The sequence below is a fragment of the Perissodus microlepis genome, chromosome 13, assembly GCF_051167445.1.
Source record: "Perissodus microlepis isolate ML-2025 ecotype Zambia chromosome 13, ASM5116744v1, whole genome shotgun sequence".
NCBI lineage: Eukaryota > Metazoa > Chordata > Actinopteri > Cichliformes > Cichlidae > Perissodus > Perissodus microlepis.
This window is the reverse complement of record NC_140473.1, coordinates 33951728-34183156: the sequence shown is the minus strand read 5'-3', so window position 1 is coordinate 34183156 and position 231429 is coordinate 33951728. Positions and strand designations below refer to the sequence as shown.

Sequence of the window (231429 nt, the reverse complement as noted above, 5' to 3'; positions counted from 1 at the left end):
GTTAAGCCAAAGAAAGTAGAGTAAGAAAACTAAAAAGAAAACCAAAAAGGGAAAAACACAAAGCACCGTAGGGAGGAGTCAAGAAAGCCTATAAAAGGAGGGGCAGAGAGAAGTCTCCTTCATTTGAATTTGGCCACTGATGCATGAGCACAGCCTGAAGAAGGCACAACACCGCCGAAAGCTAGCGCAAGCCATGCATCATCAATAAAAATGTTTTGTTTGTTGTTTTAGTTTGTTATTTTAGTTTGTTATTTTTGGGGGAGGTTTATTTAAATTTTATTCATTTCATGTTTATTTATGGCCTAGAAACTAATTTAAAACCTAAGATTGGGATTTCATAAAAACAACACGGAGACAAAAATCATTGGAAAGTACAAAATTTATTAAAAACACAGTCTGAATACACAATTATTAAAAACATTTAAAAACAATTGAAAACCTGAAAGAAAAATGAAAATTAGAACAATTTGATTAAAAAACAATTAAAATATGGTACTTACCTGAGAAGCCTAATTAAGGAAGGTACTTACCTGAATTTGGACCTGGAGAGTGACAGACATGGAAGACGGAGTGGCAATAACGTAGTGGGCCTTGGGAAGGGTCACAGTATGGCCCGTGCACCGCTCCTGCCCTCCTCGTGCAGGGAGGAGCTTCATATCCCTTACCTAACCGGCCAGTGCCTGCCGTGTACCCGCTGGTTCACCAGATTGACTGAGACCTACTGCCAAAGCCACTTACGGGCCCTGCTTGGTTGCCCCCCACCCTCAATTACCTCTGACCCCAAATCTGGACCCAAAATTTATCCCCTATGCCAATTCGGCCCTAATTACACTATCCCCACCCCAGGATCCTGATCCTAACCCCAACCAGCCACAATCCTGGCCCTAACCCTAGCCCCATCCATGGTGAAGCCCTAACCTTAACCCCAGTGAAAGGAACAAAAATAAAGGCCAAAGACAAAGAAATAAACAAAAATGAAGGCCATGTGTATAATTAGGAAAGCAGGGTATGTAAGCCAAAGGAAAGGAAGCAGGAACTAGGAGCAAAAGGAAACAGAAGGCAAAGCAAGGGTAGGAAAGGAGAAAGGAAAGGAAAAGGATAGGGTTAAGCCAAAGAAAGTAGAGTAAGAAAACTAAAAAGAAAACCAAAAAGGGAAAAACACAAAGCACCGTAGGGAGGAGTCAAGAAAGCCTATAAAAGGAGGGGCAGAGAGAAGTCTCCTTCATTTGAATTTGGCCACTGATGCATGAGCACAGCCTGAAGAAGGCACAACACCGCCGAAAGCTAGCGCAAGCCATGCATCATCAATAAAAATGTTTTGTTTGTTGTTTTAGTTTGTTATTTTAGTTTGTTATTTTTGGGGGAGGTTTATTTAAATTTTATTCATTTCATGTTTATTTATGGCCTAGAAACTAATTTAAAACCTAAGATTGGGATTTCATAAAAACAACACGGAGACAAAAATCATTGGAAAGTACAAAATTTATTAAAAACACAGTCTGAATACACAATTATTAAAAACATTTAAAAACAATTGAAAACCTGAAAGAAAAATGAAAATTAGAACAATTTGATTAAAAAACAATTAAAATATGGTACTTACCTGAGAAGCCTAATTAAGGAAGGTACTTACCTGAATTTGGACCTGGAGAGTGACAGACATGGAAGACGGAGTGGCAATAACGTAGTGGGCCTTGGGAAGGGTCACAGTATGGCCCGTGCACCGCTCCTGCCCTCCTCGTGCAGGGAGGAGCTTCATATCCCTTACCTAACCGGCCAGTGCCTGCCGTGTACCCGCTGGTTCACCAGATTGACTGAGACCTACTGCCAAAGCCACTTACGGGCCCTGCTTGGTTGCCCCCCACCCTCAATTACCTCTGACCCCAAATCTGGACCCAAAATTTATCCCCTATGCCAATTCGGCCCTAATTACACTATCCCCACCCCAGGATCCTGATCCTAACCCCAACCAGCCACAATCCTGGCCCTAACCCTAGCCCCATCCATGGTGAAGCCCTAACCTTAACCCCAGTGAAAGGAACAAAAATAAAGGCCAAAGACAAAGAAATAAACAAAAATGAAGGCCATGTGTATAATTAGGAAAGCAGGGTATGTAAGCCAAAGGAAAGGAAGCAGGAACTAGGAGCAAAAGGAAACAGAAGGCAAAGCAAGGGTAGGAAAGGAGAAAGGAAAGGAAAAGGATAGGGTTAAGCCAAAGAAAGTAGAGTAAGAAAACTAAAAAGAAAACCAAAAAGGGAAAAACACAAAGCACCGTAGGGAGGAGTCAAGAAAGCCTATAAAAGGAGGGGCAGAGAGAAGTCTCCTTCATTTGAATTTGGCCACTGATGCATGAGCACAGCCTGAAGAAGGCACAACACCGCCGAAAGCTAGCGCAAGCCATGCATCATCAATAAAAATGTTTTGTTTGTTGTTTTAGTTTGTTATTTTAGTTTGTTATTTTTGGGGGAGGTTTATTTAAATTTTATTCATTTCATGTTTATTTATGGCCTAGAAACTAATTTAAAACCTAAGATTGGGATTTCATAAAAACAACACGGAGACAAAAATCATTGGAAAGTACAAAATTTATTAAAAACACAGTCTGAATACACAATTATTAAAAACATTTAAAAACAATTGAAAACCTGAAAGAAAAATGAAAATTAGAACAATTTGATTAAAAAACAATTAAAATATGGTACTTACCTGAGAAGCCTAATTAAGGAAGGTACTTACCTGAATTTGGACCTGGAGAGTGACAGACATGGAAGACGGAGTGGCAATAACGTAGTGGGCCTTGGGAAGGGTCACAGTATGGCCCGTGCACCGCTCCTGCCCTCCTCGTGCAGGGAGGAGCTTCATATCCCTTACCTAACCGGCCAGTGCCTGCCGTGTACCCGCTGGTTCACCAGATTGACTGAGACCTACTGCCAAAGCCACTTACGGGCCCTGCTTGGTTGCCCCCCACCCTCAATTACCTCTGACCCCAAATCTGGACCCAAAATTTATCCCCTATGCCAATTCGGCCCTAATTACACTATCCCCACCCCAGGATCCTGATCCTAACCCCAACCAGCCACAATCCTGGCCCTAACCCTAGCCCCATCCATGGTGAAGCCCTAACCTTAACCCCAGTGAAAGGAACAAAAATAAAGGCCAAAGACAAAGAAATAAACAAAAATGAAGGCCATGTGTATAATTAGGAAAGCAGGGTATGTAAGCCAAAGGAAAGGAAGCAGGAACTAGGAGCAAAAGGAAACAGAAGGCAAAGCAAGGGTAGGAAAGGAGAAAGGAAAGGAAAAGGATAGGGTTAAGCCAAAGAAAGTAGAGTAAGAAAACTAAAAAGAAAACCAAAAAGGGAAAAACACAAAGCACCGTAGGGAGGAGTCAAGAAAGCCTATAAAAGGAGGGGCAGAGAGAAGTCTCCTTCATTTGAATTTGGCCACTGATGCATGAGCACAGCCTGAAGAAGGCACAACACCGCCGAAAGCTAGCGCAAGCCATGCATCATCAATAAAAATGTTTTGTTTGTTGTTTTAGTTTGTTATTTTAGTTTGTTATTTTTGGGGGAGGTTTATTTAAATTTTATTCATTTCATGTTTATTTATGGCCTAGAAACTAATTTAAAACCTAAGATTGGGATTTCATAAAAACAACACGGAGACAAAAATCATTGGAAAGTACAAAATTTATTAAAAACACAGTCTGAATACACAATTATTAAAAACATTTAAAAACAATTGAAAACCTGAAAGAAAAATGAAAATTAGAACAATTTGATTAAAAAACAATTAAAATATGGTACTTACCTGAGAAGCCTAATTAAGGAAGGTACTTACCTGAATTTGGACCTGGAGAGTGACAGACATGGAAGACGGAGTGGCAATAACGTAGTGGGCCTTGGGAAGGGTCACAGTATGGCCCGTGCACCGCTCCTGCCCTCCTCGTGCAGGGAGGAGCTTCATATCCCTTACCTAACCGGCCAGTGCCTGCCGTGTACCCGCTGGTTCACCAGATTGACTGAGACCTACTGCCAAAGCCACTTACGGGCCCTGCTTGGTTGCCCCCCACCCTCAATTACCTCTGACCCCAAATCTGGACCCAAAATTTATCCCCTATGCCAATTCGGCCCTAATTACACTATCCCCACCCCAGGATCCTGATCCTAACCCCAACCAGCCACAATCCTGGCCCTAACCCTAGCCCCATCCATGGTGAAGCCCTAACCTTAACCCCAGTGAAAGGAACAAAAATAAAGGCCAAAGACAAAGAAATAAACAAAAATGAAGGCCATGTGTATAATTAGGAAAGCAGGGTATGTAAGCCAAAGGAAAGGAAGCAGGAACTAGGAGCAAAAGGAAACAGAAGGCAAAGCAAGGGTAGGAAAGGAGAAAGGAAAGGAAAAGGATAGGGTTAAGCCAAAGAAAGTAGAGTAAGAAAACTAAAAAGAAAACCAAAAAGGGAAAAACACAAAGCACCGTAGGGAGGAGTCAAGAAAGCCTATAAAAGGAGGGGCAGAGAGAAGTCTCCTTCATTTGAATTTGGCCACTGATGCATGAGCACAGCCTGAAGAAGGCACAACACCGCCGAAAGCTAGCGCAAGCCATGCATCATCAATAAAAATGTTTTGTTTGTTGTTTTAGTTTGTTATTTTAGTTTGTTATTTTTGGGGGAGGTTTATTTAAATTTTATTCATTTCATGTTTATTTATGGCCTAGAAACTAATTTAAAACCTAAGATTGGGATTTCATAAAAACAACACGGAGACAAAAATCATTGGAAAGTACAAAATTTATTAAAAACACAGTCTGAATACACAATTATTAAAAACATTTAAAAACAATTGAAAACCTGAAAGAAAAATGAAAATTAGAACAATTTGATTAAAAAACAATTAAAATATGGTACTTACCTGAGAAGCCTAATTAAGGAAGGTACTTACCTGAATTTGGACCTGGAGAGTGACAGACATGGAAGACGGAGTGGCAATAACGTAGTGGGCCTTGGGAAGGGTCACAGTATGGCCCGTGCACCGCTCCTGCCCTCCTCGTGCAGGGAGGAGCTTCATATCCCTTACCTAACCGGCCAGTGCCTGCCGTGTACCCGCTGGTTCACCAGATTGACTGAGACCTACTGCCAAAGCCACTTACGGGCCCTGCTTGGTTGCCCCCCACCCTCAATTACCTCTGACCCCAAATCTGGACCCAAAATTTATCCCCTATGCCAATTCGGCCCTAATTACACTATCCCCACCCCAGGATCCTGATCCTAACCCCAACCAGCCACAATCCTGGCCCTAACCCTAGCCCCATCCATGGTGAAGCCCTAACCTTAACCCCAGTGAAAGGAACAAAAATAAAGGCCAAAGACAAAGAAATAAACAAAAATGAAGGCCATGTGTATAATTAGGAAAGCAGGGTATGTAAGCCAAAGGAAAGGAAGCAGGAACTAGGAGCAAAAGGAAACAGAAGGCAAAGCAAGGGTAGGAAAGGAGAAAGGAAAGGAAAAGGATAGGGTTAAGCCAAAGAAAGTAGAGTAAGAAAACTAAAAAGAAAACCAAAAAGGGAAAAACACAAAGCACCGTAGGGAGGAGTCAAGAAAGCCTATAAAAGGAGGGGCAGAGAGAAGTCTCCTTCATTTGAATTTGGCCACTGATGCATGAGCACAGCCTGAAGAAGGCACAACACCGCCGAAAGCTAGCGCAAGCCATGCATCATCAATAAAAATGTTTTGTTTGTTGTTTTAGTTTGTTATTTTAGTTTGTTATTTTTGGGGGAGGTTTATTTAAATTTTATTCATTTCATGTTTATTTATGGCCTAGAAACTAATTTAAAACCTAAGATTGGGATTTCATAAAAACAACACGGAGACAAAAATCATTGGAAAGTACAAAATTTATTAAAAACACAGTCTGAATACACAATTATTAAAAACATTTAAAAACAATTGAAAACCTGAAAGAAAAATGAAAATTAGAACAATTTGATTAAAAAACAATTAAAATATGGTACTTACCTGAGAAGCCTAATTAAGGAAGGTACTTACCTGAATTTGGACCTGGAGAGTGACAGACATGGAAGACGGAGTGGCAATAACGTAGTGGGCCTTGGGAAGGGTCACAGTATGGCCCGTGCACCGCTCCTGCCCTCCTCGTGCAGGGAGGAGCTTCATATCCCTTACCTAACCGGCCAGTGCCTGCCGTGTACCCGCTGGTTCACCAGATTGACTGAGACCTACTGCCAAAGCCACTTACGGGCCCTGCTTGGTTGCCCCCCACCCTCAATTACCTCTGACCCCAAATCTGGACCCAAAATTTATCCCCTATGCCAATTCGGCCCTAATTACACTATCCCCACCCCAGGATCCTGATCCTAACCCCAACCAGCCACAATCCTGGCCCTAACCCTAGCCCCATCCATGGTGAAGCCCTAACCTTAACCCCAGTGAAAGGAACAAAAATAAAGGCCAAAGACAAAGAAATAAACAAAAATGAAGGCCATGTGTATAATTAGGAAAGCAGGGTATGTAAGCCAAAGGAAAGGAAGCAGGAACTAGGAGCAAAAGGAAACAGAAGGCAAAGCAAGGGTAGGAAAGGAGAAAGGAAAGGAAAAGGATAGGGTTAAGCCAAAGAAAGTAGAGTAAGAAAACTAAAAAGAAAACCAAAAAGGGAAAAACACAAAGCACCGTAGGGAGGAGTCAAGAAAGCCTATAAAAGGAGGGGCAGAGAGAAGTCTCCTTCATTTGAATTTGGCCACTGATGCATGAGCACAGCCTGAAGAAGGCACAACACCGCCGAAAGCTAGCGCAAGCCATGCATCATCAATAAAAATGTTTTGTTTGTTGTTTTAGTTTGTTATTTTAGTTTGTTATTTTTGGGGGAGGTTTATTTAAATTTTATTCATTTCATGTTTATTTATGGCCTAGAAACTAATTTAAAACCTAAGATTGGGATTTCATAAAAACAACACGGAGACAAAAATCATTGGAAAGTACAAAATTTATTAAAAACACAGTCTGAATACACAATTATTAAAAACATTTAAAAACAATTGAAAACCTGAAAGAAAAATGAAAATTAGAACAATTTGATTAAAAAACAATTAAAATATGGTACTTACCTGAGAAGCCTAATTAAGGAAGGTACTTACCTGAATTTGGACCTGGAGAGTGACAGACATGGAAGACGGAGTGGCAATAACGTAGTGGGCCTTGGGAAGGGTCACAGTATGGCCCGTGCACCGCTCCTGCCCTCCTCGTGCAGGGAGGAGCTTCATATCCCTTACCTAACCGGCCAGTGCCTGCCGTGTACCCGCTGGTTCACCAGATTGACTGAGACCTACTGCCAAAGCCACTTACGGGCCCTGCTTGGTTGCCCCCCACCCTCAATTACCTCTGACCCCAAATCTGGACCCAAAATTTATCCCCTATGCCAATTCGGCCCTAATTACACTATCCCCACCCCAGGATCCTGATCCTAACCCCAACCAGCCACAATCCTGGCCCTAACCCTAGCCCCATCCATGGTGAAGCCCTAACCTTAACCCCAGTGAAAGGAACAAAAATAAAGGCCAAAGACAAAGAAATAAACAAAAATGAAGGCCATGTGTATAATTAGGAAAGCAGGGTATGTAAGCCAAAGGAAAGGAAGCAGGAACTAGGAGCAAAAGGAAACAGAAGGCAAAGCAAGGGTAGGAAAGGAGAAAGGAAAGGAAAAGGATAGGGTTAAGCCAAAGAAAGTAGAGTAAGAAAACTAAAAAGAAAACCAAAAAGGGAAAAACACAAAGCACCGTAGGGAGGAGTCAAGAAAGCCTATAAAAGGAGGGGCAGAGAGAAGTCTCCTTCATTTGAATTTGGCCACTGATGCATGAGCACAGCCTGAAGAAGGCACAACACCGCCGAAAGCTAGCGCAAGCCATGCATCATCAATAAAAATGTTTTGTTTGTTGTTTTAGTTTGTTATTTTAGTTTGTTATTTTTGGGGGAGGTTTATTTAAATTTTATTCATTTCATGTTTATTTATGGCCTAGAAACTAATTTAAAACCTAAGATTGGGATTTCATAAAAACAACACGGAGACAAAAATCATTGGAAAGTACAAAATTTATTAAAAACACAGTCTGAATACACAATTATTAAAAACATTTAAAAACAATTGAAAACCTGAAAGAAAAATGAAAATTAGAACAATTTGATTAAAAAACAATTAAAATATGGTACTTACCTGAGAAGCCTAATTAAGGAAGGTACTTACCTGAATTTGGACCTGGAGAGTGACAGACATGGAAGACGGAGTGGCAATAACGTAGTGGGCCTTGGGAAGGGTCACAGTATGGCCCGTGCACCGCTCCTGCCCTCCTCGTGCAGGGAGGAGCTTCATATCCCTTACCTAACCGGCCAGTGCCTGCCGTGTACCCGCTGGTTCACCAGATTGACTGAGACCTACTGCCAAAGCCACTTACGGGCCCTGCTTGGTTGCCCCCCACCCTCAATTACCTCTGACCCCAAATCTGGACCCAAAATTTATCCCCTATGCCAATTCGGCCCTAATTACACTATCCCCACCCCAGGATCCTGATCCTAACCCCAACCAGCCACAATCCTGGCCCTAACCCTAGCCCCATCCATGGTGAAGCCCTAACCTTAACCCCAGTGAAAGGAACAAAAATAAAGGCCAAAGACAAAGAAATAAACAAAAATGAAGGCCATGTGTATAATTAGGAAAGCAGGGTATGTAAGCCAAAGGAAAGGAAGCAGGAACTAGGAGCAAAAGGAAACAGAAGGCAAAGCAAGGGTAGGAAAGGAGAAAGGAAAGGAAAAGGATAGGGTTAAGCCAAAGAAAGTAGAGTAAGAAAACTAAAAAGAAAACCAAAAAGGGAAAAACACAAAGCACCGTAGGGAGGAGTCAAGAAAGCCTATAAAAGGAGGGGCAGAGAGAAGTCTCCTTCATTTGAATTTGGCCACTGATGCATGAGCACAGCCTGAAGAAGGCACAACACCGCCGAAAGCTAGCGCAAGCCATGCATCATCAATAAAAATGTTTTGTTTGTTGTTTTAGTTTGTTATTTTAGTTTGTTATTTTTGGGGGAGGTTTATTTAAATTTTATTCATTTCATGTTTATTTATGGCCTAGAAACTAATTTAAAACCTAAGATTGGGATTTCATAAAAACAACACGGAGACAAAAATCATTGGAAAGTACAAAATTTATTAAAAACACAGTCTGAATACACAATTATTAAAAACATTTAAAAACAATTGAAAACCTGAAAGAAAAATGAAAATTAGAACAATTTGATTAAAAAACAATTAAAATATGGTACTTACCTGAGAAGCCTAATTAAGGAAGGTACTTACCTGAATTTGGACCTGGAGAGTGACAGACATGGAAGACGGAGTGGCAATAACGTAGTGGGCCTTGGGAAGGGTCACAGTATGGCCCGTGCACCGCTCCTGCCCTCCTCGTGCAGGGAGGAGCTTCATATCCCTTACCTAACCGGCCAGTGCCTGCCGTGTACCCGCTGGTTCACCAGATTGACTGAGACCTACTGCCAAAGCCACTTACGGGCCCTGCTTGGTTGCCCCCCACCCTCAATTACCTCTGACCCCAAATCTGGACCCAAAATTTATCCCCTATGCCAATTCGGCCCTAATTACACTATCCCCACCCCAGGATCCTGATCCTAACCCCAACCAGCCACAATCCTGGCCCTAACCCTAGCCCCATCCATGGTGAAGCCCTAACCTTAACCCCAGTGAAAGGAACAAAAATAAAGGCCAAAGACAAAGAAATAAACAAAAATGAAGGCCATGTGTATAATTAGGAAAGCAGGGTATGTAAGCCAAAGGAAAGGAAGCAGGAACTAGGAGCAAAAGGAAACAGAAGGCAAAGCAAGGGTAGGAAAGGAGAAAGGAAAGGAAAAGGATAGGGTTAAGCCAAAGAAAGTAGAGTAAGAAAACTAAAAAGAAAACCAAAAAGGGAAAAACACAAAGCACCGTAGGGAGGAGTCAAGAAAGCCTATAAAAGGAGGGGCAGAGAGAAGTCTCCTTCATTTGAATTTGGCCACTGATGCATGAGCACAGCCTGAAGAAGGCACAACACCGCCGAAAGCTAGCGCAAGCCATGCATCATCAATAAAAATGTTTTGTTTGTTGTTTTAGTTTGTTATTTTAGTTTGTTATTTTTGGGGGAGGTTTATTTAAATTTTATTCATTTCATGTTTATTTATGGCCTAGAAACTAATTTAAAACCTAAGATTGGGATTTCATAAAAACAACACGGAGACAAAAATCATTGGAAAGTACAAAATTTATTAAAAACACAGTCTGAATACACAATTATTAAAAACATTTAAAAACAATTGAAAACCTGAAAGAAAAATGAAAATTAGAACAATTTGATTAAAAAACAATTAAAATATGGTACTTACCTGAGAAGCCTAATTAAGGAAGGTACTTACCTGAATTTGGACCTGGAGAGTGACAGACATGGAAGACGGAGTGGCAATAACGTAGTGGGCCTTGGGAAGGGTCACAGTATGGCCCGTGCACCGCTCCTGCCCTCCTCGTGCAGGGAGGAGCTTCATATCCCTTACCTAACCGGCCAGTGCCTGCCGTGTACCCGCTGGTTCACCAGATTGACTGAGACCTACTGCCAAAGCCACTTACGGGCCCTGCTTGGTTGCCCCCCACCCTCAATTACCTCTGACCCCAAATCTGGACCCAAAATTTATCCCCTATGCCAATTCGGCCCTAATTACACTATCCCCACCCCAGGATCCTGATCCTAACCCCAACCAGCCACAATCCTGGCCCTAACCCTAGCCCCATCCATGGTGAAGCCCTAACCTTAACCCCAGTGAAAGGAACAAAAATAAAGGCCAAAGACAAAGAAATAAACAAAAATGAAGGCCATGTGTATAATTAGGAAAGCAGGGTATGTAAGCCAAAGGAAAGGAAGCAGGAACTAGGAGCAAAAGGAAACAGAAGGCAAAGCAAGGGTAGGAAAGGAGAAAGGAAAGGAAAAGGATAGGGTTAAGCCAAAGAAAGTAGAGTAAGAAAACTAAAAAGAAAACCAAAAAGGGAAAAACACAAAGCACCGTAGGGAGGAGTCAAGAAAGCCTATAAAAGGAGGGGCAGAGAGAAGTCTCCTTCATTTGAATTTGGCCACTGATGCATGAGCACAGCCTGAAGAAGGCACAACACCGCCGAAAGCTAGCGCAAGCCATGCATCATCAATAAAAATGTTTTGTTTGTTGTTTTAGTTTGTTATTTTAGTTTGTTATTTTTGGGGGAGGTTTATTTAAATTTTATTCATTTCATGTTTATTTATGGCCTAGAAACTAATTTAAAACCTAAGATTGGGATTTCATAAAAACAACACGGAGACAAAAATCATTGGAAAGTACAAAATTTATTAAAAACACAGTCTGAATACACAATTATTAAAAACATTTAAAAACAATTGAAAACCTGAAAGAAAAATGAAAATTAGAACAATTTGATTAAAAAACAATTAAAATATGGTACTTACCTGAGAAGCCTAATTAAGGAAGGTACTTACCTGAATTTGGACCTGGAGAGTGACAGACATGGAAGACGGAGTGGCAATAACGTAGTGGGCCTTGGGAAGGGTCACAGTATGGCCCGTGCACCGCTCCTGCCCTCCTCGTGCAGGGAGGAGCTTCATATCCCTTACCTAACCGGCCAGTGCCTGCCGTGTACCCGCTGGTTCACCAGATTGACTGAGACCTACTGCCAAAGCCACTTACGGGCCCTGCTTGGTTGCCCCCCACCCTCAATTACCTCTGACCCCAAATCTGGACCCAAAATTTATCCCCTATGCCAATTCGGCCCTAATTACACTATCCCCACCCCAGGATCCTGATCCTAACCCCAACCAGCCACAATCCTGGCCCTAACCCTAGCCCCATCCATGGTGAAGCCCTAACCTTAACCCCAGTGAAAGGAACAAAAATAAAGGCCAAAGACAAAGAAATAAACAAAAATGAAGGCCATGTGTATAATTAGGAAAGCAGGGTATGTAAGCCAAAGGAAAGGAAGCAGGAACTAGGAGCAAAAGGAAACAGAAGGCAAAGCAAGGGTAGGAAAGGAGAAAGGAAAGGAAAAGGATAGGGTTAAGCCAAAGAAAGTAGAGTAAGAAAACTAAAAAGAAAACCAAAAAGGGAAAAACACAAAGCACCGTAGGGAGGAGTCAAGAAAGCCTATAAAAGGAGGGGCAGAGAGAAGTCTCCTTCATTTGAATTTGGCCACTGATGCATGAGCACAGCCTGAAGAAGGCACAACACCGCCGAAAGCTAGCGCAAGCCATGCATCATCAATAAAAATGTTTTGTTTGTTGTTTTAGTTTGTTATTTTAGTTTGTTATTTTTGGGGGAGGTTTATTTAAATTTTATTCATTTCATGTTTATTTATGGCCTAGAAACTAATTTAAAACCTAAGATTGGGATTTCATAAAAACAACACGGAGACAAAAATCATTGGAAAGTACAAAATTTATTAAAAACACAGTCTGAATACACAATTATTAAAAACATTTAAAAACAATTGAAAACCTGAAAGAAAAATGAAAATTAGAACAATTTGATTAAAAAACAATTAAAATATGGTACTTACCTGAGAAGCCTAATTAAGGAAGGTACTTACCTGAATTTGGACCTGGAGAGTGACAGACATGGAAGACGGAGTGGCAATAACGTAGTGGGCCTTGGGAAGGGTCACAGTATGGCCCGTGCACCGCTCCTGCCCTCCTCGTGCAGGGAGGAGCTTCATATCCCTTACCTAACCGGCCAGTGCCTGCCGTGTACCCGCTGGTTCACCAGATTGACTGAGACCTACTGCCAAAGCCACTTACGGGCCCTGCTTGGTTGCCCCCCACCCTCAATTACCTCTGACCCCAAATCTGGACCCAAAATTTATCCCCTATGCCAATTCGGCCCTAATTACACTATCCCCACCCCAGGATCCTGATCCTAACCCCAACCAGCCACAATCCTGGCCCTAACCCTAGCCCCATCCATGGTGAAGCCCTAACCTTAACCCCAGTGAAAGGAACAAAAATAAAGGCCAAAGACAAAGAAATAAACAAAAATGAAGGCCATGTGTATAATTAGGAAAGCAGGGTATGTAAGCCAAAGGAAAGGAAGCAGGAACTAGGAGCAAAAGGAAACAGAAGGCAAAGCAAGGGTAGGAAAGGAGAAAGGAAAGGAAAAGGATAGGGTTAAGCCAAAGAAAGTAGAGTAAGAAAACTAAAAAGAAAACCAAAAAGGGAAAAACACAAAGCACCGTAGGGAGGAGTCAAGAAAGCCTATAAAAGGAGGGGCAGAGAGAAGTCTCCTTCATTTGAATTTGGCCACTGATGCATGAGCACAGCCTGAAGAAGGCACAACACCGCCGAAAGCTAGCGCAAGCCATGCATCATCAATAAAAATGTTTTGTTTGTTGTTTTAGTTTGTTATTTTAGTTTGTTATTTTTGGGGGAGGTTTATTTAAATTTTATTCATTTCATGTTTATTTATGGCCTAGAAACTAATTTAAAACCTAAGATTGGGATTTCATAAAAACAACACGGAGACAAAAATCATTGGAAAGTACAAAATTTATTAAAAACACAGTCTGAATACACAATTATTAAAAACATTTAAAAACAATTGAAAACCTGAAAGAAAAATGAAAATTAGAACAATTTGATTAAAAAACAATTAAAATATGGTACTTACCTGAGAAGCCTAATTAAGGAAGGTACTTACCTGAATTTGGACCTGGAGAGTGACAGACATGGAAGACGGAGTGGCAATAACGTAGTGGGCCTTGGGAAGGGTCACAGTATGGCCCGTGCACCGCTCCTGCCCTCCTCGTGCAGGGAGGAGCTTCATATCCCTTACCTAACCGGCCAGTGCCTGCCGTGTACCCGCTGGTTCACCAGATTGACTGAGACCTACTGCCAAAGCCACTTACGGGCCCTGCTTGGTTGCCCCCCACCCTCAATTACCTCTGACCCCAAATCTGGACCCAAAATTTATCCCCTATGCCAATTCGGCCCTAATTACACTATCCCCACCCCAGGATCCTGATCCTAACCCCAACCAGCCACAATCCTGGCCCTAACCCTAGCCCCATCCATGGTGAAGCCCTAACCTTAACCCCAGTGAAAGGAACAAAAATAAAGGCCAAAGACAAAGAAATAAACAAAAATGAAGGCCATGTGTATAATTAGGAAAGCAGGGTATGTAAGCCAAAGGAAAGGAAGCAGGAACTAGGAGCAAAAGGAAACAGAAGGCAAAGCAAGGGTAGGAAAGGAGAAAGGAAAGGAAAAGGATAGGGTTAAGCCAAAGAAAGTAGAGTAAGAAAACTAAAAAGAAAACCAAAAAGGGAAAAACACAAAGCACCGTAGGGAGGAGTCAAGAAAGCCTATAAAAGGAGGGGCAGAGAGAAGTCTCCTTCATTTGAATTTGGCCACTGATGCATGAGCACAGCCTGAAGAAGGCACAACACCGCCGAAAGCTAGCGCAAGCCATGCATCATCAATAAAAATGTTTTGTTTGTTGTTTTAGTTTGTTATTTTAGTTTGTTATTTTTGGGGGAGGTTTATTTAAATTTTATTCATTTCATGTTTATTTATGGCCTAGAAACTAATTTAAAACCTAAGATTGGGATTTCATAAAAACAACACGGAGACAAAAATCATTGGAAAGTACAAAATTTATTAAAAACACAGTCTGAATACACAATTATTAAAAACATTTAAAAACAATTGAAAACCTGAAAGAAAAATGAAAATTAGAACAATTTGATTAAAAAACAATTAAAATATGGTACTTACCTGAGAAGCCTAATTAAGGAAGGTACTTACCTGAATTTGGACCTGGAGAGTGACAGACATGGAAGACGGAGTGGCAATAACGTAGTGGGCCTTGGGAAGGGTCACAGTATGGCCCGTGCACCGCTCCTGCCCTCCTCGTGCAGGGAGGAGCTTCATATCCCTTACCTAACCGGCCAGTGCCTGCCGTGTACCCGCTGGTTCACCAGATTGACTGAGACCTACTGCCAAAGCCACTTACGGGCCCTGCTTGGTTGCCCCCCACCCTCAATTACCTCTGACCCCAAATCTGGACCCAAAATTTATCCCCTATGCCAATTCGGCCCTAATTACACTATCCCCACCCCAGGATCCTGATCCTAACCCCAACCAGCCACAATCCTGGCCCTAACCCTAGCCCCATCCATGGTGAAGCCCTAACCTTAACCCCAGTGAAAGGAACAAAAATAAAGGCCAAAGACAAAGAAATAAACAAAAATGAAGGCCATGTGTATAATTAGGAAAGCAGGGTATGTAAGCCAAAGGAAAGGAAGCAGGAACTAGGAGCAAAAGGAAACAGAAGGCAAAGCAAGGGTAGGAAAGGAGAAAGGAAAGGAAAAGGATAGGGTTAAGCCAAAGAAAGTAGAGTAAGAAAACTAAAAAGAAAACCAAAAAGGGAAAAACACAAAGCACCGTAGGGAGGAGTCAAGAAAGCCTATAAAAGGAGGGGCAGAGAGAAGTCTCCTTCATTTGAATTTGGCCACTGATGCATGAGCACAGCCTGAAGAAGGCACAACACCGCCGAAAGCTAGCGCAAGCCATGCATCATCAATAAAAATGTTTTGTTTGTTGTTTTAGTTTGTTATTTTAGTTTGTTATTTTTGGGGGAGGTTTATTTAAATTTTATTCATTTCATGTTTATTTATGGCCTAGAAACTAATTTAAAACCTAAGATTGGGATTTCATAAAAACAACACGGAGACAAAAATCATTGGAAAGTACAAAATTTATTAAAAACACAGTCTGAATACACAATTATTAAAAACATTTAAAAACAATTGAAAACCTGAAAGAAAAATGAAAATTAGAACAATTTGATTAAAAAACAATTAAAATATGGTACTTACCTGAGAAGCCTAATTAAGGAAGGTACTTACCTGAATTTGGACCTGGAGAGTGACAGACATGGAAGACGGAGTGGCAATAACGTAGTGGGCCTTGGGAAGGGTCACAGTATGGCCCGTGCACCGCTCCTGCCCTCCTCGTGCAGGGAGGAGCTTCATATCCCTTACCTAACCGGCCAGTGCCTGCCGTGTACCCGCTGGTTCACCAGATTGACTGAGACCTACTGCCAAAGCCACTTACGGGCCCTGCTTGGTTGCCCCCCACCCTCAATTACCTCTGACCCCAAATCTGGACCCAAAATTTATCCCCTATGCCAATTCGGCCCTAATTACACTATCCCCACCCCAGGATCCTGATCCTAACCCCAACCAGCCACAATCCTGGCCCTAACCCTAGCCCCATCCATGGTGAAGCCCTAACCTTAACCCCAGTGAAAGGAACAAAAATAAAGGCCAAAGACAAAGAAATAAACAAAAATGAAGGCCATGTGTATAATTAGGAAAGCAGGGTATGTAAGCCAAAGGAAAGGAAGCAGGAACTAGGAGCAAAAGGAAACAGAAGGCAAAGCAAGGGTAGGAAAGGAGAAAGGAAAGGAAAAGGATAGGGTTAAGCCAAAGAAAGTAGAGTAAGAAAACTAAAAAGAAAACCAAAAAGGGAAAAACACAAAGCACCGTAGGGAGGAGTCAAGAAAGCCTATAAAAGGAGGGGCAGAGAGAAGTCTCCTTCATTTGAATTTGGCCACTGATGCATGAGCACAGCCTGAAGAAGGCACAACACCGCCGAAAGCTAGCGCAAGCCATGCATCATCAATAAAAATGTTTTGTTTGTTGTTTTAGTTTGTTATTTTAGTTTGTTATTTTTGGGGGAGGTTTATTTAAATTTTATTCATTTCATGTTTATTTATGGCCTAGAAACTAATTTAAAACCTAAGATTGGGATTTCATAAAAACAACACGGAGACAAAAATCATTGGAAAGTACAAAATTTATTAAAAACACAGTCTGAATACACAATTATTAAAAACATTTAAAAACAATTGAAAACCTGAAAGAAAAATGAAAATTAGAACAATTTGATTAAAAAACAATTAAAATATGGTACTTACCTGAGAAGCCTAATTAAGGAAGGTACTTACCTGAATTTGGACCTGGAGAGTGACAGACATGGAAGACGGAGTGGCAATAACGTAGTGGGCCTTGGGAAGGGTCACAGTATGGCCCGTGCACCGCTCCTGCCCTCCTCGTGCAGGGAGGAGCTTCATATCCCTTACCTAACCGGCCAGTGCCTGCCGTGTACCCGCTGGTTCACCAGATTGACTGAGACCTACTGCCAAAGCCACTTACGGGCCCTGCTTGGTTGCCCCCCACCCTCAATTACCTCTGACCCCAAATCTGGACCCAAAATTTATCCCCTATGCCAATTCGGCCCTAATTACACTATCCCCACCCCAGGATCCTGATCCTAACCCCAACCAGCCACAATCCTGGCCCTAACCCTAGCCCCATCCATGGTGAAGCCCTAACCTTAACCCCAGTGAAAGGAACAAAAATAAAGGCCAAAGACAAAGAAATAAACAAAAATGAAGGCCATGTGTATAATTAGGAAAGCAGGGTATGTAAGCCAAAGGAAAGGAAGCAGGAACTAGGAGCAAAAGGAAACAGAAGGCAAAGCAAGGGTAGGAAAGGAGAAAGGAAAGGAAAAGGATAGGGTTAAGCCAAAGAAAGTAGAGTAAGAAAACTAAAAAGAAAACCAAAAAGGGAAAAACACAAAGCACCGTAGGGAGGAGTCAAGAAAGCCTATAAAAGGAGGGGCAGAGAGAAGTCTCCTTCATTTGAATTTGGCCACTGATGCATGAGCACAGCCTGAAGAAGGCACAACACCGCCGAAAGCTAGCGCAAGCCATGCATCATCAATAAAAATGTTTTGTTTGTTGTTTTAGTTTGTTATTTTAGTTTGTTATTTTTGGGGGAGGTTTATTTAAATTTTATTCATTTCATGTTTATTTATGGCCTAGAAACTAATTTAAAACCTAAGATTGGGATTTCATAAAAACAACACGGAGACAAAAATCATTGGAAAGTACAAAATTTATTAAAAACACAGTCTGAATACACAATTATTAAAAACATTTAAAAACAATTGAAAACCTGAAAGAAAAATGAAAATTAGAACAATTTGATTAAAAAACAATTAAAATATGGTACTTACCTGAGAAGCCTAATTAAGGAAGGTACTTACCTGAATTTGGACCTGGAGAGTGACAGACATGGAAGACGGAGTGGCAATAACGTAGTGGGCCTTGGGAAGGGTCACAGTATGGCCCGTGCACCGCTCCTGCCCTCCTCGTGCAGGGAGGAGCTTCATATCCCTTACCTAACCGGCCAGTGCCTGCCGTGTACCCGCTGGTTCACCAGATTGACTGAGACCTACTGCCAAAGCCACTTACGGGCCCTGCTTGGTTGCCCCCCACCCTCAATTACCTCTGACCCCAAATCTGGACCCAAAATTTATCCCCTATGCCAATTCGGCCCTAATTACACTATCCCCACCCCAGGATCCTGATCCTAACCCCAACCAGCCACAATCCTGGCCCTAACCCTAGCCCCATCCATGGTGAAGCCCTAACCTTAACCCCAGTGAAAGGAACAAAAATAAAGGCCAAAGACAAAGAAATAAACAAAAATGAAGGCCATGTGTATAATTAGGAAAGCAGGGTATGTAAGCCAAAGGAAAGGAAGCAGGAACTAGGAGCAAAAGGAAACAGAAGGCAAAGCAAGGGTAGGAAAGGAGAAAGGAAAGGAAAAGGATAGGGTTAAGCCAAAGAAAGTAGAGTAAGAAAACTAAAAAGAAAACCAAAAAGGGAAAAACACAAAGCACCGTAGGGAGGAGTCAAGAAAGCCTATAAAAGGAGGGGCAGAGAGAAGTCTCCTTCATTTGAATTTGGCCACTGATGCATGAGCACAGCCTGAAGAAGGCACAACACCGCCGAAAGCTAGCGCAAGCCATGCATCATCAATAAAAATGTTTTGTTTGTTGTTTTAGTTTGTTATTTTAGTTTGTTATTTTTGGGGGAGGTTTATTTAAATTTTATTCATTTCATGTTTATTTATGGCCTAGAAACTAATTTAAAACCTAAGATTGGGATTTCATAAAAACAACACGGAGACAAAAATCATTGGAAAGTACAAAATTTATTAAAAACACAGTCTGAATACACAATTATTAAAAACATTTAAAAACAATTGAAAACCTGAAAGAAAAATGAAAATTAGAACAATTTGATTAAAAAACAATTAAAATATGGTACTTACCTGAGAAGCCTAATTAAGGAAGGTACTTACCTGAATTTGGACCTGGAGAGTGACAGACATGGAAGACGGAGTGGCAATAACGTAGTGGGCCTTGGGAAGGGTCACAGTATGGCCCGTGCACCGCTCCTGCCCTCCTCGTGCAGGGAGGAGCTTCATATCCCTTACCTAACCCCTTATTTTTTCCCCTAACCCCCCAGCCACAGGTACTCATTCCAATGTTACACAATGGCCCAGCATCACAGGCCATCTCCTCACATTGAAATCTCTCCTGATTTCTGTTGCTTTTCCCTCATCTCTGAGCCGCTGAGTGTGTGTGTGTGTGTGTGTGTGTGTGTGTGTGTGTGTGCGTGTCTCTCTTTTACACAAAAAGCACATGTGAGTGCAATTGAAACGGCATTAATATGCAATGCACAGGACTTGCCAACTGGGCGCCCTCCTGTGGACCACAGATGCAATTAATTGTCCAAAGCTGTTAATTTCTGCGGCACTAACACCTTCTGACACTTTGTACCGCATTGAGCCAGCAGAGGGAGCCCCTCTTGTCAAATCCCAGTTGCACAGCAGCTGCCCTGCTTCTGTCTGTGTGCTTTGGTGTGTGTGTGTGTGTGTGTGTGTGTGTGTGTGTGTGAGTGTGTCTGTCTGTGTGTCTGTGTGTGTGTGTGTGGGTGACAGACAGACAGAGAGAGAGAGAGATACAAATCAAAAAGCACTGAAATTCCAATTTTGCACTGCACACCTCACAGTGTCTGTCTGACTGTGTGTCGGTCTGTGTGTCTGTGTGTGTGTGTGTATGTGTGTGTGTGTGTGTGTGTGTGTCTGTGTGTGTGACAGACAGAGAGAGAGAGAGAGAGAGAGAGAGAGTGAGTGACACTTGCTGTGTATTTAAAAAACAAGCGCTCAAACAAACGAAAGAGAATGACAGACGCAGAAGGCGATTGTACTGTTTGCGGCAACCGACGATGCCTTGCTCTCCCCTTGTACAGTGCGTCGTGAAGGCATGTGTGGACCAGGAGATGACGCAGTGCTCCAAAGGCCTGGTTCTGCTGTCCCTTCTGCGGTCTCCTGCTGCAGACGCTTCTGTGCAGGGAAAGTGCTTCCGAAAAAGGTTTGCAGCTCTATCTCCAGATAGGAGGGTCTGACAAAGACACGGCGGGCACCCTTGGAGTCGGGGAACGATTCTGCATCCGTGGACGCATCACACGACCGTTCTCCAACTATTGCCCCATCCTGCAAAGGTACTCTGAACCATGCCATGTTGGGCACCTGCGGATGCGCCCGGACACGGGCAATGCAATGACAGTGGAACCAGGCCCTCTGCACCTTCCTTTCTCCCATTGGGACCGTTTTGTCCCATCCTTTTTGGTCCCATTCGCCATATCTCCAGAACCGAAGAAGCCATCGGCGTGGGCTCTTCGCCACAGCGTCCGGCACCAACCAAAACCCCCACCTAGACACCAACATCAGCCCTCTACACCTCTTACTTTTTCAGTTATTCCACTTTTGTCCCATCCTCTCCTGGCTTTTTCCCCATAACCCTAACCCTAACCCTATCCTATCATTTAAGCCTCATCATACCTGCAGTGGGCCACTGGAGGGAGACAAATCACCAAGCACTGAAATTCAAATTTTGCACTGCATACCTCACAGTGTCTGTCTGTGTGTGTGTGTGTGTGTGTGTGTGTGTGTGTCTGTGTGTGTGTGTGTGTGTGTGCGTGACAGACAGTTAGACAGAGAGAGAGAGAGAGAGATACAAATCAAAAAGCACTGAAATTCCAATTTTGCACTGCACACCTCACAGTGTCTGTCTGACTGTGTGTCGGTCTGTGTGTCTGTGTGTGTGTGTATGTGTGTATGTGTGTGACAGACAGAGAGAGAGAGAGAGAGAGTGAGTGACACTTGCTGTGTATTTAAAAAACAAGCACTCAAACAAACGAAAGAGAATGACAGACGCAGAAGGCGATTGTACTGTTTGCGGCCACCGACGATGCCTTGCTCTCCCCTTGTACAGTGCGTCGTGATGGCATGTGTGGACCAGGAGATGAGAGGAACAGGAGCCACAGAGCGTCAGCGGCAGACATCCAAGCTGCACAGGGCACACGCGGCGCCACGCAGAATAAATGACGTTCCTGAGGCGCAGCCCAAGGCCAGCCACCCGTAGCCTCCTCGCCTCCTCCTCCCGGGACCTTTGAGGAGCACCCCCCAGCCACAGGTACTCATTCCAATGTTACACAATGGCCCAGCATCACAGGCCATCTCCTCACATTGAAATCTCTCCTGATTTCTGTTGCTTTTCCCTCATCTCTGAGCCGCTGAGTGTGTGTGTGTGTGTGTGTGTGTGTGTACGTGTGTGACAGACAGACAGACAGACAGAGAGAGAGAGAGAGAGAGAGAGAGAGAGAGATACAAATCAAAAAGCACTGAAATTCAAATTTTGCACTGCACACCTCACAGTGTCTGTCTGACTGTGTGTCTATGTGTGTGTCTGTGTGTGTGACAGACAGAGAGAGACAGAGAGAGAGAGAATGAGTGACACTTGCTGTGTATTTAAAAAACAAGCGCTCAAACAAACGAAAGAGAATGACAGACGCAGAAGGCGATTGTACTGTTTGCGGCCACCGACGATGCCTTGCTCTCCCCTTGTACAGTGCGTCGTGATGGCATGTGTGGACCAGGAGATGAGAGGAACAGGAGCCACAGAGCGTCAGCGGCAGACATCCAAGCTGCACAGGGCACACGCGGCGCCACGCAGAATAAATGACGTTCCTGAGGCGCAGCCCAAGGCCAGCCACCCGTAGCCTCCTCGCCTCCTCCTCCCGGGACCTTTGAGGAGCACCCCCCAGCCACAGGTACTCATTCCAATGTTACACAATGGCCCAGCATCACAGGCCATCTCCTCACATTGAAATCTCTCCTGATTTCTGTTGCTTTTCCCTCATCTCTGAGCCGCTGTGTGTGTGTGTGTCTGTGTGTGTGTGTGTGTGTGCGTGTCTCTCTTTTACACAAAAAGCACATGTGAGTGCAATTGAAACGGCATTAATATGCAATGCACAGGACTTGCCAACTGGGCGCCCTCCTGTGGACCACAGATGCAATTGATTGTCCAAAGCTGTTAATTTCTGCGGCACTAACACCTTCTGACACTTTGTACCGCATTGAGCCAGCAGAGGGAGCCCCTCTTGTCAAATCCCAGTTGCACAGCAGCTGCCCTGCTTCTGTCTGTGTGCTTTAGTGTGTGAGTGTGTGTGTGTGTGTGTGTGTGTACGTGTGTGACAGACAGACAGACAGAGAGAGAGAGAGAGAGAGAGAGCGAGAGAGAGAGATACAAATCAAAAAGCACTGAAATTCAAATTTTGCACTGCACACCTCACAGTGTCTGTCTGACTGTGTGTCTGTCTGTGTGTCTATGTGTGTGTCTGTGTGTGTGACAGACAGAGAGAGAGAGAGAGAGAGAATGATTGACACTTGCTGTGTATTTAAAAAACAAGCGCTCAAACAAACGAAAGAGAATGACAGACGCAGAAGGCGATTGTACTGTTTGCGGCCACCGACGATGCCTTGCTCTCCCCTTGTACAGTGCGTCGTGATGGCATGTGTGGACCAGGAGATGACGCAGTGCTCCAAAGGCCTGGTTCTGCTGTCCCTTCTGCGGTCTCCTGCTGCAGACGCTTCTGTGCAGGGAAAGTGCTTCCGAAAAAGGTTTGCAGCTCTATCTCCAGATAGGAGGGTCTGACAAAGACACGGCGGGCATCCTTGGAGTCGGGGAACGATTCTGCATCCGTGGACGCATCACACGACCGTTCTCCAACTACTGCCCCATCCTGCAAAGGTACTCTGAACCATGCCATGTTGGGCACCTGCGGATGCGCCCGGACACGGGCAATGCAATGACAGTGGAACCAGGCCCTCTGCACCTTCCTTTCTCCCATTGGGACCGTTTTGTCCCATCCTTTTTGGTCCCATTCGCCATATCTCCAGAACCGAAGAAGCCATCGGCGTGGGCTCTTCGCCACAGCGTCCGGCACCAACCAAAACCCCCACCTAGACACCAACATCAGCCCTCTACACCTCTTACTTTTTCAGTTATTCCACTTTTGTCCCATCCTCTCCTGGCTTTTTCCCCATAACCCCTAACCCTAACCCCTAACCCTAACCCTAACCCCTAACCCTAATGGGGAATTAAATTAGTAAAAAATTGGAAAATTGGCTTAAAAATTCTAAAAACCAGGGTTCATAAATTTATCAGCACAATTAATAGGGTTTGCAAGACTATTTACAGTTAAAAATGGATTAAAAACAAATTGGGAATAAAAACAGTGATTAAATTAATTTGGCTTTAAAATTCATTAAAAGTAATTTGTGTTTTTGTGTTTATTTTTAAATAAACAGTTTTTTTGGCACACCTTCTTTTGTTGTTTATTGTTTTTTCCTGATTTTTTCCTTTTCACGTTTTGGAAAGCATTTTTTGTTCACCTTAAAATTAAATTGATATTTTTTGAGGCACATTTTATTTTTTGAAAAGAGGAAACACATAGGAGAAAAAGACTGGACGCCATGGAAGACGGCTGGACGGTGGTGCGTTATGGCCGCCGCCGCCAACGTGACCGCCAAGTCTTCTGGGACGGGTACGGAGGGCCGCAGGGAGGGATGGACCGCGCACGCTCCTTTTCCTTTCGGAGAAGGGATTATCTTCCCCATCCTAACCCCCTAACCCTAACCCAACATTTATGTTGTTGGGAATGTAGAAATGTCATTTCCTCTACTGCCAGACTGGCTCGATTTATGTCCACAATATAGTCCACACAGTCACTGTAAAATGAGACGTCAAGGAGGTTGTGGAAGCCACCGATGTATTCTCATCCTGCAGGAGTAGGTGCCAACAACCGAACAAAAAATGAAAACAAAACAAAAGAAAAAACACAAAAATATAAAACCTGTGTATATTTTGGACAAGAATGGGCAAGAATGAAAAAAATGCGTGCGTAACTGACACGTAATGACACGTACCTTTTTGCCCAAATTGTTATACCATATTTCGCAGGCTTTTTTGGAATGTACTGCCTGAAGCTGCGCCTGCCTCTGAATGGGACGAGTTTTTCATCCACACAGGTCTCTGTCTGGACGCACAGCATCTGCAGGTGGTGCGCCCACACTATGAAGGCAGCCATCTGGCAGCCGTTGGTATAGTTTGTCTTCATGTCATCGGCATCGCCTGTCATCATGCCGTCAAGCGCAGCGTCCTGATGTGATGAAACCTGTTGTGGGACATCGTAGCCCGGATTTCTCACTCGAGAGGCAAAGGATTGTTTCATTCTTTGACCTGTAAACACCGGCCAAACTGAGCAGCCCACGTGAGTAGCACGAACTTCCTCTGTCCATATTTCGCTATTCTGCGCCTCCCGTACGGTCATAAACTTGATCCCTTAGGAGCTGTGCACAGCTGAACATAGTTGCACATATATATATATACACAAACACAGTGTTGGGAAGGTTACTATTAAAATGTATTCCACTACAGATTACAGAATACATGCCCCAAAATGTATTTTGTAACATATTCTGTTACGTTACTCAATGAAAGTAACGTATTCTGAATACTTAATATATTATCATGTTTTTTTAAAACTACATGAATGTACTATTGCTGTGTGATTTATTACTATTACTGAAGGTTATTCGCCATACCAATACCAACTAGATTTTAAAAACTTAAGATAAAATGAGTAACAGTAGGTAGGTAGGGTGGACATTAGGTAAGGCTGCACTTTTTGCAGTGATCTTGTATATAAAGCAGGTCCGCAGCTCTGAACCATAGTAAAGGGACCTCTGGCTAATACGTCGGGTTTGTGTCGGGCTCATAGCCGAAAACTAGCTTTATTTTGTTGTCTGGGTCAACTTTGCTAGCGAGAGACAGAGAGAGGCGTTGAAAGGCTGCTCCAACGGAACTTATTGTTTCAGAGGAAAACACAAACACAGTGTACAGTCGAGTCTTAATAGCTTACTTACAACTGGGCTCGTCAGGCACTCTTTTTTGCTGCAGTGGTTATTAGTATATTTACATGCTTCCAGCTCCCGTTTCTGGTCGGTGACAACTCGTACTTTTCCACTCTCCTTTTACTCCCTCCCTCGCTCACAGACACATAACGGGTATGACAGTCCATTCTCCCTGCAGCATGAACTACACTGCCCATGAGGCTACATTCTTTAGGGCGATCCCTGTAACACTCTGCTTATTTCCTTCATATTAAATAATTTTTAAAAATATTTCTTCACGTCATTATGAGACACGAGATTGAGACACGGGCATTTGAGCCTCTTAATGCATGTTTTGTTTGGGTTTCCACCGGCGTGGAATTACCAGAGATAGAGAGGGCATAGCCTACCATATGAAACAAGGAAAGACCGCCATGTAATTCCTTTATTTCAACAGAGTAACTGTAATCTGAATACCACCTTTTTAAACGGTAACTGTAACGGAATACAGTTACTCATATTTTGTATTTTAAATACGTAACGGTGGTACATGTATTCTGTTACTCCCCAAAACTGTATATATATAGTTCGGCTGCTGTGTCGATCACCGGATCAAGGCGATATGGCTGCTGTGACAGTCGCCGCGTGTGCCGGATATCAAGTTATTTTTCCATTTTTCTAAGTACATTGAACAGCTTGTTTATGATCTCCTCTCCCCTGGGAACAGTGACGAATCGTTTCTGCCTCTGAAATATCCGTCATAAATCTCATAAATCATCTGAGAAGGACGATTGTCTAATCGATCTCCTGTATCCTCACATTTTCTCATACTCCTACTCTGTGCGTTTATGGGCACGTTTTCTGTGCAGACAGGAAATGTCGTCAAAATGACATACTTCAGCACTACGGCTTATTCTCATTATTCTCAAAAAAAGTCTGCATCAACAATCTGAGTTTGGAGCCAAATAAAGTCAGATTTGGTTTTGGTTCTAGCTTTTATAGTTATTTGTTTTTATTGCAATGTAGCATTCTAAGATTTTTGAAATTAGACACAAAAATGTCCAAAGAAAATATTTTTTTTGGCACAAAGATCTTTATTTTATTTTTTTTTTAGGCAAAAAGACCTTTACTATTTTTTAAAAACACACATGCTATTGTGCAGCATTGATAGTGACAGAAAAATCATTGTAGAAAACAAAAAAAGTGGGAAAAATAATGAATTTTGGACCATTGCTTTAAATGTGAAAACATGGCGCCACCTGCTGGCCAGATAAAAAAAATTACAAATGTAAGCCCCCGACTCCCCAGAAAAGTCCAGAACTGCATTCGTTTATGTTATGATAAATTTGGGATGAAAAATAGGGTTTATAATGGTTTTCAATGGGGCGTTTTTTGCCACGGGGACTAAAGGTGGATGCATTTCTGTAGCTTAGCCATTTTAGGCTAATCTAATGAACTTAGACCACAATTTTAAAATTTAAAAAAAATGTTTGGCAAGTTTGGCTATATTTTATTCAACACAGTGAAAATGGCTTGAAATTAAAAAACACAGTGGCTGAAAAATGGCTCGAGGACTTATTAAGGGTTATTAATACAACAAAGTAATACTTTAAAATAATAATAATAAAAAGCTTTCAAATGAATTAAAACTCCGTCTCCAGCTGTGTGTGGCACGAAAAGTTAAGGAGAACACAATTCAAAGCAGCTTTATTGCTGGAATTGCAGAAAAATACAGACCACTAACCACAGCTGGACTGGCCATCGGGCATACTGGGCATTTGCCTGGTGGGCCGATGGTAATTTTTTGTTTGCTGGACCAATTACAGACGAGGAGGTTGGATGCACCCTTTTTTGGGCAATGGCTCTGAAAACAATCTTATCACAGACAAATAGAATAAAATGGTATTGAGGTGAAAGGGAATGCAACTTGTCCCGTACTTCAGCTAGAGTGAAAAAAAAGACTCAAAGCTGGAGTTATTCTGTGTCCTTGCTGCACAGCTGTTTCTTCTTTTTTCATTCTCTCCCCCTCCCTCTCTTGTTGCTGCTTCAATCAGGAAACTGATCAGTGATCAGCTGATCAGCTTTTCTCTCGTTTGTTTATCGCCCACTTTGCACCAGAAAGAGGAAACCAGTGGATGTAACGCTAAACAACAGCAGCAGGTTTATGCTTGATCAGCTGTTGTTAGAATTGATTTAATATTACTTTCTAGTATCAGCTGATGTTTGCTGGAGCCACAGCCATAAAAGCTGCTGGTGTTGATAACGGTTTGGATATGTGGTGAGAGGGAAATGTGAACATGAAAACAGGAGATGTCCTTACTAGTGATGCGCGAATCATGAACGAATCGTTCAATACTCGAGAATCACTTTACTGACTCATGAATCATGATTCACAAGCCCAACTGACTCACTGACTCATCCCTGTTGCTGTTAGCAGCAATATATCTAGCTTATAATTAAAATTGTGGAGAAAAACACAACATCCAGTATCTTAACAAAAAAAAATTCTGCTCTGAACTGGAAGAAAACTGGAGTAGAATTATTAATCCTTTATTTATCCAGGTAAAAAAAAATCTCATTGAGATTAAAAATCTCATTTCCAAGAGAGACCTGGCATCATGGCAGGTCTCACATTAAGACAATAGCTCCTCGGTTCACACTAGCATCGCTCTGCTAACATGCTAACAGCACATTTGAGCTACTCACCCCCTCCCTCCTGTGCTGAATCATAGGGTAAGCGAATCACTCAGGACTCGCTCAACCCCTCCCTCCTGTGCTGAATCGTAAGCGTAAGCGAATCACTCAGGACTCACTAACCCCCTCCCTCCTGTGCTGAATCATAAGCGAATCACTCAGGACTCGCTCACCCCCTCCCTCCTGGCTCACAGCTTCTTCTTCTTCTTGGTTGGCAACCAATGTTAAGGAGCATTACCGCCCCCTGGCTCACAGCTCAGTGGACATTCAGATGAGAAAATATATATTTGACACATTTAAGGAAAATACTAATAAAATAAAAATAAACAAAATAGATGTTTATTAAGCAATTTTGATAGGAAATTGCTTAATTTTAGAAATGTTTTTGCTGTTTTTTGCTCTATAAAATAGTTGTTTTCATTTAGAATCACTCATCTTAGCAGTGGGATTTACATGAAAATGTACATTTTTTGCACTCTCTGGTCAACTGACTCAGTGAATCAAATGACTCAAAAAACCCAATTCACTTTGGTGAGTGACTCATTAAAACTCGATTCAGTAAAAATAATCAAATTTACCATCACGAGTCCTTACTGAATCATCAGTGAATCATCATGAACAGGTGATGGAGAAACAGGTTTACATTTTAGGCGACATGAATGAGTTGAAGGGAAGTTATGAACTGTTTCTGAGAGACAAATAACACCAGGATCCTTTTCTAAGTAGCTGACAGCTGGTAACTGTGCAGGGGCGAGTCTAGCAAAGTTTTTCCAGGGGGGCCAGGTAGGGTATTAACAGGGAGAGGGGGCACAAAGAAATTCTTTTCTTTCTTATTCTCATTTAAATGTCTAGCTTTTAATAAATAATTATCTGAATCTTACAACCAATGTTTTCATCTGATGTAAAATGTATAGAAATCATACGGCGCCGAGTATGACAGCCTCGTCGCAAGCTACCCCAAGCAACAGCTGGTTTTTGTGTTTAATTTTACTTTTCCTTTATTTTTTCACAAGTAGCACGTCTCCTTGACAAACCTTACTATTTCCATACTGTATATGAATGCTACTTGTTTTGCACATGTCCAACTGCCAACCTCTGTATATTTTATACATATACACACACACACACACACGTAGATATACACATTTAGTAATGCGCATATACTCTTATATTGTACATATATTTACTCATATAATTCTCACATTTACCCATTCTTATATTTTGCTTGTTCTTATGTTATTGTATTTTTGCACATCTCTGTTGCTTGTGAAGCGCGCACACACGAATTTCACTCGCATGTACTGTACCAGTGTACCTGCACATGTGATGTGACAATAAAAGTGATTCATCACTGTCACAACACCATTTGTGTTCATTCAAAGGCTTTATGGCTTTTCTTGTAGTACCTGGTGGGTCGGTCTCTAGTCAAAATGCCTGGCCCAACAATATATACACAAAAGGAAATCAGGGCGGAGAGGACACACCTGGGGAACACAGATGAACATAATCTAACTGATGAGACAGGGGAAGTAAATGAACATGACGCACATGAGACTAGGAACTGTCAAAATAAAACAGGAAACATAAACACACTGAGATATACAACTAGACTCAAGGAACAGATAAACAAACACAGAGACATGACTGAGGAAGAGGTAGCGAGGTACAGAGAGAGGGAGACCGAGAGAGAGAGAGAGAGATACAGACAGAGACAGACAGGCTAGCAATGAAAGGGAACCGACTAAACAAGAAACTGAGAACTAGCAAACTCAAAAGCATATGAAATAATACACTCAGGAAATAACAAATTAACTTGTACCTCTTTACAGAAATAACTAACAGGTCCAGGCAAACTCAAATCCTGGGTCAGATGACTAAACTGTAAAAAACAAAATTGTAATATAAAAGTATTTTACTGTGTATTTTACAATTTTGTACTGTTTTTCTAGAATATCATTACATTTACATAAATAGACTGTGATTTTACATTTCAAATGTAAAATAACGTAAAATCACTGTAAATGTAATAAAACATAATTTTCTTGTTTTTTAAATATATTTGTCTGTACATATGCATATCTAGATTGTTAAAATACATTCACAAATGTATCATAATTTCACAAATATTTGTCCGTTATTTGAAAAATTGAACTGTTAAATTCAAATGTAATGCTATGGAAAAATATATAAAATGATTCTTATAAACTTTTTTTTTTTTACATAAAATGATATTATTTAGGGCATTCGTGGCTCAAGAGTTGGGAGTTCGCCTTGTAATCAGAAGGTTGCCAGTTCGAGCCCCGGCTCGGACAGTCTCGGTCGTTGTGTCCTTGGGCAAGACACTTCACCTACCGCCTACTGGTGATGGCCAGAGGGGCCGATGGCACGATATGGCAGCCTCGCTTCTGTCAGTCTGCCCCAGGGCAGCTGTGGCTGCAACTGTAGCTGCCTCCACCAGTGTGTGAATGTGAGAGTGAATGAATAGTGGAATTGTAAAGCGCTTTGAGGGTCTCGAAAAGCGCTATATAAATGCAATCCATTATTATTATTATTTAAACCAACTGTTAACTGTATATTTCTGTACATTAATAACTTACCTACCATTGATGCCTCAGCTTCCATAGACGACCTGGTATCTCACTATAACAATGAACCTATCAACCTCTTAGATACCTTGGCTCCCCAAAAAACTCGAACTGTTTCTTTCTCTCGCTCTGCACCATGGTACTCATCTGAACTTCGCCAACTTAAAGCTACTGAACGCCGCCTAGAACGTCTCTCCAGGAAAACAGGACTTACTATTCACAAGGATATGTATCTCAGTCATATACAACACTATAAAGAAGCTATTCATCATGCTAAATCTGCTTACTACACCTCTGTTATTGAATCCGCTGAAGGAAACACTTGCACTTTGTTTTCTACATTTCATAATATTGTTAAACCCCCTGATACCTTTGCCATACATACACACTCTGCCGCAGTTTGCAACAAATTTATGGAGTTTTTTTACACCAAGACTGAGAATCTTTACCAACAATTGCCCTCATCCTGTGAAATGGTCAATTGTTCTATCTGCATTTTTTGTCCTTCTCAGCTGTCATCCTCTCTGTCCAGTTTTGAACTTCCCACAATAACTCAGCTATCTTCCATAATTACTAACTTAAAGTCATCATCATGTAAACTTGATCCACTGCCGACAAATCTTGTCAAACTCTCATTCCCGTCTCTTGGCTCACTGATTGCTAATATCATACACTCCTCTCTTATATCTGGTTCTGTTCCTTCTTCTCTTAAAACTGCTATAATAACTCCAATACTGAAAAAGAATGGTTCAGATCCCTCCAATCTAAATAATTTCAGGCCAATTTCAAATCTTCCTTTCTTAGCAAAAATTCTTGAAAAGATAGTGGCTGCACAGGTTCATCATCATCTCACTGGAAATAACTACAAACAGTTTCAGTCCGGCTTCCGTTCATGTCACAGTACAGAAACAGCCCTAGTAAAAATCACCAATGATCTTTTGCTTGCAGCTGATTCTGGACTCATCTCCATCTTCATTCTCCTTGACCTTACAGTAGCTTTCGATACTATCTCCCACCGCATCCTCCTTCACAGATTAGCATCTATTGGCATCAGTGGTACAGCACTCGCCTGGTTTACTTCTTATCTCCCTGGCTGCTCACAATTTGTTCAATTACTCCCTCACAGATCAGTATCTACACCAGTTAATTCTGGTGTACCCCAAGGCTCTGTCCTGGGTCCTTTACTTTTTATCATCTATCTCCTACCCCTAGGTAATATTTTTAGGAAGCATAACATCCAGTTTCACTGCTACGCAGATGACACCCAGCTCTACCTATCCTCCAAACCCACAGCTACTCTCCCACCCACATCCATTTCTGACTGTTTAAGAGAAATCAAGGTCTGGTTTACTCACAACTTTCTTAAACTTAATGGCAATAAAACAGAATTCATTTTAATAGGCACCAGATCAAAACTGACTACAGTTCCAACCAGTCTTTCGTTATCCATTGATAACTCTGTTGTCACACCCTCCCCTCGGGTTAAGAGTCTTGGTGTCATCCTCGATAGCACTCTGTCCTTCACAGCACATATAAATAATATCACTCGGCCTTCCTACTTTCATCTCCGTAATATTAACCGTCTTCATCCCTCACTCACTCCACACAGTACCGCCATACTTGTCAATGCTCTTGTCACATCTCGTTTAGATTACTGTAATTCTCTTCTCTATGGTCTACCTCATAAATCCCTCCATAAACTGCAGTTGGTTCAAAATACAGCTGCTCGTATTATTTCCAGAACTAGAGCCACTGAACATATAACACCTGTTCTTAAACAGCTTCATTGGCTCCCAGTTCACCTCCGTGTCAATTTCAAGATCCTGCTTCTCACTTTCAAAGCGCTTCATAACTTTGCTCCTCCATATCTATCCGATCTTCTCCACACATACTCACCCCATCGTACACTCCGCTCTTCTTCAGCTTCCCTTCTGTCTGTTCCACCTGCTCGCCTGACTACCATTGGACTCAGAGCCTTTAGTTGTTCTGCCCCGAGACTTTGGATGCACTTCCACTTGCTCTACGGACCACACACTGTCTCACCACTTTTAAATCACGTCTCAAAACTCATCTATTTAAAATTGCATACACCTGATCTGTCTTAGGCCATTTTTACGTTGCTCAGTTTTTATATTTGTTTTTATACTTTTATGACTGTTTATGTCTAAATTTTATCTGCCATGTTTGCTATATACACATTTTTCTTATGTTTTTTATGGTATTGTTTACGTGTTACTGTAAGGTGACCTTGAGGGTCTGTAAGGCGCCTATAAATAAAATGTATTATTATTATTATTATTAATATTATTATTAATGCAGTGAGGGAGCTCACAACACAGGAGCTACAGTATCCAGAGTTTTACGTAGTGAGGAGGTAAAATTATTAACAAGATAATCGACCTCTGTTGGAGCAGCGTTCATTATACAAACATCACATGGGGAAGACAGGTCAGAGAGGTATAACAATGGAAAATACACAACATGAGGAAAGATGAGGAGAAAAAAGAACTCCCCCCAGACTGAGCTCCAACAGGGAGATCAGTTTGAGAACAGAAAAAACACACACCTCAGCGCATACAAAAAGCACATGACTAACAATACACCATAGAAAGACAAGACAAGCAACAGGGGCGGGTAAAGGGTAATAGAGAGCCGGTGTAGGCAGCGCATCCGGTCCCCGGGAGGGGACAAGCATCGAAGGCGTATGGAAAGGGAGGGGGGATGAGTGTGTATCAGTGTATGTGTGTGTTCAGAGTTCAGCTGAGACAGTGTCCTTCGCCCTGCCAGGCTAAGTAAACAGTCTTCCAGCCAACACAGGTGGCCTTGCATGGAGTGGGAAGGAACAGACTAAACACAGTTGTTATCAGGGTGTTTTGTTCAGCTCCGGCCTTGCAGCTGGCGCCAAACGGGTATCCGCATGAAGTGATGGTGGTTTTTACTTTAGTGCGAACAGCTCATATGAATTTCAAAGTTGTTCTAACAGTCCAACACTGGTCTCTCAATCTCCCGTTGGAGAGCCGTGAGCTTCTCCATGATGTTATCAAACTTACGCTCTGTGATGTTGTCATTCTTGTGCTCAAAGAGACGATTCTGAGAACTCACGGCAGCCGTAAGCTTCTCCAAGATCTTATCCGTGCTGACTCAATGAGCCCATTTTGAGAACTCACTCCTCGTCCCATCGTTTCAATCCCAGCGGGCAGCCTTGTGGGGGTTTGAACAGCCGGTTCCGCTTTCTTAATTCTCCGATAAGCCAGGGCCAAGCCAGCTCCGATCAGCAAGAACCCTGTTATCATGGTTCCGAATAGGTAGATATCTTCAGCGTCTTCAATCGACAGTCCCGCCAGGCACACGATCCTCCAGTTATGCCACCCGTCCATCGTGTATCCGGCAGGGAAAGTCCCTCCAGGACACTCAGGCTCACCCGAGCCCAGACTTCTTGTTGAGAAAAGGGTGTCAGTTGCATTCAGGGACCAGTTGATCAAATCCATAATTCCTCTTTTAGGTTTTAGAGAACAGACTGTGAGAGAGTGTTCCAGGGAAAAGTAATACAAAAAACACGAGATTAGACAAGAACACAAGAGGCTAAGCAGGGAAGCTAAGGGAGAGGAGGAGGGGAGAAAAGTGAAAATTTAATGTGATAAAGTCTACTCTCCACTGCTGTGTAATCAATTGTTGTAAATGTAAATGTTATCAGGAAATGATCAGACAGGAGAGGGTTTTCAGGAAACAATGTTAAATGTTCAGTTTCTATGCCATATGTTAAAACAAGATCTAGAGTGTGATTAAAGTGGTGGGTGGGTTCTTTTACATTTTGAGAGAAGCCAATTGAGTCTAATAACAGATTAAATGCCATGTTGAGGCTGTCATTTTTAGCATCTACATGGATGTTAAAATCACCCACAATAATTATTTTATCTGAGCTGAGAACTAAATCAGATAAAAAGTCTGAGAAATCAGAGAGAAACTCTGTGTAAGGCCCAGGTGGACGATAGATGATAACAAGTAAGACTGGTTTTTAAGTTGTGAAATGTGAAACTTCACAAAAGAGACAAACTGTAGTGTCAAATAGTAAAATGTCTTTGTTTTCCAGGAATGGGGTTGAGTAGACACACTGATCTTCTTTACTTGTGCTTTTTCACTGAATGAAGCTTCCAGCTGCTCCTGGAAACCTTTTTGATCAGAGTGTAATTTGTGTCTGGAAAACAAAGACAACCATCCATCCATCCATCCATCTTCATCCGCTTTATCCGAGGCCGGGTCGCGGGGGCAGCAGCCTAAGCAGAGAGGCCCTCCCTCTCCCCAGCCACCTCCTCCAGCTTATCCGGGGGAACACCAAGGCGTTCCCAGGCCAGCCGAGAGATATAATCTCTCCAGCGTGTCCTGGGTCTGCCCCGGGGCCTCCTCCTGGTGGGACATGCCCGGAACACCTCACCCAGGAGGCATCCTTGTCAGATGCCCGAACCACCTCAGCTGACTCCTTTCGATGTGGAGCAGCAGCGGCTCTACTCTGAGCCCCTCCCGGATGGCCGAACTTCTCACCCTATCTCTAAGGGAGAGGCCAGCCACCCTTCGGAGGAAGCTCATTTCTGCCGCTTGTATCCGCGATCTCGTTCTTTCGGTCACTACCCACAGCTCGTGACCATAGGTGAGGGTAGGGATGTAGATGGACCGGTAAATTGAGAGCTTCAGCCAGTAATGGCATTAATGGGAGCTTGTGCAACGTTAGTGGTAACTGCCTTTAGTTTTGCAATACAAAACTCATATACATACCCATACACATTAACCCTTTAAAACCGGTCAGAGCGGGCACGCTCCATTTTGCGCAACTACTTTTAAATCCCGGTAGCACTGCAACCACGTGAGCTAGCGCAATAATTTTTTTGCATATGAAACTGGAGGAGTTGTACTTACATCTTATGCCATCAGCTTGTCCTAGGTCCTGGTTTCCTTCCACATATAGCTTTGCAAAAACTGCATAAAAAGCACTTGCAGCAACAAAAACATAATATTCCAGAAACACGCTTTGCCGATCCCACCAGCTGTTCATAACACTTCCTACGTTGGAATAGACGTCAGCACGAACTTTTGCATGTCCGCCATTACCTGCCCGAAACCGGAAGTGACGTCATTTTCGTGGAAATGTAGTTTTTTACCATCAGGCCCTCATGAGCCTATACTGGTGTTTTTAAAAGTTATGTTTGACTTTATGACTTTCTGTGTCATTTCTGGGATGCTTAGGACTCATATTGCACTGCTGGAAATAGTTTATTTTGATGCATATGCTGCTTTTTTGCAAATTTGCACTATAATATTTATTTTCGTTTTTCCTGCAGTGTATAAAAATTGGTGTATTTCAAAAATAAAACTATGAAGACACTTAAAATAAATTTCCTGTGGTGGGAAACTATTTTGTGCAACTTTTTTGTATTTACAGTTTTGAGGGATAAGCCTCTTAAATTTCTCTAACTAGAAATATATTTTAAAAAAACAAAAACGATTTTAAAAATTTTTGTAGTTTATTGCACTTTTTTGCAATTTATGTAATTACTATGCACTTAATGCATACATATTATTAAAATTTAGGCTGTAATGGTTGTATTGATGTATAGCAACTTGAAATGCTCCCAAAAATGGCACTACAACATGTAAAAATATAATATAAGCTCTGGCGGACTTGGTTCTATGGTAGGTCTTAAAGGGTTAAAAGAATGTATTAATGCAACTAGATGGGGAAACTTGAAAAAGAGGTCTTTTTAGTGCTTGTTTGCTGCCAAGTGTCTATTTGCATCTTTTAATCAATCTGTGGGTGAGCTCCATGTTTTCTATGCAAAGCTAGTCAGCCAACACCCAACAAATTCAAATGACTCTTGCAACATGTTTCATATGAAGACAAACCATTTTCTCACTCTTTTCCAAATCAAAAACATCCATTTGTCCATTTGATCCTGGACTTGACTTGGAAACAAACATTTTTGTGGTTTTGATAGTTATTACTAACAAACACTAAATAGTCAGTGGTCAAAGGTAAAAATAATACACCACACCATAATTCTTCCACTTTGTTGACTCTTGAAAGAGACAAATTTTAATTTAGCTGTTTTTAGCTTTATTACTGAACTCCATTATAGTAGTGGTGCATTCTTCATGTGTTCTTTCTCTTTTGGATACTGCCTGTTTTTACTCTTCCTCTGAAACAGCCATTTTTTACAGGTTGGTGTGTAAATGAATCAGTTGTGGGGATTGAATGGAACTGAATGCTGCTTTGTTAGCCAGCATGTTAGACGAATCTTACCAAATAGTCAGTAGACCAGATAATAACAGGAAAATTAGACCAAGAACCTTGGAAACAATGTCATTGCTTATAACGAAGCTGATGGGGAAACAAACAAACTTTTGAATGCTCTCTAGTATGAACAGAATTCATATTAGACAATTTCCAGCCCCAACTATAAACTTTGCCACTATAAGTCAAGTCCCTAACTGACTAACTGCTGCTAGACCATTTCCAATGCTCAGAGTGTCATTGGCCAGTGAAATGACCTTCATGCAGAAACAACTCAAGAGAGCATTTACAGCTGATCTAATATAACACTATCTGCTCTTTCAGGCCTTATCCAATTCCCTCACACATGTTTACACACTTCTTTGTCATTATTTGAAACGGTTTCATATGAGCATCTGTTGAAAATTGTCAAGTGTCTGATTGCCAGAACTTTAGCTGATAAGTCTCCAGGTCCTGTCACAGCATCTAGGATTAAGGTCACTGAGCAGAAGTCAGTGGATGAAATGACAAAGACAGATTCTGAAAGAAGTGGCCATCTTTTAGCAGAAATAGTCGGTAAATCTCTGCATATATATCCATCACTGACTGAAATGTTATGGTCCAGTCTTCCGGTTTTGAAACCTTTGTCAGAATTGAATTGAAGATGGTGTTCGTGATGTTGCAGAAGGCTCTCAAATTAAGTGGACATGTGGACTACACATCAGAGTATAATGTCTTCCCTTCATGGTTCTCCCAGGTAACACATGGTCTGGGCCTGTATGCAATCCTAGACACATCCAGTTCAGGTTTGCCGTAATACCACTTGTTTAGCAGCTGGTCCACTTGCTCCTGTTTTGTTATCCCATGAAGCTGTTCTTCTTCATCATCGCACTCCTCTCTGAATTTGTTGATGAAGACCGGGTGTGGAAGATGTAGAGAGTCCTCCCTGACGTCCTCAAAGAACTGCACCACACACTTTCGGGCAAAGTCTCGGGCATGTAGGACGCAGGTCTCGTCGAAGAGCTTCTGCTCCACGTCAAGATAGTTGCTCCAGTAGCGTGTCTGCAGGAAGGTGGCATGATCGTCAAAACAGGGCTTGATGAGGCGTCCCAGTGCTCCCAGTACAATCAGGAACAAGAGGATGGACCAACCAATCGCCTAGACAGGATAAGAAAGCAAATCATGCAAAGCGAAGAAAACTGTCAGTAAGCAGAGCAGTGACTGTGACAAGGCCACAGAGAGCCAGTGCAGGTTCTTTAATGTTTAATTTAGATCAGATTAGATAAAACTTTATTAATCCCTTGGTTGGGTTCCCCTAATTTGTCGCTTATTGGTTGATGAGTCTTTGCTTTGAGCAAAAATGTTGTGAAGGTGTTTTTTAGTTTCAAAATTCAGAGGACAAAATGTGTCTTTTAAAGACTGTTACTAAGCTATGGCTGGTAAGTCAAAGAAGAAGTTTCCTGAAAGGACTGTTATTTGTTTGCACAGAATAAGCTCTGCAGCTTTTCCAGCTTTTCCAGCTCTCATTCTTAATGCTGCTGTTGAAAAAGCATTAAAAACAAAGTTCCATTGTTTTCATTAGATTTTTTGAATTTTTGTTTTTCATTAATTTAGCAGATTGTTTCGGGATTGCCGGTTATTGTAGCTTTAGTTTAGTAATTCATTTCATTATAAGTGTAAGTTTTCATTATCTGTTTTTGTTGTTAGATTTAAGTTCAGAGTAGATATTACAAAACAAACATTAAAACTTTAGGTGCACATGGGATGTCTAAATAATGAGTTCATTGCATTCACTATGTTTTCACAAGCTTTTAACATTGTCTAAGCTATTTCCTGTCTTCCTTCTCTCACCCCAACCGGTCGCAGCAGATGGCCCCGCCCCTCCCTGAGCCTGGTTCTGCTGGAGGTTTCTTCCTGTTAAAAGGGAGTTTTTCCTTCCCACTGTCACCAAATATGACAAACTGCTCATAGGGGGTCATATGATTGTTGAGTTTTTCTCTGTATGTATTATTGTAGGGTCTACCTTACAATATAAAGCACCTTGAGGCACCTGTAGTTGTGATTTGGCGCTGTATAAATAAATTGAATTGACAATTTCCTGTATACATTTTTGTTAACTGTTCCTGCACACCCTGACAGGTTGCCGTTCCCTCACACAGCCAGCACAATGAAATAAGCAGTCTTTCACACCTATGGCCAATTTAGAATTGCCAGTTAACTCAACAAACATGTCTTTGGTGACCCGGGAAGAACCCACGCAGGTGCTCAACATAGAAGCGCTCCGGCTGGGTTATTCAGGTTCATATCCAAGCCCTTCTTGCTGTTGGGTAACGCCTCACTGCTGACAGGGCTCATGTCAGAGCTAATGTGATGTGAGTGTTGCAGATGTCTGTTATTTGTTACAGGTCTAATATTCTCGCCATTGATCCAATAAATCAAGCTTTTACAGTATCTTATTGTTAAAGGCCTCCTTTTTCAGTGATAATAGACACCCTGGGTTTGTAATTTTTTGAAGTAAATAATACATTTCTTATGTAAAAAGTCGAAATTCTAATTGCTTTATTGGTTGACACTCGGTCAGATCAATCCATCTTTCTGTAAAATCCTTCACAGACTAATAGGAGGTCGGTTTTAAATAATAGCAAATGTTCATTGAAAAATAATAATTCCCGTGTGCCCCAGGGAGAAGGGACTGTTTATGTGGCTGAGAACTTACCTGTGAATGGCAGCGAACATAACGAGAAACCGCTTTACGGAAAGAACTATTCCTGAAGATAACGTCCTCCTTACAGGGTACTTTGGCCATGATCTTGAGAACATCCAGACCTGTGTTATTAGGCATACCTGTCGAAACAAACTTTATATCATCCAAAACTGTTGTGAGACTAAAAAGATGGTATATAACAGAAAGGATAGTTTAGCATGTGTTTACCTGAGAAGAGTGCAGGGTCTACACTCACACTGAAAGCACAGATAAAGATCTTTCCATCTAGCAAAGTGACCAGGATCCACACCATTGGTGCCAGCAGGGCCCTCTGGATCATGGCTGAGAACAAGTACCTGCAAAACAAAATAGGAAAAGATTTGAACAGTGTCCATTTCTAAGGTGTGTAATACAAAAGGATCTGGATTTGGGACTTTCATCTACAAGGTCACATTAATGCTGAAATAAATAAATAATAAATTATGGAACTATGGAATAAATCCCATAGTAAAAAAAAAAGTCTAGTTGATAAACTGCTCTGCCTGCACTCTAGACCTATCAAAAGAAGAGGTGATGCAGCACACTACAGATTTCACTGAGCTTAATTAGTACTAATCAGTACTTTCATTTCATTTACTGTCCAGTTACATATAATAGCAACAGCAGCCTGTCTGTGTGCTTCTGTTAGATAGCAAATTCTTGACTTACTTGACAACAGCAGGATTTTTGGACCTGTTCCCAATGGGTCTCATCCACTCGTCCATCATGACACCTGTGTGCCGGTTGACAAGGATTCCCAGGAAGAACAGTATAATAGGCGGGACTATCATCACTCCCAGAGAGTAAAGTTTGTTGTACTGAGGGAGGCACGGACAGTTAAAGTCGAAGCTGGTGTAAAGCTTGACACTAACCAGGGCGAGGATGATACAAATTCCATTGGAGATGGACTCGGAGTTGGACTGGAAGTACTGCAAGACTAACTTCAGGCGCTCCATAACTTAAATAAATTGTAGGTTTGTTCAAGGTTGATGTAAAAACAGTGATATCAGCCAACTGCTGCTTTTTTAAAAGGCTACAGGCAGGAATAGAAACTGAACACCTCAGGCAGGAATGAACTAAACCGTGCTTAGTCTGCCAGGAAAGAAGAAGAAATTTCCAGTGATAATTTAAAGCCCTACAAAATATTTTATATTCTGTAAAAAACAAAACACTTAGCAGTTCACTTACCTCACAATATGTCAGTGCTTTTAAAGAAAAGGCATAAATCTATAGTTTAGCAGTCTGAGTATTAACCACTCAAGCTTTAGTGAAGCTGTAGTGAAAGGGAGCCTGGCAGTGAACCAGGGAGAGGCTGAGACCACGTGATACTGGGTTGCCTGAGCGGGTAACAAAGCTGTGTGGACACACCCTGCTATACTCTTAAAGCAGCACTCACAATTGTCAACGGTTAACAGAGAAATAAAAGAAGCCGCAGCAAGGTCTAAAACTGGATTTCAAAGCATGGCAGTGCACAATACATGAACCATAATATTGTGGTCTAATGTACACTGTAAAAACAGTCTGTCATTCTACAGAATTTTCCTGTTACTTTTGTAAATAGATGAAATATCGTTACAATTACAAAAAAGCCTGTAAAATTAACACGTCTAATGGAAAATAACTGTACCTGTGAATATACATGACTTTTGACCTTTTTTGGCCGTCAGCGGTTTAAATTAACAGTTTGATGTATATGTTAATAAGTATAAGAGACATGGTCCTAAATAGAACTTAAGGAATTAAAAAAAGGTGATACTTACCTGTCCTACAGCAGTAGCTAGAATGTGGATTTGATTCCAAATATGCTTTTATATGTTATAATATACAAGTCAAGAGGGAGGCAAATTGTGGCTAGTTTTTTTGTTTGTATGTTTGTTTATTTTATTTTTTTTAAATTTCAGTATTCAAGCAGGCAGCTTGATTGTACTTGGTGGAGGAGAGGCTAAATCTTTGGATGGCTAGAAGTCAATCAGTGATGAAGGTGGCACAGAGTGGTGGTGTTGTGTCCCCACATACCTGAATTAGTCAGTATAAAGCACCTTGAGGCAACTGTTGTGAATGTTGGTGCTATATAAATAAAACAGAATTGAGTTGAATCGGAAAGTTCAGAATAGCCCAAGGATGAGACAAATGTCTAAGTGGTTAGACAGACTGTAAATAGTGTTGGTGACACTAATAAATGCAGCCAGAAACTGAATTACTTTGCCTGTCAGTCTGAGGGTTGTGGAAGAATGTATACATAGCTGAAATTTCCTCCAGCTTAAATAGTCAACTGGTAAGTCTGAGGATGACCAACATGTGAGTTCATCAGAATGTCTGGTTGAGAGACAGATAGAAAGAAAGAAAGAAAGAAAGATAGATAGATAGATAGATAGATAGATAGATAGATAGATAGATAGATAGATAGATAGATAGATAGATAGATAGGGTGAATCAACACAGAGTGCCAGTGGTGGACCTGTCAATTCTGGTACTCTATGGCAAAGACCTGTTGGTCTCTATAGTGGTGGGTAGTGAGAATAGGGCCCACTGAAGGATGTTAGACCATTAGACCCCCTCATTAAGTCTGTTTCTGATTCTTTTGTCATTGTTTGGATGCCAGGTTCTGTCCTTTATTGCTCCTTTTAAGACATTTGAACTCGCAAATAGGCCTAATTCCTCAAGGTGTCCCTTCACTTCTCAAGTGTTCTCACTAGCATCATCTAAATGCAGTTATTCGAGACAGCAATCCAAGCAGACTTGTGGTTCTGACAACATCCAACATAGCATTATCATCTTCTTCGATGTTCGGTGGAATTCTGCTTGCCTCTCTGCCGGTTTTGGGGGTTATTTTTATGGCAAGCAGTTGTCTTCTAATCAGTCTTTCAGTTCTGCTTACTGTCACCGCTGTACATTTCAGAAACTGGCACAGTAGTTATCGCTACCTTACCCAAAGTAAATTAACCAGCCAGGCATTCCCTCTCCATCCTCTACTCCAAGACAAGCTCATATAAGCTTTTACGAGTCGTCAAGCCATCACCACAAGTCATAAAATCCATGCATGCGTCACTGTCAGAGCTTCAGTTCAGAGTCGAGCCAACCGATCAATGGGTTCAACTCATTCATCTATCAAGGTCTTTCATTGTCAGAAATTTCCTTTGATCTCTTCTCCCACCATCCCCTCCACTCTATGGATTCCTAGACCACGTTATTATGTTTGCTAGCCTGCCTACCAGTTATATTCCTTTCCTTTGGGTGTTCCTTTGAAAATTGAATTATTACTGCAGAGAAGTTGACTCCATACATACACACACATAATTCTATTTAAAGTAAAATTCTTTATTCTGAGTCAGTGACAAATTGCTTCGACGCTGAATTGAACAGTGAATCTGTGTCAATCAGTGACAACAGCTGCCATTTTTAGGATTATAAAAATGAAAAACATTCCTCTGGAAAACAAAAGCAAAATCAACATCTTCTGACTCCACCCTAAATTAACAAATTGCTGTGTGTCACGGAAATTTCTACCATGACACAATTCAGGTCAGTGTCATGGTAGCACAGACACATATCTTTTAACTTTGCTGGGGAAAAATATTAAATGGACAGTACATCTAATGATCTATTACCAAAATGAGAAAAAAATAAACAGGTTAAACAGTAGCATGCAAATTCTACATTTAATGCCCACCTCCTCTCTGTCTCAAACTTTCAAATCAAAGAAATTATATATCAAGAATTATACTTTGAAGTAAAGTAAATTAACTGTTTATGCACTAATTCATTTAAAATAGCTATTAATATATATTAATTTAAATAGACAGCAAAAAAAAAAAACACCGCTGTAAACACACGCAGAATGTGTGAGGGCTTGATGTAAAGAGCGCTGTGGGGAATTGTCATTATCAAAGAACTTTAAACTTTTAGTATGAATACCTCTACCTCAATGTCTTGGATCACCTTTGTGAAATACTTGGATTCTGTGAATTTCTCTAAGCTTCCTGGAGTTCCTGTAATGGCTTTTATATCGACTCCAGCAACCACATAGATGTTACATACACATGTTGCTGGGTTAAAGCTTTGCCAACAACTGCATTGTGCACTTATCATGTAAAGTACTACTTTTCAGCTTTTCTAGAAGAACTTACAGATTGTTAATCAAAACCTGTATTGTATGTGTTCACATTGTTCTTATGTTGCATAAAACAAATTCCTACAATAAGATTAGTCATTAGCCTTTTGTTGCAACAACGTATCGGTAATAAATTGGTACTTTGAATAAACCATGCAAACAAAAATCAGATAAAGTCAAAAAACAGAAATGTAGAGGCTTAAAACAGAAAGCGCTAAATATTTTTTAGATACAAAATCTGTTGCAGCACAAAAAGGGGAAACATATTGAAAGCAAGTTGAAAGAAAACACAGCTGAAAACTGTAACATAAATTAGAACAAGTACTTTTAAACAAATCATCAAACAATTATATCTTCTGCCTTATGGCTGAGAACTCAGGACACTGCAGCTTAAGTGATCAGGTTATTGAAGTGTATCATCTTAAGTAATGCACATATTGCCAAAGAGTTCCCGCTGGATACTGGATTTGATAAAGTCACAAATTACCAGAGAAAAATGTTTGTTTCCTGACTGGTTGGCAGTGGTTTCTGAAAACTGTTGTCTTACTGGGTGGAGGTACAACTTTCCTGTTTGTGTTGCCCTCTTCATAGTTTCACTACAGCTAGGAAAGTAGCTAACCAAAGTTTGTAGATAAGTCCACTGGTTTTGCAAACTAGTTGGGCATTACACATTTTCCCTAGCAACAGTTGGGGGTCAGTGACTGTTACAAAGGCCTGTATAACTGGGGCATCATGTGGATGGGGGCTGCATGTCTACAAAACCTTAATAAGTACAGCTAAGGGACAAATGTAATTAGATTTATAAGCAGATAAACCAATGATGCAACTAAACATATAAAACTGATTATATAATACACAATATACATTGCACAACCAGAAGGTTTTTTGGAGGTTGCATCCTCCACCAAGTCCATTTTTGCAGTTTTAGACAAAAGATCCAGATCTAATAGACAAACAGTTAAATAAATAAAACACCAATTCCAAAAAAAAAAACATCAAATAAACAAAACAGCATATGATTAGCTAATAAACAACATATTTGACAACCAAAGAAAACAAACACAATATTTAACCCATTTAAATGAAACAACAACATTATTTCATAGACAGCACTGTCAGAAAAGAAATAAATGTGGTAGAAGTCTTTTCTTTACTAGTATTGTTTGTTTTTTTTTTTGAAGCTGCATTACTTTGAGTGTTGTACGGAAGCATAGAGCTGCCAGCCAGGCAAAAGAAAAACAGAGCCATATCACATTATAACATGAGAAATTTATTGTTCTAACAATATACTTTTCATGTTTTTACAATATACTTTTCACATTTGAACAACATATTATCACATTATTACAATATAAAATTTCTATAGTTATCATTTTTGTTATAATGTGATAATTATGTTGTTCAAATGTGAGTATATACATAAAGTTTTCATGTTATAATGTCATATAGCTCTAACTTTCTTTTGCCTGGATGGCAGCTCTACGCTTCCGTAGTGTTGACACTTATGATTTATGTTTAAAATAATATTGATTGAAGCTACGTGATTCATAATTTCGTTTTAAATTTTAATAAATATAACTATATAATTTTCCAGGTGCACTTGTACCCAATGAAAAAATCAAACATCATTCTTTTACTACTGAACTCCAAAACTGAAAAATCCCCATAAAATAAAATACGACTTTGACCCGAGTCTGTTTACATGGCAGCTGTCAGGATGACATGGAATGCTTCTGTACATCTGAACTACAATAACAGGAAGGTGAAATGCTGACAAGTCATTTTATGCTAGCTCAATGTACAGTAACAAATGAGCAAAACGATTTACGCTGTGTTGTTTTAGATGGAAAAAGATTAATTACAATTCAATATAATGAGTAACAAATGTGATTTTTCTGAGCCAGAATAAGTGACGGGGCTGGACATATGGAAGATGCAAATGTTAAAATTATGTAATTCTGGTAAACAATAGGTCAAAGTATTTTACAAATTATACATTTCTCAAGAAATCATTAGTCAAGATATGAATACCACCCTTTCAGAACTGTGATGCGTATTCACTACTTAAAAGATGTTTAATTCATGCACTCCATTTACACGCTACGTACATTTATACATTAAATTCTCATCTTGTACAATACATACATATACAGCAGTGAACATGGCGTTCATACAAAAAAGTAAAAAATATCATATATGAGAACAAACATGATGTGCGATGCTGGTTTCACACATCATACATACAGCACAATCATTCAAAAATGGTCATAGCTGCAGTTAAAGGGATTTTCTTTTTAAAAAGGCAGTGTGTCAACTAGTATCAGTAAGGAATCATCAAGTGGGTCTCCCTTTGCATTTTGGTTTTTCATGGAAACACATGGCATATATCTGCTCTGTGAGCTGCTCTGAATTCTTTATCACAGTTACGGTAATGATTTCAAATCAAACACAACACATTGCAAGTGACCATGCTTTTTTAGGTGATAAATAGATCAGTCAGTGGAACAGATCAGCAGGTAAAGTCTCGACCTCTAGCTCTCTGTGGTTGTGATAGTCGCATTGCTGTTCTGTCCAGAAACACTTCAATGACCAACTACACCATGGAGCAAATGTTCTACTATCCAGTCTTTTTGAGGTTACTGTGTTCAGCAGAGCATAGCCACCAGAGTCTCTGACACTACTAGCCCTGTGCCCAGCCTGCAGGAAAAAGTTGAAAAGCCAACTGGGTAAAAACTGCAAACACTATATCCAAAGTTTTCCTTTTGGTGGATTGTGGGAGATCATCTGCAGTAGTGCTACTTCTTTGCCAGTTGGAAAGGATGTTGACCCTTTAAACATGAGCACAGTTTTAATAAAAATAACAGAGCAGCAGAAATATTAACATTTCAACTGAACTTATGTACTGGACATCTCTTCCCTACTTCCTGCTGCTAAAGTTCTTGATTTACTCCAGCCATAAAAGTGGCTGAATAGTCAATATATACATATATACATTTCTCCTAAAGTTTTAGTACTTACAGTATAATTTTTGTCTCATTTCCTGTAAAATATCTCAAAATTAGGCTAGATTTAGCTGCTAGATTATATTTATTTCATACTTAAGTAATTTTAAGTACTGCACAATTTCCTAAGCACTAAATAAATGTACTTATAGTATAATTATTTATTTGTTTCCCATAAAAGCCTGACTTGCTCCCTACTTATTGTAGAGGTCTAAGTCTATGTGTATATAAATATAATTACATTGTAATTTCAAATAAAATACACTGAAATTCCTTTTAATTACAGAGGAATCATGCTGTTAGTTGCCGGGCATATTACAGTGTTACCTAGTGTCCTGAACTTGTTTGCAAGACACTGTTGAAAACAAACATAGATTGTATTTCCTTTCTTTGTAGTTGGACCTGAAAACAGGGTTTGATCTTTGGTTTCATTCTATAATACTGGACTTACTTCTCTACGAAGGTTTGAACTTTGAGAGTGTTTAAAGAAGAGTGAAAGCGTGAAAATGTTCATGCCTGTCTGAGAAAAGTGTATAAAGTGTGTAGTGAGGGGTTTTACAGCCTTAAAACATCTATAATAATTGTAAAAAATAAAGTTCTTCACCTATGGCGGGTTATTTTAAGAATGTAACTCCCACGATAAACGAGGGACCACTGTATACCAAAAGAGTTGAAGCTGTTTAGCTGCAGAAACTAGCAAACATCATATTAAACCCTATGGATTAAAAATGTTGTGGCATGGGAACAACGAACTCGATCACATCTTAACACTTTTCACACACTCTTTTATTCCGGTTGCTTGTTCTCTGTACACTCGGCTGCAATTTTGCAGCTGCACGACAACAACGTCAGGACCCAGTTCATTTGTCTTTTATGCAGAGGAGGCATGATGACCTGATTGAGCTCGAGTGTATCAGTCTCCCCCGCAGCCACACCACGAATCCCACCCGCCACAAACGGGATGTCACGCAAGGTCATATATATGTGTGTGTAGGCAGTGGAGCAAATACTTTTGGCAATTTAGTTTATATCTGCACTGAGCCCAACGTGCATTAAATATGACTCATGTCAATGCAAACACTTGATGACATAAACATTTGTAGTTCTATACAAAATATACCTTGATGCAAATACTTTTTCACAGCACTGTGTATGTAAGAGTGTAGAAAAGCTAATTTTTTTGGATTTAATAATTGAATACTTTTAGAGTATACCGTTTGTTTTTTTGCTCACTCAGTTTTCCCTATTTTACTGGCAAAGGGCTACCTTTAACCTCTGTCAAACATTACAGGAAAAACAAGTGCAGCGGCTGGTTCTTTACTGTCTGTGATGATAACTATACTAATCTACATTTATAATATGTAGGACAGCATAGAATTTGAGTAAAAAATGCCATGTATTTTATTAACATACAGTTTGAAACCTCTTCAAACCTGGATTGCACTGAAGTTAATGACATAACAACAACCTCACAACATAAAACAATGCAATCCTCTAGAGCGCAGATTAAACAGGGTCTACCATTTGGATTGTGATACTCTGTAACTAATGGGTACACTTAAATTATTTTTAGTCCAAATCATTATAAATGTAAACTTAATTATGACTGTCACTGAACAAAATAAATATTTTAAATATCTGAGCATAAGTATGCATGATAAATATCAGAGCAAAAACAAGGCTAACTGGTGACTAAGTTAATTTAAATGACACAATGAATATTTGCTGGGAAGGATCCAACAATAATCTCTAATGGCAACATCAAATCCAGTCAGAGCACAACACACACAAAGCTTTGTCAAAGAGCAGCAGCATATAATGGATTCATTTCATCCGCTCACTTTTGTTAATGTGGTTAATGAGAACAGCTGTTACAAAAAGTGTTTGTGGATAAAAAAAAAAAAGGATGCACATTGTCCAATAAGGTTACAGCTTTCTTCATAACAGGATGAGACTACGAGGAGATTGCAGCAGCAGCAGCCTTAAATGAGAGTGGCAATGTTTGGGGTGAATACTAGAAAAATAAACGCCACTAGGATACCGAAACCAAGGTTCATAAAACAGGAGAATTTGACAAAACTATTTAGAATGAACTAAACGTAGAGGAATAACACGAAGCAGCAAGACAGAGCTGTTACTTTCCTGTTGTGCAATTGGACATTTAGTTTACAGGATCAATCTTCCTGGAATTAAAATTGTTACAAAATCTTGGTTGATGCCCTCTTTCTTGACATAAGTGTTAAAAGCACTTTGGAATACTTGATAACTTAAAAACAGTTTAACAGCACTCTACGTTTAGATCTCCTAACTGATGAACTCATCACTTTGCAAAGTTTGGTCTGGATGTAATGCAATGGGCGACCTCTTCAGCTGAATAGGAACGGCAACACAGACAGGCCAAAAAACTGTGACTTAAAGGTTTATCATTCCCCACAAAACGACTGTTAAAATGACCAATTTTACAGCTTAGAGCCAGTTACAAAAACTTCAATTTACATAAATAAGGCTTATCCAAATGGTTGTTGCTGCTTTGATTTGTGTGCTGATACAGACAACTGTGGCTGATCATGCCTACAGACAAATATGAAAATAAATACATAAATAAATATCACAAAGAGGTCAAATACTTTTTCATACTGTAGTAGTATGTATGCAAGAGACAGAACAGCTATTTTCTCGATTTAATAACATAATACTTTTAGAGTACACCCTTTTTTAAACTCCTAAAAATGTTAAACTTCTGATAACATGAGTCAACTTCTGCAGGTTAATTGTCCCATACACAGCTTCTCTCTCATTTAGCTCACTTCTAAACTATATGAAACTACATGTATAATATGCAGGACAGCAGAGAATTTGATTTGAAACATACAGTTAATAAAATATATGGCAGCTGCATTGCATTCTTGCTAATGGTACTAAGATCCTACACAGCAAAAAACAAGTGAAGAAGCTTGTTCTCTTGGTGTTGCTGCCACGCTAACAAACAGTATGGCTTGTTACATATTACAAGAGTTGTTGTTTCTGTTTTGGTGAGTGAAATTCTATTTTATTGATGTTCTTTACTTAGCACTAAAAGTCAGCACACTGCTGACACGAAATGCAGCTTCCCACCAAAACTTGCTAGGATTAGCTGATAATTTTACACTCCAAATACAGTATCCCCAGAGTCAAAACTCACGGGCTGACATCATGGTAGTTACACTCTCCTTTGTGTTTACCACATAATATGGAATTATATAGTAAACAAAATAGTATTAAATAAAACTTTTTTTTATATTGTAGATTCTTCCTAACAGCCACGCTTTGCTTTGACTACTGCTTTGCTCACTCTTGGCGTTCTCTCCATGAGCTTCATGAGGTCGTCACCTGAAATGGTTTCCCAACAGTCTTGAAGGAGTTCCCAGAGATGCTGAGCACTAGTTGGCCCTTTTGCCTTCACTCTGCGCTCCATCTCATCCCAAACCATCTCCATTGGGTTTAGGTCAGGTGACTGTGGAGGCCAGGCCATCTGGTGCAGACCTCCTTCACTCTCCTTATTGGTCAAATAGCTCTGACACAGCCTAGAGGTGTGTTTGGGGTCATTGTCCTGTTAGAGAATAAATGATGGAATGACATGTCACTGCAGGATGCTGTGGTAGCCATGCGGGTTCATTGTGCCTGAATTTGGACTCATCAGACAAAAGCACAGATTTCCACTGGTCTAATGTCCATTCCTTGTGTTTCTTTCCCGAGCAGTAGAGGGGACCCTTGGTCTGCCTTTCCTGGGGCGGTCCTCATGTGAGCCAGTTTCATCATAGTACTTGACGGTTTTTGCGACTGCAGAGTCTTAGCAATGTTCCGGACTGACTGACCTTCAGTTCTTAAAGTAATGATGGACTGTTGTTTCTCTTTACTTAACTGATTGGTTCTGTCAAATAGAGCTGTCAGCCATGCACCAACCTGACTTCTGCACAACACAACCGATGGTCCCAACCTCATAAGGAAGGCAAGAAATTCCACAAATGAACCCTGACAAGGCACACCTGTGAAGTGAAACCATTTCAGGTGACTACATCATGAAGTTCATTGAGCCAAGGGCCAAGGGTATGCAGGGCTTTCAGCGAGGCAAGGGGTGGGATCTAAAATATAAAACATATTTAGAGTTATTTATCATTTTTTCTTTGCTACATAATTCCATCTATCATGCTTATATATTTGATGTCTTCAGCTTGTATCTACTCACACTGTATCCCCTACAGTGTGTGTTGTGGTGGTCAGCATGCCTAGGAAAGCTGGAAGTGAATATATGACACTGCAGTATAGTAGTTACTGGACAAACATGAGTTTGATCTCTTATGTCTTCATGTTCTTCAGTTTAATATGAGCACAACAGCCTAAAATTCAAAGTGCACATTTAAAATAGCTTCCTGTCCCTGTGTGAACATATAGTAAAATTTAAACTAGTCTATATGCAGCGCTTGCTCTCATTATTATAGTTTTCAACACTTTGTCAGAGGAGAGTTCAACCAAGACTTTCCAAGGCTAAATTAGAAATGTTGCCAGCCCCACATCCCAGTGCAGCATGGTCTATCACAACAGAGCAAAACATAATGCAATAAGTTAAAGAGCATTATTCTCTTCACAAAATGCAAATTCAGCCACATTATCATTTTTCTTAGCCAATCATATAAAACAATGCATAGATATATAAAAAACATTACATACACACTGTCATATTTATTAAAATAAACAATATGTACAAAATTGCCATATATATTTATTTTTTCCATGTATAATAGAATAGTAAAAGTAAAAAAAATAAATATCCTATGTACATCACACAAGCCATTCCAAAGTTATCGTCACTGCAAGGAAAAACAAAAGGCAAAATGTTAGTTGTTAGGTCACACAATGTTCCCCATGAAGTTAGCATGTCAGGCAAAAACACAATGCTGTGACAAACGTACTTTATTCCAACATCCAGGTACAGGTAAACCATCATCTCCCTGGAACATGTAGAGTAAAAAAGAGACAATATTAGAAGCAACAATGGACAGTATATTGAATCATTTTACAATTATATGAAAATAAAAACACATTTTGACCACCCAGCATTCTACAAGTGCAACTCATGCAGATTTTGTAGATTCCTTCAGGCCTGAAAATGACTCTATAATTACATCTAAATAGTTTAAACCTGAACAACAGCCATTCTGTGAAGAATTATAAATGTCAGCACTGAGTTTGTATCAATGCTAATGAAACAAATACAGCTGGAAGAGCGGAAGCAACCTGAGATATGTTGACATGGTACAAACAGCAGCAGTATTTATTTCTGCAGTTTTCATTGATGAAATTACATTTGTGTGTCCTTTCAGGATGAAATCTGGGACTACAGCTGTTGCAAGTTGTACAGAAAAACACTATCACCATAGCAACAACCATGCATATTATGGCATTTACAGACTTTTGCTACAATAAGCAGGTAAAGTCAACAGCTATGTCCCAATTCATAGGCCGCATCCTTCAGAGGACCTGGCCTTTGCGGTCTTCGTGGGCCGAATTTGGACAGCTCTTGTCGTGTCGCTGTGACATAATAGGCCTACAAATGCGGCCTCAGAAGGATGCGGCCTATGAATTGGGACATACCTAATATTTCACCGATTCCCAATTTTTTTCCAAAAGTATGTGACAGATAAAACTTTGATGTCTCCTTCACAAAAAGGAAAACCAAGAATTTTAGGTGCCTCTATACTTAGAGATATAATTGCTTTAACACACAGGCTGCTGTGATTCAGACTGAGCCTTTTCAGTTGTCAGTCTGTGAAAGGAATAATACAGGGTGGGCCATTTATATGGATACACCGTAATAACATGGGAATGGTTAGTGATATTAAAGTTAAAGGCAAACTCCTCAAGATGGGTGGTGACCATGATGGCCATTTAGAAGTCGGCCATCTTGGATACAACTTTTGTTTTTCCAATAGGAAGAGGACCATGTGACACATCAAACTTATTGGTAATGTCACAATAAAAACAGTGGTGTGCTTGGTTTCAACGTAACTTTCTTCTTTCATGAGTTATTTACAAGTTTCTCTTTGTTCACAGCCATTGACATGTCGAAGAGGTTAACATGTTAGGAGCGGATCGAAACTGTGTTGATATCTGGTGAACGCAGTAACCGGGTCATTGCAGCAGATTTCAATGCAAGACCCCCTACGAGACCCCCCATCTCCCATGCTACAGTCAGCAAACTGCTTGCTAAGTGTCGTGAAACTGGTTCAGTGTTGGATTTGCCAAAATGTGGACGCAAGAAAACTGTCACTAATGAAGAAACATCAGTGGCTGTCCTAGCTTCATTCAGCAAGAGCCCACAGCGTAGCACTCGCCGCATGTCACTGGAGAGTGGCATTAGTCGAACATCCCTTCGGCAGATATTAGCTACTCACAAATGGCACCCTTACAAACTCCAGCTGCTGCAGCATCTCAACGAGGATGACCCAGATCGGCGCACAGAATTTGCAGAATGGGCAAAACAAAAATTGGAACAGGACCCTCAGTTCACGCAGAAGATTTTGTTCAGTGATGAGGCAAACTTTTATGTGAATGGTGAAGTTAACAAACAAAACCACCGCTATTGGTCTGACACTAACCCACATTGGATGGATCCCTCCAAGACTGTTGGAACAAGAAAAGTGATGGTTTGGTGTGGTATATGGGGTACAACGATAGTGGGTCCATTCTAGTGATGGTAAATTTGATTCTTTTTACTGAATCGAGTTTTAATGAGTCACTCACCAAAGTGAATCGGATTTTTGAGTCATTTGATTCACTGAGTCAGTTGACCAGAGAGTGCAAAAAATTTACATTTTCACTCAAACTTAATTTGTTTCTCTTTTCATGTAAATCCCACTGCTAAGATGAATGATTCTAAAAAAACCAACTATTTTATAGAGCAAAAAAGAGTATAAACATTTCTAAAATTAAGCAATTTCCTATCAAAATTGCTTAATAAACATTTATTTTGTTTATTTTTATTTTATTAGTATTTTCCTTAAATGTGTTAAATATATATTTTCTCATCTAAATGTCCACTGAGCTGTGAGCCAGGGGGCGGTAATGCGCCTTAACATTGGTTGCCAACCAAGAAGAAGAAGAAGCTGTGAGCCAGGAGGGAGGGGGTGAGTGAGTGAGTGAGTGAGTGATTAGTTCGCTCGCTCTATGATTCAGCACAGGAGGGAGGGGGTGAGCGAGTCCTGAGTGATTCGCTTACGCTTACGATTCAGCACAGGAGGGAGGGGGTTAGTGAGTCCTGAGTGATTTGTTCGCTCTATGATTCAGCACAGGAGGGAGGGGGTTAGTGAGTCCTGAGTGATTCGCTTACGCTTACGATTCAGCACAGGAGGGAGGGGGTTAGTGAGTGAGTGAGTGATTCGTTCGCTCTATGATTCAGCACAGGAGGGAGGGGGTGAGCGAGTCCTGAGTGATTTGCTTACGCTTACGATTCAACACAGGAAGGGAGGGGGTGAGTAGCTCAAATGTGCTGTTAGCATGTTAGCAGAGCGATGCTACTGTGAACCAAGGAGCTATTTTCTTGATGTGAGCTTCTACTCAGGGTTTTTTCTTCCAGTTCAGAGCAGAAATGCTTTTGTTAAGAAACTGGCTGTTGTCCCCCCTCACAATTTTAATTATAAGGTAGATATATTTCTACTAAGCGAATTAGTTTGCTAACAGAAACAGGGATGAGTCAGTGAGTCAGTTGGGCTTGTGAATCATGATTCACGAGTCAGTAAAGTGATTCTCGAGTATTGAACGATTCGTTCACGAATCGAACATCACTAGTCCATTCTTCATCAATGGAAACCTCAAGGCCACTGGATATTTGAAATTGCTACATGATGATGTGTTTCCCTCTTTATGCACTGAAGCTGGCACGTTCCCTGAGTTTTTCCAGCAAGATGGTGCACCACCACATTATGGGTGCCAGGTCCGAGCATTCCTAGATGAACAGTTTCCTGGAAAGAGGATTGGTCGTCGTGGGCCAGTTGAATGGCCCCCAAGGACTCCCGATCTGACCCCCTTAGACTTTTATCTTTGGGGTCATCTGAAGGCAATTGTCTATGGTGTGAAGATACGAGATGTGCAGCACCTGAAACTACGGATACTGGATGCCTGTGCTGGCATTTCTCCTGCGGTGTTGCTATCAGTGTGTGAAGAGTGGGAGAAGAGGGTTGCATTGACAATCCAACACAATGGGCAGCACATTGAACACATTTTATAAGTGGTCAGAAACTTGTAAATAACTCATGAAAGAATAAAGTTACGTTGAAACCAAGCACACCATTGTTGTTCTTGTGACATTACCAATAAGTTTGATCTGTCACATGACCCTCTTCCTATTGAAAAAACAAAAGTTGTATCCAAGATGGCCGACTTCTAAATGGCCACCATGGTCACCACCCATCTTGAGGAGTTTGCCCCCTCACATATACTAATGTGCCACAAACAGGACTTTAATATCACCAACCATTCCCATGTTATTACGGTGTATCCATATAAATGGCCCACCCTGTAGATTTTATAATAAAGTCTAAGCCTTACCTGTGGAAAGGCAATCAAGAAGACCTAATCAGTTTGCTTTACAGATTAACAGATTCATGACTACATTAAGTAAACAGATTAGCAAATCTCTTTTCTTTACTCTTTTCCACCCATCTCCCCTCATTCACATACATGGACTTCAACTTAGTACTAGAGAATTCATGTATTTTCCCTCCAGTGAATAAATCCTTCCTCTCACTGTAGATCATGTCTACAATCATCACAGTCAGAGACAGACTCCTGCCTGCTCACCTGTCAACCTTTCCATCACCACTGCAAATAACAAGCGGCTCAGAGCCAATCACTGATGATCTCACCCCTACCTTGAACCTATCCCTTGAATACTATCCTGTATTCAGTTCTGAACCTCATCACCAGCAGTCACCCCAAGAGACTTAGTGTTGTAAGATAGAGACCCTACAATAATAGATAGAAAACCCCAAATATCAAACAACCCCCTTTTAGAAAGAACTTGATGACAGTGGGAAGGAAAAACTCCCTTTTAACAGGAAGAAACCTTCAGTAGAACCAGGCTCAGGGAGGGGCGGCCATCTGCCGGGATCAGTTGGGGGTGACAGGAAAGAAATAAGACACTATGGGAAAGACAGCCAGAGATTAATAAGAACTAATAATTAGATGGAGAGTGGTGTGTGAGCACATAGAGAGTGAAAAAGGTGAGATAACAAGAAACACTGAAACACTCCATGCATCATGGGAAGCAGCCTAGACCTATTGCAGTGTAAGAAAACCCTTACTATATCCTCTCTGTCTCCCGAGTCCAATCTGGGAGCTGGTTCCACAGAAGAGGGGTCTGAAATTTGAAGGCTTTGCCTCCCATTCTACTTTTAAATATTTTAGAAAATGAAAATTAAGCCAGGATTATATTCCATCAACAAGTCTCCTGTGTAGAGGACACACTAAATCCACATGTTTGTGGATCATAAAGAATGGATGCCCTTCTGATGCAACCCTGCCCATGTATCCGGGCTTGGAAATAGCACATGGTGGCTACTGGCCCCTGTGGCTGGTTTTCACTCCCTGTGGTAGTCTATTGCCTTGTAGATAGGGAAGAATAGTGCCCCACGCAAGAAACAGTGTAGGAAACCATGACTAAAGGCATTACTATATTTGAAAAAAACACTGTGAAGGTTTTAGATCTGAGGTTGGTGTATTAGTCACAATTGTACGTGATGTTATATTTCGAAGGTTTTTAGTCGTTATAATCACGCTTGATTATGTTATGTTGTCTCATCATATTGTAGAGGAAGCAGTGAGTTGATTACAATAAATTTAAACTATCATGCAAAAGTGCATATTGTTGTTTACAGCGATGCACTGTAGGATCCATAAAGAGGAGTGTGGTTAAGGGTAGCTAAAGGCATGCTAGTAAAGGGAAAGAAAGAGCACCATACCACAGGGCAAGGGGCATCCAGCCCGTCCAGGCCTGGCAAGCCTGGTTCACCTTTTTCCCCTTTAATGCCTCGGAAACCCTGTTTGTGAAATCAGCCATTTAAAAAAAGAGTTTTGCAGCTCATGCAGCAGAAGAGTGTTTTCCCTCCACTGCTTAATGGCAGGAAGATCTCGATGTTTCTCCACGATGTGACTGACTTCAGTTTCCTAAACATGCAGGAAACCTGAGACTGACAGGAACCGGGCTCACTGATATGGACTTGCAAGGAAATGGTTTCTCTGATTCTAATGCAGAGGTTACTCTTCTCTAACATTTCACTAAGAGTATCTGACTGGTACAAGTAGAGCAGACCATCAGCATCTTCCCCAGTCTTTGATTGCTTTTCCCTGTTCAAAACAACCAGTGCACCATGGCTGGAAGAACAGAGCCAACAGTGCTGATGGACATAATGGATAAAATAACACCAGAGAGAAATCTGACAGTAGGTATGCTATTGATTTTGATTTAGTATTAGAAACTCTCGCCTATAGCTAGTCTATGCTGAACTGTCTAACTTTCTTTACTACAAAGCTGCAGAGGTGAAGGTGCAGGAAGAAAGCTAAGCGTGGAGTGGGAATACTTTGGTGTCTCTGTGGCTGCCTGTTTCCTGTCTGTCTGGGACCTGGAAGAAAAGTTCCTCAATCATAGCTGTGATCCAGTCTCAAGCATCTTTGTTCTCATGAATGTCTTTCTTTTTCAGTAGTACTTTATAATAATGTCACACTATTAAGCATTACTAAGGTATTAGTAATGCCTAATTTATCATTTATGTAGTATTACTGCTCCTTAGTATGCCACTTGAAAGATACAGATATATTATTATGACTATGATTATGAAAATGATTATTACCAGCAGTGATAGTTGCGCATGGTGTGATAGTGTGATATTATTATAATGTCCTACACTTCCTCCTTTGGTTTTTTGAGTGGATGAGGGATTTGAGGATGTATATTGATTCTAGTCGTGTTGTCAAAATAACCTACAGCTGGACCACTGGACCAAAACCACTCTGAGGTTGATTAGAAACATTAAATGAGGCAAAAGGAAGCTGACCAACTGACATGTCCTGAGAGTAACTTGCTGCTTCTTCCCTTTGCCTCATGGCTAAACACAGAACTACTGACATACCAATGGACAGGGGGCATCTAATCCAGGTGCTCCTTGGTCTCCCTTATCCCCTTTGGCCCCCCTGTTGCCTTTCTTGCCCCTCTCTCCCTGCAAACAGTGTATTAAAAAGAACAAATTTAATCCTCCTTACTACACCACAGTAGAAGCAAATGCTTTTGTTTGTAAGATTTCAATAGCTGTTTTTTGACATATGCAACAGATGATATGAGAAATTTTAGCGTCATTTTAATTCACTAGTTTTTTTTGTATGATTTAGCAATCTAAATTCACTGGAGAGTGGGAGGGAGTAGAGGGAAACAGGAAAAAGTAAGCCATTGCAGTTGGTGAGCAGGTTTCCTACCAGGGACAACATGCACACTACGAAACAGTGCACGTACAGCTTACACAGCTTGGCTCATTCACCTGTTCACACAAGCACTTTTTTCTACTGAAGTGCTTTCTAGCTAACATTCACACACATTCTTACCCTCAAGGATGCATTAGAGAGCAACTTGGCGTTAGTGTCTTGCCCAGATGTAGATGTAGTAGATGATCTGCTCTACCTACAGTGACATTTAAACTTGTCACAGTAACATGATGGGTCAAGAAAGTGTTGGATTTTGATGCATAGTTTATTTTCTTGCATCGTGGACAATTCCTGATAAATAATTTTGTCTTTTACGGGAAAAATCGACTAAATTTACAAACTGAAGTCTACATTTAGGTGTTAAAAAGTAATCTAACACCAGGAGGGGGAAAAGTAATTGGTTAAACTTAAAACCTGTACCATTTTTAACAAACAAACCTATCACCCTGTTAGACCAAGAATAACAGATTGATGCTTTCTCAATATTAACATATATATCAAAATAAAGAACACCAATCCATTGTCTTCATTATTTAATTGCATTATACGTGCTACTTTGGCATGCAGCTATTTCAAAATGATTACATGACTTCATCAAGTGGATTCAGTTCAGGTCAATTCAGTTTTATGTAGCTCCAATTTAAATCAAGCTGCTTCAAGGCATTTAAGGCCTTAAAAGTCTTTACTTTGATTCTAAGGTAAAGAAGGACCTTCAGGTCAATGTTTGTGTCACCTGTGTCTGCTCCTACAGGCAGGGATTAAGAGATAAGAGTTTCATGCTGTAACTTTAAGCAGAAAATGACTTTTGCTGCAGTCTTTTTTGTTGCTGTCGTCTCATCTGGATACCATTAAACCCAGTGCTTGGGCTTTTAGCAGTTTATTTCAGATGTAGTAAAGACACTGGTAATATTTGGTGTAAGGTTTAGACTGATCACAGTTAGATTTGTACAAGCTGTTTAAAAAACAAAGATGAACCCAGAAATGCGAAAATCTTGTTGTGCTAGCATCTAATGAGTAGACACATTTTACAGTGATGAGAGAACACTGACTGGCAAGTTGAGTTACAGGTTAAAGGTTCAGGGGCTGGAGGGACTTAAAGGATGCTTGCAAGGAAGAGCAACTGTTAAGTAGGACTAGTTAAGAGGTAAGTGTAAGAGAAGGAACCCAAGACTACATTAGGATGCAGGAGGAGGAGGAACAGAAGGCCAAAATTTGTGAGAGGGAGAGAGGGCAATCCCAGCAATAAAAAGAGCCGCAGGCCACAGAGCAAGGTGAAGGGAAGGAAAAGGGGATAGGAAGACCTGCGGAAACAAAGGAAGATAGGAAAAAGTAAAAACAGCAACACAATCTCACAGCTTCAACACTTTCAACTGGATATTCACATTTAGGTGGATTGTTTGGGTTTCTGTATGTGTACACTGGAAGTGTGGCCAGTTGAATGTGCTGAAAGAGCCCACAAAGATAAAACAAAATGGAAGTGGAAATATTAATTGTCACAGGTTAATGGGAAGGAAACAGGCATTCTCTGAGGGGGTGGGTATGTGGCCAGCACACAATGATGTTTTAATTCATAAAACAGTTTTTTATCTTTAGTTCCACTAAAAACAAAGGTGCTTTAGAGGATGTCACTGAGGATATTGTTAGAATAGTTTAACATTAGCACTGGAACTAAAATGGATTATGACTGTTTTAACAGTAAGCCTGACATCGAGATGCCTCCAAGTGACCATTGGGTTCCAAACAAATCCACTGCAAACCAAACAATTTGCATAAACTATGACTCACTGATCTTTACTTTTATGGATAATATCAAAGAGAACATTTATTTATCGAAATTCAGATATTATCTGTATATATTAGATAGTACATCGTCAGAGTTTCTCAGAAAGAAATTTCAACAACAATTTTGTGGATGTGAATGTCAACTGTGGTAATAATATTTACCAACATAAACTACTTAATAAATGAAATTACACATGTGTGTGTGCACAGATGATCAGCCACAATCACGTTAGTTACTTTATTTTTATAATAGGCCAAACACTGCAGACAGTATGTTACCTGATTTCCCTTGAGTCCCTGTGGTCCTACTAATCCCTGTAAAAAGAAACGAGATGTCACATTGGGGACTGTGCCTTATGACTGCATTTGGGGAATAAGGACACATGTTTTTATCACTGTTGTTATTTTGCCAAATACAGTACTCTCCATAAAAAGTGATGCCACTGTGTTAATAGGGAATAAACTCATTCCATACACTTTTAATACACACAAACATTTTTCCATATCTTTACTAAACAGCTTTGAAACAGCTTTACATTTAACCAAACAGTGAGTGAAAATGAAACTGAAGCATTGTCCCACACAAAACTGAAACCCCAGTAGATGTGTTTGTGACAGCAGTGTGTACCTGCCGCATGAGTTTGAAGCGTAACAAATGCAAACATTGGCATGAATTGTTTCTTGAACTCTTGCAGTGTCATTGATAGCAGGAACAAATGGCCTTCTTTAGGATTGTACTGTATGGATAGTACTTGATCTTATTTCTCTTTCACCAGCACAGTTCACCTCCCTACCCTTTGATGTGTAAATCATATTGCTGTGAAGGATGCAAATGCAAATTAAAATGTTACCAATGTTAACCCCCCCCCCCCGAACACACACTCACACACACACACACACTTACGGGGATGCCTTGCGGCCCTGTTGGTCCTGGAATTCCAGGATCACCCTTTTCACCCTGTAGTTGTGACAGAAACAATCACCTGTACATGCCGCCTGATCTTAAACTCGATGCATCTTTTAGAATAAAAAAAAAGTTACTCACTGTCTCTCCCTTTGGTCCTGCTGGCCCTGGCACACCTGCAGGTCCTACTAGACCCTTTAAAACATGTTAAGGAAAGTAAATAGTAGGATCTACAAACAGAATAGTCAGGATCATCAAATGCCTCAAATCAGTAAATCAACAAGCTTTCTGGTACAATGTATCTTGGAGCATTTAAACCAGTTCTTCACAAATCTGACATAACAGAACATTTCTACAAGGTAATTTTCTGCTGGTAGCATATACCAAGCTTGTTGAACTACTGTCCAAACTGTATTAAAAGAGGGAAAATGAATAAAATGTCAAGGTTGCAGCCTTCTGTCTAAGTATGAATCAAGATTGGAGAGGAAGATCTTGCATCTTAGGCATATCCAGCATGTGCACCCCTGTCTGTAATGCAGCTGTCCACGTGTACTACATGATATTTAAACATGCAGCACAGGTATCTCTGCATGCTTATTTGCATACTTTCTAGCAATGGCAGCTTTGCAGCCTGACGTTGGTACTAGGAGGGCCAGGAAGCAGGAAACTGTTAAGGTATGATCAGAGTTGGAGTACTGACACTATAATGGCATTCTATACGAGCTGGCAAGTTGTTTTGTTGGCAATCGCTTATAAGACACTGAATAGTTTGGTATAGTTAAGACGATCTGGAAAACAACTTGCCATAACACATAAACAGCTTCAAATTCCAAGATCTCACAGGTGCTTGTGGTGGCTGGGCCTGTATGAGATGTGGTTATTTTCAGGTTACTGATACTTAGAAAAGTAGTTGAGGGAGTTTAATTAAAATAGGGAAAAAAATAATTGAAATTTCTTCATACCTAATCAGCTTAGCAGGAGTCATTGATGAGTTTCCCTTTTTACAAGAAACAAACTGAATAACAAGTTTTTATTTCTTTTTATAATGGTAATACAGTTAAAGAGCTTACCTCCTATAGGTAATTTACTTTGAAAGCAATTTGAACATCTATTGCCTAAATTAGTTTCATTTGTATGTCCATCTTTATGCACAGGCTAAGTCTGACGTTAACTTTCTTTTGCCATTATTCAAATCTTTTTTTGAATAAAAAACCCAGAGTGAAAACAGAGGTTATGAGATTTGATGGACAGTAATTGATAAGGAAATATACATATTTCATGTCTCTAGGAAAGCAGGCAGACATGTTGAACATAAAAACTTGCAAACTAAAAGGAAGGAAACCAGGAATCTGTAATAGGCCTGTTTTGAATTGGGTGAAGTTGGGTTAAAATTTTAAGGGTTTATTGCTGATTGTGTAAAGAATTAAAACACAAACGAACACAAAGAATATTGATGTTTTTGGAAAATTGTGATGAACATACTAAGATGGTGAGTCATTGTAACCAAACAGTTCTAAGTAATTTGTGTTGGTAATACTCAAAACAGATGGATGATTTGTCAATGATCAGTTTTGTCATTGACAAGTAATAATCAGGCAGCAGACTGTCACCCGGGGTACCAGAAGCTCAACAGCAGACTAAGTTGTTTGGCAGAGAAGATTTGCAAGTTTTCATGGTCACAATGCACACACTCAATTCTGCTGCTGTACATGTACACCACCATTTAAGGGGAAATACAAATTTACTATCAACACAAAGTACGAAGAAAACTTTTTAGTTATAGTAACTCGCTATCTTACTATGTTGGTGGAAATAAATAATTGATCCCCTACTTTGTACATCTGTACACCTGCTAACTTACATAGAAATGGACAGCCTCTAATTATGATGGTAGTTTAATTTTAATGGAGAGAGACCGAATATTAACCAAAAATGCAGAAGAAAACACATTACATCAAAATTATAAAATGATTTGATTTGAATTCTGACTCCAATAAATCATTCATTCCCTTTTGATCTTAACTCTTTATGTGTAGAAACCACACCTGTCCACAGAATCAATTCCTACCATTCCAACCTCTCCACCATGATGGGCAAAACCAAAGCTCTCAAAGGACGTCAGGGAAAAGACAGAAGCTGGAATTAGCTACAAGAACATCAACAAGAAGCTTGGTATATAAAGTCTAAAGTATAAAACGACCTTAGGTCTGGAGCATGCAAGAGTTCGCTTCACGGGGTGAGGATGATACTAACAAGATGGTGGATCAGTCCAAAACTACTAGAGAGGTGGTCGTTAATGGTCTGAAGGTAAGCTCTTGATGCATTCTCAATCATGCAGGTAAGTAAATCTCCAAAGGTTGATTCTGTTCATCTGGTAGTAGCGTTTTGTGGGAGAAACGTTTCATAACTCATCCAAGTGACTTCTTCAGTCTCAGCTGACTGCAGGTTTCCCCAACCTTATAAACAGGACATTTCCATAATGACTGAAACCAGCCCAACCTCTTCCGTGGTCAGATGAAATTGAGCTCTTTGGCATCAATTCCACTCGGTGTGGAAGGGGCTATATATCAATTCAATTTCAATTAAAATTTATTTTATTTATACAGCACCAAATCACAACAACACTCGATTCAGCATGCTTAATAATGCAAGACCCTACACAGAGTCACCCCAACAATCAGATGACACCCCGTGAACAAGCATTTTGGCAAAAGTGGGAAGGAAAAACTCCCTTTTAAGAGGAAGAAACCGACAACCGACTTGCTCACCTGGAAAGTGCTGGGAAACCTGTGAGAATCATGTTCTTTGATTTCTCCAGTGCTTTGAACACCACTCCTGTCCTGACCACACTCGCAGAGACTAGCTGGAGTATACAGGTGTGGACCATCATCTCACCACATGGATCCTGAACTATCTCGCCAGCGTCCATCAGTACATAGGATTTCAGACATGTGTGTCTCTACAGGCACCCCACACACCCAATACAGCACAGACGTCTCTTAAAACTCGGTCAATTACTTCCAGCAAGAATTCTCTGATGACTGAGAGTAAAGAGAACTGATGGGGACTGTTTTGGCTGATGCAGCAGAACTGTCTATTCAACACTGGGAAAACCACCTCCAGTTTGTGCTGGAGATGGGCCTTCGCAGGCAGAAACATCTTACACCTATAGCACTGAACATCCAGGGAATGAACATTGAGACAGTGGACTCTTATGAGTACTTGGGTGTTGACCTGACCAATAAACTGACAAAGTAGGCTGTATCTGAAGACTCCAGTCTTTTGGATTGCAAGGGAACTCCCGAAGACCTTCTGCGACTCTGTGGTGGCATCTGCCATGTGGTCTGCAGGGAGATTAACATCCAATCACAGCACTACCTATCATTAGTCATATATATCTAGCTACATATATATATATATATATATATATATATATATATATATATATATATACATACATTGTATAAAAGAGACTGTTCATTTCTTTGTGTGAGCAAACTTAGAAATTCAGCAGGGGATCAAATAATTACTTCCCATATATCACCATATAGATAATACGTTCTCAGTGCCACTGTATCCTCCAAACCCAACTCTGTGCACTCCTGTCCTCACAGAGTTTCTTTAGAATGAAAAATATTAAGACAAGCATGGGTAGCAACAAAGCAAGCATACAGTATACAACAAGCAGGCATTAAGGACATCAAGCAGGCAATAGTTGGGAGTAGAAGGGAGGAAGAAGAGGAGAAAGGGAAAGGGATTGGAATGTGACTTGCACCACTCACCACTGCACCTGGTCTGCCGTCTAACCCATGAGCCCCCTGTATAGTGTTGTACACAGTTAGAGAGCAGAGATGATGAGGGGACGAGGTGGTAGGTAGATGGGGAGGGTAGTCAGAGTTGGATGGGGAGATGGGGGAAGGAGGCGTGAGTGAAGCAGCGACTCAAGTGACTTCAAAAACATATTCAGATGATCACAACAGATGAGCGATGAAAGTGGTGAAGCGGAAGAGTGAGTGATTTGGTCATAGTGGGTGATGGCATCATGTTTTTCCTCGCAGTGATGGCTGTTCTAAATTTCACTGTGATTATATCAAAGACATATTTTACCATTTTAAAAATACAATTTACTTCTATACTGACATGAGCACTGGCTATAAATACAACTTATTGAGTGTGACATAAACCATAAATTCTTTGTAAAGTCAAAGATTTACAGCAACATGGTCCATTTTAGAAAGATTATAATTAAAAATTAAATTAAATTTAATTATATTATATTCATTACAGCTGTGATGCCACTTGGCTCAAGGCATTTACACTGCAACATAAAGACACTGCAAAGTTAGAAAGGAGAACACTCAGCCAGTGTTGAAGCAGAGCTTTACACACAGTCATAAATTGTTGTTAGATTCACACATCTCTTCTGCTTATCTCTGTGTGTGTGTGTGTGTGTGTGTGTGTGTGTGTGTGTGTGTCTCCTAATATAGAACAATTTGAACCAAAAATGTACAATCTGGATTAATCAGACCATGAAACCTTTTACTATTGATACAGACTCCAGCTATTTCCCCTGTTTAAGGATGGTTTCTTGTCAACCACCTTTCCACCAAGAATATTTTTGATGACGCAATAGTAAAAAGTGGGTCAGCTGAGGGGCCTCATATTTTTCAGGTCCTGTTTGTGAATTTTCTCCTATTTGACTCCAATAAATCTTGGAGTCATTGTTAATCAGGATATGTCCTTCAACGTGCATATTAAACAAAAAGTGGAATAAAACATCTAGAATTATATATAGGAAAGCATGTAGAGGCTACAATGAAGCATGTACATGAATCCATAGAAATGTAGAATGAAGTACAGTATGTGGATGAGTAAATCATAGTAATGAATGATTTAACCTTTGTCCTAGTTTATCTGTGTAAAAGGTCACAGAGAAAGAAAAAGCATGATGGGATTCATGTAAGAGGTAAGAGGAGAAGGAGAGAAAAAAGATTGTAACTGTCAAACACGGAACCATCATTTATAAGTGGTTTTACTGATTGTTAATTAGTTGTAAATATGTTTCAGTTAACCAGTATAATGAATCAGAAAATAGAATAACAATGATTCAGACCTCACTGAGATGATGTTACAATGAATGTTCATGTGAAAATGTGCTAAACACAAATCTAACTGAAGTAGAAATACATAAGCTAAGTGAAACAAAGTGAATTGTATTGATATGTGACTGAGTGTGTAAATGCATTTTCTATGTTAAGAATGACAGATGAAAGATGAAAATGTAATGAAGTGGTTTTAAAGTTGAAAGTTTAAATCATGTAAGTCAGATAGAGCATGATAACTTGTGGCTGGACATTGGGCGATTAGACGTTAATAATGTCATTGGATGTCCCCGGGGGTGAGGTTAGATGTCACTTCAGATGTGATGTCCAGTGGGCGAATGGGGAGAAAGGGTGAGCAGTATAAAAGTGAGGGGCGATTTGGGGTTCTTCCCTTTTGTCTTCTATGAGATGAGCAGTTCAGAAGATTGGTTCACAGTGGAAAGCCACAGCCTGAACTGTGAACATGCAAACTGGTTTTGTACTTTTTGGCTTTTCATCTGCTCAATTTTGCTGTGATGGTTCATTCAGAAGGAGTTTGGTTCATCTTACTCCCACTGAATCCCCAGCTGCTTTCCTGTAGGGTGAGTACCATCAACTCAGAACATGGGGATAAGTGGCTCTTTAGGTTGTGCTCATCCTTTCTCCAAGCTCTCCCCACCAAAGATAAGAACAAAATCAGTATTAGCTCAGAGCAGGTTAATTAGATACGTATAGTTTACATATAGTTCAAGTGTTTTATGATTATTACTATTTGCCTTTGCTTTTGCTTTCTGGCAATTAAAGTCTAAATTGTGGACCTTCACTTTTTAACTCTTTGTTAGACAGTAAAGGTAAAAGTCTGAGTACTGATTTTGATCAGTGCAAATAGCTTTTACAGTTTACCCTAGCCTGTTAAAATAATCTTCCCTTGGGCCCTTTCCTCAGAAATTACAAGTGCCATGATCAATAGGGGAGCTACCATAAACCGATGGGACTGACAGTATTTGATCTGTAAGGCTACTCAGTTTTCTTCTTATCCGGGTTAGCAGTTGACCTCTGCATACCTATTGTGTAAGACTCATAGGACCAAGAGATGAAACAGACTTCCTGTATAGGGGTTGGGGGCCCATGCAGATCAAGAGTATAACAGAGAGCTATCAGGAAAAAAGGTTTTTCCTCTAGTTTGCGTCACCACGTAGTGACGCAGCTATCGCTTTGTATTTAGTCAGGTGGATTATGTAACGCAATACCCAGAAGCAGTGCCGCTGCGCAGGCGCTGTTGCAGATCATCTCCCGAGTTGGCATCCCGAAAGAGATATTGACTGACCAGGGCTCATCGTTCATGTCTCGCACCCTAAATGTCTACCACCCTCAGACTGAAGGAGTGGTGGAGCGGCTGAATAAGACTTTAAAGCCCATGACTCGGAAGCTCATTCACGAGGATGAACATAATTGAGATCGCTGGTTAGACCCTGCCCTGCCAATTGTTCAGACCCTGCCACCGTGCTGCCTAACCAGCACGGTGGCACGGTGGTTAGTACCGTTGCCGCACAGCAAGAAGGTCCTGAGTTCAATTCCAACATCAGGCCGGGGTCTTTCTGTGTGGAGTTTGCATGTTCTCCCCGTGTTTGCGTGGGTTCCCTCCGGGTACTCCGGCTTCCTCCCACCGTCCAAAGACATGCAGCTTGTGGGGATAGGTTAATTGGAAAATCCAAATTGTCACTAGGTGTGAATGTGTGAATGAATGTAAGTGCGAATGGTTGTCTGTCCCTGTGTGTTAGCCCTGTGACAGACTGGTGTACCCCGCCTCTCACCCTATGACAGCTGGGATAGGCTCCAGCGCCCCCCGCGACCCTGAAAAAGGATAAGCGGAAGCGAATGGATGGATGGATGGATGGTTAGACCCTCTGTTGTTTGTAGTGTGGGAGGTGCCCCAGGCCTCCACCAAGGGATTTTCAGGAAGCTGCAAGGGGTGCTCAACCTTATTAAAGAAAACTAGAGGAAGGTCTGAGTCCCATGTAAAATGAGATTCAGTACGTTCTGGATTTGCGAGCAAAACACACTTTTGGGAGGTTGTCATGGGAGAATTTGCGTGATGTTCACATCTGTACAACAGAGGGGCTAGAATCAGGCAATTTTAACAGGGAGATAAAGTGCTTGTATTGCTTCCCTTCTCCAGCTCAAAATTACTTGCCAAGTAGCAAGGGCCCTTGGTGGTCCCACGGCGAGTGGGGGACGTCGACTATGAAGTGATATGGTCGGACAATGGAGGGTCCATGCATATCACCTCAACCTCTTCAAAGCATGGAGAGAGACTGAAGCCGCTTCTCTGGTGAGCCTGGTGACAGAGACGAGTTGGGGCCAGAGGTACCAAATACCACCATTCCTGCCTCCCTGCATTGTGATAACAATGTCGCACAGACCTAGAGAGCGGATGTTGGCGGTTTGCAACACTGTTTTGCAGATGTGTTCTCCCCCCCGCTCGGCCATATGAGTCTCATCGAGCACCATTTTCATACACAACCTGGCATGATGGCACGTTCACGGCCATACAGGCTACCTGAACATAAAAGTCAAATTGTTCAGAGGTATTTGGCTGAGATGCTGTGGATGGGAGTAATAGAAGAGTCAAACAGCGTGGTGTAGCCCTGTCGTTCTGGTCATGAAGAAGGATGGGTCTATCCCGTTCTGTGTGTGACTACTGCAAAGTGAGTGAGGTGTCACGCTTTGATGTTTACCCCATGCCCGTTTCAATGAGCTCCTGGTCTGGTTGGGCACGGCCCGCTTTTTCACAAAACTGGATTCAGCCAAGGGCTATTGGCAGATTCCCTTATCTGCAGAGTCCAAGGAAAAAACGGCCTTCTCCACTCCGTACGGTTTGTACCAGTTCGTCACCCTTCTGTTCGGCTTGTTCGGAGCCCAGGCCACCTTCCAGAGCCTCATGGACTGGGTGCTGTGGCTTCACGCTGTAATGCTGCCGCCTACTTGGATGATGTTATCATCCATAGTGACACCTAGTCGGAGCATGTGCAGCGGGTGGCTGCAGTCCTGGAGTCCCTGAGGCAGGTGGGGCTCATGGCCAACCCAAAGAAGTGTGCAGTTGGACGGAGGGAGGTACAGTATCTAGGGTAGCACTTGGGGGCAGGCAGGTGTGTCCACAGATGGAAAAAAACAGCAGCAATTGCCAAGATCAAAAAGGAAGTGAGACAGTTCTTGGGGCTGACAGGGTACTACCACTGGTTCGTGCCTGGGTTTGCAGACCTGACCTTCCCCTTAATTGATCTCACCCGAATGGGTGCTTCAGACCTGGTCCAGTGGACGGAGTCGTGCCAGGTGGAGTTTGTGCAGGCAAAAAAGGCTCTCTGTGGGGAGCAGCTGCTCACAGTCCTGACTTTCCCCCCCTTTTATCCTCCAGACTGACGCCTCGATGGTCAACTCTCTTTGTTATTACCTGCTGGGGCGCTCATTCACCCTCTGCTCAGACCACGCCCCGCTGCAATGGCTTCACCGCATGAAAGATGCCAACGCCCGGATCACCTGGTGGTATCTGGTTTTACAGCCCTTTAAACTTCAACTTGTCCTACTTCCTGTCTCTGGACAAGAAATTTAGCTGGTTTAATTTATCTGTTTCATATATGCTGTTGAACTGTAGGTGACCTGTGTAAAGTGATGTGTTTCTGCCTTACAGAAGAGTAGGAGTAAAAATGGGGGAGGACCCCTTATACGGAGGGTCAGTTTGTATCCTCACTACAACCCCACAAGTGCCTCGTGCTGGCTGAATTCCTTCTTGCAAGAATAAAGCGCTCAAAAGGAAACTGAGCAGTGTGACCTCTTTTATTTAATGCACTAAACTTCCATAACACTCCTTTTTGATTAGTACACATAATTTATGAACATTTATGGTTTGAGTTGTTTTGGATTAAACCAGTGTTGGTTGGTCTGACTAATACGCAGGTACATGTTTGATCCATATGTTTTATCTTCTTTTTTTATCAACTGCATTTTGTCCTTGTTAAGTTAGAGCTGAAATAAAAATTTTCAGCTCTATCTCTTAAAATTCAAGCTTTAAGTAATACGCTTTTGTCTTCTACTGTTTTGTTAATATGGAAGTGCTGGACCGGGCCACACTGACTCAGTCCAGCCTCAGTTACTACACGATACTACGGAGACTCCTGGTACTGGTGCTCCTCTGAAAATGGCTTTCTTCTTGTACTCACACACATATTCAAGGTGAACATACTCACAGTTGATTTAAGTAAGTATGATTAACCTATTTTAGAACTGAAAAGTCAGAGTTGTTAGACTCTGTTTGCTGAACCTGCTTTCTAGAATCAGACTCAAACACAGGCAACAACAACAAAAACTAACAGATCACTAACAGGAAGAGGAAAAAAGGACTATAAAGAGAAGAGAAATCTAAAATGAGACAACAGAAAACTAGCCTTAAAAATAAAACAAGAAGTAAACAGAAGATAATTAGCATCAAGACAAAAAGAGACAAGGAAAAACTAAATTAAGGTATTAAGGCAAAGACAGCAAAAATATTTAAATATAAGAAAAAAACTGGTTCAAAAAATATAAAAAGTATTAAAATCATACCAGGACTTAAAGTTCAACATTATCTCACTGTCTAAAAATAATCACTAGGATAAGAAAGAAATAAGAGCTACAGCTTATTATTATCAGAGAAATAAAAGCAGGAATCCAAAATTCAACTTACAAAGCAAATCCTTGGGACCTTGATAGAGCCAATAATTTCACGATTAATGATAATGTAACAACATCTTGCTATCATGTGAAAAACTCAATTCCTCAATCTATAAGTGACTGAGAGCAACTGAAATGGTGTGGTCAGCCCTCTAAAGCCTTTGAACCTTTCTCTGGTGTTTTGCAACATTTTTTCAACATCTGTATTTCCTGTAAGTCCTGAACCAGCAGCTAAAGTGTAAGAATTTCAATGGTTCCTGAACGCAGTGACTCATTTCAGTGATATTAGGATGATTACACTAATTCAAGGCATAGAGTCACAGCAGCCAAAAGTTGGTTGAGAGAAGAGAAAGTGAGTGTGACGACGTTTTTTTTATCTGACAGCTTGAGGGTTTTTTTTAAACTGTTTTTTGTTGTTTTCTGTGTTGTTTGCAGAGATTGTCGTGGCCAACCTGGCATTACTGTAATGACTGTAATGATATCACTGAAAAAGCACAGAGTTGAAGCAACCATTGAATTTTTTTGATTATGCCAGTGGTTCAAGAGTTTTGGTAGTTTGATGTAAAAGTTTGACCTAAAACTGATGATTATTTTAATGTGAGTGCAAACCAGTGTGAAAGAATAACAACCCAAAAATGACTAAATTCATTTTCAGATTATCCCATTACAAATCAACTCAAACATCATTTGCATCAACATGAGACAGCTAAGATGTATTTTGAATGTTGGTTATTATGAACAGACAGAATGTCCAGTGAACTTACAGGAAGTCCAAGATGGCCTCTGTCTCCCTTGTCGCCTTTCTGACCCGTCGCTCCCTTTTCTCCTCGGATTCCAATTCCTGGCTCTCCCTGAGTTAAAAGGTAAGAGATACAATACAATCCTTACACTTTCCTACATAAAATCAATGATATGATATGATATTGACAACATATAACTAGAGGCAAATTTAATAACCGTAGAAAGTGGGTAATATCATAGTTTGTTCTCACCTTAGGCCCTGATGGTCCTTGTGGTCCCTAGATAGAACAAAACAGTGGAATTTATTTCAATTCACTTTTATTTATATACTGCCAATCACAACAACAGTCATGCTAAAGTGCTTTATATTGAAAGGTAATGACCCTCCAATAAAACAGAGAGAACAATGAAACGACCCCAATGGCGACAGTAGGAAGGAAAAGCTCCCTTTAAACAGGAAGAAACCTCTGGCAGAACCAGGCTCAGGGAGGAGCAGCCATCTTCTGCGATCGGTTAGGGAGTGAGTGGAGGACGGCAGGATAAAAGGACGAGATAAAAGTACATGGAGGACAAGAGTCAAAACTTTAAAATAAGTAACGATTAACTTCAGAGTTATGTATAAAGACATGGTGAGTGAAATAAAGGTGAGTGAAGAAGAAACACCAAGTGCATCATGGGAAGTCCCCAGCAGCATAGACCTATCCAGAGTTTTCAGTCACATGACTGACTCACTACCCTGGCATGCAAAATATGGTCAGAAGTGGACAGTAGGTGGTGCTGTAGGAAAAGTATTTTTCTCACCTATATCAAGCAACTACTCGAAAAACAAACATATGAAGAGAAACAAAGAATTTTAGGGACTTGCGATCCATATTTTGCTCTGGCAGCTTTATGTAAATACCTAAAATACCTAAAAGTGCCAATGTCTCTCCCAGAGCTCCAGTTCAGTGACATCTATGTGCATCTTGTAGAACAGGGGTCGGCAACCTTTCTGATGATGAGTGCATCTAAAATTTCCTCAGAGGTCAGTGTGCCGTATGACTGCATTAGCAATAAATGTAATAACGCTCTGTATGAACAGTTACTCACTATATAGATCAACTTTCTAGGATTATATTTGTTCACAGATGTTGGCAGCTATCAGCGAATAGTTATCAGCTATTTTGAAACAAAAAAAGACTTTTTATCCATAACAGCAAATGAACTGTACAACAGAAAATACAAATGCTATTTATGGTCTCCTCACAACAATGATAAGAAAAAAATAAACTGAGCCAATATGGCATGTTTGTTAATACAGGGACACACATGTTAATGTGATCTCTGGTCTCCCACTCAGAGACACAGGTCTCCGAGTGTCCAGCATTCAGAGGCTACCTGAGGACTCATGTGAGAGACAATCTGCTCACACAGATATTAGAGCCAAATACTGTCAATAAGGCCTCTGCAATGTTCTGAAGACAGTTAAACCTGTCAGGTAGTGATGTCCAGCAGGTGAACATGCAGCTTCATGAACACGCACAGCTGTGGATTCCAGCTGCTTCGTAGTTCTGCAAACTTTGACCCCACAGAGTCGAGCTTTTCAGTTCAATCAGCTGCATTTCGATGTCGCATTAACTGGCATTAAATCAGACAGTTAATGTGAGACAAATCCAGCTGCTCATTAAAGCTTTATGGTTTTATCAGTCTCGAGTCTTCGGATGTATCCGTGTATTTCCGTGGTGCTGATGCTGCGCTGAGCCGACAGCTGCTGAAGCTTTTGAAGTGTCAGAATGTGGAAATTTCAACATCGCTTGAAAAAACTGCCAGCTAACAACGTCCCTCTGACCAGTAGTTATTTTTAGCAAATTACAAGCTGAATCTGGTAGTTGGGGTTGTTAGCTAAGATACCGTCATTAAGAAGCGGCACAACTAATGTGTCTATGTGAGCTGATTTGCGATGTGCACCGCTGGCCCGGCCATTTATTTTTTGATGCACCTTCTCAGATTAACTCACTGCGTGTCGTGCCCAGGGCTGGACTGGGACAAAAAAAAAATCGGCATTTTGACTGGAGACCGGCCCCCCAGGTGTTAAAGCCATAAAGCCTTTGAATGAAAACGCTGTTGTGACAGTGATGTACAGTCTTGTTGGTATATGTATGATTTCTATACATGTTACATCAGATAAAAACTTTGGTTGTAAGATTCAGATAATTATTTATTAAAAGCGAAACATTTTAAATGAGAATAAGAAAGTATTTCTTTGTGCCCCCTCTCCCTGTTAATGCCCTACCTGCCCCCTGGCAAAACTTTGCTAGATCCGCCCCTGCACAGTTACCAGCTGTCAGCTACGTAGAAAAGGATCCTGGTGTTATTAGTCTCTCAGAAACAGTTCATAACTTCAACTCATCCATGTCACCTAAAAGGTAAACCTGTTTCTCCATCACCTGTTCAGCTCTGATGATTCAGTAAGGACATCTCCTGGTTTCATCTTCATGTTTCCCTCTCACCACATATCCAAACCGACATCATGACCAGCAGCTTTACAGCTGTGGCTCCAGCAAACATCAGCGGATACTAGAAATTAATATTAAATAAATTCTAACAACAGCTGATCAAGCTTAAACCTGCTGCTGTTGTTTAGCGCGACATCTGCTGGTTTCCTGTTTCTGGCGCAAAGTGGGCGATAAACAAACAAGAGAGAAAAACCGATCAGCTGATCATTGATCAGTTTCATGATTGAAGTAGCAACAGGAGAGAGAGGGGGGAGAATGAGAGAAGAAGAGGCAGCTGCAGCGTAAAGACGCAGAATAACTCCAGCGTTGTGTCTTTTTCCATTCTAGCTGAAGTACAAACTGTGTTCCTTTTCAGCTCAACACGAAACGCTTAATATTTTCTCTGAATGCGGGACGATTCCGTTTTTTACAGGTCAGTTGGCAACTCTACTAACTAACCTTATGAATAAGTTCACTCTCAGTAACATCATAGCACCCACCCAGCTGTATAGAAACTCCGTCATGCTAGCACAGTACGAGTTATTGTAACTGACGGTAAAAAGTCAGCACAACGAAAATAAACTCCACCTAAACTTGGTTTATATCTGACCCAGATAGACTGCAGGTCATAACTTCTTACCTGAAGTTGAGTTCACCTGACACTCGGACCGGCGGCCACTTCCGGTCTCTCCTCCTCCTGCCTCCCCTTTCCCTCATCCACCTGCTGGCCTCTGTGGAAGCTCCGCCACAGCCTCCACCAAACAACGGAGTTATTTTTACACATCAACCAGCATCTGGCCAATCCACCACCTTTCATTGTTTATGCCGTTACAAAAAAAAAGACATCGGCCCATAAAAACGAAAAATCACCATCGGCTCACCGGGCAAATGCCTGGTATGCCCGATGGCCAGTCCAGCTATGGTTGTGCCATCAGTTAACCCTTCCCATGCCAGATGTGGCACGCGTGCCCAGGGTTGCCGACCCCTGTTGTAGAAAACCACTGACCTTACGCTGATGCCAGGATGAAACCTTTCAAACTATGGACTTCTACGTCTATTTTCAATTTGGATGGGTAAATAATATTGCTATGTGGAAGCCAGAGATGGGCAGTGTTACTGCCATGTTAAGGGATTACTTTTTTGGAGAAGTAATCAGTAACTAATTACTTTTTTCAAGTAACTTGACCAACACTGGTGGAAGCTGAAGAACAAGAAAGTGTTCATCATTAAAGCAAAGGTAAGTGTCGCATAGCTATCTTAAATAAACTACCACACCTAAATCTTATGCTTTCACTGTGTATGACTAGAAAAGTTCCAGTAGTACTAATTTGTCACATTAACGTCATGTCACAACAGTAAAGTTGAAAGAGTGTTTTTCCAGTGTCAGGCTAACCATTCCTGGAGTTCAAATTAGCCACCATTGACAGCCTGGATTGTTGTGGGGATTAGTGCGATTTGGCCTGTAAGGCAGGTAAAGAGATGTGTCCTCACATGTTTGTGCCCTTCTGGCAGCTGTAAATAAATGCTGATTAGTGCATCCCATAGCACAGGAACTATCTGCCGTTTTGGCCTTCAAGCCACACGTTGAACTTGATGTTTAAAGGGAGTCATGCTAATTTCACATGTAGCATCCACGTACAGCTTGTTACGAGCAGGTGTGGGACCTGACTGACCACAGGGCAACATAAACGTAAGACCATGTACACATGGTCCGGCTTCCTGTCCCCCCTGCTAGGACACTTAACATGTTGGTGGAATTTGGGGAGTTTAGATTTCAAACCACAGGGCACTGTTTGAGGCCCTGCAGTAATGCTCCAGTCTGTGGCTCCAACTTCGTCCCAAACTTTACACCAATCATCCATATTAAGCAGGTGGTTTTGATGGTATTGCTTGTTTATGTATTTGAACGTATTAGAAGGCTCATTAGATCACACTGAGGTTGTAGAGGAAGTTTGCTACTCAATCCCGGCTCTTTGAGTCATCTTTCACAGTATTCTTGGGTAAAATACTGAACCCCAATTTGTCCACAGTGTATCCATGTGAATGTGCATGTAAATGCTAAATAAATTGCTTAGACATAGATAAGCACTGTGTGAATGTGTGTGTGATTGGGTGAACGAGAAACATGCTTTAAGTGCTCAAACTGGGTATAAAGACAATAAGGACAGGAGGTAAGCATCCTATTTATCATTTAAAAACATGGTTAGTGTGTCACACGAAACACCTTTACAGTTATGCATTGCTTTTGTTTTTAAAGATAAGAGTTACGCGGCATATCTGACTTACTGCTGGGCCAGCTGGTCCTGGGGGTCCTGGAGGACCATAGATCTAAAGGCAGGGTATACACAGTTTTAAAAGTAGTGCTTATAAGGCACTGACAAGCAGAAAATTATAAAACTCCGTTTATAAATAATCCTTACCGATTTTAACCTTCCTCCATCTCCAGGTTCACCTTTTGGACCCTGTAACAATATGTGGGAAAGACACAGGGACAAAGGGTTCGTGATATATTTCCATATTTTACAAAACTATTGCAGGGCATCTGTGATTTCATACTACACTTGTGCGATTTGATACAGCACTTGGAGTACAGCATTTCACTACCTCACAGCCATCTAACCAACCATCTCTTGCAGCTTGAGAGGCAACACTGCATAGCATCGTACACAGGAACCATTTTTTAGGGGAACATTTCAGTGTACTATAAGGTCACTTAGTTATGCTTGGGGCCTGGTGCCTACTTTGTTTTACATTTTGTATATCTTACTGTCAGACATCTGTTGCATAGCCCGAGTCTTATACAGCAAATCTCACCCAAGTAGTGAAGATCTACAAGGTTTCTAAGCATATTAAATTCATAAATATATAATACACCTAATTACTGCTGCAACAGTTCATCGGCATAATCATAATGTCGTCGACTATAAAAATTTGTTGATGCACAATTTCATCATTGACAGGTCATATACTAATATCACGTAAATGTGTTTTTGTAACTGCAATAAGCTTCAGGAAGCGATGGGGGCAGTATCGCCTCTACCGTCTGCCAAGACTTCACTCAATACTAACAAAGAAGAACATGTTGTGAACGCAAACATGAGGATGGAAGAAAAGGGAAACTGAGATTTTAAAATACGCAACAGCATTTCACAGAAAACTGCACAGAAGTGCATTCGGGCGAGGTTGAGATGGTTTGCTAAAGGTGGGCTGATCAATCCAAATATTTGTTCTGATATCAGATTGATACTAACACTATAGGATAGAGACATTATTTCTATCCTCCAAGTTCAGTAAATAGTTTTTAATGAATAAATATTTTTTGGAAATGAAAGATCTACTTCAAACATGCACAGATATTAAAAATATGTCCCAGCATTGACAGATTCCAAACAATCTGTATTTTTCCCCCAATAAATTTGTTAGAAGAAATCTTAAAATAAGATGTCCTGATCCACCAAATATAGCAAATGCATCAGTTAATTTCTTGCACAGAACTCCAACTTCCAGTCTTTGACACTCTCGGGGTCTCTTCCAAGTCTTTAATTAGATAAGAGTGTAGCGAGAAAGACCAAGACGTACCCTCTGGATGACAACGATGTGGAACAGTGATAATGTGGAACTTCACAGACAGTTGTGTGGTTAACGTAGTCACTTACAGGTGATCCAGATGGACCCATGTCACCCTTGGTGCCTTTGGGTCCTGGAAAGCCCATGACACCTCCCTCTCCTCTGGGACCTTCAGGACCTGCTGGGCCCAGGAGACCAGGTTCTCCAGGCTTCCCTCGAGGTCCCTGAAAATAGAAGATCATAAGTTGCTCCACTTTATTAAATGTAAACAACAGAAATCTGTATGAATTAAATGTGTGTTATATCAAATCAGTGATGGTTAAGTGTAATTATCACCCACACTCTTGGATTTTAGGAACCTCATAAAATCAGACCTGAGCAATAATATGGAGATAACATAATATTACCTTCTCTCCATCCAGTCCTGGTGGACCTGGTAGACCAACTTCACCCTAAGGACAAACCAAGGTCGCATTACCAACTAGGCAAACCAGACAATTGTCTTCGTTTACAATAACTGCACATCCACACCAATGTCATTATGACTGAAAAAGAAACCTCTTTTAACACAGCCTGTTTGTTTGTTTTAATGCAGACTCAGAATCAACATTTTTAAGCAATACCAGACTAGACATTCATGCTATTATGTAAAATGTCGCATTGGGTTGGCTGCAGGTAGAGCAGGTCATCTGCTGATTGGAAGTTTGGTGGTTCATTTCCAGTCTGCATGTCAAGTATCCTTGGGCAGGATACTAACCTCAACTGGAGTATGAATGTGTGCGAATGTTAGCAGTTATGTAGAAACAGAATAGGGAAAAACTGCTTGTATGAGTGGGTGAATGAGGCACTGTCAGTGCTCAGGTAGAATAGGGAAGGGCTATATAAGAATAAGTCCATTTACATGTCACATGTCCTGATAACAATAGTCTAATCTGGAGGAGATGAAAGCATGAACAAACATCTCCAATTCACCTTTAGAGACAAAAGTCCTGAGTTTAGTGATATTTCTTAAGTGAAGAAAGAAACAACGGCTCGCAGACTTGATTTGGGCATCAAAAGTCAAAGACTGATCAGAAACGAACCCAAGTGTCCGAGCAGCAGCTTTTACAGTGGATGAGAAAGACACCAAACGTTGTCTGATTTGGGCCTTAATGCTCTGTTGTCTGTATTAAGCTGCAGAAAATTGTTTGCCAATTGTTTGCCATCCAGCCATTAATTGTGTTAAGACAGTCCAATTTATCCAATTCTTGGAAAAATGTTAAAAAGTTGTTACAATCCGTATCTGAAAAGACAAACAATGCTATTCTGTGTATCAAAGAAAACCTTAGGATCTCTTTTTCCTACTCTCACATTTTTTATCATTTTCTTTTTTATTAAAAGGAATTTTTTCCTTTTAATAACCCTTATGTGCCTTAAGTTTTCTGGCTTTCCACAGCTGCTCAGCTCTACAGCAACGTCACCTAAAACTGCAGATAGATTCAGTGATCCGAGGAGGAGATTTGAGAGATGCCACTTTGTCCGGTACAATCTGAAATGAAGGAAGCTGCACCCAGTTTTATACCATCAGTCTCAGATTATTAGCAAACAATTCTACAGATTCTTCCACCACAGAGTCAGTAATAAGTTGTGAGTGCTATGCATGAACAGAGGGCAGAGTGTCAAGGCTAGAAGATAGATCAAATAAAAGACATTTATGGTCACTAATAAAAATGTCTTGCAACATTCTCACACAGTAACACAATAATGTAGCACATTAATAAATTGTCATTGCCAATGTCAAATTTACTACACAAGATTTTTAGTTATCCACCTGATGGACAAGCAGAGAAAAATAATTTATCACCAAACCCCAGCCTGTGTAGACCACAGAACAAAAAAACTGAAACCATAGGGGAGTGTAAAATATGCACATTACCATATATTCATTGTGAATGATGACAAAAGTATGCATGTTTAGTTATACAGCGTGCAAGCATCATCTGGCATTGTGTTATTCTCAAATACTCTCCTACCTTGGCTCCAGGGATTCCAGGTGTCCCTGCAGGTCCAGGTAATCCAGGAGGGCCCTATAAGGATGAGAGATTCAGTCATGAGATATGTTTGCATTTTGTGCAATACAATCTAGAAAATACTCACCATCAGGGGGATGTTGCGGATATCCTGTGAAGAAATATTAAATGTTACTAATGCTTTATTTAATGTTTTACTTTCTTTGTAGCTGAGAAAGTGAAACTCATATGAAGCAACATACATTTTCATACTGGATTTCAGCCCTTCCTGGCTCCCCAGTCGGGCCTGGCAGACCCTAGAAGGTGCAGACGTGCCATTTGTCAACTCAGTGGACACATGTTAATAAAAACTTTTATTTCATCCAGAACTTACCCTTGGGCCAGCTGGGCCTTGAAGACCTGCTTCCCCCTATTAGTTGATGTAAGACATAAGACTTTGGTTAGGCATAAATATTCTATAGGATTCATATTTTTCTGAATAAAGGCCCTTTCAAAATTAATTTCTAATGCTCTTATCCTACTTTTTCTCCCTGGGATCCTTTGTCGCCCTGTAATAAAAATATTCTAATATTATGCAGTAACATCACAGAGTTAGAGTTACTTAAGCATTTTTTAAGTAACAATTGCATTGCTGTTTCATGGCATTGTATTTCACTCACTCTGGGTCCTCTTAGTCCTGGCAGTCCTGGTGAACCAGGCTCTCCTTTAATTCCCAGGGCTCCAGTGTTCAGCTCTCCTTTCTCTCCCTGTCATGCATATAGAACAAGTCTTAACCAATGGCATACACTGTTATCTCCAATTTTATCTCCATGACAAACAAGAATAATCAGTCCACTGAATAATACTGTCAGCAGTTCCAGAGCAAATAAATACATAGTAAGCTGGTAAGTGGACCTGGGGGACATTGTTGTCTAACAGTTCTGTCCGTGGCTTCTAACAGTTAAACATTTACTGTTTCATGAATTGAACAAATAGTGGCAATATGAAGGTTGATAGAAATGATTGGTAGAATTAGCCAGTTTCATAAAAACAATCATTAAGACTACACATTCTGTCAAAGAGGGAGCAAAATCCAGCAGCACAGAAAGACAAAAACAAACCATCATACAGAATAATTTTAGTTTTACAGACATCCAGGTATTACAACAATAACAAGGTACAACCAGGCAAGAATATTATTCTTTTTAAGTTCTAGATCCCTGCTCGTCAGGTACATCAGGGGTACTAGAGATGCCAGTAAAAGAAAAGCACATGTCACTGATTGGATATGTAATAACGGCTATGCCCACTCCACAAAAATGACTTTAAGTTTACACAGGAACACTAGAAGGCCCTGGTTCAGCCTACCTGCTGGAGATATAAAGGCAACATAAAGGCAAAAGAAATAAAAAGCAGAAAAACTCCACTTTCTTGTCCAGAAGAAAAACATGCAGCCATCTTGGAATGGATATATTCACTGACACACTGAAATGGGTGAGTTACTAACAAGCTATGATGACAGAAACATGACAAAACCACCAGAAATAAACAAAACCACTATGAACCACAAAGAGTGAAAACAATAATAGTGGCCGCCTCGTGGTAGATTCTAGGTGATGTTCAGAAAAGGTGTCACTGGGATTCAAACTCATCTGAGAGTTTTAGTAGATGCACCTACGGTTTGAATGTAAGAATCCTACGCTGCCTAGTTCTCCAGTTATCATGTTAACAAAACTTTCAGAAAGTGTCTGTGAGTGTTCATCACGACGTATCCTTGGTAATGAGGATGAGACATGACAAGGGCGCACCCCAGGGGCCAGAAGGAGGTAGAGAAAGACGTAGGAGACCTGGGCCATCTACAGCTCCCCAAAGTACTCAAGACCCAAGGCCACATATCTATAAGAACTGTTTGCACCCCAGAAGAAGAATGAAGGCCCCCAACTGAGCCCTCACAGCCAAAAGACAAGAGCCCCAGAGAATCAGAGGCAAGGGGCAGCCCAACCTGCCGGAAGCTGACCATGTCAGCGTGACCTGAGATTGGCCAAAGTGCCCAAGAACCCCCTGATAACCAGCAGAGCTCCCTCCCCATGACAAAGAGGCCCAAGTCACCTTGGACCACAACCCCCAAGGAAGCAGGCTGATAACCACGGTCAGCTTTTTACCCAGCAGGGTCGGCCTGATGGAAATTGATGAAAATGTAAAAAAACATGAAAATGTAGATAAGGTTGAGCAGCTCCACAACTCTGAGTGGGGCTGGTAAGTGAAGTGAAGGGGGTTCAGGTGTGGTCTGACCAGAGGATGGAACTGATCGAGGTTCATGATGAGAAATGTCAGCACCACAGATCTGTAATCCTCAGGCCTGGGAGGTGGCATCATTGATGCAGACTTGCCTGAGTGGAGTCTCCTCATTTGTCTCTGAACCTGGTCATGAATGAAAGGGATGGTGGGGGAGGGGTGTGAGGGGAGTGAGCATTAACTGCAGCGTCGAATCTGTTGAGCAGATTAAATTCGTTGGCTCTGTCCTCACCGCCCTCTGCTGTTGGATGGTCTGAATCCAGTGATGGTCTAATGGAATTTAGGATTCACACACATCTTGATGGCAGTGATCCATTTTCCTAAAGAAAGACGTAGCGTGTTCCAGTGGTCCAGCTCTTGCTTTAGACTTAATAGCATATGTTCATAATAAGCCTTATAAAGTTATATTACCCATATAGATTTAGGGAGGGGTGGCCATCTGTCGCAACTGGTTACCTCTTAAGTAAGCTTCTTAAGTAAGCTGCAGATGATGCAAAGATGACATGATCTTCTTCTGAGAGAAATAGAAAATTAAATGTCTGCTTAGACTCTACTTTTATAGATTGTGTTCTAAGGATGATCATGTTCATACTCAGTGGCCCATGATCTGAGATAACTATACCTCCATAATCGCATTCACATGATCAAATGTATTAGACTTTGTCAACGCATGAATATGCTTAATGGAGAAGAAAGAGTATGCTCTTGAAGCTGGGTTACGAACATGCCACACATCAGCCACCTTACTTTCAATCAATCAATAAATAAATAACATAGTTTGGGCGGACTTTGACAGGGATGCCCCCCCAAGAGCACTGAAAGGTGAGAGGACACAGTTTACATCGCTGTGAATTATAAGAATATGGGTCGACATATTTTGTAAATGAGAAATTGTTCATTAATAGTGCAGGATTGTCCTAGTTAGGTGCAAAGAAGCATCGTTTTCCAGCCACAATCACATGTCACCCAGTTGAATCAGCCTTTACATTATAAACCGTAAATTGTTTACTGTTGCTAATCATGATCGCTGCCCCTCTTGATCTTGAGTCAAAGTTGGACTGAAACACTTCAGCTGTGCAGATATGAGTCTTCTGCAGAAAATGCAATGCCTGTGTTTAGCTGTTTTAAAGATCTAATAACTTTTTAAAATTTCATTGACTAATTGCTGCTGTAATGGAGGTTGTGCTCTCCGAGTGCTTCTTGTTCTTACAGTGATATGACATGGACCTTCAGCACCTCAAGACTGGTCAAAAAAGCCCAACAAAGATCGCTCTGCTGAGAAAGTACAGTGAGCAGAGTTCCCCTAGAAATGGCTGCTGGACTTTTACAGGACAACCATTCAGTTGGGATGTGGTGGTTCAAAACACAAGAGTTCACTTGAGATGATCCCAAAGTCTCCCATTAGTAAACTCAATGGTTTGTCCAATGTTCACAAAGTTAGCATTTTAACACTTCTTTTTACTGTGACCTACAGTGTGTGTAGATATATGTGCACTGACAAAGTTTCCATTACAAAAACAAAGTACACATATGGATACCTTTAAGACCTATCGGCAACTCTTACACTGAAAGAGACAGTAATCAGCCAGTGATGACACTGCAGTATTGCTTTCATTGTGTTTGTGTTGCAGCCCAGTGTCCTGTGACAGTCAAGAAGCACAAGGAGACACACCTACTGCCAGAGTTTCCATAACCGCTTACAAATTCCATGTGTGCACCAACGAGTGACAGTATCTGCTTCAACACCTATTCAATGTGTCACAAAGACACAGAAACAAGAACAACGCCACTGAAAAGTTTCATCTGAAAAATACAGCATATGTGCATCTCCAAAAGTTGATTCTGTTCATCTGGACGTAGCGTTTTGTGGGAAAAACGTTTCGTCACTCATCCAGGTGACTTCTTCAGTCTCCGCTGACTGCAGGTTTCCCCAAATCTTATAAACAGTACATTTGCATAATGAAAGTATATGTGCAGTCACCATGTCATACTGAATACCTCGTATTCTAGCAACTTTTAAATGTCTTTTCAATTAGATTTGCACAGTTTACTTTACTATTGTTCTAGCCACCTCTAGTCTGTTTCTATCCTTTGCAAGTCCTTCCTGCTGCGAATCATGAGCAGATGAACCGTCAACAATGTGTAAAGTTCAACTAAGCAACTAAAATGTCTTCATAAAGTCAGACACTGGATTGGATAACAGAATGACTTGTGTGAAATAATGTCTATCTCCCTCCTGCTTATTCTTATTCTTCATCATTTCCTCCGGCTATTTAATTGTTCCTCCTCCTTTGCAGTGAAGGAAATTGAAGTGCCACTGTGGGCACACACTTCTCCTGGTCATGAAATCCAGTATCTTACTGCTATTGTATTTAAAAAAACTGGGAGCAGAACAGACAATTTTAATAAGAATCAGAAACACCACCTATGTTAGTATTTTGCAACAATGACTGATGGAGGTGTTGGATGTGTCTGTTCCCTGTGTGTCATTAGACCTGAGCTTCCTGCTGGGAGTTTCAGGAGTTTTCTCTGAGATTCCCCTAAGTTCATAGATTATTCTTCCTTGTGCAACTATTTCTGGGCACTGAAGGTTCAGCCTGTGAAATCACTTTCTCTTTATTAAAGAGTAAAAGCCTTCACAGATTGCTGCTCCCTGTGGATACAAAATGCTATACAAGTTTAACCTTCCTCCTGCCACCATCTGTCTGAGGCCCCTAATGGAGAAAACATACCCTGCCATCCTAATGTGGCCAGTACAGAGATGTACTATGAGCCCAGGTCTGCTGGGACTGCTGCAGTGCTGACAGAGGAAGCAGAGTCCACCATGTAGAAAAACAAGACAATAAATGTCTTCATATTTAATTATTCTTTGGTAAAGCCTCTAAGACATAAGTCCATCCAGGTAAGTTCCAGTTTCCTGTGTTCAGAGACAGACAGCAGAAGGATTTGAAGCCTGTTTCTACTGATTCATACATTGAAAGCATGTTCCTATCACCCAGACTCCAGCAGCGACATCTGCCATCTTGGCATGAATAAATAATCCTTAAAATGCCACACACACAAGCTCCCTGCTTGGCTTTATTTTTCATTCTCTCTCCTCTCTCTGGAAACGCCCTCACTCTTTCACCTCCCCACACAGTGCATGGAAACATTAGCTCAAGCAAGCAGACAGTCCACTTCATCCAAGGGGAAACAGACCACAGGGAGATAGGGAGCTGACAGAAGTAGAGCTACAGCCTCCTCTTGTTAGCTGCTTAAACTATAGAACTGAATTAAATCCTCTCGTGGAATTAAGGCCAGAAACTATGAAGAGAAGTCTGTGTCGGGCTCTTCAGCTTCGAACTCAGCTTTACTTTACTAAAGTGAGTAGTTCAGAAAAAACAAAAGGTGCCTTATTTTACTTCCTCTTACCTTATTTCCTTGGTCTCCCCCAACTCCCTGTGAAGCAGATAACAATGCTGTAAGTTTAACAATAATTATACTCTCCACTAGATGGCGCACACGATATTTTGTAGTCCTTTCAGTGAGTAACGTTTCATGTCAGTGAGCTGATGGGCTCATGGCAGAAAACAGATAAGATGGAAGGTTAACATTTACAATAATCTGCACAGAAGGAGAGCAGCAGCTTATTTTCACAAGTGCCAGCTTCAAGAAAAGCTGAACGTTTGAGCTCTTGGGCAAAATCACATCTTATAGATTTATACTGTGAATTCGTTGCTATAACTGTTCATATCCAGATGGCAGAGACATTAAAATCTACAACTGTTTATTCGATTATACAGTTTGGACAAAGACACAAACTAATAATAATATTGTCTTTGTTGTTTTTTGTATGTCCTGTCCACATTAGAGCAATCAGAATCATTGTGTGAAGGACAAGGACAGTCTGAAGGATTTATTTTCCCATGTAAACCAGTACAGCTTTACTGGTCCACTTGATTGACATATTTTATTTGACCTTTATTATTATTATTTATTTATTTTTTTCATTTTGAGTTATTACACTGAGAACGGACAGGACCGGAGGACAGGACAGAGAAAGAAAGAGAAAATGGGAAGAGAGTTAACAGAAGGAGAGAGAGAGAGAAGACTAGCAAGGAAAACCACAGCATCCGCAACTGTAAATAATAAACAGTATAAATAAATAAATAGTAATATTGTCACCAGTGATAGGGTTCAAAGGCACTTGTCATCAGGAGAATAGATCTCTTGGAGCAAGCTACTGTATCCTGCAAACTGTCCTCAAACCTTAGAGGATGATCTTAAAAGCTTAGAGTGTGTTGGAGAGTTTCTCCTGATGCTTTGGGTCAAACATAAAGCAGAAGAAAGGTAAATACCTTTGGGCCTGCAGGGCCAACATCACCTCGATCCCCCTGTGGAGACAAACAGACACACATACAAACACCAAAATAATAACACTAATAAACACTGAAAGCACAGTAACAGCCAACAGATGATCAAAGTGAGAAGTGGTGTCTCGAAACCTATTAAAACTGAGCCCTATTTCTGTATTTCCCTTTTAAAGTAAAAATATATATGAACATAAAAATAAAATACTAAAATAAAAATAAATAAAATACTACTTCCTTAATCTTTCTGCTTTGATCGTACGCAGCTACACGATACATACGTCCATCATTAGTAAATAAGTGGTCATTTCTTTCTGTTCATAAGGAAAAATGTGTCTACTGGAATATGCATTTCACAGCAGCATAGTTGAAATAATACTTTTTAAATGTAAAACACAGAAGGGAGCTCACCTTTTGTCCTGGCACACCTGGCTCACCCTGGAGACATAAAACAATAAGTATATATGTATAAAGCATCTATACATTCAGCTTTGATTTACCGCAGTAAGCATTTCACGTCTCTGCGTCACATCTGAGCTCACAGTTCACATTCCTGCTTTCAAACAATCCATAAGAATTAATGCATCACGTGGAGCGTTTGCATCAGGCGCAGTGAAAACTTTCTGACTTGGTGTCATGTGGCCTGTTTGACTCCTACAACTCTAAATTCATCACGGCGGGCTACAGTGATGCTGTTTTTATTTTGCACTTTGTATTAGAATGAATGTTTTTTCACCTTTAGTCCGGGCAAGAGCTGCATAAAGAAGGAAGAAGAACGTTAGTGTTGCATGAATTAATAATGTGAAGGCTCTAGAAAAACATGACGAGTCACAACACTAATGCTTACCCTTGGGTCTTTTCCAGGTTTGCCTGGCTCCCCAGGTTTACCCTGTGTGACATAAAACTTTGTTTTACAAAGACTATACGAGCCATGTCATAATCTTGTGAACAATTACATTATGCCCCTCCCTCTAGTGAGAGCATAACAGTAAATAAATTCCTATAAAGTGAACCTTTATACTAGTGAGTCTCTTAAATCTTGTCTGAGATGGAAAAGTCTGTTAAATTTAAATTTGACACCATGGTGCGTGACACCAGAGGATATATAAAGAGGTAAACTCAGATTAAGACTCACCGGTGGGCCATTGGCCCCATCCGATCCCGGTGTTCCCGGTGGACCGGGTGGCCCCGGAGGTCCCGCAGGCCCCTGTATTCCAGGCTCGCCCTGCTAAGAGAGTTTGAGTTAAAACCTGTCATTCTACAGTGAGCCACACCAGCCATGTCCAAACAACCTCACACTACACTGCAATCAATTCAATAAAGGGTGGGGAGCAAGTGCTGTGGTGTTGGAGAGAGCAAGGTAAGCTAAGGAACAGGGCGAGCAGTTATTATGCTGGAGAACAATGACTTTTTTCAATTAATACCCAGTTTCTACATGCTTGACCTGTGACCCTCAGCTGACAGGATATGCAAGCATATGGTCAATAGATGCTCCAAAAGTGACCAAAGAGTCATTTAGCAATAACACAATCACACAGGTTTCATTTTCTGGACTGCTGTCCACAGTTAGCAGTGTGGATCAAGAAGACTGTGAATAGAAAGAGTGCCTTTCTTATTCAATGACGTGAATGTCCTCCCTGTCAATGAGGTCAAAAAACCCTAAGTATCCAAAAGCTCTGAAAACCAATCACATAATTGAGGCTGGTGTAAAATATGAAAACCTTCAAGAACACCATTTTACTTGTGACTCTAGAGACCATCATACAGAGACATTTAATTAACCATCATCTTATCTTAATTCAATGCTACACAAGCTATGCAACACAATATTTGTACCATTGTTGTCCAGCTTTATGCACACCTTCATATATATACATATATACACACACACACGGATGGCAGCAGAGAGAAGCTGTGGGAAGGAAGAGAAGTTGGATGGCAAGCAGGGGACATACACAATTGTACCTTGAGGCGTTTTAATATTAGAGGGCTTATTGAGGGCATGTTGCGCACGGTGATGGGCAACATCTGCTGGGGGGAAGTCACAAAGCACAGGTGGCCAGCGATGCAAAAAGGTCACAGGGCAAAGGTCACCAGGAGGCCAAAGAAAGGAAACAGGGTAGAAGAGGAGAAAGACGGATAGAGGGGGAGGGATAGAGAGGAAAAAAGAAATGAGGGTGAAAGGAAATGGGAAGTCAAATTAGAAAAAAGGAAACAAGGCTGAAGAAAGGAAATCTAAAAAAGAGGCCCCAGTAAAGCAAACTATAGGCCTGAAGCTGCAAAGGGGATGGTCCATGCACTGATATGCTCTAAATTATATGCTGAATTTTTTTTGCTTCTTAGATGCCAGCAGAGAGCCTTTCTGTTTACTGTGCAGGATTTGTTGTGGATCAGCATCCCCATTAACTGTTACTCAGGCCCGTAGATTGCAGTGGAGCAGAGGAAGGAGCCTGTCTTGCCACAAAGAGAGTACAGCAGTAGAGTTACAGTACATATTCAGACTTACTGTGGCCAACTGTCCAACACAGGGCTGTACAATACGTCGCTTCTGTTGAGATGACCAGTGCGATCAGATAAAAGGTCAGTACAAGTAAACCTGTGATGAGAGCTTTGTTTTCCCAAGTGCATGAAACGTGCCTACTTTTTACAAAGCGTACATATTTCCACAAACTTTATGATGCCACTAAAACGAAAGCACCTTTATCAATAAAGTAAACCCCAAATAATTCCTGACCAGTCTTCTCTGTCTTAACACGTATCCAATGTTACATTTGATTGACTTCAGTTAGACGATGCCTGTTTTGTTATGTAACCAATCACGCTCGTTATTCAGAAGATCACTTAGAAGTTCTATGGAAATACATACAGCAGATTATAAGCAAAGGTGAGGGAAGAGTAAAAGTAGGCAAGTCTGCTGCTTTGTCTCCAACCATTACAGTGATCCACCACAACTGAGAACAGCTTTACATGGATATAAGTCACCTGCTGCTAATATTAAGAATGAATCAGATAAAAATGGTCTTTCCTGTGGGCTTTATTTGTCTTTATGTTGAGATGCATAAAAATTAAAAAGTATCAGAAATGCAAAACTAAAGGACACTGAAAAACAATGAACATGCTGACAAGTGGAAATTTAAGGCTCCTTAAAGGATTTTTGATATCTTACGGGGACAAAATAAAACTTGACTGAATGTGTGACTGTGGCTTGTAGCAAAAAGTATTTGGAGTTTTTAAAAAAAGCATCGAGTAAATACTCAGTAAAGGTTTTGTGTCACCAAAAGGAAATGCACTAAGCTGATCCTGATTAATGAATCTTTATTCTTTTGTCTGGGTGGAAAGCAGAAGGTTGACGAGTGCCTTTGTTCGTGGGCACTGGCTCTCTTTGTGGCATGACCTCGCAGCACCCAGTGAGGGTTATCAAACAGGGTGTTCAGAGACACCCACAAACCTTCAACAGAGTATGACTTGATCGTAATGCAGCCAGGGTTTTCAGAGGAAGATCCTGCACAAAGAGGCCCTACACACCATGGAAATTGTCATTTTAGGCAACAAACCATTTCATTATCAAATCAAACAGAAAGTTACATACAGAACTGAGGTTAACATTCGCCTAGCTTACATAATCGAATCTTTAGTATCGGAGCAGCTGAGACGCATTTTCTCTAAACACCGGGTCTCTGTGGCTTTTAAAGCCCAAAACACGCTGCGCCAAAAACTGGTCCGCCCCAAGGATCGGGTCCCCGACACAAACAGAGTAACATAGTGTACGCTGGTAAGTGCAGGAGGATTGGCAGGATTTATACATCGGGGAAACCAAACAACCTCTGGCTACAACACAGAAGAGCCACCTCGTCAGGCCAGGACTCTGCAGTCTATTCACACCTACAGGCCAGTGGACACTCTTTCAATGATGAGGATGTAACATCCTGGACAGGGAGGAACGCTGGTTTGAGGGCGGAGTCAAGGAGGCCATTTACGTGAAAAGGGAAAGACCACCTCTGAGGTTACATCTGTCATCATCTTACAAAGCTGTGATTGCAGCCATTTCCAAACTCTGAATGGTAGTTGTTCAATAAACAACTAGAACCAGATAATTCTCAGAGAAAATCCACTTGCATCAGTCCCTTCATCCAACTTCAAATTACTCAAATGCCCAAGGCCCTTTGAGGTGACGGTAGTGGTGGATGTTGATTATGAGGTTGTGCAAATTGACAAAGGCAGAGCAATGCAGATTTACCACCTCAACCTGACCCTCCTAAAAGCATAGAGGTGGTAGGCGGAGCTTGACTCTCTGCCGAGCTAGGTGAATAACTGAAAAGGCAGTGGCGTATTAGAGCCATCTTCACCTGTAAATATTGGAAACGAAGTATTTGACAAGACATTGTTGCCTGTCTATTATTACTAAGACTAAATTAACATCTGAACTCCACAAACAGCAATTCCCTAAGACTGCGGCCTGGACTGTGTTTATACCGTAGGAATGCCCCTCCAGACTGCTGCAGGGGTTTCTTAAAAACTTAAAGACTAACTAAAAATAGGCTAATTTATCAGACAAATCTCCATTACATAGCAGACTCTTTTTCCTGGCAATCATACACATCTGTCTCTATAGCATGCTGCTGGTAGGGACCCTGTTTTCCCTCAGCTACCTGAACTGCAGAGGCAGAGGGCAAAAGAACTGCAGTTCCACATGTGCTACCTATCATTCATCTATTTTTGTCATCTTTAACGACTCTATTAGTTAATCTTAAAAAAGAACATAATAATAACAGAAAAAACTTGAACAAAAAATATATTTTTTTGTTTCAAACACACTCAATATGCTAAACTTTGACTTCTTCTGAAAGAGAACCAGCAAAGAATTAGTTTAGCACAAATGTTTCCTTACCCGATGTGTGTAATCGCCACAGATACCCTTGAATAAACGAAAAAAGTTGAATTAGAAAGAGATCGTTAGAGTATCAGAAAAATGATCTGAATGGCATAAAGATCACTTTCACACGGTGAGTGTGGTTTAGTCTATGAAAACTGTGTTGAGTTCTGTAGCTCAAGAAGAGTTTTCCCAAATTTGATAGCATACACCTTGATGGTGTCATAATGTTGCCCTCTGAGGCTGACACACTGCTTACATTACTGCTACCACACACTGTAGAGATATGCTAGTTAAAGCTGATAAGCACTGTGCTATCTTGCCCTGATTCTAAAAAACAACATGATGGAAGCCATAAGCAGACATTTACTCTTTCAAATGTGGAATCCAGAAATCAATGGCCCGTCTTTTATATACAATCTATGCTTCTGATGCTTTAATTAAATGGTGTGAGTATTTCTTTCATCAAATAAAGGGTAGTACACTCACCAGCCATAATAAAAGAAAAACATGAAAAATAAAAATCTCACCTTCTCCCCTTTAGGTCCAGGTTCCCCCTGGAAAGCAAAAGAACACAAGCAAAGAAGAGAGGAGTTGGTTACAAAGGTAGCAAAGAGCTGAGCAGTGCGTAATCAGAGGACTGACATCAGGTCTCAGATACTTACTGGGTGTCCTTTAGGACCACGCTGTCCCTGAAAGACACCAGGAAAACACTTTGTCTTAAATATGACCTAGGCATTGATTAGCTGCTGCAAGGTGTGAAAGACTTAACATGAGTGAAAATAATTTTCTCAGAATAATCAATCAAACTGAAAAATGGACTGTTCTAACTTCTTGTTAGGAACGAACCCACTCAGGTTTACTTCCCACTAAGGCCTGGATGTGACCTGCACAAGCAGCTGTCAGATCTCAGCAACTGGTTTATTAAAGAACTCAGGAAGAGCGGCACAAATCCAGTCTCCTGCTGTGCATCCATCCATCCAGTCTATCCCAACTTTATATTCATTGTGTTTTTAATTTGTTAAAGAACGACTTTGTTGCACAGGGCCGCTCCACTTGCCCTGTGGGTGGTCTCTATCTTTTAAACTTGGGTTCTCTACCAGAGACGTAGGATCTTGAGGGTGTTCCTAGGACTAGGTTCCTGCGACTGCCGTTCCTAGGATCTGCTTTAGCCACTCTTCTATTTTTGCCATCACTGCCCTGAGTGCTCTGATTACCACAGGGACCACTCCACATCTTTTCTCTCAGCTCTTGGTATTTTTTAATCTTCACATCTTCCTTCTTCCCGATGTTGCTATCACTTGGTATAGCTACATCTAACACTACAGCTGTCTTCCTCTGCTTGAACTTGGCCTGTCTGTATCTGGAAGTCCCACTGGATCTTAGCTGGGTCATTTTCAACCATCCTAAAGGCCATATCCCACTGGATAATTGGATACGACCTTGGGACTTCCAGGCCATAATCATCACAGATGTCCCTGTGTACTACGACAGCCACTTGCTCATGGCACGTATAACCTGCCAGCTAGCATCTTGCACTATTCTGCTGTGTGCTGGAATATCTCAGGGAACAGTGTGTGCAGCCTGAACCTGGTAGACCCCAGCCTCTATCAATCTTGTGCTTAAAGCTTGTTCCTGTGCTGCCATGATTAGTGTTTCTGTGCTGTTTTTCAGTCCAACTTTGTCCAGCCACTGGTAGGATTTCTCAGTTTCAGCCTGCTGGTGAAACATGCTGTGCAGGCACCTGTCCTTTCATGATGATTCTTGTTCTTGCTCCTCTTCTTTCTCAGGTTTCTGCTGCCTCGGGTATTCACTAAGCATGTGATGGCCATCTTCCTGAATATACCTCCGTTGTCAGTACTCTTGCTGCAGCATGTTGGATCAACTGAAGGCTCTCATTGATTTAGGACAGCTGATAATAATGAATTACAATAGTCCAGTCCATAGGAGTAAATGGAAAAACACAGTCCCACGTATTTGTTTAGCATGCACATTGAAGGACACATCCTGGGCAAAAACAACTCCGACTGCTCGCAGTGTTACAGGAGGTAATTAATCCCATCCAGAGTACATATCTGGTTACACGCAATGTTTCTAAGATTTTTAGGACCAAATACAATGACCTCAGTTTAACTGAATTTAGAAGCAGTAAATGAGGTCAACCAGGTCTTTGTGTCTATAAGACATCCTTGAAGCAATGAAAATGCTATGTCTTGGAATGATACTACCTAAAGGAAGCATCTATTATGTAAATAGAATTGGTCCTAGCACAGAACCATTCCTGCAATTAGCTGATACAACTGGGACAAATGATGGCTCTTTACTTAATGGTTTAATTACTGCCACCATGAAGGCCTGTTTTCAGATTTCCAGAAATGAGCAGTGCTCCATACAAAGTGGGAAGAATGTTGTTTCCCCTAACATTCCCAGATAGTTTCACAATTGTCTATGAAACCTACATCGTTTTTAAGGAGAAAACTGGCTGCTCCTGTCTGCATGCCAAATGTCCTCGGCCAAGACACGAACCCCAATTTGCTCTCTGATGTTGTTTATCTTATCTATTTTAATTCTGTTTTATTTGATTATATTATCCCTCTGTTCAGCACTTTGGCCCACACTTGATGTCTTTTAAATGTGCTATATAAATAAAGCTGACTTGACTTGATGCAACAATCAGAGAGTGTGTGAATGACAGATTGAAAACACTTACATATAAAAATTATAGAAAAACATGCTTGTGTAAATGGGTGAATGAGGCAGGTTGTGTAAAGCACTTCAAGTGCTCAGATATAGTAGAAAAGCGTCATACAAACATCAGGCCATTTACATGACACCCCCCCACCCCAACCCCCATCCAATTGGGGGAGGGAAACAAAGAAAACTACAGAGTTTGACATTTTTTGCAAAGTTACACACCAGTTAAGTATTAACCTTAAAACCTTTGACTGACATAACCCTGTGTCATATTTCTAAAAACAGAATTGCCAGTAGCCAGAGTTTTCCCTTGGCAGGTTGGTGATGGACCGGATACGGTTCCTGTTCCTACCCAACTGCTCGGGACGATTGGCTGGGAGAGAGCTAACGGTGGCTAAAGGACAGCACAGAGGACGACAGCACAAGAACAGATCCTAAACACCAGATCCGTAGAGGCAAGAGTCTACTACAGCTGACAGGCCCAGGGTTGCAGACCTTGTTGCAGGATAGTTGCAGGATGGGACTGCATATGGACTTCCAGTCCCTAAGCCCCATTGGGAGTGACCACCAAAGGTGGTTAAGAACAACAGGGCGTCGAGTTCCACACAGTCAAGCCAACATATAGTGGAGGTTGACAAGGAGCAGAAGAATGCAGTGACAGATGTGTCTGTCCCAGCAGACAGCAACAAGCAATAAGAAGCATGGGAAATAGAGAAGTACCAGGTAGTTACGGGACAAGAGTTTGTTTTTGTTCTGTTTGTGTACTTTTCATGTTATATTATAACGAGTGCTTGATTGGCACTATTTATGTTTCTGACTTACCATGTCTCCCTTTGGTCCACTCTGTCCCTTTGTGGAGGCAAAACAATTAAATCAATCCAAACATATAACATCACTAAACTAAAAAATAATAATAAAGATGATGATGGCTGGTAGAATTTTTTATTAATGACCAGTGAAGGAACACTAAATTATTCAGTTCTTCCAGTTTACAAAAGGAACTTAATGGAACTCACAGGCTTGCCATCTAACCCAATTGGACCCTAGGAGAGGAGAGGAGAAGACAGCACAACATTTAGATTGTGTTATAGCCCCTGATTCACAAAGATGCCATTTCTAACTTTTAGGAAATACACTGGCAATTAAATAAAGACTGTGTATCTTGCTCAGACATACAGATGGCAGTGCTGGTGGTAGTAGAAGGAAGGTGCTGTTACCAGTATGCTACTAGTTAAAACAGTGATTGGTCTGTGTTTACTGTGCTGAGCAGCACTCACAAAGTGGAAATCTAATCATGAGAAGATGGCTTTGTAATATTTTGGTTTGATGTTCCATTTTACCTAAAGGAGTGGAAAATGTTTTTACATATTTTATATGAGTAAAACCGTCAATCACCAGCTAATTCGTGAAGTATTATAGCCTAAAAACAACCCTGGCAAACAGGTGGTTATAGCTTACTGGAAATCCTGGAAATCCTCTTGTACCAGGTTGTCCCTAAAGAGAGGAAAAAAAGAGAAAACCATGAGAGTGTTTAATATGCATCTGACAGTCTGACATAAAGTCTGGAAAAGTGTAGTTGAGAGTAGAACGGTTCTGCTATTTTTACATATTTTGTAAATGGTGAATACACTGTGTGCGATTTCCTTCTGTGCACACGAGGAAATCAGATACTGAAAAAAGGTTCTGTCTCGCCTCAGGCCAGCAATGACTGTGAAGTTTCAAAATCACTCTCACAGTGAAAAGGTACCACATATTCATCCAACCCAGTGACATGACAAAATGCTAAAGATGTTGAAGGATTTGTTTTGCCTCGGGTTGCATAACCTCCTGTTTTCCTCAGCTCTCTGTTTTTGGTTCACAACTGTAATGTGTTTGTGACTGACTCTTCTTTAACGTTAAGACTTGGATTCTCCTGTGCAGAGTCTCTTCTGCAGCCTGTTATTTATTAGAAATGCCTATTACAATACAGGAAAAGTGGGCATACAAAAGGATAGACTATAATAATGAACACTAAGAAAAACAGATGTGAGCATTGCTTAGGCTGGCTAGTTGCCCTCCTGTAAACTATAAACGGGGAGAAATAGAAACATTCAACTCATGTTGTCACCTGAGAATTTTGGTCAAAACAAGAGAAACCATTATGACTGGATAACTAGCCGTGAGCCCAGTTGGACAAGGATGGAGTGTCCAGCTTTGTTCCCTGATAAAATAACGATGACTAGTGATCCCGTCTAACTTAACTTCCAATGCAATCGTTTACACATGCACTCTGCAATTATATAACAATATTCTGTCATGGAGCAGTGACTCAGTCTTGAATAAAGACAATTTGGCCGAACGTACATAAATCCGAGCTCAGTACTCCACAAACCTGAAAAGTAAGGAATTGTCTAGTTTGATTAATAGAGCTGAAAAGTCTGTTGGTGTCCACAAAACTGATGTGATGAGTTCTACAACAGTGGTAGCTAATAAAGACGTTTGCTGCATAGACAGGCAGACGTGATTAAAGGTATACGGGTTCATAGTTCTAGGGAGAGACACTTACAGGAGGTCCTCTTGGTCCAATGATAGACAGTCCAGGCTCACCTGGTGCTCCCTATGAACAGACAGAAAGACAGGAAAAGGGATTCCTTCCTCTAGCACTCACATCTATAAATATTATCAGAGGGATTCAACAAAAAGGTAACTGGCTACAGTAATTCATCACATACAATGTTTAAATGTTTAAAGAAATGTAAAGCTGATGTGACACCAACGTCTGGTTACTTGGGGTTTAAATTCTAAGCTGGTTTAAATTTGGTGATAGTGGGTAAACACCTGTGGCTACTGAACTAACTCCTGATCCTTGTTTAACCTCCTAAGACCCGAACTCTTCCACTGCATGCATTTTTAATTTCTCTCTGATATTTGGGCTGATTGGGACCTGATGAATGTAAAAACAAAGAATTAGCAGATTTTTTTTTTTTACCTAATTTTTGTTTCTAACAAAAATGAGAGCCACATATGAGGATTTTCGTTTTAAATTTCGATAGAACAGTAGCAGTATAATGTCCTTGTAAGTGGATATCAGGCCCTTGCAGAGCAAAATTGAGTATTTTGGTCTAAATAACCCAAAATGTGATGTCAACATATGTGGACGCCAGGTCCTAGGAGGTTAAGGATTCTATAAATGATTAGACTTAATGGAAGAATGTTATTAAAATGTGCAGTAATGCATGAAGCGCAACCTCTTGTTTCTTCATATTTTGCTAGGGAAATGGGAGATACTTGCAATTATTTATTGAACTACTGTCTCTTGGACAAACTTCTTCCTTCTAATTTCTTTGAATAGCATTCAGGAATAGTTCTCCACACTTCTTGAAGGACATTGCTTAACTCTGGTTCTGGTTCTTTTGCTGCTTTTTGTTCCGTTCTCTGTCACTCTGCCACTGATCATGTTCCATTGTGTTTTTTTCTATTTAGAAATACATTTGCAGTGTGGGATTACTGTCACTGTCATGGTCCTGGGTCTTTGATCCAATGTTTTTATTCTGCACTCTTTATTTGCTCCTTTGGTTTTAAGAAATGTTTACATTCATGTGTGGGTGAAGCGCTGCTGAGGATCTCCTTAATCCCACTAGCCCGTCTTCCATGGAGGACGGAGAGTCTGGGGACGACAGGGACAACTCGTCTATCTCCGAGGGTTAGGTCACTGAGGTAAACAAAGAACGAGACTGCAGACACAAGCGGTGGAAATGAGCTTCCTGCGAAGGGTGGCTGGCCTCTCCCTTGGAGATGGGGCAAGGAGATTGGCCATCTAGGAGGGGCTCTGAGTAGTTGGAAGCTGAATAAAGCTGTGATTTTGAGTTTAATTCTGTCTGCTGAGTCCTGCATCTGGGTTCACTCTCTATTTGCCACAAAACTGTTCAATGACATGGGACATATAAATATGAAATGGTTGCCAATCGTACGCATTCCGTACGCTAAATCAAAAACTGATTGAACTTTTTTGTGTTGAATAATTATATCAATATAATGCCCACTGATATCAGTTATATCAATGGGCAGCACGATGGCACGGTGGGAAGCACTGTTGCCTCACAGCAAGAAGGTCCTGAGTTCAATTCCACCATCAGGCCGGGGTCTTTCTGTGTGGAGTTTGCATGTTCTCCCCGTGTTTGCGTGGGTTCTCCCCGGGTACTCCAGCTTCCTCCCATAGTCCAGAGACATGCATGTGTTTTACAGATAGCTCTAGATAATTACTGTTGTAGCTCAACTTTTTAACATATTAGAAAACACTTTACATCCTGCGGCGGTCTATCCTTCAAGCGTAGTATCTTGGCTGTTCCTAGGACTGCGCTCTTCTAGACAGAGAACTTGGATGTTGTTCCTGGGATCTGCTGGAGCCACTCGCCTACCTTGGGAGTCACTGCGCCGAGCGCTGCGATTACCACTTGGACCACTGTTACCTTCACCCTCCACATCTTCTCCAGCTCTTCTCTGAGCCCTTGGTATTTCTCCAGCTTCTCGTGTTCATTCTTCTTGATTTTGCTGTCATTCGGAACCTCTATGTCTATCACTATCACATACGTCGTCCTCCGTCTACCACCACTATGTCCGGTTGGTTAGCCATCACCATTTTGTCCGTCTGTATCTGGAAGTCCCACAGGATCTTAACTCAGTTGTTCACCACCTTCCTTGGGGGCATCTCCCAGTTTGACCTCAGGACTTCCAGGCCACACTCGGCACAGATGTTCCTGTACACTATGCCGGCCACTTGGTTATGGCGTTCCATGTATGCCCTGCCTGCTAGCATCTTACACCCTGCTGTTATGTGCTGGATTGTCTCAGGAGCATCTTTACACAGCCTGCACCTGGGGTGTCCGGGCAGGGCGTAGGTGTTGATAGCCCGGATCTTGTTCTTGCCATTCAGCTGACTCTCTGCCTGACCCTCTGCAGGTACTTGGTGGTTACAGCTTTTCTAGTGACCTCTTCATGGTTCCCATTTGCCTGTGTCATTCCCAGGTAGTTGTAGCTGTCCTCTATGTCTGCAGTGTTGCCTTCTGGTAGTGCAATCCCCTTCCCTCTTTTCGTTACCATCTGTCTACACTTCTCCACTCCGAACGACATTCCGATGTCGCTGCTGTATATCCTGGTGGTGTGGATCAGTGAATCGATGTCTTGTTCACTCTTGGCATACAGCTTAATGTATGACAACTGCTCCATTCCATAGTTGGTATCCGTAGCCAGTCTTATCAATGATCTCACCAAAGGGGTCCATGTCTATGCAGAACAGCAGTGGAGACAGAGCATCTCCTTGGTAGATCCCTCAGTTGATGTTTACTTGTGGTTTTGGCCTCTAGTTAGGACTGGGCAACATATTGAGTTTTTAAATACATTGATATATTTTTATACAAGATATGAGATGTGACAATATCATTTATATCGATATAGTCTATGTTACGTTATAATGCCTCTCTTTCGTCCACTTTTGTCTCTACGCAACGTTACTCTGCCTCGCCTCTCTCCTTCACTGAACACAACTCCCCCCTCGCCCATCGCTTCACCTGCAGGCAACGACAAGATGGACACGCCAACTATCAAAGAGGAGCTGGTCGGTAAAAACGAAACATTTGGACATTGCTATTTTAGTGCTGGTAGCAGTGATCTCGTTAAAATGATGTTAACGCCATAACTGCATTAACACGGCAAATCTCCGTTAACGAGTTACCGCGGATCACCCCGTGCATGGGGGCTGGACGGCGTTAACAAGCTAACTGGGCTAACGTGTTGACGCCATCTAAAATCCTTTCATTGTCTCAAAACTCGACGGTGCACCTTATGTATGAATTCTGGTTGTGCTTACTGACCGCGAACCGATTTTCTGTGGTACACGACGCTCAGCAATCTGTCAAAAAATGTTTTAGGACGACTTTGGTAAGCTACAAAGCCGCACCGCTTGATGGATTGTTGGAGCATAGTCAGGAGCCTCGCGGAGTGATACGTACTGTGCTTCAATGTAATATTACCGTATTGTGTGCGTATAAGGACCACAAATGGCACTTATTAAGAGACATGGTTTCAAAGAGGATTTCAAACTCAGTCACGCAGTAGAACTTAAGAACAGAGCAGCTGCAAATCTGTCTTTGTTATTATGCTCAGTGTCTTTTTAGTTTACATTTTGACTGCACAATTGTGAGCATTTTGTTATGCACAAAAACAACATTGTTTTATTTTATTTATGGAGCATTATTATTTAATAAAAAATGATAATTTATTTCGGAGTAATTCTTTCTATTTACATCTACGCTGTATGTTAATAAAAGTGCCTGTGTGAGATCTGGGACACAGCTTTGACTAAAAACTCTCTTTTTGTTCTTACTTTATGGTTTTAAAAAAATATTGAGATATATATCGTATATCGCCATCCAGCTAAGGAATATCGAGATATGAATTTTGGGCCATATCACCCAGCCCTACCTCTAGTGTTGTTCACCGAATCCCCATTGCGTTACTGATGAAGGCTCTTATTGTCCTGTGGATCTTGTGCAGTTCATAGGCAGGTTATTGGTCGGGAGTTGGATAGAACTGGTCCCTTCTGCGTGTCTCTCATAAACTAGCAGCTGGTTCATTTGTGCTCCCAGTGGCTCATGGAGTACCGTCAGCTTCTTCAGCCAGTAGTCATGAATCATGTCAGGGCCTGATGCTGTCCAACTTTTCATACCCTTTCTTGGATGTCTGCCACTGTGGTCCCTACTGGACTATTCAGGGAGTTCACTGTGGTCTCTTAGATTCACTAGCCACTGTGGATTGTCGTTATAGATTGGGTCCTTCTCCCATATGCTCTTCCAGTATTGCTCCGTCTCCAGCCTTGGTGGTGCTTTTCTCATATTGTTCCCTGCCACTGAGAGTACACCTTAGATTGTTCTGTGGAGTAGACCTGGTTTCTCCCCCTGCCTTCTAGCTCTCCGGTGTACCTCTTCAAGTGGCTGGACAAGGCTGTGAGTCTTTCCTTGGCAGTTTCCAAGGACTCTGTACTTCTTAGGTACCTTTTCTTTATTACACCTTTCTGTAGCTTCAAAAGTTTGCTAACTTCTCTCCATGCTACCTTGATCTTGGCCTCTAGTCTCCTTCTCCATGGAGGAAACAGCTCCATGTGGCTTTTCATCTTGTAACCAAGCATCTTACAGACCACTGCTGCCGTGGTGTTGATTAGCTGATTGGATGGTTGCAGTTGGTATCGTCCTTAGTGCTGTGTTTACATCTTCTAGTAAATCTTCAGAGGGTACTTCACGTTTTACCAGAAGGTAAAAGTAATGATTGAAAAAGAGGGTTCATTTAATTTGAGGTTGTTGTCTGTTGCTTACTTGGTGTGCTCCCGCTTTGGTAAGTCAGAGAATTTCATTTGTACAGATGAGAAGTCACAGGTTAGGGTTTGAATTTCAACCAAAACCAGGACCCACTCGGAGAAAACAAAACCAATTGTTGTTCACAAGCAGACAAATGGAATATGGATCTTATTTCATTCTAAATAAACTTTTTTTTAATCCCACAAAGATCACTCTCCATCAGCTGTGGCTTTAAGAGATTACATGCAGTAATGTCTGCATGTATAATTTTGGTATTCCTTCATTCTGTTTGTCCTGACAGCTACGGGAAGAGACGAAACACAGATCATTACCTACTGAAGTATATTCTCAGCCTACAAAGATAAATATTTTGCACTGTGATCCATAAAGTAGCCACTCCATTGTCTGCTCCTCCGCACTTTATGGATCCTGATGATCAGGTTACAATTTTTGTATGGCAATCCAAGGCTAAAATTATATTTTAATGACTGACTATTTAAAAAATGTATTGGCTAACAACCACATTTGACTCTCTGGTATGTGTTGTTGCTTTTCCCCTTTGTTACACATTTCAGCCAAGAATTAAGAGTGATGAGAACAAATCTGTATTTGTATATGCATCTGATAGATTGGAAGATTTTGCTTGTTGACACTCTCCCTCTTTAGAGACAGTGTGTTTAATGTTAAAACCCTACAGACTTATAGCAGTTGGAATAATGGTCACCAGTCTGGCATTTGTTCTTCTCTTCTCCAATATAATATAAATAACATAATAATAGAAATATTTTGGGTAATAACTATTAAATCTTCTACTTCTGCTGAGTGAACAGCATTTTAAATAAATTGTGTAGTGTCCATCATAGTACAGAATACAGCATTCAGGAGCAGAGAACCTTTCAAACTCAGACTGCTGCATTGACCCTCGTGGACACGGATCACCTGTTCTACCAAGTGAGCTAATTTAGCACCCTAGAATTTTGTCATGTACTCTGCCGTTGCCTGTATAAAGGTCTCCCCAGTTGGGGGAGAGACTTAGGAGTCTTAAATTAGACTTTTCAGATGCCTGCGTAACAAATTGTTACTTTGGTGTTTCAGAGTGTAAAGACTTCAGGTGACCTAACCAGGGTGGGAAACCATTTACAGACCCACATGCTGTTGAAAAATAGAGATCCAAATCCCATCCCTGTTCATACAATGAAGTGCACAGTTATGCACCTCTAACCACTACTTCCACCACCCATTGAGTCACACCTTAGCCAAGTCTATTTATATTTCACTGCAATCAGGCCGTGTTAATCACAGATGAGCAAAGTCAAAGAAGTCAAAAGTAAAAATAGAATTTCAGGATTAAGCTCCAACATTTAGTTAAAGTTTAATCAAGTTATTTTTTTAACTGTGCTAAATAACTACATTTGTATATGGACCATCTAATGGCATGTGTTCCTAAACTTACCTTCTCCCCTGCGTGTCCTTTTAAGCCCTGGGATCAGACACAGCAGACACAGTCACATGCAAGTAGGTGTGTAGAGGGGGGAGAGACACAAGGAGAGAGAGAGAGAGCGAGAGAGAGAGGAACCAGTGTTAGATACATGGAGAGGGTTCGGGACATGCAGCATCTTTAGGACTAGTGACGGAGGTGGTGATGGTGAAAGAGCTAAAGGGAACTACTGTATATGTAAATCAAATGGAGGAAGGTGATATATATGGCTTTCCTGAGAACAGGGAGGGTAATTAACACTGCCCCAAAATCACTGTCTGCCCTCTTCCACCCCTGGAAGCCATCGCCAGCTCCTCCTCTCTCAGGAAAACAGGAGCATCACAGGTGAGCACTACACCACGCCCACCACCTGTTTCACCCGCTGCCCTCGAGTTTGTGAGTTTGGAGGTCCCACACCTCCAAACTCACAAACAGCCTCTTGACAGGCCTTTCTCTTATTTCTGTATGAATTTGTCTTGCTTTGCATTTATCCCCATTGGCTGTATATATTACTCCTATTTGCTAATTATTCCAACTGTTTATATCAACTATTTATATCTTATTCTGGCACAGTTGGTATGAAGCACCCACAATAATTTCATTGTTCATGTACTACGACAATAATGGGCTGTTGTATTTCGTGCGTGTGTGTGTGTATACACTTAGTTTTTTCCATTTTGTATTATTTTCCAGGGTGAAGTGATTGCACAGCTTGCATTCAAAGTAATGTAATTCCATCACTGTCTGCTTTCCCTGTCAAATCTACAAATTCAATTCAATTCAATTTTATTTATATAGCGCCAAATCACAACAAAAGTCGCCTGAAGGCGCTTCATAAAAATAAACAATCTCAGACAGCGCTGTCATAAAACTCCTGTCAATTAATATGTGCATCCATCCTTTACATTACTGCTACTATCATGTAGTATTTCTGCTAAATCATATCATTTCTGCTACATTATAGTATTGCTGCCACTATGCTACTTTTCTACTAAGTTATACTATTATATTATTGTGTATTAAGTTATAATTTGCACTGAAAGCTTATTTCATCTCATAGCAAAGTGTAGTTGTCTCTGTCGCTGATGGTTTGTCCATCTCCAGTTAACAGCGACTGGAGCTGGGTAAGCTGAGAGACCAGCAGTTGGTTTCTGGTGGTTAAACACAGTGGTCTGCTTTCAGTGTTCTGACATCAGTTAGTAGCCAGGAGTCGTATGGAAACACAGCTAGCATTAAGAAGTAAACCAGCTTCAGTGATTTAGCTTGGTAACAGATGAGTGTCCTCTTGTTAATTACCTTGGCCAACATGTGTGATAAAGAGAGGATGGAGCGTGAAAAAGTTATTTATAACTCCTTTATTATATAAGCAAGTAAACTTTTGACCATGATGGAGAGGGGACAGCAACTCTGACCATTCTAATAAAAGTCTAATAACTCATGCAAGTTGAGCAGGTGCAGGGTCAGATTAGCATCTATCTATTTTTTTTACTCATATTTGAATCCCCCTGTTAACTATGTCACACACTATTCAACCATTTTAATTCAGCTGATTGATTTATCTTATTTTTAATTGACTTTTTGAAAAATCAGGATGCAGACCTGTGTTTCTGATCTTACGAACAACTTTTCATAGATATGTGGTCGTCACAGAACACCCACCGCACCATTTATAGAATATGATGGTGACCATTAAACAGAATGAGTTCAACCTTAAATATATGCTGTAAAGTGAATCCAGCTAACAATGATGGGAAACAGTTTTCTGCATAATAATTATTTTTACTTTTGATATTTTCTGCACAGTTTTCCAATAATGCGGTGCAAGAACACAGGGCTGTTGGAAAGCTATCACGCAAGCAATCTAAGCAGAAGGGGTTACATGCAGAGGATATGGGACCTATGTACCTAGTGTTATGGAAAACTTGGGTCCACTTGCTACATTTGCAAAACCGTCTATCAGGAGCCTTGGTGTTAGTATTGACTCAGCTCTGACTTTGGATGCCCATGTAAAATCTCTGGTTCGCTCCTGTTTTTATCACTTGAGAAACATTGCTAAGCTGAGTCCCATTGTATCGCGCTCCGAATTAGAAATTGTCATTCATGCATTTGTTTCATCTCGTCTGGACTATTGTAATTCTTTGTTTACTTGTTTATGTAAAGCCTCTTTGGAGCGTCTGCAAGTTGTTCAGAACGCTGCTGCAAAGCTTCTGACCAAGTCCTCCAAGTCTTCCCATGTCACACCCCTGCTGATTCAGCTGCACTGGCTCCCCGTTAAATTCAGAATCCAGTTTAAGGTTTTGACTTTCAGGGCTCTGCATGGACAAGCACCAACATATATAAGTGAACTTTTACATCCATACATTCCCAGCAGGTCCCTGAGGTCATGTGACCAGGGCTTGCTGCTGTCCAACACACGAGGCTGAAAACAAAAGGCGACAAAGCTTTTGGAACTGTGGCCCCCAGATTGTGGAACTCTCTCCCTTTGAGCCTGAGATCTGTGGACTCAGTGGTCGCTTTTAAAAAACAGCTAAAAACCCATCTTTTTAAATTTGCTTTTGGTTGATTTTTAATTTTTAGGTTTTAGCTTCTGTGAAGCACTTTGTGGTTTTTATCTTGAAAGGTGCTATATAAATAAAGTTTTACTTTACTTTACTATGGAATTCTCCACACCCAATGTCTCGACTAATGGCAAAACTAGTTTCTCAGTGTTCCAACATCTTGAAGAAACAACTGCTATCACAACTTGAAATTGATGAGGTAAAACAGCAACAGGGAGGCAGAACCTGAGGTCAGGGGGAGATATCATCATCCCCACACTCTAAGATTGGGTACCAAACTCAGTGCGAGTGCATGAGCAGCTAATCTGAGAGATGGGATCATGGCTGAGCTTGAAACCTGGACCTTCCATGGTTGATTACCAAGACTACATGAAGTCCCCTCTGAACGTTTCCTCAAAGATGCATGCAGCATTACGGAAAATCCCTCCTTCGACTATCATGGAAACCAACCAGCTAATCAACACCACGACAGCAGTGATGACTGAGATGCTTAGCTATAAGACAAACAGCCGCAAGGAGCCGTACCCTCCATGGAGAAGGAGACTAAAGGCCAAGATCAAGGCAGCACGGAGTTAAGTTAGTGTGTTTTCATTACGCTATCAGTACTCCTATTTAGACAAAGGATTTGAATGTTTCTTCCACCCTGGGTGGCTTGTAATTCAAAATGCTAGCAAAGGAACTTCAAGAAAGCTTTGTTATCACAGTACTGATCATTTACTTCTGTATTAATGCATACTGTTCAAAATAACTAATCTAATCCTGTAACGTTAATCCTTTTGCATTTGTGTTGTAAGAGCTTTTGAATGTAACTATCACTAGTGCTGGTGATGCATGAACCCAATTCACTCACCATTCTCCCAGGAATTCCCATACTTCCTTTGCCACCCTAATGTCCAATGCAAATTAAGAAGGAACAGGAGTCAATCAGATGTTCTATAGGGATACCATGGCATTCAGACTTATTGTCTCTGCAACTCTCTCATTTGCAAGGAACTACGCTAATCTCATTTTTTCACTGATGCGTTATAGAAACAACGGTTGGTTCATGTTAGTGAGACAAATGTTAGCACATTTATATCCTAATGGAAGCCAAAACTAGAAAAGAGAATAACAAATTTAAAAGAGCTTAAATGCTTTGTTCTGACATCAGTTAGTAGCCAGGAGTCGTATGGAAACACAGCTAGCATTACTGCTGCAAAAGCTTTTAAAGTTTTTAATGTCATGGTATTCCTTTAAGGAAGATGATCATTTTTGTTATTCAGAATAACCAATTCAACATGCCATGCCCAAATTATGGGAGCAGAAAGAAGATCACTGTGAAAAACAATCACATAATTATCAAATAATCATGCCTCATTCAACACTGCAAAATTCAAGATGAAAGACGATGGAAGAAAGTTGCAGTAATTTCTTATGTCATTAGAAGAAAGTTATTAGTAGCCCCTGTTACTTTGTTACACTTTTCCATCTTATATTTCAGTGTTACGGTAAGGGCAGCGGGTTGAAAACCACCTGAGATAGGAAGTCATGATTGGGTGATTAGCCAGGTTTTAGCTTCAGATCAGGGCTTCTATTTTTACATGTGTATAGTATAAAGTCTGATTGTTCCAAGATGATAGTGTAGTAATTTTATATTTACTAAATGTTCATCCAATGACATAAAGACACACTGTTGCCTTTTGCAGTCTAACGTAGGTGTTTGGGTTTTTTTAATTTACCCAACTTTAACAAACAAAAAATAATAATGTTTCTCTGACTTAGTTGTGAGCTGACAGCATGATTCTGCAACTATTCAATGCAATAATGCTTGTTAATAATTCCTGTTCAAGGTCCCGATTTAAATCAGGGCTTTGGGGAGAATCTGGCACCGCCAAAACTGCATTTAGTTTAATCTGGACCTGGAGTCTTTAAAGTGCCCAACATGATTATTTGCTGGAACCACAGAGTACAACATTCATTATAGTAAAGTGAGGTGAATTGGGTGTTTGGTAAAATCTCATCCAATTCATTTTTTGCAAAGAGGGAAATGTGATTGCTGCAACGGTCATGTACACCCTGTTTCTGCCTTTCCTAGTCAGGTACATACAGTACATACACACTCACACTTGCATATATACTAACAGAAAACACATGCTTGCATGTACATACTTCCATATGTGTATGACACATTAAAACTAAGCTTTGCGCTGGAGAATGGACGTTTTAATCAAAAAGACCAAGAGTTGGACAGGTGCGCAATCACAGCACACAGTGTTACAAATGGATACTGTTAGGGTGTGTGTGTTATTCAACTGCTGTACTGACATCTCTGAAACTTTTCATCATATAAGTGATAAAAACTGCAAAGTTCACTGCAATAGTACATCTGTACTGGTGTATTTGTATTCCAGGTTCTGTAAGGATGTGCACAAGTTGGTAGTCTAACCTTTTCAAATCCTGATTTCTGGGAAACAGTCCTTTAAGGACTATTTAAAGACTATTAAGATAACGGTGTGTTATTATCTCGATTTTCATTAAAGTTTCATTAAACTGTGACAAAAATCAACAAGCAACAACAAGTAGTAATTTGCACATTTCATTCTAAACTAGCAGCTGAGATGTTAATACTCCATCACTCGCACATCAATATGCATGAGGACACACAAAGAGACAGGTTAAAACAAAAGTTACCGGAAAGCCTGCTCGTCCAGGAGGACCCTGAAAAAAGCATGAGACAAAATTAGTATGACAAGAAGAGTACATTTTACAGACAAAATTAACATAAAGAAAGACACCTGCACTTAATCAGGCCAGAATAAAATCAGTAGTAATGACTGGAGGGGCTGTTTACTACCTTACGGCAAGGGAATCATTTATTTTGGCCTGTTCACTGACAGCACAAAGTATCCTGCTGATGCACTAACATCACAACATTCAATGAATTAAAAAAGTTTAACTGTATGAACATAAGTTTTAATGTAAAACAACAGTTTTCACATCTCCTTAACTGCCCTTGCTCATCTTGTTATTCAGCTAATCCAAGCTACAGTGGAGGTTTCCAGCATAGTGACTTTCATTAAAAACAAATCACAAGGAACTAGAATACAATGGCTTTTATTTATGGGCTGGGACTAAGAACAAGAGGGAGCAAATTTTAAAAAGTCAAGTGTGTTTTGCTTTCACAAAGGGAGCGGAACTCAAATCAAGGCTTTTGAACAGCTCTAATAAAGAAAGAATACAAAACAAATTAGCTGGAAGTCAAAAGTGGAACATTTTTTGTGTGTGACAAACAAGAGGACAGGAGACGCTGTTCCCCTCACATTAGTAACTCTGGATGGAAGAACACTTGTTGGATTTGATAATTGATTTGAAAGATCAGTTTGCATTAGGAATTTTGAGTGGCTTAAATATTGAGAGTAAAAAGTATCATCTATCATCAGCTATCGCCGGTTCGATCCCCAGCTCTGTCTGTCTTGGTTGTTGTGTCCTTGGGCAAGACACTTCACCTACCACCTACTGGTGTTGGCCAGAGGGGCCGATGGCGCGATATGGCAGCCTCGCTTCTGTCAGTCTGCCTCAGGGCGGCTGTGGCTGCAACTGCAGCTGCTTCCACCAGTGTGTGAATGTGAGAGTGAATGAATAGTGGAATTGTAAAGCGCTTTGAGGGTCTCGAAAAGCGCTATATAAATGCAATCCATTATTATTATTGTTAAGCGAAGCAAAACTGTCAGAAAAGTCAAACTTTACTCAACTCATTCTCCTTCCTCTACGTCCATACCATTGATTCTTTAATGTTGAATTCTCTGGCAGCTGCTCTATTCTCATGTTCTGGACCTGAAAACAGGGTTTGATCTTTGGCTTCATCCTATAATACTGGACTTACTTTTCTACAAAGGTTTCAACTTTTAGAGTGTTTAAACAAGAGATAAAAGTGTGAAAATGTTTATGCCTGTAGTGAGGGGTTTTACAGCCTTAAAACATCTATAATAATTGTAAAAAATAAAGTTGGCTACTTCGCAGATTTCACCTGTCACGGGTTATTTTTAGAACGTAACTCCCACGATAAATGAGGGAACACTGTATACCACTACAAGTCTCTCCTGGGTTGCTTAAATATTGGGACATGAAACATGCTTTTTCTTAAAAAGCAATTAGTCCCATTAGGGCCTTCAGAGTATTATTATCCAACCACTGTGAGTTTAGAGAGTGTAATTAAAAGCGCTATTAATGTTGAAAAACACCATTAAAGAGTCAGAACCAAAACAATCTGTAGCTAGTCCAAAATCAACAGGGTTGGACAGAACAATACTAATCATGAAATGACCAAATTGAAATGATACACTACTAAAGTCCTTTCATTTTTCTTATGAGGAAGCTGATACAGATATTGTCGAGAGTGTATGAGGATTGGTTGGTTAAGGATGTCTGTGTACGTTCTCAGTCATCCAGGTCATAGTGATCTAAGGAGCTTGGAAAGAAAGCAACTGGACTTCTTTAAGTTTCTTGAAGACAATTCAACTCTTATCCGAGAAGCTTCTTCAGTTCTAAAACCAAATGATGGTTAGCCCCAGATTATTAGCCTTAGTGGGAGTTGGCCCTCATCAGGGTTGTTGACCCACTATTGATCATGTGCTTTATCACATGAGCCAAGATGTGAAAAGGGTGTGGAGTATTATTAGCTGAGGTTTCAGGTGAAACCATTGTGAGACCTTGCCTCACCCTATCATTTGAATTTTTGAGATCAGCAGACACAAGATGTGAGTGGACGCTAAGGCATCTGCGAAAGGATCGAAAAATTAGATTATAGATGGCAGGCAGCTGGTGTCGTAAGCCCCGCCCTCTGTTCAAAGATGGTCGTTCACAGTGGACATAGATGACTTCTTTCACTCCTCTTTCAAACCATCTGTCTTCTCTGTCCAAATTGTGAACACTGGCATTTTCAAAGAGTGACCTTTGACCTTTAGATGCAGATGGACAGCTGAGTCTTTTGACTGCGTGGTTTTTCAAATGTAGAGGTCTGAGCCCTCGTTGCTGCATTGTGTACCGTAGCGTTGTCCTGTTGATAAAACCAGTCGTTACCACACAGATGAGGGCCCTCAGTAATGAGTGATGCTCTTTGCAACATCTGGACATAGCCAGCGGCTACTTGACGCCCCTGCACCTCCTGAAGCTCCATTGTTCAACTGAAGGAAATTATGGCATCCCCTCCACTGTGGAGCATAGAGAACATCTCAGATGGGATCTGCCTGTCATGCCAGTAACGTTGGAAGCCATCAGAACCTTCAAGGTTACATTTGTTCTCATTAGACAATAAAACTTTCTTCTACCTTTCAATGTCCCATGTTTGGTGCTCTCTTGCAAAGTCCAAACGGTGAGTTCTGCAGCGTTCAAGGAGACGAGGCCTTTGAAGAAGTTTTTTGTTTTTGAGGCCCTTCAAGTCTCAGATGCCATCTGATAGTTATGGGCCGCAGTCGGCACCAGAAACGCCCTTAATTTGGGTTGAGGATTGTCTTGTCGGAGAGCCAGTTGGATCCTCCGGCTCTGTGCTGGTGAGATTTTTTTGGGTCTTCCTCTTGACTTTTTTGTTCCATAACCCTCAGGATCATTTAAGAAATTCCAAATGACTGTCTTACTTCCGATCTCAGCAGCGATGGTGCGCTGAGAGAGACCCTGTTTTTGCAGTTCAACAACCCGACATTCAAAAGGGGAACATTTGTTTGCCATCAGAACGTCATGATAGTGTGACTACCTGACAGAAAATGACAACAAATACACATTCTTGCACAGATTTGGCCTTTTAAAGCATGTGGTCCTAAACTTTTGATCTGCTGTAAAACAGCCTGTTTCACTCCCATTTCTTCTTGTTGCATGTTGAAGTTCTACTTGGAACCTTGTTAAGATCCAAACATTAAAAATATGAATCTGTGCCATTTTTCAACTGATCTTGAACTTTTGACCAGGACTGTATTAACAATTGAATCCATTGGCAACAACTCAAGGTTCAGTATCTTGCACATGAATGCTTGCAGACTGGAGCAGCCAACCTTCCTATTAGTATGTTTTGATGCATGCTCAATCATCCAGGTAAGGAAATCCCAATAACAATGATTCTGTTCATCTGGACGTAGCGTTTTGTCACCCATCTAAGTGACTTCTGCAGGTTGCCAACCTTATAAACAGCACATTTGCATAAGGACTGAAACCAGCCCACTAATTGAACAGTGGGCTGTGAGGTCAGTTCCTTGATCATTAATATTCAAATTGCCATGACCACTGATCAATGGTCATGAGTACCATAGACAGAGAGTTGGGGAATGGCTGCAATCACAGCATTGTAAGATGGTGACAGATGTATCCTTAGGCCCCCTCCTCCATTCAGAGATGGTCTTTCCCTTTTCACGTAAATGGCCTCCTTGACTCCGCGCTCAAACCAGCGCTCCTCCCTGTCCAGGATGTTACATCCTCATCATTTTATGAGTGTCCACTGGCCTGTAGGTGTGAATAGACTGCAGAGTCCTGGCCTGACGAGGTGGCTCTTCTGTGTTCACTGATCAATAATCAGTGGTGTTAATGCCTTAAAATTAAGCCATTAACTCCAATATTCCTCTGGTTCTCACTCTTCATCCCAAAATCTAACTACTCTCTGCCTCTGTTGAAGTGTCTCAAGTCAGTGATCCTGCACATCATGCCCACGTCCTAGTCTACACACCCCCGCCTTTTCATTGTTACTCTTGTGTTTACAATAAAACTCATGAAATCGATTACTGTCTTCTGTTTGGTGTCTCACCGTTTGACACTAAACTAACCTCGTGTGCAGTTTATGCTTCAGTTCTCTGCACTGAAAGCTACTGAATGTATGAACAGTGGGGAAAAGTAGCATCAACAGAAGTTGCTAAAGCTGGAAGCAGTAATTATTACATCCATCCATCTTCATCTGCTTATCCAGTTCAAAGTCATGTTGGTACTGGAACCTATGCCGGTGGCTAATTGTGTTATACATTTCCTTTGTCGTGGTTTTGCAATATTTCAGTCTTCTTTCCTTGTTTGGAGTCATGTTTTTTCATGACTTTGTAAAGCTCTAATTTCTCTGTGGGTGCTAAAATACTTCTTTATCTAAAACATACAAGTTTTCCTTTTAATCAAAGCTTCAGTTTCAACTATTTGCCTGCATTCAGCTTTTCCTGCACAGACCTGCCAAGGGCCACAGGTCTAAGCTCCTTTATGGTCAGTACTGTTAAAGTATGTGGACAGGCAGAAGTTACACAATGAAACTACAGATTACCACCGTATCCAGTCAAGCTTTACTGTCAGCAGATGTGTTCCAGGGGACTGTCCGTTTCATCTACTTGTCACCAAAACGTAAAAATAATCACTTTGAGTCACTTCATCATGTGGAGGTCACACAGCATCTGGTGTACTTACTGGAGGTCCTGCAAGACAGAGGGAGAAAGAGAGAGTGCTAAGTTTTTATGCAACCATGACAAAGATTCCAGTTAACCCAACAATGGTGTGCAACCAAAATAAGTTTCTTAGAGTTGAGTATGAGCAGTGGAGCAACAATGCACTTTTCATGGAAGACTCAAGGTAACTCAAGTAAAAATATCTTTCTGCAGTGGATTCACACTTCAGTGTTAAATCTGTGCCATAATCCTCAGCATGCATACAAGATGTGACTAAATGTCACTGCTCACACGCTAAGGTATACATGCTGACAATGGCATTAGCTCCTTGTGTAGGCTACATCACAGGCTCTACGTAGTTCACCACAACAGTAGGAACCAGGCTTTTAGTTACACTTTTTATTGTCTGTCATGTTTCTGACATAAAATGAAACAAATGCTTGTTAAAAACTCCAAAATAATGTAACTGATTTTCTTTCTATGAGGTAATCAAACATAACTTCTTGTCACTTTTCAACACCACAAGACGCCAATTATTGAGTTGTTTTCTGTCTAGTTACAGCAGTGGCACATGAACACTGTAATCTGTACACAAGTAACCAGATTAACCATAAATCAAATGCTTCATGTAAACATTCTGAAGGTTTTGGTCCGATCACACGTCACCGTTTTCTTCTAAACAAAGCGGATGAGTTGATCGGTAATCAATAGATAAATAAAAAATTGTTTGGCAATGCAAATAAGGTTGATTGGTCAAAAATAGCATCTCTTTAGGGTCTCTAACCCTGTTTAGGGAAACCTAGTGCATGTAATATAAAATACTCAAACATCAAGTGAATTTCTCATTGTCCACACATGGTAAAATTATTATGAAAATTCAACCCTTTCAGATTGTGCCAAGTTAATAAACTCGCATCACAGCCCGTCAGCTTTCAAACAGCCATAAAACAGGCCTTTCACAAAAACCGAATTATGTAGAAAGAGCCTGGGATCATTCAACAAAAACAGTTACGACCAAAACCAGACACGGGTCACTGAAGACGTCGTCATGACAGCCACAGCAAGATGAGGAAAACTCTCTGTGAAATGCAAATCCTCACTATTATTCAATCTATGTGCTCCTCAGACTACTCCATCCATACTTGGGTGCCTGCTGTCAGTGAAATTCAAATCCATACGAATTAAATACAATGGAAACAGACAGTTTAGGGTCTAAAATATACTGTTTATGTTGAGGAAATGATGACATTAAGTCACACCAGTTTACAGTTTGAAGCTCGCATAAGAAGATGTTGTTTAAAAGGTTCCCCACTATTTTCTGTTACCATTGTGGCAACACAGCATGCAGACTGGTAGCCACCCCAAAGCTAAGGCATTACAGCAATTTAAAAAGTCTTACTCTGTCCTTCGCATGGCATCAAAGTACACCACTCTCATTTTACACTGAATGTTTGGTCCACACAGGCAGCTTTATATTCTCACAGCTTTCACAAAGTCCTGTGTGTGTCTTCATCTAATTACAGGGACTACGTCAGAAAAATAATTGCATCTTTTCAGGGATGCAGAACAGACAGGGACAGCTCACTAAAATCACAGCAAACACCGTCAACAGGTCTACATTTAAAACTAAACATTGTACTAAATAGTGAATAACGTAAACGTTTATGACTTTCTCCTATTACAGGGGTCTGACAGAATAAATGTTGCTAATTTGTTATTTGCTAAGTGAATAACGTATTTTAAGAGACATAATTTTACATTTTTTAAAAATTAGAGATATTTCGTAAATCAACATCACATCATGTAATGTTGATTTACGAAATTTCATAACTTGAATTCCTACGATTTGATAAGATGATATTTGATGAACATTTTCTTTAGTTTTAAGTTAACTTCAGTTAAAACTGCATCATTTAGGGCCACAAAGAGCCAACTGTTGCATACTGCAAACACCCAGACCCTTTAAATTTAGAGGATTTTCTATTATGATATGAGATCTGGGTAATAAAGTCAAATTACGGCTGCTCCAGTCATTCCTATGATTGTGTTCCACATTTTTAAGGTTACCCTTTACCTCCCTCTCTCTATTTAAGGGTGTGGAAAGCAAACACGAAGGCAAGATTCTTGTTGCATTCTGGCCTGCCATCACATCCTGTTGGCTGGACCCACTCACCCAGGGGACATAGTGTAGAGCACCTTGATCCAAAGGCACTTTGAAAGGCCTGGGGAAGTGGGCTCAAATATAGCACATGAAGTGGCGCCCGTCAAACGAGCTCTGGGCACAACATGAAACAAAGTTTACAGTCATAAACAAACACACACACACACACACACACACACACACACAAAAAGTGGAATTTATTTGACTGCATTGATATCATATTCCAAGCCTTGTCCTCTGCTGGGTTTAATCCCAACTATTGCTAACACCTGTTGTTTATGCTTATGTAAAAGCAGTGGCAGTTAGCTATGGTCAGAAATAACGATCTAATATTGCCCACCAGCGTTCAGATTCACGGGTGTTTCCCTTTCCCTTGTCTGATTAGACTCAGTCATTTACTGAAAATGAAGTCTTTCAAGTTCTTAAAGTAACTATGCAAAAATACTGAGACTCGCTGCTATAATAAGATTTCAAACCATTACAAATATTGCCCCGTGCGCCCTGGTGTTTAGTTTGAGAAAATGTGCATAATTCAACACTTTACCTTAATAAAATCCCTTTATTCTCAGTTTATTGTTGTTTGATAAAACGTAATATGATGACTCTCTGTCCCAGAATACTGATCCAAGAATAGCCTGTGCAGTTTCAGTTGTCTAAATATCCAGATCCAAAAACCCACTTCCACTCCTGATATACCCCGTGTCTCTTAGATCCACTGTTTCTCTCGTCAAACCACACAGTAGCAGCCATTTTTTGTTGGGCACTTCCTTTGCTCTTTCCCACCATCTGGTTGCCTTTATTTTCACCAGCTTCACTGGTCGGTAACCTGGTGTGTCATGCACTCGTTGCTATAATAAGATTTAAAACCATTACAAACTGGGGTCCTAATGAACTGTACTGTTGGAGATGTTGGTCTATGTTACTAAATCCCACTGACATCAAAGGTGAAACAAAGTGAAAAGCCTGTTTGTGTAATCACCCTCACAGCCAACCAATGATCACTCAACTACAATCACATTTACAGATCTGTACATTTCTGCTTTGTTAATTCACTTTCATGCTTAAAGGATTTTCTGCAGCCGTTGTCTAAACAGTGAACGTCTGTCAGCCTAACTCAGCTCCTCGTCAGAGCAGTAAAACGACTCCATTTCTTTTGCACCTTTTTCTGAAATCCCTACAGCCCATACACCCCTGAACACTTGAGTCAAATCACAACTACACTTCCCTCAAAGTGTTTATTATGTGAGGGATATGCCCTACAATAATACATAGAAATCAACAACAACAAACCTATGACCTCCTTTGGTGATGAGAAGAAAAAAACTAGAAAATATGATAAAGAAGCAGAGCAAATGTTACTGTGTAACTTGTCTGTAACCAAAACATTAAAACAGAAGTAACCATCAGATTGTATTATGTGAAGCAAATGACACCCTCGCTTTTAACAGGACGAGACTCAACCTGGTATTTAATCCAGGAATTTACAGGCTCAGTGCAGCAGTGAGTCAAAGCAACAGACACTCTACAGACATTATTAAACAACAGTGTTTACGTCACCCCACTCTCAGGGATTACACCTTCTTTCACCAGTACACCACTCACATTCTCGCTGGGACTAAACTTGTACTTAGTTCAGCCATCGTGCACCAGTGTCTATCTCTGTGAGTCACATCAAAGATTTAATACCTCTTTACTTAAAATCAAGAACTCTGTTAACTGGGGATTGTATTCAGAAAACAATGACCTGCCAGTAATATCTCCAAGTGTTCTTTGGGAAGGTGGAAAGGTAGTGTCGTGGGACGAAATAATATCTCACTGTTCTCATAAGAAAAATAAAGCAAAAATTAGAATTAGAAAAAAAATTTGAATGGCCTTCCTCACCACACAAACATATAATTAGCATCCCGAGAAACTAAAACTAGAGTTAAATGACATAATTCAGGAGAAAAAACACTTTCTAGTTCAAAAGACTCAAACGTCTCTAAATTATCATGGAAAAATAAACCATCACCAATAGGTGTAAAAACTCCACGAAAGTCAAAACACGACGGAGGTCTAGAACATTTTTACTACTATTTCTCTTCTTATAGATGTTTCAGATTGGATCTAATTAAGTTTGCTCGACAGCCCATGGCCGGACCTAGAATAAGCTTTCTGTGATAAAGTAAAAATCTCTAATCTGCCATAATCCAAAGTATTAATGATCATAACTGCTTTAAAGCCTTAATATAAACACCTCTCTGACAGGCTGGTGGGAATTTCTTCCACCAGAAAATCTTCCCTTATTCACTGTAAACTTAGAGCCATTTGGACAATCCAGATATGTGCCAGAGAAAGAAAAAGCAAAAATGGTACGAAAAAAGAATAAAAATGTTATTCAAGATGGAAACTTGATTTCATTTCAGTAGGTTTCTTAAACACAAACAAATGAAATACATAATTCAGGAGAGATTTAATCTCAGCCAACTTTTTAAAATGTCAGTGCCCCCAACTCATCATTCAATCTCCCTCCCAACCACAAAGTGGGAGCAAGATCTTTTCATCGATCCAGATTTAAACTTCTGGACACAAATAAGTTTTTGTGTAGACAGGTTTGACACAATACTCTGACCATTATTCTGCTGCTACATCTGCTGGACACGAGAAGTTTAAAAAGACAAAACCAAACTGACAAGGCTCACAATGAACTGTTATTGACTCGTTTATGTGAACAAATATGTACAAAAGCTAAAGAACTTCCACACACAGTGAAAGAAAGAAAGATGTAAGAGATTTTACCCAAAACGTCCAAGGAAAATGTATTTTTCTCAGCACCTTTGGCCAGGAAGCACCCAACTCCCACAGTGTAACCCAAGAGGGCCTCATTTGCTATAAAATAACCTTCAGGAGTCCACAGCCCTGCGTCATGAAAACCAATGTGTTATACAGCTTGCACTTCCTTTGTACAATGTTACCAACCAAAGGATGTGGTAGAGAGGAAAATGGAAAGTCAAGCAAAGACAGATGTTTGGATACAGAGAAATAGGAACGTAATTCTTCCACTTTCATGTTTTCGTATCATTAAGGTGGATTCAAATCTATCCTGTGTGGATTGGAGCCGTTCCCCAAAGCTATGGGGTGAGGAGGCATGGAGTCACTGCAAAGTAAAGGCAGAAATATGTAAACAGACTTAGTTAACAAGTGTCTTTCTTAATGCTTGAATACACTCTGTAATAATAGGATGAGCACATGGCAGGTGTCATATAAGCAGACACCAGAGGATCGGGATTAGTCATTAGACATTCTGGAATTTCCTAACCCTAGAGATAGCAATGACGATGAGAGCGACACCTTCAAAACTGGAGCAGTGGACTACGTAAAAAGGGCAGGGGTGTGTGTTCGTGGTCACGCCCAGCAGGTGTGCGGGCGCCAGTATAACGCTGCCACGCCACTTCAAGTCACTACTGCGCAGACTCCGGCTCCAAAAGTGCAACATGGCAGCTCCCTCAAGCAGGAACTTTGGTTTCATTTAAATTTTCAATGGGAGGAAGTGCAGCCAGGTCGGCCATCATTTCTACAGTCATTGGTTTCGCCACAGTTTGGTCACGTGACCGACTCTCTAGCCTGGCGGGCAAAACATTACTCCATCGTGACGACCAATAGCGGACAGATCAAAAGTTTTTTTTCTCACCTGTCTCAGTCCAAGACTACTGTGTCATCTATGATGAGAGCATATCCAAAGATATGAACTTACACATTTGGGGGTCTTGTGATCCACATCTGACCTGTAAGGCAGGGTTAGGAGGTGTGTTCACACATTGGTGACATAATCTACGCCATTCTTGTCACGGTTCTGGGTCAGGTTGACCCAGTATTTTGAGTTGTCATGTTTTTGCAGGTTTAGTTCAGGTTCCATGTGTCATTCTGTCTGTCTCAGTGTCAGGTCTGCGTCTTGGTGTAGTGTTCTCGTTTCCTGTTTTATTGTGAAGGTCTGCGTCTCATGTGGGTGTGTTCAGTTTTACCTCTGTCTCGTCTTGTTGATTATTCCCAGCTGTGTCCACCACCTGTGTGTAATTCCCCTGTGTTTCTCTGTGTATTTAAGTCGTGTCCTCTGTCATTGTAGTTGCTGGTCCGTCTGTGTATCCACCATGTCTCACCCGTGTGTTCTCCCTGCTGTCCATCGTCAATCTCCTCTGCTCGTTCTCATTCTGGTCCAGGTTTGTGCTCTGTAGTTTAGTTGTTTCCAGTCTAGTTTAGTTCGTGCTCCATTTGCTGTTTGTCCATATTTATTTTCTGTTCAATAAATCACCCTTACACCTTCACGACTGCCTGCGTTTGGATCCTCCTTTTCCTTTTCCACACGGCTCTTTTCACTCGCCGTGACAATTCTAGCATCTCTGATAGCACAGTAACCATATGTCATTTCGGCTACGTTAAACTGTAAGATGCTCAAAGGATGGCTGGAGGGCAAAGGAACAAAGGACTGGTGGGCGTGTCCCAGTAGCTCTGACGTCACAGCTGCACGTTGTCTGAAAGCCAGGTTACCATGAACATTAGAGCACAGCACTCTCTTATTTCCCGCTGGGCTGTAATCCTGGCTCTTAGTTCATCCTGAGACTGTACCAGCAAGAGGCTGGATGGCAGTGGTCGGCTAGCACGAGTGCTCACTCCTTTATATTTTTAACAGTTTCAGTCTATGAGCGTCATCTTGATAGAAATCAAAATTACACATTAAACAACATTTTTTTAACTCAATAACCTCAAAAAAGTCTTACTGTAGCTGTGAAATGTTCTGAATAAGAGATAATAAATTGGAATTATACGTAAGTCACTTATCATCAGTCAATAATGTTGGAGTCACGTAACACTAACAGGAAAAGCGAGCATGTATAATGTATAATGGACACATATTTAGACTAACAATGAGTGACTCAGTGAGAATCATTAGCTAACATTAACATTACAGTAAGGTTCAGAAGTAAGAAAATTCATTTTTATTGCACCTTTAAAGCTACAGATCACAAAGTGCTCCACATGATATGAAAACAATGAAAAATAAGTAAATAAGCAATACAATACAATAAAAAGTGTCTTCAGCTGCTTTTTGAAACAGTCCACTAAGCTCACAGACTGAAGACGGGAAAGCAGAGAAATAGTGGGGACGCCAAAATAAAGGCTCAGCCTCCTTTAGTTTTTAGTGTAGCTTTGGGGATGGACAACAAGATCAAAACACCGAAGAGTCTGACTGGAAAACTCTGCTAACACAGAACAACCAAAAACGCTGGCTCCATCTGCTCATATCTGTCTTTATATCTTTCAGTGCTGTGGCACATATCGCAGCCTGAGGACCAACGTGTCTGGAACCTCAGTCTCCCATGCAACATAAGACATTGTTGTGCCAAGTTTAACAATGATGTGGTGTGAGGATTTAAAGGAGCAATTCATTTTTAAATTGAGTTACCAGGCAGGAAAAATAGTAGCTGACAGACTGCACTATTCAAGCCATTAAAACAGAAGCTTAGGCAGAAAGATAGAGACAGAGACAGGGAGGGAGAGAGTGCAGAGAAAGTCCTAACAACGGTTTTACCATATGTGGGATGTTGGTTTTTCTCCAGCCTGACACTCTGCACTGCTCTGAACGTGAAAACTGAAAAACAATCTTTGCCTGTGAGATTCTGCCTCCAGTCAGTCAGATTCAAACTAAGCCAAACTGTGCAACAGAAAGAACATATACGAGAGTTTCACTGCAAACTCCACATACTGGAACAGATCATTCTACATGGTGTCATGAAAAGAAAATGGATAATAATTAAACTGGAGTCCATACAATGAGGAGAAAACGCCCCCCTGGCACAACTCTGTGCACTTTATAAATACACTGAACAAAAATATAAACGCAACACTTTTGTTTTTGCTCCCATTTTCCATGAGCTGAACCTAAAGATCTGAAACATTTTCTACAAACACAAAGGAGCCATGACTCTCAAATATTGTTCACAAATCTGTCTAAATCTGCGTTAGTGAGAACTTCTCGTTCGCCGAGATCATCCATCCCACCTCACAGGTGTGGCATGTCAAGGTGCTGATTGGACAGCATGAGTATTGCACAGGTGTGCCTGAGACTGCCCACAATAAAAGGCCACTCTGAAATATGCAGTTTGATCACACAGCACAGTGCTACAGATGTCGCAAAACCAGTCAGTATCTGGTGTGGCCACCATTTGCCTCACGCAGGCAACACATCCAATGGAGATTTGTTGCACCTTGTGAGGCAAATGGTGTGCATTGGGCATAGAGTTGATCAGGTTGTTGATTGTTGGTCCACTCCTCTTCAATACTTGTGCAAAGTTGCTGAATATTGGCAGGAACTGGAACACGCTGTCGTATACGCCGAGCCGAGCGTCCCAAACATGTCTGGTGAGCATGCTGGCCATGCAAGAACTGGGATGTTTTCAGCTTCCAAGGAGTTGTGTACAGATCCTTGCAATATGGGGCTGTGCATTATCATGCTGTAACATGAGGTTGTGGTCATGGATAAATGGCACAACAATGGTCCTCAGGATCTCAACACGGTATCGCTGTGCATTCAAAATGTCAACAATAAAATGCACTCGTGTTCATTGTCCAGAACCCCACCGCCACCACGGGCCACTCAATCCACAACGTTGACATCAGCAAACTGCTCATCCACACAACGCAACACAAGCTGTCTGCCATCTGCCCTGAACAGTAAAAACATCTGTGAACAGAACACCTCTCCAACGTGGCAGACGCCATCAAATGAGAGCATTCGCCCACTCAAGGTGGTTAAAGTGACAAACTGCAGTCAGGTCCAGACCGCGATGAGGACCACGAGCATGGCGATGAGCTTCCCTGAGACGGTTTCTGACAGTTTTTGCAGAAATTCTTTGCTTATGCAAACCGATTGTTGTTGCAGCTGTCCAGGTGGCTGGTCTCCACCTGGTCGACCATCCTGGAGATGAACATGCTGGATGTGGAGGTCATGGGCTGGTCTACGATTGTGAGGCCGGTTGATGTACTGCCAAATTCTCTGAAACACCTTTGAAGATGGCTTATGGCAGAGAAATGAACATTCATTTCACAGGCAACAGTTCCGGTAAACATTCCTGCAGTCAGCATGCCAACTGCACTGTGTAGCACTGTGCTGTGTGATCAAACTGCATATTTCAGAGTGGCCTTTTATTGTGGGCAGTCTCAGGCACACCTGTGCAATACTCATGCTGTCCAATCAGCACCTTGACATGCCACACCTGTGAGGTGGGATGGATGATCTCGGCGAACGAGAAGTTCTCACTAACACAGATTTAGACAGATTTGTGAACAATATTTGAGAGTCATGGCTCCTTTGTGTTTGTAGAAAATGTCTCAGATCTTTAAGTTCAGCTCATGGAAAATGGGAGCAAAAACAAAAGTGTTGCGTTTATATTTTTGTTCAGTGTAGTTTGGCTACCTCTGCCTTCCCACGTCGTTGTCGTGTTTCAGTGAGATCAAAGCAAAGGTTGCATTTCATCTTCTGTAGATACACAAGAAAACCTTTTCTTAAAACATCAAACTTCTTAAAAAAAGAAAAGAAAAACAAAGTGGGGGCCACTGTAAACCTGGACACCTGTCAGGTTTCAGAAGGGTTGTGAAAAGCTGGGACTACCAAATCACTCACTGCAATCTTGCGTAGGGCTTGGAAATCAAAATGATATAACACTAATGCTACAAGAAAAACAAGAGCCTGGTTATTGGGCTTATTTTATAACTGTAGCGGGTGTGGTTTGTGGCTCCGCTGCAGGGGGGAGGTGGTGTCTGGCTTCAGGGGCAGTGCTCGGGGAGGCAAGCCGGCACAGCTGGTAATAATTGTTTAATCTTGCCTTCCTGATTTAGTAGCACGCTGGGACCTCGAGAGCACAAACGATGTGCAGAGTGGCCTGTAACGAGCACTGTAAATAAAAAGAATTCACAACTGTGTGTGTGCTGTTGTGGGTGTGGTGGTAACTGATAGGTGTTACAGTGGTGCCCGGCTGCCCACAACAACATGTCTGACCTACAACAACGGTGGCTTTGACAGTAAACAGAAACTTTATTAAACTGTAGAAAGAGTAGCTGAGAGCCGGTCTGTGGCTCCACTGCAGAGGAGGTTGGTGCAGTGAGTTCAGAGGGCAGTGCCAGGGAGGCTGCCAGGACAGCTGGGGCTGGTTGGCTAATCGAGCTCTTCCTATATTTTAGGAGTTCGCTGGTACTGGAGGAGAGAGTTGTGCTGGGAGCTAGACAGCTGAAAACTGCACCAGTAGTCTGATCAAGTGAGCACTATAAATAAAACCGCACCAACGCTGCAACATTGTGTACACGTCGGGTCCTTTAGTCACACAGTCCATTTGCAATTTAGCATTTCTGTGTTTGCTGTAATCAAACCAACAAACAACCAGAAGAGCCTGTTCAGTGACAGGTTGCTTCTCCCAAAGACAAGAACCAACAGACTTAAAAACTCCTTTGTCCCACACACCATCAGACTGTTTAACTCCTCTCTGGAGGGGAGAGGGAGGGGAGACAGGAGGACAAAGGAGGGGGGAATTAATAAAGTTTTATCTTATCTTATCAAACCCTAACAGCAGGAAAACGTGTTCTGATTCGTCAGTTAGCTTTTTTTGTTATTTGAATTATTTCATATCCATCAATTCAAGCCACAGTCCCCAGAAAGAACCCACCCAAACATGGACGAACATGCAAACTCCACACAGGGAGGCCCCAAAAAGATGGTGGAGTCGAGCACCTTCATGCTAACCACTGTGCTGCCTGAAACGATGGCATAAATACTGAATAATAACGATGATGTTACATCCTCTGAACTCACATGACCATGTAAAATACCGGGCACAAACAGTTAAACTGATGTTTGCCTGAAAATTCAGTTGAATTCAGTTTATATAGTGCCAAATCACAACAATGGCCATCTCAGGGCCGTGCACACTGTAAGGTGGAGACCCTGTAACAGAGAAAACCCCGAATTTATTGTGTAAAAACTATAAATACAGCAATCTGTTTCCAACCTTCCACCTAACTACTGTATCTAATGTGGCTTAAGAACTAATTCAACATTCAATAAATATCTATGTATCACTTTGTGCAGTTGTCCACAGCAGGAACAGCTAACATATCAAACATGACAGGCTGAGCTTGTTGGACATGATGGAGATATTTCATCACCATCTTGTTACCCAAAGCTTGTCTGCACAAAGTCTGGAATGATAATAATAAAAAAAATCAGGCTCTTATTGAAAGGCTGAGAATCTGCCCAATGAACATTTGCTAATTTTAACTAGAAAAACACTCAAGAACACTTTACAATAACAAAAGCACAGTATGGATGAAACACCAGTTGAACCCATCACAGAATTAAAAGACAATACATCATAAATTTAAAATCAAAAGAATAGGCAAGCTTAAAAAGATGTATGTCAAAGACAGGGATCAATGCTGAGACATCCAACGACGAGAGGCCCTCGGCTGAACTCGCTAAAGTTCACGTAGTATAATAAAGGTAACAGAGGAGGAGGGTCTCGGAGTACAGGAAGGAGAGGTGTATGTGAGAAGATCAGTGATTTGGAGGTGTGAGATTATAGACAGATGTGAAAGTAAGAGGCTGTGGAAAGGTTCTGGTAATCACATGAGGGGCTGCATTTTGGACCAGTCTTTGGAGACGTTTATGTGGTAGGACAGAGGATAGAATTACAATAATCAATGCGAGATGTAACCAGAGCATGTTCAAGAACACTGTAAGCTGTGAAGGGTGCAGCCGACTAATATCACATAGATGGAAATGTGCAGACTGTGTCATATTATTGATACCTCATCTCTTAGCTGGGTGGAAGGACAGATTTGAAAACTGGGAATGCAGAGTGAGAATTGATCCCATTTATCCCGAACAGTTTGGGTTCCTATCAGAAGAACCTCTGTTTAACTTGAGAAAATTAGCAGACAACCACAATTTAGTCTCACGTAAGCAGTCGGACACAAAAGAAGGTGGAAAGGTCAAGTTAGGCAGAGTGGCATGAGAACGAAAATGAATGCCAGAGTTAAATAAATCCAAGGGGGGGCTAAGACAGAGCCGTCAGGAACACCACTGAGAACTGGACCAACTGTGATCTGAAGTTATTTAACTTTACTGACTGATTACGATCTGAGATCATATGTTGGCTTCCTGTTGAATCCAGAAGCAAAATCCTTCCTCCTTTGTATTATCAGGCTTCATCTTATCTTACAGACCAGATAGCCCGACTCCAACAGAGCACGCTCAGAATGCTGGCTTACTTTGAGTTTTCAGGCCCCTCTTCTGTGGGACCAGCTCCCAGCTTGGATTCAGGAGGCAGAAACTATCTATTAGGATTCAAGCTTTCCTTTTTAATAAAGCATATAGTTAGGGCTGGATCAGGTGACCCTGAATCCTGCCTCAGGTCTGCTGCAGTAGGTGTAGGCTGCTGGGGAATCTGCTGGCTGACTGTTTCTTCTTCTGTTAGCCCCTTTCAGTCACATTGTGTTTGATTAATGTCTGGCTCTCTTCCACACCATGTCTTCTGTTTCGTCTCCCTCCCCTCACTGAGCCTGGTTTTACTAGAGTTTTCTTCCTGTTAAAATGACGTTTTTTTCTTCCCACTGTCTCCAAAGTACTTGCTGATAGGAGGTCGTCTGATTCTTGGTCTCTATTATTGTGGGGTCGTGACCTATACCAGTATTAAGCGACTTGAGGTGACTAGTGTTGGGTTTCAGTGGTACAAAAATAACACTTAAGTGAAATTAACTGAATTAAATAATGTGACGTGCCAATGATACGGTGAGAGACTGTCAGAGGCGTAGCTCAGCTATGGTTAACAGCCCACAGTGTCAGGTCAGTTGTGATGTTGACTAGAGCTGTCTCACTCCTGCCAAGTGTTCAAATAGATGACTCGAAGTAAGGTGAGAATGGAGCTGCACAGCAACAGCTTTTCTAGACTGGGATGGTAAATTAGCATTTGGACTATAATTATTTAGACTGAAAGGGTTTCCGCCAAGTTTGTTAAGAGGTGGAATTATCACAGCTGTTTTAAGAGGTAGAGGAAAAAAGCCGGAGATTAGGGAAGAGTGAATAATGTCAGTTATCAAGAGAGCGAGGATAAATAGGATTTAGCCAACCTAGTGGGAAATGGGTCAAGGTGGCACGTAGATGGATTATATTTCTTAATAAACCCAAATATTTCCTCAACCGTCAGACATGTGACATTAGAAAGGAAGGAAGAGGGGATCATACTGTGTAATTATGTGTGGAATTACCTGGCGGAGCCAGCTGCTGATGGATATGACTAATTTTAGGGTTGAAAAAGGCCAAATAATAATATTACACTAATAATAATAATAATGGATTGCATTTATATAGCGCTTTATGAGACCCTCAAAGCGCTGTACAATTCCACTATTCATTCACTCTCACATTCACACACTGGTGGAGGCAGCTGCAGTTGTAGCCACAGCTGCCCTGGGGCAGACTGACAGAAGCGAGGCTGCCATATCGCACCATCGGCCCCTCTGGCCAACACCAGTAGGCAGTGAAGTGTCTTGCCCAAGGACACAACGACCGAGACTGTCCGAGCCGGGGCTCGAACCGGCAACCTTCCGATTACAAGACAAACTGCCAACTCTTGAGCCACGATCGCCCTACTCAGTACAATAAAACATGTACATCTTAGAACTATGGAAAAATACCAGGAGGTAACAGTTCAATATTCTTCATGTAGCGCCAACTTCATGTGTTCGTGTCACTCATGGTTTTTGCTCTCTTTATGGGTTTTGTGCTTGTGTATAGTTTTGGGATTCAGTCTCGGTGTCTTCCCTGTGTCTCTCCAGTCAGTAATGTCCCCATGTTAGTGTCTCCCTGTTCTCATTGTTAAGCTTGTGCGTCTTCATGTGTGTCTCTGTATTTGTTTTTTGCTTCCTGTTTTATTTTGATAGTCGTCCTGCATTCAGTGTATTCAGTTTCGCTTCCTTTGTCTCGTTATGTCAGATTGGTCCCCGGCTTTTCCCACCTGTTGCCCATCCTCTCCTGTGTCTTTAAGTCTTCAGTCTTCGGTTTGTTGTCACGTTCTCCACGTTAGCTGTGTGTAGAGTAAAGGCTTCCTGTTCTCCAGTCTCGTCCACTCGCTATTGGCCAGGAAATTCTTAGTTTTAGTTTATGTTTGGTTTACTAAAGACAAAATACAGGTATACTAAAGGTTTATTTCTTTAGTATTCCTGTATTTTGTCTTTAGTTCTTTTTTTCCGGTAATAAAGCTGCAGCTTTAAGTTTGTGTCTTTGAGTCCTGCGTTTGGGTCCAAGCCCTGCCTGCTACACAGCTCACCATGGCATGAAGTCTGATTTTGAAGTCTGATTTTATTCCTTTATAAGCCACTTCAATAAAGTCTTATAGGAGGAAGCTGACCCAGATGATTTAGCTCCCATATAAAAACCTCTCCTCATTCAATGTCATTCAAATGGACAAATACAAAATCTAACCCTAACCCAAAAGAGGGAGAGATGCTCATAACAATAACAATAAAATTAGACAAAAATAGATGTAATACAAAGCATTCACTGTCATATCAGTTCAGCAATGACAGAGGAACACAAAATTATTCTTTCATGGTAACTGCAGTAGATGCGGAGTGTGTGCTGAACTCTGCAAGAGTTCATGTTTCCCTGTTGCCTCCTATGAAATGCGTTCCAAGGCTTTTCTGGTAGAATAATCAACTTTTGCAGCTTTTCCTAGAGCTTGCTTTAGTACTTAGTGATCAGAAAAACAGGAAGCTCGATGGATGAACTGGTGCATGGAGGACCACACCAGAGGTGGCTTTTCTGAAGTCTTGAAAGATAGATTGACATGAATATTTGCTTTGTAAAGACTTGGCTGAACTTTGTTTCCAGTCATATTGTGAACATGTTAAATCTGTGCCAGTACCACAGTGTTACACAACAATGCAACATGAGCACGTCAATAGAGCCGCATTCAGTTCACAAAAAACGCTTCAGTCTTCCCTCATTCCAGCGCCCCAACCTGCAGTAGTCAGCTTCAGGGCTGAGTCTCTGGAAAAGCCATAGAAATCCTGCCACATTCTTCAACTCACAGCAGAGACCTGACATGCTAACGTCTTTACAAGACAACAAGAAGCAAAGAAGTAGCTTATATGTGGGAATGTGCCACATTTTTGCAATACTGAGAGAAATCTTAGGCAGTCTGGATCCATGTTCATGTTCAAATAACAAAGATTCCTTTCAAGGAAGAAAATGAGTTTGTTTTTATAGACTGGATAAAATCTGTTTTACAGTTCATTAAGAAACAGAAGTTAGCCTTATAGCACACTACCCTCTGTTTTTACAGGTATCACAAACTGGCAGAATATGAGCTGCAAGAAGGGTAATTCAAATGCTGAAGCAAGATTTACCGATATAACAGGGGACATGGACAGTTAGTCTCTTTCATTATGTTTAAAATGCTTCTTACAGGTTTCTCTGTCTGAATTAAATAACTTTCATTCCAAGCTGATCAATGACAAGTAAAGCTGTGATGGTCATGGCCTCAAAGGATTCATATTGCTGCTGTTGAAGTGCTGGTATGAGTTTAACAGGAAGCTGCAAATCTGTCAAGGTTACTCTGTGTCTTTTCTCCACGGAGTCATTTAAATCTAACAACAGGTTTAATTCGTTACAAACCAATATAATTTTAAATATAAGGGTTTTAACAGTGCTGTCATCTAACAGGCATACTTTAACAGGTTGTGAGTCTGTGTTTTTATCTTTGATATCCAATGTTCAGAACAACAGGACAACAAAGTATCCAACAACAGCGTGTGGATACTTCTCTAAGACACTCTGGCTAGCACGGCCACGCCCACAGCTTGCGTATAAAACAGCTGCGCCGATGTGAAAAAGGTGATCGTTTGATCTCCACTAGTGTATGTGCATGTACCTATGTGTGGTACTGTGTGAGGGTGTGTGTGGCAGTTGTGTTTGCCTGTGGGAGCATGTCTCAGTAGCTGAATGCTGCCTATCCCCTAACCACTCAAAAAAAAATGCCAAACACAAAAATCTCAGCTGCTGTGGCTCCTGCTGCTGGCGCCGGCTCTCTTGCACACCCGGGCACTGAGCTGGTTGACTTTGAGGTGCAGTAGCAGGGACTTTCATTGGGACCCATCTCTGCTGAATATGGCATCATCCCCCAACCATGGCTGGCTCTAGAGTGGACCAACTTTAGAGTTGGCTCCTGCACAGGGTCCTTATCATGGATAGAGGTGACCATAGCTGGTTCTGGATGAGTGTTTCTTAAGGGTCCAAGCCAGGAAAGAATGGTTTTGTCCAGATTGCACAAGGCCTCGGCAGCCAGGGAGTCTAGCAGAAGTTAATTCTCTTGGATCTGGTAGAAATGTGACCTGGGCTATTTTCTGGTCTGTGTTTACTGGCCACTAGCGGTCAAAGGTCGATTCCACACAGCAGAAGACCCCAAGAAGGATATCAAATGTTGTCAAAACAAAAGCAAAGCCAGTAAGCACCAAACAAACAGCATCAAGCAAACAGTGTGGTGATGTCGAGTTATTTACAACATATTCACCAATTCAGTTACTTGGAACGATAATTACTAAATGCCTATAAAAATACATGTTTGTCTCATTATTAATATAATTTCACATTATTTCTAATAAAATAATACAACACTTAATATAAATGCATCATTTATGTGATTTTCTGTCTGAACAAACAGTTTGTAGTAAACTTTGCTCGGTTGAGATCTACAAGTTGCGTGTGTGTAATAAACTGCGTAAAAGATTATTGTAATTATTAAACCCAATTACCAGTTACTAGTTTAAGATGTTATATAATGTTACATATAAACAATTAATAACAGTACTGAATATTTGTATTAGAACAGGGTTTGACTGTATTATTACAGTTTTTACATCTGCAAATATAAATGAAATCTCATCTAAAAGCTACAAAACTGCATCATAAAAGGGGAAAATGTCTCTTTTTTTACTTTTCGGTACCCTGCAAGCTTATTGTTTTAACTGATTTTTAAACAATGCTGTCAGTCACATGTGGCTTGATCCAACAGCCTGCATGCACATAATTACACCTGTAGGCTGCTGGACGTGCATGGACAATTATTCTGTTATCAGACTGACAAATACAACTGTTCCTCTAATTGTGTCTTAAACCTTCCTCCAACATCCCCAAAGACTCTCAGAGGATTATATTCATGGCCTGGCACAAAAAGAAAAGGTTTGATCTCCATATCTAATTTTCCTTTTCATCCACTTGTGTAATGCTGGGCATACACTGTGCGATTTTTGGCCCATTTTGAGCCTATTTTTCAGTCATGCAACCGTTTTGGGGATGGGCCTAAGTTTCGCCTTAAACGTGTGTCGTGCATCGTGTAGTACACGTGGGGTAACGAGAAGCGATTAACACCTCACGACCAGCTCCGGATCAACAATCATTTGGTCGCAAGAAAATCAAACCTGTTTGAAATCCGGTCGCCCCTCATGAGGGTGTCACCGCAGCCTCCCACACTGCACACGCCCAAACACAGAAATGGAAGTGAAAAGACGGAGCAGCACGGCAGCAGCGTGTGACACAAGCAATGGAGGCACAACTTGTAGAACTTTGGCAATCTCATCTGAGCCTTTTCGATGTGGCCTCACCAAATTATCACGACCACAACAACCGTGAAAACAATTGGATGGACATTGCTGCTCAATCGCAGCTGCCTGAACAATGTTTTTAATTAGCAATTTAGCAAAGTTGATGGAGGTGGTGTGCCTGTCTGTGTGAGTGAAAGACAGAGAGGGACAGATTTTGTGTTATAACCTTCATGTTATGGACGCACAGTGTGAGCACTCAGGTCGCATCAGAGCATCGGGCCGTCTAGTGTGAGACCTGCATCGTGACCTACGACCTTCTAACCCCTGCGAGTCAATCGTGCAGTTTGAGCAGGAGCTGAATAACGCGACTGAAGTGTTTGCCCAGCTTAAGATCTTTAGCATCTTCGGCAAATGTATCCATTTGCTTTGAGGCAAATCACTGCACTATGGACCACTCTCCATTAGCACACAGTTTATGGCCAATCCATATAGACATCCACATTAAAATACCTAAGTATGCCTAAAGCCATGAAATAACAGCTTGGTCAATAAATAAATATTTATAATTGTTTACATTTGAAATAAATAAAAAATAACGTCACATATTCCTGTTGCTTGCTTTATCCAAACCAAAGAAAAACATCCAATTAAAAAAGGAAATGTGTGATGTGATCAGCTGTCTACTCATTTCTGCTTCATTTAGTAACTTTAAATGTCACGTGGGGTTATGTACTTAATATATCAAAATTTCACTTACTTCAGCTTAGTTTATTATATTGTTGCCATAACAAAGTCCAATAAAGAGAAAGACCTCCCCCACTCTAACCTTAGAATAGTCAGATCTAATCAACATATTTTCTCAGTGACATATATTGCCACTTTGCCTCATACATTAAGTACACTGACATCACAGTTATCGGTTAACAGCTGCCATGGTTTCATCAAAGCACATAATTGGCTATAAATGGCAAATCTGATCTTTTCTGGATAAATATGACACATAACCTATGAAGCTAAGTTCAATTCTTTCAAGTGATCTCTGCTTATTGAACTTTAATACAACGGCCAAATGTTGGGGCCAGAGTCCTTCATCTACAAAGAACAGGAAGAGCAAAGAAAGTAATCATGTTCACGTCGTGCTCACAAAGAGAGAGCGATCCAATAGGACCACGCTGAGGACACCGCTGTAGTGCTTGTCCACATCTTTAAGAAAAACTCTCAAATGTTCCAAAATCCGTGCAGCTTTGGAGAAAGACAAACGCAATACTGTGGCCAGACCCACTCTGCATGGGTCACATGTAGGGTTCAGGTCTGTCTGGATTTTTGCTAACAGCGAAGAGCATGCACAACATCGATGCTACAGTCCCAGGGTCTGTGCCCCCGTGTGTTCTCCTACAGTCCTAGTTTAAGTTTGTTTCTCTCCCACACTGCTCTGTGTTTGGTTTAACATTTGAGTCGCCAGTAATAAAAACGTGAGCTTTAAGTTTTTGTCTTGTTGCCCGAGTCCTGCACTCTGGGTCCTAACGCTGCGAGCCACAGCGGCCATGACAGTGAAACTGTGTGCAGAGGCTAACCTATTTTCTATATACAAAGTGTACACTGATAATATCCCTGAGTTTGGCAAGACATCAAATTGTTTACCCCAAAATTGTAACTGTATGATGTACAATTTGAGATTCACTGTTTGAAATGTAGCGTGGGCTGTGTAAAGCTGTGGGAGAGGTGCATTCAACTGAAACTCTTTCCCACTCTAACTGGGACAAACAGCATTCCTCTTCATCCAGCACAGCAATGTTCTGATATGTGCTGTCCCAGTAACAATATATACAGTGTGGAAGTTACATGCCACCTATTATTCTCTGTAACTGCAACACATGTTTATGAATCTGTGGCAGGTGTGGTTAGTGGCTCAGCTGCAGGGAAGGGGTGAAGCAGTGGGTTCATGGGACGGTGCCAGAGAAGGCTGGAAGATACAGCCAATATCCATCACTCTGACCACATCTTCACTCTTTCAGTAGCCTGGAGGAAGTGGGGAGTGGGGGGGGCAGTGCAGAGCCCACTGGGAGAACCACAGCTGAAAAACTGCAGAAGCACACTGGAAAGTGAACATGTTAAAACACACGATGTCGATACAACCCCTGGAGCTGTCGGGTCCTTTGCTACAGTATGCTTGGCTGCCGTTTGTTCCATATGAAGTTTGTTATCTGGCTTCAAGGTAAGAAAGATTTTGTCAAACAATGGCGAGACTTGATGAGAAATGTCAATCAGTGGCCTTTTCTCCAACTGCAGCAACTGTGAGATAGCTGGAGGCAGGTTTCTTGGGTACTCAAAGGTTCCTTAAGTTACACCTCCTCATTAGCCCCTCCATGTTTTCATCTTTCGTCTGATGACTCTCTGGACGACTGCTTATTATTTCGGTTTTTTATCAATGTTGTTCACTTTTGACTTCTGCAAGAGCATTTCTCAATTCTGCTTTTGCCACAGATGAAATGTCTGCTTTCAAAAAAGGAGATTCTCAGATGTGAAATTATTCGTATCCATTTCATTTTATCGGAGAACGTGGAGACGGTCCCACCCAGGTTTTTACAGGAACTCTGGGACGAGGAGGCCTTAGGCCGAGCACACTACGTACTTATATTCATGCAGATTTGTTGACATTTGTGTTCTTTACCAAGTTGACTTCTGGTTCAGCATAACGACTGAACCAGAAGTCAACTTGGTTCACACACGCACACACACGGTGTGTGTCTTACAGCTCATGCTTTCAAGCTAAATCCTGACATTGCCATGACTCTTAGCAATAAGCTATTGCAGCTTTAGCTTCTCTTTGTCCTCCTGCAGCCAGTTAAAAGGGGGAAAACGCTAATTCTCAACTCCATCCCTAAAAGTGCTTTGGAAATGTGATGGCAGAAAGCCTGCATCTGTTATTATAAGAGCATACTCCCTGTGGGTTTGCTAAATCACTCTGATACCCACAGGATGTCTGGACTAAAGCCACAGGGGCCTCACAGCCTGTATTAAACCAAATGGGAGCATGTGTGTTTGTGTCATAGCTTACTGTCTTGATAACTTACAGTATGTAAATGCTGGCTTTGTGTTTCCTGTAAATAGCCACTAAACAAACATATCTTAATCACTAGCATGATTTTGCAGAGCTGATGGGGTGGTTTGATGATAAAGAAGTCGGTGTTGGTCACTGCACAGTCTGAGGTTTCATCTGTTTTTACCAAGGAAACAGCCCTCGACCCCCTCAGCGTCTCACCACAAACATCTGAAAAAATGCTTATTTAATTAATTAATAATGATCATTTAATTTTTATTGACTGGGCTTAATAAAAAAATGGAATACATGTTATTTGATATTATGATATGAAACAGCTGATTAGGCCTTATGTTGTGATAATGAGTATCTGCTTAAAAATATCCATTAGCTTTGAGAAAATCAGGTGTCTTTAGCAGCTGTGAACATCAGTGTAGAATCACAAACCTATGACAAATATATGTATAGAACTATTACATTTAACTAAAATAAGTACAATTATATATTTGCCTATTTAAACAGTATGCATTTTTTAATTTTAAGACAAACTATGAAAAATCAATTAGAGCCTTCTAGTCCTGGGGTGTTTTCACATCTGCTGTATTTAGTCCATTTATACTGAACCCTGCTTTGTTTTCCCAGTTGGTGCAGTTTGTTTGTGCAGGTGTGAACACAGTAATCACAATCAGACCGTTTGGAGGAGGTGGTTCCAAAACTTCATTTATGGTGTACGTTACAAACGTCCCACAGCTACGTATGCTTTGTATTCTCAATGCGGGATGGCATTATAGAGGTCTGCACAGGATAGCAAGTTGCTGTGAAATGAATCATCTGTGTTATCCAGTAGTCCAAAACCCATCGCCTTCTTCCTGAGTTTAGACACAACTGACCAGTGAACCCACTGAACATTCTCAAGTGTTTTATATGATGCATTTGGTTCACTTGGATTTTTCTCTATGTGAAAATGAACCAAATCGTGGGAAAAGCTACAAGTTTACTCATCAACCACAGTTAACAAAGCATAGGTGTGAAAACACCATGGGCTACTGAAACATGTAGAAATAAGTCAAAATGTGTCAAAACTGAAGCTTGAACATTCTGGGTGGAAAATGTGTATAACAAGATTTAGAGGCTTATATATCTTGGTCCCAGATACCGAGTGTATATTCACAGGTGCTTTAGGGTCCATGCCTCGGCAATGATGGCATGGTAATGTTGTAGCATAAATGGCATTTTCGGAAATGTTTTCCAAAAGATTTCCTCAACAATTCAAATGAAACAGATCACAATGCAGAGAGCTTCTCAGACTGGATGTGAAAGTCCTGCCCAAGAACAGGATGACGTAAAACATTAATGATCTACTGTTAATACTTAATATTATTATTATTATATGCTGCAAAAGAGCTCGTCATATTCACACAGGGAATATTTAACATTATCAAAAACCTAAAATGTGTGAACATGAATGAACTGTAAAGTCTAAGGTTGCAAACAGCCAGCAGAAACAGATCTAATGGGATAATGTGAACGAGCATGCTGGCTAAACACCAGATCAACCTACAATAACGTTAGTACTCAAATCTGTGGCCGGCAAGCTGGTTTGATTTTAGAACCATCTGGAAAACACCTTTGCAGTCCATGGGAATAACATGTGACTCTGAAAATTAGGCGGAACTGCTTGTGTGTTTGGCGGTCTTTATTCAGCACAAACATACTTCAATGTTCTGGACTGAAGTACTTGAAACACTGTCTGGACCAACTTGGCAGCCTGGTAGTCAGGTTATAAACAAATCTCCAAGTTAGTAAAACTGATTGTCCAAAGTGCTCCATCACGGTTTTCAGGTGCACTTCCTGTTTCATATCTTTTCTGCTGTGGACAGATTTTAGGTGACTGGCCATCCCAGCGGCTTTAATTTCTTTCTCTGAAACCAGCTGAGAGTTTCCTTGGCTGTGTTTGGCATCATTGTCTTGGTGAAATTTCGTTTCATCTTTATCATCCTGGTAGATGGCAGCAGATCTGTCCTTTTTAAATTCACCCTTCCTTTAAATATTCAATTCATTTCAGTTTTGGTGATACAGCGCCAAATCACAACAAGAGTGACCTCAAGGCAATATATGAAGCGTCCCAGTGCTGTACGCTGAAACCAGACTCACACCATTATGTTCCCAACGCCTGCCTGAGGCAACTGAACACAGCATGTGATGAGGAATAGAAAACGTAATAATCACGGATAGGCCCCTACATGAGGTGTACCACTGACAGACAGAGGAAGTAGCTGACATCAAGAAATCCTACAGATACAAAAACAAAACTAAAAACTAAAACTGAACATGAAATAAGAAAACCTTAAACTTAAATTTACATTGTAGTCTATAAGCCAATTTATTGTTAGTCTTCAAATGTTCCATTTTCTGGAAGGCACCATGAAAAAAAACATATAAAAAAACAACTACATTGAATTGAAGTGGATCCAGTAACCATCACAATGGCAGACAAAGGATCGGACAGCACCAGTAATTCATACCTACTGGCTAAAGAAGCTAACTGCACTCCATGAGCGAGTGGCAGCACAAATCAGCTGCTAATGGACAAGATGCACCGGGAAATGCCAACTGAAGGCCAGACTGTCCTGGTCCCAGAGCATAAGGGCCGGTCCAATCCAACTACCGGCCAATAGCCAACGTAGAAGCTCCAATCAGGCATCTAATGTGAACAGGCACATGATTCAATACATGAGCACAAGTTACCTCCAAGTGCGGGATTTACCAAGGAGATGCCAGAAAAGCCTGAGCCAGACTGACTATGGTTACCAACTACAGAATGGCACAATAGTTAACCACCTCCCCTAAATGCATTACATCAAGCAGTATGTCAGGAGTGAATGAGACATCGATTCACTGGTCCATACCACCAGGATCTACAGCAATGACAGAATGTCACTTGTAGAAGTGTAGTCAACACCTGCTGGCCATCAGATCCAGTGCTGAGATAATAAGATGGCGAAAGGAGAAGATAAAAGCCACTGACATCAAGAAAAGGAAGCTCCTTACCACGTATGGAGAGTTTCACCCCAAATCCAGCACCCTGAGACTGCACGCTAAGTGAAAGATCCATGAGTACATTAGGAAGTACTGATCATGTGACAGTAACATCAGGAAGAAGCATGAGAAATACCAAGTGCTGAGAGCGGAGCTGGAGAACACACAGTGGGCATGTGCAAAGCAAGGGTCTAGTTGTTATTGACAGTTGTCTCCAAAACTGTAACATGTATCAGGTGATCAGCCGTGGACAATAACTGTTTATATAACCAGGAAGGGAAACAATTAAGATGTCCATCGTAGGCAGACCTTCATTCAGAAGACGAGAGTTTACATTTTGTGACACGCCAAATATTCCAAAGCCTTGTGTTATAGTTTCCTTGTAATAAATATACATTTTAGTATCCCTTCATGGTTTTTCTTACTTTGCCGTGATGTGTAATGGGTCCTTTTTTTAAATGTAGCCATCTGTTGATTTTTGTTTTTTGTCTCTCTTGAAAACGAGATTTCCATCTCCATGAGCTTGTTTAAATAAAGGAGTTAATAATAATAATAATAATAATAATGATAGTCTTTGGGGTACACTGCTATCGTCACTTTTGTGTCAGCTTGTTTTACTGATGCCAAAGTTCATTCAGTTCTTGATTAACTTTTTACCCAATTGGCTGTTCTTGCTGAAAACCTTGTGTAACATATACAAAGTGTATTATTTGTCCTGAAACATAACAATGACTTGATTTCATTCACAAATATAGAAACACAAGCAGTCATCAAGTTGTGTTTATGTGATAATGATGTAAACTTCCTCTGATCGTTGCTAAACAGACCTTTACAAGCTTATTTCAAGCGGCAAAATGTATATTTACTTTGCCTGTAGCTCAATATCATTACATAACAACGTAGCATATTTTCCTGAAAGAACAACAAATAAAAGCAGCAAGGTGTAATGACTCGGTGGTCCCTGCTTTTTGGACTTTTGAACTCTATTCAGTTTGTTCAGTTGAACGACTGTTGAATTTGAATTACTTTGTCAGGCATAACATTATGACCACCTACTACCAGAACAGCTGTACAGTCCTGTAAGGTGCAAGGTGGGGCCTCAGTGGATCAGGCTTGTGTCTAACACATCCTACTGATGCTCAATGTGATCGAGATCCGGAAAGTTTCAGGGGCAACACCTCAAACTCATCGCTGTGCTTGTCAAAACAATCCTTGACCAGTTTTGCTTTGTGGTGGAGCACATTATCAACGGCCATCAGGTAAAACCATTGTTATTAAAGGGTGTACATGGTCTGCAACAAATATCAGGTAGATGATACGTATCAAACTAACATCAATAGTAATGGCAGGACCCAAGGGTTCCCAGCAGAACGTAGCCCAAAACATCACATTGCCTCGGTCCCACTGTGCATCCTTTTGCACTTTTGACTCTTTCCTCATTCACCCATTCATCACAATCTGGCCCTTTCAAACTCACTCAGATCCTTAGGCCTGCCCATTTCTCTGCTTCTCTATTTTATTACCTTTAACAGGTGCCACAATGAAGAGTTAATGAGTGTTATTATTTCACCTGTAAGTGATCACAATGTTCCCAAAAGTCAGGAGAAAGCTTTATGTTCATAATAAAAGCCTTTTATTAATAATTAAAAGTTGCCAATACTACTAATAAGGACAACAAAAATCCCCAATCAACTTTTACATAAATAAATGATAATATCAAATACACTTGAGGAAAAACACTAATGGATAAATAATAAGTTCCTAATACCACAGATGAACTCCAACTAAACTGGACTGCAGCGAGCCACTGGGACACCAGCTCTGGACCGGCTTCAGTTTCTGGTTGGTGCTCTGACTGTCTCACAGTTTCAAAATAAGAAAGAGGGGCCTGTTCTACGATAAATGAATCATGTTGTTGTCTTGGACAGATGAAAAAACTGCACAGTATACTGGGTAGCCAAGTAAATGGTAAATGGACTGGTACTTATAACAGCTCTCAATCACACAGACATCCATACAGCTATTACATGTATGTATGCCTAAAGGTTTTCTAAGTCCCACAACCTCACACGCCGATGGAACACTGGGGGTAACTTAGGTTTCACCATCTCGCCCAAGGATACTCGGGTATCTGGACAGGAGGAATCAACCTTCCGCTTAGTAGACAACCCGCTCTACCACCTGAGCCACAGCTCTCCCAGGTATGATCCATGTGTAGGAAACACTAAATTTACTGCAAAACGAATTACAGAGTACAACAAAAAAGACAGAATCCAACACTTGTGACATACCAATGCTTTATCCTTATCGCGTTAGATTCTGTAACTTCTACTCTTCATTGTCTAAAAGGAGCCTCTCAAGGAGGTGGCACGTATCGTATATAGTTTTATTCATCAAGCGAATCAGACTGCCGATCACACTGATGATGCAGAAGTCTCAAAAACGGACAAAAGCTCAGGTATCAAATATGACACATTAGGTGTTAAAGACAAAAATGAACCTGAAATAGAAAGATAAGTGAGGATGGTCTGTTTGTGAGCGTGTCATTAGCTAAACTGTGCTCTGAAACGCTGATGAGGTCATTATTTGTCTCCGCTGTAAACAGTACGGTAAACAGAATTCCTTCCCCGTTTTGTTGTTTTTATCCTTGATCGTTATTAATAGACACTCTGATGTTCAAATATGCAAATTTCCCTTGATCCTTTTCCCCTGGAGAGTAAACCAGACTCTCACTGAACATCCAGACTCTGGATAAAAGGCTTATTTAGCCATTAGCAATGTGTCTGACGATATCTGCTGGCCTTCATTGGCTCCTTGTGATATACAGAATCTAATTTTAAATCCTTCTTTTCACATATGAGGTCTTGAATAATCATGCCTAGCTATCCTAAACACCTTTATAGTGCACCCCAATAAAGCTCTCAGTCTGCCGGCTTACTTCTGATTCCACCCTTGGTTATGTTAAAATCAGCTCATTTTGCTGAGGCCTTCCCATGATGGAGTAATTCTCCTCTCACCGCTTTTCACTCACCATGTGTTTGGTTTCTGTAGGTATGACATACATTTCAGTAAGTGTGTTTAATACTTCTCCTGTGTGTCATATTTCCTAATTTATGGACATCTATGGTTTAATGTTTTGCACGTGTGGACTGGATGGGTTGTTACCAACACCTGCTGAGAACTTCAGGTTAACTTTAGAAATATATTTACGTGTGCAATACTAATTTTAAACACTGTACTCGGATTATCATTATCATCATATTTATTTATAAGGCACTTTAAAACAACCACAGCTGACACAAAATAAATAAAAAAATGACATAAGATATAAATAAAAGCCAAATTAAAGAAAAAAGTAAAATAATTAATTAGTTCTTTTTCTTGTAATTAAATTACTTATTAACTAAGTCTCACTGAGGCCAAAAGCCAAAGAATAAAAATGTGTTTCAAGACATTAAAAGTGGACAGTGAAGGGGCCTCTCCAACGTGCAAGGGCGAGTTATTCCATGATTTAGGAGCCACGATAGAAAAGGCCCCGCCCCCTCTGAACTGGATCTTCGTACTTCCAGGAGCATGACGAAGAGATGTAGGGATGAGGAAGCTCAGATAGGTAAGGTGGGGCAAGATTGTGAAAGTGTTTAAAAACAATCATAAGATTTTTAAAATGAACTCTAAAAGACACAGGCAGCCGGTGAGGCCAGCACAGGTTATATGCTCTCTGCAGACGTGAGAGCAGCAACTGACTGAGCCCCACATAAAGTGAGTTACAGTCGTCCAGACAAGAAGAAATAAAAGCATGGATCACTGTTTCAAAGTGCTGCCTCAAAAGAAAAGATTTCACTGCTGCCAGTCAGCTTAAATGATAAAAACTGGACTTCACTGCTGCTCTAATTTGGCTGTCCAATTTAAAATCACTGTCCAACTTAAAACCAAGGACAGTAATAACAGGTTTAAAATAAACTTCCAGGAGTCCCAAGGTTCTGCAGAGGAGGACTCAGAGGGACCACTGGGTCCAAACACCAGCACCTCTGTTGGCTTTGAGCTTTTTAAATGTTAATGAAAAGAAAACCAAGCTTTAATGTCATCTAGACATGTCAAGAGAGGTTTTATGGAGATCCATCCTAAATAAATTTGGCAGCCATCAGTGTAACAATGAAAAGAGATCTGATGCCATCTAAGGATGGAACCCAGAGACAATACATACAGTAAAAAGAGCAGTGGGCCTAAAATTGAGCCCTTTGGGATTAAAGAATATGTTTTTGTTTGTTTTCATCTAGGTCTCCGAGTTCTGCCTCTCAGTCGGCCCTGAAAATAATCAAATCATGGCAGCCATTTGGATGTAGTGGATATGTGGTTGGTGCTGAGTGGCAGGCACCGGGTGGACACTGGGGGGGGCTTTGTAAGGCAAGGCAATTCAAGGTGCTTTACATGATTAAAATAAAACACATCAAATAGAACATAAATCACTTTAAAAGGTAAAAATACAAGAAAAACATTTAGAAGAAAGCATTTACGATAAAACAATAATCAAGACAATAATTTATATGAAAAATCAAAAACAAACAGGTAGAGAGCCATAATAGGATCAGTTACTCATAAGCAAGTCTAAATAAGTAGGTTTTAATTTTAGACTTAAAAGAGTTCAGTGTCTCTGCAGCTTTGCATTCTCCTGACAGTGCGTTCCAGATGTGAGGAGCATAGAAACTAAAAGCTGCTTCTCCATGTTTAGTTCTGGTTCTGGGGACGGTCAGTAAACGAGAGCTGGAGGACCCGACTGATCTGGATGGTTTGTACCATGACAGCAGATCTCTACTCTGGTGCTAACCCATTCAAGGATTTATACACTAATAAATCCTTGAATGGGTTAGCACCAGTGAGCTGGTGGCAGCTATACATGGATTCAAAGCTCACTAACTACAGTTTAGTCCATATATTTTTGTAGTGATGCTTCTCCAGACCACCACACTGGACTTTAAGTCAAACAATCAAGATGTGTTTAGCTTTCAAGGGATTGAACAATACTAATGCAAGAACTGTAAGGAAGTGCAGCCATTTCACAGATAATCGTGCTAAAAAACCCACATGATTAAACAAAGATGCTGGAATAAATGCATAAATGGGGCAATTCCAGAATAACCTGAACCTGAAGGTGCTTTTTTTCTAAACACTTTTCTGCCACAGTTGTGGCTGAATTAGTCGGTTTTCCTGATAAACAGTCACAGCAGCTGGTGTGTCTGCTCTGACTAACAAATAAACTGACAACATGAAGGCTCTCAGAACCAGAATCAATTCAACAGGAGTTATTTGCTGCATATTCACTTGTGTTTAACCGTCACCAAACCTGGAAACCGCCTTGAACTGCTCGCTTATGTGAAAGCACACAATGACAGGAAAGACCCCCTGTCCAACTTATAACTAAACTGTTTCAGGTATGGGATTTTTACCACAACCATTTCCATGTGAAAGTGCTTCAATGATGCCACATAGGTTTGCATGATGTAACATAGAAAGTTCCTGGCTGCCCGCTGAGCTCCAAATACACTTCACCGTTCACCTTCAACCCTGTTTTTAGATGCTTTAGGCTGAAGAACACGAGATCAAAGTTCCAGATGGACAACAAGTTGTACCACAGAAAAACACACCAGACCTTACTGTTTACTTAAAACAAGGCAATAGTTCAGATCCACACTCTCAGGAAATAAAGTAGCTAATGTACTTTCAGGCAAGATAATCACTCTCTAAAGTACTACCCTTGTACCCTCGACAGTGGGTAGTTATTTAAGCCTTTGTACAAATAACTGTCTCCTCTTATAGAGCTATACTAGTAATTTAAGGTGATGCTTGCAGGTGCCCTTCGATACACTGGTGACCTGTCCAGGTTGTATCCCAGCTGGGAAACTCTGCAGCTGCTCATTTTACTTACAGCTAGTTATCAGCATTACGTCCATGAAGCTGAATAACAAAAGCTTCTCTTAATAACTAATCAAAGCACATGTTATAGCGTCATATTCTGGATGTCCACTGCCAAAGCAGAATAAAAGTATCAATAACAGCAATATCAAAACAACAACTATGAAGCTACAGTAAGCTGCAGTTTCTTATGTTGAATAACGGTGACAAATCAAATCAAATCCATCAGAAAGTAAGCAACCGGTGGATAAGTGAATAGCTGAGGAACGTACCTGGCGGACACAGGCAGCTGTGGGAAACTTCTCTCACATCCCGCGTCTTTGGTAGTCGCGCTGCAAGCTTCTGTGTGAGACAAAGAACAGAGGAATGTTAAACTGAAACTGTTGTTCTAAACTCAACTGAATATCTCACTGAAACTACTGCAGTTCTCAGAGACAGACATTCTTATGAAGTCTGAAGATGAGATACAAAAAGCCTCTACAAAAACAAAAGTCATCAGCTGTCTACAACAACTTGGGGGGGGGGGAGCTATTGACTGCCCCACAGACCACACCCTTATGCTATAGCCTGTGTATACAGCCTTTTGAAGATCTAAACATAAGTTGACCTACTGTTAGCAGGATTAACTCAGCCACCTGCAACATTTCCAAGCACATCACCAACATCCTAAATCCCCTCGTGGGGAACACACCCCATCACATCAAACACTCGACTGACTTCACCAACACGCTCCGCAAACTTGAGCCGAATCCAGATGGTGTCCTTCCATAGTGATGTGGTCTCATCACTTAAAGACCTGAAGCAGTGGAGACCATCAGATGACTGACAGTTCCCTAGAAAACAGGCCCAGCTGTACCCCCAGTCAGATTTGTTACACCACTGCCTCACCACCACACTTTTGTAACCCATCGTAGCCCACCTTTACATGGAGGAAGTGGAAAGTGACACCCTTGGCTCCTTCAAGCAGACAGCACCTAACCACTGGAAAGATGTTCTGTTTTCAAAAATCAAAACCCAATAAGTAAAATCCTTCACTGCTCCCATCAACTCTTGACATATAAAGTTCACCAGGGAAGATGTACAGTTTGTGTGCACTGAGGACGACTGAAGTTTACCAGAAGCCCACGCACACAGAACACTACCTAATATTTGAGTCCCACCACCCTGTGGAACACAAACTTGGGGTAATCAGGACCCTGCAACGTCAGGCAGAAAACATTTCTGCTAAACCATACGGAAAAGAAAAGACAAACATGTAAAGACAACTCGTAAAACTCACAACTTCAACAAATCAGCAAAGATGCACAGGGAAGAAAGTCAGACAACATGTTCCTTATGTAGCAGGTTTATCAGGAGACATCCCAGTGCACCCAGCTACAGCCTCAGACAAAATCCCACACACAATCTGAAGCACCCTGCAAGTGTACCTAAGAAAGTGGCACAGTGTGCTTTTACATTACTGTGGTGTCATTCCACAGAGCATACAGTTCTACCATGCTTGATCGTTAAAAGCATCCATGCTGTACTTGAATTCACAACCTTACCTGGAATATTTTAGGAACTGTCCAAAATTTTTAAAATCTGAATAGAAGCATTCATCGCACAAAAGAGCCGCTCGAACAGTATCTCTACGACAAACGGTGTGAGACTAGTTAGTAAGTTAAAATTAAAAATCGTACAGGAAATATTTTAGCAGTATATTTTCCAAGCTCCTTAGCAGTGACAACCGACAAGTTGTGTGGCATTTCCCCATCACTCTACAACAGACGTAACTAAGGTTAACCAGCTGGTTAGCTGCACAGAGATAACCCCAAGTCATTAAAATTTAGCAACCAAGCAAACAGCTCCAAGAACGGTCTGTCAAAACTGACTCAAGCCAGATTCAGCTGAGCTACGAGAACATGCAGCAGCTGCAGCAGTCGCAAAGCAGGCGCTGGTGTGCGCGATGGCTTCTTTGTGCATGCGTGTGCTGAGCTGGACTTCATGCCATAGACTGTCCTTACAAGGGAAGAATTATAAGAAACTTTGATCAGAGGCTTGATCACTTGATTATGACGACATGATGCATAAAAGAGAAATGTCATTATTCCCCTGTCTTTCAAGGTCACTGTCCCAGCTAACAGAAGGCGAGAGGCACCCTGGAAGGTGGCCAGTCTCACACTCACAGACAGACACTGGCACATTCATACCTACGGACAATTTAGAGTCACCAGCTAACCTAACCCCGGTAACTACATGACCGGCTAGCAACAGTGCCGATCACCACACCCACATTAAATCCAATTAAACCTAAATGGTTTATGAAAAGATGACAGAGGGGAAAACATCATATTTATAGCTCGATATTCACAGAACAGAGATGAAGCGCATTTATAGAACAGGGACGTTGTGGTCACAGTATTTCAGCATCTAGCTAACACTATAGGAACCAGTGAGGAGAAAGAGCTTAATGCTTTTAAAGTAGCACGTAGTTTCAAATGCAACATTTCTAACAGCTTAACACACATTGTGCAGTTTGTCACACAACATGCGCACTAATTTAAAGACAGCAGTTGTGTTTCCCAGGAAGTCAAAAGACTTTGACATAATGTCGCTTCAGAGATGAAGCAAAATGTAAGAATGACAGGACCAGAAAGAAGAAGAGATTATTTTTAAAGGTAGGAGTGGTAGTGTCCTTATTTCGTTTTTTAAACAGACACAGTGTACATTATATACAATTTTGGGGTTATTGTTGTGAAACATCTTGCAAGCTGAGATATACTAACTTCAGCTTATTCAAAGGTTGCATGAAAATACCAGGCGCACAGTTAATAGTGGTCCTATGAGTTTACATGAATGCATTATGCTGAACTGTTGCAGAACAGCTGTGGTGTTCTTATCAAGTGCACCAGACATTCATCTGAATTGAAGCTAATCGTGCTGAGTGGATTCACCTACTCGGTTTGGAAATTCACCACAATAGCTCCTGATAGCTCAGCTCAGTTCAACATCTGCTCACAAGAGACTTTGTGTGAGTTATTTCAAAGAATCTGTAGGGTCATTCATCTCAAATCATCAAATTTCAGAACATTTTTCTGATCAACTACCTCTGATTTCTCTGTATGTAACAATGCAGCATTTTCATATATAAGAGACTTTATTTGAAGCATTTCTTCCATTGGTCATCACCAAACCTCACCAAAGTCAGCTGTGGCAACTCCAGCTTTAGGGTTAGGGATGAGTTAAGGATAGGGGGTTGGCTCTGACTACCAATCACGCCGTGTGGACACAGCAACCGGCTTTGCATGAATACTGACGTGACATGAGCTACTGGCCCCTTTTTCATGTCATGTCTTGCTCGTTTTGCTATCGTGTGTACAAAAAGAATTCACATCGGTAGGTAGGTAGGTGGGTAGGTAGCATCACAAAACCTTTATCATAAAAATGAAAGTTTTGTGACTGTTGTGAAAATAAGACTTTATTGGATAGCTTTGATTTTTTTTAAATGCTTATATCATTTGACACTGAAAAAAATACACAACCATCCGAGTACATTCCCGACATCACAGCTTTGGGTCTCGCTGGTGTTGGTTACTGGCAGACGAATGCCAGGAAGGCATTTAGATGCCTGCAACAGGTGTTGAAGGGGATGTTATGAAGATACTGTGATTCTGACCACTGCTTCAGTAGTGCCTGTTAGTTTGGTGTCCACTTTAGTTATCGTGTAAACAGGCAAATGTGTCACATGAGCATAACTAAAGTTGTTATATAAGGGTGAAAACTTTCAGCGTGCTGCTCATAAATACAAGTTCAAAACTGCTTATAACTCCTCATTGTTAGACGGAGCCTGAGTCCAATTTAAGGCAGTTTCACTGTTCAATGATCTAATAAGTGCTTTGTTTCAAACTTTGAGAAGCATAATGGCTGGAGAGCAGCCCAATGTCAGTAAACTGCGTCCTGCAGGCATTCTGTGAGTGCTTTATTCCTTAAGTAGAGGGTTACATGTGAAACTGAGAGATCACACTGTCATGAAATAACCAAACTTTAGCGCTCATGTCCTTCAAAACTATCATGTGGAAGCAATTGTAGGACTGCACTCAAAATTCTCTTAGCCCACTTTATATTATTCATGAATCCTTACAGGAATTTATTCGGTTGATATTGGCAGACCCCACTCACAACTGGAGAAATCTTTAGCGGCTTTAAGGGAGCCAGGCAGCCTGCAACAATACTTAAAGACACAGCTTCTAGGCTACATAATGGGAATAATAGAGAGTGAAGAATCAGTTCGTCTGCAGCAATCAGCTCTGCCCATGTCAAAGGTCACAGAAACAGGAGTCTGTCAGAGGCACTGCCTTTAAAATGCCTGACATTAATATTCTCCTACACTCGAATGCATCTCCATTCATCTGGGTAACACGTATCTGCACAGTCTGCTTTTGTAGTCTTGCCTCTGCACACTACCAACAATCGCAGTGAGAGTGAAGTGCACGCTCTCAACTTTAATTCAACTAGTTTAACAAAACTGTTGCGTTTAGAGTTTAGTGATTACAGCCAGAGTGTTCTCATTTCCTTTGCAGGGTTTTAACCCCTGCATGACTTAACATGAAGCTTATTTTGACTCTGCCAGAGTAGCTTTGGATCGGCCGTTCACTCCAACAACAGGAGGTGGTGCTGCTCTACTCACTGCCACAGCTGTGTTTCTGACATCGTCTATAATTTTAGGATTGCTCATTATTATTAATAATAATAATAATAATAATAATAATAATAATAATAATAATGTATACTTTGTTGATCCCCGTGGGGAAATTCCTCTCTGCATTTAACCCATTCACTTAGTGAGGCAGTGGGCAGCCACTGGGCGCCCGGGGAGCAGTGTGTAGGGACGGTACCTTGCTCAGGGGTACCTCAGGGTAGCTATTCAGGGAAATCGAACCCCCGACCTTCCGATCATGGGGCCACCACTCATTATAGCATTATTGCTACTGCTTAATAATAATACTGCGTATTATATCACTTTTGTGATTCATTTTAATTCTCTGGTTCAAAAGTTTTGTGCTGTGAAAGCAACAGTCTAACAGTTATATGTTCCTCAAATATGTGTCCGACCCTGATTTTAACACATGTAATTACAGGAATCATTGACGGACTGTTATAAAAACAATCATTTTCTTTGTCATAAACTAAACTTTATGACAAAGTTCAAATGAGGGATTTTTGCTTGTCTCATTTCAAAGCTTGTTGTTCAGCTGCAGCGTTTCATTTGCACTGAAACTGTCAGCCAGCGGTGTTTACATGGGCACATAAACACATTAATAGCTACGGTTGTCAAAAATAGTGATTAGTACTAAAAAATATTAATACATTTTGTATGAATATTGTGCTGAATGATGGAGTATAAGATAGACTTGACCTACACATTAACCCCACAGCGGTCGTTTGGCCGTGGACATCCATCACAGATGCATTTATGAAAGTCTGCATCTACTGAGTCAGCAGAGCGTAGGCAGAATTTATGTATTAGGCACCTCATTACTCTGCAGCTCTCTGAGGTGTGCCACTCTGATTCCTAAACGCTTCCATTTTGTGATGATACCTCTTATCTTTGTTTGTGGGATATGTAGGAGAGCAGACTGATTTACGGCATCATATTACAGGACTGACCCATTCTTCCAGATGTTTGTAAAGGTACATTGGATGGCTGGGGGCTTCGTTTTATGCACTTCTGACAAAGGAAGTAAAAATACCTGATTTCAAAGATCAATAGGTGTGGTGCAAACTTTTGTCGTCTTCACTGGTAGATTATATAAACTGTAGGAGCTCTGCAGTTTTAAAACTAAAAGGTGGAGAGTAGCAGGCATAGTGTTTGGGAGCAACAACATAGTGCATCCTGTACAGTGCAGCTGGGAGTGCTCGGACCAAACAGCCACTCTATAAATGCATGGCACAACACACAAGAGTATATTTGCACCTAAAGGTTAAAGGTTACTCTTTGAAGATGCCACATTTTGGTTTGGAAGGGGAGTAAAAGAGGCCGTCTCTGTAAACAGGCAGGTTCTGGTTTTACACTCAAAGAGCTTTATACAATTCCTACAAGCACTTCTGTCTACATCAGTCCTCTCTGTCTGACATTCACACATCCATACTCTTATGGATGCATCTCATGAGCAACATGGGCTTCGCGTCTTGCCCAAGGATACATGGCGGCTGGAGCAGCCAAACCACGAACCTTCTGATTAGTACTTGACCTGTTCTGCCTCCTGAGCTCGACGTATTCAGTAGCGAGGACATTTTATGACTGGACCTGTTGCAAGGTAACATCCAATCACAGTAGCACGCTGGGATTCTTCGAGTCTGTACGCCGACAAGCCTGATTTTACACATCTGTGGCCAGGAGACTGACCGGAACACCTGAATTCAATTATTTAGATTGGCGAGTAAATAATTATGGCAATATAGAGTATTGCAATAGTATATGTAGTGTTAACGTCAAGGTAAAAAGATGCAACTTCCTCCCCAGGACTGCAAACAAACTATACCTGGAACATTATTCAGTAAACTAGTTGATTGTGCTGCACTCCAGATTTTACTGGAATGACAATAAGGACTCCTGGCCATATTTTCCACGACAGAGGAAATCGGTCATCACTGAAGGAAACAGGGTGGCTGATTCTGGACAGCGCTGGGAGAAAATCCCACAGATTTCTCTGTCATCCTCTTTCTGTATAGAAAGGCACATCTGTGCTCATGTCCCATTAATAATGACAATTTATACTCACAGTGCTAAACAAAGAGACAAGCTACATCACCCTGGGCCTGTCTGGAAACAGATCCTCCCCACTGGGCCCCCTGGAGGCACAGGCACTGAAACTGGACCTTTGAATGGCCCCAACTGGCCGTAAAACTTCACTTTGTCTTTTTATTATTGTTTGTTTTGTTTTCACTCATATGTTAGTAGGCCCTACAGCTCAAACTGCCACTGCAAAGAAATAAACTACTTTTAGATTTATAACATTTAATAACGTTATCATTTGCTCAGAGGAAATAAGCGTTTGCATTTATACAAAGTTTCTATCAAAGTAGCCATAAACCCAAGTAAAATCACTGGCTTTCTATGTCATTTTGTAATCCCAAGATTTCTTTTCAAAAGTACTGTGGCTCCAGAATTTGACACCCTCCCTGGGCTATATTTGGACTAAGACTGACATCCATCTTTAGCAAGAAAAGCACACAGCCTAAATTCCAGCTATTGTTGTGCTAACTGATGACCATCACTGACAGACATGATTAATGTAAAATACTGTCTGAGTAGCTGGTGGTCTACGGGAAACTTGTATATGTAGTCTGCTTCCTTTGACTGAGGTATAAGGGTTTAGGTGAGTGACTGACTTCAGGTCTGAGACTGCAAGCAAGCTCTGCACTAACCACCACGTGCTCATTTTTCCTCCTGTTAAATGCATCATACTGGCCCTAGTGAAAGGGGTCGAGGAGTGAGTGAGTGTGTGTGTGTGTGTGGGGGGGGGGATAAAAGCCGGGCTACAGCAAACAGAGGAAGGGAAAGTCGGCTCCCTGTGGATCTTTAAACACCGTGCAGGCTGTTAGGTGCTTGTTGGTGTAGCTGTGATCAATTGGAGGGCAGCGCTGAGGGCAACTTTAGAAGCAACAGATGTGAACAGCCACCGAGAGCCCTTCACACTGTTATCTCAGAGAAGATAAACGCATGTAACACCTGTGCAACTTCTTAATGTTGTACTTTGGAGATGTTTAAGAGCAATGGAGCATCTCTTTGAATAAGAGCGCTAGAAATACATATATCTATACTTAAATGAGAGATTCACTGATCCTTTATCATGACAGTCTCTACTATTACCTCTGTGATCTCTGCATCCAGAAAACACCAATACACTTATATCACCAGCTGTAGAGAGAATCGTCTAAAATTATTTTCCAAAACAAATTAATTGTGTGTGTGTGTGGGGGGGGGTATAGCGCAAAAACATTTCTGTTTATCATTTAAAAAAATCATCTTTTCATCATTTTATCATTTTAAGCGACTCTTACTTCTTCCAGGATCTGGTCGAGACGACCCAGGATGACGGGCTCCACCTGTTCCACGGACAGCATCCACGCAGAAAGCCGCTGCTGTTCCAGACTTACTATCCTGGACTGCAGCTCCGACGTCCGCACAAAAACTACGATCCAAACTCCAACAGACAGCACGGACACCGCGATGCAAAACGTCACGCAAGACAAATCTCTCCACAGCGGCTGCTTCAAGCCAACGCGCCTCTTTTCACCTGGCTTACCAGCGACTCCCCACTTCTTTTCCTGTTCCATTTCAGACGTGAGTGTGGCTCTATGCACCCAACAATCCCCAAGCTCATCAGGTGTAGAGTTGCGCAGAAAGAATCCTGCCGATCTGTAACTTTGCAGGAGGCTGTTTATACTGAGTAAACTCTGCCGTTCTTTACCAATCTGGCTGCACTCATATGAGTAATTACATAAACCTTCAAAACCGAAACATTCCGTGTCCGAGTCTTCCTCTGTCTTACTCCTTTGTGTTCGGCTCCGTTTGTCCCATTCGCTACTTCAGAGCGATCCCACTATGTGCTACAGGCCAGTCCCTGTAACCCGAACCAGTCTCCCGCTCCTCTGTACAACTCTGGAAGTCGCCGGCTCTTTGCTCACACTGCATGCTCCTCCTCTGAGAGGTTTTAGGTTAAATGGCGGGGCGGGATTCGCCAGTGTTGCTACCCCCTTTGATCTGTGTACTTGGACAGGGGTATTTTTAGGTGCGCAAAGCCAGGACGCAAAGTCACAGAGCGGGTATACTGAGTGCCCGCTGACTGCTGCTCAAAACAACGCACCACAATGATCTCGTTTAGAGGATCTGCTAGCTTCTGTGAACTTGTTCTGTGCAGATTCAAGTTCGCCACACCAGGATAGGTTATATAGCAACATACTAGAGTAGTTTGGAGTGATTTACAGTTCACAATAAGCTCCATGGTGCCCGCTCAGTCGCCTGTGAACTATGAGAAAAACAGAAACTCTGTTTTAAACCTGTGGTTCTCAAACTGTTTTCTGACACAGTCCACATAAGAGTAGTTCAAGCTGCACACCCCACAACTTTAAATAACAACAGAATCCAAGTTTACACCAAACATGAGCCAGTACAATATCATCTATGAACTTTTATTTCTTTCTTTTCCCTCAAAGAGCAACATCATTTCTGTTTGGGTTTTTTAAGTGGAGAGTTTCCGCTTTAATTCAAGAGGTTAAACAAACCATTAAGCGCTTAGGAGCAGAGATGGCCAGTAACGCGTTACTGTAATCTGATTACTTTTTCAGGTAACGAGTAAAGTAAGGGATTACTATTGCAAAAATCTGATTACTTTTTCAGGTAACGAGTAAAGTAAGGGATTACTATTGCAAAAACGGTAATTAGATTACCGTTACTTTCCCGTAGGAACGCTGCGTTACTGCGTTACTAAAACCGTGATTTTTTTGCAAGAACGTCTCATGACAGTGACGTAAGCGAGTGCGACGTTCGTGACAACAGCTGTGTGCAGATCAACAATGGATCATATATCAGTGCGGAGAGAGTATGAGCGTGCAGCGTTTAAAGCGTGGAAGTACTGACCTTACTTTGAGTTTGATTCCATAAAAAGTGACAAAAACATTAGCATCCGCTGTGCGTGGGAAGAAAACTTCTTTTTACAGCGAAAAAACCCCTAAACTTCTGAGCAAGCACCGAGTAGCTATGACGTAATGGGAAACTCACAGAGAAACTCGCGGATTCTTCCACTGACCGCTGCGGCACACCTGCACCAGGGTAAACCTCCGCCTACCCCACTCCTGCTTTACAGGTGAAAATAGAGCAACAGGACCGCTAGTCTTTGATGTTATTTATTTTCTGCTGTGTTTTACTTGCATCTATTTGAAAGAGTGAGTGTAAACACACAAAAAAATATATATTTTATGTGCTGGAATGTGCAGAAAATAAGTTTAAATGTTAAACAAATTTCTTCAAGTCAGAGAATGGTGCATATAATTTAATTTTTGCTTGATGCATAAAGTTAAAAGGTTAAAACTAATAAAAACAAGTTTTAAAAAGAGACTTTTCCATTTGATTACATTTTGTATGATGGGTTATGCAGAAAAAGTAGAATTGGGCTGAAAGATCTATGCTTTATCACCTATTCAGGTTGTAAATCGTTTTTTAAAAAGTAACTAAGTAATTAATTACTTTTGAAAATAAGTAATCAGTAAAGTAACGGGATTACTTTTTGGGGGGAGTAATCGGTAATTAGTTACTGATTACTTTTTTCAAGTAACTTGACCAACACTGTTTAGGAGTAACTACCATTTTTATAGAAAGTCCACAATTTTCAGAGGCTCAACAGTAATTGGACAATTGACTGACAAGCAGTGCCATGTGGGAACTCTCCCCTCAGTGTTTCATGATAAATGACACAGACTTGGGGGAAAAAAGGTGTTTGTGCTGGAATAATAAAAGGTCCAAAGAGTAAAGGAGGCCATCATTAGGTTATACTGTTTCTCTTTATATCCATATTCAAAGGCTTTGTCTGTTCCAGTATCTGTGTTTTGTCCTGTTTCACTTTATGTTGAGTAATGTGAATTTCTCAGTGTTTAGCAATTATTCTAGATAGTGATGATTTGTTGGTTTTCTCAATGTGTTTAGTGTTTGGGCCTTCTTAGTTTTACTTGTTGTGGTTCTGCTTTTTGGGCGGACCAAAATGCAGAGATGGAACATGAACTCAAACAGCTACAAACTGAAAGTACTGGCCAATAAACCCCTGGTGCGGAAACTAAGCCACAGAACATGAAGCACACAGCACAGGGGGAAACATGGCAGGAAGACTGACAACGTGACAACAGAGACAAACTGAAGACTTAAATACACGGGATAACGAGAGGATGGGCAGCAGGTGGAAACACCAGGAACAAATCTGACTAATGGGACAGGAGAAGCAAAACTGAATGTCACACATGAGACAAGGTAGCTTCAAAATAAAACAGGAAGTGACACACACTGTGAGACCCAGGCAAAGACACGCACAAGGGAAGGACACAGAGAACAAAGACAAGGGGAACCTAAATGGGCAAGAAACTAAAACACAGAATAAACCCAAGACTACTAAATGAAGCTTAAACATAAACCATAATACAAAATGACACCAAAATACAAGAAACCATGACATTGACTGTATTCTATCCCTTGTTTAAGTTATCGTGGTTCCTCTGTGTTTCCCGTGGTTTGTCAGGTTGTCAGCTTTGATTCTACATTTAGTTACTTTCTACTGTATTTTATTAGTCATTTGTCTCGTGGGAGCTGTGTTTAGTTTTGCTTCCTTTGTCCTGTTTCCACCACAAGTTTCAGTTGTGTTCCCACCTGTTTCTATTCCCATGTTATCTCATGAACCTCTAGTTTTTTGGTCCACTTCTGGGTCTTGAGTTCTGCATTTGGGTCTGCAACCCACATGATGACCATCATGGACCCATCAGACATCAGCCTGCTGGAGCAGTTTCTGCACTGTGAGAATGTGAGACTCCAAAAGACTCTTTCTGACATGTGCCCAGAGAATCCCAGACTATTGGAGGTGTTGCACACATGGCTAAGGGACCTAGTCATTGTCACCGTCCTCTCACGGCTTCTGTCCTGAACTCCACACCTCTGCAGTCTGCAGGCTTTCTGCTGCAGGTTTCTTCCTGTTAAAAGGGAGTTTTTCCTTCCCACTGTCACCAAAGTGCTTGCTTGTTGGGGTCATATGAGTGTTGGTTTTTTCTCTGTATGTATTATTGTAGGGTCTACCTTACAGTACAAAGCACTTTGAGGCGACTGTTGTTGTGATTTGATGCTGTATAAATAAAATTGAATTGAAATTTCATAATTCTCACTCTTTCTGCCCGACTACTCCTCATCAGCCAGCTCCTTGCTGCTCCACCTCAGACTCACCTGTCTCACTGCTAGCCAGTGTTTAACTGTCCTACTCATGAAGGTGGGATATCCAACACAAAAGAAGCAGCACCAGCCAGAGCTTCCATCCCTGCCTCCAGCTAAGCTGGTTTCCACATTCGTGTTTGTCGGGTCTCTATGACATCTTCCTCAGTGAGGAAGACTGAATTTGCTTTTCTCCCCAACTTGCTTGTTCAAACACTAATCCTTGTGTTTTTCAACATATGAAATGTGAAACAGAGTTTTTTGGTTACCAGCTTGTAAAGTTAGAGACCGAGTTTTTTGTTGCTTCTTTAATGCAACCTGAACTTTTTCTATGTGTACTTCATATTGAAACTAAGTACTTGCCTTCTTGCTAGTCTGTACTTTATAAGTTTACACGGGACTCTGAAATTCCCGAGAACGCAGCGCGATCATTCTACATTCAAGTGTACTCGATGACATCACAGCTTCAGAGTTTTTACTGCCATCACCCCTTAATTTAACCCTAATTAAATTAAAGTTACACATGATGTTGTAGATTTCTTTAAGAAGAAAAAAAAAATTGAAAATGTATTTTAAGCACTGTTAAAATTGGCTTTTACATATGATCTCTGTCATAATGTCTAATAAGCTTCACACAGTTAAGTACCACAACTACATGACAGAAACACAAACTTAATCTCTCTTATTAAAAATAGCATATATGTATGCACAGCTCACGCTGCTTATTGAATAAAAAGCAAACAGGTCTGATGTTAAAACGCTTTTATTTTTATGTCAGTAGACATTAATAAATTAAAATAGATGTCTGCTGGGGTTTGGGAGAGAACAGAGCAAATATCTAAAATATCATTTTATCATTTTTGGAGCAGCCTTCAGGATCTCCACGTATCAACATGCAGTTTCTGCTCCCGGAGAAAATGTTTCCTGCTGAGTTTAAATATTCCTAATGTTAAAATTAATTCATTTATACTGACAGCTCTCCAAGTAAGGCTTTAAAATTAAATAGAATGATCCAGTTGTGAAGCTAAAGTTTAATCTCAGCCAAACCGATTTGCTCAGAAACAAATAAAACAAACACCAAACATCTGAAACGATGTGCCGGGAGTTCGCTGTTCTCACCGGCTGCAGTGAGCCTTGAGCTCCCAGCTAGCTGTCGAGCTGGTGGGTGACAGACGTCTCCAAAAACGTCGGAGCTCTTTTGCAAATATGTGATGTCTTGATAAATCAAGCAGATATTTGAATTTTACACAGCTACATTCTCGCCTGAACATATTTTAAAAGAAAAAGTAATATTTCACACTTTTTAGTCACTCTTGTCTGCCAACTGCTGCATTTGAGTTTTGAATGAAATGCATTCTGGGATATTTGGCTGCACATCCATGTAAGTTACCCTGTACGTGCACTCAATAGCCAGTCATGTAAAGGATGTATGCACATATTAATTGACAGACGAGGAGCTTTATGACAGCGCTGGGTGGGATAAAAGGAGAGCGACTGCTTTCTTTGGTATGTTCCATTTTTAGATTTGGTAAAGGGAATGAGCAACTAGCCAAAGATGCAAACCACTAACCTTTGATTAGATGACCTGCTCTACCTCCTGAGCTACAGCCAAAATGCAAAGCAAGCACTGGTGCTGAGGAAAGCTAGGACCCACTCAGTCCCTGCACACATACTTTCATTATGGCAAAACCATTTTAGTCAGTTGAAAATTCATTAAACTATAATAAAGTGAAAGCTATGGCTCTTCTAAACACAGTGGTATTTGTTCCTCCATGCAAGTTTAAGAGACACTCAACATTTTGACCTGCCAGCATCTTTGAAATGGTGAGAACAACAACCCAAACTGTTCATCATCAAAGTGTCTAAAACAAGATTTCTGCCTTTCAAAAGACTTTTTAAAACATAGCAAACAAAGAACTTTGTTCAGCCTCCTTCCCCTTAAAGTTAAAAGATTATATTTTATTATAATGTCTGTATACAATTAGCAGCACTTTATTAAAATAATGAAATCATTCTGACACCTCTGAATAACAATTTGGCTTCAGTTTTAAAGTTTAGTAGTCTGTCTCAGCTACCGTCTGCAGTAGTGAAAAAAGTTGGTGAAGACTGTGTTAGCTCATGAACTGTTGGGTCGTCATGTCAGTACTATGGCTTTCACATTTCATGCAGCGTGAAAACGTGGAGTTTTTATTAGATGAAAACATTTTTTAAATTAAAGCACTAAAATAAAAGCAGTCTGTTGATCCTTTTAAGGCTTGCAAATAGTACAGCAAGTTTTTAATGCACCAGTAAATTCATTGCAATAAGTTCACTTTTAAGTCAAATTGTTTTTGAAATGCTTTAAATGTTTATCTAATGTTTCACAAAAGAGACAAAAACAACAACGAAAAAACTGTTAAACTTTGTGCATAATGGAAATGCAAGAACCTGTGAGCAACTGATTAAAGACAAAGTAATTTTGCTTCATTGTTGTTTGCTTCAGATGGCCACTATGGCAGCAGCGGCAGAGGAAAATGGAAATATTACTGCAAACCAGCAGAACAGATAAACGGCTTCTGCAAGCTCAGAGAAAAGGTCACATAACAGACCCCGATTCTACCAGCTGGGACCTATAGGAAGAAGCTGAGAAGCTCGGTTATTTAACCAAGACTGACAACTACTGGGTTAAATACCAATACACTGAGCGAGAGATCTGGCCTGGTGCATGGTCTAAACCTGAACGGTATATAGGACATGGTTTGTGAGGGGGGGATCGTACCAAACCACCTGCGTTATTGGGCTGTCAAGAGGACACTGTAAAGATATGCGAGGTTGGATTGATCATTGCCTGTCGCATTATGAGAATGAGTATATTAAAAGTTTGGAGAAACATGGCTAAGACACATACCAACAGGGGTTGATAACAGCGGCTGTGTGCAGGCAGGAATAGGACCCAAAAGCAGACTCCTAAAAACAGGATGTAAACCCAAAAGTCAGCTTTATTTGCTGAATGGTGATACAAAAAAAAACTAGACTGGGGAAAAGATAAACTACAAATACGAACAGGCACACAGGGAAACACAGGGAGAGCACAGCTATGAGGGAGATCTAAATACACAGAGGGATAACAAGCAAGTGACAACACGCGAGGAACACAGCTGACACGAATAACCAGAATGAGACAGGGAAACACGGGACCTTCACAATAAAACAGGAAACACGAGTGGAGGTCCAGGCAGACGAGAGGGAGCAAGGGACACGAGGGAGAGAGCAGACATGGCAAACTAGGGAAACAAGGAGGGGAAACAAGGCACGAGGACTCGCACAACTATATAAACACAGACAAACAGAGGGCAAAGGCAAAAGGGGAAATCTAACAGTGAACAGAAAAACCCAGGTATCATAGAATAAACACAATGGCGCTAAAACATAAACAATAACACCAAATGACAAAAAACACAAGAGAACTCAAAACACTGGGTCAAAAGGACCCTGGACCATGACACCAGGATGATCATAGATATTAACATTTCTGTCCCACCTCTGGCCTTATTTACTGATGAATGCTGGCTTTATTATTCTGACTGTATTTGTATGAGCAGAAGCCAAAGAAGGAACCAAAGCTATCACTGCCAAGCTGCCAAAGCACTTAAATTCTCTCACTTAAAGTGAGTAGTCTGGCTTTTTCATTGCTGCACTGACAGCTGGACTTTCAGATTTATACCACAGTAAGTGGTCTGGTTGCATTGTTCCCAGTCTGCAAACCTTTGCAAACTGGGACCTACCACCAAACAAGTGTGGAATCTTATACCATCATTGGCTGATGGTTATGTGATTGTCTGAAAGAACATATTAACCAGCATGTGTCAAGTATTTGCAATACCCAGATGGACAGCAACAACCTCCACCCGCCTGGCTAATGGATGCTTCATTGCCTTCACACTAAAAGGGCCAAGTTTGAGATCTCGAACCAAAGCATCACCACTAAGCAGGAGGAGATTCAGGCCCCTGGGTGATCTGCATGTGCTATGATGTTGCAGGTGAGATGGAGGAACTACAATCCCAAGGGCCACTGCTCCCAAACCATACTGCGTTGAAATCAGTGACACCTGCTGGCAGGTGTCACTGATTATGAATTACAGTCGTCCAGCCTAGAAGTAATAAATGCATGAACTAGTTTTTCAGCGTCACTCTGAGACAGGATATTTCTAACTTTAGAGATGTTGCACAAATGGAAGAAAGCAGTCTTACATATTTGTTTAATATGTGCATTGAAGGACATGTCCTGGCTTCATGGACAGAGCTGGGTGTCATCTGCATAGCAGTGTAAATGTATGTATGTCTTCTAATGATGCTGCCTAAGGGAAGTATGTATAATGTAAACAGCATTGGTCCTAGCACTGAACCCTGTGGAGCAATGATAGCCTCTGTGTAAGACTCCCCATTAATGGGACAAATGGGAGTTTATTAGATATGATTCAGATATTAATGGTCAACATGATCAAACACTGTGCTGAGAACAAGCACAGAGTCCACTGTCTCTATCAGAAGCCATAAGAAGATCGTCTGTGATCTCCACTTATGCAGTTTCTGTGCTGTGATGAAACACATCAAATAAACCATTGCTCTCCACATGATCAGTGAGCTGTTTAAAAACGACTCTTTCAAGAATTTTAACCTATAATTTGCTAAGACAGCTGGGTCAGCTGATGGCTTTAATCCCTGCCCAGTTTAAAGGCCTGTGGTACAAAGTGCAGTAACAGGGATAGATTGATCATATTTAAAACTGCAGCACTTCTTTGAGGAGTCTTATAGGAATGTGGTCTAATAGACATGTTGATGGTCTGGAGGAAGTATCTCAGTCACAGAGAAAGAGTCCAAATAATTATGAATAATATTGAATATTTATTTTCTCTAACGATTAAAATGTTATTTAAATGTAAGACGTCCTTACTGGTTAAGGGATGCTCTGACTCAGCCTGGCTGCAGTCCTTAGAAGAAACCTGAAGTTGTTCCTGTTTTCTTCAGTTGGTGATGAAGAGGAAGATGTTCCAGCTTTACAAAGTTTTTTTTTCCAGGCTAAATTAGTGAGATGCCATTTCCTGTCCAGCTTACAGGCTATCTGCTTTAAATAGTGCATTCGAGACCAGAGAGTCAAGTCCAGCCTGCCACACTTCAAACCTTGACACAGTGTGATTTCTTTGAGAGAGACAGAGACAGTAACTCTGAGTCAGGTGAACAATAAATAACAACAATAAAACTGGACAAGCCAAAGAGTCAGGCTTTCAAATTAGTAAAAACTCTGTGATTGATTAATAAGCTGAAATTGAAGAGTGCTGCTCCTTCAGTGATTCTGAGTTAGTATAACTCATTTAAACCAACATATTCATCCTGCTGTAGCCCAGTGTCTGTGAGACTTAGTACATCTATATGTTGATCCACCACTAAATGGTTTACTGACAGGGAATTAGAAGAGGGAAGCCTAATATTTCATCATCCACAATTAACAGTTGTACGCTTTGCTGCATTCTGGATATGATAATGTTCTTTCTTTGTGATTTGCTTGCTTAATTGCATTTTTAAAAGCAGATGTGTAGTGTTCTTTATGATCCCACACTGGCCTTATTAACTAGTTTTTCAGTGTCACTCTGAGACAGGATATTTCTAATTTTAGAGATGTTGCACAAATGGAAGAAAGTAGTCCAACATATTTATTTAATATGTGCATTGAAGGACATGTCCTGGTCAAAAATGACGTCTTCACTGTGGTTGAAAAGAACTTAGCAGCTCCTTGTTGCAATAACACCAAAAATGTAAATGCAGTTTTCACAGGAGTGTTAGATATGTGATGATTAACAGGCAAACCTTAAATTTGTTTGTTGGAACAACAAGCTAAAGACCAGAAAACACAGGAAATATTATCCTCACTTTCCCTCATAATCCTGTCTAAAGTAGGCTTTAGATTTTAGGTGTTTTTAAGGCACTGATGATATTGATTTTAGTAGACCTTTTTGTTGGGTGCCTCAGTGGACTGTGACTGTACATTCAGCACTGATCCCTTTCATTTCTCTGCAGTCTCATTGAGCTCGTTAGGACCTCTTGGTCTTCACATGGCTGCTGCAAGCAGTCACTGGACTACAAATGCTACTGTTGAGAGACACTGTTCTCCAGACCTAGAAATGATTGTAGTTAAATACAGACCCAAATACACTTACCCTTTCAAGGCAGTCCTCACATAACTCAAACTCTGCAGAATAAATCTACAAAAACAAAATTAAAAGGCACAATTGCATCGCTATTAATCTGCCTTTGTTTGTTTGTACCCCAGGTATCAAGTTTAATTGAGGTTTCTCACCTAAAGTTATGTTTGTTTTACTTGAGAACTGTCCACCACATCAAGGTTTCCCAACCACTGCGTGCCGCGAGAAATGATCAGGTGTGCCGTGGAAGATCATCTGGTTCCACCAGACTGGTAAGTAATTGGTGTGAATAACAGGCAGAACAATGACATTCTCTTCCACTAGAGGACAGGACAACTACCTGTTCTAATTAAATGGGTTGCCAACTGCCAGTAAAACAGAAGAAGAAATGACATAATCGTCATGCTGTGAGACGATGCAGCGCGTAATAGCAATAGATAAATATTTGAAAAGCAGTCAGTGTGACCTGGTCCTGGAGAAAACTCAGGTGAAGGCCCTAGCATGAGAAGAAAGCAACAAAGCTATACTGGGGACAAACCGAGCTAAGTCTGCTCAGGAAAAATGATCAATATGCTGTTTGTGACATTGTTGTTTGGTGGATTGCGGTGTGATTTTTCTAATGTGAAATATGTGCCATGGCTCCAAAAGGCTGGGAAACAGTGATATATATGTTATTAATGTCTGTTCCCAGACAGGCTGGCAGTGCTTCGTGGCTGCTGTCCTTCTGATTGCCCTGTAAAGGTTTGTGGTCTGCTGTATTGTACTTTCTGCTGTTTGCTATTACGTGTTAGTAAAGTGTCCGTACCCTTGATTGCTTCTTTAACAGCTGATTTGTACAACAAACTCCATGAACTTGGCTTAGCCTTTTAAGGGATGACTTAGCAAACATGTGGCCGTCTCACTAAGTGTTACCACATGCATAGCAAGCGAAGTGCTTATTATGCTTTTGATGTCTTCTGCCTCCCAGTACAACCCCTCCACCCTCTTCTTCATCCCACTCTGTGTAATCTTATGAGATCAGAAGCTGGTTGGGATAATAATGTGTAAGTGATGACAAATTAGAACCAGCTAGCTTGAGGTTTTGCTGTAGAACGCTGTTAAAAGAACATGTTGAGCAAAGACCTTTTAATGAAAAGAGGAAAAACAAGATCATGCAGACAGAAGGAGAGGCATATGGACACTGCAGAGAAAAGCTAAAACTGTGTGTATGATTCATCTGCTGTAAAAGCGTGCCGTTGAAATGAACAGTGTATTTGTCAGCAACATGTTAACAACTTACTGCTCACAGTTGGTCCGCGGCTCTTCATGTTACTGCATGTTGTGCTTTGTCAGTCACTATGAAGGCAAAAACAATGTGTGTGTAGAGATGACATGTGGATGCTGTTTCTCAGTCAGTTATTTGATAAATTGATTTTCAGACTTCTATTAATCTAAACATAACTCCAGATGAGTGGCAAAAAGTTTTAATTTGCAGTACATATAATGACGGTGCTTGCAGGAGTGCCACAGCCCATCCTTTTATAAATAGGAAAGAAAATCAGTATTTCAAAAAGCTGGCACAGGACCTAGGATATGTGTCCGACCCTTCAGTGAATCCATTTACTGTTCATGCAAGCTAGAAATGGTAGGGTGGCTGTCAAGAAGGTATGCTCAAGAAAAAGCAGAGCCAAAGAAGTGGACCAAAAACTCAGCTGCATCAGATTCATGGGGAAAGCATATTCCTAAAATATCTGCACTGTAGAAGGAACAAAGTCAGCCAAAATCAAAAGAAGACTGGATGTTGGAGTGTCCTTTAAGACTTTTGGAGACCTGCTTACAGAAATTAGAAGAAAGCTTCCCTGAGACACTTCCCACTTTCCTAAAAGTGGGAAGTTTATAGTAACAAAGTATGAATAAATGAGCGGTGGCTCAAGACGTTTGTACGGTATATCCAGCATATGTTTGTTTTGGTGGACACAGAACATGTGATTACAGATGGGAATGAGCTCTGTAGGTAGGTTAATAAGAAGGCATGGGCAGACCATCCTGCCTGTAACACATTTTTGTACAAATCAAATAAACAGAACACATATTCAGTGTTTGGGGACTAGTAGCTGATGATGTTTACAAGCCTTAATCTACCCTAGATTTCTGAAACAAATCCACAAAGAAAACTAGAGTGAAAACAGCCCCACCCATCTATCATTTGTCATTATCATTAATGAGAAGTTATTGCACATGGTATTTCTGGAAGGATGAATAAACCACAGTTTCATGGTTTCACTGACCAAATCACTATGAGTGAGCCCATTTGACTGAGATCTATTTTGAGACACATCATGAAAATTGCTGCTGGAATCGGGTCCTACTCATTAAGTTTGCAAACACTTTTTTCAGTCTTGACCACGGGGTACTGGCTGCAGCACCAGTGGTTGGGGTTTGGCCCGCTCTGAACCTGCTCTCAACCAGCTAAAATGATTCAGTTCCAACCACACGTGAACTACATAACTAACCTTCCAAATGACACTTTAAGAAGTAATCTTGGTCTATAAAATATGTAAGCCTAGTTATATTGTTAAGGGACTATGAAGAAGGTATAGGGGAGGTTTTTACATGAGAGTCAAAAAGGTTGTGAGCTTTTTTAAAATCAGCCGAGTAGAGAGAATTTGACTCATCAGGTCAGACCATAGTTTGACCATTAAAACTTTTAATTTCCTTTAATTTTCCTTTTTTAAGAAAAACCTAAACAAAATTAAAATGTTGCCTGGTTGTATTTGTTTTACTGTTATGAATTAGCAGTTCTAAAAACAAAAAAGGAAAATGTATACAAACTGTTTTTATCATTACGTCTACACTGTTAATGAGGCCTGACACTGGTGACCAAGAGAAACTGTTACACAAAGCTAGTCATAAAGTAGCGAAGTTAAGTCCCGCCCACTGACATGAAAGCAGTGGTCTTGGCAGGATGTGGTCTTCACATGTCAGTTGAGTCTTCTTCCTCAGAAACATGATCCCCGAGTGCAGCTACTCAACAGGAAGAGTTCAGCAAAGGTCTTTAAATAAATACCTGTGAAATGCACCTGCCTGTAACTCACTTAGATTCGGGGCACTTTTAATTTGGCTCTCAATGCTGTATTGTATTTTCTATTTAATTAACTGAATTAAAACCCTTGCTATAACAACATATTAACATAGTGTAATCTTCAAATGCATTATCCACATCACTCTCTGCTGAATTTCCCACTAATCAAAGTCAAACAGTATTTACCCATTCTGCTTTGAGTGATTCTCTAGCTTAAATCGCATCTTAAAACTCACTTTTTTTACTTTGGCTTTTAATTCGAGTTCAGTATGAGTACCATCAGGCCTGTTTTATGATGTTTTTTAAATTGTTAATACATTATCTTCTCATTTATCTGTATTTGTTTCTAATTTATCTATATTTGTTTCTCTATTGTTTTCTCTTGTTTTTAACCAATTGTGAAGCACTTTGATCAACTCTGCTGTTTTTAAATGTGCTATACAAATACATTTTGAATTGAATTGAATTAGCTTAGCTCCTAGTCGAGTCACTGATCAATACATCATTATTTTCCCGTCTGAGTGGGGTCAAAAAATGATGTGGGCTTTATAGATCATCGGGAAACTTTGTGCGGACAACCTTGATCTTATTAGGAGAGACTGCATCCCACTTTGGATGGAGCAGTTCTCATTTCTAGAAATCTATCTAAATTTATTACATGTCACTATTTACGGTTCAGTCATTACTGATTTGAAAAAACACAACCGCAGGTTCTCTGAGGATTATTTGAACATGAAAGCATACTGTGTTGTAGCCTCACAAAGAAGACATGAAAACTGCTTTTGTTTCTCTGAAGAACAAAATGAAATTACTTTGAGTGGTCTTTAAAGGTATTCTTAGTGTGTTCTAGGAGCTTCAATTCCAGTAAAAGAAACATCATCACCAGATTAACCAGATTAATACACACACATCTGAGTGTCACAGCTTGTGCTTCATTTAGTCTCTCCCCCAGCAGAGACTTTGTACTGCACTTTAAAACATGATGTTCCAGCTGACAGACGGGAATGTGGGGTTTAAGAATAAAGATTATACTTAAAACAGAATTAAAACATATTTGTCTACATACAAATTTGATATAAGGTCAGCAAATACAGGTTATCTATCCTGTTTTTAGGATCTTATTTTAATGCTTACAGAACAAAAATAGTTTTTTATAATTAATTATTATTAATTGTAAATAATTTCCTACCTGTTGATCTAATCTGAAGCCTAACCTGCTGTAGAGCAGTGTGGTCTGCAGCATAAATTACCATAGTGATTGTAAGAAGTGGACCTCCTTCTTGGTATAGAAAACCTAGTGGGAGTTACCTGGATAAGACAAAATCATGCTTTTATAGTACAGGCCTCTAACAACATCTCCAACATGAACTTTCCTCTACTCCTGAACAAAACCCCAAACTGAGACATTTTTAATTGATTATTATGATTGATTGTGATTATGATTGATATTTTTTTTAATTTTTTTAATCAACACAAAAAAACATTGTCCTGCTGCATACCACTTAGCAAAATTGGTATGGCCCAGATCTGGCCCACACAGGGTGCTTACACATGGCCCACATACCGCAAAGAATGACGGCCCTTTGGCGGCCCAGATCTGGTTTGCCAGAGGTGGCCCACACATGGGCCAGCACAAGGCCAGTCACACTGGTGGTCCTGCGCTGGCCCATGTGTGGGCCGCAGATAAGTGATGAAACACCTGAACCCTCAAAACCTACAGTGAGTGTATTTGATAACTCTTGGGAGCATTTTGCTGCTATGGGGTATCAATGTAAGACTTCTGAGGAGTTATTTTTTTCATTACATCTTTAAGTAGGAGTAACTTTGTGAGTCCTCTGGCAAATTTAGTGTTCTCATGTCAGCTTAGAGGGAATGTCCCTTGAGGCATCCTGGGAATGTTAGTGCAGCCGAACACTTGAGATGATGCTAGAGAGTGTTAAAAGAAGTGGGACAGCCTAACCCTGCAACACTGTCTGCCCTACCAGCTGCTGGAGGCTAGGACAGCAAATGCCTGACTGGGGGATATAAATGAAACCAAGTGAAATACCTAATCTCTTTGGACTCACTGAATATGCTACTCAGTAGTCCAGCAGAAACAGTAGATACTTGAAACTAGAAACTGTTATCTTTTCTGCTATCCCTCCCTGTAATGTGAACACTGGCTATGTTAGAAGACATGTAACTTGTTCCCCTTTGTATTTAAACTGCCCTTCACTAAGACTCTCTACTCTAGAAACCACATATTTAGTCATTTTGAAATTCATACAGAAAATACCTGACTAACACAGGTGAGTTTTTGAGATGAGACAAACATGAATGAAATTTAAAGAGGCTTAAAAACCTAACTAGTTCAAATGCAAAGTTAAAGTAACTAATTTCAACTATTTCCCCCCTCATTTTCTCAAATGTAAAACCTCGCTGGATAATGTAGGCTTACTTTGCAACTTCAAAAATTGACTATTGATTAAACTTGGAGGCTTGGCATCAAACACAGGGCCTAGCCAGGGTATTTATAGATGTTTGGCTGGAGCGTTTTACAAAGAGACGTTTGGCTGGAAGTTATTTGCAGCAGAGTTCCTGAAATTTCTGGTTTGGATACCCCTAGGTGATGATTTATTGAGAGACAGTCAGTCTAATAGCATTCACACTAAACTTAACCCATACAATTATAGGTTTGATAGGTTGTTAATATTTACGGAGAGTACAAAACTTATATAAAAGCCTCAGCTTTTCTATCCCCCAACTACTGTTCATCAGTCTGCTGAGATGTTTGTAATAGCGATTATTAATCTTACAGTGCAAAGATTAATATGTGTGACAGCTGACATCACCTCATAGTTGTTAGTTCTCAAACTTAAGTATATTAAAATATGAAAGTCAACTTGCAGAACAGTATGTTAAATACTATATAAGTAATTTTACTATAAGTATATATGGCTGATATAAACTTACATGAATGCATGAATCAGGGTCAAGGGGCATAAACTAAAAAGTGGCTTTATTAACTGAAACTGAGTACAAAAAAACCCCAACAAGGCAACTAAAATGCATCTACAAGGAAACGTACAGTGAGGAGAGACATAAGCATGAGGGAGGATACACCAAAGGGCAAGTGAGGACTGAGGCGATATATACACAAGAGGGAAGAGGCAACAGGTGGGAGGACAGCTGAAACTAATCACATATAATTAGAGAGGGGAAGTAGAACTGAATACAAAGCAAAACGTCCCTAAAATAAAACAGGAAATGACTAACAGATAGGCAAAACAAAGAGACACCTAAGAACCAAACTCAGAAGCATTATGAAATAATATACTTGAAGATAAAACAGCCCCACCCCTGGAGTGCAAATGGTGGCGACGAAGACCCTCAGTTGGCTTGGATGGAGGCCATCAGCAGCGACAGAGAACTTCTCGGGGTCGGTGATGAAAGTAGCTCTCTAAAGGCCAGGTGAGTCTGTGATTTTGGTGATTTGGCAAGTGGCCTTTGGTTGCAAACGTGACCCTCTGAAGGCAAGCCCAAAGGTTTGCATTGATGGAGGAGAAGAAGCCACTCATTGTGTGGCTGGAAAGCTCCAGGAGGGGCGAAGAAAGAGCCCATCAGGAAATCTGGCTGGCGGCCAGTGGCACAAGAGGAGAAACCACCCATCAGACTGAACGGGACACTGGCAACAAGGCAGGGAAAACAACCAGCAGATCTCAGAGTAACAAGATAGAGTCTTGGTGATGGTTTGACAGAGGGGCTGGTAGCTCGTCTGGTCCCGTTGCCTTTCTGTTCTTCATCTTCTGCCTTCCACACTTCCATGGTTGTGATCATGGGTACTGGGCCAGGGATGGGCTTTGGATTGGCGGGTGTGGGAATTCCTGATTGGAGATGCCAGCAAAATATTTGGACCAACATTTCAGGAGGGCTGTCAGGTCACTGAGGACCTGGCTGTCTGCTCCCTAACTTGCATAACGTGGCCAATGTCTTGCGTGGATCAGTGGCATGCTTTGGACAGGCGATAAACCATGTTGACCCCTTCTGGCATGTCCAGCTGATCATACACATTCCAGTAATGCCGGTTCTTCGCATCAGCCACTGCCCTCTTTGCTGCTCTCCAATCAGGTCAGCTTTTAGCATTGATTAGGGCTATTGCCCTGTTGCAAAAGCTGTCCTTGAGTCTGTTTGTCCCGGACCTCAGCAGCCTGAATCTCCTGCCAGATGGCAGCAGCTTAAACACCTGGTGTCCTGGGTGTGTACAGTCCAGTAAGATGCTGCGTGCCCTCTTGAGACAGCGAGTGCTGTACAGATCAATCAGGGAGGGAAGAGGATGTCCAATGATTTTTTTAAGCCATATTAATGAAACTTCTGAATTGCCTTTTTGTATGCCATGGTGCAGCTGGAGAACCAGACAGATGCAGTACAGGGAGTGCAGAATTATTAGGCAAATGAGTATTTTGTCCACATCATCCTCTTCATGCATGTTGTCTTACTCCAAGCTGTATAGGCTCGAAAGCCTACTACCAATTAAGCATATTAGGTGATGTGCATCCCTGTAATGAGAAGGGGTGTGGTCTAATGACATCAACACCCTATATCAGGTGTGCATAATTATTAGGCAACTTCCTTTCCTTTGGCAAAATGGGTCAAAAGAAGGACTTGACAGGCTCAGAAAAGTCAAAAATAGTGAGATATCTTGCAGAGGGATGCAGCAGTCTCAAAATTGCAAAGCTTCTGAAGCGTGATCATCGAACAATCAAGCGTTTCATTCAAAATAGTCAACAGGGTCGCAATAAGCGTGTGGAAAAACCAAGGCGCAAAATAACTGCCCATGAACTGAGAAAAGTCAAGCGTGCAGCTGCCAAGATGCCACTTGCCACTAGTTTGGCCATATTTCAGAGCTGCAACATCACTGGAGTGCCCAAAAGCACAAGGTGTGCAATACTCAGAGACATGGCCAAGGTAAGAAAGGCTGAAAGACGACCACCACTGAACAAGACACACAAGCTGAAACGTCAAGACTGGGCCAAGAAATATCTCAAGACTGGTTTTTCTAAGGTTTTATGGACTGATGAAATGAGAGTGAGTCTTGATGGGCCAGATGGATGGGCCCGTGGCTGGATTGGTAAAGGGCAGAGAGCTCCAGTCCGACTCAGACGCCAGCAAGGTGGAGGTGGAGTACTGGTTTGGGCTGGTATCATCAAAGATGAGCTTGTGGGGCCTTTTCGGGTTGAGGATGGAGTCAAGCTCAACTCCCAGTCCTACTGCCAGTTTCTGGAAGACACCTTCTTCAAGCAGTGGTACAGGAAGAAGTCTGCATCCTTCAAGAAAAACATGATTTTCATGCAGGACAATGCTCCATCACACGCGTCCAAGTACTCCACAGCGTGGCTGGCAAGAAAGGGTATAAAAGAAGAAAAACTAATGACATGGCCTCCTTGTTCACCTGATCTGAACCCCATTGAGAACCTGTGGTCCATCATCAAATGTGAGATTTACAAGGAGGGAAAACAGTACACCTCTCTGAACAGTGTCTGGGAGGCTGTGGTTGCTGCTGCACGCAATGTTGATGGTGAACAGATCAAAACACTGACAGAATCCATGGATGGCAGGCTTTTGAGTGTCCTTGCAAAGAAAGGTGGCTATATTGGTCGCTGATTTGTTTTTGTTTTGTTTTTGAATGTCAGAAATGTATATTTGTGAATGTGGAGATGTTATATTGGTTTCACTGGTAAAAATAAATCATTGAAATGGGTATATATTTGTTTTTTGTTAAGTTGCCTAATAATTATGCACAGTAATAGTCACCTGCACACACAGATATCCCCCTAAAATAGCTAAAACTAAAAACAAACTACAAACTACTTCCAAAAACATTCAGCTTTGATATTAATAAGTTTTTTGGGTTCATTGAGAACATAGTTGTTGTTCAATAATAACATTATTCCTCAAAAATACAACTTGCCTAATAATTCTGCACTCCCTGTATGTCAGCACACTTTCAATGGAGCAACGGTAGAAGATGATCAGCAGCTACTCTCCACCACCAGAATCTTTGGTTCCTTCAGTGCTGGCTGGGGCCAGGTTTTCAGAGATCCGTTAACAAATTCTGACAGCAGAATAGAAAAAAGACATCATTCTCATCAGTCATAGTGAGATTTGTAAGAGAAATGATGGACAAAATGATGAAAATGAGTAGTTCTTTACACTACAGCCATCTTACAACATCATCTACTGCTGTTGGCAGAGCACGGAGAGAAGCTGACCTTGCCCAAGTATCCTTTGCCAAGCAGGATGAAAACATCCTGAAGCAACAAGGCGATCAGCTTAAAAAGACAGCAGATCTGGATACGGAGCTACACATACTCAAATCACAGAAAGCAGCAGAAGCAGCTCCAGCCACGATAGCTGAGGCTCAAGCTTGGTAAGTATCCACACACCTACACGCACCTACAGCAGTCCCAGCTGGACAACATGCAGACAACAGTTAGAAAGCAGTGATTAGTATTGACACCTGTATGGAGGATAGTCAGTAAATGATCAAGTTCACCATCCTCAGTCTGAGGTATTGACACCCAGACCTGTAAGGAGCAGTAATGCTGACACCTCAGGTGGCTGTAGCTCAGGAGGTGGAGCTACTGACTGGAAAGTTGATGGTTCGATCCCTGGCTCCTCCAGGCTGCATGCCAAGTATCCTTGGGCAAGATACTAACCCCAAGTTGCTCTCTGATGCATCCATCGGAGTGTGAATGTCGTTAGACAGCACTCATTTTAGAGTCAGTGCTTGTGAGAATGGGTGTGACCAGGTAGAGTAGAAAAGTGCTGTATAAGAATCAGTCCATTTACCTCAGACAAAATATCTGATATGAAAAGAATGGTCAGTTCTGGTCTGCTGATGATCAACAAATTAATGAACACGTACTTTTAATTTGAAAAAAGTAAAGATTTTCCAAAGGTGATAGACAGAGACAATCAGCATTTCAGAGAATTTGGGGCTCTACTAGAACTTCGTGTTGCTAAAACATCTCCCAGGCCTTTCACATCTTTCACAGAGTCAGTCCAATTCTGGAAAAGCTTTCATACCATCTTCAGGAGAAACGAGTTCAAGAGTTATTCAAGAGATAATTCAGTGTCCTGTCCTCGTTTTTAATTTTGTTGAGCTTAGGAAGTCAAAATTTGTAATGACTCAAGTTTTTCCTGTGTCATAGGCAGTGTTGGTCAAGTTACTTGAAAAAACTAATTAGTAACTATTTACTGAATACTTCTTCAAAAAGGTAATTCCATTATTTTACTGATTACTTATTTTAAAAAGTAAGTAGTTCATCCATCATATAAAATTGAGTCAAATGAAAAAGTCTCTTTTTAAAACTTGTTTTATTCGTTTTAATCTTTTAACTTTATGCACATTGCATCAAGAAAAAAAATTATATTCAACAGTCTTTGATTTGAAGAAATGTGTTTAACATTTAAACCTATTTTTTTTGCATATTCCAGCATATAAAGTCAAATCATTTTTTGTGTTTGCACTCACTCTTTCAAATAGATGCAAGTAAAACACAACAGAAATAAATAAAATCAAAGACTCAGTGGCACTGAGTCCTGTTATTCATAAATCTATTGTCACCTGTTTAGCAGGAGTGGGGCGGGTGGAGGTTTGCCCACAGCAGTCATGTCAGTGAGGGATCCGGGGGTTTCTCTGTGAATTTCACGTTCAGATGTTGGGGGGGGGTTCTTCCCATACAGCAGACGCTAATGTTTTTGTCAATTTTTACCAGTGTTGGGTAAGTTACTTTTAAAAAGTAATTAATTACTAATTACTAATTACTTAATCAATATTGTTTTTTAAAAGACGGAGACTCTACAGTCCGCAGCGGTAGCATGTCTTCCACAATGTAGCCTGCAATCATTTTTTTAAGCTCACCTTCGGACGCTTTCTGTGCTGCTGAAGTAAAATCACGTTTTGGAGGAGTTGCCACGGTGTTATCCATGGATGATGAACAAGAATCACTCAGAAGTGTTCGTCTATGCTCTTGTGTCAGGCGCTTCAGTAGATTACTCGTGCTATTAACAGCAGCCGATATTTTTTTCTCCCCAGGACATAGCTTACATATTACTGTAATGTTCGTGTCTGCTTGTTTCAGAAAAGTGAAGAGACGGGAATATGTCCATGTCATAAAACAGCCACTCGCTTCAGCCGAGTCCGACGACTGTGCAGCAAACTGGCGCGAAATGACGCGCAGCTGCACTACAGCGATGTTAAAGCAGCAGAGTTTACTTTTACCTTTAGAAGATAAATTATTGAAATTAAATAATGATATTCAGCGAGTTTAATTATTTTACAATGTAACGCAAGTACATTGTAAGTAACTGTAATTAAAATACCTAAAAATGAACAGCAATTAGTTACTCTACTTTTTCAGTGGAAAAGTAATTTAATTACAGTAATGTGTTACTTAGTAACGTGTTACACCCAACACTGCTTTTTACAGAATCAAACTTGAAGTAAAGTGAGTGCTTCCACCCTCTAAGCGTTGCATGGTCATACTCTCTCCCGCACTCCACATTATCCATTATTGATCTGCACACGTCTGTTACGACGAACGTCGCACGTGCATATGTCATTGTCACTCATGAGACACTCTCACAGACAAAATCTCAGTTTAGGAATGCAGTAACGCAGTGTGCTTACGGGAAAGTAACAGTAATCTAATTACTTTTTTGGAATAGTAATTCCTTACATTACTCGTTACTCGAAAAAAGTAATCACGTTACTTGTAACACATTACTGCTGATCTCTGGTCATAGGTAGCAACACCGTCAGCCCTAAAATGGAGAGATCAGTAAAATGGAAATATCATTTCTTGGATCTGTTAAAAGGATGGAGATTTTAAGTGTTGAAGGCGCTGGCCCAAACAGCCCCACAAACAAGAACAAAGTGGACCCAGTTAAACTGTATATAGGAGTGGAATCATTACTTCTTCAAATGAGTCTCGATCTAATTTGGGACCTTGAGACAGAATACTTCAGCTTCTTTGACCAAGGGAAGCATTTTTTCTGAAGTTAACAGTTTGTTTGACCCCTTAGGTTTTATAATGCCAGTCACAGTGGGAGGAGGAAACTCTCTACTGAACAGTATGACTGGGGCAAACTAATACCATCATTGAGACAAGAACACTGGAAACTCTGGAGAAACTGGAGAATACTTAGAAAAGCTCCTAATTCCAAAACCATATGCTCCGGTTTCTTTGTCTACAGACACACCACAGAGAGTTATGAGTTTTTTTTTTCAAATGCATCAATCATAGGCCGTGCTGCTGTTTGAAGACTGCAACAGGAGAGAGCCATGTGGGATTAGTTACGGCAAAGACAAAGGTTTCTTCACACCCATCTCATACTGTGCCCTGCCTTGATCTTTGTGTAGGGGTCTTGGCAAATGAGATAGCAGACTTGATGAAATGGATATTGACATTCATTCTGTGGTGTACCATAAAGACATAAAATAGTACTGGGTTACAAATACAATACGTCATGGAGGCATGTGCCTTGATATAAACTGAATGTGTCAAACAGGATAACATATTTGAGAAAGTCTTCTCAACCAGACATTAGCAATGAAGAAAAACCAGTAGACCATGGAACTTGAACCAACAACTGCTGCAACTCTCTAAAGCACCAAGTGGTTTACTGGACCATCATTTTTATCCAGATGTCAGACTGCACTGACTGCCATGTCTGTTCTCAGACTGATGTCTGCTGGCACATCATGATATGGATCCAGAGGTTCTTCCTGAAGCAACAACCTTTAGCACAATTGTTATAGAGTTCAGAGATTGCATAGGTTTTCCACTTGGAGATCTTTTAGTCATACAGTCTCCACAAATATCAGGAAGGCAAGAAGTGTTGCAAAAACACATGGTGGCAACACAGTAAATGAACATGCAGACAGTAAAACTAATCATTAAAACTACACAAGATACAAAGGAGTTTTAGTAGCTTGCCAAGGTAGATCAAATTCCAAAACACTTTGTAAGTTGACATGCCTCATAAGGAGATTGTTTGAACAACTCCGGGGTGACAAATGAGTTTAGAGCAGGGTCGGCAACCTTTCTGATGATGAGTGCATCTAAAATTTCCTCAGAGGTCAGTGTGCCGTATGACTGCATTAGCAATAAATGTAATAACGCTCTGTATGAACAGTTACTCACTATATAGATCAACTTTACAGAATTATATTTGTTTGCAGATGTTGGCAGCTATCAGCGAATAGTTATCAGCTATTTAGAAACAAAAAAAGACTTTTTATCCATAACAGCAAATGAACTGTACAACAGAAAATACAAATGCTATTTATGGTCTCCTCACAACAATGATAAGAAAAAAATAAACTGAGCCAATATGGCATGTTGTTAATACAGGGACACACATGTTAATGTGATCTCTGGTCTCCCACTCAGAGACACAGGTCTCCGAGTGTCCAGCATTCAGAGGCTACCTGAGGACTCATGTGAGAGAAAATCTGCTCACACAGATATTAGAGCCAAATACTGTCAATAAGGCCTCTGCAATGTTCTGAAGACAGTTAAACCTGTCAGGTAGTGATGTCCAGCAGGTGAACATGCAGCTCCATGAACAAGCACAGCTGTGGATTCCAGCTGCGCTCGTAGTTCTGCAAACTTTGACCCCACAGTGTCTGGGTTCCGGGGTCGTTGACCCAGTATTGTCTGTTCATTCATGTTCAGTATATTTTTTACTTGTTCTCACTTCCTGTTTTTCCTGCGTCAGCTCGTCTCATGGGTCGTTAGCCAGATTATGTTCAGCTGCGTACTCACCGGTCTCGCATTATCATCCTCAGTCTGTGTATTTAAGTCTTCAGTTTCCACTCGTTCACTGTCGTGTCATTGATGTTATGTTGTCGTTCCCGCCTGTGTTCAGTTCAGCCAGCCATTCAGTTTTTCAGTCAGTCAGTCCTTTCGTTCCTGCTCTGTCTATCCATTCGTTCCAATAAATCATCATCACCCTGCACCGTGAGTCCTGCGTTTGGGTAATCTCTTCCTCACCTCCACACAACCCCTGACAGAATGACACGAACCCGTGCCGCGAAGACACGCATACGACCCAGCGGACTCTGACGTTTTTGAGCGGCAGGAGGCAGCGCTCTCCCTATGGGCGGAGAAGCTCCGGTGGAAAGAGCAGCTCTTCTCGGAGAGGGAGCACATTTTTGAGGGGTCTCGTCTGGCTCTGGGTGGGCCTCAGAGATGCTGCGGTCCTCCACCTGCTGCCTCACCTGCTTCGGAGCATTTGCCACGGAGAGTGGGCGTCACTGGCCAAGCTTCGGCCGCTCGCTCTCTCGCCGCTCCGCTCCTCGCTCGCCCTCCAGCCAGCCACTTCACTCACCAGCCTCCCGACTTCGCCCTGGCACAGCGGCTCTGCCTCCCACCTCAGCTCAACGGAGGCTCCCGCGCTCAGTGGCTCAGCTGTTTCCGCGACGACGAAGTAAGGCTTGCGCCACCGTCGCTCTTCCTGCTTGGAGCAGCAGCATCCGATGGTGAGCGAAACTGACTTTTTTCTTTCTCCACACCGCAAGTCAGAGACTGTTCACTATTCTCCTAAACCAAAGACTGTTTACTGTGATTATATTCTAGACTACCCTAGTAATACTCACCATCCTGCCTCCGAAGAGACTGTTCCACCATCACAGGCCACTGCTAAAGACACTATCACCGCTAAACTTGATAATTTCTCCCATTCACTCATTATTTCCTCACCCATTACTCAGCCATTTCCTGCTAGCAGGGCGGCTCAGATTCGGCCTTCCCCTTCACCTGTTTCACCTTCTCAGGTGAAGGCAGCTAAGGCTCAGCCTGTCCCTGTAGCACCCCCTCCTGTGCCAGCTCCCAGGACGAGGGCAGCTGTGACCCAGTCTACCCCCACACCTGTTCCTGTTCCTCGGGTGGGGCTGACTGGTGTCCAGCCACCTCCCGTGCCTGTCACAGCACCCAGGGTGGGGGCAACCAGAATCCAACCTGACCCCCCTAGACGCTCAGCTGAGGCTCTCCAACCATTGTCCTCATGCTCTGGAGGCTCGGAAGAGCTAGCCTGTTCACCTGTCAGTCTACCACCTCATCCACCTCTTGATTCAGCTTTCCACGGCCTAGCATTATCTCTGGTTAGGCTAGTCGACCTATTTCCTGTCGTCCAGTCTCCTGTAGTCCAGTCAGTTCAGTCTGTAGTCCAGTCTCCCGTAGCTTAGTCGCCCATTGCCCAATCTCCTATCCAGTCTCTGGCCCAGTCACTCATTCATCCTCCTGTTCAGCTCCCTGACCTGCAGCCACAGCATTCAGAGCCGGCTGTGAGCTCTCTCTCCTCAGCCAGGGGTTTCCGCACCCGCTGGCCCGGCCGCTCCTCAGCCAGGGGTTTCAACACCCACTGGCCCTGCCTGTCTTCAGCCAGAGGTTTCCACACCTGCTGGCCCCGACTGTCTTCAGCCAGAGGTTTCCACACCTGCTGGCCCTGCCTGTCTTCAGCCAGAGGTTTCCACACCTGCTGGCCCCGCCTGTCTTCAGCCAGAGGTTTCCACACCTGCTGGCCCTGCAGCTGCTCCTCCGTCACTGCTGGCTCCCACGCCGTCGCCCGCAGCTGCTCCTCCGTCACTGCCGGCTCCCACGCCGTCGCCTGCAGCTGCTGCTCCGCCACCATCTCTTCGTCCACGTTGGATTTGGTGTCACCGGCCACCTTCCAAGCCGCTGACTGGACCTTGTCGCCTGCATGGTCGACCTCCGGACCTGCTCAGTCGCCGCCACTGCGTTCCACGTGGTCGGTCTCCGGACCTGCTCAGTTGCCTCAGCCGCTGGCCGCGTGGCCGGCCACCAGAATGGTTTCGTTTTGGACTCCACAACAGTGCGATTTGGTGGCCAGGGTCAGACTTGCTAAGCTGGGCTTACCCTCCACTTGAGTAGTTAAACAAAGTAATGCTAAAAATAGTGGTAGGTGTGAACACACTGTGCTTGGGTGCAAACTGGTACGAAAAGTATGGAAAGGGTGTTAGTCTTTACTTTTCGGTGGTGATTGAAGGAAAATTATCTCACCTGGCTAGGATCATTTTTGTGATCCATTACAAAAGGCTATTCCAACCCCTCTAACCAATCCTGTAAGGTGCCAAGGGGGTATGCTAGGCTATGGTGGTCCCGGTGGACACTAAGTATGGGGGCAAAATTTATAGACCACAGTTAGCTCTTAATTAACCCTTAATTTTTGGAACAGATTGATTTGGGTTCAGTGGATTAATGGGGCAGGGTGTCGGGGTGTGTTCACGACCGGGAGGGACATCGGAGGTCTGTGCTGTGTTCAGCAGTGATGCAGGGATGGCCGATGCTGACTCTGTGGAGGAAGAAACAGCGGGATCCTCTTGTGAGGCACTGCCGGTTCCAGTAGCTTCCTCCACTGAAGGTTTCCCACTAGAGCAGTCGCGTGATGATTACCTACTTTTAGCCTTTGACCAATTCATAAAAATTGATTGTCAAATGGTGCACCCTGAAGCAGGTCTGACATTTCCACATTTCGTATTGATTAGGGACAGACTGTACAGAGTGAGTTGTGGCATGCAACAGAACACACCCAGTTGCTGGTGCAAAAAAGCTGCCTCGAAATTCTTTTCCAGGTGACTCTTTGTACCCCATGTGACCAAACATCAGATTGCAACAACTCAAGAACAAATATGGCTCAATGTTTTAGCTGGGCATTCGAGGGGAATGCCCGGTGCATGTCCTTCTGGGAGCATCAGCTGGTGAACCAGCAGGCAATTCCAAAACCGCCTTTGCACCCGTTACTGTTAATCAAGGTCCCTGTTGAGTGCATAGGCATGGACCTCATTGGGCCATTTCATCGGACTCCACCTGGATATCACTTTGTATTAGTACCGTTTGATCATGTAACGCGATATCCCAAAGGACTGCACACCACTTCTGCAAAGAGTGTGCCGCAGGCGCTGTTTTAGGTCATCTCCCAAGCTGGCTTCCCGAAAAAGATGGAGCCACACAGATATATCACCTCAACCTCTTAAAGCAAGAGAGAGAGACCTTCTCTGGTGAGCCTGATAATAATAATGGATTGCATTTATATAGTGCTTTTCCTAGGCACCCAAAGTGCTTTACAATTCCACTATTCATTCACTCTCACATTCACACACTGGTGGAGGCAGCTACAGTTGTAGCCAAAGGAGCTTGCAAAGAAAAGCGTCTGGACTTCTTTAAGTTACTTGAAGACGTTTCACCTCTCATCCGAGAAGCTTCTTCAGTTCTAAGGTCAAATGGTGGAGAGTCCCAGATATAAACCTAGTGGGAGTTTCCCCCCACAGAGGGACAAAAGGACCCCCTGATGATCCTCTAATCGCCTGAGCCAAGGTGTGAAACTGGGTGTGGGTCCCAATCAGCCAGAGTTTCGGGTGTGTTCATTGTGAAACCTGGCCCCACCTTATCATGCGAATTCCTGAGGTCAGATGGCCCAGGATGTGAGTGGGCGTTAAGGCGTCTGGGAAGGGATCTCAAAACTGGATTATAGATGGCAGAGAGTTGGTGTCGTAAACCCCCGCCTCTGTTCAAAGATGGTCGCTCACAGTGGACATAGATGGCTTCTTTCACTCCTCTTTCAAACCATCTGTCCTCTCTGTCCAAAATGTGAACATTGGCATCCTCGAAAGAGTGTCCTTTATCCTTAAGATGCAGATGGACTGCTGAGTCTTGTCCTGTGGAGGTGGCTCTTCTGTGTTGTGCCATGCGCTTGTGAAGTGGCTGTTTGGTCTCTCCAATGTAGAGGTCTGGGCATTCCTCGCTGCACTGTACAGCATACACCACATTGTTAAGTCTGTGTTTTGGCGTTTTGTCTTTCGGGTGAACCAGTTTTTGTCTGAGCGTGTTGCTGGGTCTGAAATGCACCAGGATGTCATGCTTGGAGAAAACTCTCCTAAGTTTTTCTGATACACCGGCTACATAGGGGATGACAATGTTGTTGCAGAAGGACAGACGCAACAACATTGTCATCCCCTATGTAGCCGGTGTATCAGAAAAAAGGGGATAACCAATTGAACGAGCTGACGGTTCACTCGTTAAGCTGAAAGAAAGATGCTTTAATCACAGCAGTCACACATGTGTCCACTGGACCATCTGGGAACTCTTCTTGTTTAGCACTCGTAATAACACAAACACTAAATCCTCCTTCTCTGGTGCTGTTGTGTAGCAGTGTGTACACCTGAGACTGTCACCTGTCTGTCTGTCCTGCACTCTCTCTCTGTTTCTTTCTCTCTGATTGTGGAATAAAAGTATGAACATGTGTTTATAAGTTACACTTGTGTTTGAATCCTGCAGCTTATCACACATTTGATTTCCATGTGTGACGACTGCAAGTGTCCAGAGTGAGGACAGACTGAGGGACCCACTGCTGCACATCATCTGTGAGGCTTTGCAGCCCTGATGATCCACCAGGACAAACTCAGCAGTGTGTGAGGAAGAGGAGGAGGAAGAGCCAGCAGCAGCTGACAGATGGAGAGAATAGACAGACTGTTCCCTGTTTGTGAAGGACTGCTAGGAAAGTTTAACATAACTGTCTGTCCTGAATCAGTCTTATTAGGTAATGTTCAAATAATGTTATCATCCCAGTGTTTTCAGTGTGGGAGAAAGTACTCAGGCCTTCAAGTTACACACTATGAAAGGCAGCAACAAGTTTAATGTTCAGAAACCTAAAGTATGTATCAGCAGCAGAATGGAGCTAAAATAAATGTTTGTTTCAGTTCTATGAAGCTTTGAGTATTTTGGATCAGCAGCACTGCTGTGTTTGTTGCATCATATTGCTGTAATTGTTTATATGCTTTATATATTCTGAGGTAAGTTGATCTATAGTGTTACATCATATTCTATAAGGATGTTATGTGTTTGTAGACTTTCTGCCCAGTTTGACCCATTTAGCAGAAGTCAGCCTGTTTAAGGCTCTGATATCTATTCTGTATGACTTAAAGCAGTTATGACATGGTCTGATTTTCTCACCCAATAAAGGAATATTTCATATATCAGTCTACTCTTCATTCTATCAGAAACAGTTATCACAGCTCGTACATTTTGTTTTTACACATGTATGTAAGAATTGAGCCAAATTTAGTAATGCCAACATATTAAACGAACAGTTTTTGTCTCTTATTTATAATACATCTATATATATACACTGTCAAAGATACTTGTCTTTGAGTGAAGATTTAAGGTGATAGGAAATATAAATAACTGCAACTTGAATCTTTGACCCAGAGTTCAAGCTCACTGCTGTAATATATCATAATAATCTGACAATAAATATAATATTGGCCATATTATATTTACATTACCACAGTGAGATGACTTTAGTCTCATGAACAACATTAGCTAATTGTTATTTACTAGCTAATCTTAAATGACTGTTCAGTACAGAAATGAAGCCCAACAATCATGTTTTACAGTCCTGTGGTCTCAGCCTCAGATACTCAACTAATCAAAGTGATGTCATGACAAAAATTAATGAACAAAAATCCTTCATTTTTGTCAAACAAACCTGTATGAAACGTTTCTCGTCGTTAGTATCATGGTTGCTGGGCAACCTGAGCAGCGCAACAAAGGCCAGACTGTCCCATTTCACAAGCCTCTCACTTCCGCACTTCTCGTACTTCGCGAACTGCGCATACTCTGAAGCGTGCAGTCGCTGGATTGGGACACAACCACAGACACACTTGCCTATACATACAAGCATGGCGAACACAGCAGCACAGCGCAGCAAACATACATAATATATTATATGAGTCTGTAACTGCTCATGGACCTTGGGTCGCCCAGACCCAGGTCCCTGGCAGCTGTTGTATTTTTTTCAATGTAATACAGGTCAAAGATAGTTTAACAAAGTACTGTTTTCAGTTTGATTTTAATTTAACATACCATCCCAACTTTTTCTGACGTGGGGTTGTACAAGTTGCTGGAAACAAAAGGACTTCATTAAGTCTTCTAAAACATTATTTTTTATATGTCTGTATATTTTTTGGTGACTTTGTAAATGAAATAATTTTTGTGTTGGATCACTCATAGTTCCCCAGTCATCCAGTGTAAAGACTGCTTAAGAGGTCAAGTACAAATAAAGTGGAAATCGCAGAGGTCACCAACGTAGAAGTTTATCTTTAAATAGAAGGTGCAGCAGGATATCCCCATTATGAACACAAGCACTGAGGAAATCCACAGTTTGTGCATTGTTTTTGTAACACCAAGGATTTTAGGGTCTGTCAGTGCGTCACATTCAATTCTTCATGCATTCTTTTCTTGTGCCAAGTTATGTTCTGATACATTTATGATAAATATATGTAATTTTGTGACTTAGAAAGGCGGGAGCCGCACTTCTGCTTCAGGACAATAGGATTATTATTTTAAATGCTTGGGTAATGGAGTCGATGGTATGTGTTGGTTTCCTCTTAGTCTGCATCCTTCTCTGCTAGTGCTGGTTCATATCTGTGCAATAAGTGGAATTACAGTACCATTCTATTTATTTATGGACTTTGATTCTAAACTGTAAAATCTAATTAGTTCACAGAACTCAAAAAAACTATGCAAACTCGTTGCCTCAAAAAAAATTTTTAGTAAAGTTTAATTAAGATGACTAAGTTAAGGCAACTTATTCACTTTGAGTACAGAGTAAAAACCTATTTAGTTTCCAGAACTCAAAAAAACTATGCAAACTTGTTGCCTCAAAAAAAAGTAAAGTAAAGCTTACTTACAGATTTTCTCAAATGCTAAAACACAAAAGCCAATCCTCTAAACCAAATGACCAGTTGTCTAAACACTAAATCTAGCCATCATTTACCAATATCATAAACACATGTCAATCCTCCGTTGTCATAAATCTAAACACAGCTTTCCTAAAACACAAGTTGCAAAATAACTCTGCTCATATTCTCAAATGAAAGCTCATGTGATACAACATGCTTGCCACAGTCAGCAATATTTGAACACAATGAACACACCTGGCGTCATTCATTACACACAACGACTCAAAATTGAAGACACCTGTTGCTAATGCTGTGACCACATGTATAAAAGCAAGTTCAGAGTGCACAGTATGCTGAAGATGCCTGAACACCATGGATGAAGGCAGAGTCAGGGGAGGAGGAATTCGATGCAGAGGAGGGAGAAGAGCTGGCCCTGGAAGAAGAGGAGCAGGCCAATGAGGAAGAGGAGTTCAAATGAGAGGAGGAAGAGGAGCAGGCCAACGAGGAAGAGGAGGAGGCCAACATGGGAGAGGAGAAGGTCCAGGAGGGAGAGCAAGACAACCTCGCACCATCATTGCAGACGAGATGCGAGCAACAGTCATTGACCGTGTCATTGTCCATGGTATGACAATGGCTGAAGCAGAAGAGTCCGTCCAAACCTGAGTAGGTTCACCGTGGCCACCACTATCAGGGCATCCAGACAACACAACAGGTACTCGATTGCTTTCTTTGTCACAATACAGTTTTACAAACCTGTGAAAGTAGGCTATTGGTTTCACATCAGTTGTGACTGTATTGTAACACATGTGACAACACATGTTTCTTTCTTTAGAGTTGAAAGAATGCCACATAGAGGTGGGAGGGTTGCCATATTCACAGCGGCACAAGAAACCCTCATTGTGGATGTGGCTCGTGGGAACAACCTCATCAGACTCCGGGAGATCAGAGACAAAGTCATTGCTGATAATGTCAACTTTGAGAGCACTGACGATGTCAGCTTGGCCACAATAGACCGAGTTCTCCGGCGCCAAAAGACGCGGATGAAACAGGTCTACAGGGTTCCCTTTGAGCGCAACTGTGCGCGACACAAAGACCTACGTTACGAGTATGTGCAAGTAAGTATACATCCATGTTCACAGTACAGTTAGTGGACATACTGTGTTGCTCAGTGGCCTACATTACTTCTGGACAATACTGTGCTACCTGATTGACTGTTGTTCTGAACACCTGTGCACTTTCACATTTCCACAGAGGATATTACAGTTGGACGCGATGGCCAGACCTCTTGAGTACCTCTTCCTGGATGAGGCTGGCTTCAACCTGCAGAAACGAAGGCAAAGAGGCCGTAACATCATTGGCCAAAGAGCCATCACTGAGGTCCCTGGCCAACGGGGGGGTAATATTACCCTTTGTGCGGCCATGGGTTCGGACGGGCTTGTCCACCGGCATGCTGTCCTTGGGTCTTACAACACCCAACGTCTCCTCACCTTCCTAGAGGAGCTGAAAGACATCCTCCTGGACCGCCAACAACACCATCCTGGGCCCGCACATCACATTTATGTGATCATTTGGGACAATGTCCGCTTCCACAGAACAAACCAAATCAGAGAGTGGTTCACCACCAACAGTGACCACTTTTTAAACGTCTGTCTGCCACCCGACTCCCCTTTCCTGAACCCTATAGAGGAGTTCTTCTCATCGTGGAGATGGAAGGTTTGACAGACACAAGAAAGAACCTCCTAAGGGCAATGGAGCTGGCCTGTGTTGACATCCCAGCGGAGGCCTTCCAAGGATGGATTCCCCATTCCAGGGCGTTTTTCCCGCGGTGCCTGGCAAGAGACAATATAGCGTGCGATGTGGATGAGGTGATGTGGCCTGATGCAGCTCAGCGACATGATGCCGCACAGTGATTGTGGTGTGAATAACATAAATAAAAAAAAAACTTCACACCCTGATCATGTTTTCAGGAGTACTGTTGTGTGCAATAGATTCTGTTGTTGCATTGAGTTGTGTTACAGTAGTGTACGCACATGCAGGATTTTCTATAGATTTATACTCTTCATATGAAACTCACAAATCTAAATGCCTAATCCTCTGCAGAGATCTACGACGATCCGTTACTGTATGGTTTCTACAAATATGCATTGGCAGTTATGAAACAAATAACCTTCTCACATATTGAGCATTGTGTTTTCAATTGTTTTGCTGTAGTGTGTAATGATGTGTATAGTGTTTACATTTTTGAAAGCTTCGAGCTGCTCTTTTGGTGTGAAAGTTTGAGTTTTGCAGTGGGAAGGTGTGGTTGTGTTTATGTAGCTTTAGAAAAGGGTGTTGTGTTTAGACATTGGGGAACATGGTGGAAACGTTTGTGAAATGTGTTTTAGCATTTGAGAAAAACTGTAAGATGACTGCTAGGACAACTTATTCATTGCAAGTCTGCAGTATTAAGAATAACTTGATATTTCTGACTGTACAATACTAATTGTTTACCTACTGACAAACATTTCAAGTTCAACTAAATGAAAAAACAATTTGTGGTAACCTGAATATGATTAAAAATAATTAACAACACTTTTTGTAATGATGTTAAAATCAGCCCGACTTTTATTTTCAAACACAACAAAGTATAACAGCCAACATACTGGACACTGTTCTGCTGAACAACAAACAATCATATTGCCATCACTGTTATAATCTTACAATGAAACAAAGTCTCAGATGTAATTATTCTGAAAATAAGTTTAGGCCTACCTCAAGTTTGTTTTGTACTTACATTACTTATATAATCAAAATAAAATATTTATTGTTCTGTCACAAGTGCCGTCTCTGATTTAAACAACAAATTTGTTTTTCATTCCAACACATGAGCTGGAATGTTGTATTACTTTAAGGATGGCTTGTTTCCAGTCCAGGCATTACTGCCTGAATGACTGTCATGGATCGAGGTGATCCAAATGTAAGTGCAGAAGAAAGTCTTTAACTTCCCTGAAGTACAGTGGCAGTGGATGTGGGTTGGAGATGCAATGAGCTTGAACCTGCAGGCGACCATCTTCACTGACCACACCATCTGTGACGGAGGACTCATCTCTCCTGGTGTCCTGCAAGCAAACAATCATATTTTTTGGAACATGAACACAATTGCTTTCTTAAAACATTTTTTTCTGCATTTGGTATAAAACAGACTCCAATTTAGACAATCTCAGGCTCCCTCCCCACCGGAGAGGTGACATTCAATGTCCCACTTGTCAGTCTGGATAGCCCTGACCCCCACCCGACACACAATAATGTCATGAAAGCATCATTTTAAAAAGGGCTATGCAAACATGGCCAATAACTTTCATTCTAATGATGTGCAAAATGATTTGGGAACAAAACAAATTTTGCTGTTAGAAAACTTGCAGACTTCACTATTTACAGTGTAGACCCTCTAAACTAAGTTTGGGGGATGTGATCTTTCAAGAAATGCAGACAAACTGTTGTTGTTTGTTTACTTACACAGCATGTCTTGTAGAATTAACTGGAGTCACCAGCAACAGCATCGTGCAGTCATATCTCAAGCCTAATAACAGAAGACAGGAAAAGATCAGTAAAGAAACAACTTCCCCAAACCAAAGCACAAACAAAACAATAAGTAAAACAGGCTGATCTAAAGTATGATTAAAGTTCAGCCTGATTAATATAAATGTCACTGACAGTTGCTAATATATTGGAAAACCAAAATACTTACTGATGTCTTTCTGTCCAACAACAGGAGTGCTGGTCCCGAGCCTCAAAGACAGTAAGAAGCAAGCAGAGGGAGAAGAAACAGAACATTTTTCAGAAACTGATTTGATCTTTAATGGCTGTGCAATCATTGTAACTTACAACACAGAGGGTCAATGTAGACCCCATACAACCAAATTAGACTAACACATATAGTATTAAAAACACCATCTACTGTGTCTGAATGTGTGGTATTTGCACTGTCAGTTTAGGCCTAAAGAGATCTGTGTTTAAAAAAAAGACCACCTAATTTAAATATAATCATTACATGCTTGTTAGAAGCTAACTTCCAATATGTAAAGTTTCTAATAAGCAAAATCACCAGATCTAACATATGGCAGTGTTTATATGTAACATAATGTTTCTTATGATTAAATTGTGGAGTTTAACTTAATTCTTTAGAAGGACAAACATTACTTTATTCTCTCATTATTTAAAATGTAATTAAACAGAAAAGTCAGTTAAATATAAAAGCAGTTTGCTTATGTTGTTAAAGAAAGGCTAGATTTGACATTAATAGATGCCACAGGTGTTCAAAAGCTGCCACAAAGCATGAAAAAATAGACGTCTCCGAAAACTTCAGAGCATTTTTGCAAATATGTGATGTCTTGATAAATCGAGCAGATATTTGAACTTTACACAGCTATATTCTCGCCTGAAAATATCTTAAATGTTTATTTTGTGACCCAGAAAAGGTAATATTTAAAAGGTTTTTTTAGCTGCGCTCCTGCGCCATTGCCGCGTTTGCGTTTTGGACAATTGCATTCTGGGATATTTAGCTGTACCAAAGTCCCTCGAAGTCCACACAAGTCACGATACATGCTCGATAAAACGGGAGGAGCAAAAACACATCCCGGAATTTTTCGCATTCTTGGCTTCATGTGTACTTTGAATTGGAACAGTACTTGGTCTCCGCCGTATCACAAGTCCACATACACAGGCTCCGACAGCTGCAGCCGACAAATGCGATCCTCCTTTTCCCCAGACTACCCTTTCTGGGTCACAAAATAAACTTTTACGATATTTTCAGCCGAGAATGTAGCTGTGTACTACTAATACTACTTAATTTATCAAAATATCACATTTTTGCAAAAGTGCTTCGACATTTTCAGAGAGCTCTGTTATCCACCAGCGGGATAGCTGACCGGGAGCTCAAAGCTCGATAGAGCAGGCGAGCACAGCTAACTCGTGGCGTATCGTTTTCAACCCCCCTGCGGTCTTTTTGCTACTCAGGTTAAACATGATATAATTAGTTAGTTAGTTAGTTAGTTATGGCTACGAATTGAAAATACCCCCCACTCCTAACGGCTGCACATCCTGAATAATTTTGTCTGGGCTCTTATCTCACTTTTTTATTTCAAACAATCAACAGAAAATTTCACAGACATAGTTTTATGTAAGGTTTTTAAGGCTGTGGTGTTAATTTTTAAGTAACGTGAGCCCAGCGGCAGCAGCAATGCTAGGCTAACACTAACTAGCTAGCAAGATTATAAACCTGGTGCTAAACTAAGAGAAGCCACAAAATCAGTTTGAATAAGAGTAAACATTTACTCACCAAGTCAGTGTATCAGGTAAAGATCCACAGCAATGACAATAATCTCTTGAGCTGACGCTTCTCCAGGTTTGCTCAACATATTCCATAACAAATGCTGGCACCATGAACATGTGGACTGATCCCAGAGGGAGGAGGACTGTAGTGACGTGGCATTTTCAAAACATCTTTCATCCTTCCGCACTGAGAAGCAAAACTTCCAGCTTACTTAGTTTTTCTAAGTTAAGACAACTCAAATAAATTGAGTTGATCAGCGGTTTTGCATAAAAAGTACTGGTAACTTATTTAAATTGAGTTCTAATAACAAATTGATAAAAACTGAGTTCAGCCTACTAAATCATTTTAATTAAACAGTGTAGTGCTTTGTGGCATGTCAAAAACACATAAATCATTTGGAAGCAGTCATTTGTCATGCGTCTGTCCTGAGTATAAACATGAACATTAACAAACAGAAATAGGTAAACAATATGCTTTTCAAGTAAGTAGCCTATGACAACTGAATAAAAGAAAGTTCAAGTACTTAGAAAGTATAAAACTTTTTAACTATTATGAGACTGACAAAATGAAGCTGCAATAGTCCCAGGCTGTTGCTTCCATTGATTCACTGACTTTTTCTACTCTACCTGAGCACTCAAAGTGCTCTATCAGCCTCTTTCACAGATTCATTTGTTCTATATCATGTACGTACACATATTCGTAAAACTTGTTCAAAGATATTTGGCACAAAGACTGGGGCAGCCAGGGACTGAACCACAAACTTTCTGATTATTGGACGACCTGCTCTACTGCCACAGTGACAGGCAGTTTTTTTTTCTTACCAGTGTGCCTATGGTAGTGAATCAGAATCCGTCATTTCCAACAGACTTGCAATCTACATATTATCTCATGTCACCATGTCTCTATGTGAGGAAACACTGCACCATTAAAGCAAGAAAACAGTCAAACTAAAGAAAATGAAACAATTTCTGAAAAAAAAATGAGAAAGGATTAAAAAAACAAAACAACAAGAAGCAGGAGCCTACACACTCAGTTTTTATTTACAAAATTTGAATTTTATGTATTTAATTGTAATTCTGTCCATTTGTGGCTTATAGTGTTTTGGACCATATAAAGATAATTAACAATACTAATAATAACAAGAAGAAGAAGAAGAATTTAGGCTCAAAGGAAGTGGGGTGAGTTTCAGTCCAGTTCCTTTGACCTATGATAGACCATGTTCCAAACAGGCACAGGGTCTAAGTTTATTTGTCGGTTCGTGTGGATTTGACAGGTCCTACTGCAATGCAGCGGTGGTCGGGCAGCTCGCCATCCCGCATTGATCAGAACTCTGATCGCAGAAAAAAAACCTGACCGTCGAGTGGATTGAGTGAGGACACAATGCTGAATCAATCGGCAGGGTTATCTCACACTGCCAAGTGGTATTGTGTCAGTAATAAGTCATTCTCTGACAGAGCACACCAACCACAGAGGCAGCAGCAGCGATGAAGCAGAGGAGATGCAGAAGAACTGATGAAAAGTTCACTGCCGCCACAATAACCAGATTGCTGGTCTGATTTCACATTGGTTACACAGAACGTTGTTGATACCAAAATAAAGACTGTTACAGTATTCGTTCCTGGATGAAATGCATGAATGACTTTGATGTCAGTAGATGACAAATTATTCTTAGTATTTGCCTGAGCTGGAAGAAGCTGGCTTTTACAACCAAATGTATTTGTTTCTCAACCTGCCATTAAAGAACTCCCAAACATTTTTGGAAAGGGAGTTTTCCAGAGGGCCACGGTCACCCTTAAGAGAAGAATGAGGGTCAGAAGGTCCAAATAGTACAAGCTCCATTTTTGAATCGTTTACATTAAATGTTTTGCTAGAATGCTTTGATGACATTAAATCATGGTTTGCATAAAATTATTTCAAAGAGTCTGTAGAAAACTTTTTAAGAGGAAAGTAGATTTTAGAATCACCATCAGGCTATTAAACTTCTTCCACACAGTACAGAGTACGGAAACTTTAAATGTATGTGTTTTCACCATGCAGCTGAGTCATGTTTCTCCACAGCAACAAATCACAGCAAAGCAGGGAGAAGGGGGTGGAGCAAAATGTGTCTCAGTGGTAGGAGTGATGTTCTGTAAACAGAGCTGCTTTTTCATGCAGTTGCATTGCACCTAATTTCACCTAGAGACAGGTGAAACTCAACATTTATTTAAAAACTCAGAGATAACGTCTTTCTTCAAAGTGTAACATTCATGAGGATCATCCAAATCCAGCCCGTTCTCACTCCTGAGGCGTAGCATGGCGACGTTTTGTCACGTTCCGCGGCGTTTGTGAGGAACGCGAAAGGTGACCTTCCGCGTTCTTATGGTACGCGCCGGGTTATGGCTGAATTGCAGTGGAATGACGGTCCCGCGGTAATAGACGTTCCAGCCATGTATTCCAGCCCTAAACCTAACCTTATCCCTAACCCTAACCATAACCCTATTCCAAGCCTTAACCAGCACTGTAATGACGTAAAAGAGTGTTTTCCAAAGCGATTTTAAGAAAATAAACGAACATGTGTAGATTGAGTCCAAACGTTTCTCATGTTTTCTCATTTTTCCGATCTCGTCATTTCGGAACGTGCTGGGTACTCGAAAGCGTAAAATGTTGACAATTCGTTACCTAGCATAAAATATTACGCTTAGGGAGTGAGAACGTGTTGCCAAATCATACTCTCTGTTGAATCACCTGCTAATTATATTCACAATTTCGCTAACTTAGAGACACAGGTCTGCGAGTGTCTAGCATTCAGAGGGCTGCCTGAGGACACTCTTCGTGTGAGAAAAAATTTGCTCACACAGATATGTAGAGCCAAATATTGTCAATAAGGCCTCTGCAATGTTCTGAAGACAGTTAAACGTGTCAGCTATACATGCATGCATAGTTCTGCAAACTTTGTCCCCCACAGAGTCGAGCTTTTCAGTTCAATCAGCTGTATTTCCATGTCATCTGTGTCCAGCCAGTTAAAGAGAGACAAATCCAGCTGCTCATTAAAGCTTTCTGGTTTGATCAGAAAAGAAAACATTGGTCCATATGCCTTAAAGTCCCAAAAACGTATTGTGAATTCTGTCTTGAGTCTTTGGATGTATCCGCGTATTTCCGTGGTGCTGATGCTGTGATGAGCAGACAGCTAACTGAGGCGTTTGAAGTGGTGGAACGTGGAAGTTTCAACAACACTTGAAAAAACTTCTAAAAGGGTCCGGGACGGGCGTGGAGGCTTGGGGGTCTGGGGGTGCTCCGCCCCCCGGTCTGGGGTGCTGGCCGGGCCTTGGGGGCTTGGGTCCTGGCTGTTGTGTCGCCGGAGCAGTGGGCGGGTGGGTGCAGGGGGGCTCAGCCCCAGTGCAGGGGACCTCTGGTGCATCGGCCCAACTAGGGGGCTCTCTAACTGGTGGGGAGGTTGTTACATCTTTGCAGGTGGTCTCCTCACTACAGGAGCTCACTCTGCAGGTGGGGGGAGAGATATAGGAGAGGGGGAGAATAAACTCAACCTGGGTGTCTATTGTCTTGTGTAGTTTGGGAGATGATTGGATGATGGGGTGGGTGCAGTTTTCTCTGGGGTGGAGTCGGGTGGGCTGCCCCGGACTCTGTGGGGCTGGACAGTGCTGCTGCTGCGGGCCCCGGTCCGGATGGGCCTGGGCCTCCTTGCCCTGGTGGGTTCCAGAGCGTGGGGGTGCCTACTGGGGTCAGCGGGGGAGCTGGCCCCAGGGAGGGGCCGCTTGCCCCTCCCTTTCTTCCCTCCCCATCCTCAGCTGCCTCCCTATTCCCGCTCTACCACACCCACCCACACACGCAGGGCTTGGGCTGCAGGTATGTCACCAGGGTGCAGGGGAGGCACTCCCCCTCTGTCCCCTTCTGGCCGCCTGTGCCTCAATTTTATTCTGCAACCTAGACATCCACATTAGTCACACTCTCACATAACACATACATATAGGGCCTTGGGGGTGGGCACGTTTTACAGCATCCAGAGGATGGTCGTTGTACTCCAACCCACCTCTGGCGCTGGTGCCCTACCCTCAATTTTAAATGCATTTAGACACTGAGGGTTTTCGGGAGGAGCCGTGCTGCTCTCTGAGAGGAAGCTAGTACCATGCTCTCCTGAGTTTTAAATGCACTTTAGAACAGCACACAACAACATTACATATGAGCGGGCGTAGGGAGGTTTGAGGTCTTCACTCACCCCGGTTCTGTTAGCCGCCAGGGCTGGGGGGCTGGGAGGAGGTGCTGGCCGTCGGACTGGGGTCTGGGATGCGGGGCCTCCCTGCTACTGCAGAGAAGGAGGTGGTCCGCTTGCCTCCACCCCAGAGAGAAGGGTTACATCTCCTGGGTCTAGGTGCGGCTTGCCCCTCTGGGGGTGGGGGTACCTGGACCTGGGATATAGAGTATGTTTGGGGAGTGCGACTGTCTGTGCAGTGTCTATTTGTGTCTGTCTACACGTTGGGTGAGTGCCGAGTATTTGGTTGTGCATATGGGGGTGGGAATGCACGTCTGTGTCCGCGTGTGCCTGTTTGTCTGTGTCTATATGTCAGGTTGGGTCTTAGACTCAACCTCTCTGGGTACATCTCAGGCCCTCTAAAGTACGGAGGCCTATCTCCCCTCACCACACTCCCTGCCGGTGGCTGATGCCCTTAGACGTTGGTGTGTTGGTGGTCCTTGTCATCTGGGGCTGGGCGCTCATGCATGTACCGGCTCACTCCTGGTGGCCGATTGGCGGGGCCGGGCGCCTGTGGCCCGGCTGGGCTCCTTCCGGGGGGTGGGATGCCCTCAGGCCTCTGGCCTCTGGGCCTGAAGCTCGGTCCTCTCTGGCACAGCTGGCTGCCGGCGGAGCCCGCGGGCACGCCACTGCAACCCCCTCTGGCCTCTGCTCCGTAGCTGCGGGGTGACCTCTCGTTTGGGGCTCTACTCAGCTGTTCCCAGGAGGGTGGCACGGTTCCCCCCCCCTTTGGTGGTCCTCCTCGGGTCCTTGTACTCTGGGGCCTCTGGATATCTGGGGCCTGGATCTCCTCCATACCTGCTTCATACCCTGGTGGACGGGGCTATGGCTCCCCACACTCCCTAGCAGATCGTTACATGGAGAAACCTTTGGAATACAAGCATGCTGATCCACACAGGTGTACACACGGGTGTTCACAGACGCGGACTACACCTTTCTTGGCTGCTGCCTCAAAGCACATTGTGCGCTGTCTATCTTGCGTGCTGCACAATATCGTTTATTATTTAGTATCTACTGTTATCTACTGCTAGCTAGTTTATTGTGATGGTGCTGTTTTTATTATGTTGCTCTTTGTTGTTTGCTTTCTCTTCTGTTTTTTTTCTCCATACAGGTGATCCAGGCGTTTTGTTTGTTTGTTTGTTTTTTCCTTTCTTCCCCCCCTTCTCACAGTCTCTTCTCCCCTTTGGTTTTCTTTCTCTCCCTCTCTTTCTTTCATTCTTTCTCCCTGTCCTATCCCCCAGTCACGTCTGTCCCGTTTGTATCAACCGAAAATAAAATAAATACATAATTATAATAAAGGTCGATCAAATGGACCAATATGGCAAGGCCATGATGATCCACTTGGTAAAATAAATCCGCTTGGCATCTTTCTTGGCCTTAAGACAACAATTCTGATGGCTAAAGATCCAAACGGGACACAAAAAAAAAAAAAAGAAAAAAAAAAAAGAAAAAACTTCTAAAAGTTTTTGAACAAACGCTTCCCACGTATCGCGCATATATAAAACAGTTTGTCCTGCTACCTCCAGTTTGAGATTAAGCTCGTTGAGGTGTCCCGTTATATCAGTGAGAAAGAAAAGTTTGACAACCCACTTCACGTCTCCGAGTTCAGGATGGCTTTGCCCCTTTTCTGCCAGGAATTTCTTTTTACCGCATCAAAACAAACCACAAATCGTTCCAGAACCTTTCCACAGCTAAGCCATCTAAATTGTCTGTCTGTAAACGGCTTTCCATGTTCAGCAACACAAAAACTTGCTTCAGTTCAATGATGTTTAGCAGCTGTAAAAACTTTGAGTACCTGCTTGCTTCTTATATTTTGACACAGCACATGTGTCAACCTTTTCTGCCTCATCCCTTTAGGTTTTTTGATGTTTAATGTTTTGATGGAGGTTCGGCAAACAACACTGTCGAAGCAAAGGGCACATACAGCACGATCTTTCTGTTGCACAAAACCCCAGTCTTCCATCCAAATTGGCATAAAAGACTGGGAATTATCTTTTTTTTCGCTTGCTTTGAGGCCATATTTCACAGGACTGGCTAGCTATCAACATCCCTCTCATCGGTGTAATTTTTAGTCAATTACAAGTGAAACCAATAGGTGAGGTTGTTAGCTTAAATACTGTCATTAAGAAGAACGCAAGTGATGTGCATGGGTGGCCCAGCCGTAGATATTTATTTTTAAATACACCTTCTCAGATTAATTCACTGCATGTCGTGCCATCACTTTAACCTTCGCTCGCTAGCTGTGGCACGAGTGCCCAGGGTTGCCGACCCCTGGAGTAGGGTGACCAACCGTCCTCTTTTCCCTGGACATGTCGACTTTTCACTTTCTGTCAGGGGCGTTCGGGGGGATTTTCGAGATTGATTAAAATGTCCGTGTTTTTCTATAGGCCTACAGAGGACCCATCTATATATGATGTCATCCCCAAGCTGCTGCTTTGTGAGTGGTTGTTCTGCGCTTACAGACGGGACAAACAGCGCGCCTGATGATGTTTGGTTAAATGGTACATTTATTTCCTCTGGAATGAAATAATGGCACATTGGCGCCCCAGTGGTACAATTAATAATTCAATTCCAATTCCAGTTTTTTTTTTTTCACTTGTTGTGTCACGGTCGGACGGTCCGCCCCAGACGACCTGCTTGTGGTGTGTTTTGTGTGGTGCATGTTTGTTTCTCTCCCGCTTTCTTCCCCCCGCCCTCCAGGGCCCGGCTATGTTTGGAAGTCCGCGGTGCCGGGAGAGTGAGAGCGTGGCGACCACTGACCCGGAAGCGTCTCTGCTCGGCAGCTGACACATCAGGGGACACACCACTTTGAACCAACTGCCACTAATCATCCTCCGTTTTGGGCTGAGGTATTTAATAGTGTGTCCAGTTGACACTGGATACTCCAAGCCCGGTAGTACAGTGTGCCCGGCATTTGTAACATTGCTCTGGCTCGCTAGCTTTCTCACCTGTTTTTTTGGTTTTTTTTGTTTTTTTGTGTCCCGTTTGGATCTTTAGCCATCAGAATTGTTGTCTTAAGGCCAAGAAAGATGCCAAGCGGATTTATTTTACCAAGTGGATCATCATTGCCTTGCCATATTGGTCCATTTGATTGACCTTTATTATAATTATGAATTTATTGTATTTTCAGTTGCTACAAACGGGGCAGACATGACTGAGGGATAGGACAGGGAGAAAGAATGAAAGAAAGAGAGGGAGAGAAAGAAAACCAAAGGGGAGAAGAGACGGTGAGAAGGGGGGGAAGAAAGGAAAAAACAAACAAACAAACAAACAAAACACCTGGATCACCTGTATGGAGAAAAAAAACAGAAGAGAAAGCAAACAACAAAGAGCAACATAATAAAAACAGCACCATCACAATAAACTAGCTAGCAGTAGATAACAGTAGATACTAAATAATAAACGATATTGTGCAGCACGCAAGATAGACAGCGCACAATGTGCTTTGAGGCAGCAGCCAAGAAAGGTGTAGTCCGCGTCTGTGAACACCCGTGTGTACACCCGTGTGTACACCTGTGTGCACACCTGTGTGGATCAGCATGCTTGTATTCCAAAGGTTTCTCCATGTAACGATCTGCTAGGGAGTGTGGGGAGCCATAGCCCCGTCCACCAGGGTATGAAGCAGGTATGGAGGAGATCCAGGCCCCAGATATCCAGAGGCCCCAGAGTACAAGGACCCGAGGAGGACCACCAAAGGGGGGGGAACCGTGCCACCCTCCTGGGAAGAGCTGAGTAGAGCCCCAAAGGAGAGGTCACCCCGCAGCTACGGAGCAGAGGCCAAAGGGGGTTGCAGTGACGTGCCCGCGGGCTCTGCCGGCAGCCAGCTGTGCCAGAGAGGACCGAGCTTCAGGCCCAGAGGCCAGAGGCCTGAGGGCATCCCACCCCCCGGAAGGAGCCCAGCCGGGCCACAGGCGCCCGGCCCCGCCAATCGGCCACCAGGAGTGAGCCGGTACATGCATGAGCGCCCAGCCCCAGATGACAAGGACCACCAACACACCAACGTCTGAGGGCATCAGCCACCGGCAGGGAGTGTGGTGAGGGGAGATAGGCCTCCGTACTTTAGAGGGCCTGAGATGTACCCAGAGAGGTCGAGTCTAAGACCCAACCTGACATATAGAAACAGACAAACAGGCACACGCGGACACAGACGTGCATTCCCACCCCATATGCACAACCAAATACTCGGCACTCACCCAACGTGTAGACAGACACAAATAGACACTGCACAGACAGTCGCACTCCCCAAACATACTCTATAGCCCAGGTCCAGGTACCCCCACCCCCAGAGGGGCAAGCCGCACCTAGACCCAGGAGATGTAACCCTTCTCTCTGGGGTGGAGGCAAGCGGACCACCTCCTTCTCTGCAGTAGCAGGGAGGCCCCGCATCCCAGACCCCAGTCCGACGGCCAGCACCTCCTCCCAGCCCCCCAGCCCTGGCGGCTAACAGAACCGGGGTGAGTGAAGACCTCAAACCTCCCTACGCCCGCTCATATGTAATGTTGTTGTGTGCTGTTCTAAAGTGCATTTAAAACTCAGGAGAGCATGGTACTAGCTTCCTCTCAGAGAGCAGCACGGCTCCTCCCGAAAACCCTCAGTGTCTAAATGCATTTAAAATTGAGGGTAGGGCACCAGCGCCAGAGGTGGGTTGGAGTACAACGACCATCCTCTGGATGCTGTAAAACGTGCCCACCCCCAAGGCCCTATACGTATGTGTTATGTGAGAGTGTGAGTAATGTGGATGTCTAGGTTGCAGAATAAAATTGAGGCACAGGCGGCCAGAAGGGGACAGAGGGGGAGTGCCTCCCCTGCACCCTGGTGACATACCTGCACCCCAAGCCCTGCGTGTGTGGGTGGGTGTGGTAGAGCGGGAATAGGGAGGCAGCTGAGGATGGGGAGGGAAGAAAGGGAGGGGCAAGCGGCCCCTCCCTGGGGCCAGCTCCCCCGCTGACCCCAGTAGGCACCCCCATGCTCTGGAACCCACCAGGGCAAGGGGGCCCAGGCCCATCCGGACCGGGGCCCGCAGCAGCAGCACCGCCCAGCCCCACAGAGTCCGGGGCAGCCCACCCGACTCCACCCCAGAGAAAACTGCACCCACCCCATCATCCAATCATCTCCCAAACTACACAAGACAATAGACACCCAGGTTGAGTTCATTCTCCCCCTCTCCTATATCTCTCCCCCCACCTGCAGAGTGAGCTCCTGTAGTGAGGAGACCACCTGCAAAGATATAACAACCTCCCCACCAGTTAGAGAGCCCCCTAGTTGGGCCGATGCACCAGAGGTCCCCTGCACTGGGGCTGAGCCACCCTGCACCCACCCGCCCACTGCTCCGGCGACACAACAGCCAGGACCCAAGGCTCGGCCAGCACCCCAGACCGGGGGGCGGAGCACCCCCAGACCCCTAAGCCTCCACGCCCGTCCCGGACCCTCCCAGGGGCAGCCAGGCTACCAGGCCAGTAACCAACGTCCGCCAGCACAGACCCTCCCCCATCTCCGCTGTACGCAGCCACAAGGAAAACACCATCCAAGAGCCCCAGAGCTTCTAACCAGGTCATGGCCACATCCCCCAGGTTAGGCCCTCCAGGGAAACGTCCCTAGGGACTCCCCAGACGCCCTAAGGCCGTCCCTACCCCCATATCAACCACAATAGCGAAGGCAGGACCAAACCATGACCCCCCACCCCCACTAGGTGATGAAGCCGATCAAAGGAGCCCAAAGGGATTGATCAAATGTGATGGCAGAGGTTGTATCAAGACTAATGTGATCTATTAGATGGTTTTTATATTGGTTAGAATTAAGATTATTTTTATTTTTCCAGTTAATCAGGACCATTTTCTTGGCAATGCATAGGGCCGTAAAAACAACGTGGGCTGTGTTTATTTCTGCAGTGACCTCATCCAAGTTGCCCAGCAAGCATACTAAAGGGGAGGCTGGAATCTTACATTTCTCACCATTTTTTGTCGCTCGCCTTTCCTTAGGTGTGGGAGGATGGAGTGGATGGTCGGGGAGAAGGAGCTCGCTCGGATAATCACTCGGAGGGAAGAAGCACACTTGGATTACCACTGGGAAAAACGTACCTGCACTACACCGGGAGCTGGGAGGAGAACACTATTTGGACTATAGCACACAATCTGCACATTGACTGGGCTAAAGGGTGTATCACGGGGTGGAGTACTCGATGCCACGAGCAGTGTTTACGCTCTGCTGTACCAGATTGTATGTCAACCGACCCCGCTAGGCCAGCCACTCCTCCCGACCTCTCAACTGTGCCTGCTGGCTACCACGACCTGGGTCAGGTGTTCAGTTAAGACAGGGCCCAATTAATGCCACCCCATTGTCCGTATGATTGTGGGATAGATTTGCTCCCTGGCACCCCCTTGCCCACAAGGCATCTCGAAGCCCAAGCGCAAGGCTATGGAGCGCTACATTACAGACTCTCTGGCAGCAGGAATCATCCGCCCCCCCACCTCGCCCTTGGGCACATGCTTCTTCTTTGTAGAGGAGAAGGACGAATCCCTAAACCCCAGCATTGATTTCCAGGGACTCAATAAACCTCTGCTCACCTCAGCTTTCGAACCACTTTGTGTTTGTTTATCTTGATGACATTCTGATTTTCTCCAGGTCCAGAGCAGAGCATGTAAAGCATGTGAGACTGGTGTTGTGCCGTCTGCTGGAGAATCAGCTGTTTTGTAAGGCTGAAAATTGTTAGTTTCACGCCTCAACTGTTTCTTTTCTTGGTTTCATTGTTGAACAGGGACAGTTGCAAGCAGATCCAGCAAAAGTCAAAGCAGTGTTGGAGTGGCCGGTGCCCGGGACCCGCAAGGAACTGCAACGTTTTCTTGGATTTGCCAATTTTTACAGACATTTCATTCGGGACTTCAGCAAGGTAGCGTTGCCTCTCACACACCTCACCTCACCTTAACAGCCGTTTCTGTGGTTTCCAGCAGCTCAACAAGGGTTCGACCGTCTCAAACACCTGTTCGCCTCGGCTCCCATCATCGACCAGGCCGACCTCACCCTGCCATTCGTGGTGGAGGTGGACGCATCTGATTCTGGATTTGGAGCTATCGTCTCTCAGCGCATTGAAGGTAAATTACACACCTCTGCCTTTTTCTCCCGTCTTCTCTCTCAGGCCGAAAGAAATTACGACGTGGGGGACAAGGAGCTTTTTGCCATCAAGTTGGCTCTGGAGGAGTGGCGGCACTGGCTAGAGGGGAGCGAACATCCTGTTGTAGTTTGGAATGACCACAAGAACCTTGCCTACCTCCAAACGGCAAAACGCCTGAACGTCCGGCCAGGTGAGCACTTTTTTTTGCATGATTTAACCTGACTATAACCTACAGACCCGGGTCCTGGAACACAAAGCTTGACGCCTTTTTATGCCAGTTCGTGCCTGATACTGACTCAGAGGAGAAGGAAAGGCCCATTCTGCCTGCTTGCTGCATTGTGGGGACCCTCACTTGGGAAATTGAAAGAGTGATCCATGATGCCCAGCAACAAGAGCCCAGCCCAGGTACCATTCCTGAGAGCAGAACATACGTCCCCTTGGCGGCCCAGAGCAAGGTCATCCACTGGGGGCACACCGCGAGGTTCGCCTGTCATCCACAATCAAACCATCTCCTTTTTACAATGGTTGTTTTAGTGGCCCTCTCCCTCTCTCAGTGTCATGGTGCTGGGTCATTGACCCAGCGTTTTGTGTTTGGCGTTATGTTTATTATTATTATTAGCTGATCTGATGTTTAATTTCTTCATGGTTATCTTTATTAATATGTAGGTTTCAGACTCTGGTAATACCGCGATGCTTACCATCATTGACCGTTTCTCTAAGGCTGCCCATTTTGTTGCTCTAGCCCAGGGGTCAGCAACCTTTTACACCCAAAGAGCCACTTGGACCCGGTTTCCACGCAAAAGAAAACACTGGGAGCCGCAAATACTTTTTGACATCTAAAATGAAGATAACACTGTATATATTGTTTGTTTTTACCTTTATGCTTTGTGTGAACAACTAAAGTAAGTAAGTAAAGTTTATTTATTAAGCGCTTTTCACAGATAGGCAGTCACAAAGCGCTGTACACAAATATTAAAATAAACAATACAATCAATAGACATTATACACAATGTAAAAGATCAAATGTAAATAATGTAAAGAATATAAAATACGTAGATCAAAAGGCTTGTTTGAACAGAAAAGTTTTTAACTGCTTTTTAAAAGAATCCACAGAGCAACTACGGTGTGTTGCTTATGAAATCCATGAAGTGCTACAGAGAAAATTACCTTTTATTTATGTAATTAACACATTTTGAACACTTAAAGAAACATAACAAAAGGAAAGACGCTGAACTAAAATGATCCAGCAAACAAAAACTGTTGTGAGCCGCCACCCTTATATCTCCTTTGGGCTTTTGGAGCCTTGACCTAACCTAACTTTTAAAAAGTAATTGGAAAAAAGCTCTATGCTGCTGAAAAAAATAGATGTTTGCAAAATTCTGCCTAAATATGTATTTTACCAGGTTAATGTGTGTGGCGGGGCGTGGTCTGCAGCGCCAATGCAGGGGAGGCGGACGCACCTGAGCGGCACCCGCAATCACGCCTTGCCGCCTTAACGTCTGTGCTCTCTCTGCTGTTGTGTTGTTGTTGGTGTGTGTCGGGCTGTGAGCTGCAAAGCTACAGCCGGCTGTGTGCGTACAGCAACCGTGTATGAAAAGTGGTCAATAAAGAGATGCTGAAAAGCGTGTTCATGGAAACATCGTCGGGTCTGCCGTGATAGGTTTACAATAAGACTTATGGTCCCGAACCTCTGCGCACAGCGTCTGCAAATCGGGGCTTTCATCTTTACGCAGGACTGTAAGCTGTCATCTGTGAGGCGTGAGCGGTGTTTGTTTTATAATGTGGATCCGAACATCCATAACTGGCCTACCTGGGGTCGAAAGTCTCGATAAATGCATGGCATTTCGGCGGGTATACCGGCTTCCGCGAGTGTGACGCTTATTTTGAGCGATGAAAAAATAATAGAATATAATTTTATTTTTATATTTCAATATCACAATAATCTTCCAATTTAGAACTACAAGTTAAAAAAAAGAACTAAACACAAATAAAATACACTTCAGCTAAATACTTCTAATTTATTTTCCCAAACCACCCGGAGCCGCAGTATAAGGACAAAAGAGCCGCATGCGGCTCCGGAGCCGCAGGTTGCCGACCCCTGCTCTAGCCAAACTCCCCCACCCCTCTAGAGACTGCCCAGCTCTTTACCCAGTATGTTTTTTGCCTTCACAGCATTCCTCAGGACATTGTCTCCGACCGCGGGCCCCAGTTCACCTCCCAGGTTTGAAGGCAGTTTTGTGCCGAGCTTGGGGCCCAAGTCAGTTTGTCTTCAGCCTAATGGGCAAACTGAGCAAGCGAACCAGGAGCTGGAGGCCATGCTGGGCTGCATCGTTTCCTTCAATCAGTCATCATGGAGTGAGCAGTTGCCGTGGGCCGAATACGCCCACAACTCCAGCACGTCGGCAGCGACGGGAGTCTCATCCCTTCGAAGCATCCCTGGGATATCCACCTCCACTCCTCTCAATCACGGAGGGAGAAGTGGCCGTACCTTCCGTCCAACACCACATGAGGCGCTGCCGATGGATCTGGCGGATGACTAGAGTGGCCCTGCTGAGAACAAGTGCACAAAATAAGAGACTGGCTGACCGCCGCCGCATCTCCACACCCGCCTATCGGGTAGGCCAGCAGGTATGGCTCTCATCGAAGAGAGACTGTATTTTGTGAGCGCTTTGAATAAATGTACTGTCTGCATTTCACCCGCAACTGGGTCCATCTTTTCCATTAAAGGTGACATATGTGGACCTTTAATAGCCTATATGACATTTTTTATTTCACCATTCATTAACCGCACAGAGAAAGCATCATTTAAATATGTGAAAATTTTCTTTAAGCAAACAGTATTATTAAGATTGGGCCAAGTGTCCTTTTTGGAAATCAAAATATTGTCACCCTAGCATAGGATCTTCATGCCGAGTGTCACGGGCAGAATGGAAATGGACCAAAAAGCAGACACTGAGTACTGAGTAGTTCAATACAAAAGTGAGTGACAATAAAGGGCGCAGAGGGAGAATCTCACAGGGAGGACTGTCTAAAACGGGAGAATGGATTTGACGGTAAGAAATACCAGTGACGGGACGGAATTGTACTGAGAGTGTGGCTTACTTGTGATAACAGTGAGGGGAACTTTGGGGGGAGCCAGAGAAGACCCGGGGTGTCGGCAAGCTGTGTGAGGAGAGAAGCTGAGAGGGGGCCTTTTGCCCCCTGGTAGGGTCTCCCATGGCAAATTAGTCCTGGGTGAGGGGCCAGACAAAGAGTGATTCAGAAGACCCCTATGGACATCTGGTGGCCAGGCCTTAAAAATGGACAAATTAATAATAAATTAATAAGTAAACGGATAGAAGCAGAAAAACAATTAGAACTTTAAATTAATCACGTTAACTTTTATCGAGTGGAAAAAAGTTAGCGTTCATCCTCCAGCTTTACTGTGTCTATGTGTCGCTAGCCAACATATAGCACATCATCATATACCAGCTAGCCCAACTTCAGTAACCCTACAAACCTCACTGCTGTTTAGTTTTCGGTCTTCATTTATGTTGGAAGTGGTAGCAGAGCTGTACGTTTGAATTTTCTCAGAAATCTCTCAGTCAGAACATGCTATATCCTGTTTAGGTGGAAACTAGCCAACCAATATCCTGCTAACTTTTAACTCCGTTAAACTAAAAGAATTTAGACAGTTTGTAACTCTCAGTGATGCCGCTGTGTTCGTTTAACTTTGGGACCTGAAGTAGGGTTTGGAGCCAGAAATGGCTAATGACATCAGACTAGATAAGAGAATGTACTACCTTCAACACATTGGTGGAAAGAGTCCTTGAAATTTGTACTCAAGTACAAGTAAAAGTACTGGTGTTTAAAAAACACTTCAGTAAAAGTACAAAGCACTCTTCTCAAAAACTACTCAGAGTATTAATTACTTTTTAACACTTTTATTGTGTTGTAAATAGCAGGGATTTGATTCGATTCACCAGTATAAAATATCTCTGTTCAAAGCACACTTCTCAGATGAACAGGGTGTAGAAAAGTAATTTGTTTTGTAAATAAATGTAGATATAAATCAGGAATTCTGTTTGTTAAAACAATGACAAAAATGTTTCTGGACATGCATAGAACAGTTTAATCCCAATACACAAAAATGTCCCCATTTCATTTGAGTGTTTTTTAAAGTATAAAGTATAAATTGTCAATCAATTGAGTTTTACAACTTAGTTTTACTTAAGACCAACATATTACCACAAAATGTACTCTTCATTTTGCAATTTAAGCCCAACAGACCTTGTTTACATAAAGTATAGTCTGTTTTTGAGCGAAAACAAAACGAGGCAATAAAATATGTAAATGTTTAGATTATTTTGACTATCTGAATAACCACAGAGTGTTGCATGTCGAACTTTAGTGAGAATAGGGGTTTTATTGATGCTGTTCTGGACTACGAAAATCAATAACATCCACCAGCAACTCAGATCAAATGTTGTGTCTACGCCCTCTCCAGAACCTTTTCTCCTTTTTGAGCCGTTTTCCACTTATCATCTTCCTGATTTAGCCGATATTTCCGAGTTCATATGTAAATCAAAGCCTGCCACATGTCATCTTGACCCCATGCCCACGGGGCTTGTGAAATCCTGCCTCTCTTCTTTACTCCCACTCATCTCTGCTATCATTCACTCTTCTCTCACCACCGGTATCATTCCCTCCTTATTCAAGACTGCTCTAGTCACTCCTATACTGAAAAAACCTTCTTTAGATCCTAAGTTTAACAACCTCCGTCCGATTTCCAATCTACCCTTCATTTCTAAAATTTACACCTGGTTAATAATAACATCTACGAGAGATTTCAATCTGGTTTTCACTCATGTCACAGTACAGAAACTGCTCTACTTAAAGTCACTAACGATCTTCTAATCGGAGCTGACTCTGGTCTTCTCACCATTCTCGTCCTTTTAGATCTGAGTTCAGCCTTCGACACCATCGCTCACTCTGTACTTCTAAGCAGACTTTCCTCTCTCGGCATCTCTGACACACCCCTCGCCTGGTTTCAATCATATCTCCTCGACTGCTCCCAATTTATTCAACTAAGATCATTCCGCTCTTGTCTATTCCCTGTCACCTCTGGTGTACCCCAAGGCTCAGTTTTAGGCCCTCTTCTCTTCATAATATACATCCTCCCTCTAGGTACCATTTTCCGCAAATTTGATCTTCAGTTTCACTGTTTTGCTGATGACACCCAGTTATATCTCTCCTGCAGACCTGATTCCTCCCTCCCACCTTCTTCCCTTACAGAATGTCTATCCGAGTTAAAATCCTGGTTTACCTCTAATTTTCTAAAGCTCAATGAGGATAAAACTGAGATCCTCCTTATTGGCACCAAATCCAACCTTTTGAAGGTGAACCATTTCTCACTCACCATCGATAACTCCACAGCTTTCCCTTCTCCTCAGGTTAAGAGCCTTGGTGTCATCCTAGACAGTTCACTTTCCTATAAATCTCACATCAATAATCTCACCCGTTCTGCCTACTTCCATCTACGTAACATTAACAGATTGCTTCCTTCTCTTTCCACCCAGTCTACGTCCATTCTTGTCCATAGTCTCGTTACCTCCCGTATTGACTACTGCAATTCTCTTTTGCATGGTCTCCCCCAAAAATCCCTCCATAAGCTTCAACTGGTTCAGAACTCTGCTGCTCGCATTATCACCAGAACCCCTCCTACCAGCACATCACCCCTGTTCTTCAGGAACTTCAATGGCTCCCTGTGAAATTCCAGATAATATTCAAACTTCTTCTGCTCACCTTCAAGGCCATTCATAACCTCGCTCCTCCTTACCTTTCTGACCTGTTAAGCACTACCTGTTCTGCCCGTTCACTTTGATCTTCTTCTTCTATCCAGCTTGCTGTACCCTCCTTCCGCCTCACCACCATGGGAAGCAGAGCTTTCAGCTGCTCTGCTCCCAGAAATAAGAAACATTGGTTCTCCCCCAGTTTAAATCCCAACTCAAAACCCATCTGTTCAAATCTGCATATTCACTGTGAATCCACTGTTTGTTAATTTTATCTTGTGCTTTTGTTTTATTGTTCTTATTTTGTCATTGTTTTATTATGTGTTTTATCCTATTGTAAAGTGTCCTTGGGTGACTTGAAAGGTGCTCATAAATAAAATTTATTATTATTATTATTTTTTTTTGCATTTAAAACTTTTAAATGGCAGCACATAATAACACTTGTGGTCCTCAGGGGTCAAAAATGTCCTCGCTTCATTTGAGTGTTTTTTAAAGTATAAATATAAATTGTCAATTCAGTGTTACACCTTAGTTTGTTACGGCCGAGAGGGCCAGGCTGTGGGTGTGGACTCAAATGCAGACACAGAGGGAGGCAAAACGGACGTGAACACAGTGCTTTAATTACAGAGCCTAGTGGACTTACAGAGCAGGAAACTAAGAATGCTATAAACTATGAATGCTATGAACTATGGAAGCTATGAACAGAGAACTGTGAGGCAAAACTGTGAACATGAAACTCTGAGTGCTAGATTTCACGGATGGATCCGGGGAAATGGGAAAAGGGGGCAGCGGCTTGGATGGAGGTGCGCAGCGTTGCAGGTTTAAAGTGTCATGCGAGGAGGGGGTGTCCAGGGGGTTCCGGGTGAGGAGTGTCCAGAGAGGATCCAGGATATGCTTGGAGTGAGGGGCTTGGCAGGGAGGCAGGCAGGTGTAGTCCAACGATGGAAAGGAAGCAACCAGATGACAGAACCAGCGTCCAGGCGGAGATGTAAGTAGTCTAGGTTGGGAATCGCGACTGCCAGGTGGGTCCTGTGACAAAGAAAACACGGTGAGGAGAAAAGCAGTAGTTAAGGGTTCACACAAGGGCTTGGCGGCCTAGCACTAACATGGGTTAGCAGAAGATCTGCCAGAGGTCTGTTGTGAATGCTAGTCTTATATGCTGGTGACTTGATTGGAACCAGGTGTGGAAGCTGATTGGAGTCTCTGCCTGAAGGTGGAGCCCGGCGGAGTGGAAAAACCCCGTACTCACCCGGACCATGACATAGTTTTACTTAAGACCAACACATTAACACAAAAACATTTTACATTTTAGGGCCACCAGACCTTGTTTACATAAAATATACTCTGTTTTTGAGCGAAAATAAAACAAGACAATAAAATGTTTACTTGTTTAGATGATTTTGACTATCTGACTAACTACAGAGTGCTGTATGTTGAATTTTAGTGAGAATAGTTTTTTTTATCATTTACAAATTTTAAATGGCAGCACATAATCACACCTGTGGTCCTCTGTGCCTCTTTGCTGACAGCAAAGAGGCACAGAAAAGAAGACCAGACACCAACGAGGGAGGATAAGAAGGACAGACGCAACAACATTGTCATCCCCTATGTAGCCGGTGTATCAGAAAAACTTAGGAGAGTTTTCTCCAAGCATGACATCCCGGTGCATTTCAGACCCAGCAACACGCTCAGACAAAAACTGGTTCACCCGAAAGACAAAACGCCAAAACACAGACTTAACAATGTGGTGTATGCTGTACAGTGCAGCGAGGAATGCCCAGACCTCTACATTGGAGAGACCAAACAGCCACTTCACAAGCGCATGGCACAACACAGAAGAGCCACCTCCACAGGACAAGACTCAGCAGTCCATCTGCATCTTAAGGATAAAGGACACTCTTTCGAGGATGCCAATGTTCACATTTTGGACAGAGAGGACAGATGGTTTGAAAGAGGAGTGAAAGAAGCCATCTATGTCCACTGTGAGCGACCATCTTTGAACAGAGGCGGGAGTTTACGACACCAACTCTCTGCCATCTATAATCCAGTTTTGAGATCCCTTCCCAGACGCCTTAACGCCCACTCACATCCTGGGCCATCTGACCTCAGGAATTCGCATGATAAGGTGGGGCCAGGTTTCACAATGAACACACCCGAAACTCTGGCTGATTGGGACCCACACCCAGTTTCACACCTTGGCTCAGGCGATTAGAAGATCATCAGGGGGTCCTTTTGTCCCTCTGTGGGGGGATACTCCCACTAGGTTTATATCTGGGACTCTCCACCATTTGACCTTAGAACTGAAGAAGCTTCTCGGATGAGAGGTGAAACGTCTTCAAGTAAACTTAAAGAAGTCCAGACGCTTTTCTTTGCAAGCTCCTTTGACTACGATGACCTGGATGACTGAGAACCTTCACAGACATAGAAGCCTTATATGATTCATTATATGAAGTAGGCCACATCTGATGCAAGTCTTTTATAAGTTTTTTTCTATTTCTTTTCCATATGCGTATATACCAGTTTTTAAATTGTGTTGATAGGCCACGTAAAACCAGAGTCATGATAAACAATATATACGCAGCGTTTTTTCCTCAATAGTTTCGTCACGTTTACTGTCTAAGAACTGTGCTAGCAAGCACTTTCTGCTTATGACCAAAAAATAATTTAAAAAAAACTGCCCTTTTGTGTTGGTGGAAAAATGCACCATGTCGACCAATCAAAAATGATATGGCAACATGACATTTGGTTGTTTAGGAAGAGGGGGAAGTTTTAGGAATGACGGCAAGAGAGAGAGAGAGAGAGAGAGAGAGAGAGAGAGAGGAAGAAAAACAGAAAAAGAGAGAGCGCGGGTTTTGAAATGTGAGAGATTTGTGACATTTAACATGTTTGGAGTGTGTAATTAATGTGCTGTCTTGTGTAGTTAGTGTGTTGTGGATAGTTTTGTGTTGTGTGTCAGAACAATGAGGCGACTGCTGTCTCCAAGTAGAAACAGGAGTGATACACCTGCTGCTGTCAGACCTGCAGGTATCAGGCTGTGATGTTCTTTATAGTGGACAGAAATATTTGGAGTGGCACAAATAATTTGTGTGGAATTGCATTAAATGCAGAACAGCTGATGGTTATAAATGGTTGATGGTTGTAATAGTTTGAAATGGTTATAAAAAAAAAGGGGGGGGGGGGGTAAAAGGTAAATGGATGCAAATAACTTTGTTGTTTGCAAAACTTGTGCATATGATTTTCAAATTGCCAATTTATATTTGCATTTAAAGTTATATGATTCATTAAACATGTTTGTGGTTCTTACAGTAAAAATATAACTTTTTCTACTCTGATTTTATGTTTTTTGTCTGATTTTAGATCAATTGTGTTAATACAGTTTGTCAAAATGAAAACACAACTGTAAATTCAGACACGTGAGGTTGTGCTGAAAACAATGATACCAAACAAAGCAAAGTAAACATTTTTTAAAGGTGTAATGTAGAGGGAAAATCAAAAGTAGTTAAAAATGGACCCCAGAGGGTTCAACTTTTTTTTTTTAAGTACATAGTTTCTTTTCAAGTAATTAATTACTTTTAGAATCGTGTAACTCAGTTACTAACTCAGTTACTTTTTTGAAGAAGTAACTAGTAACTATACTTAATTACTTTTTTTAAAGTAACTTGCCCAACACTGCACATCAGTGATCCAAGATCAAAGATGTTTGAAAGCAGTATGGTGTGAAAATATGGCCCTTTGCAACACTTTATACTTTATACGAGGACAACGGGTGTTATAAAATCCAATAAATAATAAATCAAATTACTTAAAACTTATTCCAATCATGCATAGCATAGTACTGAATAGCTTCTGTTATTTTCAGACCATTTGATGAATAAAAAAACAGCAAAAGCAAAGCTTTCTTTAGAGGACAAAAATGTCACAAGGACAAGACACATCTTTTTAGTGACCTAAGCCGAAAGAGCCGGTTCTCTAAAAAGAGTCGGAATTCCCATCACTACTTGCTTGATGTCTCCAGCTTGCTAAGTTTAGACAGTAGTTCTCACAGAAAAATCGGCAGTGTTGGCATGTATGTACAGTACTCCCTTAGGAATGCAACTTCTACAGGACTCAACCTGTAGAAGTTGAACATTAAATATTAAGAGTCTGCTCATGTTTTCAACCGTCCATTAAGGACAATTCACAAAATTTGAAAATTTGAAAGGTGTCCAATTTTACTCACATTTTCACCTTGAACTCCTCACAAATGCCCCTGATGGCATCTCCCCCCTTCTGATCAATGATATGTATTATCCTTTCAATAGCAAGGTAGGTTGTATTCCACCGTGTTGCACTGGGACGGATGATCTGTAGCTCACACTTGTCCTCTACCACTTCATTTGCCAAATGAGACCGGCCAGTTTTGTTCCAAATGGCCTGGCATTTTGCAACGAGAGAGCCTTTTGTACGTGTCATTCATGCTCTCTGCCAGGACAGCATTGGTTGTTGCCACAAGGTTTAACAGGTGACATGCACATTGCTAATGAGGCGAGAGTTGATACTCCAAACCAGAGTCTTCATCAAGGATCGCACTTGCCTCACGGTAGTCAATATGGTCAGTCAGGTCAAGAGTATCTGGGTTTGCTTCATCTTCAGCTTCATCTGCATCATTTTGTGCTCCAAACACGTGGAAGGCCTTGACAAAGTTGGATCCACTATCAGTTGTGGTTCTTACAACTTTGCCTCTAACCTTGTATTGGCAATGGATATCATCAAGCGCACCAGCAAGCATGTCAAATGTGTGAGACCCTCTAAATCTCTTTTGCATGCTAGTCCTGCAGATCTTCCTTCCAGGGACTCTTCCTCTATCCAATGGCATGTGACCCCAAGGTAACTTTTCTGATTAGCTGACCAACAATCAGTAGTGGTAGCAACAAATTTTAACTTTATCCAATGCTGCAACCAAAGTCATCTTCATGTGATTAGCAGCTTCACAGATTCTGACACAGACAGTCGGTCTGGAGATGACTTTGGCTTGAGGTTGTAATGTGGTAACCAATTCTATGAAAGATGGCTGTTCTGCCACTGCAAATGGCTGTAGACCTTCACATGTGAAATTGACGACAAGCTTGTCAACAGTTGCTTGCATTTGTTTACAGCTCTCAACATCAGGTCTGGTAACTTGGCTTGTGTATTTGCTGAAAGCTTGTTTGGTGTGGCTGTGGTCTTTCGCTGACGAGATGTTGATGCCACAGTGATATTGTACTGCTCAATCCTCGATGGATGTTTCCTCTGTAGAGATAAATATTATCATACATCAGGTTCATACATTACTTCATAATATCACTGTGATTAACACTAAAGGAAAACACATTTTTTAAACATCATTCAACTAGAGTAAGAATTTGAGCTAATCTTTGATTGTTTAGCATAGTATAAAAGAGTGGTAAATTTGGTTAAACTTTGCAGATAAATTGCTGTATTTATTCACAAGTGTAAACCAATTTTGAACGAACATTGCACAAAAAAGTCTATTTCTGTATACATTCTGTAACCTGTAACTATCAGTATCTAAACCAGGGGTCGGCAACCTTTCTGATGACGAGTGCCATTTAAAATTCCCTCAGAGGTCAGTGTGCCATATGACTGCATTAGCAATAAATCTAATAACGCTCTATATGAACAGTTACTCACTATATAGATCAACTTTACAGAATCATATTTGTTCACAGATGTTGGCAGCTATCAGCGAATAGTTATCAGCTATTTTGAAACAAAATCCATAACAGCAAATGAAGTGTCCAACAGAAAATGCAAATGCTATTTATGGTCTCCTCACAACAATGATAAGAAAAATAAACTGAGCCAATATGGCATGTTTGTTAATGCAGGGACACACATGTTAATGTGATCTCTGGTCTCCCACTCAGAGACGCAGGTCTCCGAGTGTCCAGCATTCAGACGGATACCTGAGGACTCATGTGAGAGACAATCTGCTCACACAGATATTTAGAGCCAAATACTGTCAATAAGGCCTCTGCAATGTTCTAAAGACAGTTAAACTTGTCAGGTAGTGATGTCCAGCAGGTGAACATGCAGCTCCATGAACACGCACAGCTGTGGATTCCAGCTGCTTCGATGTTATATGTATGATTTCTATACATTTTATGTCAGATAAAAACTTTGGTTGTAAGCTTCAGATAATTATTTGTTAAAAGCGAGACATTTTAAATGAGAATAAGAAAGTATTTCTTTGTGCCCCCTTTTCCCTGTTAATGCCCTACATGGCCCCCTGGCAAAACTTTACTAGACCCGCCCCTGCACAGTTACCAGCTGTCAGCTACATAGAAAAGGATCCTGGTGTTATTTGTCTCTCAGAAACAGTTCATAACTTCAACTCATCCATGTCACCTAAAAGGTAAACCTGTTTCTCCATCACCTGTTCAGCTCTGATGATTCAGTAAGGACATCTCCTGGTTTCATCTTCATGTTTCTCACCACATATCCAAACCGACATCATGACCAGCAGCTTTACAGCTGTGGCTCCAGCAAACATCAGCTGATACTAGAAACTAATATTAAATAAATTCTAACAACAGCTGATCAAGCTTAAACGTGCTGCTGTTGTTTAGTGCGACTTTCGGCGGCTACTCTTTCTGGCACAAAGTGGGCGATAAACAAGAGAGAAAAGCTGATCAGCTGATCATTGATCAGTTTCATGATTGAAGTAGCAACAGGAGAGAGAGGGGAGAGAATGAGAGAAGAAGAGGCAGCTGTGCAGCGTAAAGACAGAAAAACTCCAGCTTTGTGTCTTTTTCATTGTAGCTGAAGTCCGGGACAAACTGTTCCTTTTCAGCTCAACACGAAACGCGTAATAATTTCTCTCAATACGGGACGATTCCGTGTTTTTACGGGACGGTTGGCAACTCTACTAACTAACCTTGTGAATAAAATAAAGTTATCAGTAACATCATAGCACCCACCCAGCTGTATAGAAACTCCGTTATGCTAGCTAGCACGCAGTACGAGTTATTGTAACTGACTGTAAAAAGTCAGCACAACGAAAATAAACTCCACCTAAACTTGGTTTATATCTGACCCAGATAGACTGCAGGTCATAACGTCTTACCTGAAGTTCAGTTCACCTGACACTCGGACCGGCGGCCGCCTCGGGTCTCTCCTCCTGCCTCCCCTCCTGCCTCCCCTTCCCTCATCCACCTGCTGGCCTCCACCACTTGCTAATGTTACTGAATCTGAGGAAGCACCGCCACAGCCACCACCAAACAACGGAGTTATTTTTACACACCGACCAGCATCTGGCCAATCCACCACCTTTCAGTGTTTATTACAAAGAAAAGAAAAGTCACCGGTCCACCGAGCAAATGCCCAGTATGCCCGATGGCCAGTCCAGCTATGGTCGTGCCATCAGTTAACCCTTCCTAGGGTTGCCGACCCCTGATCTAAACATATTAACTCATTTTTATCAGTATCAGCCTAAAATTTTATTATCAGTCAGGTCCTAAAAATACTAAGAGAGCAAAATCTATTTATTTACCAAACCTAAATTTAGAATAGGGATCACATACACAAAAATGCTGCCCATAGAGGTAGCAAATAAAAACAATTAAAAAAAAATCTGATTAAGAAAAATATTGATTAAAATCCATGTCACTATGAAAGACCTATATCAGGCCAATGATACTGATCAACTGATCCATCAGTGGGGCTGTGCTACATGTCAGCTGAGAGCTGGAAGATTAATTTGAGAGACAGCTCAGCACTGTGTGCCAGTTTTTTTTAATATAGGCCTGTGAGTTTTAAATGACTAAAGATTTAATTTATTGTAATGACGGTGGTTGTCCAAATAATAAGCTAAAACATGCCTACGAATTGTAGCTCAATTATCCACGCATGTAGGCACGTTAGCTAGCTCCGTCTTGTTTTCATATCAGGCTAACCAATGGCTGTGACAATATCTTAGCCAAGCTAATAACCTTAACACACATGAAAAATAAGAAAGCAATATCGTGCACGTATAGTTGTAAAAGCTCTTAACTCAATGTGTTTTTTTAGATTAGACGCTGAAGTCTTGTAAGCTGATATCACTGTAGAGGTCAAAGTTTGCGCTGCATCTGGACGCTGTCTCCTTTTCTTCCTCTGTACATGAAAAATTCCTCCAGGTACGGCCACGGGCATTCGTCCTCCGTCTTTTCTACATCATTTTCACAGTTGACAGTGTTGTCTTCTGTCTCCATGTTGGCTTCTTTGTCTCCAAATCTTCATAAATTAGTTTATACTCCACCATGTAGTACCTCTAGACACCTGTGCCTGCTGCTGCAGCGGAGTTTATTCTTTGCTTACATCTTGCGATGTAAAGATCGCGATTGCACGGTTGCGATAGCACGGCCTTATTGGCTGCAAAGATGCAGATGAAAGGTTTGAATGTTAATTCAAATTGTGGGCGTACTCAGTAGCGACTTCTGATTTTATAAGTAGTGAAGTAGATTACATGGTTTAAATTGTACTCAAGCATGAGTAAAATTACACACTTCAAAAATAAAAGTACAAAACTACTTAATTACAGTAACAAGAGTATTTGTAATTCGTTACTTCCACCCCTGCATTTTGCAACATATTTGCTTTCATAAATATAGTATACGCTGTGAAGTGATGGATTCCCATGACTTATACACCGTGGAAAACAAATAACCTCTAGCTAAATGGATGGCAAAACACAGAAGAGCTAACTTCATCAGGCCAACTCTGCAGTCTGTTTATATCTACTGCTCAGTGGTCACTCTTCAGTGACGAATCATGGGCGGGGACGAACACTGGTTTGAGTGGAGGAGAAGGGGGCCTAAAGGTAAAACTTTCACCATCTTCCAATGTTGTGATTGCAGCCATTCCCCAACTCTCTTTGAATGCTACTTGGGCCACTGATTAAAATTTTTGCAGTTTGCACGTTAATGATCATGAAACTAACCTCATAATGGTGCCAGTTTCGGTCATTTTCCAGATTTAATGTTTATAAGGTTGAGGAAATGTCCAGTCAGCTGAGACTGAATGAGTGACAAAAAGTATCAATCAAATATTGATACAGAGTGGTGAAGCTTGTCTGATTTCCCCACAATATTTCACACACAGGACCTAACCTATAGCTGACATTCAGCTTTTAGCATGGACAGTCAGACACAGGACTGAAGGAGCTCCAAAAACAAAGAAAGGAGCCTTTACTTGCCAGGAAATCAGATAATTATTCTTTGGAGAACCCCCACCCATTCTATTCTAGCAAATTAGCCTACTTCCTGGCTCCTTCATATACAATAGTGGTTTAATGAGCAGTTCTATCAGTCTATCCGTCAGTTTGTGAGACCACAAGGGCCCTGTTCATAGTTTCATCATCTGGCAGTTATCACAGAAAAAGTTAAAGACCAAATGCTCAAAGTGCTCTGGTGCTGCTGCTATTGCGGTGTGTGTGTGTGTGTGTGTCTGGCCTCCCATACAACATGTGTAGGCTAAGGAACCTGTATTTAAAGGGGTCAGAGAGGCTTGTACCCTCAAGGGTTTAAAATACAGCCCATCAGAGGAAGAAAAACTTTGAAGGGAAAGTAAACAGGCTTCATTCATCAAATCTCTCTTTGACCTCTTCTGAGGGCACAACAAAGAAAGCAGACTGTCTTCAGTGGCTCTGTGCATGCATAATAGGTGCAATATGAATGAAGACACAACAAAGAGTGTTTGAAGTATTTGGCAGTCCATTAACATGTGGCATAAATGAGGACTGAGCCATTAGGAACAGGAAAGATTCTTAAAGTGAAGCAAACAATGCACAAGTAGCTCGATGCCTCTCAGACGTCACTGATAAGCTTTGCTATTAAACACAGGGGGTTGGACTTTTTACTAAGGGTTAAGAATTCTGGCGTGATCGTGGAATATAAGTTTATAATATAAATTTAGATCAGTGCTGTTAATGTTCACTTACATTCAATTTTCTAAATTAACCTCACCCCACTAATTGCATGTCTTTGGACTGTGGAAGGAAGCCGGAGTACCCGGAGTGAATCCATTCAGACAGGATGAGAACTTCCCATAGAAAGGTCCCAGATGGTGGCCAAGCAAGACACAGGGTAAATGTTTCAGAATCTTTATTTAGCTTGAGCAGGGGCAGATTAATAAAGGTAGCTCACTCGGGGGGGAGGGAAAAAGGAGTTCACTACAGAGAAGAAAGAAGAGTTAGATCTGGGTCCAGGCACGACAGTGAACATGGTCAGAATGAGATGGATACTTGAGAAATACACACAAAGAAACTTCCAGAGGGTAGACGTTGGAATCCAGGTGAATATTGGCACTAAGTGATCTGGGTTGTTTGGGAATGAGAACTTGTTTATCTTGGCAGTATGAACCGATGAAAATCTTTAGTCAGCAGGAGGCGCACTGGAAACAAAAGAAAAGAGCAGGAATACACAGATGCCCAGAGACAACAGGTATGATCTGTTACCACTCATGAGAGGCAGGCTGTCTTGCTGAGACTGGAAGCTTTGGCTCACCCTTTTATACTGACCCTGATGAAGGAGATAAAGTGTGTCTGACTGAAGAGCAAGAAACCCCAAAGCTCCACCAACATGGAAGGCTTGTTGTTATACAGTTTTCACAATATGAGAGGTAAATCTACTTCTTTTTTTTTGACAGTGAAAATGTTAAAAACATTAAAAATAATATAATAAATGATAAAAGTAAAAAGAAGTGTTTTTCAGCAGCTTTGTTCTATCTTCACAGCAATCCACTTTGGGAACCATGGTTCTAACATAAAATAGTAAACAGAACAAAACAGCACAAATGTGCTGAATAACAAATAAGAAAGCCTGGAAGAGATAACCGTCTAATGGATTCCAATGAATGAATTTTACAGGCAAGGAATCAGATTAAATCAGATATCTGGAGGAAGCACAAAAGGGACCCATGCCCATTTAACCTTCCATCAAGGAACTTGATAAGATTCCCAGCTGCAGCATAAGTGATCGTTTTCCTCTCATTCCCTTTCTCCCACTACTGATCATTTTCCCTGATTCTCCAGCTTGCAAAGTCCATCAGGCCCTGAGCGTCGGGAACACAGTCACAAACACACCACAGCCCCTGAAACACAATCCACCTGAACAAAGAAGAAGCAGTTTGGTAGTTTGATGCTTATCCCACAACTGCACCTCCACCCACCCATCCAACACTATCGTAAAATTTGCAGGCGACACAACTCTGATCAGGCTCATCACGGGGGGAGATGAGTCTGCACACAGAGACGACGTGGAAAATCTGTCATAAGATCAGATAAGATGACCTTTATTAGTCCCACGGGTGGGAAATTTGTTTTGTTACAGCAAAAGTGCAAAGTTATGTAGCAGAAATTAGAAAAACACTGGAATGCAATAAAATAAAATAAAATACTATATACAATAGAATAAAATAGAATAGAATAGAATAGAATAATATATACAATAGAATAAAATAGAAATACAAATGCTATATACAACTTCGTCAGAAGAAGAATTGTATAAGAATTGCACATATAGCAGTCTTATTGCACGTCATCATGGTGCATCCGAAACAATCTGGTCCTCAACACCACAAAAATCAGAGAAATAACTTCAGAAGGAACAAATCTGACCCTCAGCCCATGCACATTAATCGGGACTGTGTGGAGAGGGTCTCTGACTTCAAGCTCCCGGGCCTGGGTGGTGACCTGTCCTGGAAAACAAACACTAAAGCTATGATCAAGAAGGCACAGCAGTGACTCCACTTCCTAAGGGTTCAGAAGAACAACACCTTAGCCAATGAGCTGCTAGTGTCCTTCTACAGGTGCTCCATTGACATACTGCATCCCAGTGTGGTTTGCCAGCAGTACTGCTCAGGAGAGAGCATCAATCCAGAGGGTCATCAACACAACACAGAGGATCATTGGCTGTGCTTTTCTCTCCCTTGAGGTGCTGTCCAGGTCCCACTGCCACAGGAAAGCCTGCAGCATCCTGAAGCACGCATCCCACCCGCACACCACCTGTTCCAGCTGTCACCCTAAGGAAGGCGGTACAGGACAATCAAGGCCAAAACAAAGAGACTGAGAAACAGCACATACGCCTGGGCTGTTGCATTAGTAAATACACTCGGGGGATAAATCATTGCGAAAACACAACCTTCAACTGTGCAATATTCTAACGACATCACTGTGCAGCGGCTGTATTCTCATTTGTTCATTCTTATGTACAGTCTTGTATATACTATATTTATTTATTTATCCTTTTCTTTAATTTATTGTACATTCATTGTACACATACTGAACAGGTTCGCATACAACTTTCATTGTTTGAAAAGCACAATGACAAAAAAGATTCTGATTCTGACTTGCATCTTTGGTACAGGAATGATGCTTTCCACAGCACTGGGGCCCTCTGCAGGCTCATCATGAAGAGTTTATGGAAGATTGCACAAAGCTGGGGGCGCAGGCTTTGAGGACACAGAGAATCACCCCGTCTGGTCCTGCAAACTTGCCTGAGTGGAGTGTTTTCATTTGTCTCTGAATTTGGTGATGAGGGAAAATGATAGATGGGTGAGGGGCGTCAGGACTGTCACAGGAGGCTATGGTGCTGTGTGGACAAACAGGGATAGAAAGCGTCATGTCTGTGGATTGCAGGATGACTACAGCTAAGTCAGTAGGGGATGAGCAATAATTGCAGTGTTGAATCTGTTGCAGAACAAATTTAGCTCACTGGCTCTTTCCTCATCACCCTCGTCTCCTCTGCTGTTGGATGGCCTGAATCCAGTCATGGTCTTCATGCCACTCGAGACCACTCTCATGCTTATCTGCTGGGGTCTCCGCCCCAACTTCCTCCTATCATTGTCCTTATTCTCTCTGTCTGTTCCCCACCAAAATCCTGTTCTGATCTCTATTGCCCGCTCTTACGGCCCTATTTTTGGCAGTGAGGAAGGCAGTCAGGCGCTGAATCTGTAAGCAGTCTAGGGCAGAGTGAATAATGTCACATGAAGCTGTGGGGGTTAGCACAGGGAGGAATATAGACAGCCACCAAGATCATGTGTCTAAATTCCCTGGGCAAATAATATGGCCTGAGTCAAACAGCATACAGTTAAATGTCCAGGCAACAAATGTGCTCTTTGATTAGGATATGAGCAGGGTTACACCGCGGGATGTTAACAAGAGCAGCAAGCCCCCCTCCTCTCTGCTTACCTCTCGCAGAGCTGTTCCTATTGGCCCGGAAAGTGGACCCTTGTAATCAGGAATATTCTGGTGGACCCATGATTCAGTGAAGCATATGAGGCTACACTCCCAAAACTTCTTCTGACTCTGGGCTAACGCTGTTAGCTTATCCATCTTATTTGCTAGTGACCCATTATAACTGTCGGGTTGCAATTTTAAAGCCTGCATGATTAACTTTATCCAGCCATTTACTTGTTCATCTTTTTAAAATCCAATTACAATCAAAGCATTGAAATAGCTCTGGAAAAGAGCAGAGCTGTTGAAACAGAGTTTATTGAACAGTTACAGAAACAGCAAGACACAGCACACACACACACACACACACACACACACACACACACACACACACACACACACACACACACACACACACACACACACACAAATACTGCTGAGTGCATTTCTGAATCATTTTTTATGGGTGAGCCTTCAACTCCTCCTTCCATTATGTATGTATCAATTTACATATTCAACACTTGCTTTGCCGAACTTTCTGGGCATTTGTCCCAGAACTTATCATGCATCATTTTTCGAGCCCCGGCTCGGACAGTCTCGGTCGTTGTGTCCTTGGGCAAGAAACTTCACCTACCGCCTACTGGTGATGGCCAGAGGGGCCGATGGCGCGATATGGCAGCCTCGCCTCTGTCAGTCTGCCCCAGGGCAGCTGTGGCTACAACTGTAGCTGCCTCCACCAGTGTTTGAATGTGAGAGTGAATGAATAGTGGAATTGTAAAGCGCTTTGAGGGCCCTGAAAAGCGCTATATAAAATGCAATCCATTATTATTATTATATGTATCATAAAAAATCCCCAACATAATAGACGGAGACACGGCTTATGCCTCCTACTCTCTTCAAGCCCTTGCTGTCTCCCTCCGCCCCCCACCTCTACATTCACTGTGTCCTTTCCTCCAGATTTCAGCTGGTATGTCTGTGGGTGAGCCGGAATCAGGCCGTTCAACTGATCCATGGAGTAAACAAACCATGCGGTGTGTAGCTGCTGCACTACGATCCCATGCCTCAATGAAAGCAATGAGTCCATGGTGATGAGGATAACAAAAACACTCTCAAACCACATGTTTGACAGAAAAATATTTAAAAGACTACAAGTAAAAGACTAAACAAAAAGGAAGAAACAGTTTAAAGTATGGAGAAAAAACAGGAGCAACTGAAACAGGCTGCATGATGGTTCACACTGTGTTAAATTAAATACGTTATTCTATTATTTGACATTTTTTAAATGTTAAAATTCCTCAGTCACATCTCTGTGGTTGTCTTGAGTCTGGGTCTCTCTCTTTGTTTTTGTTTGGTTCCTGTTTTTTAGTGGTTTCTTGTCTGGTGCTCCGTTTTACTTCCTCTGTTTCATTAGTCTGATTTGCTTCACCCATGTTCTTTGGTACATCTGCCCTTTGTTTGTCCAGATCTCCTTACAGCTGTCAGTCCTGTGTGTTGGGTATTTCCAGTGTAGGTTTCCTAGTTAGTAATTCCAAGTATCTGCTGCTCCAGTCTGCATGCCTAATATCCTTGGGCAAGGTACTAACTCCAAATTGCTCTCAGGTACATTCATGAAAGTGTGTGTGTTAAATAGAAAGAAAAAAGTGATCGGTTGTGAATGGCGGAATGAGGCAAGTTGCAAGGTGCTTTGAGTGCTCAGAGTAGAAAAGTGCTATGAAAGAACCAGTTCGTTTACCATCAACTCTGGTTCTGTGTGGAACAGTTTGGGCCCCTCACACAGAGTATCGTGACTCTGGTGTTTGTTTGAGCAACACTGCAGTTGCAAAATTCGAGAGCAGAGCAAAGCGCCTGCTCAGCATTAGCTGCTAACACTGTAGTATGGCAGATGTACCATACAGTAAGCATGTAAGGCTGCTATTTCACACTAATTAAAGCTTCCCAACACAAAAATCATTCACAACTGTTGTAATCTGATTGGTGTCTTATTTTACATAATGGAAGACATCTAGCAAAGACTGCAGACACTGACAGAACAGGAGTGACAAGTGTGTCAGGAGTAATAAGAGTGGTGTTTGGCTACACGAGGTGATTACAACACAGGGGGCGGAGACTGAATTAAGTCAGGCACAGCTGTTGCTTTTTATAGGCACAGACATGTACCCCCTTTGATGCCACCTCATGCATATTAACACCTCATGCTGTTATTTCCTGAGAAGCTTGTAAACCACTACTCATCAAAAGTTTATATTTGGCAAATGCTTCTTTGTGAAAGCAGCTCTGCGTGTGCTGACATATGATTGTCATCCACTTGCTGTCTCATCTATCCAGCTCATTCATGCTGATTGTCCTGTGCACAAAAACACTGCACCTTTTCAGGAATTTCACCTATTTTGGCATCTGAGTGTAAACATTTGGTTTGCAGTTACTTCTGTCTGCATTTTTGAAGATGTTGGTCTGTATGTGCACATTTCTGTTTTGGATTTTTGTCCTTCTCACATTTTTAAACTCTGTGTTGCTCGTTTTAAATTTTTTAAATCATCTTTCTTTAATCCTCATTCCAAAACATTGATTGAGTTTACATTTTTAGGACTATTCTAGAAATTTCTCAACATGCTTCCCAAAAAATCTGACTTACACAGCTATGATTCACTAAGCAGACTTCCAGTCTCTAATACCTGCTGTACAGTCTATATTTTCCTGGTATTGTTTTAAATCCAATACATTAGATATGGGCTTCAAAGACATACCCACTGAAGAGTCTGGCATGGTGACAGATCCTTTGAAATTCAACACTGTTATGTTATGTTGTTAGAGCAACCGTTCATCAGGCTGACCACACTTATAAACAAGCACCCCTGAATAGGAGAACGCTTCTGATGAGGAACAGCGTTCTCCCTCATTCATTGTGCACTGAAATAACAAATGCACTGATCAGACATGTCCAGGAAGTGTGTTATAGCTGCTGACTAATTTTGTAGCCACCTGCTGCAGTATAAATAAATGGTCTGGTACTTATCTAGCACCGTCCTAATCAGCTGAGCACTCAAGTGTTCATTCTTAACCCTGCCACTTCACACTCAAAATAAAAACTGCCCATCTGTGAGCGACAGTGTGGGCAAAGCTTTCATATTACTGCACGTAACAAGAAACCAATAACTTGAACCATCAGGGAATAATCTTCACAGCTTCATAAATTCAGTCAGTTGGGGAGTTCGTTTAGCTCACAGCCACATGTCGTGTGTCCAGAAAGCAACGGCCTGAGTCTGACCCATGACCTTTTGCTGCGTGTTTCCCCCCTCTCTCTCCTCACTTTCCTGGCTCCTTGGGCTAAGATGGCCATCAGCTCCCTCCCCAGGCCTGGCTCCAAGGGGGAACCCCAGTAACCCTGTCCCTCGCTTTTTCCTCTCTCACAGACTCATTCGCTCTCTTCTTACTGGTCGGTCTGCATCAGTTCCATAGTCACAAGCTCTGGGTCATGACCGAAAGAATCAGATTATGAATATCAGAGGCAGAAATTTGCTTACTCTGAGGGGTAGCTGCCCTGTGCCTTAGAGATATTAGAAATATGGTGAGGATTTCAACCATCCTAGAGTGGTGCAGAGTAAAGCTGCTACTACTCTACATCAAAAGGAGCCAGTTGAGGTGGTTTGGGCATTTGGCCCTCTGGGTGAGATGTTTCAGGCATGTCCTGTCTGAAGGAGGCCCCAGGGCAGACCAAGGACATGCTGGAGAGATTACATCTCTCAGCTGGCCTGGGAATACCTCAGTGTTCCCCCATATAAGCAGGAAGAGGTGGCTGGGGAGAGAGAGGTCATTCCTTAGAGTGCTGCCCTGGCAATCACCAAAATTTGACCAATATAAGGTTAGAATTATGGCTTTGGTTACATTCAAGCAAATGAAAAGCTTGTAACAGAAAAACTGTAAGGCCAAAACAAATGTAAAATGAGTTGACATCCCTGGGTTAGACTATTCTGTTTATTTCTATATTTGAACCTATTCTGACTTCAAATATAGTCCGTCATTAAATTATGCTTGCAAGTTGAAACATTATGCTTGTGCTGAATTTGAATTTATTTGACCTACTGGTATTTCTGGTGCTGACTAGCAAAAGTAAAACATCCGATCATGTAGTCCTCTGGATGTGTACATCCTTACTGCAGGTCTTTCCATCCAACTCTTTGGCTAGTTTGTTATGTCCATTGTGTCTTGGTAAAGTTGGGAAGACAAAGTCTTGAAAACCAGATTTACTAACAAATACATTGTGAGTTTTGGTCTTTCTTGAAATTGGCAGAAAAATCAACAACAATGTTACAATTATCACTTTATCAAAGTCCCAGACCTACTTTATAACTCTCAGACAATACTTTAGAAATGTCATACATCATGATGGTACAAACATCATTGCATTCATCTTTCCACTAAAACATATGAAATCATACAGTGAAAGCAACCAACAATTAGAAAATGACAAAAATCTGAGAAAAAAGAACAGATGAGCAGTGTTATAATTGTATTTCCATTTGCTTGTTTCCGTTAGTCAGATAAATGCCATGCACAGCAGCAGCTTCATTAGGTAACACAGGGTGTCTGTGTCTGTATCTGTCTGTGTATGAGTCTCATTGTACACTGCTGTACAGTTTAGTGAGGAATGCTTAGACCTCTACATTGGAGAGACCAAACAGCCTCTTCATGGCTTACCAGAAAAGAGTCACCTCGAATAAATATAATAATTATATATATATATATATATATATATATATATATATATATATATACATATGTATATATATATATATATATATATATATGTATTAGGGGTGCAACGATACTCGTATCGATATTGAACCGTTCGATACAGTGCTTTCGGTTCGGTACGCATATGTATGAACAATACAACATTTTTAATTTATTTGATCAACTTTTCTTCTGACCATGCTGTCTGTGTTGAGCGCTCAGTGGATCTGCGCTCGACAGTGCAGCCTAGGCGGAGTAGTCGAACGCAGATTCACTGAGCGCAGGGCAAGCTAGCCAGACAGAAGCTAAGCTCTCGTTGCAACACGGCAAATTGAACCTCCCCCACCCTCATTCAGATCTGGCGTTTGGAACTATTTTGGTTTTCATGTGCCTATGACCCTGAAGGTAAGCGCGTCATGGACTAAAGTAAAACAGTATGTTGGATGTGCCACGCAATGCTCAATTACATGGTGGGAACTAGTGTGTTAGCGCAGTTAGCTCATTAACATGTTGGCCGTCCAGCCCCACGCACGGGGCGATCCGCGGTAGCTCGTTAACGGAGATTTGCCGTGTTGTGGCGTTAACGTCATTTCAGATTAACGCTGACAGCACTAGTGGGAACACAACGAATATGACTGCACATTTACTCCGACATCATCCTAGTGCAAAGACAAGTGGAAGCAGACAAAAACAACAAGCACGCATGCTACAAACTTTACCCGAGTCATTTAGACAGCCGTTAGCACAGGATTCTCCTTATGGGGACCTGATATGTTTAATATGCTGCTGAGAATATAGCCCAGAAGAAGCGTATAGTATAGCTTTTATTTTGGAAAGAGCCATTTCTCTGTAATAAACTCTCTTTTCCAAAGATGAGTGATTTCTCCATCAGATAGATTTATTTTTTTTATTACTTTGTTGTTTCAGCAACATTAAATTTAAAAACTGTACTTTTGAGTTAAAATATATATTTAGAATTTTAATTAATGACAAATTAAAAAGGCATGAACATTTTTTTTGTATCGAAAAAATATCGAACCTGACACCAAAGTATCGAACCGAACCGAACCGTGAATTTTGTGTATCGTTGCACCCCTAAAATATATATATATATATATTTTTTTTTTTTAGAGAGAGAGACAGAGAGAGAGAGAGAGCAACATAGTGGCAGTGAATCTTATTTTAAATAAGGTCTGGTAATGAAGTGTAATGAAGTGTTTTAATTAAGGGTCTGGTGGTATTGCAATTCCTGCCACTTAATCTGCTGGGTTTTGTGGGTTTAACTCAGTTTAATGAACGTATTGATTTGCCACACCTCTGCCTTCTCAATAAAAAGCCTTTGGGCCTTTGTAACTGGCCACCCCCAGGTGGCGTAGTCAGTACCATTTCATTGCCTTTTCAGTTTTCACCTCCTCCACCATGGAGAGAAGCAGACCGCCCCGACTCCGCAGCAGCAGGGAGGCCCCACATTCCAGACCCCAACCGGACGGCCAACTCCTCCTCCCAGCCCCCCCGCCCCAACAGGCCGCAGAGAACGGGGGGGGGGGGGGGGGACTCCAAACCTCCCTCCACCTGCTCATATGTAGTGTTGATGCATGTGTGTTCTAAGGTGCATTTAAAACTCAGGAGGGCATGGAGCTACCTGCCAGAGAGCAGCAGGTAAGCATAGCCCCTCCTGATAGCCCTCAATGTCTACGAGTATTTAAAATTGAGAGGTGGGCAACGGTCTTCTGGATGCAGTGTAGCGTGCCCACCTCCAAGGTCCTATATGTATGTGTTATGAGAGTGTGAGTAATGTGAATGTCTAAGTTGTGGGATAACATTGAGGCACAAGCAGCCAGAAGGGGACAGAGGGGGGGGATGCCTCCCCTGCACCCTGCTGACACACCTTTACCCCAAGGCCCTGCATGTGTGGGTGATTGTGGTGGAGCGGGAAGAGGGAGGCACCTGGAGATGGGGAGGGAAGGGAGGGAGGGGCATATGGCCCCTCCCTGGGGCCAGCTCCCCCGCTGACCCCAGTAGACACCCCCATACTCTGCAACCCACCAGGGAAGGGGGGGCCCAGACCCATCCAGACCGGGGCCCAGTTCAGCAGCGCCGCCCGGCCCCACAGAGCCCGGGACAGCCCCTCCAAAGAGAAAACTGCACCTGAACTGTCATCCACTCATCTCCCAGACTACACAAGACAATAGACACCCAGGCTGAGATCGTCCTCCACCTCTCCTGTATCTCCCCCACCTGCAGAGTGAATTCCTGGAGAGAGGAGACCTGCAAGATGTAACAGCCACCCCCACCAGTTGAAGAGCCCTTCAGGTGGCTCAATGCACTGGCGGCATCCCGCGCCAGGGCTGAACCCCCATACACCCACCCGCCCACAACCCCAGCGACACACCAACCAGGACCCAAGCCCCCAAGGCCCAGCCAGGGCCCCAGCCCGGAGACGGAGCACCCCCAGAACCCCACGACCCACCCAGGGGCAGCCAGGCTACCAGGTCAGTAACCCACGTCCGTCAGCACAGACCCTCCCCTAGCCCCGCTGCACGCAGCCACGAGGAAACCGTCACCTAAGAGCCAACAGAGCCCTTAATAGGCCATGACCGCAACCCCGGGTTGAGACTGTTGTGGAGGTTTTCCATTAAATAAAGCCTGCAGACGAGCGGTGAGCGGTAGCTAACATTCTTTAATCAAAACACAAAGAACAGAAAACCAAGCTTGGTGGAGCCTGCATGACCGCGGGGCAGACGGTCAGCAGAGTCTCACCGAGCCTAACATGGCTCTCAGTTAAATACCTTCTCCAGGAACAAAAGGCAGTACACAGCTGTTTCACACCTTAAGGTTCACACTCCCTTGCTACCTCCCAGAGTCCTCGAAGAGACAAAAGACTCTTCCTGTGGAGTTGTCTGCTTCCCCCAACTTCCTTACCAGACCCCCACCATTTGTCTAACTGTATGAGTGTGGGACATGTTAAAATCCAGTGGCACCAAGGCATTATACAATAAAATAATGTGATCAATACATAAATAAAAGAAATTCCTATACAAGCCCTCCAAGAAAGATGCTCCTGGGGAACCCCCCGACGCCCCAAGCCTGTCCCTACCCCCACAACAATCACAACAACGAAGGTGGGATCAAACTATGACCCCCCCCCCCGATCAAAGGAGCCCAGAGCAATTGATCTGATGTGGTGGCAGAGGTTGTATCAAGACTAATGTAATCTAATAGATAATTTCTATATTGGTTAGAATTAAGATTATTTTTATTTTTCCAGTTCATGAGGACTGTTTTCTTGGCTATGCATAGGGCAGTGAAAACCATATGGGCTATATTCTTTTCTGTAGTGACATTATCTAAGCTGCCCAACAAACACACTAAAGGGGAAGTTGGAATGTTACATTTCAGACACTTTGATAAGTCTTCACATATCTCGCGCCAAAACTTCTGAACTGGTGGACAGAACCAAAGAGCCTGGATGTAATTGTCCGGTGTTTTGGTTTGGCAGTGTGAGCAGTTGTTGGTAGACGTATAACCCATCTTGAACATCCGATGACCTGTATAGTGCACTCTATGTAGTATTTTGTATTGTATTAATTGAAGACTGGGATTTCTAATTAGATGAAAGGTTTTTAAGCAAATCTGAGACCAGAAGTTTTGGTCTAAGTTAACTGATAAACCCGCTTCCCATTTTGCAATAGGAAGTTTTAGAAAGCATTCTGTATATTTTGGAAAGTAATTTGGGGGTTTTAAGAGTAAGAAATTGAACCACACTTGATGGTGTTTGTAGTTCAACTTGACCCGGTTTAAATTTCTTTTTTAATATGGATTTAATTTGTTGATATTCTAAAAAAGAGATATATTAAAAAGATGTTAAAATGCCATCAGCCCGCCTTCCTGTTTGGATTTTATATAGTATAATAATATAATTTAAAAAAAAACAACTTAGAATTAAATATAGATTTGAAGAGAATTTTTTTTTTCACAATTTTGTAAATAATTCTGTGATGTTTCGACTTCAATGTGCTCATTTACACTGAGCACACTATAGCAACATCCTGCTTCACCTTGGTCGGCATTCTGCCCTCATTACTTTTATGTGTCATTTGACAACATTACATTTTGAATAGATCCTGTTTGCAGTGTTGCTTATCCAAAATACATAGCTATAAAAAATTTTGATGTGATTTTACTCACTTTTTCATAACTGGATTACTTTGTAGTATCATGTGTATTGCTTTAATGGGTGGTGATGTGTGCACACTGCCTTTCACAGTAACAGGAAATAGTGGCGTATGCAGTGTCTTGCCAAGTTTAAATGCCAGTGCTAAAAATATCCAGCTGGAATGCAGAACGTAGTAGCAGGGACAGGTTGATGGCTCAGCCTTTGTCACCACATTCAGGACCTATTTTAACAGAAGAAGACTGTCAGACTGAAACCTGAAGCTGACTCCTTGGTTCAGCTGTGCTTTTATCTTCTAGTCTGTTTAGGAAAAAACTTCAGGGGATGCTTGCAGAGGTTCCAAAGCAGATGAAAGAGTGATTTGGGGGCCACTATTCCTGGGGTCCTTAGGGAGGGTGTTCTGAACCTTTTTCTTGTTGTTGTTCTTCTTACTAGACATCGCTGCTTAGCTATCTAGTGGCTATAAATATTTCACATAAGTATTCATCCCTGGCCTGCCCGGAAGATCAGCTTGTTCTGCCCACATACCTCTGAGGTAGCTCCTGTGACTGAACTGTGACTCCTAATAAGAACCACGGCATTAGTCATCTCATTTGTCATGTGTCATCTCATTTCTTTAAAAATTTGGAATGACATTCTGTTATTTATTTAAACTACTGAAAATACATAGCACTTAGCCAAGCCAGCTCACTCTCTGTGCAGTATTTACTTTTAAGAGAATAGTTCTGTATTTTGTATATATTTATCTTGTTTTCTTTTTCTTTTTAAACATACTTTAAGTAGAAGTGCAGTAAAAGTCAGAAAAGGCTAACATAACAGAAGTAAATCCAGTAAATCCAGAGCTTCGCTTTTATGCTCAGCTCTCTGTTCAACATGCCAGACCAGTACAGCATCCACTTCACTGCAGCCAATAAACCAACGGTCTATCAATCTCCTGCTCCCCTTACCCCTCAGTCATCAACAAGACCCTCAGATTTGTCCCTGAACTGGAGTGGGCCGCTTCACAATCGGGTTCGAACTGCTTGCACTGCAGACAAATCATGAACAGAATAAGGTATGAAGGGCAGTCCGGGTGGAGTCAAACCCCTCCACCACGGTAAGGCGGGGATTCCCAGAGGTATTCATTTGTAATTAACTTGACATTGATAACTTTACTTTGGTCCTGTGCTGTGTATCTTAAAGTGCTATATAAATAAAGTTGGGTTGGATTGGAACTCGATACAGCAATATATTTCTAACTACCTAGAGAGCTTATTCCTTTTCTCTTGACAATACTTTCTGTAAACACATAACCCATTTTGGGGTCAGCTGGAAAGAAATGCAGATGTAAAATGTAAAAGTAAGACCAGAGGTTAAATGTGCCATGATATTTGGCTGCAAGCTATACTGTGATATTTTGAATCCTCATATAAATGTATCATTTCCTAAACGTTGGCAATACAAACAAAGACAGTAAGGAATATCGTTTTAAAAGCTCTTGCTCCTCTCCGGCCCGCCCGCTACTGAAATAGGGAAGGCATGATTAATAGATGCTCCCCAGCTGTGAAGCTCTGCCTTCCCTACCACCACGCCCTGAACCCACAGCTCCAGTCCTCCTCTGCAGCCAGGCCACCAACTTCACCCCACCACAGTGTTGTAAGGATCACGTTTAAGGATCATAGTTTTTAAGTTATAAGGCTTTTTTATTTATTCATTTGTTTTTGTTTTACCAATAAATCATTAAGCTGACCTTTAAGACATTGGTGGATTTAAGTCACATTTTACTGCATTGATAACATGACTACTACATCCATTTGTCTGTAATTAGGAGGGTGGGGTTAATACTTTATGCAATTTTTCTTTGTGTGTGTGTGTGTGTGTGTGCACCCTTGGCCCAGAGCTTGTCCTTGGGTGGCCACTGGCAGGGTTGCATCTGTTTCTCTGGGGCAGTTAACCTTGCTGTGGGCACTCAGTCTGGGGTGTCCCTCTTAGGCATCCAGTGTCATCAAAATGTTTGACCTCGGGTGTTCAATACTCCTGTGGGACTGCAGGACAGGCCAGATATGCTGAACCTTTCTCTAGCTGCTTCTTGCTTCACGGGGGAGGGGTTTCTGCCACTTCTCACCTTCATTATCGAGTGTGTTTCATGACAAACTTAGATACACAGACACTCATAAACACACAAGCGCACACACCAGCAAGACTTGCTTTTTTTTCTTTTTTTGAGTGTGTTTTATTACAGATGCAGTAATTGGAGACCCAGGGTCTTTCTCAATATACATACTTGTGTGTTCTTGTGGCCTCGTGTCAAATCGGTCACAGCCCAAGTAAGTCAAATATCTGCTTGATTCATCAAGAAATTTCCTATTTGCAAAGGTATTTCAGCAGTTTACCATTACTGTTGGTCCTAAAAACTCGCTGAAAAGCCTTCAGTTAATCCAAAATGCTGCAGCAAGAGTCCTGACAGGGACTAGAAAGAGAGAGCAGATTTCTCCTTTATGGCTGTGAACAAAGAGAAACTTGTAAATAACTCATGAAAGAATAAAGTTACGTTGAAACCAAGCACACCATTGTTTTTCTTGTGACATTACCAATAAGTTTGATGTGTCACATGGTCCTCTTCCTATTGAAAAAACAAAAGTTGTATCCAAGATGGCCGACTTCTAAATGGCCACCATGGTCACCACCCATCTTGAGGAGTTTGCCCTCTCACATATACTAATGTGCCACAAACAGGACTTTAATATCACCAACCATTCCCATGTTATTACGGTGTATCCATATAAATGACCCACCCTGTATATATCAAAAAAAAGATCAGGCTTCAAACTTTCCTTTTTGCTAAAGCATATAGTTAGGGCTGGACCAGGTGACCCTGAATCCTCCCTTAGTTGTTGTAACAGTCACAATGGTATAGTGTCTCTTTAAGACAACCCAAGTCGAGGGTTAATGTTGTCATCGGTATGCGCCACTGCCCTCTCTGTGAATCTGTGGACACGTGCTTGCGCGCTAGTGCATGAGGAGAGACGGATTTTATGTTTTACCTCTCCAGACACCTTTTTTTTGCAACGTTATGGGTTATACAAACACTGTGCGCTATGTTTGTTAAGCTGCAGCCGTTCAACCGGGCTGATATGGTTGAGGAAGAGAAGGTGTATTAAAGGATACACTGTGAAATTCCCAATGCCAGTGGGAGTGTGTATTCTTTCGACTATCCTGCTAACTGTTTTTACCGCCTCCTCTCAACCACTAAACACAACCCAACATTACATTGTGCTGCAATAGGTGTAGGCTGCTGGGGGATTCCCATGATGCACTGTGTGTTTCTTCTTCACTCACTATGTGTTAATAGACCTCTCTGCACTGAATCATACTTGTTATTAATCTCTGGCTCTCTACCAGTCCTACCAGTGGCTAGACAAAGCTGGACTGAAAGGCAGCACAGAGGCACTGATCATAAAGATGCCCCTGAGACAATCCAGCACATAACAGCAGGGTGTAACATGCTAGCAGGCATACATGGAACGCCATAACCAAGTGGTCGGCATAGTATACAGAAACATCTGTTTTTGTCATATTGTAACGCATGATCATATTTCATTGCAACATGTTTTCATATCATTTTTAACACTGATTTATTTTAATTTCTTTTCTTTTTTGTTGTCTGTTTGGAGCATAACATGCAATGTTCATAATACATGATTAATTAAAGAAGAATGTGATTAATGGTTTCAAACTCCTTTGTTTAAAGTTTTTTGACATTAAATGGTTCTCGAATTTAACTTGATATCTGAGTGCTTTTTAGTTTTAGACTAGTCAGTCAGTCTAATTGGCAGGAACATCCCTACTGTATGCATAACAGATAACACAGAACCAATTTTAATTTTTTGTTACTAGTAGCCAGTCGTAAAAACAAAAAAGTTCTAATTTCTCTAGGTGATTCTATAAAAATGCTACATATAATACAGTTTGACAGGCAAGAGCTATTAGATGAAAATCTGGCATGAAATATGTGTCCAGGAAGTGCACGAGTGGAAGACAAAAAAAGTACCTCAAAAGCTATTTACTGCAGATGAACAGTATGTAAAAGTAATGTCCTTTAGAAATCGGAGAACAAAAAGCCCCTCATACAGAACCTGAGAGCTCTATCTGTCCATTCAACTGTTCGCCAAGGTTTCATCAGGAAAAGGTTTTGTGGAGTGATGAATCTAAAAATAATTAAAGAAAACCAGAAACTAACTAAATTAAAGAATATTAATAATCAAAAAACACAAACATCGCAACAACAAACGCATGTGTACAAACACATTTAAAACCAATAAATGTGCTGGAAATTATATTTCTGCACAGCTAATTGCAACAGTAGAACATTTAGAATAAAGTCTAATTACTGGCTTTTATAGCCAAAAAATTTGTTTTCCTTTCTTTATTGTATATTGTGGGTTTTTTTTAGTTTACAAAGCCTGTTTGTTGCTGTTGACCAGTAAAAACACAACAGCACAAATAGACTAGTGATTAGTGCAAGGCATCTGAGAATTAAATCTTCAGTAAAGGCCTGGTGTCCAATTCAAAGCTGGATGCATCATCTATTCTTTTGCACATTGAGAAAGCCGCTCTGTACAGCTGGGAACAGTTCTTCACATTAATAAAGAGTTCTTTGTGGTGCTTTTCACTGAAATACATTCATAGGTTTCTTGTGACTGAATTCTGCCGCATCACAGTTTAGTGACACTGAAGGCTCTTTCTAGTCATTTATATCATCTACACATGTTACTGATGATGCTTTGTGTACAAAAGCAAAATAAGGTTTGACCATTACCTAAGGTGAGTCATGAGAAAATGCACCAAACAGACAGATAGCTTCAGTCAACCAAACAGTCAGATAGCTTTTCCAGCTGCCTGTTAAGAGTGCCACCTGAGCATGGTTTGGAAAATGACTTTTCCGGGAGCTCCTGGGCTGGGAAACAGCTCTGAGTCCGCTGCCAACGGGGCTGTCACACAGACCTGGGTTAGCACATGGTGGATTATTAAATGGGCTCCATCTGACTTTAATTATGGTGAGCTTCACAAAACCACAGGATGTTAGGAAGACCAAACACACAGTGAATTGGCTTCAGGAACTGTAAACGCATTTTAATAGGAGCAAATACATGAAGTCACGTAACGGGAAACGAGAAGAACAAATTGACTCATCACTTTTTACTGAATACCTCAGTAAAAGGATGGATTTACATCAATAAATCATTAGCACACTAATTTGCAAACATTAGCAGACAGCTGCAGTGAATGGTTATTTCCACATCAGGGGAGCAGGAGTGGCTTGCCTCTGCATTTGTTTACCCAGCTATCAAAATAGTGGAGTTTCCAGATGACTCGGCTCATTCGAACAATATAAAGACTTAAAGGGAAAAAGCAAGTGATTATAGATGGATTTTTAAATGGTGTTTTGAAAAATGAGAAACTATGGTTGAAAGGCTGTAGACAGATTCATTTTACCTAAGACAGCACCTTTTCTGCTTTTCTGTGTTAAAACTGATGCATCCTGTGAGGAATCTTAAAAGTCTGTCTAGTTGATGCAAAAAATAACTTAATGAGGGTTAGTGTCATGGCCCTAACAGTGCCCTGCAGTGCTTTGGTCACACAATTAGATTATGTTACTATTACTTAAAGGTCTAAAGAAAAGGGAGACTTATGTGTTTATTTTGGAGTCTGTTCATAAGCTGTTCATAAACTGTTACACTGTTCACAAAAACACATTTGCAGGAGGATAGTGGGCTTCAATTCAAACTAATGGAAAAATCCATTACGTCTGAGCCATATCCAACTGGAAAAGCTTTTGATTTTTAGGAGTAGATATCTTCCAAAATATAGTGTTGCAATGTGGCGTGTG

At 41.8% G+C, this 231429-nt stretch overlaps 2 protein-coding genes, 1 long non-coding RNA gene and 1 pseudogene across 6 annotated transcripts; 2 read left to right on the top strand and 2 right to left on the bottom strand.

The window, feature by feature from the left end:
- Positions 1–20239: 20239 nt before the first annotated feature.
- LOC146375516 (uncharacterized) lies at positions 20240–23629 on the top strand. Its single transcript, XR_014802022.1, has 4 exons — positions 20240–20486; positions 21260–21460; positions 21897–22097; positions 22826–23629. It is a non-coding gene; the product is annotated as an uncharacterized LOC146375516 (long non-coding RNA).
- Positions 23630–36544: 12915 nt separating this feature from the next.
- Positions 36545–40461, bottom strand: calhm3 (calcium homeostasis modulator 3). The gene is made up of 4 exons (XM_084949343.1): positions 40175–40461; positions 39695–39822; positions 39479–39606; positions 36545–37920 (listed from the first exon to the last, which is right to left on the bottom strand). Exons 1-4 carry the CDS (start codon positions 40459–40461, stop codon positions 37477–37479), a joined length of 987 nt encoding a protein of 328 aa, XP_084805469.1. The 3' UTR covers positions 36545–37476.
- Positions 40462–42747: 2286 nt separating this feature from the next.
- col13a1 (collagen, type XIII, alpha 1) lies at positions 42748–150933 on the bottom strand. 4 transcript variants are annotated; one of them, XM_084947845.1, is made up of 38 exons: positions 150141–150930; positions 142370–142439; positions 107612–112350; positions 105792–105827; positions 102360–102386; positions 96124–96174; positions 95037–95072; positions 94595–94621; positions 94401–94427; positions 91550–91576; positions 91415–91441; positions 90903–90929; positions 87980–88042; positions 87150–87242; positions 86862–86903; positions 86751–86768; positions 86426–86452; positions 86003–86038; positions 85077–85103; positions 80051–80137; positions 79913–79939; positions 79765–79800; positions 79634–79687; positions 79519–79542; positions 79395–79448; positions 77790–77834; positions 77472–77606; positions 76236–76277; positions 76102–76143; positions 71593–71619; positions 71365–71451; positions 64595–64630; positions 60954–61007; positions 60813–60866; positions 60188–60223; positions 57781–57867; positions 51568–51606; positions 42748–46444 (listed from the first exon to the last, which is right to left on the bottom strand). In XM_084947845.1, exons 3-38 carry the CDS (start codon positions 107681–107683, stop codon positions 46412–46414), a joined length of 1662 nt encoding a protein of 553 aa, XP_084803971.1. In that variant the 5' UTR covers positions 107684–112350; positions 142370–142439; positions 150141–150930; the 3' UTR covers positions 42748–46411. The 4 variants fall into 4 exon arrangements, with proteins under 4 accessions (XP_084803971.1, XP_084803972.1, XP_084803970.1 ...); XM_084947846.1 differs by lacking the exon at positions 79913–79939 and having other exon boundaries at positions 150141–150929; XM_084947844.1 differs by lacking the exons at positions 42748–46444; positions 57781–57867 and adding exons at positions 47997–51465; positions 56614–56691 and having other exon boundaries at positions 79913–80137; positions 150141–150933.
- On the top strand, positions 120736–121618 carry LOC146375514 (uncharacterized; annotated as a pseudogene).
- Positions 150934–231429: the final 80496 nt, after the last annotated feature.

What these genes read in the sequence shown, in the direction of transcription:
- col13a1 (XM_084947843.1), bottom strand. Translation starts at nt 107,683, where the DNA reads ATGTACTCTTCTTGTCATACTAATTTTGTCTCATGCTTTTTTCAGGGT. An exon ending in TTGGGTTAGATGGCAAGCCT is followed by an intron (nt 94,428 to 94,594) that starts GTGAGTTCCATT and finishes GCCTCCACAAAG; the next exon opens with GGACAGAGTGGACCAAAGGG. An exon ending in AAGGCCCAGCTGGCCCAAGG is followed by an intron (nt 79,688 to 79,764) that starts GTAAGTTCTGGA and finishes TGCACCTTCTAG; the next exon opens with GGTCTGCCAGGCCCGACTGG.
- calhm3 (XM_084949343.1), bottom strand. Translation starts at nt 40,461, where the DNA reads ATGGAGCGCCTGAAGTTAGTCTTGCAGTACTTCCAGTCCAACTCCGAG. An exon ending in AGACCCTGCACTCTTCTCAG is followed by an intron (nt 39,607 to 39,694) that starts GTAAACACATGC and finishes TTGTTTCGACAG; the next exon opens with GTATGCCTAATAACACAGGT. An exon ending in ATGTTCGCTGCCATTCACAG is followed by an intron (nt 37,921 to 39,478) that starts GTAAGTTCTCAG and finishes TATCCTGTCTAG; the next exon opens with GCGATTGGTTGGTCCATCCT.